We start from the raw sequence: 288,358 nt of genomic DNA, 5'->3' as shown, positions 1-288,358 counted from the left end.
AAATTCCTTCATGACCTCCTTCAGTTTTGCTGCTCCAAATTTAGATTTTTCTGTTCATTTTTTCATCCCCATGGTAAATAACAGGACATGGTGCATTATCTGGCATTTGGAGTTAAAGAGGACAAGACCTACAGGGAATCCCATGGTGCTTGCACTTTTAACATGCTGCCCCCTCACTTACTAACAGACTCACAGTGAAAATGCTGGTATTCAGCCCTGTCCTGGGCATGAAATACAGCGTCTTAATTCATCACTGAAATTATTGCCCTTAAGTGAATGCTAACCATGTGCCCAGACAAAAGGAATGCATTTGCTTGGTCAGTAAACATCTTTTTATGGGCATTAAAATAATTTGGTTTCCATTTTCTCCTCACCAGGCAGATTTTATTTAGTCAATACTGGGGCTGTCACAGGCTGTGCCATTTTATTCTTTGCCATGCCCCGTGCTCTGTGTTATTGTGCTGGAGCTCTTCTTAGTGGTACTTAAGGACAGACCCAAGCACAGGGCATGAAAAAGCTCAGCTGTGCACAATCGCTGCTTTACTGGCATTGTAGCACCCTCAGCAACCTACTCGGAAAGCTTAGAGCTGACTTTGCATTTTTTGGCCTTGATCTCTGGTGCTAAAGTTAATTGGGATAATTTAGAGTTCACACCCATCTCCCTGAGAAGTTGGTTTAAAAATACATGTAATGTGAGTTTTAAAATAATTTCTTTTGATTGGAAGTATTTGGAAATGTTCCTCTCCACTGGTTTTAAAAGGTGTCATTTTTTTACAAATGCTGAGATGTTGATTAATAGAATTCCGAAAGCATTAACTCAATTGAGAGGACTCCAACTTTTCCTTTTTTATTATTATGTTTCGTGAAAATAAATGCAATAAAAAAAAAGTCCCAGCAGCTCTGTTAAACTGTATCCTCAGCAGTCTCCCTCCTGATAGCCCTACCAGATGTTTTACGATGCTAGACACAGGGCTGTTTGCTCTTTTCTCAGGGGAAGGCCGAGCAAAGCTTTGGCTCAGCACCACACGCCTTCAGCTTGTGACCCTGTATTTCAGGCACATTGAACACTAGCCTGTATCCTGGGAAGGGACCAGGTGGTTTTGTCTCCCCGCTATTAAGACACCTCAGGGAAGAACAGGTTTTGGATGGCTATCTTCAGTTGCCCTCTTCCAGCCTCCCCGGGGCAGCTTATTGGAGGTGATGCTGAGGTCTGTCTTCTCCACTGCATGCCCTGGGGTGGCCCTGGGGGTTGTTTGGGAGGATGGCAGATGCAGGCTCTGGCTCCACCCAGCCAGGACCACCTCCTGTGCAAGGACGGCCATGGCCACCCAATGTCAGGAGACCCACCAAGGGACACCCCTCTCCCTTGAAGCTGAACTTCTGGTTTTGCTCTTCCCAGGTCTGCCATGAAATATGCCCTCTGAACAGAGCAGGAGAGGCTGCAGTCCTTTGTATTTGGGAGGGACAAGGCGGGTGAGGACTGAGGGAGGTGGAGGCAGGGACTGCTTCTGCTCCCAGCCGCTGGCCAGCTGGCTGGGGAAGGATTTATTGCCCTGGCTGCGTTTGGGATGCAGTCCGCTCAAAATAGCCATCCATCTTACACGTCCGAGTGAGCTGCCACAGGAGATTCATTTGTAAGCTAGCCTACCTTCTTCCTGAAGTTTCTTTCTCCTTTATACTGCAAAGGCTAATATATTGTTCAAATTAAAGCGGGCCTGGGGACCAAAGACAGAGCTGGTTATTGAGTGGAATGGACTGATGAGGAGTGGGTAATATATTTAAAGACTGCGTAGGAGCCACTAGGGATGATATAGTCTGATTTATTTGATTTAGCATAATTTATAGTACACTAGACTATGTTGTGATTCTTTGGGATTTTTATCAGGAAATTTGCATTCAATATTTAAGGATCTCTGGGCAGAAACACTCTCGTTCTTTTATTATTTTGGCTTTAAACATATCATGTACCACAGAAGAATTTATAAGTATATAAAGGGTTTTAATACATTCAGATGGCAAAAAAAAAAAAAAAAAGTTTGAAAGCTAAGATCGGCAAGGGAGGAGGATTCCTGCTTCACCCTTTCCCAAAAGCATGGGTGAACTTCCTTAAAAAAAGGCAATACTGTATCTGCATTATTTCTCCCTGTTTTGTCTTTAGGACAGAGCCAGCCTTGGTAGAGTTGCTGACATCCAGAGGCCAGTGGCTCAAGTGGTGTAAATCAGCACTGACTCTCTCTTCTTGTCCCCACTAAAAACCACAGCTCCTTCTTTTCTGAAATGGTCCTTGATTTTAGGATTGGAATTTTGCTTATTGGAATAGATAATAGTCAAATTTTTTTTGTGCTCTAAGCATGATTTTTACATCGTAAAAAGCCTGTGTTTTGTAAGTTAGTCGTCTAATAATTTCATTCTGTTCAGAGACCATCCCTAAAGGGAGATACCTCAGGTGAAACTGGGGCTGTTATTAGAGCAGAAATGGCTTCGGGAAAAGATTGGGTCTCTAAGCACACCATCAGGGAAGACTCAATCTTTTTTTCCTGGAAGTTTAAACCTTTTCCATACACAGAGCAGGAGAGGGTGGCGGTCCCCAGCCTGTGCTCCACCGAGGTACCTCGTGGTGCACCGAACATCTCAGCAGATGCTGTGTCCAAAACATTTTAAATATTCATAGAAGAATCTCAAACTTAAATCTGTGACATGTCATGGTTTCAGCTGCTCTGCTGTACCTTCTCCTGATGTGATTTATTTGTAGGTACATTCCACGTTTTTGAGGTTTGCATCCCATTAAAGCATAGCAGGCTGCAACCCTTGAGCTCTCAGCCTAAAGGTGTTCAGTTGGGAAAGTTTGAATCCCTGGTGATCTGCAAACTGCAACACTATTTTAAACCTTTGTTGACAGTCAAGCACATTGAGTATTTAAAGTTTTAATAGGCTTAGAGTTAATTCTGGAGTCCACCAACATCTGCGTACATCCGTAATTTACGAGCGCCTCTTACTTGGTTGGTTTAGTAAATTGTACCTAAGAGTGTTTTTGAAACTTTGGCAGCTCCATGTAGAGTTTCATGATTCATCTGTGCCTTTGCCAACCGCTTCAGTTCTTTTCTTTTTGCTTCTTTCTTTTTTTCTTCACCCGTTTTCCCCATTGGACGACATTCTTAAATACTTAATTCAGGACTGGGGTTTGGAATGCACTTTATCAGACACCTTTTCTGTGCCAAAACTCTTTACACACTCTATTAAGGACAACTTTCCACATACTAATGTATTTATTTGTGAAATGTCTTTTAAAGCCGATGTAGATGGCAGAAGGCAAAGCGCGATGGGCCAAATCTACTTGTGGAGGAGCCCTGTTCCTTCTTGCAGCTTACACCCCGGCTCTGTGCTGGCAGGGCTTGCTCTTCTGCAACATCTCCCTCTTGCAGTGCCAGCAGCGCAGGCAGGGCAGCCACATGCTGTTTTGAGGAGAAAACCGATGAGCTGGGAGCTCTGGGAGGACCTGTGGAGAAAAAGGTGTTGGTGGGTGTGCACCATTGGTGGCAGTTCCCCGAGGTACCACTGGGTGCCTGACTTCTGGCCAGGGACATTTGCTTTGGCTGGGAGGGTCCTGACGAGAAAATATAGGACAGCTGCCTGGAGGCAGACGGAGAACATGGAGGCTTCCAAAAAAACTTCTTTGTGCCTTTGCCCTGGACAGCCCTTAGGAGCTGGGCTGGGAGCCGCAGGGCCGGATTATTGTAAGTAGAAGAGTCAGTCTTCCTCGCGTGTACGAACCTTTTAGTTTCTGGCAGCTCTTGTCAAAATAATCCTGTTTTCCTCAAAACATGTGAGTGTTTCTGGACTCTTGAGAGGGCTGAGTGCCTCACAAAGTCAGTGCTTGTCTCTTTAGGCAGCTAGAGGTGGCGGGGGCACAACTGCGACGCTGGCTGCATTGGCAGCTCTCATAACTTCCCTTGTTATTTTTATTGTCTCAGCCTCCAGAGTGCTTTGATTAGGTTGGAATCCTAGCTTTCGTATTTATTTAATTTTTTTAAAGCAAGTTTCTAGCCCTTGTGGCTGTGGAAAAAGTAGCTTGAAAACATGCAATGTGCTTTGGATGTGCTAAAATCAGAAAGGGAACAAAGAGAGCCCAGTTGGGACAGCGGGCATGGGACACGTGGTTTTTTTAAACTCTGAATTTTTTCTCTGCCTTGCAATAGCTTCAGTCTTGTTATCACCCTACTGGCAGAGGTGTGAGGCCACGGCACAGCTTGCCCAAGGTGACACAGCAGGGCAGCAAGTCAAAAACATGCTCAAGGTGTCTTTGCCACATGTTGCGCTGCCGCTGCCTCGCTGCCTCACAAGGGCATTTCCCAAGGGCTGGGCTGGTGCAGATGTTGGTCATGTTGGGAACAGCTGACAACAGAAAAACCAGGAACTAGAAAAGGAGTTGTTTACATCTCATAGCAAGTCAGCCTGCTTTCATTTCATGTTTCCAAACCTTGTAATGGTGCATTTTCAGTGTGTCAGGTTTTGATACCTCTATTATTGTTGTCACATGCTTGCAAGACCCAGTGCAATGCTTGCTGCAGTTGTCAACTCAGGAAAATTTGCCCTTTTGACATGAATTTGCTAGCATTAGTCTGAGAGCATGTGCCCTCTCTCCTGATGCTCTTGTGCTTATGCTGGTTGATTTGACTCAGGCAGACAGCTTGTCTGGGCTGATAAAAGAGGACTTAAACTGAAGGGAGACAGAGGAAGGGATGGAAAAAGATACAAAGTAGAGCCAGTCCCATCTTAAAAAAATCGCTAACTCACAAAGAGTTAATTTGAGCAGGTTTATATTTATGTGTCTGATATTTATCTGTCTGACAGATATGGTTGGTACAAAGCACTGGCGTCTACTCTGTCAGTAGAAGTATTTTATTATTATTAATAACTATTTGTTAGCTCTGGCATCTATAGTATGCCAGGCACTGTGCAAAACCCAAGGAAAGCGTAGTGTCTCCCCAGAGAGCTTATACTAATCTATTCTATTGCAACAATATTTTTTTAATACTGTGTATAAATCATTCTTCTAGCAGTATTTAGTACAGAGGTTTACACTTCCCCATTCATGTTTTCATGGCAAACAAATTTGCCACAGTGAAAACTATGCAGTTCAATCCAGCTATATTTTATGGAGTTTCTTCCAGGCAAGCCATTGGAAACTGTGGCTGCAGAGAGGCCCTTAACACACAGTTAACTTTGAAATCTGCCTAAGCATCATTAACTTTAATGGCCCTGAGCACATGCTTGGAGCTAAGCATGTACTGAAGTTCTATCCTGAATGTATACTGGATTAGGCCTGTACAAAGTGTTTTGGTGAAATGTGGTGTAAACCTTCAGAGAGATAAAAATCCCCAAGGATTCACTATGGATGTGGGTATGACATCATCTGTCACGAGGGGTTATGCTCAATTGCCTCATCAGGCAGTGCGAGCTGACCCTCCCATTCAGGACTATTTTCCCCTCTGAGGGATACTGAAGTCTCCATCAGCCCCGGGGGCCTTTAGCAAGGGTGGACTCTGTTTTGCTGCATGGAGAAGTGCTGTTGTAGTGCCTCACATGTAGGAGAAATGACTTCTAAGAGAGCAGATGAAATCATGATGGGCCAATAGTGTAAAATAAAGGTTTTTTAAAAAAACACCTTCATTGAGTCTGACTAGAACTGAATCTGTAGTTAAATAAATGAAATAGAAGCAAGACAAAAATGCAAAAAATAAAAATAAAAATTTATGTGTGCTAAACAAACAGTATCATCCAGTCTCTAGGGGAGAATAACTGAAAAAAGATAGTATTGGAATAACTTAAAAAAAAAAGAATAATGCCTAATGAGGTCCTTAGGGGACTATTTATGTAGACTGCATGAACGGTTTGATTCAAAAGGGAGCTTTGCCCCACATTCAGAATTGTGTCCAATTTAGTCTTACTTATTTAATACCTGAAGCCAGCTTGCGTCCACTGTTGAACTGACATCAAGAAGCACTGGAGATGCTTGATGGTGTCCTCTTGCCTCTTTGGGAATCACCAAACAGCAGATCCATGATAGCACTTGCCTAATGGCAAAGGCCTTTTGATTCTCCAGTGGGTCACTGCTCCAAAATTACCCCATGTGTCTGGACCTTTTGGGAGCTTCGGGGGAGTTGGAGGCAGAAAGCCTTCCTAACACAGAGAAATATCTGAGCTAATTTTTTTGTTGCTGTGGGAGTATGATGCAGAAAAGGGGTGCAAAGGAGATGGTGGGAGGGAGCAAAATCTTTGGGCTGCCATGTGCTCCTAGGTTGGCTCACCACATCTCCTATGGCTTCACCCTAAATTTCTGAAGAGATACCCCTCACTGTAGGGATTTTTCTATTCCCCTAAAATGCTAGACCTTATCTCTTTAGAATAAGTTCAAGTGGGCTTTGGCTATTTATTATAGGGACCACAGGCAGAAAGTAACTGTTCCTTAGGAAATTAGCTATGCTGTGCTGGATGTTACAGAGAAACAACATAAGCCAAGCCATATCTCTAAGGTTTAGGAATGACTATTTTTCTGGCTGATGCTTGTGAAATAAGTGAGGTTGGCACAAACAGTTCAATGAAGACTTCACTGAACATGTGAAAGCCCTGAGAACAGAAAGACTGCTGCAAGAGTGTGGGTGGGACATATGTGTGAATAAGCCATTTCTTTCCCTCAGATCTGATTGTTTTTATGTAAATACACACAGACATAATTATAAGTAAGACCACTTGGAGAACATAGATGTGTGAGGGCAACTGCATTCATTTCTTTTGAGTCTGTCTTCAACAATCAGTCCTAGAATTTGAAAATGGTTACGAGTATCCTTTGTTTTTAAGAAAGCTCAGTGAAAGTCATGTCATTTTTCTTTTTAGAATATACCATCATAAAAAGGAGATCTTCCCAACATTATTAATCACAGCATGGCTTTGTAGAGTGTTTTAACTTGTGTGACATGAAGAAGAGTTTGGTGCATGTCCTCAAACAGCTGTTTGTAAAATTATTTACTAAAAAAGCAAGAAACTGTTTTATTTAGAAGCACTAAACTACAAGATTGAGAACTGGAAACCAGTAAGAAAGAAGGGAGCAATAAAATATTAGGCAGCCAAATGGCTGTGGCTTGATATATCTCAGCTTTTCTTTGATTTTCCCCCAAAGAAGTTGGCAGTGCCAATAGAAAGTCTGTGAACAATGTAACAATATGATGTACTCGTACCAAAATGTAAATACAAAAGAAATGTTTAATTCTGTTAAGTTCTGCAAGAAGCACAAAAAGATGAATCAAATTTTCAGTTCTTTGGAAACACAGAGAAAAATCAAATGCAGCGCTTAAGAGTTTATCTTTACATAGGTAGAAATTCCTTATTAAAAATTTGATCCCAATTAGAGAAGACCAAATGAATACTTTGATGATGATGTGACAGATGGGGTACCTGAGTGATGTGTTTGATCATGATCCTAGTAAAATGAATAAAAGAAAAAAGAAAACAAACCAAAACTCAGAATGTGCCTTACACATCTCTTTCTCAACAACTAAGGATATGAATGAGGATGTATTGACTTTTTAATGAATTTCAAGTTCCACAAATGGGAGCCTTTTAGGATCAAGATATTAGGTGAGCTTGTAATGTGACATTTTTATAAGGCTCTCAGATATGGGTCTTAATGCAAGAGGTTCCAACCCACTCAGATGGACAATAACTCTTCACTAACCTTGGATTAACACAGGCACTAGAGAGACTATGTAGGGAGGAGAAAATAGTCTCAAGCCAAAGGCCCACCCTGCGTGCCTGTGTGTAAAGCACAAGAGGCATAAAGAGCTTTATCTACCTTTCCTAATGCAATCTGTTTTCACAATAAAACAAATGTCTCATTTGTATTATTTTCTTACAGCATGCCATGAAATGGTTATATTTTTCAAAAGCATTTCCAATGAAAGCCAATGAATAGGTCTGCAGGGGTTCAAATATCTGATCTCCTTTTCTATGGGTCTGAGTCTGTTGAATATGCTCCAGCCCAGCCAGCCTGGAAAATGTGAAGTTTATTCCTAAGATAATGTCTGGACTCGTGGCTTAAGCAGACAGCACACTGTCCTAGGGAGGCTCAGAGTTACCGCTGTTAAAATTGCTGGGTGCCTCCTAAGTTAGATGGGTGTACTAGACACTCATTTGATAACCAGAGGTTGTTTTGTTTTCAGAGGCAGGGTGCAAGTTTTACCCTCTAACATTGCTCCTTGGCTTTCTCTGGCTTATGGCCAAAGTACCAAGTCAGTTGGCAGGCAAAATTGTATTTCCCATCAAGACAATGGGCTTTGGTCACTACTCAAATACTCTCTTTTGCTCTTGTAAGCCAAAGCATATATTGTAATACTGAAGCTAATATTTACTGTTTGGTACACAACGCTCTATAGTCCTCCTGTGGTCTAGACAAAGCTCATTTCACTGCTCTTGTTTTCCTAGCTAAAAGCTAGTTAAAGAAACGGATGATTGCATGTGTGTGATGTTGAACTCTAAGAGGAAAGTCAAATGCTCTGCTTTTTGCTCAATGTAAGCTTGATCTGGGATCATTGGGACTTTACTTGTAGGAGGTTCTTTCTTCCTAAAGTAACCCAGTGGCTTCCAGAGGGTCAATGACAAAAAGACAAAGTAGTCTAAGAAGAATACTGTGATGTACTCTCTTCCACCTCTTGTCTTTAGTTTTTCCAGCTTGACAGTTTTTTCAGTGGCTGTGATTTTATGAGCAATATGCCTAGGTCCGTCCATAAGATTAAGAAAACATTACACATAAAACATGTACCCAAGTTATCTTTATCAGTTTCTCAACTCCGCAGAAATGATTAGATTTTGTGCAACACACTCCCACAGCAAAAGGATATCACAGTATGCTCTGATGGGCAAGTGTAGGAGGCTGTAAATTAAGTGAAATACATTTATTGGGATCATCCAGTTTTACTTTATGAGAAAGCTGGTTGTCTCAAAATAACCCTCGATGCCTTTTCTTTTTTTAAGGTCATATAGATAGCACATCTGGCAGAGCCTCAGTCCCAGTGCAAACAATAACATTAACTCTGACCAGCCCAAATCATGACTGGGTCAGCTCATTTTCTGTAGCAAAAGAAATCAAGCACAATTTCCTAGTTGCCAATATTTCAAGGACTATATGAAATAATTATATTTTCAGTAAATATCAAGGCCAGGCTGATGGCAAGGCCTCCACTCCAAAGACTCTTTGTGCTAATAAAAGCACATTATCTTTGTAAAGTTATTCACTATTTCATTGTGAGCAAGGCTGTGGCAGCCTGCCCCTAAAATAAAAACTAAAGCCAAATCCCATTTGTTCTGCATCCCCTGTGGGTTATTGCTATAATCTCTGATTGACAATGATTGCATTTTATGAATCCATGAACAAATATTAATTTAATTTACAGCATGTCCATTTTTGTTAAATATCAAAGATGGTAATTTATAAATGACATCAGCAATAATTCTGCCTTCGTTCAGGGCCATTTCTGCTGCCAGTCCAGGCTTGGACTCAGCACTTCAGCTAGAAGCTGCCTGCAGGCACCAGATGATGCCCAAGTGTCTGTTTCTCTTTCTGAGGTCGAGGGGACACATCATTCCCCGCATACCTGGGAGGAAGGTCTATCTTCTTCTGGAGAGGGGCATCCTCTAGAGGCACTTGCCCTGTGTTGGTTTGACCCATAGTACACAGGGTTGTCTTGGAGAAATTCCTTCCAGGGCTTTGAAGTAACATGGGCTGCCCCCCAGCCCCAGTGCAGTGCCGATCCTCCTGCTTCACACGGGTGCTTCACTGGGCTCAGAGATGCTGTTTTCACACAGCTGCTATAGCAGCCTTTCCACAAGTGCCTCTGGAGAGGGTGCTTCACAGTCCCCAGGATCATCTTGTCGTGGTACAGGACAGACAACTCAGCCAGCAGCAACCACCTTCTTCCAAGGCACTGGGAAGCTGGAACACCCTTCCTAGTTCTTCACCATTTTTGGCCCCAAACTTGGCCACTCTGAGCCTAACTCAGTACAATAGGTGTCCTGCAGAGTGTAGGAAGCTCAGGGAAATGCTGTGTGTAGATCCTGAGCTGTTTACCTGAGAGAAAATGAAACTCCCCTTCCTTTTAGGAGACCACAGATCTGGAGAGGAAACTTCAAGATAACCAATTTGGCCATCAGTGCTTTGCACACTTTTTCTACCTATGTCTCCTCCCTTGGACATGTTCTATGCTTGCAGCGCATCAGCCTCAGTCCACCTTCTTCCTCCACTTGCTACCCCCCGATGGACCTCCCACTCCTGCAGCTGCAGATATGATCTGAAACTAGTCAGGATGTTATTGCTTGATTTTTGTTCTTCATTTCCACGTCTTCTCCAGGGAAAAAAAAACGCCACTGGGGAGCACAGAGGATGGAACAAGACAGTGCTCAATGTTACTGGGTAAAGTGTGGGAAGGGAAGAACCCCTTATACTATCAAGGCCAGGAGTCTCCATCTCTATGGAGACCCTTGCCAGCAAACTCTGCCACCACAGAAATGCCTCACAAGTGTCGTGGTCATCTGCAAGTGGCAACAGAGACACATTTTGCTCTCAACTTAAGCGTCACATCGGATCGGCGTGTAACTGCACTCATAAATTTACGTACACCCAAAGTGAACTGCCTCTGTGCTGAAAATCTCCCCCGTTACAACCGGAGACTCTGGATGCAGGAAAGATGCTGTCGAAATGTAGCAGTCCAGATTATGGCCTGATTGAACATTTATCATCTTTGAAAGGCATGACAGCTGGTGTGAACTTTTGTATTAGATATCAGTGTTCCCTGCTCCAAATACTTCCATGTGACTGGCTTTGGTTAAAGAAGGTACTCTTGCTGAATTTAATTATATAGAAACACAATTTAAGGGCAGATACTACCCCTTCTTGTTACCAAGGAAGATGGCCTGGAGCATTGCTTCATGCCCAAGAGTCTCCCTAGCACAGCTTTCTGGCTGAGAAAACAACATGCTACATCCAGGAAAAATATGAAGGCTACATCTATGCCTAGAAACTGTCACAGTGGTATCTTTATAAATTGTACTGATATAAAAACAAAGTGCCTTAATTTAATTATGTGTGTTTTCCTTGGTTAGTGTAAGACGAGTTCTGGGGTTGGGATCTGAGGACCTTTTTCCTATCAGACTGTCTTGAAAGGCAGAGGCCTTGAAGCAGACCCTGTCTGTGCGGCAGAGATGTGCACACCTGCTGCAGGGCCACGAGGTGCTCACCCATCCCCTCTTTGTAGGACAAGTCTTGCTTTTCCCACATGCACTGTACCCATGGCTTGGTGAGTGACATTTTGGTTACAGTAACAAATTCTGGGTGAGGTAAGGTTATGACTGGGGCTGGGAAAACCATCTGAGCACAAGACTTTATTCAGCAATTTTCTTTCTTTTCCTTCTTTATTTGTGAGTTGCCAGCAAGCAGGTGGGACTTTTCCCAGACGAACTCGTGACTCACAAACTGAGTTGCCTGGCCATCCTGAGTGCTGCTTTCTGGGCAGACCTGCACCCCAAGCCTCTCAGTGTGTGAGGGCAGTGCATCCTTCTGCTACAAATCTGCAGGGAGCAAGAGCTTGCCATAGCTTGGTGCTGCTCCATGGGCTGGTGTAAGGGAGGGAGCACAGGAGCCCCTGCGCCGCACTGCTGTGCCCCTGCCGAGGAAGTAGATGAGACTTTATTACAAGATTAATAGTGGTTTCTAACCTTTCTGCAGATCACACAGAGGAGAAAGACTCTTTGCAGCTGTGTATCTTAGTATAAGGTGCTCTAGGTGCAGAAATGCATTTTGAAGGAAAACAAGTGCTTTCATTTGGCATTTCCAAAAAATACATGCACTTTGTATTACCCACTGACAATCCATCACCTTTTAATGTCTGCAAGCAGCTCATGGTCTGTGGAGAGCTGGTGAACAGCTTGCTAAGAGCTTGCTGATCAAACCTGCTTGGTTGTGATCAGCCACATGGCATATTCCTGTGACCGTGGGGTAAAAGCCCTGTGCTCTCCTTGTCATGTCCTGCTCAGATGAGGGAGACAAGTGACTCAGATTTGTACATCCCCAACGGAGTGGACAACAGTGAGACAAGTCTCAAAGTCCAAACATTTATTAACTTCCCACAATGTACTGACTGGATACATGATAATTGGCTAAGTATATAACGAGTTGTGGCAAGCAATACAGTATGCCTTGCATTTCTTAACGGTAGTGAAGGAAGAGGGGAAAAAGGAAAGGAGGGAGATGAAGGGAATCGAGATCACCGGTCTGGGTTCCTGCGTCGATTCTGCCAGCAAGGGTTCAAGGAGGCATCCGGCATCCGTCTTTTCACTTCACTTTGCTTCGCTCTGCTTCACCTCACTTCACTCTTCCCCCCCCCCTGCCCCTTTCCCCCCCCTTGATTTATACACACTTTCCTTGGGTCCGTCCCCTAGGTTGACCCACATCCCTACGTATCCCATGTATGGGGAGGGGTAAGGTGTTTCATGGGATGATGTAATTAGCATGATCATGTTAGCCTTCGTTAGCATATTGAGGGGTGTTAACTTTAATATGCATTTCATGGATAATGAAGCAAAGGTCATTCACTGGACAGATGGCCCTTGAAATTTGGCCAGGTGCCCCAGAGCAGAACCGTCCTGTCTCCACAGGGCTCCCTCCTCCAGCTGCATCTTGTGTTATTTGGGCAGCCTTATCAGCTTCGACCTCCACACTATCCACCCCATGACTATAGCTTCATTACTTTCAAGTGTTTGAGACATTCCTTAGCTCAGAGGGCCTCCACTCCCCCTGCTAACTTTATCTCTTTCTCAGGCTGTTTTTCTCAGTCCGTGTTTCTCGCAGGCCTGTTTTTACAAGTCGTCTCTCACACTCCTCAAATAGTCTCCAAAATTATCTTCCAGCTTGCAGCTTTAGCAAACACTCTTGCTACAAGTACATCCACTATATTTGCAAGGGAAAGTGAACAGGAAAGGGACATGCAAGTCAGGCTGTGAAAATAATCTGCCATCCGTTTTTTAGAGAAGATGAGACAAGAGCCTCCAAAGTTTGGGAGAGCTAATGCTGCTGGTGCACTTGAGTGGGAGACAGCTGCAGTGAAGGTATGTATGAACTAAAAGCCACAGCAAAACATGTCTGGTGAGGTTCTGGCCTGAGCATATTGAGGAAGAGGTAGGAGAGATCCCCGTTATCATACTGAGCATCCTGGGAAATGGGAATTGCACCTAAGAGCACACACCAAAACCAGTAATATTTGTACAGGGTAGCAGGCACTGAACTTCCAGACAGAGCGGAATCAAACAGCTGGGGATAACTGGACAAGAAAACACATGGCTGGAAAGATAGTCATCAAATTCCTCTTACTCCTTTCTCTGGCACTTTGTTCTCTCTGCAAAATGTTGACAACGTTCCTTAGACAGAAAGAGACTAGAAATGGAAAAAGTAAGTGGATAGACCGTGGTTATGGCTTATTTTCTTTCCCCAACAGGGGAATATTGTATAACGGAATTTTGTTCAAGTATCAGTTTTATTCTTAAAATAGTTATTATTCTTCATACTGCATATGAAACAAGAGCTATGTTTTGGGTCTAACATACTTCTTGATAGCAGGCTGTGAGTGAGCTTTTAAAAAAGTAATAAATAAATAAAATAAAATTATTTTTTATTAAATTCATTCTAAATTAATTTAATTTAAACTAAATTAAAATTAAATAAAATGTAAAAGGAGATATGAAAATCCCTTTTTCATGTGTACTTGGGCAAAACAGACATCTGTGGACCCAGGGACTCTCAGTACAAAATCTTCTGTCTCCTGCTCTCTGATAAATGAACTACAAAAGTGGAAACAGAAGACAGGTGTATTTTGAAGACAGTGACCAATTCTGATACTAGGTGTAATCTAACACTGCTGGATTGCCATGTTGCTCAGAGTCAGAATGATATCCACTGGGAGACTGAGCGTCTCTCTCTAAATTATGTGTCCATGAGCTGATGCAAATACAGGATCAACAGTGGAAATGTATAATGCAACAACAACCCATGTGTCTGAGTGCGCCTGTATCAAAACAAGGCCACTGTGTTTCAAGAAACATAAAAGCCCTGAAAGAAGAGAGACCTTGTATGGTTACACTGCAGAAAATTACAAGAACTCAACATCTAAAGCCAAAAACTAAGCGGCAAAATTCCCAGATCAATCTTTCTTTTCTGTTTTTTGTTTGGTATTTTTTTAGTTTGGTTTGTTTTTTTCCTTGCATTGGATCAGAAGTATTATCAAAAAAGCATCTCTCAAAGTGATTTCAATACTTCCTGCAGTCCTGAGAAAAGATATATAAACCTGAGAAAAATTCTGGAAGGAGGGGACAAAGTAGCTTTGCAAGACTGTGGTTATTCATGGGCAGGTTGTGTGGCAGGGGCAATGTGCTTCATTCTGTGCAAGACAAAAGGTTTAAACAGTCCTTTCTCCAAATACATTACCAGTATAAAAGAGAAGATGTTGGACCTAATTCAGATTTTATTCATTCTATCCCGGTTGAAACAACTTCTGGAAATTTAGTGTGAGAACAGTTTCCAAAAATAGGTAAAAAGCTAAAGGATTGATGATGGAGATGGCAGCATCCATGGGAAAAGGGTCAGGTGGCCACAGTACTCCCTCATCTTCGCTACGCCTCAGACAACTTTGTCTGAATTTTGCTGAGTTTTGAGTAAAAATGGAATTCTCTGGTATTATTAATTTTGTTTTCTTTGGATCACCCTTCCCTATATATTACCCCAGCAAATTAAAAAAGTGCAAGGAGTTATAGCTTTGATTTTGAGGTGGATATGTGTGAAATACACTGAGTCAGGAGGGCTATGCTAACAATATGTACTGTTGTATGTATGTCACATAGACAGATGACTGTGAACAGGAAAATGCAATCAATCATGATGGCACTTTCTTCCCAGCCCTCCTCTCATGTGACTATACCAGAAAACTATTGATATGCACACATGTGTAAACAAAAGTTGGCATATTTCTATTGCTTTTATATTTTTTCAGATCCTTCTGTAACACAAGGGATAATACTTGCCTCTCATTGTTTTAAGTGGCAATGATCCACTTGCTAAGTGGAAAAACTACAGTGCAAAAGGTTTTAATTTAAAATCCCAACAGAGAAAACAGATTATTGCTGAAAAAACAAAATTCTGGTACCCAAATATTGTAAGGAGAACCTTTTTAAAAAATAAGTTGCTTGATAAAGCTAGAGGTTTATAGCAGTGACCTTAAATCAAGTTTAATTTAGGCATAGTTTGTGTAAATTTCCCTGAAAACCTTTGCCAGGGTATTTTATTCTTCACCTCTGTGTCATTCATTGCTAATGCAGCTGGCTACACCACCACCCATTTTCTGAAGTGGAGCTCCAGGTGAAGTCACCAGCTCCCCCACCTGTCTAAGGAAACCCATAGGCTCTAAGAGGACTAATCACCTATCTTAACACTCTCCCAAAGTTACTTCCCAGTGCATCAGTCACGTATATGATGGTTCAACTAAACCTCATTAAACAAAAACTATCAACATATATCCTAAAACCACTACTAGAATAAAATGATCTTGAATCAAGTTTACTTGGCAAGCTACAGAAATTTGAGGCATTGTGAATGCAGAGTTTTTGGAGCTGGGAAGCCATTTGGTGTGCTGGCAAAACAGCATATGAATTCTGGAGATTTGGGAGCACCCGCAGAGGGTTGGTTACACAGCAGATACCTTAAGCAGCGCTGCTAATTGGTTTAAATGAAACCAACACTGTACCACATAAAAGCTTAAACTATTGCTCGTGAAAACACTCTTCCATGGGGCAAAGAAATTAAATTCTCCCCAGAGACCTCTAAGGAAGAGAAATCATTGGGCTCCCTTGAAAGACCTACCTCCTTAAAAGTTTGTTACTAGTTTCTGTGGCCACTTTGAGCTGCTCTGCTGTTATTAAATGACAGTGAAATTCCTTTACTGGACATGGTTTCAACACTTGGGTAGTTGAGGTTGTACAGCCTGGCAGCATTAGCAAGGTAAGCAGTGCTATGCATTTGCCACAGGTAAAGCACAGTTCTGTGCTGTTGGGGAATCTCCCTGTGAGCTCCTTCCACCTCTGGCCTATCTGCATGGACACCAGGCAGCACCATTGCAGGTGCTCGGTGGCACCGTCCTCACAATTGACGCACATGCCCAACACAATGCATGCCTCTCCCAAACTGAGACTCTTTTCTTCCTCTTTTAGCTGGATTTTCATAAAATAACCTGTTGCTTAAAAAAAGAGTGTGGGCCTTGGGTGTAAAAAGCTGGAGTGCTGACTCTACACCATCTGGTGACTTCTTAACTGCAACCATGCAGTGCAGCACAAGTCCTCTGAGGGAAGAGGTGACTAATAAGCTGTAGAGAGATCCTGAGCTGCTTTAGGAAGTAACATTAGATTTCTGTTGTCTTCACTAGTTAATGTGATATGTGAATGAGTAACATGTGATACAGTTTGAAGCCCTTGCTGTCTTTAGGAAACATATGCCAGTGTAAGTTCTTAGAGGAGGTGGTTTTCTTAATGAATATGTTCTTTGTTTGAGAATGGCAGTGAAGTCCCAGTTTTCTTCTGTCATCTTGTGCAACTTGTCTAAAGCAACACTTATTCCAGGGAATGGCAAATGTTTGAAATTTGAATGGGGTGGGCTCCATTAGCCTAAATTTGTACTGTCACACCCTGACTTCTGCACTGCAAGAAATCCTAATCCCTTCTTTAGCTGCTTGAAATGGACTTTACGGCATATCTCAAGCCAATAAGAAATCCCTAAATCCTCTGATTTGTACCAAAGCTAGAGTTAGCATAGCAGACATTTGAAAGCAAATTTAAGGCAGAAATTTCAAACAGAGATTGCATGAATTGGATTTCCACATTGGACTGAGGCACTTTGGACTGGGCTTGCTTTTTGACCTTGCTCAGTGTCTCTCAACTCCGGTGGATTTCTGTGAAGACTGGCAAATGGTCAGCATCTTTGCAAATCAGACCCTTAGTAAGGTGCTCACTAAGAGCAAAGGACACTACTTCTAGACATCAAGTTATCAAACTGCTTTATTTAAGCTTTCTGCTGTGTGGTTCATCTCATTGCAGTGAAAGCTATTGAATACTCAAGCAGAAAAGCTGGGGAGGTTCTCATCACATCTTCATGCTGACTCCCTATTTTAATTTCTTGTATCTTCCATTTGTCCATGTGGACAGCCTTCCTGCATTTCTCTTCTGTGAGGCCTCTGGGGAGGGGCTTTTATTGTCAAAACTCATAGAAGGAAGAAAGAAATGCAAAGAGACAGAACACAGCCTCTAGTCATGTCTACCTTGAAGGGGATGGATTGAATTTCATCCTGAATGAGAAAATTTTGAGAAAATTTCAAATTTTCTAGTATTTTCTCCAGCAACTTAATCCTTAATGCCATACTGCAGTAGTTAAGAAACAGAAACATACCGCAAATCTTAGGGATCCAGTCAAGAGAGCAGAAATTTCTGATGATAAAATGTTGCAACAAGCTATTTCCCAGCCATCTTTAGAGCAAGAAATCTTAGTAAGGATACTTCTGTAACTCAATTAAAAACAAATAAAAAAAATTTTCCCACTGCAGAAAGAGGAGCATCATTTGCATCTTAAATACAACTTTTTCATTTCAGATTCATTTCATTCAGATGTACTCCTGGGGAGAAATAATAGCACATCCGTGGATTCTCACATTTTTTCAATGTGCTGTGAAAACATCTGCTAGTACTCATCAAACTCCTCTGTGGTTGCTTGTCCCCATTTTACAGGTTGAAGAAATTAGACAGGCAGGTTAAAGGACTTGCCCAAGACCACACAGGGAATTGGATGACAGAGTAGGTATTAGAATCATAATTTCCTGGCTCTACTTCCAATTACTGTGTGCCAAGGAAAAGGCCTTTTTTTCTAACATAACACCTTGGTTATTTGACTTTGCTCTTTCTCTCTCTCTCTTACTCTTGCTCCATCTCACCTAAAATGTAATTGAAAAAAAAATCTCCCCTTTAGTGTACAGCTTTGTATTTAATCTGTGGTGCCAAATAGATCAAATAAATGTTGTCACCACTGCAGAAAGACCAGGGAGAGTTTATTTAGCTGATGTGATGGCATAGGTGGGTTATAAAAACCTCCCAGATTTTTGGCAGGGAGGTGACCTCTCGAGCCCTGATTAAACTCATTCGTGTTAATCAGGCTGGTCTGCATGGCTTCCCAGGCAGGACAGGTGCAAACCTGACAAAAACACTACCCTGAAACCACAGTATCCCACTATGGATGTCATTCAAAACGCCCACCTCGATTCCTTATTTTTCTTTTCCTGTACCTCTCCAGCCAATCATGCCTCTATATCTGATTTCGGTGACAAATGTTGTGAAGGGGTAGGAAAAAGGTTACTATGCCCTCCTAAATTAAGTTCCCAGAGAAAGTATTTCTTTATGGTCCTCCTTTGTGCCATAAGGAAATGTTCTTTCCATATTTTAAAGGCAGTGTTACTTCACTTGTTACACAAGTTGAGGGATTTGATATTAATGCATCCTCAAGATCATTATCTCCTTTTTTTAAAATTAGGAACCATTGCTCTTTTATAGATGCCTTTCAGTACATTTTTGGAGGAGTAGTTATCACCAGCCCTGGAGATCATGTATTGCCTTAGTCTCGTCCAGTTTTGTCCAGTGCCTTGTTAACTGGAGCATCCAGTAATAACTAGAGATTCATAAATCAGAAGTTATGTGAAACAGCCCTCTGGGAGTCACTGCAACTTCATTTGTGAGAGGTTTTGTAATGCTATTCCTGCATTTTTCTCCTCATGACAAACACAATGGTTCAGTTCTGGGTTGTGTTGGCAAAGGGACGCAGATGGACAATAATCCCAACCAGCTGTGCCACAGAGCTCATGTCCGGTGCCTGGGCTATCGAGGGCCCAGCCTTGGCCATGCAGTCCAGCCTGGGCAGCACCACTGCTAGCACTGCCTCCTGACCAGGTTGGGGCCTGCTAGCAAAAGGGTGAGCAGGACCCCACTGTGCCTGGTACCGCTGCCATGAGACGCTCGGGGATCTCACACTGGTGCGGTCAATAGCGGTGCTCCTCAGCTGGTGGTATGTCAGCCCAGCCGTCAAGTGAGTAAATGTGAGTGTGCCCACCTACTCTTATCCTCTCCATCCCCTCTCCATCTAATACTCTCATCATTCTCCATCCCCTTGGCATAAGCAGGATCCAGACACCATGGGGAATTTAACTCATGCCTGGAAATGTGTGAGGGTTCAGTGCAGATTGTAAAGGTACTGTCCATTTACCTTAACGAAAACGGCTCAACTGAGCAGAGAAACACCTCTGTGGAGGCTGCGGAGATGACATCTCTTGCACTGGATTAAGTATATTGTACACTTACAGCAGGATCTGGAAATCTTCGATTGAGTTATCCGAAGGTTAAATACATTAGCCCATTCTTAAGCTGCCTTAAACCCCTGTTACTGTTTTTGATCCAAAGTATCAGCAAGCTTGCAATAGCTGGGTGGTGCATGTGGCACTCTTCCTCATCTGCCTCTGCAGTTGTTCTTGCATGGAAATGGATCTCTTATAATGCAGAACTCCTTAGTGCTACGTTATCTCTGACCACAAAGATGGACTGCATCTTTCCTGTGAAATACAGAAATACAGTATGAGTTTTTTTTAAATTTTAAGCTTCCCATCTAATGATTACTTAAAAATAGTTTACCGACTCTTTAAAGTGTCACAAAGAGCGTGTAAAGGTCTGCAGCCCTAGGGCATGGACTGCTCCTTGGGGTTGTGTCTAAGCAAGCACTAATACCCATTAACCTAATGATGCCGTTCATGCATGGTATCTATGAGCAATTGGATGAGGACATTAGAAACTGTGTAAGAGATACATGAGTTTGTGCTTGTCACCGTACTAACCTGCAAAGTTTGTGCATACTGCTGCTGTTGGAAAAGTGACAAGAATGGGACACAGGAAATTATATGGACAGAGATTTGTCACCACCACATCCAGACCAGCAGAGAAACTGTTCATTAGTGACATACTTTAAGAAAAATGTGTTCAGTATAACAGACTGGATTAGCTCAGCAGTACATGTTCAGCCAGGGAGAATTTCAGGTTTATAGCTAAGTAAACGAATGGTTACTTATCTTCTCTTGTACCAGGTGGTATGATGTGTGTCTTGTTCTTCTGCTGCTGTATCACACTCCTTGATACATATATTAAATGAATGAGGATCAAGCTGTTTTGGTTTCTAATCATGTTTTTTAAGAGGAGTCACTGGGCATAATGGTCTGTTTATAGAATATTCTCAGGTTTTATATTTGCCAGAGGTGTACACAGGCAGCAGCAGCGGTATAGTTTGTCTAGATGCCAACTTTTCACAAAAGAAAAGCTTCATAAATCACTTCCCCGAACTGTCAGTGCTGTTAGCAACTCCCTCTGGCACTGTACAGCTGAGGGGGTTATGTTAAGCATAGCACTCCTCTGCAGCCAGAGGAGTCCTGCTGTCGTTTATTTTTCTTTCCTAATTACCTATAGTGAGGGAAAGCTGGTCCAAGCTGAGGAACCTTTATAAAACACACTGGATGATCAAAAAACTGCGACAGGCCTCTTCAGTGCCTAACAACTAATGGTGCACAGTAGCCTGCATCTCTGCTAGAGTGAGCTTGGCATCACTTACTCCTTCCTAAGCATCATGGTAATGAGCATTCCTTGCTGACTTTAAAAAAAAAAAAGTGTTTTTGAAAAAGAAACAGTGTGGGTGTCTGGACCTGAAGTCATATAACTAATGCAGACGTATAGACAATACACACAAAAGCTTCCCAGTGTCAGATGAGAAGAACTTGGGCCATAAATTCTCTGTCCTTAACTTATAGGCATGCAGATGGTTTTGATTACAGCAGATGTTGTGTGAAAATTAGCTTCAGCTTGTGGCTAAGTGGAGGAGCATTTTTAGAAAGGGGTTCAGGAGGTGAAGGCTATTTTTAAGACTCCTGTACGTAAACCAAAATCTTTGTCTATAGCAAGGTGGCATAGTTGACTCAAGGTGCAGATCGCACGCACAGAGCAGTAAGAAAAATATTTAGCTTTGCACAGCCACCTTGTATGGGGTTGCTTGTAGATGTGGCATTTCGCATAGCTTCTGCTTAGTGTTTTTATCTGCTTCAAACTGTTGCTGTGCCAGTTGTCACATGGCATGAGTGTTTCTCTGCTGAATATCAGGCAAGGAATTAAATGAGATGAAAGTGCTCGTGTTATCTTACATGCTGCTGCTCTTTCCCATGCTGATGTGCAAAGAGAAGATGGTGTAGACTGGCCCTTTTTCCTGGCCCTGGTGCAGAAAGCCAGGAGAGGTTCCCTGCTACAGGCACAGATGACGGTAGCATTTGCACCCAGCTGATGCACAGGACTGCCCACCCCATCTCTCCAGAGCTATAAGGGCTGATTTAGGTGCTTAAAGGGGCATGCATGCTGCAGGCAGTATTTCAGGGAGCTGGAGCCACCAGGACTTCCCTACCAGGCACCAGCTCTTAGAGCAGCATGTGCGTGTTGACATCTGAGGCTGACAGGGCAAAACTGCCACTACTGCCTTGGTTGCTTCTCCCTTTGCCCCAGATACATCCATCAAGGCTGGGAGACGGCCGCCTCTTCCAGAAAGATGACACAGTGCCCTTGGACTTCCCAGGGAGGGCGATGGGTTGCGGAGGCACAGACATCTGAGCCGGCCATCACCGAACCACTGGGCACGCTGGGCAGCTCTTTGCCTTCCTGCATGGAGTGTTTGCCTTGGCAACCACTGCTCAGCATACATCTCCAGCTCTTGGAGGAAATCCTTCTGTAAATCCAAATATGTCAGGGAGACAGAAAAGTGTTTCACAGCAGCTTCGTCCTTGCAACATAGCCAGCCTCCAGCAACCACCCTAGCAGCCCAGAAACAGAAAAGGAGAGCTGCTGCTTCCTTCCTCAGAGAGCATCGTTTCACAGACATCCGAGCTTTATTCTGTCTTTTGTCCTTATTTCTACTTTTCCCAGAGTATGCAGACAGAGCTATCTTCTATTTAATATTTAGTATATGCAGATTTATACAGACTCATTTTCTGCTTTTTGAAACTCCCCAGTTAGCCAGTTCAGCTTCACTGTACTTGAACATTTGCTTTCAATAAGAAAAAATGTTGATTAAATCAGTGGCCTGGCCAAATCTAGTAAGTTTTTTCTGGCAATACCTTTAATGAGTCCCATTTATTAATTTTTTCCCCCTACCTTACGTGTGTAACAAATTTCCAGATATTAATGTCAAGAAAGGCAATATTTGGCCTGTCATATGAGAAAAGTAAAAACAAACCAGCACACTTCCTTTTGTAGTTCTGGATCTCATGCTCTCTTAATACCTATGAAAGGACCATTTTGTAAAGTATAAATTTGGAGTTAAGTGTTAAAGCATGCTGGTTTATATATGATTATGTACAAGCATGTATGTGCTTATATATACACATGCATATTGTAATGTGTACATTGTAATCAAGTGACCACTGACCCATGCATTCTTACTATTTTTGGCAGGTCTTTACTCTTCCCTCCGCCCCCCTCTCTCAGGGGATTGTTCTTTAATGTAATTACGCTAAATTTACATTCTCTTCGTGGTTTTTAAAAAAAAGAGCCATCATTTTTTAAGCGTTCATATATTATGAGTCTAGTTTTTGGCATCAAATTAAAATGACATTTGATTGTGTTTTTAAAATATTATGGCTAGATAAATTAATTACACCAGAAAATCCAGAAGAAACATACAATAAAAATAATAATAAACATCAGCTGCCACCTAAGTCCAAGCTCACATATTATACTTTAAAACTTTTTTATTTCAAGCAGGCCTGTAATTACAGGAAGGTGGAGGAAGAGGCCATTATTGATGCAAACGCCAATGAAAATCTGTCGGTCATAGGCATTTGTCCTGGAAGCGTACGGTTCCCAGGGAAGGCAGCAGGGCGAGGGAGGATGTCTTACCCTGCTGGGGGGACTTCTCTGGGTTTAGCATCTCTGTGGGGCTTGTGCAGGATGCTGGGCGCATTGCCCCAGAGGAGGAAGGCGCAGTGTCATGCTATCATGACAGCAACACGTGTTGCCCAGTGGACTCCACCTCCTTGGCTCTGGTGGGACCACCTGCCACGCTGAGAAGGTGGTCAGGTTTCCACCACAGCTCTGTCCTTAACTTCCCAGGTAGAGCCAGCAGTGGTGTCAATTAGTTCCACCTCTGGTTCTGTTTTTGTGATATTTGCCTCTGTTAATGGAAACCGGACTCACACTATCAATTTATTTCTCATTCTGTGGGCCACCAGCTGGTAACGATATGATTCTTGTTTACTGCTGACCTTGGCTGGATGTGAAAAAGTGTCTTAGACGTAAACGGTTCCATCTCCCATTCCCAGACCCTTGAGCCATTATTTCCTTCTGCCCTACCAAGCAATGCACTGGTTTTAATAAAATATATTGCCATCACTTTGAATATTTATATGCTTGAACCATTTAAAAAATCTATTCACATTAGTCTGGTTAGGCAAAAATAGCCCAAAGACGGCACCCACTGCCAACATTTTCTTTGGTTACTGCTACCGAAATTTCCCATTTCATTCTATGGCTGAATTGCAAGATAGTTATTCCTTATTAATCGTAAGCATAGTGCCATTAAGACTGCCAAGTAACAGTATAGCCAATATAACTCCTACTCACTTTATAAAGACAAACATTAAAGTCATCACTTACTTTGTGGCTAAAAAAGGGAAAAATGCAGGAGCATACCAGATGAACCTCAGACATTGCACCCTTCGGGACTTGCCCCAAAACGCCGCGTTGCTGTAAATGCCATCAGCTGCCAAACCCACCTGGTTACTGTGGATCCTGATGCCCTGGCCGTACAACGGAGGCAGTGGCTGTGCGTGCCAAACTGCTGTGGTGAAACTGCCTGTGCCACCAAACTTTTGTTTATTCCTGTAACTAAAGCTACACTTAAAGCCATATCAGAGCCACTTGCTTTTGTGAACCAGTCTGTCACAGTGTCATAGGTTATTCTGACTTTTTAAAATCATGGTTCTCTTAAATTTTTCCCCTCTGTGGGAAATGGACATTTGAAAGCTCGTTCCAGTTGCAGATGAAACCAAATGTTGCACTGGAATTTCCTACGGGACAGAAAGCCTCATGTTCAAGAGGCTTTAGGCAATATGCAGCACTACATGGCGCTTAAGGAGGAACAGGCAAGCTTTCCTCAGGAACTCGTTTCCAAGGTACGGTAGCTGGGCTCTGTGACTCTGATAGATGGTAGCTCATCACAGCAATACTGGTTTGCAAAGATAGAGTAAGCTGGAGTATTTCTCCCTGCTCCCCACCCCCAAATTTCCTGGAAAATGATGGGGTATCTGTAGTGATTTACTGGGGTTACTGTGTCATCTTGAATTTAATAGGCTGAGATCAGTGCAGATGCTTTGGGTGCCCTTCTGAGAAGTGCACAGCACAATCTCTCTAGCAGGATGAGTAACAGCCCATTTAGCGGAGGGTGGTGCAGCAGTATATTTTGCTGTCTGCTTAGCCTTGGAAAAATACATCTGCCTAGAAACAGGGCCAGAGGCTGCTGTCTCAGGGCATGCAAATGTCTTACTGGTGCTGAGATGAGCCTTTTCTTTATTGGTGTGCATTTTTCACACATTCAGAGTGATCATTTCTCAGCTTAAAGAGCTTTCTGCATATTAATTAAAGGAAACGTGTTTTTTCTCATTATCTCATTATAAACTTTTACAAAGTGACCATCAGTGAATTGTTGTGTGTTCTTTGGCACATACTTCCTTTAAACTTCAGTAAAACCTACTCAAACACATTAACAGTATACACACAGGCATGAATCACTGTTAATCCTTGCTCAGGGGAAGGAGTTTATGGGGTCCCAGCTGTACAGGGCTTGATGCTAAGATGCAAGGTCGTATTCTTGTGGAGCCACCTGTGAGTTTCTGAACCCAAAGGGCTGCCTTTGCTCATCAAGGCAATAAAATGTACTCTTGTTCTTGCTGGCGTGAGGGGTTTTGAGAATCACAATCCTGATGACATAATGGGTTGCAACGCACAGAGCGCGATACTGTCTCCAGCTCCCCCATACCGAGCACGGTGAAGTTCTGCCTGCTGGCTCCATGTGAGCCAGGCACTGGAAAGAGCCCCTAGGAGGGAAGGGATGGTGAGCCACAGTGGTCGCCCAACAGCGGGGATGCTGTTGGTGCGAATACATAAAGCATCCTTGTTTAACTGACAGTAGTTTAGCTGGAAAAGGATTCGGGCAGCCTGCTCCTAAAATGTGGGGGGTCTGTGGTTGAAGATAAAGGAGACAGGTTGAGCCATGCTGCTTGCACTGCAGGCTCTGGGGATAATATCCAGAGCCACCACAGCACAAGAGCACACAGCCTGGAGCAATGCTGCTGGGACAGACAGCCTTTATTCCTCCAACTCCCACAGGACGAGGGCATGACCAGCTGGAAGTGGACACTTCCATCCTTTTGCTTTTCTCCTCCCTTGGCCCTGAGTGGCCCCTTAATGCTTCTCTGGTAGCACAAACTGCCATAAAAAATTCTTTAAAAAGGACGACTGAGAAATTCCCTGGACTTGGAGGAAACTGATGTCTGAATGCAGATTTCAGCCCAGTGGGCACCCTGCCCACATAAATGTCTCCTCAGTAGACTGATGCATTGGGCTGCTTTGCTTGGACAGGCAAGTATCTATGTTATACAACTGGTAAAAGGGATCCACAATTGGTTTTTAAAACACATTTAATAACATGCTATATGATGGAAAAGTGGTTATATGAAATATCCAGCTTGCTGGTACTAAAGGAATACTTCCACTAGACTTTAATAATGTTCAATGGGACAATAACCTCACAGCTGCCTTTTCAAAGTGTTGATTAAAAAAAAGAAAAGGACATGAAGGAATGGCCATAAATTGGCAATGACACTCATTAAACCTGCCTTAAAGCAGCTTCTTCCTGCCCTGGGCCAGGGCAGGTTGCCAGCGGGGGGGCAGCGCAGGGGCTCACTCCTCCCTGTCTGTGACCCACTGATGGAGCCAGCTGAAATTCAGCAGCTGCCTTCCCACTCACCTACAAGCCTTGAAACAGGGGAAGGAAGCGGCGAGGCAGCTGAGCACTGGCTCTGCGTGCTCCCCGTGTACGCTGCCAAAGTAGCCTCAGAGGGAAAATAAGTGTCTCACACAGAAAAGGGTCCAGCTGCAAATTATGCTGTGCGCGGGATGCAGAAATCTGGGAAGCTTTGTAGCAGGCAGCCCCTCTGGGGCAGGGCTGGCCCTCCTGGGGACAGGCCCACAAAGTCCCACTGTGCCCTAAGTGATGGAGCAGGGATGTGGCTGCACTTTGGCTGGGACAGGTCACTCTCCGGAGGTATTTGCTTCAGCTGGTTTTGAAAGATTCTGGAGCTGAAGGATAAGGGGTTTTAAAATATAGACCATACATAAATATTTATGTAGAGCTATGTAAGGGGTACTATAAAAGGGATATTTTTTCAGTGTGTATTTGAAAATAAATCTGCAGTTTGTGTAGTTTGCAAGCCTCCAATATGTAAAACGTTTTGGGTTTTTTTGTGTGTACAGTGACTTCTTCTAAGACAGGCTATTAAAGAAGAGGGGGACTGGTGACACAAACTATTTAAAAGAAACATTTTGTGATTAAATGAAAAAAAATCAGAACCCAACTTCCCTAAGCCAAGGAAAATGGTGATGTGCTTACAGTATAATCTGTGCTGTTATTGCATATCCATAATGGAAGATTCCTCTTCATCAAATCCATTAAAGCCAAGCCCGTTTGCTTAATGAGTCTTGCCTTCTGTCTGGGTCAGAGCGAGATGGGGAGAACTCTGCTCAGCAGAGAGCAATAACATTTCCACAGAGGCAGCAGTTTTTGTGGGGAGAGAAGAAACTAATTTTTAGAGAAATGCATCCTTGCAAATGTATGTGTAGGTCATCATGGACAAAGTAACCTTAGAGTTCCTTACCCCTTAGGGGGTTTAGCTGAAAAGTGCTACACATACTGATAAAGTATCTGAGTATGAAATTTTGTAAGATGACTTCGAACACACATGTGGAAATCCCTCTCCATTTCAGAGTAGTGAGTATAAAACCTTAGCCCTTCAGTCTTTATCATATCCAGACAGAGAGGCAGTGGGGAGAGGGGAGATGAAGGGGAGTGAAGAATGAGGAAAGAGCCAATGAGAACGGAGCAGGTTTGGAAGTGGGTGTCACTGGAGACTCTTCCTTTCTGGCATTTGGCCTCTTTCTTAAGGGACAGAGGTACCCTGTGTGGGCTCTGGTGGAGAAACTGGCTTTATGAACCTCTGTGAGGATTCCATTTGTTTAATAGTGTGATGTTGAAACAATCAGAGGATTTAGCAAGAATTTTCCTGGTGTGAAATATCACTAAAGTTGATCTTATTTTGGGAGTTCCACTGTTATCATTTTCCACTGTGGCTGATGAGAAATGCTTGTGAAACTATGTGCTGCTCAAGAGATCTTCTCTTTCTCAATCCCTTCATCAAAGCAAACAAAACAAAGTCTTTGGACTGAGCTTTTGGGGGCTGTTTTGGGGGGTTTTTTTGGGGGGGTTGTTTTTTTTTTTTTGCACAGGCATCTCTGGTGGGCAGAACCTGTCTTGGGTGCAAGACCAGCCTTGGAGCTCCCCAGAGGACTGAGCATCCTAAAGTTAGACTGTGGCACACAGCTATGGATGGCAAAACCATCCTGAGATGTTCAGTGAAACTGCTCTTTGCCCCTACTGCGAGGTTGCAATAATACTTCAAAAGCACTTTGGTGCGCCTCTGCCTGGCAGGGAAAGTAAAACACAGGAGTGATAGACTGGATCTTGCGGAGAAGTCATTCATCGCTCATTAACGTCTCAACTGTGGTGGGTGCAATGATAGTGACAAATGCCAGCTGTTCGGGTGTTTAATAACAGTTCTTCAATGGAGAGTGAATTGTACTGAGTCCTATCATAAATGTTCTCTGACAAGCAACTCATTACCACAAAGCTAAGACTTTTAAGTGAATGTTTAAGTCACTACATCATCATTTGCAGGATGGTATCAGAAAGAAGAATATACATCTGGTAATGTTATTCTTGCACAGTGAAACTCAGCAAAGTGTGCTGTTAATGTACAAACCCCAACAAAGATGCATTCATATGAAGGACTCATCTAAAAGTCACTGATGTCAGATATGCAGTGCTTGGCGATATGCTAGGAAATTGTATTTACATTCCCTGACTGCCATTAATTTCTGAAATGTGTTGTCCTCTTTTTTCCCTTGGGGTCACAACATTTCAGAAATAAGTGTGAAACAGCAGACAATTAGGTTTTACCGCTTAAAACTTAAAACTCCTGTGTAAGTAATCATGGCTGGGAGGCTGGAAAGGATGGATGGAAGAGAAACACTTACAGAGAAATACATTTCTGTGCATTAGAGAAGACAGAGCCTGAGGTTGGTGGAAATGGTTTGTTTGGGTCAAACAGAAAACATGCTTGTTAGATCCTGGCACCTACCTCACTTCTGTCTGTGCAATGGGACTATGAATGACTGAGCTGTACATAGTGATCAGGGTGGTTTGGAGGCTTGTGAAAGAGTCTCCCACCTTTTCCTTCATTGCCATGCGAGGAAGAAGAGGCATAAACCTGCACAGCTTTGTCACAGGGTGCTGAAGTTGAAGGCACAACAGCAGAGCCATAGGTAGAGAGGTGAAGTTTGCTCACACACCATCACAGCTGGGGCAGACACGGGGGCTGCCGGCGCTGCTCGTGACCCCAGGGAGACAAGGCTTTCTGGCAGCCTCACCCATGAGGCAATCTTCACTGTGACCTGAGACAGCGATTGAAGTTGCAATCTACAGAATTAAGTGTTGTGTCCTCTTTGCTGGTCCATCTTGAGACCTGTTAGGCTGCCTAGAGCCTCACTGGTGTTTAGAGTCGCAAGAAGAAAAGACTAAGAAAAAGTCACATGCATCAATTAGTAATAAGGGCTGAACTGCTCTGATCCACAATTTGTTAAAGAATAGCAGTAAAAGTATAGACAAGTAACTGACTTCTAACATCTAAATGCTACAAGCTAAAACTAAATACAAATTTGAATTGATGGTTAGCACTTAATTTCTTTGTAAGTAGCATGCTATAACATTTCTTTAAGGCCTTGTGTATGACTGAATTTTATTTTAACTGTAATACATAAGGCAAGATTTAATGGCTGGCTTACAAGAACTAATAAGCATCTAAAGGAAGCTATCTTAAAATGTCAATATGAGCCTGGCTGAAAAGAAATGCCTTGTCTCTAGCCATCTGTTACACACTGGAGTTAAACAGACACACAAGTGCTTTTTCCTGGAAGCCATCTGCACAAATATTGATTGAGTAATTTCATAAAATTCCGATTTAGTAATTTACCAGTTGACGAGGTGATAGTGCACAGTGTAGGTCTGAGTTCCCTGGCATTTCTACTGCAGCTAAAACAACATTGATGTGCATTTCTTTTGCCATTAGCATTATTGCAAAAGGAGACACTGGAATCAAGTCCAACATAACCTATTGAAAGAGTCTGTAAAATATTTTCCTATTAACATCAGGATAAAAAATAATGTGGCATTCCAGAAAATTGAATGGCACTTACATTCCATAATCTTCATCAGATCAGCTTGCATGGGGTTTTGTTTTTCCTTTGACTGGTTTGAGGCTGTTTATATTAATTCCATCCCGTTTTATTTTAATTAGTTTAAAATTCTAGGGACTCAAGATCATCACAGTGTTTAAAAGACCGGGTTTCAGCAGCGGCTTTTTCATCCCCCAACTATTTAAGAGTTGCAAACTTTTTTTCATTTTTCCTCCCTCCAGACACTGACCTTGCCGTGGTGACTCACGCCTTCGTGACCCCTGGCTGGCAGGCAGCTGCCTGCACCAAACCACCGCTGGGGTTTCAGCTGGGGCAGCAAACCACCGCTGGGAAGCAGCCGCAGAGTGTACACCCGCCGCAGCGCATCCCTCCGCCACCTCTCCCCGGCCCCGCCAGCCCTGCAGGATGGCAAGCGGGCAGCGGTCTTGCCCTGCCTCTTGCCTTAGAAACAAATTTTTCCAGGGATGAACTATTCCACTGTGGATCCACAATATTTTCCAGTTTCATCCCTTAGTGGGCCACTTTTTGAGGGAGCATTAAAGATATTTTTCATTCCAACCTCTTGTTACTGATTCTTGCCTGATTTCCACAAGACTTGGCCAATTAAAAAATGGATCTAATCTAAGAGTAGAAGATAGCTAGGACAAAATATGGTGAAAGAGTAAAACTTCTTTTAATATACCTTTTGATGAAATGAATAAGTGAGCAGCATGGTAGAAGTAGCATGGTAAGCCCCGATGAGGCTTTTTTAATAGTTGCAGTGTAACAGAGGCAGAGTTTGGGTGCTCAGTTCAAGGAAAGTATTCACAAAGATCATGCTGTAATTCATGCTGAAGAAAAGCTTTTCTGGAAATAAAGACTCATTTGGTCCTGAAAGTCCACAGATCCCACCTCAGACCCCAAAACTGATGCTGAGGCAGGCACAGGGGGGCAGCTGAGTCACTGCATTCTCCCCAATCCACCTAGAGCCAGAGTTAAAGAGAAATGGTCCCATCTGCACTGGTGCTCCTGTCACTTCAGCATTGCCCCCCCCTCCGTCACACCGCATTTTCAGAAGAGCAACTTCTGGTCACCAGAGCTGGCTCAGGAGACAACACCAGGCGCAAGTGCTCAGAAGTGGATGTTCCTCCCTGCTGGGGCGGTGGGACCTGGGCAGCCCAGGACACACATAGCTCTGGCCTGTGGTTGCACGGGGCATTTGCAACCCAGCCAGAACCCTGCAAAACTTTTTTAGGTATCAGCACCGCAACGGCTCTTTTGCTCAGTCTGTAGTATTAGGAGCTGGGGTACGTCCAGCCTCACATCTGCAATGGGCATCTCCACTCCTCCCAGAGCAAAGGTAGAGGCTTAGCCCTGGCAAGCATGGATTTGCTTTGCAGCACGGCTTTACTGGTTTGAGTGTTTGGGAGCTGCAGCCCTAAGTACTGACAAAGAAAATGTGAAACCTGGCAGGGACAAAACTTCCAACTAGTATGACTGGATCCCTGGATCCATCCTGACTGTGTGTGATCTATGCATGCGGAAGCAGCCACCCATGGCTCGTGAACACTATTTTAGATGTTGTACGTCCTTTCGGTCCAGTATGGGTTGAATCCCATGGGTCACTTCATGGCTCATTTATAGACAGTTGGGATAAGAGCAAGGAGACTGCACCACGGGACCATTAAGGTCAGAGAGTTATGAAGTCCCAGGCAAAGAAGACATAGGGGAGACATGATTACCTGTAAAACCTTGTTGCCAAAAGGAGTGGGACAGACTCTTTTCTGTGTCCATTGCAGATCAGACACAAAAGGACAAGCTGTCACTTCAGCAGTGGTGACTTAAGAAAAGCATTTTACCAGAAAGGGTAGTGAGTCATGCAATAAATTGCTCAAGAGACTTTTTTAGCCCTCAGCACCAGGGGATTTAGAGAAAAGTTAGATGAACCATGAACACATTAGGTATAGGTGACCCTGCCTGGGATAGGGAAGGGGCCTCCAGATGCCCTTCCCAGCCCTCCTCCCAGTGGACTCACAGTGCTGTACTTAATCCCATTGCATCTGGGCCTGCCACCCTTCTTGCACAGGAATGGAAACATCTGTCCTTCTGTCACTGTTATATAGCTGAATACATATTAAGTGAATGTATGTGTATAGATATATGTAGCATATATTTCACAGTTCCATTCTAAGACAGTCTTTCAACTTAAAGCTCCCAAACTGTTCACAAAGGAAACCTCTTAAAGTATGAAGTAAAAAGAAACTTCATTTGCACATGCCATGGCTCATAGTCTATGGGCTGGAATGGCACTGATTTTTTAGGTTTTAAGGTATTATGCTATATCACACTGTGACTTTGTTTAATAGGAACAAAATGGGGAAAAAAAAACCCCAAAGGATCAATTCAAGTGAAGACTTGGGAAAACATTGTCATTTTATGAATTATTTCAGTGCTGTGCTCACAGCCGAATCTTAGCTGACGGAAAGAAACCCGATCTGCTCTTTATACAAACAGCAGAGGAAACTGGAGTCTGACCTTGTCTCAGCCCTGTTTCACCATTTGCCTCCTTTGGGAATTTGGGATCAGCCCAATGTTATCTGCTGAACAATGCTCCTGTGTCAACTCCCTGGCCCAGGCATCTGAGCAGCACTCTTTTGGATAGGAGAGAATGGGGCGCTTATTTTGAGGAGAAATGAGCTGTTCTGAGGACAAACATCCAACCAAATTAAATTAACCCTTAGCCTAGAAATAGGACCGCACAGTCCTCAGCCGAAATGTGGCACTGGAGCTATTCATTCCCCATAAAGCTCTCCTCAATGCTGCAGGGCATTTTCTTGGGATGAATCTGGGGATCCAGTGGTTCAGCAGCAGAAATGGGAAGAAGAGCTTTGCGGAGGAAACCTGAATTCATGGGGGTCCTGGGGAGCACATGAGAATGCAGCAGTGAAGGGATGAGGTATCAGGATGAAGCTAAAGGTAGATTTGAGGTTCACTCACATGGAGGACTGTCAGTGAGCCATGCCAGGGCTGCATGGTTTTTCTAATTAACTACAATACAAAGCAGAAGCCTGGCTGCTGGGAGCAAAGCCTTCCAGGTCCTGTTTACCACAGGAGTCACACAAATGTAGCTTTTCCTGGCTTTCAGAACCCTTCTATGACCTGAGCCCCATTTCCACTTGCAATTATTACATTATACAGCTTTTCAGGAGAAATATTTTAATCTGTCAGCCTCAGTTCAGTGATGCTTTAAATTTATATCACTGACAACCGTATTTATATATATTGAAAACTGAAATGATAAGCCTCTGAGGTTCACCAAGCCGTGAGAAGGCAAATGCTCAGCTACCTTGCTTGACTGTAAAATGTTTCACATAATGCATTTTCAATAAAATAAGTGAAAACACGTGACTTCTGTTTTTTGGGTTAATAGATGGAGTGAAATGTTCCATTAACCTACCTTCTTAGGTCTCTTTTCAGGAAATTTCTGTTGATTGTCACATTAGGATGGCTTTTTCTTTAGCTGAAATTATAAGAGAAAAAGACACAATTACCTGTATCATCATCTTAAAAATTAATAAATAACAAATCTAGCCCATTTTGTGGCAATAGTAAGTGATATGAGACACGCTGCAATATCACCTGAATGCTTAAATGTTAGCAGTCACTTATTACTGACCTCACTGTTTCAGAGCAAGGAGCTCAAGGTGAAAGGCTGCCAGGGGAGAAAGCTGACTCCAGCAGCCAAAGTGCCCTGCGTTTTCCAGCAACCCAGGGTGAGCCTGACTTTACAAGAAATGGTCTTTCAGAAAAGCAGATGACAGCCGGACTCAAAACTCATGGCATTTTGCTCACGGGTTGTCCTATGTAGCCTGTGGAAACGTCAAGTTTCCGCGTGCTCAGCAGTGCAGCTCCGGTCCCCAGCAGATGTTTGCAGCCCTCAAAGGATACGCAATAGGAAAACCACAGCACATGCTTCCCTGAAATGGCGTTTTTCCCCAAGATCATCCTTCACCACTGCCCATCCCGCAGGGAGGAAGCCTCCGAGGGAAAGAGCACTGACTTATGTCAGGCAGGGCCCCATAAGTCTTATTCCTGCTTGCATTAATGAAGCTGTCAGTGGTCCCTCTGCGTTTCAACCTCCTTCAGCACCCCAGGGTTTTTACTGTGCACGGAGGAAAGCCCACAATAGCCACTCACCTGGGGCCATGGGAGACACTGTTTGTTGGTCTGTGGTGCAGCATGGCACCAGTCCCTTTGATCCGGTAATAAGTACCTGTTTGTCCAGAGCAATCAAGCTCTGATCAGATTTTTTACATGCAAGAAACACTGAATGCACAAAGCAGTAGCTAAAGGCAACACTCTAATAACTACCATAGCTGCCTTTTAACAGGGCTCAAGTCACCAGGGAACATGGACTAATTTGCTGTAATTCATTTAATATGTTTAGTCTAAGCAACATAATTTCAGCCCAATAGACGTTTGAGAAATCCCTCGTCAGTGTTAATTGGAAGAGGGCTGCAGTAGCGCCCGAGGTGCTCCCAGCCGGGGTGGGGGGGGCGGGGGGCAGTGCAGGGCTTTGCTGGCTTCCCCCAGGCAGGGCACAGCCCTCCCTTGGGGACAGCCCCAGGGTGTCCTGGCTGGGTGGCTGCCCCCCCGCCCTTGCTGCTCTTGGAAATGCAGTCTTCACTACCTTGTTTTTTGTTTTGTTTTGTTTTTACACAACTGGAATAATAAATAAATATCTGAAAGTCAGTGGCAAATTCTAAGCAAATAGGCCAGCTCAGTTTAGGTCTTGAAAACCCTACACAGCGTCCAGCTGAGTCATTGCATGACCCTCATATACCACTTCATGAGCCACACACCGATTTGCACGTGAGTGCTCTCTGATTGCTGTCTCCCTCTGAATGCAGCTGATAGTGGCTTTGAATATCGTTGTTGCAACTTCTGGGCAACCAGGAAGATCTGGACCCCAGGAGCAAGGAGTTTTCCTTCTGCAGAGACAGATGAGTTGAGACAGATACAAGATACCATATCCCCGTCTAATTTATTTTGAAGTATGTACATTCCTGAACAAGGATATTAGATGGCAAAAGCAATGAGAGTTTAATAGCTCACAGATGATGTGCACATGCACGCTTTGCGAACTCCAGCAGACAGCTGTAGCCCAGTCCCCAGCTTATGCCCCTCACTCTTTGCTTTCCTCAAACATTGCTCCAAGTGTGTAAAAATGCTAAGTCCTACAGCCACTCCCTCTCCCCTTGGCCTTGGCAACTTTGCAACATGAAATGAAACCCATCTGAAGTATCAGCAAAAGCTTTTTTTTTTTTAATTCTAAGGCTCAGATGTCTGTTGACAGCAGATGCTCAAGTTAAAAGTCATCAATTGTCTTTATCAATTAAATGAACTTACTGATGGGTGGGACCAAAAATAACCCATTGTTATTTTCACATCTATGTCTTTGGCTATGTCATATAAAGCCAGACCCTATTCTTTGTGTCTCAGACACACAAATTATCAGTTATGAGTAAAGAGAGCCTGATCTCAGTGTTCTACCTGCACAGGGTTTACAGTATCAGGGTGGTTTTAAAACATTTCTACTGTCTAAAAAAAGCTACTTGAAACCTGACTTTACACGTATTTACATGGGTTTGACATGGGCTTACTTCCACTGAACTCAGTGATGTCCTTTCATTAATTCCAGACTTGCTGGGAGAGATCACCTCAGCCCATTTGGTCTGCAGGCACATACGTAAATCTGACAGACAGCATACAAGCATACCAAGGCTTTGGGTTTTCTGCCATCCACAATAGCAGTCAGAAGGTCTACAAGCAATCTCTCTCCCGTTCAGACATACAGCAGTGATGGCTAACTGACTTACAGATGCCTGGTAATATCTATCAGAGCGCTACGGCTGCCGCCTCATGAGCGGATCCCAGAGACATCCACACAGCAGAGAGAAACCCAACCTTCCCCTCCTCCAGAAGTCCCAGCTGTTTCCCACAACTCCCAGAGGCATTACCTTGGTGAGAAGGAGCACACACAAACCTTGTCCCAACTCTACTCATGATTCCTGGGAGACCAGCTCTGCTAACACAGAAACAAACAACCCTCTTCCCTCCCAACATGCTGGTTCTAATAATAATTTTAACTACAACTTTGTTTAACATGCATCTCTTATTCTAGGTCCACAAAGGTAATAACATCTCCAAAAAAATCCCAACTAAAACCTCAAAACAGTCCTACTGACACCAATCAGGCTGAACAGAGAAGGACCTTAAAAAAAAAAAAAAAAAAAACAACCCAACACTGAAAGATATGGTGATATACAAAAAAAAAAAATTAAAATACTGTCTCCAGGCAGTACATAGTTTTTAAAAAAAACCCCAGCTGTGTCACACAGGGTGCTGAGGTGGCAAGTCAGCTGATCCTGTCCTCTGCATCAGAGCAGGTTTCTTTGCCTTTGCCAAGTGGGAAGGTCCAGCTCCTCTCCAGGTGTGACCCTAAGCAGTAAATGGCATTAGGCAAGATGCCTTCTGAGCAAGTGGAAATTTTGCTTCAGTGAGGACTGCAAGATTTGGGCCACAGACTCCATGGCCATTTGCAAATTGCTGTGAAACTTTGTGCTGTAGGCACATACGAAATTAAAAAGCATTTGGGGGCTCTTATGCACTGATGAACACTGAACATACTATGAAAACCACGTTAAGCTCTTCAGCAATGCCTACAAACGGCCCAGCCCCTTCCCCCCTGCCTCAGCAGCCCTTTATATCTTTGGCTTCAAGTCTTAAAAACCATCTCCAGTCCTGGCATCCCTTGCTGCCAAAAGAACTCCAAGGGAAGAATCCAGATTTCAGCCACGGGTATGGAGTTTTGGTCCCTCTCTTCTTTTTTTCATGTTCTTCCAGAGAGTACCTCATGAAAGGACACCTGGAGTATTTTCAGAGCAGACATTTCAAAACTTGGAGAAAATGGACTTTATGCTCAGTGTTCAATAGTTAAGAGGTGGAAAAGGTCTGTGCAGCAACATTTTGTAGTAGACATTTTTATTCTGCATATGGATATAATTACTTTTATGGGAAGAATATACACAGTTCACACGCTTTCAGCATCTTTGTAAGCTTCGTTCATAGTCTATAAACAAATGCAAATCTCCCAAGTGGGCTCTGTACACTTTTCTGGCAAAAATCAGAGATCAATATTCCCATTTCCTTCCTCATTTCAACCAAAAGGATGTTCTGAAAGGGTGAGATTCACCATCCTTAGAGACCATAAAGCTATTAAAAAAACAACTGCTGCTCTTTACTTTAAAAAAAAAAAAGTAGACAATGCGTGAAATATTTTCCTGTGCTATTTCTTTTGATTCAGTATTCAGTCTGGACATGATCTGTATTTGTCAATTAATACAGAAACTATAGGCTGAGTTTCACAGATCTAAATGCACAAGTCTAGGAAAGATGCTCCAGCAAGGAAGGGAGTGAGTAAACATGGGCTCGCAGGCAGAGATTTTCTGGGTCAAAGCTTAAAGCAGCTGTGGCTGGAAATCTGACCAAGAAAAAGGGGTATCATCACCAACCCTGAAATGTAATAATAAGAATTTGACATCGTCATGCAGTTCATTTTTCATAAAATTCCTCATTTTGCAAATATCTGGCAGGCTGAAGAGAAACGTGGGGATTCTAACTGTGGTTTCCACTCATTTATTAAGTGCCTTTGCTCAGGTAATGTCTAGAGCTGGATCATTTCTTATGTCCCCAAGAATGGATGGAACTTACTTGTTGCCAGTAATAATAAACTGATGGGTTTGGTAGCTCATAAAAATAAAGTCATGCCTGGAGAGGAATGGTGAAGCAGCCTGACAAATCTTCTGAACAGCAAAATGAACATCAACTAAAGTGCTAGGGAGGTGGCTGTTCCAGATGCTAAAAATGCTGACTTTCATTTCACAGTGACATACAACCAAAATGTTTTCCTGAGACAGCAAAACAATAAAGGAAATTTTAGGTGGAATATTAGGAAATATGTCCTAATGGTGAGGTCTACTAGTCTGTGGCATATCCACCCCAGGGAAATGATAGAGGGAAGCCTAATTGCTTGAATAATTTAAAACTTGATTGGAGAAAACAGTGGCAAATATGCTGTGAATGAAGAACTACCTTCCACTGGTAGATTTCTGTCATTCTTCAAAAAGCCACCAACTGGAGTCATTTTGGGAGTGATGGACTGCTGTGGTTCGGGTGCCAAGGCTTCAAAATGCCAGATCAATCACATCTGAAAGCGACCGGGAAGGCACACAGGCCATGTTCGGTACATGTGGACTTGTCCTGTTGCGATCGCAGGAGACACTCTGGAGCTGAGACCAGCCCCTGCACCTGGGAACTCAGCTAACAGGCAGCGTGCAGTTTTCATCAGCCTCAACATGCACTGGTTACCTCCACCTCACCCAGGCGGGTACCACGTACATGGCACCACAGCATGAAGTTTAGAGCCTCATGGTCAGAGTTGTTTGAGGATTGAGATGGCTTTTGCTTCTTTTGAATTCCAGGATTTTTGGCTGAGCTTTGATTTGGTTTTAGGCTTTTTGAGTCTCTCTGGAGCTGAAGGACTTGTACAACTGTTCACCTAATGCATCAGATGAGGACACCTTTCCCGAATCAGTAATGAAAACCTAATGCTAGCTGGGCCTTCCAGATTGGAGAACTCTCCATAGGAAATGCCCTGCTACTGCTGCCCTGAACCTTGGAGGGTCCCATGTCACCAGAGGGAGAAAGTTTCCTGGCTAGCAAAGCATCAGGTTCCCTGGGAACACCGGGAAAGAGCAAAGACCACAAAGGTAACGTGCTTCCTGATGGAAAATTTGGGGTTGGGTGAAGATGCTCAGACTGGGAAGAATGCAAACAGTCTGGGCAAACTGTGGGTACTGCCATGGCTGTGCTACACTGACCTGATAGAATGGGAGATGGTTACTGCCAAGGAAAGCAATAGAGGAAGGGGAAAAAACACATTGAGCAAGTCCAGGAACCCTACTATTCATTTAAAAGCAAGCATGTTAAAAACTATGACACCCAATCACATTATTGCTTTTACAGACAACCTCTTATAGCTCATGCAAACCTGGTCCTGTCTGTTCCCCTGCAGAATAAAAACAGGGAATGAGAAAGACAGATATATTTTATTCTGAAGGTTTCAAGACTGACAATCGGTTCAGGGACTCTGCTAGTTTCCAATCCTCTAGTTAGTTCTCTGCACAATCTCTGTGACCCATCACTGTCACCCTGAATAACAGTGCCTTCAGCCTGCAGAAAGTGCCTTGGGGTTTTCACTGGCGAAAATGAAGGAAGCACAAAAATATTTTCAATCAGTACTGGAACAAACTTCACATTGCACAGCTGCAGTGTAAGTGCCGTCCCCCAGAGACCCTCTAGAATTTGATTAAGGTATATGGAAACTTGACTCATATTTTATGAACATTCATTTTTGTGATATGTTTTTAAAGGGACAGCATATATTTCCATCATGTGGAAGAAATGAAGGCTGTTATTTTAACAGGAATAATATGTTTCTAACATGCAGCAGTTTTTGAGGGCAGCTGAAGAAGCAGCACGGGAGCTGTGGCATTAGCTGCTGTGGGGAAGTCTCTGTTTGGTGTGAGAAGCACCATGAACCATTGTAGAAATCACAGCGATTTCATTTTTTATTTTTAAAAAAGAATAATTGGGAGAAGCAGAAGAGCTTTGAAGAGGGAGGATGTGGTTTCCCAAGCCACCGTGGGATGTGGCCCCCAGGCTGGTGGGAGCAGAGCTGAGTGCTCAATGGCAGCAGGCAGGGAGGGAGGCAGGGGTGCATCCCACACCTACTGGTGAAAGCCCAGACGAAAAGCTGTGATGCACTCTGGGACAGAAAATAGCATCCAAGAGGGACGTGGTCCCACCTGTCTGCCCACAAAAAAGCCCTTGGGCTGACATCAGCATGGGGGCAAATAAATTAATAAGTGGCCAAACACATAAAAACACATTGGGCTAATTAATAGCAAAGCTGGGTAATGCTCAGCAGAGCACATCCTCCTTCGGGCCATACCATGGGCTGTGAGAACCACCAGCACGTGCTGCACCAGCCCGAGAAAGTGGGGAGCATGCAAAAACTGCCTCCCTGTAGACCTTAACATTTCTGCAAGCTGTAACCATGAAATTTGCAGGATGCTCCAGCAACAAGAACAAGCTCAGCCCTGCCTTGTACCTGAGCCCCCAAGGAAGTCAGGGGAGCTATCAGAGATTTAAACCCCTGGTGACAGCAGAATAAACCCTGTTGTCTGCAGAAAGATGGTTGTTCTGTGGAAGACATACTTTGCTAAAACATCATTATCGCAGTAGGAACTCTCTCCATCTGTTTTTATGTAAATAATTTCAAAGTGCATGATTTATGTAATGGATTTTGTTTGAATTAGTTTTCACCAGTGAGATGAGGATAAAGATTTTCTTTTATATTACACAGCTGGTTTTACTTCTTCTTAGCATCCGATACTTTTATTATTTCTATACAAATTCCTTTACTGCAGGAGATTTATTACTTACAGTAATCTTGCGTGGTGTGAATTTCTTATAGCTCATTCATTTGGTCTTTCATGTGACTACTCAAGACTGGAGATAGAATGAAAATGAGGAGATCTAAATCTGGTAAATATTATGGGGTGGTTCATCAGGAGTCATGCCTGCTGTCTCTTTCACAGTATCCAACATTTTATGCACATCACTCAAAGAATTAACTAACTAGTTAATTCAAACAGAGCAGCAGAAATTTAATGCATCAGAATCCCTCAGAGATGTTGAAAATGATGAGGTTTCAGAGACAAAGACTGTTTTTATTACATAGCCATACAAGGACCCCTAAACCCACAGGTGCTAATACAAATAATAAATAACAATAAAAATTTCGAGAGCAGTTTTGGAAAATTCATTAATGCTGAACACAAAGCTGCATGTGTCTAGCTGAGAAATTGTTTGAGTACAGCAAAATTTTGTTAGGTGATAGAACCAGTAGTAAATTTGGCCTGATTTCCTGGGTCATTTGGATCCAAAGAAGAGAAGATAGGAGGCAGGGAATTATGTTCATTCAGATCATTTTCTTTTGGCAATTTCAGAGTGAAACCTTCTGATGCTTTTGTTTTGAAACAACATTACTTTTAGAAAGGTTATTTGATTTAAAGAATAAAAGTAGAAATGGTCAGAAGAGCAAATAAAACATCTTTGCCATAGTACGTGATGTTTCATGCAGTCCCAAACACATGCATACAGACTGTGACATTTGATCGCTTCCTTGGCTGAGCAGCTCTTTGCACATCCCTATGCGGAGGATCAAAGTTTACTGACAGAAGTTGTACAGGTTCAAATTGCATATACTGATGCTTCTTTGTATTACACTAAATTACTGCCCCTCCATCTAGAGGGATACCCCTATAAGATTTTATTGCCTGCCTTAAGAGTCTATTTGGTATGTATCAAAATAATAGCATTTGTAAATGAAGTGTGTGAGAGGCAAGGGGGGGAATGTAAAGTAAGCATTGCAGAGCTACAGCAGCAGGGCAACACCATTTAAAACACACTTCAGAGATGAAGGAGTGTAAGCAATTTGTAGGTATCACCTGCATTGATCTCTTTACAAATAAGCAAGAGCAGTGAGATAGATAGCTAGAGAGAGGAAGGCATGACACAGGAATCTCTTTTTGTTTCAGTCCCAGCCCTGGCTGTGCAGGGGATGGATTAAACAGCGGGAAAGAGAGAGGCTGAGGATGACAAACTAATGGTCTCTTGCTGAAAGATGGAGCCCATGGAGCCCCTCTGCCACCCACAGTGCCCATTTCACATGTAATGGCAAAGGAGGAAACCTCAACTCCATCCTTGGAAGCCTCCGGACTTATTGCTGTGCATAACCTTATCGCAGGCAAGGTAAAAACCTGTCTCTGAAAGCCCTGACCCTACAGTGGTCTGGGGAACAAGATCTGGCAGCTTGATCCAATTCCATCCCTACACATGGGGCACAGGGTCACTGAGCATTGTAAGGTGTGGAGCTCCATTTTCACTTTGGGCTACCCAGTATCAGATCATACTTGTGTGAGGTACAGAAGGCATGCAAAGTATGGACACTGCACCTCAAAAGCCAAGGGCTGAAATAGTCTGAGTAAAAACAGTTTTTCCTCATTTCACTCTTTGGTTTTAAGTGAATGGATTAAACACTATTAACCTGGTCCAGATAGAGCAAAATGCATAGAGCAGAGTAAAATACAAGCAACAGCAGAGAGAAAGAAGAGATGTAGAAAGAGGTGTTTCTGGGCAGTGTCTGTTACCTTTACCTGCTAAAAAGCCTTATGGACTATATTGGATTACTATATATACATACTGGATGCACCTTCAGTTTTCAATCCTTTTTCAAAACAAATGAGTAGGCAATTACTGATGTATTTTATCCTGATTAAAAAAAATAGCATTTCTCATTTTTTTCAGTGAGAAATGGAGTTAGGCTTCCAGTTTCTTTTTGTTTCCTGTACTTACATCCTCTAAAAATTGAGTACTTTGACTTTAAAGCAGCCACTGGAGACCAGTGGATCAATGAATAGGGGGATCTGCATAAAGAGTTACTGCACTTTTGCCACAAGGCTAGCATCAAGTTATGTTGGCCATAAAACAAGGGAAGTAAGATGACTTTGTTAACTTACAGTATATGTTTCATTACTGTACAACTCTCCTGCTTGTGGGGAACATTTTTAATCTCAGCTTCTATCAGCTGTTACAGCACAAAAGTGGAAGAAAAAATACACAGGACTTCCTGAGGTCTCCTTTGTGTTTGGAAAACAAATCAGACTATGTCTATTTTTTAAGAATTAATTTCATTCGTTGTCTGTCCTCAGTATTGCCACAAGAACATTGTGTTTTCCTCAAACTATTGTTTTGTCCATCCCATTTTTCACAGTCTTTATAGGTCTGCTTCTATTCTACAGACTGGTCATTAACCACATATACGTACGTGATAGCTGGTACCCAAAATTCAGCCTGTCCTCACCAATTGACTCCATCTTCTCAATCATGTGGTGTAAAGAATTCCATGCTCCAAACCAGAGGGCAGAGGAAGCGAGGAGGTCCTCAAAACAAGATGATAACTTTCAGCAATAACCTTTGCAAACCTAAGTGAGGCAACGTGGGCTGGAGCACCATCTGCTGGCATCCTCTCTGCTGACTGCTTGCATCGGGGCGCTGCGCGTTTTGATTGCTCCCACACATCCCTGGGCACCACAGCTTACTGCTCCCAGGGGACACGGTGGCCAGGGATCCTCACTCCCACTTCCCTGCGGGGCGTGGGACACGGCAGCATCCCCTGGAGGAGATGGAGGAAGGGGAAGGAGTGGGAGCTTCCTCGTCCGCCAAAGAGTGTCAGGAGCCCAGGGGGCTGCAAGAGCAGGGGACCAGCCTTGCTGGCCACGGTCTCCAGCCGCACAGCCGCTGGGGCCGCCTGGGGAGCGCAGCTGGATGCAGACACAGGCGCAAGGCACTTCACAGCCAGCGGCCCCACAGGGCTGCGCATCCCCCACGCTCCCACTTTCCTGCAACCTGAGCAGGGGGGAATCTCGCAGCCGCTGCTGGAGAGGCAAACGTCTCTGCAAAAACAGCTGTTTGTTACAGCATGATACAGCATGTCCCAAACTCAACATTCTTTGCTTTCTGGGTACCGCTGACCTTGCCTGAGGCCTTCCTTGAGTGGAGAGAAATAGATTCCGGCAAGGTTGATTGGCTGCCAAGAGAATTAAATATGTTTATTTTTTCTCAGCACGTTGCCGTAAGTACTCTCCCTGTAAAGCATCCTTTTACTGTCTTGTCTTTTTAACTGTCAGAGGACATTTGCATGTGTTCCCCTTCCCTCATGAGCTGCTGCAAGCTCAGTTCATGTGTGGATTTTGTGCCACAGGCATTCCACGAAGGACAGAAGGGCCCAGGCAGCTGTGCAGAAATCCTGGCTTGCGTGGAGGTCTCCACAACTTGGAGCATCCACAGGTGCCAAAAGCAACTTTTTGCATGGCCACATTTTATATTTAACAGCCACTGGATAAAATACACAAATACTAGAGAGAGTGCAGAGGAGAGACCAGGAAGAATGATCTCAGAAATGTGACCTGTGAGGAAAGGTCAAACAAACTGAGGCTTCTCAGGACACCCTTGAGATGCAAAGATCAAGAAAGGGGAAAGTAACTATCCCATCATGCTGCAAGGAGAAGCAATAAGTTATTTTCTGTGTCCCTGGAAACAGGACAATAAGTTGTAGAGGGCTCAGTTTACCAGGAAAAAGGTTCAGACTGCACATTTTGGAGACCTTCCAATAGCACAGATAGCACAGCACTACGTCGAGTTGTGTGTGGAGTCTCTACAGCCAGGATCAAGTAAGGCTTTTCTCAAGAATGAGGGAGGTATAACTGACCTTGTTCCAGTGTGTGGGGGTGGATCTTGACATCCTTTTCCAGCTGTGTAAATCTTAGTCTCCTGCGACTAAACTCATGCATCCCTGGAGCAGCCTTCCCAGGAGGAAACACATCTGTCCTCTCAGAGGCACAACCTGGGTGTCTAGGGAATAGAAGAGAAGCTATGGATGAAATTATGGAGCAGATGAAAGTGGATGTTCAGAATTACAGGTTTAAATTTAGGCAGAAATTACACCCAGATTGTACTGTAGCCTCTTAAAAGATTTTTTCTCCACTTTGAATCTGAAGTTTAGTTCTCCCTACCACAGTCTCATGAACAATGTTGATGAAGGTCAGGTCAATGTCTAATCATGCTCATTGTCTCTTAACATTTTAGGGCCCAGTTGTATTATTATGCATTATTCCTGTACACATTCTCAACCTTATAAGCTAAATCTGGTTAGAAAAACTCAGGGGCTATTTTAGACTCCAACAGGGAGACAGAAAATTTGCCATGTTAGAGTAGACAATAAGGACTCTTTGTCTGCAAAAAATTGAGAATTCCCATGGCCAATGACTAGATGTGGGAGGAAGGGGAAAACAAGGAGAGTTTTAAGGAAAGATAGCAGACTGAATGCAAGACTAAGTTTCAAATGTTTCCAAATCTCTGTCACTAGCATCAGTGCACTTAATAGAAGTTGTGCTAATATGCAAATGTTTTCAATTCAGCTATTATCTTTTCATATTTTATTTGTTTATTTAGTCATGGTGTTAACAGTGAAAATATCTTTTCAGCACAGTGCCTTCGGGGGTATTAAATAAAGTTCCTTTATTTTGTCACGCAGCTCCTGAGAATAGCGTACATGTTTTATAGAGATGCAGCAGATCAGTAGAAGCATTCCCTCACAAGACATACAAATCCAGCATTTTGCACTCATGCAAAGGGATAACAGAAAAGAATTATGAAAGACACAGACGAGCAAAATCTGACACAGACTAGGAAAAATCCTACAGTCAAGCAACACAGAGAGCCAAATAGTCAAGCCTCTTTTAAATCAGGTATTCCTAATTTGTCTTCTAGATCCCAGTATGTAACTCACACTAACTTACACTCTCACCTGTTTGGGTTTAAGTCTGGAAGAAAAACAAATACTTCAGCTCTGGATTTCACCCTGCATGCAGAACCCCATGTATGCCTCAAATGTCTCAAATGTGTCTCTGGCCGAGGGTTAAATTTTAATCTGCATTTTAAAGTACATTTGGTGGTGAGTGAAAAACTCAAAGCGAAAAGAAACATTGCTGTAACCACAAGTTTTTCAAAATGTCATCTATTTGAAACTGTCCTGAATGCTGTAGAGGTTGATTAACAGCTGATGAGTCAGATGAATATATTGCATGTGGCTGATCTGCTCATACACTTCAGACAATTCATTATACAATGGTACTGATGTGCATAATAAAAAGAAATTATAGGAAGTTTCTCCAAAGTCTGTTATGTACATCTATGTGTAGATATATGCAAGCAAAACGTGGATTAACTCAGTGATCGTCAAGATGGCAGCATGAGAAAGCTTCTTTATTATGACTGTACAAAATTTAGGGACATTTTTTTCTGAATAAGGAAAGTGATGATGAATAATTTCTTGAAAGCATACCAGGCTGCTCATTATACATTTCAGTACTATGAAAGAAGACCAAATTTTATAAAAAAATCACTCTGTATCTTACCATTATCTGTATCCTACCAATATATAGGGTACAAGCTGACCCCAGAGTGGAGAAAAGCACTGGGTGTAAAATTTGTTACAGAAGCTTATGCCTTGAGATAGTGTTAGTCTCCTATTTGTCTGGAGTTCATCAACACTGCAATGAAAACAAGCCAAAGTCTCAAGAGGCCACAAATGCTGCATTCTCTCTGCTGTGCTGATGAAACTTTTAATTACAAAATGAGTGAAGCTAGTTAAACTCCATAAAACTGTCGATTGTGTTGGCCTAACACAATTACAGTTGCTGCAGAAACATACCTTTCTGCTAGCTCTTTCCCCTTTCTCTTACGCATACTGCTCCAAAAACCTGGAAGAACAGAGTTCTGAAACTCCACAAACGCAATTTGCATCACTGGTTTTGTGATGCCATTGTTAACAGCCAAGATCAATAAACGATTTAAGTGTGTCGGTATGCTTTGCTGGCTGCACATAGGTATGAAATAAACTGTTTCTGGTGTAGCCTTGTGTACTGGAGAAACTGAGTGTATTGGAAGAAATCCATATCTGCTCACTGGAAAAGTGGGGAATTTATCTCTGAAAGCCCACTTACAAATTTGTTGCCTGTTGAATGAGATCAGTACATAAAATGGATCACATTCATTTTTGGTGTGATTATGTCATCTACAAAAATGGGTTGAGCTCTACATGTCTTAAATTCCAGATCTTACACTTGGTCCTGTAATTTTTCTGCATGATTTTGTAACAGCAGTGTCCACCCCTGAACTCAGCTTCAAGTATACTAAAGCTGTGAGTCTTAAATTAATAATTCATGAAAATAAAACACTGCAGGAATGTGAAATAAATATGTGTGAATAAAAATATTCCCTAACAGGAACTGTATGAATTTTAAGGGAGTTACACCAAGAATGCTTTTGGCCAATTATTTGATACTAACAGTCACTAGATGCTAGGGAAAGTAACTCATTAAATACTTCTACAGGAGTTCTCATAGAAATGTCTGTTATATTGTATTTCTATGCTGCACAGCTGAGCAAAAGGGGATGCCATGTAGTGTACTGTTTTACATATTAACAAGGCAAGACATTGGCTCTACTAGGCATGGGGAGGGCAAAGCCACTATTATTTTTGAGTTAGCTAAGCATATTTTGATGTTTCTGAAATAAGATAGCAGGACAAATCCTGAGAAAGCCAGGCACCTGATAAAAAGAGATGCTTAGAATCTAATCCAACAATAATGGCCAAATTTCTACAGGGATAACAGACAAGGCTCTCATAGGCTACATCTACGGTAATAAATTAAGCAGTGTCAGGAAACATATTGTTCTAGCAGTCCCTACCTGTTCTCCCAAACAGTTCCTGGGCATGGTGGAGAGAGATTGGTATCTCTCCATTGCCCTTGGAGGGCCCATATTTACATCTTGCCATGTTGCATCTTCCAACGGATGTGTACTTCTTGCTTTAACTGCTCCCATAATGGTTCTCTCTGTCACTGCGGCCAATAGTTTGATGAAAAAGAGCCTGAGATCTGGAGAAGAGGATCTTCTTAGGGGTTCCTCCCATGTTCGCTGCAGTCTCGTCTCACAGACACACTTGGAAAAGTGAAATTCTCTGAAACAAAGGGCAGAGATCTGGTTTTCATCAATGTGTCCAGCACTCCTGCCTGCTCACCCCACCATGCTTGGCAGCTTACTTCAACAGGTTTTGCAGGAGCTGAGGAGTGAGCTGCATGTTTCAATGCAATAGGAGAATCATGCACTGAGGCTGTGCCCACTTCCCCAGAAGGACCTGTGGTTCCTGTCTGAGGAGCAGAGATGTCCTGGTTTAACCAGGATAGGGTTAAGTTTCCCCAGCAGAGGGGGGGAGCTCTACCCAGGTTATTCAGATACCACGAGGAGGTCACATCCTGGCAGGTCACATTTCCTGGCGCGGGAGCGCGGACGCGTGGTTTTGTACATCTGCTCCTCTCACTGCTGTACTTGGTAGCTATTTTGCTCTGTTCATTGCTATCACTGTTATTTATATATATCACTTGTTACTGTTATTGTTATTGTTGTTGTTTGTTGTGTTGCTGTTGCACTGTTGTATTAAACTTTTCCTTATTTCAGTCTTGGGGCTTTGTATTTCACTCCCTTTGTGGGGGAGGGGCAGCGGCCGCGTGGTCTCAGACCCCGGCAGGGGCTAAACCACCACAAGAGAGCAGACAGAAATGCTGCAGCCGCTCCTGTGGTGAGTGGATGGTGCCTGTTGCCATTGCCCTGCTTTTCTGGGATGAGTTGACAAGCTCTATGATGCCCTGGGATTGCATTCCCCTCAGAGTTCTCAGGCAGGGAGGGGGTTGTGCTGGTGCCACCCTCTGCTAGGGAGCTGGAGGACACTGGAGGGGGGGTGTAGCTGCTGGGTGCTTGGCCACCATCAGTGCAAGGCTCAGGACCGCAGTGCCAGGATGAAACCAGCTCCAATTGCTGCATCTGATTCCCCACTTGCTTGCACACACACTGAATCACAAGTCACTCCAAGAAGTCAGAAGACAGCACAATAAACAGAGCCAAGAATCAGACCAAATAGGACTGAGATCTCTAAAAGACTTAGTCATATGAGTAGCTCACAAAACAGTTTCTTTCAACTCCAGCCTCGTACCATCAGTGTTTGCTTTTCAAAATCAGCATCTCTTGTTTTGTTCCACTGTGTATTTTGGCTGTGAGTGGCTTTTTTTTTTGCCCTTAAAAACAATCAGCACAAATTGAAGGCATCTCAGGCACTTGCTGAAGTGCAAACAATCATTTAAATTACATGAGGAGGCCTTAGCTACCTCCCCACCCCCAGCTGAGTTGTGCTGTTCAGTCCTGGCACCTTCCCAAACACAGGAACACCAAATGCACCTGAAAGGCCCCACCAGGTTGAAAAACAACCAAAACCACTACCCAGTTCCTGTCCATACAGATTGTCTTACCGGCCTCCACTGGTTTCTTTTCAGGTTTAATCACAACTGTAAAGACTACCTGGTTATCTAGCTAAGAACTTAACTAATGGACTGGATGTGCTTAATGACATAGGTGTGGGTCGTTTACTCTGGACACTCTCTGTCAGACATGTGGTTTTCAGTAAAGCCTGTTGGGTACTGGGTTTTCCACAATCCAGGGGCAAGGCAGTGTGCTAGGCAAAACATTAAAATCCGAGTCCTACACGACTAAATACAGTTAGTGACATCCACTAAAGGAAGTCAAGCTCAGCTCTTCCTACACCAACCCCAGGATTTACAAAATTACTGTCCTCAGACTGGACACACCTGGCTACACGCAATCCCCTTTCACCTCCTTGTTGCAGGGATCTCCTCAAGCTTCGATGGAGGCTGCCTGTGGGAGTGCCCGTGGGCAGTGCAAGAGGGACCTCCAGCAAGCCCTGGGTGGGGGCAGTCAGAAGGCACCTGGACCTGTCTTTGGGGCACACTCAGCCTCAGCATCACAGCTGTGTGGTCAACCTCTGCCAAACCTCAGTGCACTGTCCCCAGTGTGATGCTGCAAGTGAAAGAAAACCCGTCACACCAAGTAAAGTCCAGTAAAATCACATGGGAATCAAATGCTGGGTTTTTATTCACCTTTAAAAGCAATCCAGGGTTAAGCATCCTCAGTGTCCTTTTTTCAGTCAGACCTAATAGGATCTTTTCTAAAACCAGATTGAATTTTTTCCTAGGAATTATATATTTAGATATATATAATATATATAACATACATACATATATATGTACATCCACATTTGATAGATTGACAGCTATAGATAGTTGCATTTAATTAAGGCGGTACTACCAATCTCCTGGCTCTTCACATCTGCACCTGCTTCACACTGATTATGTTCTGGGTATATTCACAAACCTCGGTTGGGATTCTGCATATCATGGTGCTCATTTTTGTGTTTCTCCCATCTCACTGACAGTGCCTACTAGTTGAGGTTCACAGGACCTTTTGTCTTGGGAACACAAGTAAATCCTGTTGCTTTTTTTCAAGGTCCATGTTTCTGTGTTATCTGAAATTCATAACTGGCTTCATATCTAAAATATAATTTGAATGTGCAGTTTATTTCTACAGAATACCAGTTTGCCACAGCTGAAGGTGTTGAAACCCCTGTTAAATCATGGCTTATCTGCAGTTCTGTTTTTCCAATGATACTACACAGAAAAGAAGGACATATGGTAAAGTACCCACTGCAGCTAGCAGCTACATGAGGCTTGCTCTAGTATTTTACTGGTAAATCTTGGGGCCAGCCGATCATCATGTAAATCCACACTCCTTTGTTGGTGTTGTTTTGTAGGAACCTGGTACCATTAGTGTCTCCTCAAGTCAAACAAAACAGCTCATCAGTGGGGAACCCACCAGCCCTGCTTTGCAAGTGAAAGGCTCATCATGAAATCTTTCAATATCAGCAAGCTATTTAAAAATGGAATTTGTGGCACTCTGCAAGAGACTTCTGTAATTTCAATTAGGCTTTCTTTGGAATAGACTATCTGAGAAAAGAACAGGTTTGGAAAATAAAGGCTTTATCTACTTATTAGCAAGTCAATAAAAGCCATGAAGACTCCAAACTTCTGCTTTGGCTTTCTGTGCCTTAACAGGCCAAACAACCTAGCTTCATTTGAAACTGGTTTCAAATTACTTGCAGATGGCTGGATGTAGATGAAAGACTGCATAAAGGTGTTCCTTATTCTATTCTCTACTCCCTAGACTATTGGGCTATGTGCTGACACTTGGATGCTTGTTTTACAATATCATTTGACATGTGGGATTTATGTGTCAAAATTTCATTTAAAGCCAAGAAAATGTCAACTAGCAAGTACAGAGAAGCAGCAAAAGACTCTGCTTTTCAAGACAGAAGTCAGTGAGTCGGACACTGCCAAGTCTTAACCCTGTACCAAGCACACACAGACAAAAATTTGACCCAACTGCCAGAAAACTAAGATTCCTTTGGTGTGTTCTGCTGAGATTCCATTACTGCCTTTATCATTAAGAAAATAATGTAATAAAATGAGACCTTTTCCCTGAATGCATTAATAAAGATAACTTGTTGGTCGAGCTCCAAAACCACTGGAGCCACATTTAATTTACTGCTTTTATGGATTTAGGATTTGGTTTGCTGCTATGTTCAGTCCACTGCAACAATATAATGGGAAATTGTAATGGCATGCTTAAAAGAAAGGGTTCATAATCTATCACTGAAGCTTTAAAATGTCTTGTGCAGACATCCACAATTAAATGCTACCAAAAATGGGCATTTCACATGGTTTCACCACAGCTTACCAAAAGGGGAAGGGAGGAAGATCCAAATAATCATCAGGATAGCTTTTCGTGCTAGTCCCCTTAAAACAGCTTGGGGTAGAGAACTGCTAAAACAGCTTTTAACTGTTTTGCAACGCCATTCTGCTGGTCCTCATAGTAAGTGAGTCTGGGCATTACTTCATAAAATATCAGATGGCATACCTCTTTATTTCCAATCAATAAAAATAATGAGTCATGTGAAGGTCTTCCTGATATCTTATGACGAGTTGTTCAGAAACAGCTTTTGTCCGTGCATAGTTCAGATGGGGGACACTTTGTCATCACCAGCACATAAAGCATTGAGAAAACCTGACCACCTGTGGAGTGCAGGACCATGGGCATGTCACATCATGACAGGGATAAAGGTGGTACAAAAGACCCATATCCCATCAATCTCCACATAAGAAGAGCCCTGCTTCTTAAGGGCCTGACTCTGCAGCTTCCCGTGTTGAGCAGAAGCTGCTCCAACAGCTGCATTCACTTGGGCTTGCTGTTGCCTGTGGAAAAAACGGGTAATTAAGTATTGGCTTGTTTGAAACGTCCCTTACCTGTGAAAGAGATCATTCTTCAGAGTGAGGTTTTAAGGCAAAATGCCAGCCTGAAGGCTTAGACATAAACTGGCATGGCTTCAGCTCACAGGCAAAAGATGGGCTCAAGCTATCCTCCAAATGCCACATGGGTTTCTTCCCTCCTCCCCCTGGGCAGCAGGAGTTTCCTTTTTCCCCTGCTCAGGCTTTAGGAGATGACAGCAGGAGTTTGCTCTCCGCACCGCTGAGCAGGCTCCCATGATGCCATAACATGATCCAGCCCTGGGTGAAAACAAATAAAAGCTCCTGACAGAGAGCAAACACCAAACCCACCCGGTTCCTTTGGATTTATTTTAAGATTGTGGGTTTCACAAATGTCTGACAAATGCCTTCAAATTCTCCTAGAAACGTGACCGACTCTTCACTTTCGGTGAAGAGAAGAAGGAATTTGCCATTTTCATTTTACCATCAGGATTGATTAAATGCTTTGTAGGTCGTGCTGGAAAAAGACGTTCTTCAACCCAGGTGACAAAAAAAGACTTATTTAGAAAGCGCAGTTTGTACAGGGACTTGCTCTATCTGCAGAATTTTATTTGCGTTCAGGAGTTTCCATTTGTGCAGCTTTTGCCAGAAGACTGAAGAGGTCTGTGATGTGTAATTTACTGTTCAGTGATTTTAAAGATGAATATTTGGATTCTCATTGATATTTGATTTTTATTGCTCATTTTGTTACCGGGGAGGTTTCCACATGCAGCTTTATATAAACTTGGTCTGGTTTCTTGTTCTGTCCTCAGGATACAGCAGGTCTTGCTTCGCTAAGAGTCTGGAAACAAATGCTCTGGGGTTTTTTGGTTTGGTTTTCTTCCTCTCTACAGCTCATGCTTATACCTTCTATTAATTCCTTGCTGAAGGTAAATTCTTTATTGTTGGGATTTCTGTCTGTGGTTTTGGGACTTCTCATGCTTGCAGAGCTGGCAAGCCAGGCTCCCCACAGCAGCCACAGCAGCAGCAAGGCAGGGGGGATGCTGCCACACTTCCACAGGTCCAAAACCTACCTGAAGCCTACAGGCTTGTGTGTCTAACATGGGCCCACCATGACCAGCAAGAAATGGGTGAGACCCTGAACAGCCTGATCACACCAGGGTCCTTTCTGCCAGCTCAATCACTGTATGGATGCTGTGAAGTCCAACCCGACCAAAGCAGCTTTTAGGAAGCTCCAAGAAGCGAAAGTCCACAAAAAGTCCTGAGACCTAAAGTAGGGCTCAGATCAAGTTTAGAAGGTTAAATCCAAGACACTAATGCTGACAGCTGATGCTCAGCAGGCAGCTGACCTACCTGGGAGCATAGGGACCTGAATGCCCCATTGATAAGGGCTGAGTATAGTTCTCCTGCCCCAAGCCTTGGCAGTTCATCAAGCTTAAGCTGAGTCAAGGCCCACTAACAAGATCCCCTTAGAGGGTCACCCCAGTAGATGCCCAAGGGCATGCCTAATAGGTGTTGTCAGAATAGGACTTTTCACAAAATACAGCAGCAATGCTCTTGAGAGGTGGACAGAGGGAGGCAATATCCCTTCACACGACAGCTGAAAGGCTGTAATGCTCTGCCAAGGAGCAAGCAAATCCACTTCATTTCCTCCTCCCTGCAGAGGGCTGACAGCTCACCAGGTTCCCCTGATTGTGTTTCACCTGGGCGCCTAATCAAACAAACCATTCATGAAATAAGAGCTGACTGAGCAGTATTTCAAACCCTGCAAGTCTATGTACAATAGAAGTTGTTTTAAAATTACTTGCCAAATTAGCTCAAGCGAGCCAGAAGCACTAACTCCTAGCCAAAGCCCTCAGTGCAAGTCTGAAAGTTGAAATAAAACTTTTAGGGCTCTTGAAAGAACAGGAGATGAGGGAAATGACATTCACATTTATTACAGAAATGTAATTCATAATCCCAGCAGTGGGAATGCTAATGCCTTTTGATTGATTAGAGTGATTTCTTCATGAAAGCAAAAAGATCTCTGGAGCTGAGGACACTACGAAGAGCAAATGAACCATCTGTAATCATGGCTATGACTCAGGAAAGCAGTTTGGTATATGCCCTACCTTAAGTACCTACTTAAGTGCTTTGCTTCATAGGGTTGTGTTTAACTCAATGTGTTTTTTTCCTGTAATAATCTTTTTCTTGCCTTGTTCTCAGTGAATGCATTCTGTTTCTGCTTCATTTGACTTTTAAGAAAAACAGCTTTCCAGAAATGGCTAAAAACATTTTCAAAGATTTATCACTTATGTTTCTTATCTGCCATTAATAAACCATACAAGAACTGTCTCTAAATATTAATACTGACTTCAGTATGTCTATCATCCCACACGAAGAGTATATGTCTTCCAACACCTCTGGACATCTCTCTTGACACTAGATATCTTTACCCAACAGTGACCTCTAGTTAATTTTTCCCTCCCCTCTTCCTGCATATTGGCTTGTAGTGTGTAAAGGCTGGGGCAGGCAGAAGTACCTGTCTTGTTCTGTGGGTATTCTACCACAGCATATGAACCACCTCCTATTTGTTGCTTTGTTTATAGAAAGTGAGGTTTATTTACTGCCAGACACACACAAATAACACTGAAGGCCAAAAAGACATCCAGAAAAGTCACAGTTACAATGCAATTGCATCTCATCCATCACTGATCCTTCTTAGGAGTACCTGGTGCAGCACACATGGTCCTTCAAGCCATCATCCAGCAAAGCACTTAAGTGCTCCCTCAACTTTAAGCACATGATTGGTCCCATCAACGTCTATGACAAATAATATCCTTCCTCTCACTGCCTCAGCAGTGGATAGGGGAGAGATCAGGTTTTACCAGATCCATGTATATTTGGAATAACAGGTGAAATAGTATCTTATGTCCAAATGTTGTGCAGTTTTCTACCACTGATAAACTTGAATTCTTAGAAACAGGTAACTCAGCACTGAACATACTCCTGAGAACTAGATGCTCACTAAGCCTGAGGTTTTAAACCTATACCATCCTTCAGACAGTCTTGTACAAGGAATACAGTGATTTTTAACTTAACGGGAAAATGTCTAAGTGGATTTTCCTTAAAGTTTCACATATGAGAACTACGTGTCATTGATCTTTTGGAGGGAAGGACTTCTAAGCACTTGCAACTGAAGTCTTCAAAAGAAAGTGCCATGCAGAAACGTAAGCAGAGGGCTTTCAGTGTCATTTCCCTGGGCATCAGCAGTAAAGCAAACTGTAACCATTCAGATAACTTAAAAGGTTTGCAGTAACATATCATGATTCCTTAACTTTCTCCTATGAGTAAGTATGCTTTCAGATAAAGAACTGGCAATTTATCTCTACTGGCTGCTCCACTCTTGTTGCTTCAGCTACACCCCCACCCTGGGGACCACAACAGGGGGTGATTGCCTCCATCTGACAGCTCCCCCAAAATAATAATAATAAAAAAAACCAAACCAGAAAAGGGGGGAAAGACAGAAAGAAATATAATTGCTAAAACATGGGCTGTACTCAGAAATTGGTTTTTTTTCCCCAAGTAATATACATTGGAATCTCAAGTAAATGGAGTGTATAATCCTTTGTGAAATGGACACAGAGTTAACACAGAAACAAATATGCAGAAACACAAACCGGCACATGCCCACATACGCATATACATCTGTGTTTTACTCAGACACACACAGAAACTGTGATTCCTTTTATCCAGTTAATTGCATGTCTTCCCCCAACATCTTACTTTCTGTTCTTTCAAAGCCTTATTTTTTAATTAAAAACACTTAATTTTTTTTATTTTTTTATTTTTAACGACAAAGCCACAGCAGACTTGTGGTAGGCTTCTGGAGTGCAATTACCCAATTCCACAGCACCAGTCCCTTTTCTTTTTGGATGGTAGTCACAGGCTCCAGATGCCAATGTCCTGAGGCTAATTTTTTCCATCAGCAACATCTAGCTATTTGGCAGGCTGCTCTAGCATTTTTGCTGGCTGCCTCAGAGCGGTTAAATGGCAGTGCTCTCCATATATTGCCTGGGAAACTCATTTACCTGGGTGGTATTTTAATCAGTGTTTTGCCTTACCCATACATTTTATACCACGGCTTCCTACTAATAAACATGCCTGTTAATTATCTTCTCATTAGACTTCCACAAAGATATATTTTTATTTGTAGTTGGAGTCCTGTGCTTAAATGTTCTTTTGCGATTCACAAGCTCCTGTGGTCACAAATCCAGGGTACAAGGATTCCTGCACCCCTGTGCTGAGAAGCACTGGAAGCCATGCAATTAATTCTCCTCAATTCACCAGCCAACCTGAGAGAGACAGAAGGGAAATGGTTTCAGACTGATCCCAATTTCAAATTGCATTTGTTTGTTTCATCAGCAGAATAATTCTCTCAGTGTTACTTCCAGTTCACTAAAACATTCTACATGATTCAAAACTTTTAGAACAAACTAATTTTCAGGTGAAAAACTACTAAAAATCTATTTTTTTCTAATTTGCTTAGCAAATGTTGAAAAAAGGGTGTTCTTTTTTGTTTGTTTTTCCTTTTTTCTGCCCAGAAGTGTTCATGGAGTTTTATATGAATTTACAAGTAGATTTACTTGCCTTGAAGCTTTGTTTTTTACCCATAACATGACATTAATTTCATATTATACCATAAAGATGACATAAAAATAAAGGATTGGTGCTAACTTCATATATATATATATGTAAAGACACATAAATACATATATATATATACACATATACATACATGCATGCTATTAGGTGCCCAACATCCATAGTCTACTTGAAAATATATAATGCCTAAGCTGAGTGACATAAAATTGGACCTCAGTAAAGGCAAGTAGAGGGCACAGTTCAGTTGGAATAAGGGCAAGGCTGCAAGGAGAATCAAGGCTTTTGATGCCTGTGTGGCACTAAATGAACAGGACAGACCTGCACCTGGGGACGCTTAGGTTAGATACCAAGAAAAAAGTTCTCACAATGTAGCTAGTTAATAGCTGTCCAAGCCTGCTTGTGGAGGATGGAGATACTCAAGATCAGACCTGAGAAATGCCTGTTGGAAAAGGTTTGGGTGCAGCTGATGTTGCAGGATGACAGGGAAGAGCATCTGGGTGGTCCATGAGCCCAACCTCCATCCCAGCTCTGAGAGCCAGGCTTGCTCTCCTGGCTGTCCTCAGCTTTTTCTTTCACTGAAATTTGTCTCCCTTGCAAGCAAGAAATGACAGGCCATTGCTTCCATCCCCTACAATGAAAACATCAAGAACTTTTCAGAGAATGACAAACAGTAGTCTCTCCTCACAGGAAGCCAACGATGCGCTGCTGTTCAGCTGAAACACTGGACATCTTTCCTGTGAGCTGAGTGATGATGATTAAGCATTCTGCTGGTTTGTATATTAAACCTTTGCATTTTAATTAGGGGTTCGGGAGGAGGACTGTTTTCTTTGGAAGGGGAAGGATGTAATTTTCATTTTTTATCTCTGGCTCTCCCTCCTTTCAGGAAACTCCCCCCATGGATCTGAAGCATGGATAATTTGCTTTTGTGTCAGGAAAAGTGTCGTCTGCAAAGCATGTAGGACAAAGGGTCCCTTGGTTGCGGGGTGAGTGCTTCAGGGCAGGCGGATAGCTGTGGGGTGGCAGGCAGCTCTCCCCACTGCCCGTGATGAGAAGCACTGCCCTTTTCACTGCCTGCACACTACTCCGAGCAAACAGGAGATCTCCTGTCTGCCCCTTCAGAAGCAGGTATCTCTGTGCATCTGTCTCATGCAGGTGCAGAAAGTGTCAGGGAAAAGCACCAGTGATCCAGTGTTAACACACACTCAGACTCCTCTGCATCCCTTCAGAATAATGGCACTGCTGGGTCAGTTTTACACTCTCCGATAGGCTTTCTCCACATAAGAAACAGGTTCTTCATGCCAGGACTTTTCCTCCTGTGCATTTTTTCTGCAATCCCAGCTGGTTCAGCGCTGTCAAATCTGTCACAAGAGCTATGCCTGCCTCCCCTGGAGTTGGTGACAAGCCACACAAACGACCACAAGAACATTTTGTCTCATTCCTGTGCCTGGAGCCTTTCTCCTCCCCACCCCAAACCACAGCCTTACCCAGAGCTGGTGAATGGAGGTGAAGCATTAAAACATTTTGCTCTGTGCCAGTGAAAAAAACATAGCAAGCAATCATATTTTGTAGGACAAGAAACATCTCTTGAGCTTTCTCTGAAGTGAGAGTTCATATCCATTCCTGACATGGTAGTGTACAATATCCATCTTCTCACCAATGTACCATAGTAAGATATAAGTTGATGACTGGAACAACCTGTAATTTTTATTTTGAATTAACGGAGGATAGGTCCTCTTTAGGATGAATTGAAAAGTCTCCTTCTTGCCTTCACCCATGATTTAATTTAATATGCTGGATTGTGCCTAAGTGTCGTCAAACCACCTGCAGGTTGGTGCCTCCTTGCTGCAGCTGGAGCCCCTGGGGAAGAGCTGGCAGTTCCACGGCTCCCATGGAAAACCAGGACAGCTGCTCCCTTCATTTATCATTTTCACAAGGAGCCTGCCACCAGCTTTGGACACCTCTACGTCCCTGCAAATCTGGCTCCACTGCCAAATACGACTTCTGCTTATGGTGTGAAAAGTGCGTAATTTTCTTCCTTAACAGCAGAATTTAAGAAACCTCATCCCTGCATCAAATGTGATATTGCAAAATTCTGTATCATTCATGAGCAGTTATATACCACTTGCAGCCTGACCTCCAGGGCTACTTAGCAGTCTCAATGTCCATTTAACTCAGCTGGGTCACCTCATTCTGCAATGCCTTTGGCTCAGTTATATTGTCTTACAAAAGACAGATTTACAGATGAAGACCCAAGGGTTAAGTTGCATAGGGTATGAGACCAAGATAAACCTATGGAGGCCTGGAGAAGTCATGGTTTCATGTCAGCCGTTACCTCACGCTGGCATTCTTGGGTCATCCAGAAATGTAAGTTGCACATGCATGCTCTGTTGATACTGCTATTTGTCCCACACAGTGTTTCTTCTTGACCAGTGATAAGTCAGATCCTGGGACATAAATCCCAATGCTCTTTTATCACCGAGTGCTGCCATGTGGAAGATAAAACTCACTACTCTCCCTGTTTTGCTGTCAGCCCTTTCTCCCCCAGCAGCTTGTCACATGCCATTCACAGAGTACACACCTTTCATCCACCCAGCAGTGGGCACCTGCCTGCTGTGATTTTTCATGCTCATGGCTGTAGGTCACAGGGAAGAGTCAACACCATTCACCCCACTGATGCAGCTGACAATCAACCCGTTGTGAGGCCTGCTGGCAGGCCACCAGGAATAGGAAGATCCAGCACTTAAAGATGAGCAGCAACACCGACGTTGCAATGCTGTTGTGTAATTTTCAAACTTGAGGCTGCAGCTTCTTGTGTCCTTAGCCAGTAACAATTTGACAACTGCTTTCACACCGGCTGGGCTCCAACATTGCAGGGCTTCACCTTTCTAAGAGCGGCAGCAGTGGAAAGGAAATACAAAGAAATTGGAGAGAGCAGTGTGACAGGTGGAGGGCTTTGCTTGAAGGTGGCAGTGCCTCATCCTTCATTTTTACTGCACTATCTGTCACAGACTTCCATAGGCTATGGCTTCCCAGACTCCTGTAAGATCAGGCTCCAAATAGGAGAGACCAGATGAAGGTCTTTAACTGAGGGAGAAAAATCAATTACCATGATAGATGGGTTGTAGCAGTTGGAGAAGAAATGAAAAACAGCCAGTGAGCTCTCCTACAGCACGCAGCAATAGTCCATGTGAAGCAGCCTGTAGTTCCCCTTTGGGAGGTGTTTCCAGCCACATGAAGCATCCAGGGCCAGAAGAGCCAACGTCCACCACCAGTCAAGAGTGGTGCTAGGAGCATCTCCTGGCCAGTTCTCAAGCTTCTGAAAATACAGCCTTAAAGAGATTATACTGGTTTTCTTGTACTTGCATGGTTTGATGCTTAGAAAGTATTTACCTGTCAGCAAGGAAAAGTGGTGGTGAAGAAAAGATTTTTTTCTCCTTTGATAAATTGCTGATTTTCTAATTAACTTTTTTCATTATTTTTATGAACAAAAGTGGGTAAAATTAAAAAAATAATAGCAGTGAGTGTATCACATCTTAGGTGTTCAACATAAGAGGCTCTGACAGGTTTTCAGAAAGCATCAAGCAGTAACCTTCTGAAAATGAATCCTGTATAGTTATTCAGTACAGGTATCCAAGAAATTTGACCCCTAAATTAACAGTTTATTTTAAAAAATGTTTGTATAACCCAGGAATCATTCAATTATAATTTTGATGTAGTTTGAATATTTTGATTCAATTAAATTCTGCTGGATATTTCTACATATAGTCATTGGCGAGATCATTACTTTCTTACCTCTTACTAAGCTAATGTTAATATTCCATTGCTTGCATAGAAGAGGTTTAATTATTATTTTAGGTATAAAATAGCTTTGTTTTACATTAAAAACCTCTGCTTATCTCCTGTAATTTCTGTCTAGCAGAAGATTTGAAACACAGCACTTTTTCAGTATCAAGGAAATACTATATCTGAGGTGGTTTCTTAGTGCTCAAAGAGAAAAACAGGCCTGCCAGATATGAATAGTGGCCACGTGTTAGATGATGGAGTTTCAATGCACTTGTTTAATTTACAATCATACACAAACTTAACAGTAAACAACCTCAGCAAATAATGAGCATTTGATGTAGAGCATTTCTTACTAGGGACAATGAGCATGAAAGTCAAGAGGAATACATTGCTTCAATTTCATGGACAATGTGAATTAGAAACAGGCTCCATACATTCTGTTTTAACTTAAAAGAATAAAATGTTTTCATTGTCTAAAAAACTAGATTTATTTTCAATAACACTCAAACCCTATTTTTCTTCCTCCTAGCGATTTTCCCAAAATTTTCACAAATAGGGAGTAGCTGTCTTAAATACGGCCCATTAATTTTGTTACTTATTTGGCTGTGAGACAGCAAACTATCTTTCTTGCTATTAATTGATAGCTACAGAAAAGATGGAATGGATCATCTCAGAGAGCTCAGATCAATCTTTTTGTGTTTAACATTTGTTTTGAAAACACAACTTTGCAAGTGATTGATGTGAGGAAAATTGGCTACAGTCTCCTTCTGCCATATTGGCTAGAAATGTCTATATTTAACACCTAACGGAATTGTTATAAATTGAGACCACAATGGACTATAATTCAATCTTTATTAATTATAGCAAGTAGAATATGAGCAAAGACAGCGCTGGACGGCAGGGGAGTCTGCGCTCCGCCAACTGCCGTGCTGAGTAGTTCAAATAGTCCCCTTTTTATACATCTTTACTTCCGTGCTCATGAGGTAGTGGAGGTACTCCGCGCATGCTTCAGTTGTTGTTAGGGGGGTCGTTTCCTGCCTCCTGGTATTTGTTGAGGCTGAAGTAAGAAGTCTTCCCTCTTTGTCTCATAGTTGATCTTTTACTCATATATCCTTATATGGGCCGTCTTGTCCTGTTTCTTGTCGCTTCCTGGAAATCTGGTGGTTATCTTGCATGAGCAGTATCTGGTTAAGTTTGTGTGAGTGATTACAGTTATCTTATCTCACACAGGCGGCGTCCAGTGGTTGTTTGCATGAGTGGTTTCTGTCGTCTAATTTTACATTGAGCTTAACATAAATCTTAATAAACAATACCTTAGTCCACAGTTTCTCACAATCCCCCCTTTTTCTTTTTATCCTATTGTTTATTAGGTGCTACTTTCATCTTCATTCTTGTAAACAATTTCTTTTTCACAATTTCGACATTTATTATAGCACTCACAATAATGATTTTCGCGTGACATAATACATTCACAATAATTTTCATCTTCATTATTAGATACACTTTCATATTCTACTCTCGAGGTTAAAATAAGCAATTTAGCTGTGTCAAACCGTTCTTTAATAAAATGAAAAATATAGCGTAATATACAAGGCCCAAATATAAGTCCCAGGATCAACATAATAAGCGGTCCTGCTAAAGCCGACAACAAAGTGGTTAGCCAAGGTGAAACATTAAACCAGTTTTCATACCATGACCTGCCCGCTTCACGATCCTTTCTACGTTGGTCTAACCTTTTCCGAAGTTCGGACATGGAGTCTTGGACGACTCCCGTATGGTCAGCAAAAGAACCACATTCTTCACTGAGAGCTACACATAACCCTCCTTCCTTCAAAAATAATAGGTCTAATCCTCTTCTATTTTGTAGTACTACTTCTGATAAAAACTTTACTGAAGTGGCTAAATTTTGGATAGATTGTTCTATTTTCGCTAAATCCTCATCTACAGCCATTTGCAAACCTTGTAATTCCTGACCTTGTACTAGAGAGGCTTGCATTAGATTCCATAAAGGGTCTTTGGATTCTAACAACTTTAAATCCCTAGATAAGGAGAATTCAGTCATGGTACCATTAGCTGTTTTCAAAAAGGAGTCTGGGGAAGGGGTTGCGATGTTCACGGGGACAACCTTTTTTTTTTTTTTTTTTTTTTTTTTTTTAGAGAAAGTGGGTGGATTCAGGACCGGATTTGGTCCTACTGGTAAAGGATCGTGGGGTATCCTTTCTTTTATTATTTTGAAAAAGCTTCCTCTATCTGCTCCAGGTTCCCAATATCTAATTCCCCAGGTACGGCCAATTAACCATGTGTCATCTTCTGGTTGTTTAACTTCAATTTCTATTCTGTCGCATTCTGATGGAGATGATTTCACCCCCCTTACGGATCCCCAGACCCCGGAGCCGTCAGATCCATGTTGTGGTGGAATGCAACCTGGAGGTCCCCAAGTGATACTTATATATTTGTCTCCTTTTGTTGGCCAGTCTGAGGCTATTGTCTCGCAACCCCAATAACCGCAATAAAAATGGCCTGGATAGTTGCAATAACTCTTTCCAGGATTGGAAGCTGGACACACATAGAAGGCTTTGGAGTTGGCTTCCGTCGCCTCCCAGCCTCTCTGGATATCGACCGGAATCATTGAGACTAATTGGACAGTAAAATTCCAATTTCCCGGAGAGGTCTGGTTTTGTATTAGTCTAGATTCCTGTAAGTTATATAGTTTCCAGAGCATTGGTTCATGGGGGTTTCCATTTGCTTGGGTTATTATCAATAACAAAACTAGCGGTACACCAGAAAAAAAAAGGTGTCTGTCAATTTTGCCAATTTAAGTATATTTTTATCATCCCTGGGGAAGTTTGGCCATTGTTGCTTTTGTGTCCCATTGTTCTGATTCTTTTCTCCACAGTTTGTTCCTCCTCTGCCTCGCCCGTCGACTCGGTTGCTTCGAGCCACGGGGTGTACCATCTTCTCGGCAGCAAGGGAATTCTTCAGGAGAACAGCTGTTTTGGGCTTTCTGCCTGTTTATATATAGGCTTCCCACTTTACAGCTTTAACTAATGGGATGAGGCAAGGCACAGTTGGTACTTCCCTTCTTACACTTTATAGCCAAGATTTCAGTTACAAAGGGGATTGGTTCATTGGAATAGTAACAATAATATTGAGGGTTTATTCCTTTGGTAAAAATTTCCCACCACTCATGGGATTCTTAAATAATTTCTTGTTTAGACTCTAATTGCTTTGATTTTCACTCAGTGAGAGTTCTTTGGATTTTCCAACACTGTGTGCAAACCCCTATTGAAGGGTATCCACATTCACAGTGAGTCCACCATTTGTCCTGGCATACCATACACTTGGAACAAGCAAACAGATAACAATTGCGGTTCAAATTATTACACTTAATTCGTATATCTAGAGTGTTTATATCAACATATTTTCTATATTCAATATTGTGTGGTTGCATGAGTTTAACAATTTCCTTTAGTACATTTTGTATGCTTCCATATATAATATACGAAGAGAGAAATAATTATTGCAAATATAAACAACAATACACACTTTATACCAAAAGGTAATGCGACAAAATGATCAAGCAAAGTTTTTATCATTACTTTATCTTTTCAGGGTTATCTTGGTGTCACCTGGAGTACTGATTACTTTCCAGTGGGGTCTTGTCACTGGGCCTTTAACGCGACTGGCATGAGTCCATCCACGCTCAGCAGTCCGGACAGCTGTTTCTGTTGTAAGCAAAACAAGATAAGGTCCCTCCCAATTGGGTTTTAGGGTTTCTTCTTTCCATGTTTTAACTAATATCCAGTCCCCCGGTTTGAAAGTGTGAATTTTTAAGTCCAATGGAGGTCGTTGCACAATCAGCCCATGTTCCCAAAGTTTGTTACGATGCTCTGCTAATTGTGAAACATATTCATTAATTACACGATCTCGAATTAAAACATTTGTTTGTGGACTTTCAATTCTATAGGACATTCCATATACCATCTCAAACGCTGATATTCCTATATCTGCTCGGGGTCTGGTTCTGAGTATTAATAGTGCCATGGGTAGGCACTTGATCCATGATAGTTTGGTTTCTATCATTAATTTAGTCAAAATAGTTTTGATTTCTCCATTCATCCTTTCAACTTTTCCCGAACTTTGTGGATGCCATGGCGTATGGTATTCCCACTTAATTCCCAAGTTTTCTGCTAGATCTCTAACAATTTTTGACACAAAATGTGTTCCTCTGTCTGAGTCGATTACATCAGGTACTCCATATCTAGGTATAATGTGTTCAAGTAATACCTTAGTAACCTGGTTAGCAGTTGCCTTGGAGGTAGGAAAAGCCTCAACATAATGTGTTAAATGATCCACCATTACTAATAAATGTTTGTAACGCCCTACTCTGGGTAGTTCAGTAAAATCCACTTGTATGTGTGAGAAAGGTCTGTATGCTGGGGAACGTCCTCCAAGAGGTTTTTGTCTCGTGTTGTTTCGATTAACCTTTTGACAGGTCTCGCAGGCTGCTGTGACTGTCTTTGCTATATTATATACGCCTATACAGGCAAACTGTTGATTGAAATGATCAACTAATGCCTGGGTTCCCCAGTGGGTTTTACTGTGTATTTTTGAAAATATTTCGAGTGCTATGCCCTTCGGCAAGACTTCTCTCCCATCTGGTAATACGTACTTACTATCCCGTTCCTTAGCTCCCATTTGTTCTAGTTTTTCCTTTTCTGCAGACTCAAAACTCAAATTTTTACTAACAGGTACTGGTTGTATAGTCAAAATCGTATTATAATTGCCTGCCACTCGTTTTGCTTCTATATCAGCTGCGTTATTTCCCCTGACTTGATAATTTGTACCTCGCTGGTGTCCCTTTATATGTACAACTGCTATTTTATTCGGCACTTTCAATGCCCCCAGAACTTGCCGAATTAATTCCGGGTGTATCAATTCTTTTCCTTGTGAGTTAATAAATCCGCTTTCCTCCCATATTTTTCCAAAGGTATGTACCATTCCAAACGCATAGCGTGAGTCTGTATATATAGTTCCATCCTTTCCCTTCAGTGACACTAATGCTTTCCACAATGCATACAGCTCACAGGCTTGAGCTGACCAGCTGGCACTCAGGGGGCCTGATTCTATTGTCTTAAATTCTCCTTTTTCCAACTTAACGATGGCATATCCGGACAATCGTTTACCTTCCACTATCCGTGATGACCCATCTATAAATAATACTTCTCCACATTGTAGTTCAACAATTAAATCCCGTCCCAACAGATTAAATTCTGCTTCAGGGACGAGCAAGAGTTCACCCATTCCAAATTTATTTTCAGTTTCGAATATCACATTTTTGATTTTGCTTACTTTAAAGGGTTCTCCTTTTGCCCCTATTACTTGTACTTTTTCAGAGGAAGTTTTACATCCCTCAGGTATTTGCCTAATAGTCGATTTCTCAGCCCCTGTGTCTACTAAAAAGGTGAACTCTTGTTTATGGGGACCTATTTTTAACTTTATCAAGGGCTCATGATGACTCCGGTCCCCTAAAATATAGAGCCCCTGACTCTCCTATTCTGCTTTCAATATTTCCTCATCTCTGATCCTTTCTCTGCAATTCTTCTTTATGTGTCCCTTCTTTCCACAGTAAAAACAACATCTCTGTTCCTTCTTTACTACTGCGTTCTCTTGTTTTATTCCAGCAGATCTGTGTTCACCAGTCCGCCCGTTGCGATCCTCTCTGACAGCTGCTACCATCATTTTTACTTGTCGCTTGCTGCTCTCTTCTTCCCGCCTTACGTAGACTTTCTGAGCTTCCCTCAATAATTCATCCAACCCTCTATTTTGCCAGTCTTCTAGCTTTTCAATCTTTTTTTTTTTTTTTTTTTTTTTTTTTTTTTTTCCCTGATATCTTCCCATGATTTTGCTACAAACTGAGTTTTTAGGAGCGCTTGCCCTAAAGGGTCGTCTGGATTTACCCCAGAGTACAGTTGAAGGACTTTCCTCAGTCGTTCCAGCCACTCAGTAGGGCTCTCATCTTTCTTTTGCATTTCATTAAATGCTTTATTGATATTCTGGCCACGGGGTACTGCTTCTCTAATCCCCTGAATTACTATAGTTCTCAGATCTTGCATATGAGTTCTATGCACTGGATCCTGATTATCCCAGTTAGGTCTTTGGAGTGGCCATTTGATATCTGCTTGGGGTCCCTGGGCATGCTGAACATCCCACAGTCTCATTCCTGCTCGTCTAATCATATCTCTTTCCTCGGTAGTAAATAATTGACCAAGGATAGATTGCATCTCATCCCAAGTATAAAGGTTTGGTCCCAAAAATTGATCTAATCTTTCTGCCACTCCAAGTGGGTCCTCAATCAAGTTTTCCCATCTCGGTTCTTTTAAAATCTCGTAGGTCAGCCGAGTTTAGGGGTACAGAAATATATCCAATCATAGGCTGAGGTCCCCCCATGGGCATTTCCCTTAGAGGATACATCTGAGCTGCCCCTTTTTGACTTCTAGTCATGCGTCTAGGAGGAGGGGAAGACCCTTGTTCCGACTCCGGTGGGGGAGTGGGAGCTCTGGGGACCTCGGGAGGGGCTACGGGAGCAGGAGGAGGAATGTAAGGAGGGGGGGTTAGAAGGGTTTCGTCTAACTCTTCCTGCTTTTTCTTTTGTTTAGTTTTTACTTCATTCAGTGGGTAAAGTTTAGCTCCCGGTCTTTTTATCCATACTTCCGCATACTGACTCTCCTCTGGGTTAAGGGGTTTTTTTTTTTTTTATTATTGACCCAGAGGTTTAATTGCTGTCTTACCCAATCTTCTTCTGACCCATAGACTGGCCAAAAGGTATTTTTAGAAATCTTCTTCCCTCCCCATATCTTAGTACAGTATTCTATCATTTTCTGCTTATCTTTCCCTAGGGTTCCAGGGAAATACCTCCAATTGTCTAAGACATATGCCAAAGGGGTATTCTTAGGTACAGTGTGTACCCTTCCCATGGGAGTCGAAGGCTTGCTGCCCTTCGCCCCCATCTTCTGGAATATCCACAAACATACACTCACTCACTCCCCTTGTTCCTGGCCCAATCCCTCGCGGGAGATGGGAAACGCAGTACTTAAGAGTCCACACTCGCTTGGTTCAGTATATCGAACCTCTCATTCGTTATATTCCAGGAAACCCAGTCCCGCCCGAACGGCAAACCTGCGAGCAAATTCGCAATATACTTACGCGTCCTGCGTCTTCGTCCGGACTCCCGTGCACAGAATTTTTATGGGATCTTACCGGTTTTCTCCTTTGCTCACTATTCTAGAATTTAGGTTCGTCGGTAAGGTTGAGGTAGGCTGTCAGTCACGGGGCCGCGGATTGCCGCGGGGCGCCTCCCCGGAGGACAGAAGCCCACCGTTCCTTATCCGAGTCACGGCACCAGGAATTGTTATAAATTGAGACCACAATGGACTATAATTCAATCTTTATTAATTATAGCAAGTAGAATATGAGCAAAGACAGCGCTGGACGGCAGGGGAGTCTGCGCTCCGCCAACTGCCGTGCTGAGTAGTTCAAATAGTCCCCTTTTTATACATCTTTACTTCCGTGCTCATGAGGTAGTGGAGGTACTCCGCGCATGCTTCAGTTGTTGTTAGGGGGGTCGTTTCCTGCCTCCTGGTATTTGTTGAGGCTGAAGTAAGAAGTCTTCCCTCTTTGTCTCATAGTTGATCTTTTACTCATATATCCTTATATGGGCCGTCTTGTCCTGTTTCTTGTCGCTTCCTGGAAATCTGGTGGTTATCTTGCATGAGCAGTATCTGGTTAAGTTTGTGTGAGTGATTACAGTTATCTTATCTCACACAGGCGGCGTCCAGTGGTTGTTTGCATGAGTGGTTTCTGTCGTCTAATTTTACATTGAGCTTAACATAAATCTTAATAAACAATACCTTAGTCCACAGTTTCTCACACGGACTGATTTCAGTGTTTGGTGGCTTCCTCAGGCAAGTTTCTCCTATGTACCAGTCCCAGCCCATATCTAAAGGTGCCTAAAGGACACTACAGTGAGAGTGACAATTCATGGTATTTTCAGAGGTGGAAGCCCCACTTCTATTTCTGCTGTCACATCTGACAGCTGAGTGACTTCAAGCCACTTCTCTCCCTGCCCTTCCCTCGCCTGCAGGAGAGAGAGATCAAGGAGCACCACCACACTCCTTGCTCGATGACTGCCTAGCACCAGACCAAAGAGCCTTGCTCAGCCCCTCTAAACAGCTGCCTTTGTAGAATAAGAAAGAAAACGCTGCAGCGTAAGTACCCCCACAGATGTAAAATGTGCATGGGAAAGAATACTACAGATCAGCAAAGCAAGGTGGGGAAAGCCCACTGGGAAGAGAGTGGGAGCAGCGGGGAAGGGCTGCCCTGAAAGATAAACAAGGAGAAGGATGGGAAGCAAACCCTGGAAAAAGAGAAAAAAAGACAAAGAACAGATGGTGGTGAATAAATAAAGCCAGAAACCTAGCAAGGATTATAAAACATTCTTATATAAACATCAGTAGAGGAAAGAGCCTGTAAGACTGATAAAATATTATTTATTAACTCACAGTCTGTGCATTTTATGGTGTCCACCTGAGTGGCAGGTGTATGAGTCCAGTTCCCATGAAGAAAACTAACTCTTCAGGTGTGCTGCTGCATCTGAAGGGAGGTGTTTTGTAGTTGTTTCAATGTGGATTTTTGCCTACATCCACAAGATGTGATTCTGCTCAGAATCCCCCCAAATGCTGCAGGGAAAGAAACTGCCAAAGACAGTTCAATCTGGAGCTAGGACCAGGGGACTATCCGTCAAGCCTCTGTAAAAAAGGGTGCTTTCCCTGTTCTTCAGAGAGGATGACTGTGGATGCCACACATGGAACATTCAAGTTAGAGGACTGAATTGCTTGGAGAAAACAAATGCTTGGGGAAAGCTTGAGCTCTCTGAAATGGGAAAATATTCTTGGTCTGGATAAAACCAGAGGAAACAGTCTATCCTTAGAATGCCAAATATTTCTACAACGGGGAAGATGTGCTATAACTACCTCACCTAATAGCTATTATTTATGAAACTGCAAAAATGTGTTATTTTCACTGAAGCAACAGAAGTGAGACACATGGAAGGATGATACATCCTGGTGCCACTACACAGGGACATTGAGACAGTTCACTTACCCTGCAGTGTGTTAGGCCAGGGGCAGAGGGTGAAGCTAAATCAGTTTATTTTGCACCTTGTGGTCGGTTTGAAGGCTGGGGTCAATGAGAAATTATAACTGGTGAGTTAGATCAAGAGAGCTAGCCCAAGAATTATGTTTACTTACTATGCTGGATTCTACAAAGGCTATGTATTACCTCTTACTAACTAAACTTACTACCGATGGCACAACCAATGCCTGCAGTGCCTTTTGTTGTTGCTTGGACCTGCTATTCCCCTTGAAATACTAGAGCAGCAGTCAAAAAACAATGAATCTACTGCTGTTGGCAATTGTGCTTGGTTGTGCTTTACGTGCTGTGGTTATCCTGTGTTATTTGTGCATTATGTTGTTATGGGCGTCTTTCTATGGGACCCCTCTTGCTTGCAATTGTTGCAGAAACCTGTTGTGAATGTGTTGTGTCCTGAGATAAATAAATTACAGTGGTTTGTTGTTGTTGGGTTTAACCTTTACCAGTTTATACTGTTGCCTTGCTTCAGTTTCTCTGGCCTCAGCTGCCAAAGCTACAGGAACTATAGCACTCATTTTTTTATTTAAAAATATACATGAGAAGCAAGGTTTTGTTATTGCTGTCCTGACATTTCTATATGGATTAGATGTGTATATGGATAGATGGCTGTGCAGTTTTCTTCTGGAGCCATTATATTATTTACTAACATTTTCCCCCATCCAGTGGGTTGAGCACCAACAGAGGTTAACAGTTACCGATCCAAAACTGCAATTCATGGCAAACTGGCTAAAATCATGCCTCCTGCCTGAAAAGTGACATGTAAAGCATTGTATGAGTACAATAAAACTCCAAAGGCTAAACATGAAGTGGATAATATTTAGTGATAAAAGATAAGGTGTCAAGTCACGTCTAAGTTAGATGCATCCTATTTCTGTTTAGCTACAGTCCACTCTAGCAGGCGAACTATGCTACGTAACTATCGCAGGGGACCAACAATACCTGTTTAAAATGAGAACATAGTCTTTGCAGTAAATGTAAGCTAACTGAGAGGAACTTCATACACCTCTGCCCCCTCTGAGGGGGCAGGGATTTTTCTTGGCCACCAACATTAACTCTTTCATTTGCCTGGGTACATATCCTTGCATGTGTGATCAGCTTTATTGGTTTAATCTATCCTTTTAAGGAAAGAATGAAATGTCTTTCCTTGATTTTATACTTTTCAATTGACCCAGACTTAGGATTTCGAATATGCTTTCCTCAAGGAATGGATATTTATCAGGCATCCTGAGGTGGGAAGTGCAGTCCCAGTTAGCCTTGTTAACAGCCTCAGCGACTTTCTAAAGCATCTCAAAGCATGACTGGCCACCACAGCCTGTACTTTCTCAGAGACTGGACATTTTAGCAAGGTTTCTTACATCAAACTGATGTGTACAATTCCTAGTTCTTTTCCTCAAATGCTGTAGAAACTCCTTCTGTGAATACCAAATCTCTTCCAGGCGTGTATTCAATTTGCAAATGCTGTACACATCTGTGCGTTTGTCATCTGGAGGTGAGGGGAAGGCATTGCAAAGGCCCCTTTTGGCAATGTCAGCATGTTATTTGTGCCAGTTAACATGGGCTTCCCACAAATAAAGACACTAAACCTTTAGCACCATAGCCACAGCTGCCTTCTTTCTGTAAAGTTTTTGACTGTAAAACACTTTAAAGTGTTTGTTAGTGTCTGCAGTGCATAAACTGCTGATCTAATGCTTTAGGTTTTAAATCAAGTTGACACTTGTATCAGTCTTAGTAATTCATTTGTGGTTGCACAGAAATATTCCCAAACATACACACCACCCAAAACAATTCATTCTGAATGCCACAAAGAGAAAAGGAAGACCTTTTCCCACACAGTGAGTAATTAAATGGTGAAATGCATCATCCTTACCTTATGGAAACCAGAAGTTTAAAGGGATTAAAAAAAGAGATTAAGGCAGCTAACAGAAAACAGAAAACACAGTGGCTCTCAAACACAATTCTGCCCATACAGCTTGCAGCTTGCCATGTGTCACAGGGGATGCCAGGTCCCCAGTAGACTATACTGTGCTGGTTTTGGTACTCTTCTCCCAGGCATTTGCAGTTGGTCACAGCTGGGGCAGGACATGGGAAGGCTCCTATGATCTTCACTGCCTTCCTTGGGAGCTGTGGACACAGCAAGCCTTCCTGCACCTGCCTCTAGAGCAAAGTTATGACACTAGGAAGGGACCACCAAGGCGTTTGAACTGCATCCTTGGCAGCAGATGCCCTTTGCTCTTTCTTCTGGTGGTATATGTTCTAGCTCCAGTACCATTGCAGAGTAAGATTGGGCTAAAAGTGCACATGGGTGCAAAGAAAAGGAGAGTCCCAGATACTACCGCAGTCCCTCCACTCTGGGACTACTGATGAATGCTTATGCTCACAGCACTGACTGTTCATTAGCAGAGGCTGTCATTTTTTCATCTGAGATCACTTAGCTGGAGGGTTTTGCCAGTAAGTTTCTGGAGCCCCTCTTCACAAGGAATGCCAGACACAGCAAACTGCTCACTGGTTGCTGCATCTACACTTTTAAATAATTGACAGTTCCATTCTGTTCGTTTACACAGAGAAATTGATGTATCTGGCAGTTCCTTAAGAGATGCCTCTGTGCTCAAACTGAAGCCACATCTGAAGAAACAGCAGACTGGAGATGCAATATTTCTTTTTTGCTCTTCCTCCTTAATCTAAATACCTTCAGCCCGAAATGCCAAATATTGGACTCTACCATCTCCTTTGCCTCTCTATGTATAATAAAAAGGAAATGTATTTCCAAAGATGACATTTTTATTGTGAAATAACCTGTTGCTTTTTAAAATACTGTTTTAATTTCCTCTCCATTTTCCCAAACTTTTCACAGTTTACCCAAACTAACTTTGAGTTTTCTAACGGTGTCCATCATTTAAAAAAAAATAAATCCATGCACACATTATTTAAATTACTAAAATCCACCATGGCCTTTCTACAATCAATGAGTTGCTTTTTTTTTTTTTTTTTTTTTGAGGAAAACCTGGTTGAGAAGAGCTGTAGGGAGGGAACAACTGGAACGGGACAAGCAGTGGTTGACGGGAGGTTTGGAGACAAGTTTTGTGAATGACACTTCTGAATACAAGAAAAATGGGGATTTTGCTGTGTTTCCTCAAGGGAGCCACTCTCTACACTTGCCTGATCTCTTCCAGGCCCTTGTGACTGGGCCATCACACAATGTGGGTGATGTCGGTCTGCAATGTCACAGCTGTGCTGGTGGCACAGAGACCGAAATTCAATCTTTTAATGTAGTGGGGATTTGACTGATCAACTTGGTGGAAGACTGCGGCCTAAGCCCTAACTCAGCATCCAGAGCTAAGAGCCATCTGAAGGACTTGAATGAAGGCCCACTGTGCTCGCCACATGGAGGAGGCAAGCAGCCACATGCTGTAATCCTAACCATCCTGTTCAACAGCCACATATCTAAATATCCCATTAGACTCCATGGCAACAAACAAAAACAGAACGAAAAATGTAGAAATCTTGCAGATCAGTAGATGTGCTCTGAGCTTTTGAAAACTAGACTATCTGGATTAAACTGCCTAACTTCATAATTTTGGTGGGGCAGGGAGGGAACTTTAGCCTTAAACTCTTTAGTTTATTATCATGTCTAAGCTCTTGCTCACATTTCTGATCAGATGAAGCAGATATATTCAAGCAGGAATATAATTCTCTGGTGGGGTCTTTACGTAGTTTTGTGTAACAGATTAATGATTTTACTTAGCTTGTTTATAATGTTCTGTTAACCAGAGAAAGGTGACATTTCTCTGGAAGAAATGCTTTTCCTCTAAAAAATATTTGTCAACCAAAATTCTTTGTGATTTGGCTGATTTTTTTTTGGCCAAAAATAATTAAACCTTCAAATATTTCAGAAGTTTAAATGTTTTGATTTGTCATTAACCTGAACTGGTTTGCTTCCTGCTTTACTAACAACTTTTTAAAAATAAAAATGCTTTTATTCAGCTCTCAATTAAATCCATTTTTGGTGGTGGTGATGATTTTACAATGACGCAATTCACTGAACCTTCTTCACCCTGCCCTCTAGTTTTGGGGGTTGTCTACCAAAACCAAAAGTTTATTGTCTTATCATCTCTGCCATTCAGACAGTCGGGGATAACTATTTGTCCTGCTTACTGCAATGCAGAAATGCCTTCCTAGTGAGACTTGCTGCTGCAAAGCATTAACACTCCATAATCCATCTGATCACAAGAGGAGAGTTCACAGGCAAAGTTGCAACCCTGAAAATGTTCAGGGACATTATGATCACTGCCTGGGTACAATGCTCCAAACCTGGGTGCACAATTTCCTAGGTTTTCCTAGACTTCGGTCTATTTTACCTACATGAGACTGTTTCTGTGTCTAGAGCTGCTTTTATTTCATTAAATATCTCACACAGGAAGTTATTCTTCTTAATGCCCTCTTCGCCCTACTTCTCATGCCAGAAGAGGCAGTCTCTCACTTGTGAAATGGCATCATGCTATTGCCTCCTCCTAGAGCCTCAGTGTTTTAGAGTCAGCAGTTACCCTGGAGGTAAAGGCTCTAAAATGAGCAGGTTAGAGGCCTTTCTCATCTGACTGAATCTGTATTTATTTGGTGCTCAGCAGCACAACTTCAGCAGAGGGGAACGAGTGTCACTTAACAATGCTGTTATCACTTGTGGCTCACCTCTAAATCCAAACCATATTTAATATATTCTTGAATAACAAGTGCTAGAAAAGGACAGAGTTTGCACAGCAGTCGCTGTGCCAAGTACAAACATGAAAAAGTCCCCACACTATGTAACATCTCCTTGATTATAGATGGTAGACTTTAAGGCTCAGCTCATCCTTTTTAGCCAGAGGATTGTACAGGGAGCCTGAGTTAATCCATTAGCTACCATAATTCCCAGCTTTTCCCTTGGATTGCTGAGTACTATGACAAATGTGGCCAACATTGCGCCAAGACAGAGTGCCATAGCAGAGCAGAAAGTATCTGACTGAGCCCCTTTTGCCATAACATGTCCCTTGACTACTTTTCATTCACTGGTCTCTAGGTTAACTGCAACTATGTTTTCAGGCCATTAATAAAAGGTAGGAAAGTGCATTCGTCCAAGATCTGATCCTCTTCATTTCATTGACTAGGACATAAAGATTTTACACTCTTCTTGTGTCTAAACTAAAATATAGTGGGGAAAAACAAGCAAAATAGCAGGAAACTGACATCAGTACAGCAATCATTAGCAAGTAAATGCATAGCCTAATCACAGTTCTACCAAATTAAATTGGTAATTTCTCTCTTCCCTCACCTCAAGTCCCTGTCTCAGCCTTTGTGAACTGGCATTATGTATTTTACTGCTCTTTAATTCCCTCTTGAGTCACACCTCAGACTTTCCAGCATTGTATTCAGCTAGGCCGACAAGTCCACAGCTGTCTGCAGTTGTCCACAGTTGACTCCAGTTGTCTCCATTTAAATATTGGCTTAACATTGACACTTATATATGAGTTCCTCAGGGTGAGGGGGACCACATCTAAAAAACAGCCCCTTCTCAGGTAGCTCTTTACAAACTTCTATGGTCTAATTATTGAGACCTGTGGCTTAACCTACTTGACTGCTGTGGTAGTGGAAGGTATTTCACCATCAGTCAGCATAAAAGCATTGCTTGCTTGCCTCTTCTATCTGTCAGCTCCAGTATTTGCCTGACATGAATTTCAGTGTTAAGTCTTTCTGCTTAGCTTCATCCGCTGTGGCTGACCCAGCAGGATTAACAGCTTGAGTCATTCAACAGCAAATCCAGCTGCAAACCCAAGAACCAACCCCCAGCTACTCATCTTCACACAGCCACAAGAAGGCAAGACCCTTCTCCAACTGTCCTGAGCAGGAGCTCACTGAGAACAAACTCAGCATGTCTGTCTAACTCCAAAGCAGGGTGCTAAAAGCACTCAGGATATTTGCAATGACAGCAGCTGCAGCAGGAGGGCTAAGCCTATGCTTCTTCCATGAAACTCAGGAAAAGCAGTAAACATTCAATCTTCTCACAGGAAGTTTCTCTTCATGCTGCTGTTTTGTTCACCCAAGTTTGAGTGTCCTGGATCAGAGGTTCATCTAAACCAGCAAATCTAGTTTTTCCAGAATACATTCCCAAGCTCCAGCTAGTTGCGGCTGAAGGATTTCCTGAGCCAGAAGCAATGTCTTTCTGTTAAGACCCCTGGGTGGACTTTTCTTCCACAAACATTTGCAGGAACTTTTTAAACTTTGCATACAAACACAGGCATATATATATGGCACATTTTTGTTGCTATAGATACATTAGCTTAGAGGAGACTACATATCATTGATAAGCAAAATTATTATTAAAGCAGCTGCTTGATAGGGGCCAAATGGTTACATAAGCAAAGCGAATCAAATTAAAGCCCATTTTTCTCACAACCACAGTTTTCTGAATCATTCATTGTTCAGGCTGAAGTTTTCCATCACTAAAGAGAGGGTTTTTTTTCTTATCCCCTTAAAGTCAAAGCAAAATCCCTGCAACCATTTTTAGGTTATGGGAGAGTGATTCTACCCAAACTTTTTCCAGAAGAACTACAGTAAAAACAGATGAAATTTGAAATGTGGCCATGACTGAGTAATCAATTAAAATTAGTGCTCTTGGATGCTTTGAAAGGAATTGGCTTTAATTTAGCAAAATTGTGGCTTTTCAAAATCACTGTGCTGTATACTCATGGCTAAGATATTGTCTACAGGTGGATGTACTGCAGGGGTCAATGAACGCACGTACTGATTTCAAAGAGATCCCTATGTTGCTGCAGAACCTGCCACTCACTGAAGTCACCACGTAGAAGAATAATTCTCTTTTATAGGTATGATGTTAATGTCATCCAGGGCTTGCTTTCACAAGATCTGAGCTAATCCAGCCCTTGAACCCCCTCCAACCTCCATGACATGAGAGAGTGCCCTGTGCATGCTCAGACTGTGGAAACAGGGTAGCAGAGGTAAAAGGGAAGGAATCAATAAACCAGCTATCTTTTCCAAGAGCACTACTGAGTCTGAAAGAATCATCTTCTTACTTTTTCCTTCTGGGAAGGAAATCCTTGCAGCAGCTCAGCTTTGGGTGGGAAGGGAGAGCCCTCCCTTAGAAAACCCAGTGGTCCCCTGGCAGTAGGGGGACACTGAGATACAAATGGTGGTGATTAGGACCGCTTAAGATAGGTCTTACCTCAGAACTCTTGTTTCTTGGATGAGTGCTTTAAATCCTTTACAGCCAGGGAACAGGATGACTCCTGGGCGAACTGAGGCAACTGGAGATTCCTGCTGTTCTCTGTGCATTCTGTGGGCACTGGAAGCAGCCGGGTCATCTTCTGAGCATGACCAGATTCTTTAGGGATCCAACAAAGTTAAAGAGCTGGTTGCTTAGTGGTGTATCTCCAGAGGCACCTGTTGCCTCTGTAAGGAATTCATTGACCAAGTAAATAGCTCAGACTAGGCAAAAACCTTGGTAGGGCCAAACATTTAGAAAACTGATAGGCCAGAGACCAAGTTAGGCTACTTGAATCTCCCCCTCTGCTTTTTGGAGTGAATATTTCCTTGAATAGAATTTATAAAAGCAAGAATAAAGAAAGATAACACCATTCTGACTCATCTGAAAATTGTTATTGTGCTTTTTTCCTATTTTTGAAGTCTTTATAGCATCTGGACGATGCATGACAGATTACTACCTTGAATTTATGTACCACCAGCAAATGCTGTTATCCAGCAGGCAATACCAAAACACAAAACTCTAGAAGTTATTTATAAATTTTACATGTATTGTACATTCTTTTTTTTTTTTCCCTCAAGAGCTCATCTGTTCTAGTTTAATATATTTATCTATTTTGTCCTTCATCACAGCACACGATGAAAAGTTCTGAGCCCTTTGAGAAAAAGAAGGGCACAAAAAAGCCTGGCCAGGTAATATCACATAGACGATTATGCAAGAACATGAGGCTAGAATCACTAATATTAAAAAGCTATCATGGACGACCTGGGGCAGGGTTAGGTATGAAAAGAAAATTTCCTACATTCTGTAAAATCTTACGTTTTGACTGCTTTACAAGTTTCAACTCTTTTGCAACGATGCAGCTATAACTGAATAAAACCCATTAATATAAATCCAAATAATCCATGACAATTTCTATTTCTTTAAAATGCAGAATTACTTTCAATATTAATTTTAGCAGTATTCCAGATTGAAGTATAATAAGCATCTGGTACAAAATAAGCAATTTATGTGTTCTTTCCCAAACATCAAAAAAATATTTCAATGTTGGCTTAATCAACCTCTAATTACCAGTGTAGGAAAGACTGCAATATTACAGAATCACAGAATCATAGAATCGTCTAGGTTGGAAAAGACCTTGAAGATCATCTAGTCCAACCATTAACCTAACACTCACAGTTCCCAACTACACCATGTCCCTCAGCGCTATGTCAACCCGACTCTTAAACACCTCCAGGGATGGGGACTCCACCACCACCCTGGACAGCCCATTCCAACGCTTAACAACCCATTCTGTAAAGAAATGCTTCCTAATATCTAGTCTAAACCTTCCCTTGCACAACTTGAGGCCATTACCTCTTGTCCTATCGCTTGTTACTTGGTTAAAGAGACTCATCCCCAGTTCTCTGCAACCTCCTTTCAGGTAGTTGTAGAGGGCGATGAGGTCTCCCCTGTCAGCTGTCAATCAACACCCCCAGGTCCCTCTCTGACTGGCAGCTCTCCAGCCACTCCTCCCCAAGCCTGTAGCGCTGCTGGGGGTTGTTGTGGCCCAAGTGCAGCACCCGGCATTTGGCCTTATTGAAACTCCTACAGGTGGCCTTAGCCCATCGCTCCAGCCTGTCCAGATCTCTCTGCAGAGCCTCCCTACCCTCGAGCAGATCAACACTCCCACCCAACTTGGTGTCATCTGCAAACTTACTGAGGGTGCATTCGATCCCCTTGTCTAGATCATCAATAAAGATGTTAAACAGGAGTGGCCCCAAAACCGAGCCCTGGGGGACACCACTTGTGACCGGCCACCAACTGGATTTAACTCTGTTCACCACAACTCTCTGGGCCCGGCCATCCAGCCAGTTTTTTACCCAGCAAAGCGTGTGCCCATCCAAGCCATGAGCAGCCAGTTTTGCCAGGAGAATGCTGTGGGAAATGGTGTCGAAGGCCTTACTAAAGTCAAGGTAGACAACATCCACAGCCTTTCCCTCATCCAATAAGCAGGTGGCCCTGTCGTAGGAGGGGATCAGGTTTGTCAAGCAGGACCTGACTTTCATAAACCCATGCTGACTGGGCCGGATCATCTGGTTGTCCCGCCCATGTTGTGCGACGGTACTCAGGATGATCTGCTCCATCAGCTTCCTGGGCACCAAAGTCAAGCTGACAGGCCTGTAATTTCCCAGATCATCCTTCCAACCCTTCTTATATATGGGCGTCACATTGGCCAATTTCCAATCTGTCAGGATTCTGAAGCATCTCAGCATAGGCAAGCAAGAACCAAGTCAGACCCAAGAAAAGAGTCAGCTTTGCAATCCTTTGGCAACATAATATAGTTGTTCTGTTAGAAGCCCTATATTACCTTTTCTTTTATGGCCTCCCGATCTCACTAGTTGAGTTCTTAATTTTTGTCACTTGCCATAGAAAGACTTTGATCATGTACTAAATGGTTTTACAGTTAGTGGGTAGGACTGCAAGTAGCAAGATACGGAATAAGAAATTTATCCTCAAGAGTCTCTCTCATTTTGATGGCTTGCCTTTGATCACACAAAAAGCAGTTTACAACTTTAAAGTCCGTCCTAGCAGTGGGTGGATCACCTCAGGAACTGACCAGAGAACAAAGCACATTCCAAAGACAGAAACTGCAGGACCTGGCTTAAAACTCTGAGCTGCAATTCAGGGACTTCACCAAAAAAAGAAACCTGACACTTGTGCCAAGCCATCTGACAACCACAGAATATGGGAGAGCATTCAGCTCACTTCCTTTTTTATCTGTTTGTCCAGCCTCCAGCTTTCCCCTTCAAGATCACCAAGTTTGTTCTTCAGCAGCCACTGTCAAATGAAGAGTTATTCCTTGAATTGTATTCTGCTTTGCCTATACCTTGTGTAAATGACAGGAACTGTTTAACATTTATGGGAATGTAACAGAGAAAAGAATCTGGCTCTCCATTCCTTAGGATGCTTTTATAGTGTTGAAATACCTCAAAACTGAGGCATCGGAAGACGAAAAAGTGAGAAAAGCATTCAAAATGTCTACAATAAAAGAAAAATAAGGAAATAAAATAAGTTAAAGATTTATTTTTCCTTTGGTGAAAGCCAGCAGGGAATTCTTGAAATTCTTCAAGCTACATTGAGCTACATCTTCTAGATCTAAATGTGAAACTGCACAGGATTTAAGCACATGCTTCCAAACCCATTTCAACCGCTGGCAATTTCTGCTCCCACAGGAAGGCTACCTCTTTTCTTGTTCGTATACATCTACAGTGTCTTCATTTAAGTTGTTTCTGACTTTTAAATTTGGTTTCTGGGTAGTGACTTTTGTGAAAATCATAAAGTGATAGATTTATTGCAGAGGGAAGCATAAAATGATGTAATTTTCATGTTGTGAGCACTCTCCCATGTATCTAGGAGAACCATCCTGTGTGAGAATTCCTACTGAAGCCCTGGGGGAGAACTGGATTCAACTGAATTATTCCCAGATGGCTAAGTTACAGTTTTATATTTGGAGATATTGAAAAGAGGGAAACCTTGTGGATGATGCCAAGAAGCGGAAAAGACGTTAGAGAGAAGAAAAAGAGTGGGACTTCCTTCTCCAGTGTCCCATCACAGAAATGGACCCCTGGCTTGAAAGCCATTTAGAGGATGGGAAATGTTTGCATTGTGCTTGTATTGCAGCACTGTGATCAGGAGGAACAGCCATAGGAAAAAACAGTTAATTAAACCACCAACAATTCATTTAAAACAACAAAGCCTGTTGGGGAAGTTCCTGGGGTGGAGATATTTGGGGTGTTTCCTCCAAAATTTCCACAGAAAACCATCCAGATTTTAGGCTCTAAGACATAAATTCCGGTGACTGATCCGGCCCTTAAGCCACAGATGACACTTTGCAGGCTTTCAGCATCCAGGAACTTGGGATCCAGCTGTGGTAGTTTCATTTGCACAGAGGACGCAGATCCCAATCCCTGTGAGCACGGTGCCACTTTCCCCAAGTCAATTCCTCTCCCCCAAAGCAAACTGTGAATCTCTTCCTTGGAATTAGCCTGCTCTAAATAAAAGCTACTGATAAGCTTAATGACCCTCCTAGGCTGCAACCAAGAGATTTAACTCCATTAAAAAGCCAGGAAGCTCTTCCTACCTACCTGTCTGTGGCTGATCATGAGATATTTCCCTTTAAGAAGTGTGTCAGAAGTTCTGCAAATCATTTTCAGAGGTTTCTAAATGCATTATTTACAAGTTCCTTTCCTTTCCCATAATTCTTTATAGTTGGAATTGTAGAATTAATGGAGCTTGGCTTTACAGGCAGAGACAGAAATAGAAACAATAAAACTTTAAAACTTACTAAAATATTTTATGAATAAGCTGCTGTAAAATGTCAGGCATCTACAGAGCACACTGTGGTGTGAACTACTCTAAAGACCTTATTGTTGCTTCTTGGAGATGACCTACATAACTCATTCATGGCATCTTCACTCAGAAATAGTGCATCTTTCCAAATACATGCTAAAAAACTTCTTCAGACCACATTCCAAAAACATTACAGTCTTTATATATAACCCACATACGTATCTTTCTTTCTTTCACATCTCTAAAATGGAGTGAGATGATTCAGTAATGCAACACTTAATAGAAAATTGTGCTTTCAGTCATCTGACTACAGCTTCCCTATTTGAGTTCAATTCCTAAAACAATTTTTGGCAGGAAGAGATATTGCAGGGGAAAACAGAGTCAGGGAAACAGAAGAGGAAAAAGAGGTAGATTCGTGAAAATGGAAGCTTAAATCAAATGTGCCTCCCTTTGAATTTTCATGCATTATTTATTAAATTTGACTATATTATATTCAAAATATCTTGATGAAAATTAAAACAAAACATTTTAAAATATTTGAATCCCTAGGCAAAATTTGAAAAAACTCTATTGATCCAAAATTCACATCAAGAAATGACATTTCTAGATAGCCTAATGGATTAAACAGAGCTCTGTGAGTTATGGTGCCTTTGAGAGTACCGAAGTCGGGGCCAGTACTCACGATTCTGGACACCACCATCTCAGTACATTCTCTTTTGTATTTGCATTCATGTTTTATCCAACGTTTTCAAACGATAGTATTTTCTTTCTCTGTGCAAATCAAGGTAAGTTCTTTCTTCACATACAACTGTGCAAAACACTTAATTCAGAAGTGTTCAATACATATTTCTGGTTTGTACTACTGAAGAAACATGAAGAACCTACATTATTTAGGGAGAGTAAGCATTACCCAGATCATTAGTAAGTGAAGGGAATTGTAATGTTACTAAGGTCAGAGAAGACATACAAGGATGAATAAGGCTGAATTAACAGATAGGGAATTTTGCATTCAAGAATCAGCTAAGAACTGGCTGCAAATGCTTCAGGTCTACAAATGTTAAGATGCAATAATTTTTGGTATTATAGGAATACTGGAATAAGAACTGAATTAGATTTATTTCAAAATGCAAAAGTAGGTTCTGATGAGAGCCACAAAAATTACTCAAGGACTAGAGAAAAATGAGTCATGGTGTGACAGCAGAAAAGGTCAGTATTTTTAGTAGATAAAAAGATTAAAATAGATTTGGTTACAGTGAGCAATCATATCAGAAATCAGGTGCTCCTTAATCTAGAGCAGAACAAGGTATTATAAGAATCAATAGCTGGAAGGTGAAGTTTGACAAATTCATATATGAAATTAATCCAAATTCCCTCTTATAAACTGACCAAGCTCTGTTCCAATCAGGCTTGTTTCTGTCACTGGCTCTACTGGAAAATACTAAACAATCCAGAAAAATCTATCTGTGAAAAAACAATCCAGAAAAATCTGTCTCTACCAAGGATCTTGCTTTAGCTCTGTTCTTGCCTTTTTAAAGGTTGCCCTTTGCTCCCTCTCTAGTAGTGCTCTCTCCACTGCACTATTCACCTAACTGACAATATACTCTGCAATAAATGTATAATGTTGTAATTCTAGAATTAACTCTTACTTGGCACTCTGTCAACTGCTTTTCTGAAACTCAAATACATAAATTCCCCTGAATTTATCTATTATCTCCTCAAAGATTGCAGCGTTTGGGCACATGACCTACCTTGAAACCCATGCATAGCACTCTTGCATCTGCATGTCATGACTTTTCTCCGAAGCTGATTCTAATCTGATAGAGTTAACCATTCAAGGGTTGTGTGAACCATTTTATTTTCCACTTCTTTGCTATGGAGGACTCCATCATGATTTTCTAGTGGCATGCTCTCATCCCTTCCTCGATGAAATTATTTAAATGCCATTCCATACCATGCTGCTGGGCATGTTAACTCCACACGCACATACTCTCCATACAATCTTAGGACAAGTACAATCACATACGCACCATACAATCTTAGGACAAGGATTATCCTTCCCCCTCTATTTGAGCAGATTAAGATCTTTGAGGTATGTTTTCACCTTATGTGTGGTCTCTTTTCCTTCCCTGACTTTACTATTAGCTCTGTCCTGTCATTCATCCCATGGTCAACATCATCACTAGCTTTACTGCAAATTAAGGTTAAAAATGCTTTCACTTGGGCCAGGAGAGATTATTTTTAACCTCTACCTCATTTTTCAGGGGTCCTACTGTTTTTCTTCCTTTTTATGAGCAAAGAACCTTTGGCAGTTTGTTGTAATTTTCTTAAGTATGTTCATAGACCTTTTGCAATCCTTACGCTTTGTCCCCTTCAAAACACAGACATTCCCTACTGGACAGTCCATGCCCTGTTTTTTTTTTTCCCTAGATAATCTTTGCTATCCAGACAGTTCCATCTGATGTTCACATCTTTGGTTTGATACAATTCTAAACTTCCTCAGCACTCAGACTGCTGGGTCCCAATGTCTTTATCTCTATATTTATGAAAGTTTGCTCTCTGAAGTCAGTAATCCTAGAATTCAGCTTACATGGCACAGTAGGGAATATGATCAAAGCTATTTTGGGTAGTGTAGCTATGTCAGTGTGACGTTCCACTAGAGCTAATATACTTTGAATCTGTTAGCTGGAACAAAGCATGTGGCAGTGCAGCTTCAGATATTCAAATCAGCCCATTCAGAACTAATTTGGTTCTCTTTGCTGGCTAGATACTGTTGTGTAGACATAATTCTTAGTTACAGACCTATTTCTTCCTTTTATCTGAACAGTTTTGTTTTTTTTTAAATTTAAACAAAACTAACTTTTGATTACAGATACAAGCTTGTTTTCTACAGTCAAGTCTTCCATAGCATGTTAATTACCTATCAAAATAAAAATGAATATAGATCACCTTTTGTCATTAACTGTGCGAATAAATGTGTTAGCTCTATATGGTCCTAGCAAGATTAGTAATATCTGTTCATCAGCCATGCATATATTATTACAGAGAAACATCCCAGCAGTACAATTACAGAAAATCCTATGTGTGCATATATAACTGTGCCTAAGCCAACCTTAGAGACTACAGCAGGCTCTGTGACCGACCAAAACCAAAAGGAAGTCTTTTGCTACCTTCTCCCAAAGCGACAGTAATCCAAAACAGCTTTATTTTTGCTGTCCCTTCCCATTTTTTACAGCCTACCACATTTGTAATGTACAGTGCTACCACATCACCTTTCGCCTTTAGCTCTGCTCTCCCTGGACAGCACACATTTTTTTGATACATGTGTCTCAACTGTAATTATTACGCTTGATTTCACATCTGCAGGAGCAGTTGAAGTTCCACCATGCTGCAAAGTATCTTTTTGAGAAACATATAGGAACCTCAGTTGTGTCTCTCTAACCTCACTCAATACCATACCTTGAGCTTTCATTACCCACTGCATGCTGCATCATCTCCCTGATCACTATTCTTGGTGGTAACACTTTTTTCTTAACATAACAGAATTACAGAATAATTTAGATCAGAAAGGACCTCTTGAAATCAACCTCCTACTCAAAAGCAGTGCAAGCTTCAAAGGGTCCTGTTCAGTTTTGCAAACCTCCAAATCTCTTGTCCATTCCCCTTGCCTCTGTGACTATTTTCTTCCTTATCCCCTCCTCACTCACCTGATTTTTCTCTTCCATGTGATAGAACCAGGCTTGAGAAAGCCTGACCTCCACACTGTCTTCCCCTATCCTTTTTTTTCTCCTTCTTGACAGACTGGCAGAACTCTGCTGAAGGCCATCTAGGATGCAAGGTCTTGAAGCCTCAACCTCTCATTACTATCCTTGACAGACTCCAGCAGACAGTTTCTTTTATTGTGAGACCACAGGTGAGCAAAGGAAGCTTTTTTGTTCCTCAGAGATTATCTTCCAGTGTCAGCTCTTTAACATGTAATTCTATCCCTGGCAGGCAGCACAACACTGTCTTCTGGACCAGCTGAGCTGGTAAGCACTCAGTTCTTCTTAACATGGAGTCTTCACATGAGGTCTGCTCCATGTTTGTATGTATCTTTGTTTTTCCTTTCAAATGCAGTTAATCTCTTCTTCTCTCCTCTATCATAGACTTTCACATATCATCCTCTCTGTTCACTGCTGAAACTCACTACATCACTCCTTAGGAGATACATGCGGTAGACAAATGTACACACCTTTCAGAAGCATGTAATCAGCAGTCCCTGGAAGGATTTTGCTCAGATTATTCATAATGGATTTCTCTCTTAGGAAGCATACCCCAAAATTTGCCTTTTTTATTATTTATCTGAGGCAGTTTTTCTGTAAATTAAGCAGTTCAGCAAGTAATGGGTTTGATGGTATTCTACCAGTCCCCACTATTGCCACAAAGCATCACTGATTCTACCATGGGACACAATACCAGGCATTTTTGTTTATACACGTGAGCATTATCATTGCTACAAAACAAAAGAGCTGTAACAAAGGACTACCAGCTCTACACTCCCCAAAGCACTACTTAGCAGTCTTGACTACCATGGGATCTTCCCAAGCACTTAATGTCTCAGGCAGGCAGATGAACTGGACGTGCCTTTTACTCAGTCTCATGTTTTAAAATTCAATTATCAAGATGTCCTCCTTGCTTTGTCATTTCATTTTTACACTACTTGAAGTAATCAAATTTCCTTGTTGCTTTTTGTTTCTATGGTATAATCATCACTACTTAACTCAATTTAAGTCACAAAATACCTCATTAAACCCCATACAGAAAATGTTGGTAAGAGGAGGCTTGTGTTAGTAAGCCCTCATTTATATCTAATTATAAGGATGGAACATATCACATTATTTTAATGGGAAGCATTCACATCTTGGCTTCACACCTTAACTGATTAGGGATCAGAATCTCCAATTTTCAGTTATTAAAACTAAGTTGCAAGAAACATACAAGGGTTGAAAATGGTGTACACTGGAACATTTTAGCTAGATATGGAAAAAAACTGGAGGAAAAGCGGGTGAGTTCAAACATCTCATTGATCAAGCACAGTGTATGATACTCAACAACAAAGTCATATGCAGTTTTCTGCAATTCTGCTGCCAGAGAACAGAGTAAACTGCTGAAACTTATCAATCTCTACCCAGTGAATGTGTGATCAGCCAATGGCACAGGATGCTCCATTACAGAAGCCGAAATTCAAAGTGCAAAAGCTATATATGACTGTGTAGTTCAGCTTAAAATTGAAAAAACGTATGGACCACTCAAAAAATCCACAAAAAATCCTCAAACCCAAACAAACCCAGAAAAACCCAACAACCACTCAACAACCCACTCAACAAACCCCAAACCTTTCCTGGCTACCTTAATGTTAACAGTTATTAGGATCATTCTGAAGACTAATTCTACCCAGCACTTGACCTCAGGTGAAGTGCTTACAAGACAAAGTAGAGAAATTCCTGTCTGAAGGCATGATTATTCTGTGCATTCAGTAAAAGCAGTAGCAAATCAGGCAGCAGACTGTAGTTTACATAAATGTAGAACGACGAAACAGTAAGTGACCTTTCCCTTACAGACCTTCTCAAACTTCTCTAAAAGTCACTCCAACATAAGCATATAAAGCAAGGCTCGCATCAATCACCATGAAGCATAGAGGAATCTCCCCTCCAAATCATTCCCCCACCTCCCTGCCTCATGCTGGTTCTACTCTCTTTTCCAGGCTCTTGATTTCCCTTCTTTTAATGCTCCTTCCTGCTGGTTTACAGCCCCACACACCAGGGAGCTGGCTCTCTGCTGCCAGTGACTCTTGTTACAGTACCAGGGAGGCACACATGTTGTCCATTTCTTCCAGGTGCATTTTCTTCTCAAGTCCCACTGAAATCAGTGGAAGAAGTCTTGGCGTGTTGGATCGAAACCCAGTATTTTCAAATCGTTTGAAATTAAATGAACCCTACAGTTTGTTAAAAGGGAGATGATGGAAATGAATCTACACCCAGCTAGACAGGGCTTGAGACAGGAATTTCTGAGGTCAACACAAGCAAGTTTGATTTGATACTAATTTCTTTTGGTTATGGCACCAGTAAGACCATTTAGAAACTCTTTTGAATTTCCCATTTGAAAGTTTTCAACAAAATGCTCTAGGCATATATAAGTAACAGCAAGGTATTCCTCCGGGTTGGGCTAGTGAGTGGGCATAATCTAGTCCCATCCATCCTCAAATGTCACCTTTATATAACAGCTACTGTTGACTGACCAGCTCTCTCAATCAACAGCTCAACTCCCATTTTCGCAGTTTTCGGAGAGTTTTTCATAGGCAATTAACATGCAGTTTTAGGGAAGGCAACCAGGATTGTGTTAAATAGTCTAAGCTTCAAAAAAAAGTGTTGAACATAAGATTATTTTCAAGTGGATAAGGTGAAATGGACATGACAGTTTTAAGTGTAGTTTGTAGTGCAGCAATCCTTTGTTTTGAACATAATATTCAAGAAATTTGAGTTTTATAATTGTAATGAGATTTTCAACTGATGTTTTCAATACCATGGTGGATCACTTCAGTCCTTTACCATGACATCTGCATTTTCAGGCATGTGGTTTGGCATCTAATGCTTCATCCAGCACAGGACTTATTTGGGTCAAACATACAAAAATAAAAATTTCTGCCCCATTACTGCTACTATCATCAGCTAAAGGATTTTGTATTTTCTACACTGCACAAGTAACTCATATGTGTCAAGAAACAGAACCATTTCACAATTCTAGCCTACCCTGATGCCTCTCTGTATTCCTAACAGATGCTCCTCTATTACATTTTATACATTTTAGAAGAAAAAGCATCTGACATTTTATGAGGAATAGCCCTATCAGCAATGTAAAGTGCAAGTCTAAACCAGAAAGTTTCAGATACTCAGTTTTCCTTTCCATAAGGCCCCTTTTCTTTTGCTTAGGCATCCACATTTTTTCCAACGTTTTTAAAATGTTGTATGTATTTATGGTGGAATTTTCAAAGCCACCAAGAGGATTTGGATGCCAGACTGCAGTTCTGTTTAATGAGATCTGAACATCCAAATCCATACACAGACTGAATATACATTAGGCTTTGTATACGTGCTAGCGAACAACTAGCAGAGCTAGCAGCTATGCAACACCCAAAAGTATACTCAATTTGATTCTGCAACACCTTAGTTATTCCAACCAGATCATCTACAGGGAATTAAACCACATACTACCACAGTGCGTTGGTTCTGTTGTGCCAGATAATAAGAGCAAGAAGCTGCAAAGCCATTTTACTTGCAAAGTAAGCCAAAATCTAAATATAAATGTCCCACCACAGTATATTCAATTACAAAGTCACAACTGCCTCCTATTCCAATTAGTGTTTTTACAGGGTTTTAGGGAACACCGTCCTCCATTCTCAGTCAACCAGTGCCAGTTCTCTCCCTGGACAGATTCCCGTGTCCTTCAACTCCAGGGGGCCGGTTTTCAAGCAGCAATTTCAGCATGCTTGGGAGGAGGTCTAATCTCAATGGCCCCGCACACCTATGATGGCCAACTGGACTGTCAATTGGCCTTTGACTCCATGAGCTGTAGAAGTATAAAGCCATATGGGCACAACCGTCAGTCTGGTGCTAGCTGATGTTCTAGTAACATCTTATGTCAGGGCATCATTTTTTGGCTTATAGGTCTCCCAAAGAGAAGAGTTAAACATAGTTCTTCAGGAATCTACATGTCAGTTAAAGAAAACAAGTGACACAGAGCACAGAGAATTGATGGTGACCAAATATAAATGATATTTGAAATCAGCAACGCAATAGACTTAGCAACGACGGTTCATTTTTATCGGAACTAATTTTATCTAAAACTGCTTTAGGAACAATTCCTGTCTTCAACTGAAGATAAAATACAAACTAAATATGGACTAGTGTAGGTAACTAGTGTTTTTAGCATCATTTCAGAAAATAGGTATATATATTTTTATAATCTGTAAATGATGGATTCCCTAAAAAATATGAAGGTTTTTCCTCCTTGCACAGGAATCTGCTTGAACGTCAATTTAATGATTACTACTGGTAGATGGAATTTTGATATCCATTTGGTAGTGATTTACACCAGTGTTTTCAAGGCTGCCAACAAGCAAATCCAGAAGGCAGGCAGCCAAAATTCCAGAAGAGACAACTGTCTTTTATTTTATAGCTTATGCATTTTGAGCTTAATATGATTTTCCACTAACAAGTTCTGTACCTTCTCCAAAGTGCTAAAACTGGTGTGCAGAATTGCAAAGTGACACAGCCTCTTCGAAGCAAGCTAATATTAAACTCATGGTAAATTATAGAAGTTACATTGTTTACTTAAGGAAAAAACGAGTAAGGTTAAAAGAACTACAAATTATTTATTGCAGACACTTGTTTCAATGGTCACATTTTTAAGCTTGACTATATTTGAAACAACAATATATCAGCTAAGTGTTGTTTCCCATTTGATAAAGAATAAGCAAATACATAAGAGACAAGGAAAAGATTGCTGTAACACTTAAGAAGAGCACAAAGTATGCTTTGGTTATATCTTGCACGTTTCTAATGCTAATAGTACTCCATCTGCAATTGCAATATTAGTGAAGAAAAAGCTACTCATCCATTAGCCTAGACTCTATACATGAAATGAGGCCCTAGCTACCACTGCATATCCATCAGTGTGAAAGATCAAACACAGTTTTGCTGTGTAAAGCATTTATTCTTCCACCAATCACCTACTGGAAAGATAACGCCTATCAGGACAGCATGGGCTTATTGCTCCTCCCGACAATAGCTGGCACTTGACCATTACAACCTGAAACTAAAACCAGATTAGACAGTATAGAAAAGGTAGTTCTGTGTGCCATGTGTTCCTCCTGAAGCTAGAGAACTGCACAGAACTGAACGCCACAAAGAACACCTGTCATTCTATTAGAAATTACTTTACAAGTTAATACATATAAGTCAAAACCAAACATGCTATAGATAGCATAATGTTAAGAGGTGGAGAATAATATTCATTCTGAAATAATGGCCTTAAACTGATACTCCACGTTCAGATATGAACTGAGAATAACTACTCCTCTTTGCTTTCCTCTTCCTGGCACAGGTTTTTGTCTGACTATAAAACTTATCATCCTGTCTCCTTTCTTAGTAACATTTGTCCATCCCAATGAATTCCTAAGCTATGTCTCATTTCATACTTCACAGCAGTACAAAGAAAAAATGGCAGCTTTAAAAGAAGCACTCTTGCATAGCAGCATAGATTCTCCTGCATGATAGTACAGTGCAGGTGTAGCCTTAGAAACAGGATCTTATTCAAAGACAGGTTATGAGTCCACAGGCTGCAAATCTTTACATGCGGCTGCAAATCTTTACATGCATGACAGAGGAAACAACAAAAGCCAGTGCACACATGATGCTGATCCTACAAGATCGCCCAGTCTAACCGCATTGTATACTTTTCCTCCACCTGTTATGATCTGTACAATATATCCCTCTCTACACATCCAACTTGTAACAGATTCCTGGGCACCAACTAGACCCTTCCCTATAGCCCAGTTTTAATACATGTGACGCAAAAGACTTTTAAATATACACTGAAGAGAAACCAGAGTTACTCTAGATGTATTTTCTGTGTATTTTATTGATCTGATACAATATACAAGCATACACAGCAGTATAGGCATGTGTATGTACCTGGATATACATACATATACAAAATGCCATATGTCGATACATACAGCAAACAAGGCCAGATTATCTGGTTTTGCAGAGATACACCCAGCACAGGACCAAAGACCAGGATGGAGGCATACAAGCCCTTCAGAACTGTAACACTGTTTGTTCCTACAGCTGCCTGGGGACAAAACAGCTTCTGTAATAGGTCAGAAAGACAACGGGTATCTATTTTAGATCTAGTAACGGAGAAGATGGTTGCTTTTATCTTACCACTGGTTATTCTGTTTTCCAAGGGTGATCCATTATTATTCAGATAATCATGGCTCACTGGCTTTACACCAGGAGATAAATGAAAGGTGCACAGAAACTGCTAAGTGGGATTCCACAGTACAAAGATAGCTAACAAAGCCTGCCAGGGAACTATGGCAGTTGACGAAACTGCACCAGGCCCAACAGGTTGTTGGGACCCAGGGGCTGAGATGTGGGAAGTCTGGGCAAACACTCGAGAAAGAGCTCAGTAGGAATCCCTGCTTTATTCTTTGCCCACACTCAATTCTGCCAAACTTACACATCCCTCTATTACCCTCTTCTAATACAACCACAGAAGTGGTCAGAACCCACCAGCATGCTAATAGAGTTTCCCACAGTAAAGAATTACTAACATTTATTTGTTATTGACATGTTTTATGAGAAAAACAGTAAAATTGGTCAAGCTGGTTATCAGGCACCTGGCTGTGTGATTTACATAGGAAACCACAGCTGTTGGGAACTGAAAGAGGAGACACCTCATGGCCTCACAGTGGGGGCCACTGGAGGAACAAGATGGATAGCTATAAAGTTTGTGGCTATTTTATATTTTAACTTTTTCAGCTCATGAAAACAGAAAGAATAATGGTGATATAACTCTGACAGGCATATTTTGCTTGTTAAACAATAACAAAATATATTTTAAGCCATATTTTTTACCATAAAGTACTGTCAATTAATAACCTAGACCTGAATTTCTTCCTCTGTTGCAAGTTCATGGCTTGGATCAATAAGACATGTTCCTATCATTTTCCCACCAGGCATTACTGGAGAAGCAGTAGGCGTCTGCATGGTAAGTAAAGAGAGAGAAGGAGAAAAACTGGGGGTCATGGTTGGTGAAGGGTATCCAATATTATGGATAAGGGGAGAACGAGGGTATTTTTTAAGTGCTTGCCCTGACATTATATTTGGCATTCGTGGTGGCACTGTCCTTATGCCAGGCTGAGCTACTGATGTTATCAACGGAGGAGGGAAAACAAGAGATTTCTCCTTAGGGAAGCTATAAATGTGTATGTTTTCATCTTTCAGTTTTGCAATATCATTAAACACTGAGGCAAGAGGTTGAAATCTGGGTTCCCAGCTGAGCACATAATCCCAGTTATAACCACCTCTGAGGTCCTCATCAGAGGCGCCAAAAGTTGCAAGAGAATCATACCCAGAGTCCTGCCTATCTGACATCAAGACATATTCTCTTGTGAGTTCTGTCATTATGTCTTTCTCTTTCATTCCAATTTTCTTAAGTGTTTGAGACAACATTTGATGTGCGTAGCCTGTGTCACAGGCTTCTCCTCTGCCTTCTCCTTTAATGGCCTGCATGCTCTCCATGTTTTGCATGGTAGTCACGACATCTGTTTCTCCAGACTGGCAGGAGAGTTGATCAGAGTCTCTTGGGATCCCCGAATCTGGCACCCGTGAGCCATGCTCGCTCAGTGCTGAGCCAGCACTCTTTCTGCAAGGATGTTCATTGATCCTTTTGATTTCCTCATCCTCTGCAGTTTCTCCTTCAGCAGAACTGTGGCCACTGGAGTCTGAATGCCTGCAGGGGACACCATCATCCTTCCCCTCTTGGATTCTTGCTAAGCTCAGCCATTCTGCTATGGCACCCATGGGAAGCATACTGGTCTCAGTACTCTGGATTTTCTGGCAGTCCTTATCTTCCCTGGCTGAATTCACATCACTAGCTGAGGAGGATACTGCTTCTTTTTTTACACAAGAGTTCACCAAATCTTTCCACTTATGTCTCAGAATAAGTGCAGTAAGACTGACTGCAAGCAGTAGGAACACCATCAAGGAGACTGAAACACTAATTGTCAGACTGTATGCTGACACTATGGGATAACTCTCAGGAGAGCTGGAAACATTTACCAAAACAGTGCATACTGTGAACTTTGACTCAATTTTGGGGCTATGAGCTCTTACCAACAGTTCCAGGGTGTCATCATTCCTTTTGCTGCCATTTTTATTTCTGTGAACAGTCTGAGTCAAATAAATATTACCACTGGTTTGATTCACAGAAAAGAATGGAGAAGTTTTTAGCAGGGAGTAATGAACAACTCCATCCAGTCCACCATCGCTGTCAGATGCTGTTACTCTGCCAAGCAACTGGCCTGCTTCATTTTTCTCAGGGAGATTAAAGAAATACTGATCTTGTGTAAACACTGGGTCAAATTCATCTCTCCCCTCAATATCTACCTGAACTGTAATGGTAGCCAGTGAGTCACCTTTGTCTTTTGCTTGGATTATGAGACAGTACCTATTCTGACTTTCATAGTCAAATATTTGCTTTGTATGAATATCTCCTGTCAATGGATCAATAAAGAACATGTCATGGTCTCTAGGAGCTTCACGATGAGCCAAACACGAAGACTGGATGGAGTAGGTAAGGTGTCCATAGGAGCCTTTATCAAAATCCAGTGCATTAACAGCGCACACAAAAGAAAAGGTAGGCAGATTTTCACTGACAATGCAGCTCAAGCTGGGAAACAAAAACAGTGGAGCATAATCATTGTCATCTAAGATGCTAACAAGAACAATAGAAAAAGCCACATTTTTTACATCAGCTCCTCCATCTGTGGCTTGGACAATCAAAGTGAATTTCATGGTATCCTCATAATCCAGTGTTTTCATCAAATCCACTGATCCCGTTTTCCCATCCAAGCGAAAATGTCCCCTGTCATTTCCAGAGATGATAGCATAACTGATCTCTGCGTTAGTGCCTGCATCACAGTCATTTGCTGAAACTTCAGTGATGTGACTACCTACAGGGATGCTTTCTTTGACATGAATATGGTAGTCCAGGCTGCTAAATACTGGAGGTTTATCATTAACATCCAGCACAGTTATTAGCACAGTAGCAGTTGAATTCAAGGAGGGTGTTCCACGATCAGAGGCAAGAAGGACTAAATGGTGAGAAGCAGCTCTTTCCCTGTCGAGAGCATTGCTCAAAACAAGACTCCCAACAAGTTTGTAGGATGTTTCTGACTCCATAACACTTGTTTCCACGGAGAATAAATTCTCAGCATTGCCATCAATAATAGAGTATTCAACATATGTGTTTTCATGTGTCCAATCATAGTCGATGGCTGAAAACATGAGGACACTTTCTCCAACTGAGGCATCCTCGCTCACGCTGAGATTGTACAGAACCCTTGTGAACTGAGGGGCATAGTTATTTACATCTTCTACATGCACCTCTACAGAGGTAACTGCACTCAGAGTGGGACTGCCACCATCCGTGGCTTCTATCAGAAGCTGAATAATGGAAATCTTTTCCAGCTGTGTCACTGGTCCCGTAGCGAACACTGAACCTGAAAATAAAACAGAATTAACAAAAGCCCACACTTCACACTCACTAAGGCAAGTACATGTGATTCTAAAAGCTGAATCTACAGTCACATTTGAAAATGACTCAACTATAATTGCTGCACACCCCAAAGTAACTCTTGCATCCACGGAGTAGTGGGTCAACAGCTCAAAGTCTGGATGGAGATCAGTGATGAGTGGTGTCCCTCAGGGGTCCGAATTGGGACCAGTACTGTTTAATATCATCATCAGTGACATAGACAGTGGGATCAAGTGCACCCTCAGCAAGTTTGCTGATGACACCAAGCTCTGTGGTGTGGTTGACATGCTGGAGGGAAGGGATGCCATCAAGAGGGACCTGGACAAACCCAAGAAGTGGGCCCATGCGAACCTCATGCGGTTCAACAAGGTCAAGTGCAAGGTCCTGCACATGGGTTGGGGCAACTCCAGGTATTAATACAGGCTGGGTGATGAAGGTATTGAGAGCAGCTCTGTAGAGGATGATCAGGGGTACTGGTGATTGAAAAACTGGACGTGACTCGATAATGTGGACTCACAGCCCAGAAAGCCAACCGCCTCCGGGGCTGCATCAAAAGAATGCGTGACCAGCAGGTCAAGGGAGGTGATTCTGCCCTGCTACTCTGCTCTCGTGGGACCCCAACCTGGAGTGCTGTGTCCAGCTCTGGGGCCCCCAACATAAGAAGGACATGGACCTGTTGGAGCAGATCCAGAGGAGGGCCACAAAAATGATCAGAGGGATAGAACACCTCTCCTGTGAGGACAGGCTGAGAGAGTTGGGGTTGTTTGGCCTGGAGAAGAGAAGGCTCCAGGAAGACCTTATTGCAGCCTTTTAATACTTAAAGGGGACTTATAAGAAAGATGGAGACAGACTCTTTGGTAAGGCCTGTTGTGATAGGACAAGGGGTAAGGGTTTTAAGTTAAAAGAGGGTAGGATCCAGACTAGATATAAGGAAGAAATTTTTTACAATGAGGGTAGTGAAACACTGGAACAGGTTGTCCAGGGAGGTGGTAGATGCCCCATCCCTGGAAACATTCAAGGTCAGGTTGGACAGGGCTCTGAGCAACCTGATCTAGTTGAAGATGTCCTCTGCTCATTGCAGGGGGGTTGGACTAGATGACCTTTAAAGGTCCCTTCCAACCCAAATTATTCTATGGTTCTACGAAATCATAGCTAATGCTGTGAAGCCAAGTCCTACCCACAATGATGCAGTGCCAAATAGACATACAGCATTTAGACCAGCAAAACCTTCTCTTCCTAGTAGCAGGCTGAACATGCAAACAGCATAAAATAAAAGGCAAAACAAAGCTAAAGCAATGTAGGCTCCTTATAAGAGGTGGCTATGCTGTGAGAGTTCATTACTGGAGGTTCTTAGTTCTCCTGTTTTGCTTGCAATGCAGTATTAGCATTATGGGCTTGTTTGTTATTTAGATAGGTTTGCAATAATTTATGTAAACACGTTTCACTCAAATTGCTTATCTAAACATGGGGGTTGGACTAGATGATCTTGAAAGGTCCCTTCCAACCCAAACCATTCAATGACTCTATGTTCATAAGCCATGTACTTCTGCTTCACTTGTCACGGCGTATAGCCAAGCATCACAGAGACAACGCTGTGTGACAATGTTCTGATCACAGTTGAAAACAGCCTCTAGCCCAACATAGGTTGGTGAATACAGAATAACAAATGGCTTAAAAAGAAAACAGCTTTAACTGGGTAAGACATTTGTATATTCAGTATTTGTAGATACCATCACCTAACAAACATTGTATTCAAAAATTCACCTCATGTAAACACCTGGGAACAGCAAATAAGCAATAAGAACTTTCTCACTGAACAACAGTTGCACATCCTTTTTGCAGTATCTAGTAATCTCTGAACCTAATATTCCCCAAAAACATATGTACGTATGCATACAAACATAGACACACACGTAGTTTTCCACCTCACAGAGTGTTACAACATTAGGTCAGAAAATTTATATCAGTAAATTTCTTAACTATTGAAGAAAATTATGTACTTTGGAGAGAGTGTTCTCAATTTAGAAAATGTTTAAATTCCATTTAGGATTACAGGATAACAAGCTCTCTGAAGAAGCAATCTTAAAAAAAACACACTGCTCAAGCTGTAGAGAAGCTCCATTATGATAGGTTCAACTTATACTGAAAAATAGTATGAACTTAATTTGAATGAAATCTAATACATGAGCTGAAATGTTATGAATGAATGTAAAATGTACAGCAACTTTTCTATCAAATCACATCAGAGGAATAGCACTTAAAGGATGTTGTAACTAGCTGCCTTGTGTACGGTTCAGGGACAAACTGAGAACTCCAGTCTTTGATGTGATCAGTTCTTCAGTGATAATGGCAGATTTAGTCAAAACATATGGTGGACTTTGGCCACCAAAGATTTCCAGAACTCAAGTGATCACTGGCAACAGGTGAGGAAGTGCAATAGGACTCTTCAGTTTACACTGAAAAAGCTGGAATAATAAACCATGCTTACAAACTCACCATTCTTGTGATCAATGGAAAATCCCTCAGAGGAAGAGAGGATTTTATAGGAAATCATTCCATTACACTCCGAATCCCTATCCACAGCAGAGACTGTCAGAACAGTGGCACCCATGGAAATGAGCTCTGGCAAGGTCACCTGATGTATAAAGCAAAATTGCAGTTTTGATACAGCTTAATAAAAGATTTTGAATATAAAAAATACATTTTCCTTCATTTGATCTTATTTGTAAAAAACACACACAGTTCCCAGCTTTGGAAAAAGTTTCACCTGCCAGTTTTCTTCTGGGACAAAACCTTAAAAAGTTGAGATATAGAAAACGAAGCATACAATACAGCCAAAATTCATAGTAAACTTTAAACAGTAGTAAAATCCATCTAGTTCTAGTTCATTATGACAATGAGTTCAGAGAATCACTGAATCTCTTTTTTCAATAGTAAACTAATGGAAGGAATAACTACAGTGGACTGCAACTAAAACTGGCTTTTCTCCCTGCTTTCAGAAACACCTTAATTTTCATACATGAAATACAGTCTGCAGTCCCCATCTGGAGTATATGACTGATCATTAAAACAACAACACATGTACCCTGAATATTCCAGCACCAGAGCATTTAGTTTTTCAGAATGCTTTATTTTATTTTCATATAATCTAGAAAATCCTTTCCCTGAAGAGCTTCTGTTATTTGAAGTTCAGACACAGTACTTTTCTGACCGAAGTCTCCTTCTACCTTATAAATCCAATTTCAAATGAGCGGTATGATGCAGCAGCTACTGTTGTCATAACTTCAAGTGTTAGTTTAAGTAATTTTAACAGAGATATTATATGTACATATATGTACATAATAGCCATATATATATATATATATATATATATCATAGAATCACAGAATGGTTTGGGTTGGAAGGGATCTTAAAGTTCGTTTAGTTCCAACCCCCCTGCCATGGGCAGGGACACCTTCCACTACACCAGGTTGCTCAAAGCCCCGTTCAACCTGGCCTTGCCCACTCACAGGGAAGGGGCAGCCACAGCTTATCTGGGCAACCTGTTCCACTGTCTCATCCTCAGAGTAATGAATTTCTTCCTTATATCTAATCTAAATCTACCCTCTCTCAGTTTAAAACCATTACCCCTTGTCCTATCCCTATACTCCCTGATAAAGAGTCCTTCCCCATCTTTCCTGTAGGCCCCCTTTAAGTACTAGAAAGCTGCAATAAGGTCTCCCTGGAACCTTTTCTTCTCCATGCTGAACAATCCCAAGTCTCTCAGCCTGTCCTCACAGGGGAGGTGCTCCAGCCCCCTCATCAACCTTGTGGCCTCCTCTGGACCCGCCCAAGCAGGTCCAGTCCTTCTTAGGCTGGGGGCCCCAGAGCTGGACACAACACTCCAGGTGGGGTGTCACGAGAGTGGAGTAGAGTGGGAGAATCACCTCCCTTGACTCGCTTGTCATGCTTCTTTTCATGCAGCCCAGGATGTGGTTGGCTTTCAGGGCTGTGAGTGCACATTGCTGGCTCATATTGTTTTCCATCCACTGATACCCCCAAGCCCTTCTCTGCAGGTCTGCTCTCAATCCACTCATCACCCAGCCTGTATTTGTGCTTGGGATTGCCCTGACCCATGTGCAGGACCTTGCACTGGGCCTTGTTGAACTTCATGAGGTTTGCACGGCCCCACCTCTTCAGCCTGTCCAGGTCCCTCTGGATGGCATCCCTTCCCTCCAGCATGACACAGCTTGGTATCATCAGCAAATTTGCTGAGGGTGCCCTCAATCCCACTCTCCATGTTGTCAACAAAGATATTACACAGCACTGGTCCCAACACCGACCCCTGAGGAACAACACTCGTCACTGCTCTCTACTTGGACATTGAGCTATTGACTGGCTCGACAGTTTCATATATGAAACTATATATGAAAAATATAAATACAAAAACACTTGAAAGGACAATAAAAGGGTAAAAATTACAGGATGATGAATAGGGAATTCTACATATCATTGTCCAAAAAGCAGCAGTGTATCTTACTGTCCAAGCAACACATCAAAACATCAGGACTGTGGTGAGAGAAGCTCAGCTGTTTACGTTAACATAGTCAACAGAGCTACGCTGTTTTGCGTCAGTTAATAACCCTGCCTGTATTTCTGCTCTGACCTACAAAAAAAATTCCTCGCACTTGCACAAACAAGTACTTGCCTAAACTATTCTCCAAAATCAGACACATATGAAGAAAACTTAAGGCAAGGTCTAAAAATCACTTGAGAATTAATAGAGCATTTTTTCAGAATTTAGACTTATGACTAAGTAGGCAATTTACACGAATCCTGACAACTTGCGCACGTGAAAGTTTTACAGGTGCCTACAGTATGTCCCATAGTTATCTAAGGGACTAAACTGCTGCGCCTGTACATGCTCAGAGGTTGAAATTTCTTTACTAAGCCAAATGTTTAGACTTATTTCTTGACTAAATCTGTTTGAGATTTATAAATGAAACATTATTGAATTCAAGTCTTCTGTGGTGCCTCATTTGTGCCACCACACACAAAAAGTGCCAAGTCAAGCAAACAGCTCAGTTCACAGGATTGCAAAATGGCTGAGGCTGGCAGGCACCTCCAGAGATCATCTTGTCCAACCCTTGCTCAGAGCAGGGTCATCTAGAGCAGGGTGCCCACAACTGTATGTAGTTGAGTCTTCTCATCTCCAGTGATGGAGACTCCACAACCTCTCAGGGCAACCTGTGCCAGTAATCAGTCACTGTTAAAGTTTTTTTTTTTTTTTTAAAAAAAAAGTTCTTCCTGATATTTAAACAGAATTTCCTGTATTTCAGTCTGTGCCCACTGCCTCTTGTCCTGTCACTGGACACTACACAGAGGAGTCTGGCTCTGTCTTCTTTACTCGCCCCACTAGTATTTACACACATTGGTAAGATCCTCCCTAAGCCTTCCATTTTCCAGGATGAATGACCCATGCTCTAGGCTCTCTTGGGCCTCAGCCCAAGCCTAGCCCCACACAAGGAAAGCACTCCTTTAGCAGCCTCATCTTTCCTGTGGCAGCCTTATTGCAGCCTAACTTCACCTGGAGCTACAGGCTTTGTCTCTCCCATCCCTAACCCTAACTCCAAGCCATTACATGTGCTGAGCCTTAGCCCAAGCCCCACAGCCTTAGGGCTGATAAAGTCAGGGAAAAACCCTTTTAGCAGCCTACCCTTGAAAGCCTTGTATGACATTATGCTCGCTTTGGCAACACACATACTAAAATTGGAACGATACAGAGAAGATTGGCATGGCGTAAGGATTACACAAATTCATGAAGCATTCCACATTTTTTAGGGATCTGGGGGCGCTGGTTGACAGCAGGCTCAGTATGAATCAGCAGTGCACCCAGGCAGCCAAGAGGGTGAACCCCATCCTGGGGTGCATCAAACACAGCATAACCAGCCAGGCAGAAGAGGTGATTATTCCACTGTATTCAGTATTGGTGCAGCCTCACCTCGAGTACTGTGTGCAGTTCTAGGCCTCACAATTTAAGAAGGATGTGAAGGTCCAGAGGAGGGTAACAAAGCTGGTGAAAGGGCTAGAAGGCATGTCCTGTGAGGAGCGGCTAAGGACTTTGGACTTGTCTAGTTTGGAGAAGAGGAGGCTGAGGAGGACATCATTGTTCTCTACAGCTTCCTGAGGAGGGGAAGTGGAGAGGGAGGTGCTGAGCTCTTCTCCCTGGTATCCAGTGACAGGACGCATGGGAATGGTTCAGAGCCTCACCATGGGAGGTTTAAGACTTGACATTAGGAAGCATTTCTTTACCGAGAGGGTGGTCAAGTACTGGAACAGGCTTCTTAGAGAGGTGGTCCACACCCCAAGACTGTCAGTGTTTAAGAGGCATTTGGACAATGCCCTTAACATGTTTAACCTTTGGTCAGCCCTGAATTGGTCAGGCAGTTGGACTAGATGATCACTGTAGGTCCCTTCCAACTGAAACAGTCTGTTCTATTCTATTTTATACTTCCTTTATAATTCCTTTAATCATCTCAGTAGCCCATAGTTGTCCATAGTTGCTAAAACAGCTTTGTTTTAAAACACTGTTGGGCAACGTGACTTCTACAACAGTCTAGCAGTTCAAATGCTTGTCCGTAAGTCCAAAACTTGAGCTCTGCACCCTCCTCAATCTAGTAGGGGATGTCAGGGAGGTCAAAACTCAAATCCCTCACTCCCTAGATGAATGCCATTGCTATAAGGCAACATTACACGTTACAAACTGTATGTGCATAACCTACCACAGGGGCATTTGCTACACCTCTATGGACCTGTTAATTGAAAATTAGGAAATTCATGCCATAGTAATGGGGCCAGAATAAATGCACCAACTTGTTTACCATTCTCTCAGAAGGAGGAAGTTCTGAACATTGGACCCTGCTCCGCAAACTGGTTTGGATTATATCCAGTAACTCCCAGTGATGAATGCATGGTGTATGGAGTACAGCTAGCACTCACACAACTTTCCTTCTGAAGACAGAAACCACAAACATGAAAACTGAACAATTCCCTCACTCCTTTAGCAGAATTCCTACGAAGGAGAGGGAGTTTCCCAAAAGAGTTCTGCTCTGTTTCTCCTCAGTAATAGTTTGCAGAGACCTTACTTCTCAGTGCTCAAATGCATTTTTAAGACAAATATAAACAAGCACTCCTACTATTTATCATCATTAATGGAAAGACATCACATTTGTTGTCCATTTGCCACGTTCCCACCTGATATGAATCCTGAGTAAACACTGGTGGGTTATCATTGATGTCCAAAACAAGGATGGTGAGTTCTGCTTCTGTTTGATGTACAGAATCCGAAACGATGATTCTCAGCTTATATACAGCAGTTTCTTCAAAATCTAATGGTTCCACCACTGTGACTACACCGGTGTGTTGATCGATGGCAAATTTCATTCCAGAACTATCATAAATAAAACCAAAATGAAGTGCTGGCCTGGAGTCTGCATCACTTGCTGACACTTTAGTCACTATAAGACCAGGCAGGGCATCTGAAATAAAAATTTTCAGATTAAGTCATAGCTAAAAGATGATGTTACAATTTCTGAAGATTTTGCCAATTTTGTAATATTGAATCTTAGATATATGTAATCTTTCTGTATTAGCTTTTGTTGTATTTTGACTTTTTGTTTTAGAACAAGAGCAATATCCAGAAATGCTATGGAAACAGTATTGGATTTCTTCAAATGCATCTGCTTTATCCTGATTTTAATTTGGGTTTTCTTTAGACTTTCCCAGATCCAGTGTAGCCATAACTGTTTATTCCCCAGCAACAGGAGCTTCCATGGTTTTCCACAGGCATTTAGGTGACAGGAATTTATTGAAGAGAGTCACAAACCTCCACAAGAATATTTAACTGAGGCATCAGAGTCCCCTGGTCTGCGTAGAACCAGTGAATGCAATTCTAAAGCTTTTCCAAAGGAGAAGGCCACTACAGAGAAACAAGATCTCCAGACAGACCTATGTGGCACAAAATTCTTAAGAGTTCAAGGTATAGTCCTATGAGATTGAGAAGCTGGATACAGACAGTTTTTGTAATGTGCCGAATTGACAGTACCAGGGATTGCAAACTGAACCTATTAGTGATCATCTAACAAAGTCTGGAGCTAACAGAAACTAAACCATTTCCATTTCCATAACTAGGGCATTAAGCCTAAAAAAATGCCATGCAATGTCCTAAAGCAAGTGTATTTAAAAGGAATGCAAAAACCTAAATAAGTAGCCAGTAGTTAACAGCTGCTATGCATCCATGACTTCCATACTCATCATTACCAGTGGGACCTAAATTTAGGGAAGGCTAGAAAACATCAGTAGAAATACTGCCTTGATATCTTTTGTTAACAGGAGTACTAGAATTTCAGCATCTAAATCTTTATAAATTTTCTGCTGTGTATCTTAATGCATCACATGTGTGATGCCTGTATCTGAAAATGCTGGGCTTAAGACTCAAGGTCTGCAAATGTTGAGCTAATGTCACACAACATACCAGATGTATGCTGGGATGAGAACTCAGGAGGTCCTGGATCCTCCTCTTCATGATCATCAACTGGATCAAGCTATAGAGCATTTTAACACTTCATTCAAATTTACAGAAATTATTTCCTTCATCACAGTGAAGTTCAGAATGTCTCATTTCTAGCAATGCTTGTTTTAACGCTAAGTATTTTTATTGGAGAAAAGCAGAAATTGAAGACATCTGAAGAATATGACACTGGAGTCCAAAATGAACAGATTACAGATGTATTTCTGCAAGTTTGTTTTCCTCTTTCTGAATTGTCTATGGTTTTGTTCCAAACTATTCTTAAACACAATGTCTAAAGATTAAGAATAATGCCTCTGAGAGCAAAAGCAGATCACAATTTACTTTGATATTTCAGTATTAATACAATCCATTATCCTTTTTACCACAGTTGTTTGGTTACACAAATCATCAAAAGCACTATCATTGCCTGACAAATCCCAGTCTTAACAAAACTTAGCTGTACTATCACACTTACTTTCTGGGACCTTCACTTCACCTAGTGGTTGGATAACTGGAGCATTGTCATTAACATCTAACACTTGTATCCTCACAATACTGGTAGCAGAAAGTCTGGGGTTTCCTTTATCAGCAGCTTGTACAACCAACCTACAATTAAAGGAAACAGTAATTGTCACTATTGGCCAGAAATCACTGAATTATCCACCAGTGTTATAAGCAAGGGGAAAATTACGAATTAAACGATTAGCCCTTTCTGCTCCTCATTGCAACTATTAAATTCCATCTTTCTTTCTGTAAGGTTGACTGTCTGGAGTTTTATTTTTTGTGTCTTGCAGGAAAAACATCCAGGAGATTCTAGGTGGCAAAAACATAACAAAATCATACAAAGAAAAGGAAGTATTCATCTGTATTCATTTCACCCAATTTCATACCAGAGGTAGGTGGTTAAACAAGCTAGCAAGACTCTTTCAAATAAGACACATTTCTGCAGTTGGTAATTCAGAGCAGGAATTAAAACTTAACTATGAAATTGTCCTTTGGAGGAACCTGACTCTCCTCATTGTTTATAAAGGGACAACAGGAATGTGAAAATCGGGTAATATGAAAACATCCAAAGTAACATTCAGACAAAATGTCTGCAGAGGTATAGAATAGGCCCCCTATTATATTGTAAATGAGAGTGATAAAGTGAAAAAACTGAATACATGCACCATTTGACAATGGCAATGTTCCTACTGATTTTAGTGGGACCAGAATCTCACTGTCAGATTAAGAGAGTTTTTGCCTGCATGCTTCCATTTTGCTCCTGTAAGGATAAGTAGTAGATTCTGTTAACAACCTTTTGATTTCCACAAACAATGTAGCAAACAAAAGAGTAATGACCCGATAAACATGGATAAAAGGATGTTTACTCTCTGTGGGAACTAGCTTCTGAACAATAAACAGCAAATATTTATTGTAAGCAAAGATTATTGGGAAGACTTCACCACTGCCCAGTATTAACAATTATCCAGACGGGACTTCAAAATTAAATCAACTCAAGAGGTGCTCTAAAAAAAGGAACAGAAAAAAAAAAAATATCAAGCTGTGCAAAAGGATATACAAGTCAGAGCCTGGCATCTCAATTAAATGTTTTGTGTACTAACAACTGTTTGCATGTTGCATCATATTTTCTAGGTCCCCCTGCAGATCTTCTGAATGCATTATTTCTCCCTCTTTTTTCTAAGTCACAGTTTCTGTTCAAAGTGTCAAACAGCTATTTCCTAAATGTTTACATGACAATATGAAATACCAAGGCTGTAACTGAAGCTGTGGATTGTAGCACTTCCATTCCTGAACCACACCAGCTCTGCTCTGGCTGTCCCTGTGGTTTCTGACGCTGACAGAACACATAACTTGAGTTGCAGGCTAGTATTCAATTGGTGACCATGTATAATTTCATATAGAAAGTGTATTTTCTCTAGAATGAATATTGGTAAGGTACACATATGGAAATATTTTACTAAAAATAATCACATTCTAAGGTTTCAGGAAAAAACTCTCATAAAAACATCTCAGACAAGGCATTAAAATTAAGGTTCTGTCAACACTTTCCTTATAACTCCTATTACAAGGGGCTTAGAACTTCTGCGGATGAAAATGTTCAATTTAGATAAAACAAACAACTCCTTGCAAATGTGAAAGAACCAATGGTAACATTTTGAAATTAAACAGGAAAACAGTTTTGAAAGCTTCTTTTGCTATTCACTTTTCACCTAACAATGTACAGATTAATAACGTATTAATAAAGAGAAGGAATATGAAGATTCAGATTCCTCAAACTGTCAATTTAAAAGGCTAGAATTCCAAAATAAATACTGAAATGAATCAGGTTCCCAGTTAAAGACAGATATGAGAATTACTATGTTTACATGTTCAACGCTTCATCAAGAGTAAACATCCTTCCTTTGAAGGATTTATTTCAAGCATTCTTTTAAAGTACTACTTTCAAATAAAATGTATAATGCTATTTAAATGACTAAAAATCAGAACTGATGTTTTTGATTCAGTGAAAAACTGAAAAATAAACTCCAAATGAAGTGTTCTGTATATTAAGTTAAAACAAAGTATCTCCTTTAGGGCACTATTATCAAATTACAACAATATTAAAAAAAAAAAATCATGTTCTGTTGGTATTTTTGATGTGGTTTTCTAAAAGTTATTCTGGTTCATAAGAATTCTGATTGGATGTTTAAAACTTTGAGGCCCCAGAGGATAGGAAAACTTGCAAATACTTTAACTGATGCTACAACCATATGGAAAAAAAAAAAGGTAATTTCTACTGACACATACACAGGAATCTACTTTTTATAGAGACTGTAGTACATAAAAAGGGTGTATTAATGAATCTGAATACTCATATTTTCTCTTCAAGGTATGATTACTTATTTGCTTTCTAATTCCAATTATGACATGAATGAAAAATTACCATGTACACTTGATCATATTTTCTCACAGTTTCTTGGAAAACAGGAAAAAACTAATACTTGGTGCAAGACAGCTTATAGATGGAAACAGCTTACAGGAGCATCTTTAACACATTATGGAGAAGAAAATTTGAACTATATTCTAATTAAAGAACAGATCATGTCCGTATTTCTTGGATTTGGTTTGAGTTCTTTCTCTGTGTTTTTACATACTTATAAAAAATGGTTCCAGAGAGGGAATGGTTGTACAGTTCTTAATAAACTAAAATCCAAGAACTGTCATCATTCCTATAGTGAATCATCACACTCACTTATATCAGTTAAGTGTTGCCATTGATTACACAAGTCAATATTTCTTCCCCTAAATTCGAGAAGTATGTAAGAATCCACAGTACAAATGGGCAGCTTTAGTGCTGTTCTCAAAGCTGTCTGGCTTGCACCCAGGCTCTGTGGGTAATGGATATCAACTATAAAATACGTAACACGAGCAATCTCAAGTTAAAGCGATCAAAACGAAAAAGACTTTTTTATAAGACCCTTGCATACAAACCTGTAAGATGAAGTGTCTTCATGATCTAGGACTGTATTAGTTGCTAAAATCCCTCGCGCTGAATCAATTAGAAATGTTGCATTTTCATTACCAGATAAAATTGAGTACTCGGTTTCTCCATTCAGCTCACTGTCAAGGTCAGTTGCAAATACCTGTTTGGGAGCAAAACTGAGGCTTATTCAAAATGGTAGAATGTGATTTCAGAAAGAAAAAAACCTTATACTACAGACATCTATTTCTCATTACTTTCCTTTCAACTGCACAGGTTTAAGCAAATAATCATACTGGTCCCCAACATGAGTGTCATGTGAGGTCACAAAATCTTCTCATGAATTGCAGTGGGATGCACGTGAATTCTTTCCCTGAGTAATTTGAAATTCAGTTACATGAAGCGTTAGGGCTGAATGCAATCATTTTGCACTGCTTATATTACTATAAGGTTGCTGTTTGAACGCTGTCTCTGTTTAGTGCATAAAAATGCACTCTCTCAGGGGTCTGGGACTGCCCTTAAAGTATTACTGTTATAAAAACAGACAAAGGATAAAATGATTAAATTATTAAGTTTTCAGAGCTTTCATGGAATACTTCATTAATTACTTTTAAAAATACAAACCAGAAAATGTAAGAAGGGCAGAGGCAAGCTCTAAAACCAGCAGACCAAATAACATTCAACAGCAGTGAACAGGTTTCTTAAAGACTCCTCTGACTCTTTGAAGAGTCATCGTTGTATTTTTCTGGTTGCTGAACAAGCATTATAATGAGTACGGGATCCAAACCATAGCAGAGGCAACCAGTCAGAATGAATAAAGGAAACATAGTAGAATGTATTCTGTCATAAAATTTTGACTACACATCTGGGTTGACTGCCTTTTGATTTTTCTCCACTCCTGGACATATGTTTCTCTAAATACAATGTCCATCAGTTTCTAATCACTTTGCCCTGGAGGCATTTGTAGCTTTCCATTTATTTATTCTCTAGAGGAGGAATATCTTTAGTACCTAACATGACCCTCACTGTGACCTGACTTGCAATGCAAGAACATGTACTGAGGAAATTATGTGTTCTTCTAGTTCAACTGATGTCTTCTTTTGCTCTAACATGGCCAGCTGGAAACACTTTCAGAGAATGGATCCATTCAGAGGAAGAAGTGTTTGCACATTTAAATTGAGACAAGCTGCTCTTTAGGCATCAGATTTTAAATTGAACACTTGGGTTTGACTCTACTAGTCTGATGAGTTGAAAGTATTCTTTTTATTGCTATAGCTCTTTCAGTAGATGCATTAATGCAAGACCCAGCCTATACTGTAACCAGAACCACAGCTTTGAATGGTATTTTTCAACTACTTGAAGAGAGAAACAGAAATAAAAAAAAAAAAAAAAAAAAATTTAAAGTCCAGCTGCACAACTATTAAGAAGATAAAGAATTCTCTTTCACTTAACAAAGCTAAATGAAAGATCTGAAATGTGGCCTAGAAAAAATACTTGAGTATTTTAGCTATTCAAGCAAAGTAGTAGCAACAGCAAGAACACCACTCTCAGTGTTTAACAGACACTGGTCCAGAACAGACCTAGTAGGATTGTAGCCATGAACAGATCAACCAAACTTCTTTTTAACTACAGTACTGGGCTTGGGAAGATATATTTCCACTTACCTGTATGATGTCTGTTTTAGGACTCTGGCCTTCCCATACTGATGCTTTGTAATAGCTTTGTTCAAATTTAGGTGTATTGTCATTCACATCTTGTATCAAAACTGTCACTCCACAGAGCACTGAATTCAAGCTATTTTCAGCCATAACTGAGAAATGTATTTTATTCTTAACTTCATAATCAAGAAACTTTGGCTCTTTTACTGTGATTTCACCTGGTTTATTAAAATTAAAAAAAAATAGAGAAGTGACACATGTATTCAGGAAAAAACACACACAAATGTAGCTACGAAGTTCCTAACTTATATGGTCTCTTTAACTGAACACATGACAGAATTTCAGCAAGCTCCCCACCATGTCCTTCTTCTACCTAACATCACTCTCCACATCCTAGTTACTGTACAAATCTTGGAAGGCTAAGTTTTCACCGATCAATCACCATGTTGGCAATTTCCTAAAGCACAGCCTCAAATCGGCTTGTAGAGGGATAGAGAGAAAGTGGCTGCATGACATGTGTTCCTTGACAAATGACAGTGAGCCAGATGTGTCTGAAGAGACTCTTGGCCCTCATCTGAGAGCGGCCACATCTAGCCCTCCATCTATATCCAAATTGGGCAAGAGCTGTATCAATTTCTGTATCTGACTAACAAACTGGTAAAACATCCTTCTGATGCAGTGAGGCCTGCTTGTCCCCAACTGTTATTCTATCAAAAGTAATCAGTGAAAATTATTGAGACTACAAGCACAACTAGACATATCCACATTAAACCTGAAATGTCCTTGGAAATCCGTGGTCATTGTTTCAATGTTCTAGGTAATATAGTAATATACTAAAAATTCTTCATTACATCTAAACATCAAACGTAGTTAATTTGTATGTTAATTTCATTAGAATTCAAATTCAGTTTTGCATGGATTTTTCAGTAATGATGCCACGAATATCTGTATTCCAGACCTGTGACAGCGTAAGAACCCATTTACTGTGGCTCTCCAAGCTAGTGCTTTTCAGTTTTTATTTTATAAGATAAGCAGCAGTGATTGACTATTACTTATGGATCTGTCCAGTGTTCAAGAATAGCATCTCCAACAAAGATTTCAAAGCTGGCAGGTGGTCTCTCTTCAGCACAACACTTAAAAATTATCACATTCTGTGTACAGTAAAAGCAAAATAGACAGTGTCAGAAGGAATACACTTCAAGATTTCAGAGAGTAACTGAAAGACTTGTGTAGAGTGGAGCAAATAATCAAGTTTGAGGTACACCACCTAAGAGGAACAAGTCAGAGACCCAGAGTTGCTCATTCTAGAAAAGTGCACATGAAGAAGAAACAGGATAACAGTCTTCAAATATGTAATAATAAGTTTTTTGTCTTTGTCTTATGTCTATTGTTACTAGGTTAAGAAGTAATGTTTAAATCATTTCAACAAACATTCAGATAAATATGAGTAAAAGCTTTCCAACTGCCAAGACTTGTACAGACTATTGAGAGGGTTTGCAGAATCGCTGTCACTGCAGGTTTTTAAGAACACTACAGACAAACTTCGGTCAGATTTCGGCACAATTGATTCCCCTCTGTGTCAGAGTTCATGTCTTTGGGTCACTTCCTACTACACTTTATATGATTCTACAATATAAATCCCCCTAGAATGGGAGAAAGTCTTCTCCAAAGTGGGGTTAATTAACATCAGTGCTTGAGAAGACAAGTAGAGCAGACTTTTGGCTGTTTAGAATACCTAAGATAGAAAGGGCATCAATATAGCTCAAAATACTCTGCTGTAGAAACAACAGGTAGAGAGTCACTGGTGTCAAAATTAATGCTGAGGTAAGAACTGCTCTTAAAAGGTCCTGAAAGGCTGCACTTCAATTAATGTTTTCTAAGAAACCGAAGAAAGATTTCAGAAGAAACAGAACAGAAGAAACCACAATGGCTCAAATATCTCAAAAGAAGACTCGTGACATCCACTGCTACAGAGATTCTACAATTGTTTGTGAAGAGAGTGCTCAGGAGACTCTTAAAAAGCATCATATAACCATTTTCAGCCTGGCTTCATTTAAAAAAAGGAAAATCCCATTTGATCTGTTTTTTCTTTTTTCTTCCTTTTGGAGGTGATATTGGAGAAGATTCACTTTCTTGAGGATAAAGTTGTCTGGGTCTAAGATGTTCTTTAAGATTAATCTTTCTAGCTTTATTTCAGTGAAATAAGAAGGACTTGGAAATCAAGTGTATGCACTTCAAGTGCCCCTCATCTAAACAAACCAAAATAACTGTCCATCAGCATCAGACATGATAGCTTTACAGGAGTACACCAGTTGATGCCTGGAGACATCAGAATAATCAGTGATTAAAGCTTCCAGGAACTCAGGGAGAAGGCCTTTTTTAAAAAAGAGGACAAAATATTTACACTGTTTCTGAGGAAAACTGCTTACAGTGTCTGTGCCATCCCAGAAAGACTACAGCTATTCAGAGGCAAACTCCTTTGCTGCAGATGTTTAGGAGCTGCAATGCACAGAGGGAACGCGCTGCTCTTCTGCCATCTGAAGTTCCTGACTGAAGAGCAGGTGAAAGCAGACCTGCTGCAGAACACAAATACAATTGCCAAAAAAAATAAACAAACTTGACTTTCAGACTTGTCAAGGTTTGCTTGAAGCAAAGAGTATTAAACTCAACCAGGGTCTAATGTTTCCAACATTAGGAGTGTTTTGAAGGATTACGTTTATTGAATTTTGGGGCAACTTTATGGTAAGAAACAAGATGAAGTCTCAGCTCAGAATACAAAGCAGTAGTTTATCAGCTCCCAACACCTGGTGATCAATAGTTAATTGGAACTGAGTGTTTTAAACAGGTATACTGGTGTTCAACTTCTTTCCACATCAAGTTTACAATAGTGCAGGTCTCTCCACATCCCTGGTTTTCCTAATGATTTATTCATTGGAACAGGAGAGTAAGATATCTACCCCTTGATCTTGTGGTAGGAACTTGCTACATTTTAGAGACCACACTCTTTAAGCTACACACAGACACCCGAAGGAAAAAAAAAATTATAAAAAGGTACCTGTAATGGGGTGTATGGAGAATAAGCTTTCCTTGTCAGTGAAGATGCTGTACGTTATATTTTCTCCTGTAAATTTCTGTTCATAAGCTTCTACAGTTAGAAGAGATGTACCTATAGAAGCGATAAGACATTTTCATCATGTCCACTTTAGAAGGTTTTATTCTAATTTTATATTACTGTAATTAATAGAAGATGCACAGCCAAGCACCTACATACTAGACCAGGTGCTCATTCATGAAATAAAATAGCAGACAATAAAAACAAATGCTCCTTGATTTTCACTACATTACAACTTCATAGGCAAGGCACTGTCTATCCCTCCCGTGCCCAGTAAATTATTCATCTGATCACAAGACCATCACCTGCCTAAATAAAATGATGAGTTTTAACTTTTCCTAATTGCAAACTCCCATGTACCACTGGAATTACCTCTTACCTGAAGTCATATGTATTCCTTTTTTTCAGGTTATATTGTCTTTGGTCATTTAAATCTCACCTTTTCATGAATTCTTTTAAGGAAAATAGCCCTTTTTTGTGTGCATCATAGGAACGCATGTTACCTCTGAATCACCATAAAGAGTTTATTTTTCCTTCATTTATTGGAATTCAATTTGGATTTAACAGTATATTAAATGAAATACTCTTTAAAATTTTAATTAGCCATCTTTTGACAGAGAATGAGAAGATGAAACTACATGTATAGCTATGTGTCAATTCAAGCAGAATCCGAATTCCATGAAAAGAGCAATAATTTAATATAGTATACAAGAGATATAAAATAAAAATCCTGTTTGAAATGGGATTAGAGAAAAAATGTGTAACTGAATACATTATCTTGCTCAGAATCATCACATTTAACAAAAATGTAGCAGGTTTAAAAAGCACTATCAAGATTTCCAAAGAATTATTCTTTCAAACAAGTTATGAACTTGTTTAGCATATATGGCAATTGATTTTAATGATTTTAATTATTTAATTTAATGGTAAGTGATCCCATACAACTGTGATGGAGTGAGGATACTGTGCAACCTGAACTCTTCCAAACAGCATTACAGACAACCAGCTATTTTATTATGTTACAAAGGGCATGCTGTTCACACTCAGTGTCCTGGATGTCAGATGAAAGGACTTTAGTGTAAAAATGAGAGGAAATGTTGCTCTTAGAACTATCTGCTATGTTTTTATTTTAGCATCATTACTTATTAATTTTTAAAACCAGGAAATTTTGGTTTAAGTGGTTTCTCATTTGCACCTAAAATCTGACTGTCAAAACCAAAAATATGCCAATTTTGACAGATGTAATTTTCTGTACTAGTCAATATATAAGTTATTTACTAGAAAAGTTCTGGAAGTAAGATCCAACTGTCCAATAGGTAAAGATTGATATGAATGCTGCACTGTTTATTTTAGGAACTAAAATAGGGGGTTGTAGGTTGAATTTTCATTGCTGACCAACTTTGATTTACTACAAAAGCCTGCAAGGGCAACCATTCATAGCATCTTCAGAGCAGAATTAAAGATTAAAAAAAAAAAAAAAAATCAAGATCTGAAGAATGTCACTTATTTATCTTCTAATGCTGTCAGCAGTCTTTTTGTTTGTTTGTGTATTTAAGAAAAACTACCAGAAATAAAGGAAGCAGCAGCAATTCTGCTTTGAATCCCTGTTTTGCAGGAGTTAGGTTAATAAATTGTTGCTCTGGGTCCTCAAATCCTAATCCTTTAAATTTCGTATTTTTCACGCAGTTAAAATTGTTTAGAACTTCTTTTTGGCAGAAAATAAATTTCTTCTATTTCTGATACCTTTCACAGAAAATGACTTCTTCAAACAGTGAATTTTTACAGTTCATTGTCAAAACTATATGACCAAACTCTGAGGTCTGTTGTGTCACAACAGGGTCTACATCGGTAAACAGCAAAAGACAGTACCCATTTGCTGGAGCTCGCAGTTTCAAGTATATGTGATTGAAATACTGCTTCAAGCAGAGGTCACAACATGTAACACTTAACCTGGAGAAAATTAAGAGAAAAGTAGCTTTCTGGCTCCAAAGTACACTGAAATGGTACGACAAGGATGCGATCAGCACTGAAGCTAGTGCAAGGAAGGAGGGAGATCAGGGTCACAGCAGAAAGCAGTCAGATTGGTTTGAAACACTATGCAAAATGTTTGTATTTAGGGTTTTTTTCAGTTCAGTCAGACAACCTGATTGCATTTGAAAGTATCTCAAATTGCTTTAAGTAGCCTACACACCAACATTTACATTATGCCTGCTGACTTGAAACTGAAGCATAGCAGCATGGACAGGATTTGCCTACCTGGCCAAACAGACTCAAAAACATTCACTGTACTCTGTGTTAGGACACAACATAGGCATCAGAACTGAGCTACTGTATCACTGTACCATTAGTTTTTTTCTCTCTTCAGTGCTCATTATAGTAGTCTCTTTTCCCTTCCTTTGTCATCTAAACCTGGTTCATCCTTGCCGTTATTTCTTGAGACCTCTTAATTGCTCATGAAAGAAAAAGCTAACGAAGCACAAAAAGAAATGACTTACAGAATAAGAGGCTACATATTTTATATCTATTAGAAAAAAATAGAGGAGTCAACAATTTTTACTGTTGAATCTGTCTTCAAGGAAGCGCTATGCAAACAACCATACAAGTGAAAGCCTGGTGAATAATAAAGGTTTCTTATCCTCTGGAGACCACGGTGACTTGATTATTTATTGACTAGTGTCTAAGTGCCTGTTGTAATGCAGTTTATAATATTTAAAGACATCAAATATTCAATATTGACCAAAAAGTAGAAGAATGGGGTTTTCTGAAGGTCATCAAACTTTGAGGTCAAACACTTAAAGAAAATCTGACTACAAGGACCAGTTCCTGAGGCACTCACCCAATTGACGAGTTTAAACTAAATTAAAACTAAGGACCCTTGGCTTTGGCTTTCATCATTTATACTGTTCAGATTTTTGATTCTTTTAAAAATAAACTTACGAGTTTTCCCACTCTATTAGTTAAGGCAGAAATAAAATTAGGAGGAAAAGCCACATTTATTAATACCAGTTCTACAAATAATCAGTACATAATGTATATCTCCCCTGGACTGAATACACTGGTACCATTCATATTTGTAGGGGTCCCAGAATCACATACATCCTGTAAGCTAACTTCTATGAGATTTTTATTTATAATCATGGTTTTTTCCCACTGAAATGTGAAATATTTGATAGTTACTTATGCTTATATAAATAAGAAAATACTACAAACAGAGCTAAAACAGTATTAGTATTTGGTAAAATCTCTCATACTCTTAAAAGAATTTGATCTTCTTAGCAAATAGACTTTTATTAAATATACAAACTAACATTTTGGTATTAAACCCTCCTGTTTACCCTGAAGCTTTGTTAAATTTCCTTTAATCAAACCAACTTAAATTGAACCTTATTTATATTTTCTATAGATTGGAATGGCAGAACATGTGACTATGGCATTCTGATACCACAGTTCCTTGGGGCATTTCCATCATTTCAGGTTGGATTATCTAGCCTGACCCAGCAACGTATCTACACTTAGGAAAATTTAGGATCAGATCAGTTTATCTATTGCCATAAAGCCCTGATTTTGATTTTCTTTCTTTAAACCTAAAAAAACCCGATCTTCCCTCTTACTATTTTTTCTTAATTAGAAAGAAATTTTAATGCAGAATTAATGAAGGTTAATCCCACCTCTCTTGAAAAGACTGAAACCCTACTCCCCTGGGAAGCCTGACAAACAGGTTATCACCACACCTGCTGAAAATACAAGTGCGCTGCAGCAAAGGAGAGACAAAACTGAGAGCCCAGAGCCCACCTCTGGAAACACCCTGGTCTCTCTGCTTTCCACTTTCCGGACACCCCAGAATAGAGGGCCCCCATAGAACACCACAATTGACTCTCAATGGGTAGATCAATGAAAAAACAGAAGACAAGAGATTAACAAAGATTGCTGGGACATCCAAACTGTATCTTCTGGAAATAGCAATTCCCCCAGAGCAGACTCTGCTTTGCAAAGTGACACACAATTAATTACTGTACAGTCCCGACTCTAGTAAAACATATTCACAGAAAAATTTAATTTTATGGTGTCCAAAACTACTTGTAAATCCTGGTCAAATTCATGGAATAAAGAGCATTTTTTAAACATCAGGACAAAATGTGTCTAGGGATTTTCTTTTCCTTTTTTTTTTTTTTTTTGCATTTGTAATAGAAGCAATAAATGAAGCACTGGTTTAAAAAAAAATAATTAAAAGAATGCTAAAGTACTTCTTATCCCACAGGTTCTGTACTCAGAGTGCTCAGTAAGAAGTGGGAGGGAAAGAAATGCTCCTCTGCCTGAAGAGACCTCAATCTACACCTTCCATATTTCAGGAGTGTTTTAACTAGCAGGCTACTGCACGCTCCACTCTTTCCTGTTGAAAACCTTCCACTTTTTCCAAAATCCCACATGTTTTTTGACAGATAGTGAGAGAGCTACAGGGATGCTCTAGCTTGGTGGTTTGATCACTAATCACAACTTATTAAAAATAGCCCGAAAACAAAATATTTCACCTATGGTTAAAAAAACAAGAGTCAATTATAAAAAAATTTTTCACCTCATTGCCTATTTTCAATCTGTTAATTAAAACGTCAGTAATACTCACAACATTATCCTTATCTGCTGAAAATTTGGCTTGTAGTCCCAAACAGGCACAGAGAAAGGAATGGCTGAGTAGCCTCAGCAGTAATTACTGCAACAGCCATCTTCACCCTTCATTCTCTATTCTGTTTGCAATTATCCAAGAATATTGATTGGTTTTCCAAAATTATTAACACATTTCTTTTTTACCGATTCCTAATCAAATATATAGGCTGTTACTCAAAATCTACGAATTCACTAGTCTTACAATACCCTTAGGATATAAAGGAATATTGCTTTCATTTTACTGAGGGAAATTTGAACTATAAAGAGGATAAATGACTTGTTCAAGGTGAATGTCATGAGGCAGTGTTTGAATCAAGACTATAGTGCAGGTCAAATCTCTAAATACATCTGGTCAATTGTACAGTGGGATTTGTGGGCAGAAAAATGTGAAAGGCACTCCTTTCTGCCCCTCATTAGGATGAATCCAGCCCCTGAAGCAGGAAAAGGTACTTTACTGTATCTAATTGGCAGGAGGCATAACTACTAATATTCTCTGAATGACAGAAAGTGGAGCAGTAATTCTCATCATTATATGGAACAAAAATAAATAAATCTGTAAGCATGTTGTGATTGAAGCTGGTTTGTGTATAGGTAGCATTCAATAGTGCAGGCTGTACCTAGAGATACACTGTAGAAGCCTGCCAGAGTGACAATCTACCGCTGTCTCTGAACTTCTCTCCCCTTCATCCCACTCTACATCCCATTCTCCTTCTTCTGGAAAGTCCAAAACTTCAGTAAGGCTTTAGAGTATCTCTTGAAAGCTACTACAGTTCATGAAGGGTTTTGCAAAAACAAGACATGTCATGCTGCAGCTGGTACACACTACTCACCTCATCTGAGCTTGTGTGCATTGACAAGTGAAATGATGAGTAAACACTGTCCACCCATCATTAAAGTCACTTTGTTAAAAGAGTGAACCCACTGATGCTGAGGACTTCCCAGGCTGAGGTCTGGAAACACACCACATTTGACAGGGAGATTTCAGTTTAATATGAGCATCACTGTTGTACATAGGCAGCAAACTCAAGAGCCAGACAATGCCTCCAACTAACAGACCATGCTTTTTCTTCATGTGGTGTACTGGAAAAGGGCAGACGGGTATTTACTAAGTACAAATTAACTTTTCCCTGCTGCTGCACTGGAAAAAGGTTTCCCTATATTATTAATTTCAATTACCATTCCAAAAGGAGAGGAGATTGGCAACTGCAAGAACACAAATTGGAATTTGATGCCTACCTGCTGCACTGTTCTCAGGCACGCTTGCTTCATACAGGCTATGGGTGAATGAAATCTCCTCCTCTTGTTCTTCTGTAAAGATAATGACCATAGCTGTGGCTGTTCGAGGTGAGATACCTTGATCTGCAACCATCACTAGCAGCTGGGTACTGAAGTCCTTGGAAGTCAAGGGCTCCTGAAGAATGATGTCACCTGTCTTCGCATCAATCCGAAATACAGTTTCTACTGTCATCAAGCTAAAAACAACAGCTCCATTTGATCCCAAATCCACATCTTCCACTCTCACAGTGAGTACTGTCTCATTCACAGGGGTTTCAGCAGGCACAAAAGCCCTTATAGGATTCTGCAAAAAAACAGGATCATTGTCATTGACATCATCAATGTGCACCACAACACTGACAGTGGCGCTTCTTGGAAAATGAGTGCTACAGTCACTTGCCACTGCCCTAAATGTATACTGGGATTTGGTCTCCCGGTCCAGTGCCTTTGTAGTAACTATAGATCCCGTTGCACTGTCGATAGCAAATGCTCCAAAGGTGTCGTCAATGAGGGAGTACGTAATTTCGCCATTCAGGCCATCATCTTCATCAGAAGCAAAGAGGTCCAGGATGGCTGAGCCTTCCTCTAGGTCTTCTCTCACGGAGATTTGATACTGGATCTTTGCAAACAACGGGTTGTGGTCATTTTCATCCAAGACCATTAGAGTGAGCTGTGCAGTGGAGCTTCTCGAGGGACTGCCTAGGTCACGGCACTCAATTACAAGAGTGAAATTGCTGACGTCTTCTCTGTCTAAGCTACGTGTGACCAGCAGTTTTCCTGAAGTGTTATTTAGTGTGAAGTATTCTCCAACATTTCCACCTTTCAAGCACATAAAAAAAATAAAATGGTCACAAACAATTGCTTTTGAAAAAAGAATCCTCTGTGAATACCGCTATGTTAATTGCAATAACATGATCCAATTGCTCATACAGCTGGTGCACTCATGTGCCTTTCACGTATTTTATTCCTCTTATACAAATTAAAACCTGCATTTCATTTAAATCAGTGAGTGGCAATGACAGTAAATACAGAATGTCATATCAATTTACAGAGTGGCTATTTTGCCAGATGCATGTCTTCTTTCCTAAAGCAGCACACCTTATAAAATCTCCTGCATCTATCCTGCTGCATAAAATGACCTCTTCCCAACCTTAGTTACAAATTCCAGAAACCTATAAAGCATTGCTGACAATTGTAATTACTTGCTCCTTGTTCTCTTCTACAAACCTGTCTCTTGGAAGTGAATAGTTGCACTAGGTCTTGATTTGGGGGGTGTGGGGTGGGGAAGTTAAATATGAAGCAGTCGACAGAAAAGTCAGCGTTTTTACTAAGAGTGAATGGCATACATACTTTATAACGTGTAGAAAGACCAAAGGTAATTAAATTAAAGATCATAAAAGATTGTGAAATTAAAACCAAGAAAACATAAAGGAATTCATAACTGTTTCTTCAAAGAAAAATGTGTTGGCTGTTACCACAGTAGCTATCTGCCTACATTTAAGCTATTGCTGAGAGCCACAAACCAAAGTAAGCACAGGAAACTTGTATTTGTGCAAAGACATTACAGGAGGCTTTGAACAGCTGTGGCGCTTACATTGGCATAGTGGACACAAGGAGAGTTTGGCAATATGAAAACCAAGTATGACATTACTAATTGCTGGGTGAAAGAAGCTCTCATGAAATAAAATTAAATAAATAGAAGTAAATAAATAAAATTAGATTAATTCTTGTACTTATTTGCAAGGGTATATTTACATTCAGAACTTCCACAACTATAACAAAATCATGCCTTCATGATTATCATGCCTTCATGATTAATGCCTCCTTCCAGCATTTGGTAGTTTTTTGTTTTTCTTTTCTGTACCATTTCAAATCCAGAAAGCAGACTGAAAGTATGCCCGGAAAGTGCTTATTAATGCTGACAAAGGGGTGAAAGATTTTTTTTTTCCACATGAAAGAAGCATGTGGACAAGATGGGAGTTAGGGAGACCTGGCAAAATCAAGACTAGTCTAAAACTTAGATACTGCTGTTTATATACTTTCTGATTTATACTAACAAAAATGACAGAGTGTAACTTACCAATTATTTTGTATCTTAGAGCTCCATTATCACCAGCATCCATATCTACAGCCCGGGTAATGTAAACAACAGAAGGCTGTTGGTTCTCTGGAATATGGATCTCAGAGGTGGGAAAAAGAAACATGGGAGAGTGATCGTTTTCATCCAGCACTGTGCAGACAACTGTCACTGTGCTCGACAGTGACGGGGTTCCGCTATCTCGAACCATCACTAAGATTAATAAAAAGAAAGCAAATTTTATACAATGGTTGTGGGTGCAACAATAGATGCTCCTTAATAATAGCGCAATAGGAGAGTTATCTGTGCTATGAAAAAAGCACATGCTCTTCTGTACCTGAGAATCTTACCACTTCCATCTAATTCAGAGGGCATAAAAAGAGGTAACGATGGTAGTAACACCACACCCATTCTCACTTCCAGTTTTACAGACACTCATAGATATTTCACACTGTTACCTTTAATACTGAAAACCTCCTGGGTTTCCCTGTCCAGTGATGCAGTTGTTGCCAGTTCTCCACTGTCTGAATTTATCTTGAATTTCTCATAACCAGGTCCTGGTAAGATTTCATACCGAAGCAAGGAATTCAGTCCTTAAAAGCAGAATGGAAGTCTTAGTAGAACACAGCCATTCTCCTCACGTTCAGGTCTACAGATTTGTCTCTTTCTTCTCCCCCTCCCCAGGAAATGGGTTATAGATGAAGTTATTATTTTTAATGCAGTGAGTAACTGCTTCTTCATTAGCACAAAAGACCCAAATTTAAAATTTGGATCTTCAAAATCCCTGTCCAGATGCTGCTTTGTGCCTGTTTTCCAGCCACTTAAAGTGACCCCGGCACCACTTCTAGGCACTCAGGGTGTGCCTCCAAACAAGCTGACATATCAACATGGTGCAAGAGAACAGTAACAGACCATGGAATCCATGTGTTTGTCTTCTGCTTTCCCTGAGGTAGGTAGTTTATTTCTCAACAGGATGTCAGGCAGAGTACTGGGCTGCTCTGGCAGCTCTGGTGCTCCACTTAACTTCACTTGGAGCCAATGCAAGTATCTCTATATAGTGCAACACTGAATAGTATAAACATTCAGAGAAAAAATCCACTTCTTGGCATGCCCACCAGTTTTAAATATTTGTAATACTGAGCAGCCAGGTGCCTAAGTCACATCAGGACCCACAGGGTAGCCATCTCCTAGTTGTCTTCAACAGAAAAGCCAATTTGGTGGACCCAGCACATCTCAGGCCTTTTAGACTGCTTCCATTTATAGCCAGTCTTTGAAATTATATTGCTTGATTTTATAAAAGCATGCAGGATTTCCAGAAGGGAAGGTTAAAGAGTTTCCTTCCCTTCAAGTTTTTCTGAATGCCAATTCCATTCAGTTCCTAATCAGACCTACCATTTCTATATAGTACAAAGATATTAGCCTTCCTGTCTTTTTTTAGGAAATAGGCTAAAACCATACTAAAAGGCTAAAGCCTTTCTTTCAAAGTTGCCCACCTGAGTTGAACAAGAAATGTGACTCCACATTTTTACCTGTTATGGTTATAAAATAATTTCTTTCATATTTCTTCTAGCTTCAACACTCTCCTGAGGAAAGCATAATGTCATCTCCATCACACTTATTAACTTTAATGAGTTTAATCCTACATTATACTTGAACAGCTTGTATTATTGTGCTCTTTTTTTTTCCCAAATTTTTCTAAGTTTCATTCAATCATTCTGTATTTTTCCAACAAACAAGCAATCTTTCAGTAGGGTAGGGACAGTTGATGCACCTGGAAAACTACAGCACTCCTAGTCATACGAAAACTGCTATTCAGAGTCAAACACTGCCTGCCTGTTCTCATCTACTGCAGTCAAAAATAGGACAATCTGCTCTGCAGTGATGGAGAAACACCAGTGTGAGAGAAGAAACAGAGCCTACAGTTTTTAACATCCATGACTTCCTTTGTTTGCCTTTATATAGCTTTGCTAAATAGTTGACAAGGCTACTGAAATTTGATTAAGAGAATTATTAATGTAAATGCATTTGCAGCTAAACTAAGTCAAGGGAGGGACATATTCCTACAATACACAGCAGAAAGAAAAATGAGCTACAGAAATCCTTCCAGCTTTCCAGGAGAAAGGAGAAAAATCACAGCAGTAAGGACAATCAAGGAGAATTTCTTGAAAGTTTAAGGTTACCAACATATATCATCTGATCTACCCATACCAGGAAACCGTTCAAATTTTACATTAAAAAAAGACATTCACGGCTCTGCCTGCATTTAGCTATCCTTAATCACCAATACGCTACAGATGGAAAAAAAGACACATGACACTGCAGGGCTGATATTAACTATTAGCCTTTGGTCTCCTGCAACTGAACTGCTTCAACCCAGTGCCTTCACTGGCAGATTTCACAATAGACATTATTCACAGAGAGTGGTGCCATCCAAGTCGACTATTCACACACCATTTAAATTAAAATGTTTAACCCTTAAAGGACACAGATATGTTACACCTTAATTACTTTTATTTACCAAGCACTTACTGCCTCCTTTCTCATATCCAGCTGCTAGGAGTGCACACCTAGCAGTAGGAGAAAGCTGCACACCCTGCCCAAGAGAGGAGCATGATGATTCTACATATTCAAATACCATGGCACAGCAGCTGACATGTTTGCACTTGATCCAACCTGTCCGTTGCATTAATTATTCAGTAGTGCTAGTCACATTTTGGGGGCTGAAATTACAAACTGAAATGAGAAACAAACTATTCTTCCTGTGCATTATGAGCTGGAAAAGGAAAAATCCCCTTCCCTTGCTGTCAGCTGGTGGCAAGAATTCCTTTCCCTGCAGGCCAAATGGCAGGGTGGATGCATGGTGCCTGAGCTGCAGCCAGGGAAAAGCTTCAGCCTCTTTTCCCACTCCCCCACCACAGCATGGGCAGTCCCTGTGTTCCCACAGCTTCTTGGAAGCAGCACCCGGGGACTGTTCCAGGTATGTTCACTACATGTGTCTAGTGCCAACACCGGTGAAGAAGCAATGGGAACAGATGTCCCCCCTGCCCCAAATCTAGGCTCAAGTCTCATTTTTATAATACTAGTGTTCTTAAAACCACAATAATCCATGGATATGAGCAAGACAAAGTGTCTAGTGAATGGCAGTAAGCCCTGTCTTGTAACTCTAAGTCACTGATCCCTATTAACCTTCTGAGATTTTTCTCCTAAGTCTCCAGACATAACTACTGAACCAGAGGTGCACATCAGCTTAAACGAAGACCTTGATATATGCTAGTTCACTTCACTCAGAGCTTCTGCAAAGACACATCTCAAGACAAACCCCTGACCTATCTTAAACACACTGTGGGTATCTATCTGCTTTCCCACTTATTTTTTCCAGCCTTTACCTGCATTACACGTGTCTTTACACTTGCATTTACTTGTGTTGCACTGTTAGATGTTGGCCTTGGGGTGAGTGGAGAGCTGCCACAATGTAAGAAGATTTAGAGGAAGTGAGACAACATAGAGCTGCAGGAAGTGCAGCTTGTAATGCGCAGGAGCGAGTTGGCTGAACAAGATGTTTCATGGATATCCACGTGAAAGATAAGCATTACAAGCAAAAATTTATTAAAAAAAAATTTAAAAAATAAGAGACCTTGAACTGGAAGCAAGCTTAAAGCTTGGCTCAAACACAAAGAAGGTGATGGCTGCTTGCTTTCCCTCTTCCCTTCATGGGGAATGAAGCAGAAAGACAAAACAAAAGGTTGATGATGGCTGATATTATCAGTAAAAATGATTCCTCCCTGTGGTCAGTCAGGGAACATATGAAGTGAAAAGAAAGGAAAAAAAAAAAGAAAAAAATCTGTGATGGGAGGAAAGTCCTCTACTGAGACTATGCAAATGTTACTGGGATGTGAACTGCAATTTAAAGAACAAATAAAAATAAATTAAAAAATGTAATATAAAAAAATAAAGAAAACCATAACAGGAGTCGTCTTATTCAAAAATTATGTTCCAAAAACTTAAGTAAGTAGCATTATACTTATATGACTCCTATATAAATCCTATTTTCTTACATTATGAGCATCACTTCAGTATTGGAACAATACTGTTACATGCACATGACACGGGGCCAAATCAGACAAATGTGAGAAAAAGACCCAACAGAAGGACTGGTTACTGGAAAATGTGTTTAAAAAAAAAAAAAAAAAAAAAGCAGCAGCAAGGAACCATCAGCCACAACAGTGCTCCAGCCCAAAGCGTCTGCACAGGCAGGCACACACTGTGCCACCCAGTACATTTGGAATACCCTTTCTCTCCACCCTGCCCACCCACACCCCTGCTCCCTCCCTCTAACAGCTCCCAAAGTTTCCCTTCAGCTGTATTTCCCACAAGATGTGCAATAACTAAATATAAGGGACAGAGAAAGAGGGAGAGCAATTCAAGCAAATTCCCACTTATTTTCTCTATTATCTTGCAAATTTTTACTTCAAATACTGCCTTTTCTTCTTTTTTTTTCCAATAGCGATCCTCAGAAGAAAGAAAATACTCGAAAGAAAGTGCCCTACAGAGGTAGACTGTAACGCTGCTTAGCTGTCATGAAGATTTTCATAAACAGGGCTCCCCACCCATTTCTAATTTCTAAATACTTTATATACTTGCAGGGAAGTATCTCTTCTATATAGCTCCTCTACTGAGCCTTTTGTAATCAATAGGTGCTCTACATTAAAATGACAAATCTTACTGAATACAGAAAGCTATTTTGCTAATGAGATCTATTTTATCTATTTTTTGTATAGCACAACCTTAAACAATTCTAAAAAATGTGCAGAAAGAGAACTCACAGTAAAAAGAAAGTCATTCACAGAGCTGAGACCACCTTTGGGCCAACTGCAGCAATAGTGTAATATTTAATTCCCTTTCCAGATTTTATCTTTACTGCAGACCACAGTCTCTGTGTAACTGCTTCATGTGACACCAACTGTATGCACTGTGCGTGGTATTTCTTTATCTTTAAGTAAGATCCACTCCAGCACACAGGCTACCTGTAACATCATATGCATTTTAGATATTTCAGAAGAGCTGGTAGTTGAAGAACTGGAGGGAATTTTTTGTTGCTTAGCAAAGACTCACGTTTATTCCTTACCTGTGATTCAAAGAGCATATGAACCACCCCTTCTTACTCATGCATTCTGCATATGTTTGAAAGGCAATGCATTAACATTTTTATATACGTAAAATCTTATTTGAAATCCAGAGCGGCTTCCACGATCCCTTCACAGCAAAATTAGCTGGAAAATCTTGGATGACAGTGCCCCTCTCTGGTCAGAAAAGATTAATGCATATTTGCCCGTTCTCTTACAAAACCAGGACCCTTGTTTAGTGAACTGTTTAAAAACTATTCAAAACGCTCTGATTGAGAGCAACAAAACGTTCAAATATCAACTTTAACTAAGTTGAACATTGTTTGCCGATTTATAACCAGAGCACACTGGCTATCTGCGCGTGAAAGCTACAGTACGCTGAGCTACTCTGCATCGTGCAAGCGCACATTTTACATTTAATATCCCAGTCAGAGCTGAAGCTACCCCAGTATGCAAGTCAGAATACCTCCAAACCCTGAACAAAGGTTGAAGGTCTGAACCAAAAGCCCTGTTTTGAAATTCAAAACTCATACATTACCGTGGGAAAAGCACAACAGCTGTACACGCAAGCACAGCAGGCAGCAAGATTTGATTGGTCTACTATGGTCTACAATTAAATTATTAGCAAAAGGACAGAAATTACCTGCATCGCTGTCCACAGCTTCCACCTTTGTGACAAACTCCCCTGGATCTTGGTTTTCATGAACTGCAGTCTCATAAAGCTGCTTCAAAAATATTGGGGTCTCATCATTCACATCAAGAACAATGATGGTTAGAACCTGCGTGGCGGAGAGAGCTGGGCTGCCATCATCAAGAGCCATGACTGTCAAACTGTAGCACTCCTGAATCTCACGGTCCAGAGGCTGGGCTGTAGTTAAAAGCCCTATTATAAAGAAAGAAGGAGTTAGAAGAGTATTCTGGTCCAGGTTAGGATCCCAGTTGTTCCAGCACTCACAGCTTCAGTGCAGCATCACCGTCCATGCTGTGCCACTGCTGCAAGGCTTCCAGACTTTGGAGTCAACCATTACCTGTGATTCCTTTTAGAGTGCTAATTGGCACAGAAATACTCATTTTAACATCAAAGGAAACTGATTCCTGGAATATTCAGGTGAAGTTCAGAGATTCCTTTTCATTTAACTTTGGGCTTAACTTTTTAACTTTATTTAACTTAAGTATCTTTTGCACGTTATGCAATTAGGAGCTCTACAAATAAGCGTCAGCTGTATCGCATAATGGATTAAAAATCAGAGTAAGAACCAGAAAATATTGCAACTATTAGGGTGAGATTTGCATTTGTGTGCAGGTGGTATAATAGTTACAGAACTCATTCAGGAACCAGAGAATTTCAGAGGGCTGAAGAATGAAATTCATCAGCACTTTGAGCCTCCACTGAATATGTTCCACCCACAGTGTAATGCACATTTCTTGATCTTGACTTCGCCTTTCCTTGTGTGTACGTATAGCAGCATATGTGTGTGCACATGCTTTAGGTATGCATCATGCAAAAATGAGAATTAATTATTTTACTGCACACACTTTCTTCCCACATTCCTTAATGTGCTATTGGAAGGCACTCCAGTACATCTACACAACACGGTAATAACATCACGGAGAAATTTCTGAGCTGAGTCTCGCTGAGCTTGCTTACTGCACGTAGTACTGCCATGCTCGTGTGGTGCTCTGCCCAAGGTAATCACCCCTGAAGATAGTAAGTCACCTCCGTAGAGTAACGTAGTAACGTGGTATTTCAGCATTGCATTGTACGCACTCCCAAATACTACCATGAGAAGCACAGTACAAGAAAGTCCAGAGAAGTTACGGTACCTGTGATTTTATCCAATACAAATGCTTTGTTTTCATTGCCTGAAAGAATGTGATATGTAACTTGTCCATTTCTTCCCTCATCAGGATCCTTTGCAATTATGTGGTGCACAAGGAAGCCCACCTCCACATCCTCCATGACGTAGGAATGAGATGAAGACGTAAAACTGGGACTGTTGTCATTGATATCTAAAATAACAATTTTCACAGCCAGGGAATCAAGCCTGCGATCAGTCAGATTTATTGCCTGGTCTGCTGCAGACACTGTAAGGATTACAGAGTGAGTAATCTCCCTGTCCAGTGGAAAAGCTGTGGTCAAGGTGCCGTACAAAGGGTGAATAAGAAATAGATTTTCACCCACGTTACTCATTTCTAGGGAATACTGTATTTTGCTGTTCAGAAAACTGCCATCTCCATCTTTTGCATTGAATGTGTAAACCAGAGTGCCAACAGGTACATTTTCCTCTATGCCAATCACTACAAAGTCTTCTTGAAAATATGGAGAATGATCATTCTGATCTTCTACATCAATACTTAGGAAGACAGTGTTATTCTGTGGAGGATTATTATTATAATCACTTATAATAACTTGCAAAAGGAAGTGTGAAGCTGTTTCATAGTCAAGTTCCTTGGAAAGAAAAAGATCTCCTGTCAAGCTATCTATTTCAAAATGAACATCATCATCATCATCTTTAGCGATACTGAAATGCAGTTTCCTGTTAGCTGTTAGATGATTATCAGGCCACTTCAGAGAATTCAACACTTGTGCAGGTTTAAAATTTTCAGGTATGACAAAGTGCTTGAAATCTTGAGAGAAGACAGATCTCCTATTGGGAACTGGGATTACCTGCAACAAAAGCAAAGACTGCAATATTTTCCCATTATTATTATTATGAATAGTGTAATGAAAATAGTTTTCTTTAATTGAGAGTTTAATCATTTATTATTTGTGACTATATTTATCCTAAGTATGCCTCAAAGCCAGAAAACAAACTGAACATGGTCCCTAAGAGTTCAAGTAGTCCTTGGTCAGTCATACCAGTCAACATAACTCTGTTTCATTCCCAGGTTAAAAAAAAAGGACAAGCCTCTCTCACCCTCTGAATCACAGGGGTCCAAAGACAACTTGAATACTGCTATCTCTGCCCATACTCTGAAGCACTTCAACTGTCTTTCTACATAGGAGAACATCACAGGGACAGATGTGACAACAAAAGTATAGTACATTATGCAGTTTGCCAAAGACAAACAGATAGCTGGGGTTTTTTGAGGGTTTTTTTTGTGTCATTACAGGGTTTCATTCATTATGGGTTGCTGCAGTGTTCCAAGTTAATGCTTTAAAATGAAAGAATCTCTTTAACTGTGGGAACTGCATTTGCCTTGTCATGACTGAAGCGCTTTTTTTCCAAGCTATCCAAAATTAATCATCTTTTGGGTGACACGAAAACAGCAGCCTCAGTGACATTCAACCTCTGATAAAGGAGGGCACAGGCGACCTGGACAAAGCAGCCCCACTGCAGTTCGGTGAAGAGCAGGCAGCTGGCTGTGGAAAGAGCACACACTGTATTTCGCACTCCCATGCAGAGTAGCCCTGTATAGACCAGCACAAAGGAATGAGCTATCCTTATACTGTGTTATAGAGACAGAATTTAGAAAAGAGAGTAATATAGTGGAGGGGAAAAAAAATTTTAAAAAATCTACTCTCTCCCCCATTTTCAGTCCATCCTGATATTTGCTTTTCATTCTGCTGACTTGGATATTTTCCAGTGTTCATAATGATGTCCTAATAAAGCACAAACATCATCTATTTGCAACACAACCCAGAATGCTGTTGCGTATTCTTAACAAATCAAAATGAGTCTGCCCTCTCATTTCCTCCCTCAACAGAAAAACAGCTAAAGAAAGTTACCATGAGACAAGGTGCTCATAATTTTGAACTTTTTCCTTTCTTCACCTTAATTCCCTAGCTCCTCCCAAAATTGTGTTTTCAAAGAAACAGTATCTAACATAACTGTTCTATCCATACAACATAAACAAGTACCTGGATGTAAACAGCAGCATGTCCTTGAAGGGAAGGCATCCCCTGGTCCGTGGCTGTGACCATCATTCTGTAGCCTGATCTCTCAGCATGTGACAGAGACTGGGTTGTTCTTAACTCCCCACTGACAGCATCAATCTGGAAGTATCCTGTATCCTCTTCTATGTGGAAAAAAGTTATGGGTTACTGCAGATTTCTTTGGCTTGCCTGAAGTACTGAACATTATAATTAAAGGTAAAAAAGAGCAGGACCCAGAGGAAAGGGAACGTGCTGCACTCATTTGGATTTCTCTGGCTCATTTGGTTCACCTCTTCTTCCTTCACTGAGTACACAGTTATTATAAACCACTTACTCTGGATTTAGAAAGCTACAGAGAAACGCTATGGAGTGCTAAAGCAACTGCTCGATTTTGTACCAACATTTTTCACACCAATGGTGTGTGAATCAGGAGGGCAGCCAGACACTCCAGGATTGGTACTCCTACTTCCAACAGAAGTTGGCAGGCACGGCCAGAGAAAGAATTAAGTCTTAGTCTCTGAATCGGCATGAAGGGTCAAATAAGTGATGCTGGATACACAGCTGGCTCACGTCCCTTGCAGACTACGGGTCAGTAAAGAGCGCTATCTACTCCTAAGACACCATAACTGCAGTGATGCCACCTGCCGTGCCTGTGCTCTGAACCAGGAGCTAACTGGGAGTAGCTAAAATCTTACAGTAAATTGTTGCAGAGCAACATGTGAATATTGGAAATTATGCTTACAACCTTCATCAAGGACTGGCCGCATGCTAATAACAAGCAACTTTAATTAAAATTACTACTTGCAGCCACATTTATTATTTATATATTACATTTATTCTAGAGTTTCAAAGAAAAATTCTACCATAGAAGAGTAAATAGCTCTTTGTGACTTAGAATCATTATAATCATTTAGGTTGGAAAAGACCCTTAAGATCATTGAGTCCAACCGTAAACCTAACACTGCCAAGTCTACCACTAAACGATGTTCCTAAGTGCCACATTTACATGTCTTTTAAATACTTCCAGGGATAGTGACTCAACCACTTCTCCAGGCAGCCTGTTTCAGTGCTTGATAACTCTTTCAGTGAAGAAATTTTTCCTAATTTCCAATCTAAACCTCCCCTGATGCAACTTGAGGACATTTCCTCTCATCTTATCACTTGTTACTTGGGAGAAGAGACTGACACCCACCTCCCCCATTTTCAAGGAATGCACTACAAATTACTCTCCAATTTTTAGTAAACTGGGAAAGTATCTATTACTTGGTATATCTCACCATAAACTGAGAAAATCTAACTTGTTGTAACTACTTCTCTCAAAATACTACGCAAACAACTTTTTGCTATGTGAATTTTTAATAAGGTGTGCTAGTGAGCTAAAGTCATGCAGCATAACAGCTGCTATTCTAATAAGCAACTGTGGTAAAAATAAATTCAGTGCAGATGTAGTACACAAAACACCCATAAAGAACTATATTTCCACAGGCACCTAAGTGAGCATGAAGCTGTTTATGTTCTCCAAATCTTCACATGCAAATTAATTAGCTGCATATATAGATGTTCAGTTTTGTATCCAATCACCTCACCTGCAACTGTAAAATACTTGCACCTGCAGAATTTGAAAAAACACTGAGCAAACTACTTAGAAAACAGGGTTTTCACAATCAACAAATAGGAGTTTTTCCCAATATTGTTCTGCTATTTTTGACTGACTATAGGTTTCTAATGCTCCATGAGTCCCTTCTGGGTTGACTCTAGTGGTCTGGAACGTAACGAGGAAATTGCCAACAAAAGGAAACAATACGTAGAGACAATTATATTGAATGAGAAAGTCCTGCATTATTCGGGCTAGTTTCAAAATATTAATGCTGCTATATTACTGTTTTCATAAATAGCTTTTGGTTACTTTCCTGGTTTAGGTCCCAACAGCATGTCTACATTCACAGATACGCTATTTTGTTCTATATAATGTTTTATGACACAAAAATCCCAGCTAAGCAAAAGGCAGAGGAGATATGAAAAACAGAACACATAATGTGAATTGCATACATATATTTTTAACATTTTGCTAAAATTGACATTTAAAATAACTGATAGAGAGAACAAACAAGAAACAGAAAACAGAAGTGCATGAAAACTATTCCCTTCATTTTTCTACCAAAATGGAGCTACAGTTACCAAACTGAACCAAAAATAAAAAATAGTTTAAAAAATAATAATCAGAGACAAAAATACTGCAAGTACATAATTGCTATCTGAGCACAAGGCTATGAGGATTCACCCTTGCTTCAGCAGTCATGAGGACAGCCAGTACCTCTTAGCATAAAGACCAGCACTTGTTTTTCCTGTTTCAAGTAGCAGAACATAGATAGCTAAGCTCAACTGAAATAGGTATCAGTCCACAGAGCTTCTGAAGGGTTGAAGCTTATTTGACAGGAGAAAGGAATGGTCAGAATCTACATTTTTGAATAAAATAAAAGAGAGCTGGTCAGAAAAGAAATTACCAATAGCATTATTCACTAGAGACTAGATGACTAGAATTCCACTAAAATCCAAATATTGCATGAAATGGTCAGTTTTGCGCATATTTGGTGGTGATAGAAGTAACAGAAAAGTCTGATAATGTTGGAAAGAGATATTGTGTAAAACCAGAACCCCTTGGGACTTCCATTTTGAAAGTGTTTTCGTCTTTTTTATCTGGTACTGCACTATAAACAGTCAAAACTGAAACATTTCTATTTCTCTGATATTTTTATTAGTCTATTTTTTAATTTATTCATGGACAATTTCAAAGTGTAGCCATTTGATTCTAAATCAGAAAAAAATTCAAGAAAAAACCCCTTATGAAATGGATTTCCCTTCATCTACAGACAGACTAATCAAACTTTTATACTACATTTTGTAGCAAAGCAATTTCTTCAATTTCTGAATTTCAAAAGCCTACCTAAAGATGGATCTTGCTTTTCAACTGATTTAATAAATGACACGTACTAATAGATAGACCACTTTTGTGTACTTTTGCCCAAGATTACTGAGGGCAAGTGCATGTGAGTGGTAGCCTGGTCACTTTCTAAATACACTCCAAATCCTCCTCCTCATTCTTTTTGAAGTTCAAAGTGATGAACAACGGGAAAGGTGGCTTTAAGTTGTACACGCAAAGAGCATGTCCGTCATTGCTCTAAAAGCTCATGTTCCCTGCACTTCCAGAAACATTTACTGAGCTTTCATCTCTGTAAGTCACCTCAGTTAGGCAACTGCTGCTTGTATCATACACCCTAAAGATGTCCCTTTTTGTATGAAGAGAACAAAGAAGAAAGTATAGGAGAAATGGATACGAAAGAAGGAAATTGAGAAGAGCAGATGAAGTATGGAACAGAAAAAAATTAAATCTCTCAATAACTGGACTCTAATGGCCCCCATCTCTTCTTGTGCTTGCAACTCTACCCTAACCCGCCAGTAAAGGGATACACTTTTTCACTTAAATTTTCCATCTCTGGATTGTTCAGCCTGTTGGCCTGGCTTTCATTTACATGAGGTTCTCCAAAGTCCAGGCACTCTCTCAACTCTGTGCTCTCAAACCTAATCACAGAGAGTGCAGTTCTGGACAAAAAAAGATGGCCTGAGAAACACCAGGCAATGTGTGGCTGTGAACTTTGGTAGAACATTCAAGCCTTCCAGGGACTGGCATTCAAGCAAAATGGCCCAGAAAACAGGCAGAAAGTAACAGTAGAGTTTCCTCAGGTGTTTGTGACCTCAGTACACAGAGATAGCTACATATTTTTACCTAATTTCCTGAAGAACTTTATCCTTCCTAGGTTTTAAAATACTTAGTGCTTTGGCCATCTCATTCTCCTTTGAGATGAAAGAAAAGTTTTTTCTCTTAACAGAAAAGAAGAAGGTAATGCCATGGCTCCCAGAGAGCTTAAACACCACAGGGCTGCTACAGAAATGCCACCCTCTGCAAGTCTATGAATGTTCCCTGCAGCTGCTTGGAAATCACCCTGGAGAACAAGTACTCATCCCACAGATGTAGGTACACTTGCCAATTCAAGTGTGTTAGCAGCATAAACTAGGCTTCTCCTAGCACTCTGATGGTCAAGTGCTAATGTATCTACATAACTGGTCCAAATATAACTGTAAAAGCCTCTACTTTGCCAGTGCTAGTCTTGACACACAAAGCAATAGTTTATGATGCACTGTAAATACAGACTAATTTTTGTTATAAATGCTATACTATAACCTACTGACAGTCATAAAGAAGGCCAGGCAAATCACTTTCCAATTGCCAGCATCACTAAGGAATAGTACACACAGCTGGGATTCACCTCTTCCTGAATTAGGTTACTCCTTCAGTGACATCACAGAAGTGGAGGTATGGCCATATGATCATGCATTTCCATACACATGAATGTTTAAGGATGATTTGGTTTGATTTTCTGAGAAGAGGGAGGCACATTTTTAAGGAAACACTTCTCTGAAGGCTAGAATTCATCTGTTGTGTAAATCTCATAGTTTTTTACAGATTTTTCCTTATGTAATTTGTTGGCATTTGTCATTAGTCCTCCTGCATAGCTTAATCTATTGCTGCTATCTTGGCACTTCTTTAAGTTCTCAAGAACATTAAAAATTAGCTTAACAGCTGACATTAACACTCATAGCTCTTAATCTTGTGGCAGTCCCTCAACTGTTGAAAAGAGCACTGGTCTGCATGCAGGCCTCCAATTAACCTGATGTCTTTGTGTTTAACAAATACGGCTGTAAATCAGATCAAATTTCTTTCTTCATATTTTAGAACTGAACAATGTCCCAGAACTAGAAAATACTGTTTTAAATATAAACCAGGCAAGAACTTCACCAGGAAACAGAAGACCAGATGTTAAAGGCTGTGAGCCAACTAACAACAACAACAAAAATTAGTATCAGAGAAGCTCAGCTGTTTCTGGATTTGTTTATTGGGAAAATATCTAGTTCCAAGGCTGGGAGGGCTCTTTTAGTGGGGTTTTTTTTTGCTGCTGTTTTTATCCTTTTGTTTTTTCTAGAGACAACATTTGCAAGGCCAGTCATATTTTGTTTTGTTAGTCATTTTTATAATTTGAACTCTTACTTACTCCCCTCTGGGGCTCTACAGTGAAGTCAGTAAGAAAATCCAATGTGCTGTTTGAAGGAAGGGGATATATAGTTAGATATACAGACAAGCAGAGACCACTGAAGAATACTTCCCGTGTTGCCTGGCCGTCACCCTTCAAACAAAGGGTCGGGTACTACTCACTCCCCTTTTCTTAAGGGAAATTATTTCGTGCAAAATATCATTATTCAGACATCTATGATTCTCTCCAGTTCCCTCTGAAAGAGGCAGTTACTTGTATCCAAATTAAGGGAATAATAGTGTGGCCATAAACTGACCCTACAGTCTTTTATTATCTACGTATATTTCAACTGCAAATTTTTCAACAGAGTTGTTAAATGTCTCATTTTTTTAAGCATCTCTTGGTGGAAGAGAGCAGAGTTAGTTCTCTGGCCTTTGTGGATTTGGATCTTAAAGTCCTTCCATTACTCCACAGAAGTCAAAAGGGTACGTAAAGACCCAGTATAACATAATCCATGGGAATCTTTTGGTTATTTCAGCCTTGGCAAGAGGCAGCTACAGATTCCCTTGCTCTTTAAGTGTGAGGAGTAATGTGGATTTGCAGTATTTTGTTCTTTACTCTGCAGTGACAAATAATTGTAATGAGTTTAAACCAACCGAGCCCGCATTTGAGCTCTGCCTACACAGAGAAGAACACTTGAGGAAATACACTGGGTGGATGGAAATATTGGAAATGTTTTCTTACTCCAATTAAACAGTATGCTCTATGTGCAAATTACCACAGACTACATATACCAAGCTTAAAAGGTACTGATTACATTCAGCTGATAGAATAGAGCAGGTACCAAACTAAAAGAAATAGTTCTGTTCTTGGCACCTCTTGCTGGTTTGAACCAATAGTGAAGCAAAGCAGAAGGAACAGACATGTTTTCCTCACTGGTTACAGATGGAGTTCCCTTTTGCATGAAAGTGTAGCAAGCAGTATGCAGCAAAACCAGAGATCACATCTATGTCTCCTACCAGTATTAACGTCCCAGTCCCACTCATGTTCTGATTTAGGACTGGTCTGTTACTGATTTCACTGCAAACAAAACTGGATTCTATAGCTTACCCCAGAAGTGAACATGTAGGAATTATGGGGAAAACTAAAGAGAAGTGTTTTTAAGCAGCCATGCTATGTCAGGTTAACACAGTGCTAAACAAAGGGTGAAACATGAACTAAAAACCACAAGCTTCATTGTTTGCCCAGATTATCTGCTGATCCTTCTGATCCCTGTCTCAGACTGTCATGAACTGCTCTTTTAGCAGGAAAATTTTCAATTGGTCATGGGAAAAGGGAGATCATCTTTCCTTTAAGATGTTAAACAACTGACTGAAACACTAAACTGTACAGTACAAGATCACTGTCCTCATCTTTTCCGAGTGCTGTTTGAATGCTCTCTGGCCAGCCACACAAGCAACCACATCCCTGGGAAGGATGGGGCAGAGGGGGAAAGGAGGAAAGGTAGCTGCTTGACCCTCCTTAGATGCTTCATAATACATATGATGGTCCTGATTCCTATTCACACAGGCAGCTTTATTCTAACAGACACAAAAAAGACATAAAATCCTGTATGCATACATGGCACCTCTAAAACTCTAGTTATTTCAATGTGTCTTTTCTTATGAATAACACTTGAAATTCTTACCTGATTCTATTGAATATAATACGACACCGTTGTTTCCAGAATCAAAGTCTTTTGCAAAGACAGTGGTAATAAGTGTCCCTGATGGCTGCCCTTCCAAAACCTGTCATAAAGTAGTTTATAAATAATTTGCAAATATACATGGATAATAGCAAGTCTTAAAATAAATTCCTTGCCATAACACAAGAGTTCAGCTGTTGCTCTATTTTCCATTTCAGTAATATTTATAGTCAGTGCAAAGAGCATTTCAGGAAACGGTTAAATAATACAGTTCTAGCAATCCTCTGTTATGGTCTGCATATATTGCTAATTCAAAAATCTTTAATACAGCAGACTCAGAGGTCAGAAATTTAAAAATTCTACTGCATACATAAATAAAATTACACATGTATATCCTTTACATCTAACAATATAGAAGGCAGAGAAGTGTAATCATTCGATAAATTCTGAAGTTCCCAAGTATAGCCGCGTCTCAATCAAGAACGGGTTGCGTCCCGCTGTCAGCACGGCGCTGTCGCCGTTTCCCCGCCGGGGGTTCGGGCTCCTGCCGCAGGGTGGTGCTCGGCCCAAGGCAGCGCCCCGCGGCAGCACCCACCTGGAGGCGCAGCTCCTGCCCGGGGGGTGCCTGAGGGAAGAGGGGCTTGTTGTCGTTGAGGTCCCTCACCGCGATGTACACGGTTGCTGTGGCGTTAAGCTGCGGTGACCCGTGGTCGGTCACTAGCACGGTCAGCTGGTGGTGAGCTTGTTTTTCATGGTCTAGTGCAACCCAGTTTATGATTTCACCTGAGGGACAAAGAAAACGAAGGAAAAAGGGAGTTAGATATTTACTACATGTTAGCATGCATCTTACTACATGCAATTACACATTTAATTTCATGTGAAATAATGATACATGTCTTCTGAGACACCTTACTGCTGACATTAAAACCTCACTCTTCCAAGCTCCCCTCCATAGAAACATTCTGTCAATCACTTTAGCATCATATTACATCCTTTACCATACAGCGGATGCCCCAGAGCAAAGGTGTAAAACAGTATGAACCAACAGGCTGACCTTTCAGAGAAATCCATCTGGCCTTTTCTTCACCACACTTCAGGACAGATAATACATGAGCACAGGGTTTTAACTGCTGACAATCGGCCTTTATTATGCCCTTGGGTTAGAAATTCTCAACACAATGTCTGTACATTAATCAGGAAGCCTTACGTCTCCTACACATTCTGGTTAACCCAGTGAATAAATCCGACCCAATCTTCTCTCCATCTGCTCAACCAAACTCAATACAGCTGTAGATTTGCGGTTGACCAAAGTCCTTCGCACAGATAACCACATATTATTTTAAGATCTTCTTGGTTAACTCCTAGTACTCAGTTTGCCTTTAAACTTCCATAAATGTACTCGACTGAAACCTGCTTTGAAATGACAGTTTTATTTTGAGATTCATACAGACAAAGTCTGGGAGAGCCTGTTCACTCCCCATGAGGACAGGACATGTGGGAACAGGAATTTTAAACAGCAGATCTTTGCTTGCTACGTATCATTTTGCTAAACCAGATTATTTACAGTGCCTGTGTTCCTCACAGGATTCCCTTCCTCTGGGCTGTCCATGCTGTGATCTGTGGGGTTATACCATGTGGACATAGTATCTATTACTCAAGGCATTTGTGATTCACTGCAGAGTACACCCTGTGCAGTGAAAAATTTCTCTCAGCCAATTTGATTTCTGTGGAGCCATGTACAACATGAACTCAGTTTTGATGCAATTTACAGAAGTTTTCACAAATATTTGAAATCACTGTAACTGTCAAATATCATAGTTACCTTTACAGTTACTTATGGTTGATTAGAACTTTTCAACTGCACTTGATCACAGGCAGTTAAGTTCCTCATATGAACTATTGAAGCTATAACTTAAAACAACTTCTTTTAATTTGTTCCAGTCAAACACTAAAACTTATGACCAAGTGACCAGAATGAAGTCATGAAAAAATCAAATCCTAAGGGTTAGTTCATTTTTCATGAACATGTATTAGATTTATTTCATTCCCCAAATTGTGAAGCTCTGAGTTACAATATTCACATATCAACCCATGAGATTCACAGAAGTTCCTGAAAGCTTTACACTTTACTTCCATTCCCTTAGGGAAAACTGCTTTGCAAAAGCAATATTAGGCAGATTACAAATCATAAAATGCTACCTGTGTTGGAATTCATCTTGAAATACTTTCCATCAGACAAGAGGAAATAGGAAAGTTGTCCATTTCTTCCAGAGTCTTTGTCAACAGCTGTAATGGTGCCAACCACACCCCAGGGAATTGGATTTTCCTCCATTTCAAAGAAGTAGCTCTCACGCACGAACATGGGAGAATTATCATTTTCATCCAGGACATTAACTATTACCGATGTACTTGCATTTTGTCTGAGGTTTTTCTCCTTGGAGGTGCTGACCAGGGCTCTAAAACTTAGGATCTGTGCACATTCATAGTTCAGGTGTTTCCAAAGATAAATCCAGCCAGTATCAGAGCTGATTCTGAATGCAACAGAATCTGTGCTAGGCTCTAAGGAATAAGTCAGCTTGGACGCAACGCTGTGTGGATCAAGTGAGTGGGCTTGAACCTGAAGGATCCGGGCACCTGGAGAGGTAGCTTCACTGATTTCTACTTGATACACCAAGTTTTGAAAAATCAAAGTAGGGCCCATCATCTGCTCTTCAATAATTACCGTCAACATCAGCAAAGAAGTCAGAGGAGGACTTCCACAGTCTTCAGCTGCTATGTGTAGAGTATATTCCTGCCGCTTATCTGCAAACACTGTCCTGGTGAGGTTTACCACTCCAAGGCTTGGATCAATGCTAAACACATTTGACTGCTTGCTTGCAATACTGTATTTGATTGCCCCATTTAGGCCACTGTCTTTGTCTTCTGCATGAGCAATGTAGACAGCAGTGCCAGGAGGCTGGGTATGTGAAATAGTTACCTTATCAGATTTGGCAAGAAATACTGGAGGATTGTCATTAACATCTATCACAGATATGTTGACCTGGGTGCTACTGTAGACAGGGGAGTTACCCAACTGTGACTGAACAGTGAGCACCACAACAGACTGAGTTTCATGGTCAAGTTGTTTTTTGGTGCGGATAATACCAAACTGGGGGTCAATAGAGAATCTTCCATGTGGATCACCAGAGGAAATTCTGTAAGAAACCACTTCTAAAGAATCTAGAAATGGAAATAACAACAAAAAGTGTAAAATAAATATGAAAGGGATAACATGAAGGTTGGTAAGAAGATCTGTGAAGTCTGCATGCTCTTAAATTCAGTGGAGTGAGTGTAAGCTACACAGATGTTTGACTTCCTTGGGCTTTTTATGCTTCCTTCTTCCTGTCCCTGGAGCCCTTCAGTTAAAAAAAAAAATACTGTACAGGCTTGATCTGACTGTATACAGTTTGTCCACTTGTGCACCATTTGATTTTCATCTCACTGGTATGATAAAACTCTACAGAGAAAGTAGTATAATAGCCTGTTGTTTTTCCCTGATCTAAAGTATAGAAAAAACACTCCTATAAATTAGTCTTATGGGAGTAATTTCACTGCACACAGGCATTCACTATAGCAAGGAATGAAACAGGTGGCACTTCTCTGAAAGAACTAGATTTTACTGAACTTACAGTTCATGGATGACCATTGCTATAACCCTTATACATCAGATGCTACATAAAGCAAAATATATCTAAAGGTTCAGGCATATGACCAAGGCTGCACCACAGATGCTACCTCACCCTGAGGACAGTGGTCAATGCACTGCCCTTCCAAGAAGAAGAAAGTGGCAGGACCTGACTATTCAAACTTGTATAAAATCTCTGCCTATACCACCTTACATGTACAGATCCATCATCAAGCTGGTACATGGACTCATGGCTCCCACTGTTCTGCATAGGAACCAAATATATACGGCTCTCAGGACAGCATCTTTTATTACTAAGGCCTGGCATGAGCTAACCTATTTCTCTCTAAAAATGATAAAGGAACCGAATGGATTAAATACATTTGCAAAAGGTCCCATAAACATTCATCTGGACTTTACTGCTCGATTTGGGAAAATGTGGGATTTTTTTGGTTTTATTTGTTTAGTTGGTTTGATTGGGGGGGTGGGGGTGGGGGGAGGAGGGTGTTTTGTTTTGTTTTTTTTCAGCAGCAGCACTTTGTATAGATTCTCTGAAACTTCTGAATACTCTCTGATCATGAGTATTGCTCTGAGATTTGTCTTGCATGGCTAATGCTTTAACACAAGCCACACCATCACATAGACCCTCCCTTACACTTTCATAACATGCTTCCCATCTCCCATTTACAGTTATAGAAATCCATCTGGAAGAAAATGAAGGCAGTTGCCAATCCCCATGGACCACCAAGGAGAGTACCACAAATCTCCATCTGTTCTAAAGAGCATCCTGATACAGCAGTGATTACATCATTTGCTGTAAATACTAACAGTAAATACCACTTAATGCTCAGGCGGAATAAATATGAAAGTTTGAAAAAAAAAATTATCTGCAGATATTTCCAGCTAATGGTGACAACAAAAATGCAGTGTAATCTCTGAGTGTGCAACTTACTTGGAGGCTCTCTGGCCTTTATGGTGCCAATCAGGCTGTCTTCAGGTGCATCTTCGGGAACAGAAAAAGCATACCGGGATCTCTCAAATATGGCAGGGGCCGAAGCGGACTGAAGGATGTTTACTGTGACAGCTGCATTGGTGGCAGAAGAAAGGCCACCCCCATCCCGCGCAGAAACAGTCAAGAAGAGTGCAGAATGTGCCAGGCGGCCAAGAGCTGAGATCAGGTAAATAATTCCTGGAAGTAAACAGAAAAGTCCACAAATAAAACATCCACACAAACAGGGTTGAAGACCCAAAGTTCAAATCTTAGGAGCAATGGGCTCTGTAGAAAGTATCTGGGAAGCAATCACCTGCTGTCTGATCATAAGTTTCTGATAAAGTACCTTTTAATAGTAAATTCTAAGGTCTCTTGAATTTGCAAGCTGCTAACAATTATGTTTCATATAAACTACATAAGTAATTCTTGGAAAAGAAAATGCAATGCTCTGTCCAGAAATACAGCACTTTGGACGTGCCTTCCTCAAGATAAATACATTTGCATCCTTTAACTCCAATGAATGAGACTCGCTGACCCCGAATACAGTCTCTTCCAACTGCTAAAATAAGTCTTCAGTAGTATCAGGTAATTATGCTCAGTTTAAAAATACTCTGTATATTACTACAGAAACCCACATCTAACAATTACTACCTAAGAGCGTAGTATGGATAGAAAGAATGAACAGGCAGGAATCCTGTCCCATCTTTTCCTGCAGTAAAAGCTTTTATGAATGTCAAAGAAAGCTTTGTTTGAGTGAAGACTTCAGTCTCAGTAATGAGAATTACATGCAAACCATAGCTCTCTATGGGATGTTCATAACAGTCCAAACAAGTATCCAAAACTGATACTTGTTAATTGTTCCATGAGAGACATTGTCCTTTGCAAGCAAATTAAGGATTTATGAATTAAGATATAAGCCCACAAATAAATCATTAGCCTTTAGAGCACTCTGAAATGTCTCATCTAGATGAAGTGAACATGAATACTTAAAGATTTAGGGGGGCACACTGAATCATAGGGCAATATAGCTGATCACAGTATGTTTGTTACTTCATGAATTGTGTAACTAACTTAAAATCCGAGACACACAGTCAAAGATCAGGTGCTTTCAGCCAGGTAGAAGATGGAATAAGGAAACACAGTTATGTGCTAGAGAGCATTAACACTGTTTTGTCCTATCCTTTCCAGCATCTTCTCTGTCGTTGGAACAGGAGGAAAAACACTTGCACTTATTCTGCAGTGACAAAAATCCCTCAATATTTGAAGACCCTTTGATGGTCACAGATTTTGCAACACATGGAAAGCTATTTGTGAAGTAACATTTTCAACACAAAAATGAAGACAATAGGTGACAAAATGCAAGAAAATTCTTCTTCACAATGTCTGAGTTTAACTAAATATATACTAAACACTAAAATTGCAGTGAGCTAAGTAGTAAGGTTGTAGCAAACTCAAATGATCCAACTAATACAGACAACTCTCTACATACCAACAAATATTTTTAAGACATGCCTATTTTTGTAGAAGCTGGTAAATCACAGAATCATCTAGGTTGGAAAAGACCTTGAAGATCATCTAGTCCAACCATTAACCTAACACTGACAGTTCCCAACTAATACCCCTAAGCACTATGTCAACCCGACTCTTAAACACCTCCAGGGATGGGGACTCCACCACCTCCCTGGGCAGCCCATTCCAACACCTAACAACCCGTTCTGTAAAGAAATGCTTCCTAATATCCAGTCTAAACCTTCCTGAGTGCAACTTGAGGCCATTACCTCTTGTCCCATCGCTCATTACTTGGTTAAAGAGACTCATCCCCAGCTCTCTGCAACCTCCTTTCAGGTAGTTGTAGAGGGCGATGAGGTCTCCCCTCAGCCTCCTCTTCTCCAGACTAAACAACCCCAGTTCCCTCAGCCGCTCCTCGTACAACATGTGCTCCAGACCCTTCACCAGCTTCGTTGCCCTTCTCTGGACACACTCGAGTAATTCAATGTCCTTTTTGTAGTGAGGGGCCCAAAACTGAACACAGTCATCGAGGTGCGGCCTCACCAGTGCCGAGTACAGGGGTAAGATCACTTCCCTGTCCCTGCTGGCCATGCTATTTCTGATACAAGCCAGGATACCATTGGCCTTCTTGGCCACCTGGGCACACTGCTGGCTCATGTTCAGCTGGCTGTCAATCAACACCCCCAGGTCCCTCTCTGACTGGCAGCTCTCCAGCCACTCCTCCCCAAGCCTGTAGCGCTGCTGGGGGTTGTTGTGGCCCAAGTGCAGCACCCGGCATTTGGCCTTATTGAAACTCATACAGTTGGCCTTAGCCCATCGCTCCAGCCTGTCCAGGTCTCTCTGCAGAGCCTCCCTATCCTTGAGCAGATCAACATTCCCACCCAACTTGGTGTCATCTGCAAACTTACTGAGGGTGCACTCGATCCCCTCATCTAGATCATCAATAAAGATGTTAAACAGGAGTGGCCCCAAAACCGAGCCCTGGGGGACACCACTCGTGACCGGCCGCCAACTGGATTTAACTCCGTTCACCACAACTCTTTGGGCCCGGCCATCCAGCCAGTTTTTTACCCAGCAAAGCGTGTGCCCATCCAAGCCACGAGCAGCCAGTTTTGCCAGGAGAATGCTGTGGGAAATGGTGTCGAAGGCCTTACTAAAGTCAAGGTAGACAACATCCACAGCCTTTCCCTCATCCAATAAGCAGGTGGCCCTGTCGTAGGAGGGGATCAGGCTTGTCAAGCATGACCTGCCTTTCATAAACCCATGCTGACTGGGCCGGATCATCTGGGTGTCCCGCATGTGTTGTATGATGGTACTCAGGATGAGCTGCTCCATCAGCTTCCCGGGCACCGAAGTCAGGCTGACAGGCCTGTAATTTCCTGGATCATCCTTCTAACCCTTCTTATATATTGGCATCACATTGGCCAATTTCCAATCTGTCAGGACCTCCCTGGTCAGCCAGGACTGCTGGTAAATGATGGAAAGCAGCTTGGCGAGCACCCCAGCCAGCTCCTTCAGCACCCTCGGGTGTATCCCATCTGGTCCCATAGACCTGTGTGTGTCTGTGTGATGCAGTAGGTCACTGACTATCTCCTCCTGGATTGTGGGGGAGGTCGTTCTCCCCATCTCTGTCTTCTGGCTGAGGAGGCTGGATTCCCTCAGTACAACTAGTCTTGTTATTAAAGACTGAGGCAAAGAAGGCATTAAACCCCTCAGCCTTTTCCTCATCACTTGTTTCCTCCTGCATCTAGCAGGGGATAGAGGCTCTCCCTGGTCTTCTTTTTGCTGCTCACATACTTATAGAAACATTTCTTTGTCCTTGATTGCTGAAGCCAGATCCATTTCTAGCTGGGCTTTAGAACTCCTGATTTCTGCCCTGCATAGCCTCACAGCATCTTTGTAATCACTGTGAGTGGCTAGCCCCTTCTTCCAAAGGCTGTAAACTCTCCTTTTCTCCCTGAGTTGCAGCCAAAGCTCCCTGTTCAGCCAGGGTGGTCTTCTCTGCTGCTGGCTTCTCTTAGAGCACCTGGGGACTGCCTGCTCCTGAGTCAGTAAGAATTCCTTCTTAAAGAGTGCCCAGCCTTCCTGGACCCCTATACCCTTCAGGACCGTCTCCCAAGGGATCCTGTCAAGCAGGTGCCTAAACAAGTCAAAGTCAGCCCTTTGGAAGTCCAGGATGTCAGTTCTGCTGCCCCCTCTCCTGGTCTCTCTAAGAATAGGGAACTCTATTTAATAATTTCATGATCACTGTACCCAAGTTGGCCTCCAACCGCCACATCATCCACCAGTCCTTCTCTGGAAAATAAAGACACAAAACCTCCAGCAGCTCAGAAGAACCAATCCTTTAAACTTTGAGATATCTTTGTAATTTCCTGGCTCTCAAGACAGGTTTAATAGAGATGATATCTGGCATTCAAGGCAGACATCTAGTGGTCCTATTTGTCAGGCAGCGTAAAAATTACATTTAACACAAAGTGCCTTAAGAGAATCAGTGCATGATTCAAGCACAATATATATTCTCAAAATTCAGTGTGAAGCCACAACACTAATTTGCTGCAATGCATTTTTATGTAGAATAATGGAAAATACATAAAATTCTTATAAATATTCAAATGTGCATGCAGTATACTTTCCAATTATACTGCCAAGGCATTATAATAACAAACTGTGTCTTGATATGCTTAAAATGCATTCAAAGGTTCTTCAAGATCAAGGAAGAATGCTTTCCACTAACAAAGGACACTTATTCCAGTGTGACAAACCACAGTAAAACCCCAGCAAATACACAGATGGATTCAGAATTCATTGCTGATCCAGTTCCTATGCCAATAACTGATGCACTTCCAAGAATCAACCTTATTTTGGCCTTTTTTTTCTTTTTTGTCTTCTGATGATTAGGTTTTACAATTGGTTAAGACAGCTCAACAAAGTAGTCTTCCAAGGACATAAACTTCTGGCATTTCCTGAGGTAATCTGAGCAATTGTAGCTCAAAGTTTTAACCTTTTTTTTCCTCCCAGAGGCTAAACATATAAACATGGATTTTAAACACTGTCACTGTCAAATTAAACAAGACCAATCAAGTTAACTGTATTTTACTAACTTGACCAATTGGGTATTTTTCTATTGACAAGGCCAAAAATATCTCATTCCCATTTTGGATACTTCAAGATGTATGTGAAGAGTGGGAAAACTTCTACAGCAAAGCATTGTGCTGAAATTCTTACTCCCAAAGCATTCACTAGTGACTTTAGAACATCCCCTAGCAAAGGGTGGAACAACCAGTGCTCCACTCCAGGAACTCTGAAGACCTGGTGGAGCAGAAATATTTCAGAACCAAAATTACTTCTCTGCTGACCTAGACAGATCACAGTACAGTCCATGCCATTGCTGCTACACAAAGCAGACAGAAAAGAAAAATGGATAAAAGATTTTTCTTCCTCCGTTCTTTTGCTGTGTCCTAGGGAGGGAAGGGAATAGGTAATCCTGCCAACTCAGTCCTCTCTTGCAGGACCAGGGACACCCTAAGAACAGTGGCAGATTCCAATTAAAAAGTGTATGTCTTCCATATGGTTCCTTCCAGCCTCAAAACTGTAGTATGCAGGATATTTAAGAACCCAGTTTGACTTTTAATTATATACATTTTGTTTATTTCAGCATTTGTAGGACTCGGCATTAGCTTTGCATCTGGCGATATATAATCTATACAGACATTTGGGACAGCTCTACCATGTGTAGGGGAACATGTCACATTAGGCTCTATTATGGCACCATATGACAGGAAAGAAGCTGTAGAAGTAAGCAGCATCTGGAATCCTACTTTCTATATGGTTAGGTAAAAACACCAGACTGTGACCAAAATGAACATTCATGACACTTTGGTCAAAAGTAGCTGCCATCATACCTCGGAGCAGGCTGGTTAGGTGTATTTGATCTGCTGAAGTACAGTGCAGGAGATCCCCTAGTACTACATCACAAAGGCAGAAACATGGGGCTAACTGCAAGCAGCAGGAACTAGCTGTGAAAGTCACACACTCAGTGTGAGAAACTCAACAGAGGTGTGCTGTGCTAAATAACAGGCTGAAGATGAGTCACGGTTTTCCTTTCTCTCCTGTTCTGTAATTAAGAAAATACAATAGCTTATTATTATTACCATAGTCATTTGCAGCCTGCAATTTGTGGCTTCAGAAAACTTAAAAGACAATTAGGTTGCTGTGGTACAGAATATATTCTTTCATTATGAAAAACAGTTTCTAGAAAAACTAACAATGGAAAGGGAATAATGAAATGGCTCCTCTGTGAGGAACATTTTACGGAGACCAAAGCTCCCAGCAGGGGTCCACACAGACACAAGTCACTGCATGAAAAATGCCACCTTCTTTCTTGCAGCTTGGCTCCCCATATATATGGACAGTCTTTATCTACTGCCTTTAATAACATTTAATTCCCACTTTTTTGAATTTATTGTTTATATTACTGCAGTGCCTTGAAGATTTTACCTCTGGTTATTCCTCGTTCTGCAGGAGAGAGAACTGGAATCAATTCTGCTTCACAGGTGAACAAGCATAATTACATACCAGATGAAGCATTAACATCCAGCCTCACTTACACCTTGGCAATCTCATTTTCTTCACTAGACCTGCACGGCTGTAACTGACTGCAGATTTCAACCTTTATAAATCAAAACCATGACCCAAAGACTGCCTATCATGATTTGCATACACATGTTAGACAGACTCTGCATGACAGCAACTGCCACCACAGGCTCAAGTTTGGGAACAGCTCTGCACCGGCGCAGCACAGCCACATTGGGAGTTAGAGATATTTTGCTGCAGGACAATCTGTGCTTACTGGCTAGTGTAAACTGTTAAAACAGTTTTGGGAATTCAGTGTATGGTGAGAGCTAGTACTAATGAAGGGCAAAATCACGACTGTCAACTCTGACCTGCTTCATCCTTCCTCACTCACTGCATGTTTCAGGGCACTAACTCCCAAGAAGTTCTTGTTCACCACTTTGTGCCTATCAACAATGAAAGGTAAAACGATGCCAATGTTCACCCAGAACACACAAATGCGTTAGTGAAAGACAGGATTCTGTGGCACCCACCATTCTCTGGCAATGACAAAATTTCTTGTGGGCTTGATTTTGCTGCTCTTATTTTTGTGGAGATGCACTGTGCTCCACAGGTAGGTTAGCTGCTAAGTGCTGTTTCTCAAGAGTTAAAGGCAGGAAATACATATGGTGATTCTTTTAAAATATATCTCTGATCTCCATGATCCTGTGTTCAGTCCTAACATTACAATAGCATAGATCACCAAGCTAGGTTCACTCACCAAAAGCACATTTGTATAGCAGAAATAATTCTACTTATCCCAATAGGATTTCCACACATGCATCTAAATTGACCACTTTGAAAATCATCTCTTATTCCCCAGGGTTCTCATGTAAGCAAAACAAAAACCAGTCCTACATTTACAGCCATTCATAGGTAAACAAAACGTTTTCCACTAGTCAAGCACTGCAGATGCAAAGATATAAATCAGGACACACTAACTTCAGTAAAAAAGTCTGGATTGCCTAGAAATGTGTATTCATTTAAATAGCTTCCAATATTTTCTCATCGTTCATGAAATAAAAAAACAACTTTAGAACACAGCAAGAGGAATAAAATCAACAACTATCGATAGCATTCTCTAAGACTCCAAAACCGAACACCCTAACAACTTTAAAAGATGGCAGTATTTCTTCAGCAAACATCCTAGGATAGGTCAGCTGGCATGACCTGGCACAGCCCAGGCAGCGAGCAGATGGCAAAAGGGTACATATAGTTCATCACCCCAACTGACCTTCAAAGCTGACCACTGGATCTGCTGTTTAATACTGCGTAGGCACTGGTGTTCCACTGACCTGCTCGGAGCACGTTTCGCCCAATCTAGCACCCCGGCTTCTCAGTGCACGGACACAAGTACAGCTTTGCTTTTTATATGCTTTTTATGTGTCAGAAAAATGTTCAGGATGAGCATAGGCAGGGTGATCGTACAAGAGGTGAATGCAGTTAAGAGGTATAGACTTTGCATTAACATTAAAACCAGCATTGTTCTAAGGAAGAATTGTAGTGCTTCTGCTTGAAATTTCTATTTAACTGTATCTGACTCATTGTCCAACCTCTAATCTTAGTATCGCATTTAGGTTCCAGTTTTAGCAATTTACCTGTATTTAAAATGCAGGTTTTAGTGAAGCTGCATTCTTGATGGTAACCATAACAACACTCTGCAAAATGCACTGCTCTAAGAGGTGGTTTAATAACTGTCAGGGGAAAGGAAAGACTTAACGAGGAATTACATTGTTATTTACAGTCTACCTGCTGTCATACCCACAGCTTCAGCTTATAGGAAGAGGCTTTAAAAAGCTTAATCTTGATGGCACAAACACTGTTTTGAATTTCAGTGAATAAGAGGACTACTGTAAGTTTGAAAGTATTCAGTATTTCAATGTTTTTGTAGTAAATAACTGGTTCAACTTGTATCAATTTCCTATCTACATTTGCACTTTACAGAAGCCTCATATCCCTGCACTGCTGAATGCTTTTTAATGGTGGCCCCTCTCTAGCAGGTTCTTGTGCTAAACTCCTCTTAAAACGAAAATATAAATAAAACAGCTCAGTATCTACAACCACTACTATTTAAACATATTGTGTTTAATACTAAGACTTTACTTAGCATATCAAAGTTTATTCCAGAGCACTTCATCCAAATCCAACCAGGTTGGTAATCTGTAACATAAGGAACCAGTGGCAGGATCTGTAAGGTAATATATACAGTTTTAACACTGCAGCTCTCCTGGAAGCACAACACTACTATAATACCACAGGTACACACGATTTTAGTGAGCTAAGAAGTATTCAACAACACACAAAATGTGAATCTCTAATTAAGGCAGTTCTATTATTCACAAGCAGAATATCCACCTGAGCATTAGCCTCTAATGTCAGACAAGACAGGGAATGAGCCTAGTATTAGAATGTTTTTGCATCATTTAAGCTCAGTTTTCTGTCACATAAGTGATTTTCAGACAAAGTCTTGCAATGCAGTATTTGGGATGCAAATTTCTTTGTCTCTAGAGAGCACAGTCCACTAGTTTAGAAGATCACATGCCTCTTAGTGCTCAGGGGCAGGTAAATGAACACGTAAAGCTGGCCTCTTTCAGCCTTCCCATCTGCCATTTAACCATGAAAAGGTTAAACACAATTCTGCAACTTAAAGAACTGAGCTAGAGGACTGGACTTAAAATACAAAGTGATACTTATATTTGCATTACCAGCTTTTTGGATGAAGTGTTTAGCCTATTTGCTATCTGAACACCAACAAAATTTTAAATTCTCTGATTTTTTTTTTTTTTTTACAATTTTAATTAGAGACAATATTAATATTTTAGTAGTGCTTTCCATGCATGGTTCAAAGTTTACTACAAAACAAGTTAGCATGACAGTTGTTGCAGGGAAAAACTTATTTATAAAGCGTCCTCTGTAAATGTCCTCAGGTGCTTGAGGAGACTCATGAATCCCATTAAAAATTGCAGACAGATAAACAAAATTCATAATGCCTTTTTCCAATAATTTTGAGAAGCTGAGAGTTTTAAAAAAGGCAAATTTTTTAGAGCAATGGTTCTACCAATTAATACTATTGTATTTAAAATGTTTGGTTGCCTATTCATTTCATGAGGGATGATGAATCACTAAGGAAAAGGTACGCAACAGTAAGAGTCCATCAAAGAAAGGTCTCAAACAGAAGCTGGATCAGACCCATTCAGAGCTTTCCAAACCCCTACGTTGGTTCTAAACCAAGTGTTTCATTGAACAAGCTGAACACGTCCCCGCCAGCTACAAGCCAGGCAAGTAGCACTCTGAACCAGCTGCCAGCAGCAGAACGGCCTCACACTCCCCATTTAGCAAGAAATGGCACTGCTTTCGCTGTGAAGTCCCTAGTACAAGCAGCTATTCTGAGCAGGGAAGCTGCACCACTTTGCCCAAAATGCTTAAAGAAATATTAATAGGGTAAAAAAAAAGTCCTATGACTTCAACTTTAATCAGGTGATTACAACACCCACCAGAAGGCAAACAGATCCAATGTTGCTCAAAGCCAAGGAAGAACTCAGCTGGGTCTTTCTGGTGACCACAGCAATCACCTAACTGTTAGGGATTTCAGTTCCTTGCTTACTTCATAAATCTATTGCTTAATTTCCTTTATTTTTAATGCTCAAGTCAAATTAAATATTTGATTGCTCCTTTTCCTCCCATTTTAAATTTCAACATAAAAACCCCTCAAATTGTCAATAAATTTATATTTGCTACATATTCTTCAGAATAATGTCAAATCTAACATTCAGCTCCTCAAAAACTCTCACTTTCTATAGTACATATTAAAAGAAACCTGCAGATACTGAACTATTTGTCATGTTAATCCACTGCTGTCTCACTACTGCAACCTACTGTAAACCTCACAGGACAGGACTGGGGTTTGGGGTTGGTTTTCTGCTTAGTACAATGCTAATGTTAGTACAACAAAGCTTTTATGACTCACCATAGGATGTCAAAACTAAACTTAATAAAGAAAAAACAAGTATTTCTTTGATATACCTTTCTCTATGTTGTACTATGACATGCTTAAATAATTCTTCCCTAACAAAACAAGCAAAAAAAATGCTAATTTGTCAGTAAAGCAGCATGTAACTGAAGGGTCATAATTTGCTGTTGCAGGGAGATTTCCTGTTTCTGCCTTGCTTTGTTTCCTTTAATCTGACATACTAGTAACCCAGAGTATGTTTGTTGTCTGGTTGCATACAAACAGAACACTTTCACATAAAACATGAGTTTCAGAAAAACCCACACCAAAAATCAAAGCATACACCAATAAGTGGGCAGGACTCTGCCCTGGTGAACTGCTGTATTTTCAAAGACAAAGGCAGAGCCTTCCCCACACAATCTAAACAGCTCCAGCACTGCTGCACCATCCCATCAGGTCACCCTTGCTTGCTCAGCTTTTCGAAGTCTTCCAAAAACATCTTTTTAATCAAGGACATTTTCAATCAAGCTGCCAGCCTGCAGATCCAAAAACAGCTCAGTGCACAACATGATAACAAAACTCAACTGCCATGGTAACCACAGAGGATATTTCTTTGAAGGCACTGTACCAAAAGATGCATGATTCCAGCAGAGATAGAGAATGAAGCCTAATATAAGCCCAATAATATAAGAACAGCAAATATATCTTAAGTGCATTACAAAACATTCCAGATGCTCATCTTAATCCTCACAAACTGATTTTCTACTACATACACTCCCCTACTATGTTCATTTTAACAGTCCAACAGTGTGAGGGCCTTTTGCCAAGGCTCTCTGCTCTCTTTGTGTGACCTGCTGCTTTCTTCTTTTTTTTGAGTTAACTGAGAACATGGGGTACATTGTTACATATGTACTTAAGACCCATACAGCCTCCATCAAAGAAAAGTGTTGATTGTCTGAACTTTACTGTACAAATCTCATGTTATTCCTCTCCTCAAAAATGGGATGTTTGGGCACAACTTTTTCTTTTTCACCATTTTTCTTGTTATCAGCCCACATCATCTGTGCAATGCCATGGGAGTTCACTCTCTGTCTCATCTGGTGGTTTCTTCTGCTTCGGAGATCTGACGTTGTCTTAACTACAAGAAAGGGGGGTGGCTAGAGTATTTTTGTAACTACTCTGCATTGTAGCATGCACAATGGATCTCAGGTACACATGTCACCCCACTAATGTCTGGTTGAGTTTTTGGCACATAGCTTGTAGAAATTTTTCTCTTTGTAAATGGTCAATTCTATTGGATTTTATTCATAAAAGACACACACATATATTAAGAGCTGGCACTGTGCATATTTTTTCATGTTTTTCTGCTATACAGCTTTCTTTCAGGGCCAAAATCTGCGTTCTCACACTTACTACAGCAAATTTTCTGTGCTTCAAGGAGAATATACTGTTTCTTGTATTCTTTATGTTAGATTTCTCTTTAGATGAGATCCCAGTGAAGGTAAATGCCCACAAATTACTCAGCTGAGATGAGTAATTTTTCCTTTGTGACTTAAAATTCTTCAAAGGTGAAAACTTAGTGAGCTAAACCAATGTCTCAGACATATTCCTCTGATTTGCAGCATTCTGAATATGCTATCAATTTCGTATGAAAGATCAGAAAAACAGTAATTGAAGAAACTGCAGTTAAAAAAACCAAGTGGCCTCAAAATGTTCCAAAATAAAGCACTCCTAATTTTAAATGTTATTCATGTGAACCTCTTCATATGTTTAGCAAATGTACTACATGCTGTATGAAAATGCCAAAAGTAGTTTAAAAATAAACTATTTTTTCCTACAATACTATATGAAAACATCATTAATCATCATAAAAATGGCCTTGTTTTCTTTAGAAAGGATGCATCCCCATTTTACTTTGATGCGTACTACAATCTGCTATATATTAAACATTTTATAATACATGGGAGTTAAGCAAAGTTTGGATTTTTTTTTTTCCCAAAAAGAAATTTTGGTATTTCAACTTTTGTTTTCAACCTGTATTGTAATAAAAATAAAGCAAAATTTTTTCATGCAATGAAAATCTCCTAAAATGTGACTGTTAAACAAAATTTCCATTTTCTTCAATAAAACAAAACTTGCCAACATCCTTAACTGGAATGAATCTATTCTGGTGCTCTGAACCAAATCAAAAAGTTTATTTTAAATCAGTTTGACATTAAGTCGCATTTACATATGGTGCCATAGTACAGTAATGGAAGTAGTATAGCCCTAAATTGCACACTGCCAAAACAAGAAAAATATATCAGTGGAGCGGCTGTTCTGCACAAGCTCTACACTTAACCCCTCTTTTTGCGTCCATTACCAGGCACTGTTAAAGAGATAAGATGCTGGACTTGAATCTGCCTTTTGGCTGATCAGGTTAATAATTCTTACATTCTTAAATGTGCATGTCCTTCAGGTGTATTCCTCCTTTTATTCTTCTAGGACTAAGCTCCTAGACTGCTCTACATCTCTTACAGGCCATTTTAGTCACATGATGTCCTGTGCTATTCAGCTAAAAAGAAATTAGAATGCATCTCAGAGGAGATGAATTATTTTTTTAGCAAGTCAAAATTTCCTTAAAAGAATGCTCATTTTGCAGAAGCTTTTGTGCTGCAAAAAAATTTGTAACGCTAACCTACTGACCAGCTCTTTTAACAAGGCTAGTCTGTTGTATTCAATATGTATTTTTTGGCATAAATACGTAACAGCTGGTATTATGACAAAAGGTTCATTCAAGTATCTTCAAGTCAATGGAAAGATCTCCAAATTCCTCACTGTGTTGGGTTTGCATGGCAAGGTTTTGGTAATGGTGGAGGCTACAAGGGTGGCTTCTGTCAGAAGCTGCTAGAAGCTTCCCCTCTGTCCAATAGAGCCAATGCCAACTGGCTCCAAGATGGACCCACCGCTGGCCAAGGCTGAGCCCATCAGTGATGGTGGTAGCACCTCTGTGGTAACATATTTAATAAGGGAAAAAAACCTGCTGCGCAACAGCAGCTGGGAGAGAGGAGTGAGAATTTATGAGAGAAGCAACTCTGCAGACACCAAGGACAGTGAAGAAGGAGGGGGAGGAGGTGCCCCAGGCACCAGAGCAGAGATTCACCTGCAGCCCGTGGTGAGGCAGGCTGTACCCCTGCAGCCCATGGAGGTTAACAATAGAGCAGATATCCACCCGCAGCCCGTGGAGAACCCCATGCTAGAGCAGGTAGATGTTCCCAAAGAAGGCTGTGATCCTGTGGGAAGCCCGTGCTGGAGCAGGCTCTTGGCAGGACCTGTGGACCCATGGAGAGAGGAGCCCATGCTGAAGCAGGTTTGCTGGCAGGACTTGTGACCCCATGGGGGACCCACACTGGAGCAGTTCATGAAGAGCTGCAGCCCATGGGAAGGACCCATGCTGGAGAAGTTCATGGAGGTCTGTGTCTTGTGGGAGGGACCCCACGTCAGAGCAGAGACAGTGTGTGATGAACTGACTGCAACCCCCATTCCCCATCCCCCTGTGCCACTTGGGGGGGAGGAGATAGAGAAATAGGGAGTGAAGTTGAGCCTGGGAAGAAGGGAAAGATAGAGGGAAGGTGTTGTAAGTTTTGATTTTATTTCTCATTTCCCTACTCTGATTTGACTGGCAATAAAATAAATTAATTTCCCCAAGTCAATTCTGTTTTGCCTGTGATGATAACTGGTGAGTGATCTTTCCCTGTCCTTATCTTGATCCACGATCCTTTCATTATATTTTCTCTCCCTGGTCCAGCTGAGGAGAGGAGTGATCGAGCAGCTTTGGTGGGCACTGGTGTCCAGCCAGAGTCAACCCACCACACTCACAGAAACATTGTCAGTAAAATACAGCAGAGGAAGGTCATAGCCTCTGTTTTAGGCATCTAATTTAGGTAGGATTCACAGAAACACAAGCCTAAATATCTTACATAGTTGAAAGAAACAGAGAAGCTAAGTTAAACGCTTATAGTGCTGTAATGTACACTGTGTGAATGCTACTTTCTCTACATCCTTTTCATACTAGGTTTAACTCACTAATACCTTCAAATGAACATAAACCAATGGCTGCTGCCTTTTACTTAGCCTTCATGGGACTCTCTTTTGCACACTGTGACTAGCAGGGGACTTCTTCTAAGAATATGAACAGACCATTTACCTGAAGGCTGACACATGAAGTCACGCTGGCCCAAAATAATTTTCAAAGACTATTACTAATTTTGTTGATTCAAAACAGCTTCCTTGAACCAGGGCTACAGTAGGATGATAACCATCTTTTTATCCAATTCTCAAGAAGGGTATCAGTAACGTAAATGGAAAAATGAATTATACACCCTTGGGCGAAGGAAAGTATTAATGCTTGTAACATAATGAAAGTTTATAAATTCAACTGTTAAACTCAGTCTTAAAGTTAAGGACTGCATAGGTTTTCTACCACACCTGTGATTGTATCCTGTGACTTACATTTTTAATTACCTGCTCAGCCATAACTATAAATACACTGTCCTTCAGATAGTTTGTTAGGTAATGATAGGAAAATAAACAAACATAGCTCAAACAGTTTCTTAGCCAGAAGAGCTCTTCAACTTGCTTTGTTCTAATCAATTCACAAATGCTGTTCATAGATCATGCATGGATCAGATATCTACAAAAGGAAACATAATGAAGCCAAGATGTTGTTTACACCAACATTAGAAACAAACGATAGCAAGAGTCACGAACTAGCAGAGGAACTGGTTTACAGTTCCCCATCCATACATTTTTCTAGTTACACAGTTCTTAAAGTGGTTTTTCCTGTGGACAGTCTATCATCAATCAAATGAAAAATACTTCATTTCAATTTTTTTCTCAAATGGAAATGCAATAAATGTTATTTACGAGTATAAGAGCATGTCACAACCAATAAATGCAGCGTCTAAAACCTAAAATAGCAAACAGATATCACTAATAAAGACTTGCTTAGGATTCAAAAAACTTTTTCATGGAATATTTATCTGCTCAATGAAAGGCTCTTCCTTCCCACTCCCACTGAATTTATCTATGTACGACATCCACATGTCACAGAGCTTGAAACAAAAGATGGAGCTCCTTCAAGGAGCTTCACCTCATAATATCTATGTATCAAAAGCACCATTGATGTATTCTATACAGTCAGTGTTTGACCTGGTATGATATCCTGTGTTGTACACACAGCTTGCTATGCAAAGCTAAAGCTTTCTTGACACATCCATACAATTGCTTTAACAAAGCAATAGCCAGAAGAAAGCCATAGCAGGGAAGAACTCAGATTACAGTTTTTATTTTATTATTTCATCCATTTCTCTTTTAAAAATGAAAAAGGGAATGGGGGGAAAAAAATGAATCTTTAGCGAGTTTTCTAAGTGCAGCACTCAAAAAACATCCCCAAAGAAGACTACAGTGAGATAAATTTTAAAATCCACAATCTAGATGCCATGAAACAGAAATTATAGATGCCATGGAGAACAGCATCATCTTGCATATGATTTTAATGTATCATAGTGTAATGTGACAACTGTTAGCTACTAATTAATTTAAATCTCATAATACTGAAAATATCTCTGTCCACTTCTACATGTAATGCTAAGGGCTATAATGAACATAAGCAGCCAAAAAGACTAATGCACTGATTTTCATTCCTAAATGCTCTATCAGTGAGAAAAATTAATCATTTAAAAAAATAAAACTTATCAGTAAGGCAAATTCATGGAAGACTCCACCACGATCGCTGTGCCTCCTTTCAGGTCCTCTAATAATGAAAAGAGCAGATAAAACAGAATATGCCATATTGAAAATTAGAAAAACTGCAGAACACATCAGTAACAGACTGCACATCCACAAGATCAGAAAACCAAAGACCAAAACTGTAATATGATATTGTTTGGCTTATGGGTTTGGGGATCCACCTCCTGATGAATTCCTATTTCTTGTCATACTTGTCCCTTGCCCTCTGTTCACTAAATGCAGCCCACATAACTAAAGTCCCTCACATAACCTTCAGAGAGATACATCTAAATTAGGTCATATATCAGAGCATATCAAGACAGCTTTAGTATGATGAAAACTGGAAAATGTCACTGTCCTGACAAGAAGTAAGGAGGAAGAGATCAAAATCTCCGTGCTCTAGTAGTGAGCCACTTGTTTCATCTCCCTCTGAATACTGAACAGCTTTTGCAGGTATTTAACCCACAAAGACTGCAAAACTTCTATGTGACAAATTGGCAATTTTAATGTTCATTTTCTTTATACTGTTTATTTTTGCTAAGAGTTTAAAAATCATTCTGCTAACCAGTGACTGAGCATAAGCACTATTGTAGGTAGACATGGAAGAATATAAAAGGAAAAAGTGTATTCTTCAGAAAAACAAACCACACAGCATTAATATTAATAAGTTAAAATTAGACACAGTCTGACCTCCTGAATTACCCAGAAGATCTGATTAAGTGCAATCAGATTCCAAGCACTATAATGTTGGGAATAGCGTCTCTGACCTAAATGCTCTTCTCATCATGAAATGTCAGCAATAATGACCTCAAGCAACTTCACCCTGAATTTAGTCTGCCTTTGATAAAACACCATGATAGATCCACAAGATAATAGTAATTTATAAACCTATATGGTCTTCATGATTAAGCGTGACATTTTTCCTATACAAAGTGCCAAAACTAGAAAAAAAGGCCAAAAGGTCACAATCTGAGGAAGAAGCCTTTCAAAAGAGAGGACTGCTGCAAAGTCAGTGCTGCTAGCGTGATCCACAGGGGCGCTCTCTGACAAGCCTGCTGGAGCAGTTTTAAAATGACCAGTTAAATGCCTGTGGAGATCCAGCTCCCTAATTATTGATTGACCTATATATTTTTGGCATCAGTTATACCCCAGAGAATCTGACTTGACAGGCAGTTAAAGTCCACAGTTAAATAAATTCTGAAATAGCCAAGACAAGCAGACCAACTTCCTAAGAAGATTAGTTTCTTCTGTTCATCAGAATATTTTTGGGACTATGTAAGAAAGTGAAAATAGGCACCATTTTGAAAGAATAGAGCCTTGCAACATTTCGTATGCCAAGCAGCTAGCATATACATGTCCACAACAGCCAAAAAAATTCTTAAAACATATAAAATAATCCCCTGTGCCATGACCATCACAAAGCAAAACCATTGATCAGGATACATTTATACGCAAGGGCTGGCTCTCAAGTAAAATGGTAGCTAGAATTTGGTTAACCACTCCCTGAAGGACACCATGGACATTTGTAGATACACTACTCATGTTCTTCACAGCTGATGCTGAGTCAGCTTAACTATTTTAAGGTTAGAAAGCAGACTACAGGGGCTGCTTTGTGGCCATGGGAAAAGTAATTCAATCTATGTCTTCAAGTAACTTCACCCAGATTTGGTTTTGCCATAATTGTTTTCTTGCTTTCACTATCACTCCTTCATTGAACCTCTCTCCAGAAACCGGAATGATTCAGATATTATTTAAAAAAATAATGTTTTGATTATTTCTTACAAGGATGAATAGATTTATGGCTGAAAATAGTGGAAAAGTGGCATATTGCTTGTCCTGTATTGGACTGGTATGTACTATGTTTCCCATTCTCCTGTTTATTCCAGTGAATGCAAAGTCTTCATGTTAAACCTAAATCCTCCACCTTCGTCTAGAATTATTTTCCAGAAGAATCCAAGTTTCACCTGTATGACATGACCCCAAGTTAAAAAAAAAAGCATCATCAAGGAAAAGATACATGTTGCATAATTATAGCCTTTCTGAATCGCAGTACCTGTGGATGTATCCACTGTGAAAAAAGAAGAAAATTCTCCGGGGACCAGTTCATATGTGACAAGGCCATATATTCCTGAATCTCTGTCTGTGGCAACAACATTGATGATCTCTGTTCCTGGCTGTGTGTGGCTGCTGATGCTCGTCACATAGACTGCTTGTTCAAAAACAGGTTGATTATCATTAATATCTTCTATCTCAATGCGAACAAAAGCTTGGGCACTCAGCCCACCCTGTTGGATAAATCAGAAAGATAAAAACAAAAAACAAGGTCAATTTTAAAAGTGTACACAATAGAATGATGCACATCTGGCTTCAGCCCATCATTAGGAAACGAAACACACTGCAACAACATTGAGCAATGAAAATGTCTGTTAAAAACAACTTATAGTGTCTGTAATACCACAAAATACTGCATTTAGGCAAGCTACATGCTCAGAACAACTCCAGCAAGCTGACTGAGCATGTAAAGAAGTTTCAGTTTCTTACGATGGTGAGGCCTGAACACAAAGTTACTTTTGTTAATTTTAACGAGCACTACACATGTCAAATTCTTGCTAGTCTAACCTCACTTGTTTTTCCTTCACAGACAAAAGTCAGGGCTTTCTGCCCCAGAAACACAGGCCTCTCAAGTGACTGTGGTGCTCCAGTAAAGCAGGAATAACTTCTTTCTGTCTATGAGTCTTTCAGATTTAAAAGCGTGACCATCATAACAGCAAATATGAAGCTTTTTCAACTATTGATTAAGAACACAGACTGGGAGCAGAGCAGTGCAGGACAGCCAAAAGCTGACCTGTCAGGCTGCTGCCTAAAAGACCTATCCTCAATTTACCACTCTGGCAGGTTCAAGCAGTTCTGCTCATGCAGTGTGTGCGTGTGTGTCTATACATATATTTGTGTATATATGTGTGTGTAGTTATATATATCTCTATATATATGCACATGTGCTTGTCTACAGACCCACACCTTCACTTTGTGCATGGAGACAGAACAATACCAAATTCGACTGAAGCACATAGCTGAAACAATTTATTGATGTAAAATTCGTAACAGATTACATAAAATTATTTCCAGCGCATTTGTGATTTTGCAGGGAAAGAGGTCTCACCACGCTTTCTACGGGGCTTGGCTCAACTTCTCTGCTCTTGTTTCTTTTCCCTGCCCAAGGAGCTAGGAAAAGAGCCAGGCCTTGGTCACAGCTTCGGCACTGTACCTCTTTGTGACCCTAGCCCAGCCGCTGCACTGCTCTCTGCACAGTTGAAGCTCCTGCTACAGATGCCCACCAAGAGCCCACTGAAATATCACGCCGGCAGCCACAGGACCGTGTTTACCCTTGCTCTGCAGTGAAACTGGAGAAGCGAGGAGCAACTACAAGCTGGCTTATCAAACTATGCTACAGCAAAATCATGATTTGCTATGGAAAAGCACTGAATTTTGTGACAATCTGGAAAAAAGACAATTCTGTGGGTGCTGAAGTATAGACCCCACAGGGCCTTGAGTGAAACAAATTACAATTTATTTCTCAGAGGCACTACCTCCTACTCCCTGCAGACTCCCTCCATCAGTTTGGAGGGGTTCATATTTCCAAGATTATTTTACAGCCGTAACAACTAACATTTTTAGAAGAAAGCAGCTCCACTGTGGCACAGCTAATGGTGAATGCTGAGACACTGACAGGTACAATGGAGTCACAAAGCAGCACACGTATATATAGCCTGCACGTGCTGTACAAAGTACATTAAGATACAGACAGAGGAAGAATCCTGTGCTCTTAAGTCAGGCCAAGCATGCTGTGCTAGCACCAGTTAGTCACTTAGGAAATTGCTGACTCAGGTCGGATGTTGGTATGTACACATGACAAGCTATGCTGAGCTAGTCCAAACTTACAGTTTTGCAGTCACAGTAGCTATTATATACAAAAAAAATAACTGGGTCAAGTATTTCTACAGCCTAATTGTTCATGTCAATTATTTTTAAACCTGATCTTCATGAAACTATCCAATGATTCAGACTGAATACTACTCCTTTAGACTTTCCCTGCAGCATAACAATCTCCTCCAAAACTATTTTTGAGGGTTTTCTTATTATGTCCACAGGTTGAGACTTACTTTTGGCAAAAAAATACTATCAGTGTTCTCTTCCACATTTCCATAGGGATTTTTGCTTTATTCCATTTTGGTTTGTTCATCCCTGTAGTAATATTACCTCTGTTGGGTGGCAGTGACATTCCTATGGAGGCTCAAGTATGTGGAAAATTAAGATGATCTTGTGCATCACATGTCTATGTTTCACCCACAAACTAGGAGATCTGGCCCACATCCTCCTGGCATGCTTGGGTTTTCTTCTGAAGAATATAAGCTATGGCATGCTTCCAGGGCTCATGCTGCTTGTGGAGGCAGCCAGCAGCTAGGAGATGTGCCGGGGACCATGACTGTGAAGGTTACTGGGCTAGCATCAACCTCAAAACTACTGAGACAGCCATGAAACCCTGAGCCAATATGGAGAAGCGTAGATGTGCAGATCTAGTAGGCTCACTGACAACATCCCAACCCCACTTCAGAGTGAGTCCCTTCCTCAATACCTTGATTTCCTCGGGAAGGAAATCCCTGCACAGGAGCTAAAAGCAGGGGGCCCATGTGCTCTGTTCACTGTCAGGAAATGCTCTGCAGCTCCACAGCTTTCAGGTACTTTAGGACAGAAATCACAAACATTAAGGAAAGAAGGCCAAGGAAGAAGTGAGGTCAAGAATAAAACGCATCTAAAAAGATGGTTGGAACAGCAGGAAACCAAATTGCAAAAACTCACAAGAGCTTGTCTTAAACCGCTTCTTCCAAGTTTCATTATTGCTAAAAACAAAGACACAAAACCCCCCTTCCAGCCAATTTGTACTTATCCTATGGAGTTGTGTAAAGACTGCAAAGTCTTTGGAAAGTGATCAATTCTAAGTATATGGGGGAACCTAATCTCTCAGAGGAGAGACCAAGCTTTATGACGGAGACAGATCCTTCTTCTCCAGAAGCAGCAGTGTATCCCCTCACACATGAGTCAGGTACGATACTAACTAGCTAACTTACAATATTAACTGGTTATGGCCCAGTTCTTGCTCTGGCTGTGAAAATTTAAGTATCATCCCAAGTGAGAAGTAACAAACTGCTTCTATTTCTAACCACATGGATATACTTCATCTGCTCATAAGCAAGCATGACCTAGTAGATCTTCCAAAATACAACGGCTGATTTAAACAAGTCTGTTGCTGACAGAAAATTACATTTGTCAAGACATGTTACAAGCAACAGAAAGCCACAGTTCATTTTAAAAACCCTTTTCTCAAGTGTTCAAGTATTTTTAACTACTGTTGTTCTGTTAGATACAACAAAGAGTCACAATTACAACAGCTTCTTTGTCAGACTCCTGAGAGTTGTGTGTCCTGTGGAACAAAAAGGGAACATAAGAAACTACCATCAAGTCAAAACAACCATAAGTAATATTTTCTTTACATTGGCAGGATCAAATTTGTGTGAAAATATAAAGCTATTAGTGCACCTCTTTATTAGGTCTCAAAAAAAATTTATTATCCTGCCTTTGGCAGGAGACACTCTTTAGCTTAATAAGTAGAAATGGTGCTATTTTGAATAGTTGCATTTCTTCATCTTGATGCTGTAAAATGCTTAATACATCAAGATTTCCACTACAGCATCCAACGTTTTTGTCAGTTAACTGTGCTGTCAAATTTTTGTTCCAAACTAAATTGTGATATACAGGATCTTTGACATGAAGACATTTTTTTTTTTTTGTCAAACCTAAAAAATGTGTCACCTGAAGTCAAAATGGAGAGACATCGCCAGTTATTTCAAAAGCCTTAGCTTCTTCAGAAGCTTTGACTGCGAGTGTTGAGTACTTATCTCTACGTTTCAGCTGCTTCAGTGTAAAAGACAAAGAAAACGGGACGAGCAGTGTGGGTTACCAAGAAGCAAGAAATGAAGAACAAAGTATTTTTCTATGCAGAAAGGCAGTAAGAGAGTCACTAATACATCTGCCGATGGTGTATTGGACCTTTTACAATTATTATGTAGCAGCTGAAAAATTTAAGACCTAGGATTCCTTATAAAAGATACAAGGATGCTTCTCTTCATCTCCAGTTGATTAGTATTAAGATAATAAGACTTTTAATTGCCTACCACAACCATTCAATGGCAGCCTTCAAATCATGATTAAGGGCAGTCCTATCACAGCACTCAAAAACCTCACTTGGAGAAAACAAAACCAAGGTAGTCCACTCTGCAAAGGAAAAAGACAAAAAAACCCCACAAACCCAAACCTCTGGACTTTCAGTAGAGTGTACAGATGTGATGTGTGCCATCCCTTATACCAGTGGGGGACAAAGAGTGGAAGAACACCCTGATTGTGCTCTACAGTTTTTGAAACTTCTCGCCACACTGATGGAGAGTTGGTACACTGGCATGTATACTGTGCTACCTATGGAGATGTTTATTGCTGAAATTGGTCCATGCCTGGCAGCAGCTCTCACAGGCATAGGTCATCTGACCTTCCCCAACTTCTGAAGGAAACTGTGTGGGCCAGCTCCTCCCAGAGTCAAGGCTGGACACTCCTGAATGCCCCTCATTGTGCACCAACCCCAAGATCGTGCAACTCATATTTTGGCTTTGAAGGCCAGACAACTGTTGTCTGTCAGCAGATAGTACAGATGCCACTACACAGAATTCAAGTTAGCATTATTCCAATGAAATTTCTCTGGACTGTGACAGATTTTCTTTAACAGCTGCAGTCATTACTGTTTATTTGGTTGAAAGAAGAAGAGAGGTGATGGGCATCATAAAAAATGCAAATGAATAAATGATTGAATTATGTATGATACATAGCAATAAAATTTGCCACTATACAGCAGCAAAAATATGTGCTGTTAAAAAAAACGCAAAAAGGTTTCCTGTATGAAAATGAATTCACATTAAGGCTCTTTAAGGCAGAAGTACACAAAACAAGCATAAAGGAAGCATAAATTTACATATGTAGTAGTTTGGAGACCCCCAAGCAAATAGGGAAGAACACATATTGGAGTGTCCATTTCAGTCACATTGTGAGAGCAAACAAAAAAAAGCCAAACAGAAGAATTAAAACATATCAGACCTAATTTGCACATATTCAAAACCAAAAAAAAAAAGTACTAATTTTGGAAACGTGTATACTTTTATTAGAATTCCTATTTTTCCACATTTTCTTTTTGCAAGTCTTGATTTCACAGTATGTCTGATCTAAATCTCTCCCAAATGCTTGTGGAGGTTCCCCAAGCAACATACCTTCATCCATTTATTTTTTTTTTTCTGGAGAGAAAAAAAAAAATTACAATTTTAACATAAATTTAGAGACTCCCCAGATGCCTACTGAAACTGTTTCTGATCTGTCACAAGTGCATAAATACAGTTGTTGTGACTAAGGGTGCAGTTTTACCAGGGGGTGTTCAAGGCAGAGCTGGCATGTGAATCACAGGAGTGTCACCCACTGCTGGAACAGCTCTCAGTCTGACACATTTCAGACAGAGACCCAAGGAGAGGACTAGATGTAGTGAAAACACCTTCTGATAAACCTAGTTACATGATTTCTTTTCATATAAAAGCATTTAAAGAAGGAGTACCAAATATGTATGTGACACAATTGACTTTGGGACCAAAACTGGTGCTGCCAACTGAAAAGGCTAATGCTAATATTCTGATCAGTCTTGTCCCCACTTAATCTGTGAGAGTGCTCCCACAAGCTCTTATGGGATGTTTCTTTAACACCAGTTTAACAGAATCTGTTTTCCACTTGCCTCTCCATGGGCTCTTGTGTGCAATTTCAGTTCTCCCATTACACTTGCTACATAATGCATGAAAGACATGACCGACAAGCTTCAAAGCCATGTAATGGAGTAGGCATGAACAGGTGGAGGAAACTGATAGTTTTGCTGTAAGATAAACTGAGCACCACCTGAAAAATACTTTATTTTCCTTCTCATTTCTAATTAACTTTGTTATTTTTTTTCCTTTTCATCTCTGCCCCTGCCTTTGTCAACAGTGACCCTTCACCTCTTCTGTCTTTTCTGTACACACTTCTCCCCTGATCATAGCCTCTACTTTGCACCCCACACCTAATGTCATTAATCCATCAAAATCAGCAGTGTAATGCCAGGAGATAAAATATCCTACTATAATTCTGCGGTAAAGGTGGAAAGTGGCTCAACATAAGTCCAGGTATACTGAAAATCTCAAAAAGCTTATATTGAATTTAGGTGCTTTAGTATTTAGGTGTCAGACGAAGTAGTTTTTAGAGATCAATGAGATCTGAAAAGTGCTGACTTCCAGTAAAAAGATCAAGTCCTGCCTGTCACGGGTAAGGCAATCCAAAATTTAACCCCTCTCCCCATTACTGAACTTCTGAAAACACAAGGTCCCTAAATGAAGATGAATGACAGGCAGAAAATTAAATACTCTATAGTTTCAATGTATTGACTGTTTAACTTTTGATGTAAGCAATAGAGCAATAATTTAACCAAAAAATGCATCAAGCTTTTTTCATGCAAACCTATTTTCTTTCACATTTTGAAAATAATCTTCTGGACCAGACCAGATTATCCCAGAAACTTGACAGAATTTCACTGCCATTGTCCAGCTCTCACATAGTCTTTATTAATAAGATTAATCTTGGCATTCCAGATACATGTATGTGTTCTTTAGATTTATACAGCTTCAAAACATGTGAATGAGAGGAAAAACGAAGTGGTGAAGTATAGCAGAAAACATATTTTCTGCTGTTACTGTGATACTGACTGCTTTCCTCTTCAAGGCTTGGCTATCTGTACTAAAGCGTATGCTACAAAATTTTGCCTAGAAAGGAATTTTGAAGACAGAAATCACAAATTCCAGAATGGTCACATAGAATTTCTTTTGCTGTAAAGATTACAGGCACTGTCCTAACAAGAAGACTTACATTCTTAAATTATTAGATGTTCAAATAAGATAGAGTCAGGAAACAAACATACAAACAAACAATAAAATATGTTCTTATATAATTGTTTCTCCTCAAAAGAAATCTATGGGGAAGAAAAGGCACACTGCTAAAGGCACTATTAATACAAGAGAATGCTTCTGTAGCCTCTGAAATAAACACTGAATAGTGATAGCTAAAGAAAAAAAGCAGATGAATTGCCTAAGAATTATACATATATATCCAAATTCAACAGCATAGAAATACACTCAACTACTATATTCTCAAAATGCAACAATTAATACCAAGCATCAGCTGCAGCTATTTAAGTTCATCTACTCATGAATATGGAAATCAGTTCCCTAAATTTATTCAGTGTACTGTAACAAAAAGCACAGATATTTTAATGAAAAACACAGTATTTCTAGAAAAACTGCATTTTTAAAAATTTATATTAGATACATTTAGGACAGTATCTTAAATCCAAAGTTAATATTCAAAGTATGAAATAAAGACTGTATAGCCTGAAATAATTTAATTTCAACATTTTTCAGCTCAAATCGTGCTGCAAATGTGATCTGAATAACATTTGAAAAAGTGTCCTGATGTTAAAATTAACATTTGAAGCCAATCAGTAACCTCCTTCTTCAGACTCTTCACAGCTCACTACTAAAGCTGAAGAAAGTTAAGGCAAGTACCAGCTGGTCTCATTCTAGGCCTCTCATTGCAAATCGCTTTTGGATACTTTCTGAACAAAATGAACCCGGGAATTATTTTCTTCCAGTCTTTTTCAGGAGTCAAAATTTTGTTACATGGCACCGGGTAGACCAAGTGTCCACATGCAGACACGCACATCCATGTGTTCCCACCCCAATGAATGTCTCCTCACCCTCCTTGCCAAACAGAGATCTGAAATGGACTATTTCGCACACATACAACTACCCTGCCCTTGCTGTACCATGAATACCCACTTCCAAGCATCAGATCTTGTAAAGTGAGAAAACTTTCAGACATCTGCTGCAGGAAGGCTGTACCCAGCCACAGCAGCAGCACTGGCATCAGCTAGCTAGAAAGGACAAGAAATTTATCCAGGAAAATCACTGGCACCCACAGTAGCCACACAGCTCTACAACATTACTGTTTTATTACTGCTGCAGTCATCTTGAATGCAGAGAGCAGAGGTAACCTGGAGTCCACTGGTTCCAAGAGGAGGGACTAACACAGCCTAGAAATGGTTTTCAGCAACTTGTTTATGAGTAATTGGGGATTTCACAGCCTATTTTATCAATCTGGGTCAAAATTTATGGTTCATGAAGCATCACTTTCTGCCCTCTGTAGGGGTAAGAAATTTTATTCAAATTCATGCAATTTTTATATACTCATTACATTCTCATTTAAAAGTATACAGCACATCCAAATTTGCAAACACATTCACAAATCTGGCAGTATGGAAAGGTGAAACTTACCCCATCTGTAGCTTTTACTAGGAGATCATAAGTGGTTGGATCTCCTTCTCTGTCAATGTCTTGAGACACACAGATCTGACCAGTACGTGGATCAATCTGGAAGGCCTTGGATTTTTCATAATAATGAAATCCATCATAAAGAAAATACTCAATTTCACCAAACTGGTCAGCATCTGCATCTGTTGCCTTGACCTGCAGGGAAACCAGAGAGATAAAAAATGAAGCCAGTGAAAGTATTACTCATTCATTCAAAAATCACGGACTCTGTTTAAAAGTTACCTGTTTGCGTTGTAAAAGCACACGTGCATACACACAATAAATACAAACAGACTCTGCTACCCATGCTGTCTGTCTGCAGTTTGTAAAATAATGACTCGGCCACTGAAAGCATAACTATTGCAACAAGCATATAAGATCGATTAGACCTGTCTGCAACATTACTTGTTTATCTGTCAATAATTATCTCAATCAAGTGGACTTCCTGTGACTGGAAAAGCCATACACATTAAGCCATGTCAGTAGGCCATACCTTAAATTACTTTCCCTTCATGTTATTTTTACCAGTGGAGGTAGGTCTTATGAAAACCACACCACACATAGATCAGCAAAGTGCTGCAGGACATTCTTACCTAATGTATTTTCTAAAAGACTCCCCAGAGCTTAATTTAGTTTTCATTTGAAAGACAGCTTGGTGGCACAGTGATCCATACAAGTTAAGGACTGGAGGGGGTTTTAATCTCCACTCCTCTCTCCAAGGAGCCAGAGCTCCACTAACACAGCTAAACATGACCATTGTACGCACGTGCAGCAGAAAGCAAGAGATGCACAGACTGCAGCAAGTCCCTGTGAGAGACAGTTACCTTGCCAGTGTTAGACTTGCATGTAGCTGTAACTGCTGAATGACAAACAAGCCTAGTATCTTTTCTTTTCAGCTGCATTAAGTACCTCTAAAAAGCAGCATGAATTCTGTTGTAAATCCCAAACAAGACATGAAAGCCTAGGGTGACTTTCAAGATGCTGAATCACCTTCCCTCAGCTGGGTTTTAAAGGACTCACAAGGCATTACACAAACAGTAGGCAGTCAATGCTCTTCAACTGAATGCATGATTAAGGCAGTGACTAGTCTAGAAAGTATAAAAACTCAGTAATTTAAAACCATCAGGTGATTTTAAATTTTAATACAGAACATACCTCTTATTGTAACACTAATATTTTTCTTTTTACACACATTTTACCTTTTAAAATATTTTAATAAATATTTTAAATATTTAATAAATTATATTGCCTACCATAGCAATATGTTTTGCCAATACCACATACATGTGCCCTGTATGGGGAGAAAAGGTTGGGGCGGGGGGGGGGGTTTAATAGCTGCCCTCTCATGGCCAGGAGGTAACTGGAAAGACAACACCGTGCTCTGTCCTCAGGGGCAGGGCAGGAGATGAGGAAACAGTGGTCACAAGCTGAAGCTGGAGAGGTACTGGCTGGACCTAAGGCAATATTTTCACCCCGAAGCTGATTCAACACTAGAAGAGGCTCCCTGCCCAGAGGGACTGAGTTCTCCATCCTTGGAGTTTTGAGACCCAGGTGGGCACAGCCCTCAGCAGCCAGGGCTGCCTCAGAGACCTCTCACCACCCCCTCCATCCCCAGCAGGGCCAAGGAGTAAACACTGCACAGCTGCGTTAGCACCGCAACACAACTGTGCTGCTTCACCAGCCATCAGAAGTCAAGTCAATAAGATGCTCAAGTGTGAAATTCTCTCTCCTTCAACCAGGGGTGGCTTGGGTAAATATGTATTTGATAAACAGAATAGTTTTGTACATTGCACCTTCAATTTTATTGCCCTAAGTTCTCTGATAACAAAAGGTTTTGTGCTGAGTTTGGGTATTCTCTGGCATGTTCCATTGTGAAAGCTTTCACTTAAATTTACAAACATCTGAGAAGAAAATAATTTATAAAAGTATCTACACATTAAGAGAGCCAGTATTTTTAGTTCTCTAATTTGTCATTACTGGAGATACTTAAAGGACTTCTCCTCAGTTGGTTTCACTTTCTACTCATTCTTTGAAGATGATAAATCCTGTGGTTTTTTCCATCAGTCTACCTGTGCAAGTACAATGCCTGAAGACCTTAATGGAGGTTCGGAAATCTTACTATCGCAAAGCCCAAGATTTAGAACTGGCAGGAGTTCACGAAGACCTGTGCCAGCCACTGCCTGCTCGTGACCGAGGTTGGTAAGGTGAGACCCACAGCCATCAGCCACAGACAGGGCAAAGGTGGAGGTCTGTACATGACTGCCTGTAAAGATAAATGTCTGGCACGGTTTTAGGCACAGTTTTAAAAAAGACCAAGCAAGACAGGCCAGGGACTATTCCTAGCAATAAGTTCAGATGAGGTCATCCTGGGTTTGGGTTGTAAATGAATTTAGCTGTATGGACACAATCTGTGCCAGGTCATTTGGCCTTAAGGGCCCCAGAACAGCCTTTGGCTGCTTCTCCTACTAGTACAAACATGGCCTCAAAGACCACTCAGTGCCTTCATCACACGCTCACTTCCTTGCCCACGGAGGAATTGTTTTGGCATTAAGGTACTGAACTGGGACTGAAATAAAATGAAATGAACAAAAACATGGCTTGGGAAGGCTGAAAAGCATAGAAGTGGGGAAAGGGAAACCATGTAAAAAGTGCCAAGGCAAATTATAAAGCTAAAACTTACTCTAGACCAGTTACTTCCATCAGAATTTAAAAATACATGTGTTTTTCAATTATTTTTTCATTTGTTTTTTGGTTTTAAGCACCCTGTGGACTTCTCCAGTTCTGCATGGGATGCTTGAGATTTGCTGTATTTCAGAAGATGTATCACTGTGACTGTAATTGCACCACATACTCCAATGCATTTTTCCATGCCCCAAAACAGTTTCTCATAGCTCTGAAGGCCATTATACCAAAGTTTCTGGTGCTGCAAATAGAAAGTTCCTCCAGAGGAGCCCTGTGGTTGCAGAGCCCTTCATGCCCATTTCACACCCTTGCAGTTTGCATCCCACAGCTGCAGCACAGGGTGCAACGTGTGGCCACTCCTGACCCCTCATTCTGGGTAAGTTAGCAAAACTCACACTCAACTTCAGCAGCACAAAGATCCCGCCCTAAAAATGCTTTACAGCTGAATATAAGTCAAGTCTACAGCACATGTATTTCACCAGCCTTGTACATTGTTATTTCTATCATAAAAAAATAATAAAACGTAAGTCTAGTGTGCTCTTGGTACTCTGCCACCCTGATGCTATGAAACAGTAATTCACTTGGGCCGTATAAGAAAAGTATTTATTTCTTGTGCCTGAAATCTAAACAGGTTCTGTCTTCTTGTGCCTGCACGCAGTTACATGTGTAAATGCTAACATTTATGTCTGCAATTGAGCATGAGTGATTAATCACGGGTGTGAAATTTGCGGGTATTGTTAGAAGTTTATCCCTTTATGTTCAGTGACTTGTTTCTTGTAAATTACGTGGTCCTCAAACTTTGAATAGTACATGTAAAGGCATAATGAATGACAAATTTAAATAAAAATGCTTCAGTTCAAAGCAATACAAATTTGAAGGTCTAATTGCAATAAACTTCAATTACTTTAATCATCTATCAGGCAGCAGAACTAAGTGGCATCAATTTTTGCATTTATAAAAATATAATCTTTCTCTCTGCTCAAGTCCCTCACATCCATTCAGTTTCCACCCACTTAACAGTCCTTTTTTTAAATCACTCACCATGGAACCTTTGATCCAAAGAGGGAAGAATCTGGAATTAAAAGTGAATGAAAAATTTACAGTAGCAGAGCTGAGGTTGAATGGCACTACACCTGAGGTCTGCGGAGTCATTAACTATTATCACAGAATTGTTTAGGTCGGAAAAGACCCTTAAGATCAAGTTGATGTAAGTTGATTCAGAAGGAGGAATCCAGTGAAAACATACTAACAAATTCAAGTTTTCTGATACAGTTAAGAGACTAAGTTATCACAGATTTTAGAAATTAAAGCACATGGTAGTGACTGTCCAAAACATGTTGAGTTATGATAGCATACTGCACTAGTACCAGTCCTATGGAGTATTACAGCAGTTAAGTGCCTGTGAATTACAGCAGTCCAAACAGAGGAAATTAAGGCAGCAGCAGGAATTTTCACAGTGGATTGATCAAGAGTGTTGTATGTCAGCAATATCACAGAGGTGATAGAGCTGGAAGAATTTATATGCTTTGGAGATGTGGGAGGCAAGAGAGTACCAAATCTGTAACATCTCTTTTCTGACAGGCTGAATATGAGATTGGAATCTAGGAGAAAAGAAAGGGAGTAAAAGGAAGGGTTATGCTCACAGGGCCTTTCTCATTCTTTCACCAAATATGTTTTCAATACACTAAGTTGAAAACGCATGTTATTAAGGACTGTAAACTTGGGAATAAGTAACTACAGGACAAAGTATTTCCCCAAGAAACATTTTTAAAAACCAACAATTCATGGTATGGATAGCTACTGGCTGGACTTCTCCCATCGGTCATGCTTTCTGCAGTCTAAATTCTTTGTACACTGTCTAGACTGCAAATCCATCAGAGAAAAAAAAGTTTCTTCTGTCCTGTTGACACTACTAATAAAGTAATAAATGGTCAGAATGCAGACATCCTCTCAGGAGAAGGAAAAAGGGGGACCTAGAGAAATGTTACAGAGAACAACTAAAAAAACAATCCATCCATGAGGAGAATAAACAGTGGAAACTGGTGGACACCAAAGGGTGTAAGAAGATGCTGGCAATACACTTAAATAGGAGGGAAAAGAAACGTACTTTTCAGTGCTATGCTGAGGAAGGAGAGACTTCAGAGCTTACAGAAAGCAAATATTTGGCAGATCCTCAGCTGGTTCCATTCACTTCAGTGAAATGATGAGAACTCACAGCAATGCATAGTATGTCCCCATATTTTACGGGCATGAAACAGAGTTACCAATAAATGAATAGTAAACAAGATTATAGAGAATGATATCAGCTCCTAAAGCTCAGATTGTTTTAAACACTAAGCCATTCAAAGAGAATATTTTTTTTATTTCCACTGCTTCAAAATCCTCAAGCATATACATAACTATGTCACCCTATCATTTTAACAGATTAAAATAGAGTTCCTGACTATAGATTTAGCTTTACTTTCTTTCCTAGGCATTATTTCCTGTTTTATAACAACAGAATTTATTTTGAATAGCAGAACAAATATTTTATATTATATGCAAAATGGGAGAAATTACTTGTGCACACAAAACCACATCAGAAAATACAATCTTATTAACTGTGTGGATTAAAAACTCAGGAGCTATATAAAGTCCATTTCTAGGATTTAGAGTATGCAGTCTTAAAGCTGACTGCTTTGCAATGCTGAATTTCACATGTGGGTGACCAGAATTAATTTTATGGCTTTCAGATCGACAGAATAAAAGTAGACTACAATGGGAAAGAGCAGGTAGTTCGGCCAAATAACTCATGATAGTGGTCATCTCTGATAGCAATTAAATGAGACTGAAAAATATTAAATCAATTTTTCATGGCTTAAGAATTGCTCCCATAACATATTTTGTCAAGTTTACTCCATTTCATTTCAGCTAACCAAGATACAGCTTTCATAGCTCATAAAATCTGTTTGGGGGCCTCTTAATGTCAGAGCATAAGACAGATTTTTATTTTGTAAATAAAAACTGTTTTTAATTCTTTCAGTTGTACTGTTATTGTGAAAAGCAACTTAATTACCAGCAGTCAGTTTATAACAAATCGGAATGTAGGGTAAATAAAGGCATACTCCACAATATTCATCATCAAAATGTAAGACAGGTCAAAACAGATGGATTCAGACACAGGGAAACTACCAGGAAACTGAAAGGAAACAATTCAGTGGTAAGAGTTACGCTGTTGATGAATGGTGTAAGCATAGTCCTGTCCTGCAGACATCACCAACACAAAATCCAACATCCTTCCAGTTAAAGGATTGAAGGACAGCAGGCCTGTTCATGGTGGTATGGCAATGCCTGATGGCAGACTTTTACCAGATGAGCGCTGCAGTACCACATGCAAGCGACCAAATGCCAGAACAGCTGACCACAGCACTGTGAAAGTACCTGCTATGCCAGACCCTCAGGCCAGGTCCATGGCCACAAGGAAGGAGAGAAGCAGCCTGTGTTGGTGGCATGCTGTCAGTAAAATAAGATTGTAGAAATACTGGCAGTGAAACTACTGGTAGTAGATATTCTTCAAGAGTCATTTGGGTGTAAACATACCTGTGAGACTAGCACATGAGCTGCCAGAAACACACATCATCAGATGTCTTCAACTCAGTGTCCTCACTTATAACCATGGTTGGCAAGAAAACAGTATATAAAATACAAACCAATGATCTTTACCTCATAGCTGCCTGCAGCAGCGAGGACAATAATGCTGACACCAAACCTGAAGAGTTTTAATAAATATATTACTTCTCTGAACTTTGATCTGTCTGGCTCAACATGCATGATCACGGCCCATCTCCCTGGTATGGCAGGTTTAATGTATAGAAACAGGAACGAAGCTTCAGATCTACTTGCTGAAGTCCTACAGGCATGAGCCTTGACCTCAAGAACAGGAACTGTTTGCCTGAGGACTTAACAGCTTGTCTTTGAACAACAACTTGCACTGACAACAGAGAAAGCCCCACTCCTCATCCTCAAACTGGGCCCTATCTGGAAAGCCACAAACCAAAATAATATCTGGAATTTAAGATGAACATTCAGCTGGCATTGATGCTTCCTTTGCCAACCACCACAGGTACCACATACTCCAAGAAACAAATAATAGCAAAATCCTTAGTACTCATCTTTGCTCTGATGCAAAGTATCTCCACTGTGCTAGTCAGGTCAATGGATTTGACTAATGTCAATCTTTCTGCACTTCATTCATTCCTTTACCACAGCTGAACAACTGACAGTAAGCATTGCATAGACATGACCTTACTAACCTCTCTTGCAACAGATGCCAATTCCCACAGTCACTCCACAGTTGTCAGTTTTCTAAAGGTGCTCATAACCATTTCATTCAGGTCCCATCAGAAACATTCATGAATTAAATCTCAACAAGTTTTAAAGTGAAAGTACAGAAGCCTAAACACAAGCAGAGAAAGAGGGTGGGCACCATCTGTGCTCCATAATGGCATGTGGAACATGCTATTCACTGTAACCTCAAGTCAGCATTACATTTCTTAATTATGGTAAGGTTTTCAGTTTTGGCCTTTCAAACAGTTACAAAATGGTTGAGCGAACGCAGTTCGTGCTTACCTGTTTTGGGGGGTTTTTTTGGTTTGGTTTTTGGGGTTTGGTTTTTTTGGTTTTGTGGGTTTTTTTGCTTGTGGGGCCCCCCATGAGTTTTATAGAAATTCTCAATAAACTACAAGGTTTTAAAATGAGGTAAGACTTAACTCCATTTCACATATGAATCTCTCATAAAAGATCACACTGATTTTTATCTTTTTAATAACACATTTATTTTTTATAACATTCCATATCTTCCTCGAGACAAGTAAATGAAAGGAAACATATTTTACTTGATGAACGATTATGAGATTTTAGCTTTTTGCCTTCTCTGCTCTTCTGTGTATGTAACTGATGACAATGAACAAACCTGCCAATGAAAATATTGATGTATCTTTGATTTACTGCTTTCAGTTAGTCTATGGAAAGCAAGAAAGATGAAAATCACTGGAGGAGAAAACAGCATAAATACATTACAGCATCATGCTTTCATGAAAACCAGACATCACCCAGAGAGCCAAGTCCAGATCCAGGAATAACTGGGTATTTCAGTTTGTATAGTAATCTGCAATTCCTGCTTTGATGCTAGCCAGAGCCTGAATTCACTCCGATTTAACCCAAAAGTTCCTGACATGCCTTCAGTTTTCTTGCTACGCCTCCCACAAAATAGCACAAGCAGCTAAATCCCATTGATGCTAGCCAGGACCCAGAAGTGTGGGAGGCAGGTCCAATCTGGAAGGCACGCCCTTATCACTCTTAACACACCAAAAGGATCCAAACCATTACAAAATACAGTCGTTGATATCTGAATCCATAGCGAGCAGCAGTGTTGCTAATGCCTACTTACCACATGGTAGAGTAGTAGTTATAAAATGTGTTTTGGGAGCAGGAAGCTTAGGATCCAGTCTGCTAAAAGGCCCATCTACTCAGTCAGTTTGGTCTACACTGCCTTCCTTCTTATTGTGCAAATATAACCAAGTAGAACATCATTTATTTTTACTGTCTATGTAAACTGGAAGAACAGAAATGAAAACAGAACATATTTCTGAGGAAGGAAAACTAATTTTCATAGGAACTAGCAAACATTTACAGGACTAAAGCCGTATTAATCATCAAAGTCAAGACCCCTACTTTTCAGTAAAAGCAGCTCTATCTATTCATTAATGCTGCTCACATACTCTGCTATAATTTTAGATTTTATAACATGATAAAACCTTGCTATGCACTGTTAAGAGTTTAAGTATAAATCCATTTTTATTCATTAACTTTAGTAAGCTACAGAACTCCAAGTCTGAGTACCTCTGCCAAGCAACAGCAGAGCAGAAAAATTTCCCTATTCTGTGTTGATTGCACAAAGCAAGGAGTCATGGGTTTAATAATCTAGAATATCTGACACAAATAAAGAAATATTTTGTAAGAACATGTTATTTTATGATCTTGCACTGGAGCATGTCTCAACTTTTGGTGGCAGGATTAATTTTAAAATTACATTTAATAAGATGGTTTAGAAAGCACAACTCAAGGTACTGGCTATCTTGTTGCTTAGGTCATTTTTCCCATTAGAACACCTACTATGAATGATAAATCGATAATATGACTTTTATTGGCAGCATGTATTATTACATTAATTAAAATTCATTAGAAGACGCAATTTTTTTGCTTAGATCAACATAATTACTGTACTTAGAAAGCTGTAATGTGATATACTATCTAACTCAGCCTAAATGATCAAAATACATATCCTGAATGCAGAGTAGGTGTGTGACCTTAAAACAACATCAACAAGTCAACAAGTTAAGTGCAATGGATTTGTTTAATTTACCTACTCTCATCCACACACCCTTGAAAAAGTTATTTTTATTACATCCATTAAAAATCAGGCTTTGTAACGACTGTAGGCAATGGTCCTAATGTAGGTCTGATAACAGCAATATCATTATCATCATCCTAGTTTGTCTTGTTTTGTTTTGATCAGCATGGTGCGGTTCAACAGCACCACTTCAAGACAGGCTTTACAGGACACATCAGCATAGGTAGGCAAAGGTTTCCATCACTTTGCACCTCTAACACTCTGAATCTGAATGCTCATTCAAACAGTCTGCCAAATGTTAACAAATATGAAATGCCTGCTAGTGTTCAGGCACTGCTTGTTTACACGGAGCCTGACTATCCTCCCATACCCTCCAGCAGTTAGGATGACAGAAAAGATGAACTTGAATTGCCCCACAAGGAGTATGTGAGAGGGAAAAAAAGATTAAAAAAAAAAACCAAACATGAATGTTCTGGAGTTTGATAACAGTGGTCAATCAGTAACATTTCTGTTTCCAGCTCCTTGCTCTGCAAGATGATGATTCTCGATGTTGTTGAAGGAATCTGATGCTAGTTGGAATCACAGGAGATTCTGGGGTTGGCTTTTTTGGTTTGTAGGTTTTTGGTTTGGGGGGGGTTTTTTGTTTTGTTTGTTTGATTTTTGTTTTGGGTTTTTTTGGGGGGGGTGTAGATTTTTGTGGGGTTTGGGGTTTTTTTGTCTTGTTTTTTGGTGTTTTGGTGGGTTTTTTTGTTTTTCTTCTTAAGGTGTTTGTGTGTTCACAGAAGTCACAGAATTTTGCAAATTCCAGAGAATGATCTGCAGGTTGTGGCACCTGAATCCGTTCAGAAAGCTGGCTCCTACTGCCCTGTCCCCTTATGAATATCTGTTCGTGTGTTTATGTGCACAACCACACTATTAACAACATCTTCTAATCATCACTGAGCACCTTATCTTGGGTCTCAGAAAAGTAGGCTGCACTACTGTCAGTTATTCCCTGTAAAAGTGCCTAAGCATTGAAAAGAATAAACTCTTTCCTAAGGAAAGCATATATTTTGTGTAACTGGAGTCTTATAAATCATAGCCAATTTATATTTGGAAGTAAGCAGATGAGGGCTCTCTTAGTTCATTTCTGCTTTTATGGAAAATTTAAAACATGGCCAAACTCACAGCTTGAATAATGTATTCATAGCACTTGGAAAAAATATTTTCTTATTTTGTTCACTTTAGACAAAAAATTAGCAAGGGATCTATATATCTCCTAATGATTGGTGCAGAAATGAAGCCTGACACAAAGTATAGAGACATTTCTCCTCTCCTTCCTTCTAAATCAATTTTTCATATACACACAAATTTTGTTTCCCAACTCTCCAACACTGAATGTCTATGCTTCTAGCTATTTTTGCTCTATGCAAGTCTCATACTCACACAATTTCGAGGCTATCAGACTACAATGAGCAACAACAAGCAATCATCAGAAAGATCAAAAGGCACAGAACACGCAAAATCTTAACCTCAATTGCATAACACTAAGCAAAATCTAGGATACCGTCTAACAAAAAGAAGCCTTTAGTACTTTATTTGGTCCCCCCAAGCACACAGTAAATGTGTATAACTAAACCAGCAATTTCTTCAATTTAAATTAGCTATATATTTTACAAATATGATTCAGATGGCCCAGCTTTGAATATATAGAGGTGGCAGAGCCACTCCCAAGAAGTTGAAGGACATCTACCTATGACCCATGATGTTTAAGCAATGATATGCAGGAGTACCACGAAGTCACCACCACTCTAAAGTTAACACAGCCTGTTCTAAAGACAGAGCTTTTAAACACTCTCAGTATTTTACCATAAATTACTTCCTGCTCCCAAACTACAAATCCTAATTAGTATTATGATAATTGCACTTACCATGCATACAACAAAAACACTGTTCAGTGAAGGGCTAGTAAAATTTAACTGATACTCATTATCATGCCAACTAAGCCATACATATCAATGAAAATAATTGTGTGCACACACCCTTTCACAAGATACAGATCTTTAAATCAACACAGTAACATCTAGGACATTAACTACACCACCTCAGAATTATGGGGCCAGAAGTACCTCTATCCCCTTTGCAGACCAGGCTAGAGGTCTGAGTAAAACCACGAGGTGCACCAGCCTTCCTTCTTTCTCCTACAACCTGTCTCTGCTCATACAGCCTCCATGCACAACCCCAATTACATGACGGCCAAGAGACCAGCATGTTACATGCATGCAAGTCAGGATACACAGTCAGATGGTGCATTACATGCATGTTTCACTTGACAACATGATGGATGAACCTTCATCAGATGGAAACCCAGGAGCAGACCATCCTGCTGGGCTATAGGCATTGCACACCTGAGAAGTGCAAAGTTACAAAAGTTTCCAGGTCAGAACAGTCCAGAGCCACCTAACAGGGTCAAAGCAAAGAGAAAGGGGAGAGAATAATCAGTATTACAGCCACAAGCCTGCAGCACAAGTGAATCCCAGCCCATTACTACTAATACATTACAAACTCCATTTACTTTATTCATCAATACCTTTTGCTGCATGAGTTGAGAGCTTTTAAACAGCACGATCTAATACCTGATGAACCTTAAGCCTTTGCAAAATACACCACATAACACAAGGAACATTGTATGTGGGAGTAGCTCAAGTACATCTACGAGCACAGAATGTGGCTAAGTTATAGTATAACATCTAAGGAAAGCACACTGTGTACTAGCAGCAAATTTTGATTAGTAAAAGCAACAGATAGATTAAGTTCTGGGAAGGAAATTAGAAGGGCTGACAAGGTATAAATTGGCCACGTCAGCAATACAGACAGAAGCATCCTTTTTTTTTTTTTTTTTCTTTCTGATAAGGAATTCTCCCACAAATAGGACACTGGAGTCCTACACTGTTCCTATACTTTTTGCACAGCAGTAGTCAGAGCTGTTTTGAAGTGGGAGATGATGAAAACCAGATGGCTAGGTCCATTTGCTCAGCTCCAGAATTCTATGAAGTCTTTTGCTTTCTCTTAGGAAAAGGAAATACTCTGTTCTGGGGACTGGTTCTGAACATTTTGGATGTTCAGTGATCAAAACAGTTAACTGGAATGAATTTCAGCTTCAGCGATCAGAAGACCAAGATGGTGCTGGCAAGTAGAGGCATTCATCAGTATCTGCTTTGCAGAAACAAAAATTAAAAACATCACAACTCCAAAAAGAAGTTTATGTCCAACTTGGTGCATGCAGAATTTGTACATCCATATGTTTAGGGAGGATTGAGGCCTCCCTGAATATTCAGACAGTATGTCTCTAATACTAAATCACTTTATCACATGTGCTACTTTTAGACGATCCATTCCCTATTTCCTCATTACATTTTTCTCAAACTAATGGATCAGACCATTTGTAGTATGGTATTTAAACTATAAACAGACCAGATATTCTTATTAAGCCAAAAGGATCCCTGCAGTTTTGTCACATGTATGTGCTAAATCTGTAGCTCTTCAATTTTCATTTTTGTGTAATGTTCCTCCATTTTCTGGAGAAACCAAAAAGACAGAATAGGGAACTGCTGAATAATGAGCTTCTGCTCTCAACTGCTTCCATCTCTCATGCATACATTTGGTACCTGTTCATGATGCTAGTTAATCTCAGCTGCCTTTATTGGAGCTTTTCATCATCTGGCAAAAAAACTAGCTTGTTTTTCCCACCCTCTGCCATGTCATTTCATCCCTAGCCTGGGTCTCATCCTTTCCTGTACCTCTGCAGAGAGTGGCAGCTTCCCATCACCAGCAGCTACACAGCACACACATAGCAACAGTCTTTTCACTTAACTTTTTAAACAAACAGTTTCTTAAAGAGAGCTGGCTCCTGTTAAACTACACAAATGGGAATCACAGCAGCTAAAATTTCACAACAGAGCTATTATATTTCAGCCACACAAGAGACACTGGAGAGCATACTGTAGAGAGATGGGAATATCTGGGATACAGTGTGTGCTCTTTTCACTTTGCACCACTGGTTTCCAATTTGCTTGTAAATACACCAGCATATTTTATTCTCAAGATCTTGTTCCACTGCACAGAATCAGAGCTTGTTTCCTAGTTTGTCCTAACACAGTATAACCCCCTTTTTTTCCTTCCTTCTTTCCCAAGTGGAACTGTAGCTTTTGAAGGAACATTGTAAAGATATAAAACTTCCAGACTGGAGCAGAACGACTGAGTCTTTAGTCCAGACCTCATTCCTGGACAATGGCCAGTGCCAGAGCCTGAAGAGCAAGAACCCAGTGTCAATAAAACTACTCTCTTCCCTCTCTTTTCCTCCACCGTGAAGGATTCAACATAAAAATAAATAGTTAAATAGGCTAATAACCAAAGGTCAGAGTTTTATTCTTTCCCAAACTTTTCTGAATGAACTGTTTTTACTTGTGTTACATGCATAAATGTCTAAGCTTTCTCCAAAGTTGTTAAACTATTCGCCAAGACAAAGCATGGCTACAAATTTTCTATTCAGGAAGAAATTTATCTCATAATTTTTTAATTTATGCCCTTTCAATTTAATGGAGTATTTTTTGCTGTTAGACAAGGAGTGAAAAGTTCATAGTATCTACTCTGAACTATTAATTATTTCATAATTCCTCTACTCTGTCCCTTTGTTCATTTTCTGGCCAAAATACACATTTCTCAAATGGGAACATTTGACATAAGTCACAGCTTGCAGTGAGAAGCTGGGCTAACAGATCTGCAGGCTCCCATCATTCAGCACTAAAAAAATCCCATTCCTTTGACTGAGTATGAAGCTGGCATTGGTCAGCACTGTAGAAGAGGGAAACCTCAGCCTCTGACAGTGTCCTAGAAAATGGTGGAGCAATGCCCGTAAAGATCTTTCTCCACTGATGATGATCTACTAATCCTTGATGTCCATCCATGCTTCTGCCCATGGGAATTGCAGTAAGGTGTCTTGAGCCTGTGGGAACACTGGTATTGACTAATAACTAATCATTGCTAATGATCACTTACTCATGAAAGGTGAAAAGGCATGAGGTGATCTCTTAAAAGGAGAGATCCCAGTCAATGTGCCAGAATCTTTCACCAAGAAGTAAGATGGAGCTGGTTGATCTACCTTGTTCAGATCTTTATCATCATGGGAGCTGGCATCAACAGACACCACTGTGACATGCCTCCACAACAACTTCTGACATTTAGATTCACTTCACCATTAAGTATGGAACTCACTTAACTGGCAGATGTTTCAGATTTGGAAATACACCTTTTACTATAATGCTAGAAGCATTCAGTGTGCAGATTTAAAGGCAGCATGCAATAATGGTGAATAGAACAGGACTGACATCAACTGATAGAAAGGCTAAAGAGTATGAATTGACATAAGGGAATAATGGAAGAACACATGTGGCCTAAAGCAAGCATGGCACCTGTGCAGCTCAAATTAACTCCACCAGAGAAGTGATGGGAGAGGGGGGAGGCACGCAGTTGGAGGAAGCTCAGTGTCTTAACTGTAAAAGTTAAAATTAAAAATTAGCATTTTCAAAAAGTCAGTTCCAAGGGGAAAAAACCCACCATAAATATACATGTGTGCTACCATCAAAGAACTAGACTTTTCAGAAAGAGGTGAAAACTAAGAATGAAAAGAGAGGAGAGCAACCTTAACAAGAAAAAAAGCCAGAAAATAACATTGTAAAACGTGATTCTTCTTATAAGGTGTTAGAAAAGACACTTCAGAGATTTATGAAAGAATTAATTACACAGAGAGTGATAGGGTTTGGTGGGAAAGCACCTGCTCTACCACAAAGTAAGTGTAGTCCATCTGGCTCACCAGCCCTACACATGCAAACTTAGAGAATTAGAGAAGCCTGCACACTTTAGCAGTCAACTGCTGCATTTTGCAGACACAGTTTTTTGTGACAGGAAACAGAAACATGATCTCCACATAACCACCGTGCTCTGTGCTCTATTAAGATTCACAACTCTGTCATTTGAGCTGCTTTCACATCTGTAACCTAATGCTCCAGCAGCCTAGCCTGAACATACATCTGGTAATGTCAAGCACATTGCATGCACCAGGAGCACAGGTGGAATGATATAAAATGAGTGTTTTGAAGTGAATGCAGAATGAATTGGAGGTACATCTAGAAATAATTGAACACAGTGATCATGTCAGTAGCAGCTGAAGCTCGTGAACAGCGAGCTGTCTTTAATAATTCTTGGTAAAGCTACTTTACCATTAACACACACTCATAAATAGCCTACATGGAAAAAAGAAACTGCTCCTTCTTGACAGCAGCAGAGTTAAACAAGATTGCCACACAGCAGGGGATGCTTGCCAAGTACTTGATTATAATAATTATCCGCTAGGCTGTGCAGTATGCTCAAAAAGATTTGTAAACAAGGTAAACCTTCCCCGCCAAGGAAGGTTTAGACTGGATATTAGGAAGCATTTCTTTACAGAATGGGTTGTTAGGCGTTGGAATGGGCTGCCCAGGGAGGTGGTGGAGTCCCCATCCCTGGAGGTGTTTAAGAGTCGGGTCAACATAGCGCTTAGGGATATGGTGTAGTTGGGAACTGTCAGTGTTAGGTTAATGGTTGGACTGGATGATCTTCAAGGTCTTTTCCAACCTAGATGATTCCGTGATTCTGTAAACAGATTTAAATAAAAAAAATAATTAAAAAAAAATCATAGAACGGTTTGGGTTGGAAGGGACCTTAAAGATCATCTATTTCCAACCCCCCTGCCATGGGCAGGGACACCTTCCACTACACCAGGTTGCTCAAAGCCCCGTCCAGCCTGGCCTTGAACACTTCCAGAGAGGGAGCATCCACAAATTCTCTGGGCAACCTGTGCCAGTGTCTCACCACCATCACAGTAAAGAATTTCTTCCTTATATCTAATCTAAATCTACCCTCTCTCAGTTTAAAACCATAGCCCCTCATCCTACCCCTACACTCCCTGGTAGAGAGTCCCTCCCCATCTTCCCTGTAGGCCCCCTTTAAGTACTGGAAGGCCGCTATAAGGTCTCCCTGGAGCCTTCTCTTCTCCAGGCTGAACAACCCCAACTCTCTCAGCTTGTCCTCACAGGGGAGGTGCTCCAGCCCCCTGATCATCTTCACAGCCTCCTCTGGACCCACTCGAGCAGGTCCATGTCCTTCTTATGTTGGGGGCCCCAGATCTGGACACAGCACTGCAGGTGGGGTCTCACAAGAACAGAGTAGAGGGGGAGAATCACCTCCCTTGACCTGCTGGCCACACTCCTCTTGGTGCAGCCCAGGATGTGGTTGGCTTTCTGGGCTGCAAGTGCATATTGCTGGCTCATAGTCATTTTTCCATCCGCTTTGTGTTCTCACTGAGGGACAAAACTTTCTTTGAAGTTACAATGCATTCTCCATCTGCCAGAGAGGCAGTCTCCAAAGGCACTATAAGACTGAACAGTAAGATTTACATTTATTTTCTCTCACTAGTGACAATTTTAAATGGTTTCTCTGTGTCTGAAAACTGTCCATAGAAACTGTAGTATTCTTTACTCACAAAAGATGGCCATTATCAGGAGAAAATATCAGGCAAATAAATGCACTGCTTCATACATGCACTGCTTCATACTTTGTAATATAAAATCCAAACTGACAAATTTGCCTAGTCGTTGTGTTAGGAACACACAATTACAGCTAATGGAAGTTGACTGTATCATCTCCTGCAAACTATTTAAGCAGTCTCCAGTAAAGCCAAAGGAGACAGATTCATTAGTTAAACATAACTAATCCTTAAGACACCCTTCACATTATCTCCTGGTTCTTCTGTCACTTGTCCAATGCCAACATCATAGTCTCATTTCCTGCAGCATTCTCCTTTTCACCCACTCCTCCTCTGCAGGGTTTGGTTTACTTCGTGGTTAGCCGCACCAGTTAAAGAGTAAAGGTTTGTAACACTGGCTGCACAGCTCTCAGTGACAACACTAGTGCTCTGTACACACACAGTCATTCATGAACCACGTGTCAAGTTTAAATCTGCTGGAGCACCATATGTTATAGCAGTTAGAATAGATGACAATACAGGTGAGTGCTGAGAGCCAGTTCATCTGTTCTGTAACTGAATTTACCTTTCTTCTACTTAGAAATAATGATGAGAAAGCTCAGTTGTCTCATCCTAAGAGTAACAGTGGGACTTTTTGGTCACCAATGGTTCCCACCCCTCCTGTGTCATAGCAGGATCACGGCACACATGTCATACTATACTTGGCCTGAAAAGACATGACTAAAGAGTAGCTAAAATAATGTTTCCTTTTATTTTCAGAATAAAATCTAGAATGAGAATAAAACTACAGAATGCAATAAAAATGAGGGGTTTTTTTCTCCAAGTCATTTTCTAGCCTCTTATTATATAAAGCTATTCTATATGGCAGTTCAAAAAGCTGGAACAGCAAATTGATCCTCTACTAAATCCTGTGGTATTTTACCTCCTTTAATGTAAAAAAGTACTTCAATTCCACAAAGTTCCATAGGCATCTTCTATAAGCACTGCTTAAGAAGCTCAGAAATACATCAAAATCAGGATCTGCTTACTCATACTTTGCAGGACAGACCAAGACTTGAATTATGATGATTAGTGATAATGAATACAAGCTATGGGAATATTAACCCATGGACTGAGCACTATGAAACACGATGTTGTGCAATTTCATTACAAAAGCAGAAAAGGAGTGAAGGGAAAACTCAGCACAAAACTCTGAGAAAATGAGATGATCAGAGAAATCCAGATCTTCAGCCTTCAGAGAAAGCAACAGATACACATCATGGGTACCAAGTGGTACAGTCCTTTGTACTAAAGCTGCTCTCAATACTAATACCATACTGGCAACAGCATGAGGCTTTTCACAGCCCACAACGCAAACGCCTTTCTTTTCTGATCCCATAAAGATCTACTTCCACCAAATTAGAATAATTCACCCATTCATAAAAAAATAACATCAATTTCCAAGATAATTTCAGAGCCAAAAAGTCAATTTCTGAAGTCATTATGGTTCTTCCATCTCAACCTACTAGCAGGAAGAAGAAAGAAAAAAAAAACACCCAGAAAAAAAGGACTCTCCGGTTCAAGAGAAAAAGAAAGTTTAGTAACCTAAACTAATTACACTAGAAAGACAACTTTAAAGCAAAAGAATAAATTGAACAAGTCAAAAGGGCAAATTCCATTCAAATTTTGCTGGTGTGTGAAGAACCAAAACAACTGAAGGGAAGAAAACAAGCTTTCATGTAAAGACACTGACACCAGCATTATGCATTGCTCTTTCTTGCCACAGCTTTTCCAGGGAGATGTGCAGCTCCACAGACACAGCAAACTCAAAATCCCAAGAGCAAATTCAAGTTAATATTTGTTTTGTAAACATATGGCCACATACCAATACCTTTTAAAGTAAATAATATATACAAGGCAGCAAAGAAAGGATAGGCTGAAACCAAAGAAAGGACAGAAAAAAATGTAGAAACTCTCAGAAGAAAAATAACAACACTTTAAAGCCATGAGAGAAGACAGGAAAGAAATACAATTAAAGGTTTTTTTTCACCCAATTCCAAGAAAGGGAAGGAAAGAAGTTACAAAATTCCATTATAAAAATTAATATAAAATTATACTACAATGATAAAAACATGATAGATTCTGTGCTGAAGATAAAAACCATGGTAACATTGCTGTGAATTCCTACTGTTCTGCAGCATGAGGAATTCAGGATTTTAATCACACTATCACAGTAGAACACAAAGGCATTTGCAAAATGTATGTCAAAATCCATTTCCCAGCATAGGCAGTATTCTCTATTACAGCATGAAATCCTGAGGGACTGATTTGAACTGACCATGACTGCACTCCAACACATTTTGAAACTAACGCCACTATTACCACCTGTGGGTTCCAGGCAAAAGAGAAGTCCTTTATGCAGGCCAGCATGCAGAAAAAGGTCTCTTTCTCAGAATGATCCTCTTCCCTGCAAGTGTCTCCTTTCTCTCCTGACGTCTAATCTATAACACGATGAAAAATAACTAGTAGTTGCTCTAGCTTCCCTCCAGTCTCAATGACTTCTTTAATTACAGGAGAATCACATCTTCAGTGTTTCAAAGTTCTTAAACTACAATTTTTCACAAATAAACACTCTTACACAATTTCTTTTTTATTATGGAATTAATAAAAATATGTTTAATACAAAATTCAAAGCAAACTGTGCCATGATATATTTACCCTCCTGTATAATCTTTCCCCTTGCAAAAAGTTTCACTATTTTTTAATATGCTGGCAACAGACTGGGAATTTTCAGAAGAATGATCATTAGCTTTATAATGTCACCACCTTGGCATTTGAAGGAAAAGGAATGCAGACTCTGTGTCTTTATCAAGGCTCATTTCACACCTAGTATAGAAAGTAACATCACTCCATGGCAATATCAGTGATAAAACGTGAGCAAAGTCATGCTGGCATGTATTCATCTGATACCTGTGCCCAAACCAATCACATTGAGATAACTTTCTCAAAGACAATGAAAATAAATTACTACAGAGCATTGACAATGTTTTGCAAAATAAATAAAGGGATAAAGACAAATTATAGGAAGCCTGGAACAATCAGATGTTTTGAACTACAATTTCATGAGAGCCCTCTGCTTCCTGACAGCTGCGGGCAGGCCTGACTGCTGCTATGGATGATAATACTACAAAGAGCCCTGCCCACAGCTCAGGCTACCAATGCCCAAATATTGAATGCAATAGGTAAACCCCCCCCCACATTTCAGGAATTAAGATGTAGGATTCATGCATTACGTGTAAAAACTCCCCTTCTAAAACTCAATTCCATGGTTATTTAGTTCTGCACTTCCAGCAATAAAAGCGAACAAGGTGTGTCAATACTGAGTGAGATGATTTCATGACTGAAGTGAGAAATGTCTCTTGCTGCAAAATACAGTGGTTCAAAGACTCTTCAGGCAAGTAAAATTAACACAGAACTCAACAGAAGAATCAAATCCTTAATTAATCATATTCATCATATATAATCATGCTCATCATATAAGCATGTCTGTCAGATCAATCTCACCTTGAAAACAAACTCATTAATTCAACTCAACTCATTAATTAAAGAATTACATGACAGCAAGTGACACAACTCAAAAGATCAAGTGTAGAAAAGCACAGTCTTTAGCAAACAAATCCTGTGATGTGTTTGCAGCATGTCTGTCTCCTTCACTTTACATGCAGCTCCTCTGCGTTCTGTGATGAATTAACACTACTGACAATAACTCCAAAGGTCATCTGACTTCATCCATGGGCATACCGGGCATTAATAGACACTTTGGTAATCTTTAAAAGCCTCTCATCTTCACATGTGTTACCAATAGCAGTTAGGAAAGTAAGCTGTTTCTGCTGGTTTGCAGATAACAAGCATCTGCAGTTTTGAACTCTAAAGCAGTGGAAATCAGGAAAACCTGCACTGAGATACAACTTACTGCTTGCTTAGTGCCAAGAAAAAGTTCTGTGGTGAAACAGCATTTTTCTACAGCACTTCAAAGTACGAATAGTACTAAATCCTCTCTGTTGCATGCAAATACAGCTCATCATGTGGATGTCATCTCTGTACGAAGCTGTAGCAGCTGTCTCACATTAACACGCTTAAACACATAAATACAGTTACAATATAGATGTAGAGTTACAAATGTTGAATTAATTTTGAGCTAGTATATAGTTGATATAAGTCCTTTTTTTTCAGTGAGCATCAGAATCCCATAAATCTCAGCTACTGTTGAGGTCTCAGTCCTTATTTTCTTTGGCTGGATAATATCTAAACAGATCTATTTTCCTTCTTTTTTGGGCTTTAATCACCCAGTAAAGTAACTATTATTATTTTGTCTATTGGGTTAACCTGTCCACAATTACATACTACTTTTATCAAATTTGAAAGGTCACACAGCAGTCATTTTGCGTGTGACCAGATAATGTCATGTGAACAACTGCATTTGGACCTTTTAATGTAAACAAGTGTAATGAGACTTTATGAATTTTGTGGGAAACTCTCAGATATTTCCTTAACATACATTTGGTTCCCATAAAAGCCCCAAACTAACAGCAATGGCAAAATGAAAACCTTTCTTTCCTCTGACCGGACAAGTTCCTGCTGATGTGTATCAGCACCAACCACAAAGAAACACACTTTTAGTACAGAGGTTTCACTATCTGTTCACTTGCAGACTTTTCTTTTGCTTGGCTGCCAAAAGCAGCCGCTTCTTTCACAGTGGTTTCTGTGACAAAGACAAATGAAGCAGCAGTTAGCAGCCCAAGACATTCAGTCCCATTCCTGAAGACCGAGGACTAAAGAGTAAGATTCATTAGTAACATGCTACAGAGCGGTTCCTAACAATCTGTGTTTGTAGGATAAGGACAAATTTAAATTCTTCCTTGTTTTTCAGTTATGTCATATTCCCTTTTAAAACTCTTTTTAGAAGGGTCTCCTTTGAAGCACACCATATTTGGCTTTCCATTTATTCAACTCCTCTATTTACTTACCATCTGTAACATAATCTCCCAATTCCTGAGGAAGCCAAATAAGAGACTTAACAAGAATTGCCTCCAAGTCTACACAGGAACCACCAAGAAGCGGGATTCCTCCCGGCTGGGGATGTTACTGCCATAAACACCTCACAGGGGTTACAGGGCTTGCACTGAGCTGGTTTCAGAAAAATCATAAAATGTCCCTGCTCTTCCTCTCCACAAAACCACTGGGGGAAAATTAAATATAATGGCTTATGTAGTGCTAACATCCCTCTTTGCTATCAAATAAGAACACTATTTCCTAGGTATCCAAGATGTAAGATTCACACATGGATACTAGACAGCTGGCTAAACCCTAGCAATCCTAAAATGGTGCTGATGAAAAAGAGTAATTAAAAAACCCTACCACCTTTCAAGTATCACCCATATCAAAAGTAACCTCCCTACAGAAGCTTAGTCTATCTGTTTTCATATTCATCTTAATTTATCATTCTTCCCAAACACTCAGAAGGCCAGAGCAGCTCAGAGGGTCCTGTTCTCGCCACAGCTAGACTTAATCACAGTGATCACAAGTTTTTTGACCTTTAGGTCTCACAACTTCAACTGCAACGGAGCAGATAGCTGAACACACCATGGCTTCAAATCCTGGAAAGGCTCCAAATCCTGGAATGGCTCCAACCAGTTTGAAAGGCAGCAAGGCAGTTGCTCAGCAGCCACAGTCACTCAGCACATTTCCTCTCAGTTTGTTCTCCTTTGACTAACTCTCCTTTAAATAACAGGTCAAATTCTAGGCTCCCAGCCTTATCTTTTGACCTCTTCATTGGAAGTGGCTCACCTAGGGGAGAAACTGCTTTTCTAAAGTGACAGAACCATCAGTTTAAAGTTACATGTTCAAATGCTTTTTTCCATGATGGACACAAAAAATTTGGAGTTCATTTCCAGAAGGCATAAGGACAACAACAAACCTTAGCTTTATCAAAACAGAAGGCAAGACCCATTTCCTTAAACTACTATTCTGATAGTAACAGCTAAAAGAAAATCCCCATCCCCCTCCAAGTAAGCAGTATTTGGTCAGCACCAACAAAAGAAAGGAGAAGGAAACGTATCTGTGTTCCCTTTGGCAAACAAGTACCATGGCCAAAGGCACCGCTAGTTTCTGAAAGACAGATGTGCAAGTCCTTCCCTTGAACAAAATTAAATTAGTTCTAGATGATTACAGAACTTCCCTTCTTCTCAACAAAGCAATGAACACTGAAGTAGCCATTCAGCAGGAAGGATCTACAGCTGTGGCTCAGTCAGGTCCCACACTGTAGGGATGAAGGCTCCCAGAAGCACTGGCAGATTCTGGAGAGTCTGAGGGACACTCAAGAGATAACACAGGTACATAAACAAGGAGAGGGAAAAGAAACAGAATCACTGACGGAGAATTAGAGCCAAAAACAGAATTGTTATTTGGGGCCTAAAGAAAAGATGTTGCTGACATCCATTCCAGGAAGGTGGAGGAGAATAGTGAGGAGGTGGACAATTCTCACATTTTCAACACTATGTATCCTACCCTGTCTACCTATGAAATTCATGTATTCTTACTGACAGACATAAAAAAAATCACTTCATTTTCAAAACCACACTGAATATGATTGATGAGATCTTAAAGCTTGTTAAGATATTACTTCACTACACAGAAGGTCAGAAGTGCATCTTTTCACTATGGCCATTTCAACAAGCTAAGCATTTATGTACTAGTAAATGAAAATCTCACAAGGATGTATTATGAAAACAGTATTTTTATAGTATTGCTATTCAACATGCTTAAGAAAAATAGAGACTTTTTTTCTTACATTAACAAAACCCAGTACACTGACAAGTTTTATAAATTAAAGTGCTTCTTCTCCAGTCATTAATGGTACACAGTGCCTCATTTTACACTTGAATAACTTCTTTGTGTACATCATCTGGCAGCACCAAGCTTCCAGTCCAAGAGTCTGAATAAGGAGGTGGCACCAGAACTGTCATGTTCCATAAAGGTCCCGAGAAGCAGCAGATCAGCTACACTGGCTGCTTTTGTCCGAGAAGATAATGCATGCACGATTCCTTCCTTACTGTAACTGCATCTGCCACACATCTAGTGCCAGCGTGAAAAAAGTACTCTTTATGGTTTATTTCAAGTTCTGCCCTGTGGAGTTTTCTTCCCCCAAGAAATCCACATTTGCTTTTGTCATATAGCCTCAAGAACAAAGTTGTTTGTGAAAACAAGTCTACTTACACCAACTCATCTACCCAACCTCTACAGTCAAAGCTAAGGATAAGCAGTCATGGAAGGTCATCATCCAGGCACAGAGAATAATATCCAGGCAAGTGGAAGGAATGAGAGTATTTTCAAGCAGTCAGGTTTCTTGCTGCCTAAGGACTATGAACACAGGCCTCATGGAAGCATGTGAGCCTTCTCAAGAGAAACTAAAAGCAGCTGTTAAATTTCTCATTCTCCTTTGAGCCCTAATTTCACAGTGAGGAGTCAGTATCCTGTCTTACAAAGAAAATCAGGCAGTTGGTTTCTTTTTCACGAGAGGACCTGACCTGTTGGCTGTGGAGCTTCTCAGATGAAGGCAGTTGGGACACAACACAGCTGCTCAGCTCCGGAAGAAAGCAAATTTCATTCTGTAATAAAATACTGCCCATGGTCATTCTGAAGGTATAAAATGTGTGGCTTTAAATTTGTTTTAGGACAGTTGTTGATGAACTGTATCTGTAAGATATGTAGGCAATCTACACAGCTGGGGTGGAATTTCTGCAGTAGACACCTGGAAATTAAACAGTTACTGTCAACTAAAATAATCTCACAAAGTTTTTCAATTCCTGCTGAAATACTGCTAACATAAGAATCAAAGCTTGAATTCTTTGATAAATACCCTTGGACTCAGACAGTGAAGTCAAGCTGCTCTTCATGTATAGATGCATCTAGAGACAGGCTGCAATGAATCAGTTTTTTCAAAGTAACTCTCTTCACAGTATCACAGAAATATAGAGAAAAATTCACAATAGCAAAAATGATACAGTAGAAAGCCTCAGAAAGGTTACTCACAATTATAGGAATTCATACTATAAAACTAATTAAAATAGTGCTGTCAAGTTCCAGAAACAAATGAAAATCTAAACAGCAAAGCCAAGCACATTGAATTTTGCTGTTCTTCATGGCTGGTACCACTGTAGTCAATGTGATAGCTTAAATTGCTATATAAGTACACTATCCAAAGCTAGATCTAAATAAACAGGAATAGTGTTATTATAAGAGGCATCAGAGAACCAATAATGATAAAATTAAAACTGGTCTTCCTCTTTATACTTACAGGCTAGATGACTACATAATTTCAGGTACTTAACTGTCTTGGTAAAGCCCTAGGTACTTGCCATTCTCAAGGGCTTAAGACAGGACTAGACTAGAAGAGAGATTTTTCTTTTACTCTAAAACTTTGGACAGCATTGCCCAATGAGGGTAATCAACTGCTTCAACAGGAGACACTTGCTCTCTTTCCAAGTCAGACAGTACTAAAAGGGAAAATGAAGAGCAACAACAGGAAGAGGAAAAAATGGCTGAGAAACCATCCCTGAGAGTTTATTTTCACCCCATTTTTACCAATCAAAGCTTTCAGCTTGAGTGGACAAGGAATTAAGAAATAGGACTATATGCTAAACTCTGCAATTACTGAACTAGAAGTAAAGAATCACCACAGCCAGGAATACAGCAGAAAAATGTACCTTTTGATATAAAAATATAACAACATTGACAGAACCAGAGAAGTGTGACAGTTAATAGACTAAGCTTTGATATTTGGAAAAGTTTGCCAATGTGTCAGCAACACTGCAGGAATGAAACAGACTGACCACTATCTTGGGTAAGACTGTTTAAGACTTACCAACCACACTGCAGAAAGTCAAGAAAAAATACCACAGGGTCTTTAGTTGACTTAATTAGAAAAAGAGAAACCCTGCCACACACCAAAAATGCATCATGACAGGACTAAATGTTCCGCATTTGTCACGTTGATGTTACTAAGCGTTCCTGACTGTTTAAGCATGAAACTGCAAATGTTGCTGACAAATATGAAAGCTTCTTCAATAATCTACTGACAACTGTATTATTAAAAGCACGTTTTCCATATGAGCAAGTTTTTTAGCAGCACACAGAACAAGTCACCATCCTGGCTCCTGCTATGAAGAATTTTAACATAATTCTATTGAGCTGATGAATATTCTAATACAAAAATTTAACATGAACAATTAGAAAGAAACCCCACATAACTAAAGTTTCTTTATATACTTGGAAATATCCTATCAAAATCAGTCTTCATAATTCATATATCTGTCAGTTTACTATGTTATTGCTTACGACAAAGAGTTTCATGGGATAAAGCACAGTGAAGCAATATATGCATTTTGTATGAGCAACTTCAGGAGGAAAGTATCTGTCCAGACAGAATGTACAAGACAGATGTAAGAAGCTGAAACAGCTTCAGTTGCAAATCAAATAAGAAAATAGAAAAAGTCACATTATCAAAGGGTAGAAATACTACACACCATGATAAAATATTAAAAATACCAAAGAAACAATTATTAGTTTTTGTAGTGTGTGTAGAGGACTGGGAGCAAAGTACCCTCCCTCCCATTCTGATTTAAGCACTATCAATCATCCCACACTCTGCTTAGTAATGCTGGCTCACCTGGAAGCACAACTGTAGAAAAGTCTCAGTAACCTGAGCACGCTCCATATTTCGTGTTGCCAGCCTCAGATGCCAAAAGCTTTACATGAAGCTAGATATAGGTCAGAGCTGGACCCTGGCATAGGTAGGAGTGGGAAAGGTAACTAATTATTATTTTTAATTCCCTTTATTACGCGTCAAATTGAAAAAACAGTCTATCTTATTGCACAGTTCCTACGGAAGACACTGATGTCTAAAATTCACCAAAAGATGTGTCAAATATTAGCTGTACTTCTAGAAGATTTCTATGTACCACCTCTACTAAGATGCAAAAAACCCTAACTTTTGCTGTGCAGACTCACCACAACCTGACATTTACATGTAAAGGGGGACTTCCCAATCTAACAATAAAGCTTGTGAACAGCAGAATGCTTGACTACTTTGATGTGGTAGCAGGCTAACTGTAACACATTGTCCTAATGATCTCTATAGCCTAACCCGGGGATTTTAAATTGGGCATGCATTTACCACATCTCAGTATCTTAAGAATACATTTCAGATACTATCAAAATGGCTAAATAAAGACAAAAAGAAAGACATCTACTGTTAACTTCTTAAACCCATCCATTTTTAATCACAGTGAACAACAGCATGAACTCTAGTTAAGCAGAGTTTACTAAAATACAATCCTTGTCAAAGGAAAATACAGTCTGAAAGACTTATAAATACCTGAAATTACTAAAGGTTTTTCCTACATACAACTACCAAAATGCAAAGCTTTGTGACCAACAGACATTCAGGACACTACCTAAACTTACTGAGGTTTTAATTGCAATACACAGGTTTAAGTTTACACTAGTCCCTTTTTTCTGCTCACAACACATACTAATCAAAGAAAGACATAACACAGGGATCAGTAAGAGACTACTCCACCAAGTAGCAGGCAAAGACAAGGGACACATTAAACGCTGAACAGGTGAAATTTCTAGGGAATGGGAATGAATATGTTAATAATCTCACCTGCAGAAATTAAATCTATTAGGCAATTAACTGCCTGAAGTGTTACTCCCACTACAGTGAATGCAGCTGAGGCTGTCCCCTTTAACCCGCACAAATCAATTAGGGTCCGAAGTAACTCATGACTGTTCCCAGTGAGTGCTCCTGAAGAAGTGTTCCTGAAGACTTTCACACTTTTATGCCATCTTTACAACTTCACTGCAAGTCCCTCCCACTGATATTCAGTGTCCTCTGCTTTATATTGAACTAATTAATTCAAGATAATTAAGTCAGGCTTTCAGTAGTAAAGAGGCCTCTGGGGGAAATAAACAAACAGCAGTGTCAGGGTAGGAACACAAACAAAGAAAACTGAAATTTCACAGTAACCTCTCCTTTATGAAAAAGAACCTTGTTTTACTGTCCAGGACTTTTCTTTCTCTTTCAACTTTCCTTTCCTAAGTCTGATTTCCACAAGATAAATGCCATGTTCTGGTTTTCTTATCATCAGTTCCCTGGGAAACATCCTGCCATGCTACAGTGTCTCACCAGGATAATATCACAATGATTAAGAACACCTTCAAGACTAGAAATGTTTTCCAAGCACAAGTCTATAGCTGTGATTGTGGAAAATATAGTCTGAATTGTGTCTGTTTCTAATGATCAGGAAAAGCGTTCACTTAATAGGTATCACATAGGTATCACCCCCTTCCAGAAAACGGGAGCTTGATTTCTGCCTCAGTCCTGGTATGAGTGAATTAACAGAGCTATCAGAAAAAGAGAGAACATTTATTTTATTAATTTCTTTGCTTTCCTTGAAGGATCAAAAAAATTTGCTGTATTTCCAAAGAATGTCAATGTTTCATTCAGCCTGCAACACCTTGTTAATTTCATATTTAATTTTAAATAGAAAAAAGCAATAAAATAAATTTCAGGTTCATTCTAACTGAAAGTCTGAATTAATTTTTCAGCTCAGACAAGGCAGGATAAGATTTGAAGCACTGAACCAGAAGAAGTGTGATAAAAGAGCTAACAGAAGCCACGGCTCTGGGGATCTGAACCAGAGAAGGTATCAATAACAGCCTAATCCTGCTACTACTTACTCTGTGATGGTGGTCTAAATGTCAAAACCATATTGATGATCCAAAAAATTCACTTAAAAGAACTTCTAACTGATGGTGCTGGAGTTACTAAATATTGATAAATTACCCCAAAACACATATATTGAAAGAACAAATCAAAGATGACTCTACAAAATTAATATTTGTATTTTAAGTTTTTTAATAACTTATCACATAATTATCCATTTTATTGATGCCGCAGCTAGAAGGGATTAATACGCTTACAGCGTACTAACTCTGAAGTTACAAAATCCTCCTCGAACTGTCACAAATACACATGATCTTCCCAATATCTAAATCTGTGTACTACATTACAGTTTGCAAGGAGGTCTACAATGACTGCACATGTGAGGAGGACATGTACTATTCCAGCAAGCTGAATAATTCTAGAGGAGTTATATGCAAAAAAGTGTTCTAGAAGTTCACATTTTAAACAGGAGTATCCAAATAACTAGAGCTCAATTTATGCTTCTGTATCTGACTGAATCCCATTTTCATTATCTTTTAAAGGAGAAGTAACACTACCACTTTACTTTTGCAAAAGAATATGACAAGAATCTTGAATGGACAAATTACTGTATACTTGGTAAAAACCACACAGATATCTGAAACGAAGGAAGTGTTCTAGATGTATATGATATTAAATGGGGCTATCCGTTTAAATCTAGTCCTGGAAATGGACCTTTTTACATCAAGAAACAAAAATAAGCCAGCCTGACTATCACGTTATCATGATGTCCCCTTCTATGGTTTGCAAAAGAAAAAAAAAATTACTGCTTTAGAAGAAATCTCCACCCTGAAATGCGTTACTCTCCTTTTCCCCACCCACTCGCTGCAAAATTTGGTTTTGGATCACAGTTTGTTACACAATGGAAATTTGTATCAAACAGAAGCCTCATATACCTACACTCTTACATTGTGTTTGAAATGACCAGAACATATCAAGCACATGAAGTGCCTGTAACTCTCTCTAAAAGATGCTGCTGCAACTGATGGTCAGTCCTGTCTCGGAGCTACAGGACTACAGAGTGTTCCTGTAGTGGAGACCAGTATATTTAATACTAATCGTATGTAGCTTCATATCATTACAAAACCATCTGCACAAATCCTTAACTTCATAACACAACTGTTCTGGGTGAGTGTCCTTCACTTTGACAGTGTTCAGTTACACACAAAAGGAAAACTGATACGTCCTTTTGCTCTGAAAGGTTAATTGAATTCTGGCAGTTTGTAGAGCTCTACTTTAATCCTGTCGACCACATGAAACTCTTACAACAGCATTCATCCCTGAACTAAAACTCTTTCTTTTTTCAAGTATTGTTAGCACAGTAATCGCATACATTTGCAACACAACTCACACAAACCTAAACACTGTAGAACTCTTTTCAGAGACAATTCATCACATTCCCCTTGGCTCTGGTCATCTTTCTCTTCTGACCACCAAGTCATGGTAATGACAAAATGCCTTTTTTTCCTGGCTACTGCTGAGGGCAGCTTAATATTCCAGTCTCATCTCCATCTCTGTTAGTCTGCCTCCTTCTTATACCTTAAGAGTGTTTCTATCTTCCATCGGTACTTTAATTACTTGGGTCTTCTTCTTTTCTCCTATTTGGTACATGCAAAAGCAAAGTTACAAACAAAATTAGGCTGAATTAGAGCCACCAGAGATCTCATACTTAAGAACTTCACAGATGCAAGAGGAACAGGACTGAGACAAACATCTCCCCAGTCACAGTTCCTACTTCTTGCTTTTTAGGGATGCACCTTATTTAAATCAATAAATATTACTTCTAAAAGGGATTACAGACAATCTACGTTTTCAGAAGTCCTGAATTTTCTGAATTTTTAGGGCATTTTTAAAGTAGGATGAGGAATATGACAGATGACTGTCTGCCTCTTGGGGCTCTCCGAAGGCTTCATTAACAATTCCACCTAAGAAAAACAGTTTTAGTACTGCACAGGGAGAATATCCACACTCACTGTGACAGTCCACAAATCTTCCCTGTAAATGACTCGTGAACTTTGTCTGACATTTGGAAATTGTTTCATAAACATTGTTTTTTAAATGAGTAACTCTCATATACACCATTTCCAGCCATACAACCCCAACCAGACAGAATGAATGACCATTAAGAATAACAATTTCTTTGCTGGGTGAGGCTGATTAAAGTCAGGAATGAGTTTTCTGCTTGTCCACAAGGAGAAAGTGGAGACACCCAAGCAAGAAAAATTCACTAAGAATGGATAAAACACAAGCTTAAAAAGACTTGAAAGAAGAGCCTACATAGGGGGCAATCTCAATACCTTTCAGAGAGGACAAAGAAGATGTGGTCTTATTTAATTGGAGACACGTAAGATTCACATGAGAACAAAATGTAAGAAAAGCTTTGTTATGAAGAAAAGCCAGAAGGTGCAGAAGCCAAGAGGAGCTGGGCTGAATACCAACAATCACTTGAAAGATTTATGGTATCTCCAGAAGGTGCTTAGAGACCCCATGGAGGTTCAGATTCCAGGGGCTTAGAGAATGAATGGCCTAACGAAATAAATCCCTAACACATCAGCCAGTGAAATGTACCACCAGAGGAGGAACTCTACTAGCAACCCCAGTTAACCTGTATACTATTAAAAAAAAAAAAAACAGAATGAATTCATGTGCAAGTCTATAAGCCAAGAGAAACATAGATGGTTAGTCCTCAGAGCAAGAAGATGAGATTTTAACAGCTGTTAAGTGTTGAGCTAATGCTCAGAGGATATGTTGTTCGGTGGATTTTTTCCCCAGCATCACATGGAATAAAGCTGAGTAACTTCTACAGGCCTCCACAGCCCCAGGGTTAGATTTGAAGATATACAGAGAGAATTCTAATGCTCTTGGAGAAAGAATATCACCAGGAATCATTTCTTTATGAGGAACTGTAACTTCTCAGAGACTCACAAATCAATGAAAATAATAAAGCCATTGGACATGAATACTTCAGACCATGTAATTATAACTTAAGTTTAAATTAAACAGAGGAATAAACAACAGTCTGTACATCAAAGTTTGTAAGTGATAAATACATAATGTTAAAAATGAACAGTTAACAAAGAAAAAAAAAGGGGGTTGGATAGGAGAGAAGTCTGGGACTTCAGTAAATCATGCTAAAATCATATAGGTATTCATGAACAGAAGCAAATAAGCAGAAATAGGTGTGCTAAGATGAGAAGATAGCACACTGATAAAATTGGCCATTGTGCTAGAGCTGAAGAAGTACCTTCCTCACTTCTGCCATCAGCAGTGATCATGGCTATCGTAACTGGAGTGAGAATACAGGAACGGAAGTTATGCACCTTAAAGTTAAAATTGAAACAGCATTCCAAATGGTCCCATTTTGGACATAGGACTATTAAAGCTTGCAACTATAACCATTCTAGATCTTAATGAAACCATCTCTCTTGAAAACATCAAATGGAGGGGCTACATTTAGAAAAGGAGAACAACTCACTACAATCCTATCAGCCTGACCTAAACAGATACAAATTTTACAACAAGTTTCAAAGAATAAAGAGAAGATAAAAAGAAGATAAATAAAACATTTTGCCAAGCACCTCAGTATCCTTTCAATAATGGATTTTTCTAGACACACAAGTAAGTTGATCTGGATTTCGTAAAGCAACCAATGAAAATCACATTTCTTTACATCTTATTTAGTACAGAGAACGCAGCCATTAGTCAAAGAATCATACGGTAAGAAATTAGGTAAAGAAGAAATGAAAACAAGATGTCTTGAAAACAGGAAGTAACAAATGGGTTGGTTGTATTGATAACCAGCTTGTTAAGTCTATTCATTAACTGGAAAAAAACACAGAACATAAGCACTTTGATAACATTCACCAGTTCTTGAAACTAAAAAGTGCTGCCAATGTAGATCAAGAGAATCGTTATACAGAAGAACTAGAAGACTGAAGTAATTAAAATAGAACAGCAAAATATGAAATTACATACCAACAAACTGATATTTGTTGCTGTAAGCTGGGAATTTATTCACTGGAAACCGAAGAGGAGACAAAAAAATACATGGTTGACTATGAGTCAAAGTGATCCAGCCTAAAAAAAGACAAATTCAAGCTGATTTAGGTGAGATATTACCAGTTAAGTATTAACATTCCTGTGCAAATAACTTGTCAGTTCCTATCTGGAAAATATTGAGTATAGGTGATGGGGCAGACAGGTCCAGTGGTCTGGCTGGGGCCAGAGACTTGACGAAAACACCTGCCTGCCTATGCATTTCAGATGGCGCAGCAGTTCTGCTCCACTTCCCAGAAATGTGGGGTGGGCAAGGGGAGGTGTAGTCACTGGGAACCTTTGCGGATGGCAGGTACTGAGATTTGCCCCTGATAATCCCCAGCAATGTTTCTAACTTTTATCCATACTTTCTAGGAAAAATAAGCATGATTTAGTGCACGCTTATAGGCCTAAAACATGGTTTCCATTATGAGCAATTAGTAAGAATAATGCAACAGCATAAAATCAAAGTCTCAAAAAGTACACTTTAAGTGGCCCCCAATAAGATACAATAGACATCAAAGATCTCCCAGGAAACATAAATGTTTTTCAACATGGCATTTTAACAACAGTTTTAGAAACTGTGGGATAACCTGTGTCCCATAACAGCAGGGTTCTGGAAATGTCAATGAATGTTCTGGTCTAACTCCCAAATATTGGCTTGGGTTCTCTCTTCAGACAAACGTTTCTGAAAATTGAAAGCAGCCAGCCTTTCAAAAAGTGTGTTTCAACTGTCAAGTCTTTTCCCCCTCTTCAGATACAGGCACAAATGGAGATTAAAATAATTTTTTAAAAAACTAATTATTTATTAGTTCCATGAAAATTTAAACCTTACTTCTTTAATTGCAAATTACAAACCTAAGAAATTTGGTGTTTATTTTTTTCAATGGAAAGAGAACACAAAAGCAGTCTGGTATCAGAGCAAAATCATTATAAGACTGCAGCACTGCCAAAGTCATTGCTAAAGACATCAACTTCAAAGACAGCTAAAAAAAGAAAAGAAGAAACAAATTCCAGGATATGGAGTTTTACTTTAATAGTAACAAAAGGGAGCAAACAAACAAACAAGAGAGGCCAAATATATGGGAGTTTGCTTTTCTTCTTCCTTTTTAAAACCAGAATGAAATGCTCTCTCTTAGATCCTTTAAAAATTATACAAATGTAAATCTAAACGAAAAAGAATTTTCTAAGTTGTGATTTTGTTTTCAAATTAAACTTTTGGGGAAAATAATTATTCTACTATTACTAGTGATGGCAGCACATATTGTTTTAAAATATGTTACATTAAGAAGTTGTTCTGTGCTCTGGGAAAGCAGGTCACATCTATATTGAAGTTTATTTCATCCCCTTGCTCTTACAGCATCATGCATACAGCACTTTTCTCTCCCCCTCAGAAACCCACAGACACACATTAAATTAGTTGGGATTTCAAAATCCAGAGAACCTGAAAATCCCCCAAAGAACAAGTCGTGGCTGATTTTATTGCCACTTACGTTCCTAAGCTTCCTGTACACTCATGCAACAAAAGCTTTTTTGAAAAGAGCCTCCCAGCTCCCCACTGCCTCACAACTTGTGCAGCCATCAGTTGGTGCAATGTCATATAGTATTACCATATGGTAGCATTTTACACTTACTTTGCATAGGCTTATAGATCTACACAAAGCAGAAGGCAGGCAGGAATTACCAGGTTTGGTCATTTTTAAAATCCAGAGTTACTGAATCTTGTGCTCCGAGTTAAACAGCCAATCTTCAATTTGAGCAATTTTTGCCCCATCCTATTTTTGCACCATGAGCTGGAGGCTGGATCCTGACGGGGCTTCAAACACCAACTGACCCTTGGTGCTAAAAAGCTACCCCAGAGCCACACTGGAGTAACAAGTGTAAGCACAGCACACCCCAAGAAATCTAAAGTGCTTTCAATGACTTCATTTCTCAGAACACTGTAAAATCAAATTCTATTTGACATCTTCATGAGCAAGAGTAACAGTACAGCACACACAAAACACTCAAAACAGGAACCAAGTTGTTGAAAACTGAGCAAGCGCTGAGTTGGTGTATTCAGGTCATGCTCCCCTTCCCCCAAACGTAACTGCAATTTTAAGGTTTAAACTCTGTGTTGATACATTCTTGAGATTAACATGTTTTCTAATAGTACACCAAAAAACCCATCTACAGAGCATGCGCTTCTGGTATAATGTACAGCGTAAGCATTAACACAGCTATAATCCTTGTCTCAAAGAGCTTATTCTCCTCCATTTGAGAGCATCTTAAGACAACTGAAAATCTTCTCAGAAGAGAATGATGGACATGCTTTATTGAGACCAAGCCCATGTAAGTGTACATTGATCCTACAGAAATGTCATTCAGCATCATAGTGATAAAAGTACCAAACTGCAATGTATTGTGGAGCAGTTTGCTAACAACTGGCTACGTGAGAAAGGGCACAGCACCGAGGAACTGCTGACAACGGCAACGTGATGGGAGAATACCGAAAAGTATCAAAGAAGAACAAAGAACAGAAGCAGGACTATGTAGAAGGCCTTGCAGAAATCATAAGGGGAGAGATTGGTATTTAACCTTAGCAACCAATGTATCTAACCTTAGCAACCTATAAGGAGCTTGCTTTTTGCAATATGTATGAACTAATTATTGTGGATATAAAAGAAGTGTGAGTACTAATAAAGTTGAGCCTTTGTGCATTATATGATGGCTGGGCTCCCTCTGCGTTCTTTCAACAAGTGGTGACCCCGACGTGATCCGTGCCAAAGGACGTGATCTGCTAACGACGTGATACGTGCCAAAGGACGTATAGGGCACCACTAAGGATAAAGACCAGAGAAGGTTGTTCAGGTCCTTAAGCAGCGAGGACGGCGAAAGGCGACTAAAAAGGCCCGCGCCCAGGGTGTCATAAGAGGTGAGCCCTGCTGATACGTGCTGCCGAGACCTGGAAAGGCTGCAACGGAAAAATTCAGGTATGGACAGGCAAGCAGCATATGATTTATTTGCATCCTGGCTGACACAACGCCGGGTTGAGGGAATAGATGTAAAAAAGGATCTTCAGGGGCTTTTAGTTTATGGGGTAGAGCAAGGTTGTTTTATTAATCCACATACAGTTCATGAGTTATCGGAATGGCGAAAATTTGGAGATAAGTTATGGGAATTAACATTGAATGATGATAAGACAGCAAAAAAGTTGGGAAAGTTATGGAGGATGGTTCATAATGAATTGCTAAGGTATCAGGCGGAAAAAAGAGCTGCACAGAGCGCAATTGCGGCAAAAGAGAAAAACACCAGATATGGGGAGGAGGAAACTAGGTGGCCATTACCGCCTACGTTTCGTGAGCTTGTTTTACCACCTTTACGTTCCGACGAGAAGGGACAGGAAAGCTCAGAACGAGTTCTCCCTACCGCTCCCCCCGCTTCTGCCCTGAGTAGCCCTGACGCATCCAGCCAGACTGTGACGCCGGAAAGCGAGAATTCTACTCCTGGCTCAGAAGATGGGCTGGGGATAGAGATCGCTAAAGAAAGGTGTCGGGCTTGGAATGCATTGGCACGAGAGGGGTTAGAAAAAGGGGATGAGGAGATGACTCAGATGGCGACAGCAATGGCTTTTCCAGTTCAGTTTCAGCCAAACCCAGCTGGTGGAATAAATGCTACTGTTACGGCATTAGATTGGAAGCTTTTATCACAATTGCGCTCTACAGTGAGTTCTTATGGTGTTACTGGTGAACCGACTCGTCAAATGTTAGATTATCTCTGGAGCACTCAACTTCTTTTGCCTGCAGATTGTCGGGGTATAGCAAAGTTAATTTTCTCTCCTAGTCAGTGGTTGTTGTTTAATGCGCATGGGCAAGCGAGAGTATTAGAATCGGTAGCGATACAGCGGCAAGCAGGAGATCCATTACAAGGGATTACAATGGATGAATTAATGGGGTTAGGACCTTATGCTAGAGTAGAAGCTCAAGCATTGCTTGGTCCGGATAAGGTGAGAGAGGCAATGAGGTTAGTGAGAGAAGCCATAGAGCAAGTGAAAGAGCCAGGCGGAGTTCCAATGTATATGGGAATTAAGCAAGGGAGAGAAGAAACTTTGGGCAGTTTTGTAGATAAGTTGGTGAATGCAATTGAAAAAGCAAGAGTACCTAATTTCATGCAGGGTGCTCTCTTAAAACAATGTATTTCACAAAATGGCAATCCTGCTACAAAGAGTTTGTTGAATACATTAAGGGCACATTGGACTGTAGAGGAGGCACTTGAAAAAGCGTCATCGATACCCACTGGACCTCAGGCTTTTCTTGTAGAGGCAATAAAGAAATTAGGGGAAGGAATGAAAGAACAGGCTCAGGCTACTCAAAGTCAGGTTATGGCAGCCCTTGCGCCTCTCCAGACTTCAGCAGCAGCAGCAGTTAAAGTGCAAACACCTAAAAAGGGGCAGCTGCGGTGTTACCGATGCAGAGCTCCAGGGCATGTACGAAAGAGTTGTACAGCCAGAAATGTATGGTGTCAAACTTGCCGATCCAACTCCCATAATGAGGGGGCTTGCTGCAGACGGTCGGGAAACTCCACACGGAGCGCGTTCGCTGGCCGCCGCGCAACGACGAAAATTGCAGCCGCAGCGCAGTCCTTCAACCCGCCACCCGGGGAAGTCTCGGGTTGGACCTGGCAGCAGCAGTAGATGTTATCCTGTTAACAAATAATCCTCAAACAATATCGACGAATGTACGAGGACCTATCATTATTAATGGGAGAGCCATGGGAGCTTTATTATTAGGAAGATCATCGGCATCGCAATGTGGACTATTTGTTTTACCGGGAGTTATCGATGCAGATTATGAAGGTGAAATCTATATTATGGCATATACACTGAATCCACCAGTAAAGATTGCACAGGGACAACGGATTGCACAGCTGGTGCCTCTGCCACAAGTGACTCAAACAATACGACCAGTGACTGAAAAGAGTCGCGGAAACAAAGGCTTCGGATCTACAGGAAGCCTGACCCTGCTAACACTGAATCTGAGTACGAGACCCAGAAAGACTGTTCATCTGTCATTTCAAGGTAACACAATAACTGTGGAAGGGTTGTTAGACACAGGCGCAGATTCCAGCATACTGTCGCCTTCTTCTTGGCCACAAGGCTGGCCGTTACAAGAGCATACCACCACCATTACTGGCGTGGGTGGTTTAACTTTAGCTAATCGAACGCCGCCCCTACAATTAACAATTGAAGGACAAACAGTCACAGCGGTGCTTGCTGTAGTGCAATTACCTCCAGGGGTAAACTGTTTAATTGGAAGAGATGTGTTAGCACAAATGGGAATAGTTTTGACAAACGATCACCATTTATTCTAATGGCCATTGCTTGGACTTTCCCGATCCCTATAACTTGGACATCTGACGATCCAATATGGGTAAAGCAGTGGCCACTAAAAAGGGAAAGTCTTGAGCAAGCACACCTGCTAGTACAAGAACAATATCAGCAAGGACATTTGAGATTATCTACTAGTCCTTGGAATACTCCGATATTTGTCATAAAAAAGAAATCAGGCAAATATCGACTTTTGCATGACCTTAGGGAAGTAAACAAACAAATGGAACCAATGGGGGCTTTACAACCAGGTATGCCGAATCCAGCTATGTTACCTTATGAATGGCCTATATTGATTGTGGACTTAAAAGATTGTTTCTTTACGATTCCGCTTCATGAAAAGGACATGCGCCGATTTGCTTTCACTTTACCAACAATAAATAGAGAAGGGCCAGATCAACGGTTTGAATGGACAGTTTTACCACAAGGAATGAGAAATAGTCCAACTTTATGTCAGATTTTTGTAGATGCAGCCTTACAGCCATTACGTCAAAAATGGACTAATGTTATAATTTATCACTATATGGATGATATATTATTTGCACAGAAAGAACCATTTACAGAAACACAGATAAAAGAAATTGTAAACACCCTTGCAAAGCAAAGATTGGTAATTGCACCAGAAAAGATACAAAAAACAGCTCCATGGAAATATTTGGGATTGTCTTTGATGAAACAAATAGTAACACCACAAAAATTGACAATTAATCCTGAAATTTCAACACTGCACGATGCTCAGAAGCTATTAGGAGATTTACAATGGCTAAAACCTATAGTGGGCATCCCAAACGAACTTTTACAGCAATTACGACCACTGTTAAAAGGAAATGACCCTGCACAGGTGGTATCTTTATCAGCAGACCAGAAGCGAGTGCTACAACAGATTATGGATCGTATTACTTCTGGACAAGTGCGTCGGAGAGATGCTGAGCTCCCCCTGGACATACTTGTGTGGATGGGTTCACAGCATTTGCTCGGAGCTATTACGCAGTCTAAAAAGAAAACGGGGGAGACATGGGTGCTAGAATGGATCACGCCAGCATTACAACAATCAAAATCTTTACTTCAAAGAATTGAGGCACTAGCAAATTTAGTAAAGAAAGGTCGTGTGCGAGTTATTCAAATAAGTGGAAGAGAACCTCAATTCATATACTGTCCAATGCAGAAGGAAACCATGCAGTGGTACCTGGCAAATAGCATAGCATTGCAGGAAGCCATGTTAAATGGGCCAATGATGTTGTCAACTGATCAATTATCTACGGAACCTTTGAGATGGTTAGGACAATTACATTGGATTGAACAGCCAAAAAGACAACAGGCGCCGATCCTGAATGCCATCACAGTTTATACAGATGCAGGAAAGAAATCTCAGACAGCAGCTATAACGTGGCAAGAAGATAATACATGGAAACACGAGATATTAAAAGCCACAGCACAAGACACACTACAAACTTTGGAACTGTTGGCAGTAGTTTGGGTGATGGTTAAGTTTAATGAACCATTGAATATTGTAACTGATTCTATGTATGTAGCAGGAATAGTAGCAAGGATAGAAGATGCAGAAGTCAGGGAAGTACAAAATAAGCGTCTCTATGAGTTGTTCTTACAATTACAGAGGACCATAAAAATAAGGGAACAACCGTATGCTGTAATCCATGTTAGGAGTCATAAATGGGATATAGGACTTGGGGAAGGTAATGCTCGAGCGGACAAGTTGGTATCCACTGTTGTACATGTTCCCATGCCGAAAGACAAATTGGCAAAAGAAGCACATGACATATTCCACCAGAATGCAAAAGGGCTAAAAACACAATTTGGCATCACAATGGCGGAGGCAACGGCCATAGTAAAAACATGCCCTGTTTGTAGTTTTCACAATAAAGGGGTTGGTATTGGAATAGGAGTCAATCCTAGAGGGACGAAATCTAATGAAGTATGGCAAATGGATGTGACTCACATACAAAGCTTTGGTAGACTTAAATATGTACATGTTACTATAGATACTTATAGCAAATATATATGGGCCTCTGCACAGAGTGGGGAAAAGGCCATACAGGTAATCAGACACTTAACATGTTGTTTTGCAATAATGGGAGTCCCGAATACTATAAAGACAGACAATGGACCAGCATATGTCGGAAGTCGAATGCAAAGATTTTTAAACAAGTGGGGAGTGAAGCATGTAACAGGGATACCGCATTCTCCCACAGGGCAGGCCATAGTTGAGAGAGCAAATGGTACCTTGAAACGTTATGTAGCAAAATATACGGAAATACAGGATGTACAAGAAAGATTAGCAAAAACATTATTTGTAATGAATCACTTGTGTATATTTGGAGACGCAGAACAACCACCAGCTATGTTACATTATGAAAAGGTAAAAGTAAGTGAGGGAAGGAAAGAGATATGGGTAAATTATAAGGATCCAAAAGATGGATTGTGGAAAGGACCAGCTAAAGTAGTAATATGGGGAAGGGGATATCTTTGTGTTTCTACACCAACAGGCACCGTATGGGTTCCAGCGAGATGGGCGAAACCTGCCGCACCTCCCAATGACGCCGAAAGAGAGACAAGCTCATCGACAGCGACTGATTAACCTGGGGCAGGGGTTATGCTTGTGTCTCTACAGATGCCGGCCCTCGCTGGGTTCCTGCTCGGTGTGTTCGGCCTGTGCTGGAACCTGCATCAGGCTGAAGGATGGGTAGTTCCACAACCCAAGCAGAATATCTGGGTAACTTTGGTTGGCTTAGCAAACAGACTAACGCTACTTCTTTAGCTTTAAGTGGTCTTTTAACTGATGTTGATAGTGTTAGACATGCTACTTTACAGAACAGAGCTGCAATTGATTTTTTGCTTTTAGCACAAGGCCATGGATGTGAGGAATTTGAAGGAATGTGTTGCATGAATTTGTCTGACCACTCAGAATCTATTTTCAAAAGCATACAGCAGCTAAAGGATGGTGTCAAACATTTAACAGAAGATGATGGATTAGATTGGTTAACAAGGATGTTTAAAGGTTGGGGACTTTCAGGATGGTTAATATCTCTGATCAAGTCTGTGGGGGTCATGATCTTGGTAATTGTGACTGTGCTTTTGATGTTGCCATGTATTGTCAGTCTTCTGCAAAGGGCCCTGCAGAAGACTGCCTCTGCAATATTTTTAGCACAAATGCAAAAAGAAAACGGGGGAGATGTGGAGCAGTTTGCTAACAACTGGCTACGTGAGAAAGGGCACAGCACCGAGGAACTGCTGACAACGGCAACGTGATGGGAGAATACCAAAAAGTATCAAAGAAGAACAAAGAACAGAAGCAGGACTATGTAGAAGGCCTTGCAGAAATCATAAGGGGAGAGATTGGTATTTAACCTTAGCAACCAATGTATCTAACCTTAGCAACCTATAAGGAGCTTGCTTTTTGCAATATGTATGAACTAATTATTGTGGATATAAAAGAAGTGTGAGTACTAATAAAGTTGAGCCTTTGTGCATTATATGATGGCTGGGCTCCCTCTGCGTTCTTTCAACAATGTATCCATAAAATTAGCTAATTAATAAAGAAGTTGGGAATTTCTTACCTAATCAAACTGGATAAATGTCCAAGGCAATAGCCTATCAAAAGTTTAAAAATGTATCCCTAAGTAAAAATAATTAGGTGCCTTTATATCTATGGAGGATGTCTAATATGTAACCCCACTGTGTATGGAAGCAGAGATAAAGGTATCAATATATACCTATGAGAAAACATAGTTTCTACAAATGATAGGTCTGTTACCTATGCAGCCACACCGCAGAAAGACACCCAGGAGGAAAGGCTTGAGTAAATCATTATTCTGGTATATCTGGACATGAGCTCAGAATTCAAAGCAACTACAAAACATAGCAGGAAAAAATGAATGTGTAGGATAAAACTGTATTTATTTGGGGTTCACACATTTGAAAACAAAAGGTCATGTAGGACATGTAGGTAATGGCCTCAAGTTGCACCAGGGAAGGTTTAGACTAGATATTAGGAAGCATTTCTTTACAGAACAGGTTGTTAGGCATTGGAATGGGCTGCCCAGGGAGGTGGTGGAGTCCCCATCCCTGGAGGTTTTTAAGAGTAGAGTCGACATAGCGCTTAGGGACATGGTGTAGTTGAGAACTGTCAGTGTTAGGTTAAGGGTTGGACTAGGTGATCTTCAAGGTCTTTTCCAGCCTAGATGATTCTGTGATTCTGTAGAAGGTGATGTACCAGAGGCTGAGCGCAGTCGTCTCCAGCAGTTTCTCTGACTGGTAAGACACATCCAGTTCCTTGGACACTGCATTAAACCATATGTGTTTGCTTATAACTGTTAAAAAAATAGGGCATACACAAGTTGTTTGTCTCGCATATGTTTAGTCAGATGTTAGTTAAAAAAATGCCCTTCCTGTTACCCCTTTCCCAGTACCAGATGTAGGCACAAGCCCGTGGAAGTGGAGCAGACATAAGCATGACTACTTAATTCTCTGCATGAGGGAAGTAGCTGGGGATGGGGAGGGGGAAAGGGAGACAAAAACACTTCACACAAGGTCAGTGCAGGAGATTGAGACATCTGTCAAGGCTGGAAGTTAGTACATTTGCTTTTACTACAGCAAATATTGTTGGTACTGCAACAGTTTTATGCTTAAAGCAGTGCAGCCTGTGAGCACAAGTAAATAGGCATGACAGTATCCTGATTTTTATTTTAAGTCATATCCAGCAGGAAATGGAGCTAGTAAAATCTGGCATAAATGTAATGCTTGTTTCCGTTTAGTGCAAAGGAGAGGAAGAGACAGAAGGTAGAGCTGCGTCTCTAATGCTGTTCTTTCAGTTACAGAATGAAAACCCACTTCTAAACAAAGCACTATTTCAAAGTCCATAGATTAAGAAATCTAGAGTAACCCACATATCAATGGGAAGCTTGTGGAAGTGAGGAAATAGGCACAAAAAAGGGTTGCGACATAAGCATTGTCCCTTAAAATGTGGTCTGCTAACTCTCACTGTCAGATGCTACCATGAAGAGTGAGGCTTTGGGTTGTACTGTCAAGTTTACCTGTGTAAAGAAAGCCTAGTTAAAACTTTCTCTACACTACTTGATTTAAATGGGACTGAGTGAGGAATAGGAATTGACTTCGTACACAGCACAATTTCATCAGTAATCCACCTACTTTGGTACACAGTTCCTGCATCTATCCTGAAAACCATGACCAAGTAATTATCAAGAGGAATCGGCAGAGATTATACATTCAAGCATAGCTGGCCAGCACAGGGGTCCTTACAAACATCCTTCTGCATTAGAGTGCATTAAGTTACTGTAAATGCTGAGTTACTACATTTGGTCACGTATGTGTTAGACAAGACACAACTGTTTAATCTACTGCACATTTTCATATATATATAAAAAATATTACATATACAAATTTATATAGGAGAGAAGTTCAGTACAAAAAAGGTGAGAAGTATCTGCACATCTGTTGCAATGCTAAATACATCACCACTGGACATGTTCTCCAGGCATGACGTAAATCCTTTCAATTCAACATTCAACAGAGAAGAATGATTTCACCTAAGTGCCAATGAAATTAAAAGGCTCATGATTTTGTACAGCTTCTTACAGAGGAGCCTCTAAGAGCTTAGGACTGATTGAATGAACTGTGATTTACAAGTAGTATTTTAAAAATTTATTACTCCTCCTAAAAGAGGCACCTTTTTACACGGATTAGTAAACTTTCTTCATAGACTGAAAGTAAGGATACTATTTTCTATCAAATTCTATAAAATGTGAACTTTCTTCTACTATATCATCTTTGTAAACAATGTTTAATTTTGTATTTTCACCAGTGGCACATTTCAGCATTCAGGGTTCAAAAGTATCTGCTGGCCAAATGCTTTTTTTTTTTTTTTCCAGTTCACAAGAATGAGTACTAGAAATGAGATGGAGAGGTGATATAACAGATGTGTGAAATCATGAGTAGTTGGGACCGATCATTCTGTCTGTCTCCAGGTTCAAAGCAAAGGGGCAATTCCTCATGGAATGCTGATTGGCACACCCCTTGACACGGTACACTGCGGCTGATGGTACTTGGAAAAAGCTGAGCACTGAGTATGTTTCACATAAAAAAAATCCATTCAGGGTTACAAATACATAGCAACTCTATCTTGCTTGAGATGTCCTTGAGCTGAGAATGGTTGAACACCGAGAATCCATGAGGGAAAGATTCACATATGTTTGCCCTGTTCTTAGCTCACCCAGGATGTACACTTTTAGCGACTATGAGAAACAGGATATGGTCCTAGATGGGATATTGGTCCGATACCATACATACACAGGCTTGTACACGTAACACCTACGCCAAGTGATCTGTGTGGTATTTTCCCCAAAGTGTTTTCTTAGTTGATATCTGTGCTTCCGTACTGTTGACACCTGCAGCAGGATTTGGATAATCAGTTGGAGAGAGAGCCCCACTCCTCGCTACAGCAGTGTTCATATTAATTACCATTTTACACTGAAGGGGGAACTAGGGATTGCTCAGACAAACTCTATCATTAATGCACTGCAGAACAAGTTTCTCCAAGCTACGTGCACACTGAAGCCCATAAAGCTCCCGACTAGGTTCTAAATCAAACTCATGCATTTTAAGAGAAATGCAGACTCTGTAAATCATTGATGTTTTTTCAGCATGCAATTAGAAGCTGGTTTTCATGAATTGAGCAGCAAAGCAAAATAAAAAGGCTCGTTCTGCTGCGTGTCAATCTGTTTGCATAGTAAGCTGGAACTTAAGAGATTCCTAACTCATCTATTTCCCAATGCTTTAAAACCTTCCAGGAAAGACTAAGCCTTCTGCTGACCTAGCAATTTATGAAAATCTATACAGATGATAAACTGACATTAATATTTGATAAATGAACAGGCCATACCCAGCCATTTACAGCTTATTAATAATTTGCTTGAGTGTATTATAAGACAACTGCTGAAGTCAGCTCTTAGTATAAAGGTGAACACCAGCAAAACCACTACATTTCTGAATTGGAATGCCTTCCATCTAAGAAAGCAGTTCACAATCATTACTCCAGAAAGTCAGTGGCTATGAATGAACACTTGTTGGACACTTAACAGAACGTTTATTCGTTATGCTGCATAAAACTCTACAAACTTAGCAGCCAAAGATATTCAAGGACTCCACGTTTGCCACTTGCGCTGAGTAGTCTTTTAGCTAATATTTTAAAACAGAGATCTCTGCAATATAAAGCAGATGATTAAGACCACTTAATATCTTTACTCCTCTTCCACTACCCCAAAGCTAGGGATACATCTAATTTCTCTAACAACAATACCTTTATCATGCATGTCTCTTTTCTCATCATGGCTGTAGACTAAACTGTGCAGACAATTTCACTCAGCCACGCACAAGCCTTCCAACTTGCCCTCTTCCGAGACCCAGCTTGCTGACATCAACTAAAAGACTTCCCTGAGAACTGGGGGAAAAAAGGTCATTTTCTGCAATAATTTTAAAAATGCTTTTGTTCTCAAACTTTCACATAATTTTTAATTCTCAATTAAAACCCAAATGTCTCCATGTCAATGTTTTTGATGTTTTGATGTTTCGTATGTTCTCTAAGTGGTGGGTTTAGTTAGCAAACAGCTGCAGATTCAGTACATATGCAGAAGGGAATTACTTGCCTCCAGAGATCTGTTTTTTGCAGGTGTTGGACACCGAAAATTTAACACTTGCCACATTTAAGAGTAACTACAAACTAAGAGCAGTAAAAGTCAAAGGCTTCCACCTCCCATTTCTCACATCCTGGCATTTTCAGGATCAGAGCTTCTTACATCTACAAAGCATCTATTCAGTGTTGGATGCTGAAAGGACTGCATCAAGGAACAGATTCTCATTCTTACAAACATTTCAATTACTAAACGGAACAGTTTTCCTACTGTTAAAAAGCTAGAAGGGCACCATAATTAGAATTCTTAAGCAAAAGAGTATGTAGAAATCCTATCCATTTAAAATTACTTAAAAATAATTATTAAAATATTTTGGTTTCTGATTTTTTCATTTTTCTCCCTTCATGCAATCAGCTCAGCGCTGCAATCAGTAGACAACAGCACAGATTCAAAGAGACATTTATTAATCTCCGAGCCCAGACCATCCATACTTCTAAAGCTACATATTAACAGATTACCAAAAGTTGTGCATAGCCATGACAAGTGATTTTATAGCCATTTATAGCTATTATAATCTACTGAGAATCTACTGAATGGCTTCTGGAGTGCAAAGGGATATTTGTTGTGAATTTAGAAAGAAGTAACTGCTACAATATCATATACCTAACAGATAAATGATGACAGGTTAACTGCTTTCAGACTCAGTAAAATAATATGAATTGAGTGAACAAATAAATAGTTTTGCATTATAGTTATAGGTTAGATGATAAATATCTTTGCTGTAACTGTAGTTCAGTCCGGGGTTTGGCCTTCCTGTTGTCAACTGTATTAGTTTTAAAACACAGTAGCATTCTAAGTCAACAAAATCTGTCTTTTCTGCAGCTGACTTCTTTAAATCAGATGCAGTGAAAATTAGGAAAGCTCAAGAAGCCAACAGAGGAATGCATGGCCTGATCTGATCTAGATTCTTTTTGTCTAACCTCTATGTAGGATGAGTTGGATTTTATAGCTCTTTATAATTTACATGAACCTAGTTTGCTGACTTCATTTCTGATTTCAATAACTGCAGTGTGGACTAAACGATTCAAAACCGAAACCATCAGAGAAAGGACTGTTCTTTTAGCTCCTTGTTTCAACATTCAGGGAAAGAAAAGGAAGAAAAATGCAGTCTGCAGCCAATGCTGCTACCTGCTCAGCAGCTCAGTGACAAATTACAGTCTCTAAATCTCCACCCCTCACAGCAGGGATGTATCCTCCATCCTTTTTGTCCTCTTAGTTTTCTTTTTTCTTTTGCAGAGGCAGAGAAAAATTAGGAAAAGATGCATGTTAAAAATGTCCTTTTTAGAACTCTCACATTCTGCAAGTACCTCTTGGAAATGTGTATTTCAAGTAAGACTGAACAACTTCTCTCAAATATACCAAGCAGTTAAGAAAAATAAACCCATGCATCCTTTTTACAGATATTATACCTTTAAATATTGTTTTCTAAAAACCCACAGGTTCATTATTCCGTAATTTCTGGTATACCTAGGTTAGCTTTAAGAGCTTTAAACAAAATCTTCCTTTGTTGTAACTGCATTTACAAACCCCCCACAATCTCAGCATAAGAAAGTCTGTTATTTTTAAATAAATAAAAAAAACCTGAGTTCTAACCAGTGAGTTAAAACAGTTTCCTTAATGGACCAGAAAAATGCAAGTTGTCATAACAGTGGAATGCATATGTATCTTTATCATTTGACAGATAACATATGTTTTTTCTCTTCCCCTGCTCTGTCAGAGATGACTCTAAAGCCAATAAACACGTATTTTCTAATAAACCATAAAAGAAAATAAATTTAGTAAAAAATTACTGACATGACTGTAACTAATTCATTACAATTAATGTTCTCTTCAAAATGCAATTACAGGTACATAACTTGTCATACTTTTCATAAGAATGGATGTGCTGTATAAAGCGAGCAACATTTATGCCACAGAGTACCTTACAAGCTACAGCATAACCCAGCAGTGGAAACAAGTTTAACCTATAAGCCCCAAACATATACAGAATGTACTATACTGTGTAACACAAAATAAACACCTTCATTAAGTTCAAAATACAAGTTCAGCTGAGAGCTGCCACAGTCACCAAATCTCTTTCTATTGATAAGCTCTGCACAGCCCAATAAGGGAGAAATACTGTTTTATGCAAGAGTCCTAGAACAGGATGTTTCCACCCCATCAAAGCAAAAGGTACAACACAAGGAGAACTGGTGCCAACCTGATGTGCTGAATTATTTCCCTTTAGAGAAATATCATATATTGCCACCTCAGCTAGAAGACTGAAAATCCTGACAAACCAGGCAACTCGGTACTATAATCTAAAGATACATTGTACTAAAGAGAACCACTAACAATGAGTATTGAGAAGCACCGCAATCACCTAAAAAAGCTTGAAAATAAAATTTGTAATCAGAATTAAGCCTACGTTAGCAAGGCTGGTCTACGGCAAAGCTTTATTCCTTAATTCATTCATAGGATTGAGAGAATGGATCAGAAGAGAGACACTTGGTCACACTCCTCACTCTTAGGACACAGAGGTGCAATCATCACCAAGGTATACATTATCAGATGCTGAATCCACCTAAAATTGCCAAGCTGACACCAAGGAGTGCAGATATAGGATATAATCATCACCATCACTCAACAGTCCACAGGCATTTGTAATCATGCTGGTCCTTGAGAATGGGATGAAAGGTATGGGAAGAAAAACAGGAGAAAGCCCAAGGTGCTCTCACTCATTCCTCCATCTTATCCCCTTTCTAGGTCATGCTGAAGATCTTCAGGAAACAGATTCATAATATACTGAAAGTTCATCATAGCAATTGAATAAGAAATGTCATCCATAAGGCCAGTGACCACTCAGAAATAACATGCAGTACCTCTACATGAAGAAATGAGGATGTTGACACATCTGCAAAAATCAAAGCATTACTAAAACATCTGCTGACATCACATCACACAGAGAGTGCTTCTGCCGCTTCCACTTTTGTTACAGTAAATTGCCTTGGTCTACAATTTTTCTCCAATTGTGTTCACATTTGCCTCCCTGTGCCTATTTTTTTTGCTTCTTTTTAATCATCCCACCAGTAAAGCTTGAATTTTACAAAGGCATGTTTATAACAACCAGTAATGAACCAGAGGTTCAGTATCAAAAAACGGCCAAAAATGTGATAAACACTGTTAACGTCTTCAAAAATCTCCTTATGTGTTCCACTGCATGCCTTTGCTCTACTTTCTAAGGTCCGATAACCCATTACTTTCCCATTGATTTTCTCTTTTCTTCATTTAGACCTTCTCCCATTTGTCTGCTCAGATTTCTGATCTCCACCTGTGTTATTTTCCCCAGTGAGGCAATCATTACACTGCCACATTTCTTTCTTATATTAGCTGATGCAAACGAATTCCACTTATTTTTCAGGATGTGGATTCTCCCTTACTGGTCAATCTGCACTGGAAGGGAGAGCCTTTTGTCAACACAGAAAAGCCCATACATATGCCTGGAATAAAACAGTGTTTCCAGAAGTGGTTGAAAACTATGTCTTCTAAGTGTACAGTTAATTCTTCTAACCAGTGAATTCCTATGGAGTAGGAGAAACAAGTAAAAGACAGACTTACATGCAAGTTGATCCACTTCATAAATCTAGCCCACATTATGGGCTAGATTTGTGGAGAGTAGGGGGGGAATGAAGATAACCTAAATAATAATCACAGTGGGAGTAAAAGATTTCCCAGAAGGAAAGAAACTTCCTATTATCAACATGCAGTCAAGAACACAAGGGAACAAATTGCCCAGTGTTTAGTGGCTGGGCAGAGCTACAGCAAAGCACTAGGGTGGACAGCTCTAGACACATGATCTATAAAGTGATGGTTCATCACCAGTTGGTCCCCAACTGGTTGTAGAGCAGAGGAAGCTAAGTGACATGAGTGGCCTCCTTTGGTGTCATGGTTCATTTCCAGTTCTTGAGGAGCAGCAAGAACACAGTCCACAGTAACCTCCTTTTCATGCTAGCTTTTAAGTTCAAGAGCCCTGTTAGAGACAGGACTCACACCACAGACCCTGAAAAATGGCTTGGCCAAACCAAAACTATTTTGTTCTTTTTTATCACTACCTGCAACTCCTGGAGCAACATAAATTAAGCTGCCTGCTTCCTGATAGCTCTTCCTGCTCACAATGGTTGAGTAGAAGGAAAATGGGGGAAAAGATATGAAGATAATTTTAAAAGGTGAGTATGTTTAAGGCTGAAAAGGTGGGTATGTTTAAAGCTTAAGCCTACTATACAATGCAGTATGAAACCTGGACATCACTACGATGATCCAGGATTAATCTGCAAGTAGAAACACCAGCTTCCTTCCCTGGCAGTCCATGGGATGCTCATCTGTTACTCCTCCTACACAGGTCTCTCATGCCTCATTCTCGTTCACCTTGGGTTTTAATGTCTCAGGTTGATCATTCAGCCACCAGGACTTAACTATTTCTTTCTACTCTCTAAACAGGATTACGGCAGCACAGTGACGCTTTCAAAATCCAGTACACCACAGATGATATCCACAGTACAGGACACCTTTGACCTGCTACTACGATTAGTATCTGAAAACCTACAAGAAAAAATAATAAAACCACAATCACAGTTTATATTCTTTAAAACGCTTCAGGATGCTTCTATCTGATTAAATCAAGAGCAAAAAAAAACGCTATTCAGCCACGCCAGCCGCGGTGGCAGGCGGTGGCCGTGCACCCCGACGGCTTCTGTCCGGCCGCGTTTCAGCACCACGGACGCCGCGGTGCGTCCGCGCCTGCACCCACCCGCAGGGCCGGGGCCGCCGTAAGGCCCCTCGCTCCTTCCCGGGAGAAGGGGAACTTTTAAAAAGACGTTATTAACTTTCTCCTGGGCTTTCCTGGGGCCACCGGTGCAGAATCTCCTTTCTTCCCCCGGGGGTGGTGGAACAGGAAAGGGCAGTGATGGGATTTTCTTTTCAGTTTGGGATACGAAATAAAAAGCTCCATGAGCTCAACCTTCCCAAACTTGCCACAGATTGATTTTTAGTAAAGCTGTGCAAATTGTGTACTTCTTGAGCTCAGAGTGCAACTAAAAAAAAACAAAAACCAAAAAACAGGAAAATGTTTTTTGTGAAATAAATGATTCTTAGACCCAAAACATCATCAATTACTTCTAATTTAAAAAAAATAAATTAAGTAGGCCACCCGGAGATAAAGACAGAATGATTTTTACTCAAAAGTACTGAAAAAACACATTGCAACTCTCCCTAGGTCTCCTCTTTAAGCGCAGTTTTCCCCAAAATTCATGTAAGTTTTGGCACAAACTCTGAAACATTGGTACCTTCACCTAGGATCAACTGCTGTGAATTTTCTACTGGTGGAAAAGACTTTGCTCAGGTCAAAGGTACAGATTCTGAAATATCCTTCTAAGCTAAAAGCAAAAGGGCTATCTGGCAACTCCTGGCCCTGCAAAGCCCCCATTCAACCTCGCTTGCAAAGAATAAAGGGAGTTTTAATGGACAAGTGGCACATTTCTTCTATGAGCACTAATCAGTTTCTGTGAAGGCAGTGAACTGATTCTCTTCATTAGCAGAGCACTCTGGCAATATTACAAAGCCCCAGAAGTGCTTGTTAATTTTGGGTCCCTCTGTGTTACACTGTCTGGCCTTCTCTCTGCCTTAGTGTGGGTCACACTTACCCTCAGAGATGGGTCTCACTGATTTTACACGGAGGACCATCCCAAGTCCTCAAAAGTACCACAGGTGGTTCAACTCCCTCTGGGATTTAATGAGAGCTGATACTTGATTCTCTCTGAAGATCCGAGCTTCTGTGCTCATTATCCATGCTACAAGTTTTATGGAAGAAGGATGGTATTTTTAAGAGCACCTGTGAAGATTACACTATTAGGAATGCACTGATTAACTGAGCTCCACTTGCTTGTGCTCCAGCATTCAGTCTGAGCATGGAGCAGCGGCCATGTGGTTAAGCGCTGTGCCCAAGGGCGGCAGCCCCAGAGCCAAGGAGGACGCATTTGCCACGCACCAGGCACCCGGCCTGGAACGGGCACACAGCTCGGAGCTGACGGCACGGCGAACGCAGAGCTTGGTTTCAGCCCCGTGCTGCGTGCCCTTCCAGGCCAGGCACCCACCGGCACACAGCAACGGCACTGCCACTTGCTGCAGCGGCGGGACTACCTTGCCTTGCTTCACCTCAACACACTCACCTCTCACCTCACCTCTCACCTCACTCCACCGCACCTCAATGCACCTCACCTCTCACCATAGCTTGCCTCACTGCGCCTCACCCTGCTGCACCTCGCCTTGCACCTCACCTCACCTCTCACCTCACCCCTCACCTCTCACCGCACCTCTCACCATACCTCACCTCTCACCACACCTCGCCTCACCGCACCTCTCACCATACCTCACCTCTCACCGCACCTCTCACCATACCTCACCTCTCACCGCACCTCTCACCATACCTCACCTCTCACCGCACCTCACCTCACCGCGCCTCACCTTGCTGCACCTCACCTCACCCCTCACCTCTCACCGCACCTCACCACACCTCACCTCTCACCACACCTCACCACACCTCACCTCTCACCACACCTCGCCTCACCGCACCTCACCTCACCCCTCCCCTCTCACCGCACCTCACCTGCCTCGCCTCAGCCGCGGCGAGGCGGAGGCTCACCTGGAGGAGGCAGCGGCCGGGCGCGGCGTGTTCGGGCAGGCGGCCGCGGTAGACCTGCCGCTCGAAGCGGGGCTCGTTGTCGTTGGCGTCCTCCACGCGGACGCTGAGGCGGCAGGCGGCGGCGCGCGGCGGGCGCCCGCCGTCCCGCGCCACCACGCGCAGCTCCAGCGCCGCCTGCCGCTCCCGGTCCAGGCGGGCGCGGGTGCTGACGGCGCCGCTCCGCGCGTCGATGCGCAGCAGGGCCAGCGCGGCCGGGTCGCCCTCCAGCGCGTACCGCACCTCGGCGTTGGGCGAGCCCGGCTCGTCGGCGTCGGAGGCGCTGAGGCGGAGCACGGCGGTGCCGGGGGAGGCGGCCTCGGAGACGGCGGCGCGGTAGTGGGGCTGCGGGAAGGCGGGCGCCTCGTCGTTGAGGTCGGCGACGCGCAGCAGCAGCGGCTCCTCGGCGGAGAGCGGCGGCGCTCCGCCGTCCGTGGCCACCAGCCGCAGCTCGTAGACGTCGCGGCTCTCGCGGTCCAGCGGCCCCGCCACGCAGAGGAAGAAGATGCCGGCGCCGGCCGGCCGCAGGGCGAAGGCGCCGTCGCCGCCCAGCAGGGCCAGCGCGATGCCGCCGCCGCCCTCCGCGCCGCCGATCTCGTCGGCGTCCGAGACGGAGACGCGGGCCACGTAGTCTCCGGGCCGCGCCCCCTCGGAGACCCGCGGGCCGCCGCTCTCGGTGAGGTAGAGCAGGCGGATGGCGGGGCGGTTGTCGTTCACGTCCAGCACGGCCACGGAGACGAGGGCGCTGGAGACCTCGGGCTGGGCGCCGCCGTCCCGCGCCTCCACGACCAGGCGGTGCAGCGCCCGCGCCTCCCGGTCCAGCGGCCGGCGGAGCCGCAGCACGCCGCTGCGCTCCTCCACCGCGAAGTAGCCGTCGGGGTCGCTCTGCCGGCGGTTGATGGCGTAGCGCACCTCACCGTTGGCGCCCAGGTCGGGGTCGGTGGCCCGCAGGCGGCAGACGGCGGTACCCGGCGGCGCGTCCTCCCGCAGCCGCGCCCGGTACTCCCCGCGGCTGAAGGCGGGCGCGTTGTCGTTCTCGTCCAGCACCCGCACCGACACCCGCAGGCGGCCGCGGCGCCGCGGGCTGCCGCCGTCCCACGCCTCCACCACCAGCCGGTGCGCCTCCGCCCGCTCCCGGTCCAGCCGCCGCAGCAGCACCAACTCCAGCGGCTCCGGCCGGCCATAGCGCAGCTGAAAGAACGGCGGCTCCCCCGCCGCGCCGCCCTCCTCCTCCACCAGCGCGTAGCCCTGAGTGCCGAAGCGGCCGGCGTCGGGGTCGCGGGCGGCCGGGAGGCGGAAGGCGGTGCCGGGCGGGCTGAGCTCGGAGACGTTGAGCTGCAGGCAGTCCCGCGGGAAGCGCGGCGGGTGGTCGTTCACGTCGGTCACCGCGATCTCCACCTGCACCACCTCGCCGCGCAGCGTGGCCGCCGCAAAGCTGTAGCGCGCCCGCCGCTCCCGGTCCAGCCGCCGCGCCGTGCGGATGATGCCCGTCTCCGCCTGGACGTGGAAGTCCGCCAGCACAGCCGACTCGCCGCTCCCCTCCGACAGCAGGAAGCCCCCCGGCGGCCCCGCGCCCGCCGGCAGCCCCGCGCGGATGTCCCCCACCAGCGTCTCGGCCGGCAGCCCCTCGTCCACCGCCAGCCTGAGGTTGTACACCGGCGCCGCGCCGCCGCCCGCCGCCGCCGCCGCGCACAGCCACAGCGGCACCAGCAGCGCCAGCGCCCGCCCCGTCGGGGGGCCGCCGCCTCGCCCGCCCCGGCACCTGCCGCCCCGCCGCCGCCGCGCCATGCTCCGCCGCTAAGCCGGCATCGCGGGCAGCCCGCACCGCGCCGCGCCCCGCCGTCGGGCAGGTGGCTTCGCCCCGCCGTCGCGGGAGGAAATCCTCTCCGCCGCCGCCGGTGCCGGGGAGGACAAGCCTGGGCGAGGGGGCGGGGAGGGCGGCTCCCCGCCGCCGCCCCGCCGCAGCCCCCGCCCCGCCGGGCCCCGCCGCCCGCCCACCCCGCGCCCGGGGGCTGGCGTCCCCCACGCGCGGACGCGTCGCGCGGGGCTCGGACAGCCGCGGCGCCGCTCTAGGGCCGCCCCGAAGTCGGAGGGGTCGTCACCGACATTGATTCTTGGGTGAATCGGCAGGCTCAGCCGCTGAGAGCAGAAAGCGGTGACCGGCACACGGGCTGCCTCTGGGGATGCAGAGGCATCCCTCATGGAGGAGAATTTAAACGAGACAGAAACCTGCGAGGATGAACGGGCTTGCTCAGGTCAGCAAGAATTTTTCTCCCCTTAATATTCTGGTCCCCGTTTTCCATGACAAGGCCTGCTCATTATCCTAGCATTCGGTCAGGAAAAAGTGCTCAGCACGGCAGGGAAGCATTTACCAGAAATAAGCTTTAAGTAGAAACTTCTCTGGGCTTTAGCGAGACCAGAATTTCCTTCCTTTTTTACTGTTTCTGACTCCCATATCTAACTGGGAATGGTCTAAGGATGAATTAGTGTTTCTTCAGTGACACTGAGAATATACAGCATCATATAAATGCTAAGTACCAACCATACATCTTTCCATGAAAGCTAAGTACAATACTTCAACCGTTACTAGTCTCTTGCTGTTCCCACTGGTCCTTTACCAAACTTAATTTCACCTTTCTGGCAAGAGTCTGGCAGTCGGTCAGAAAAAAAGTAAATTCATCCTAGCACAGACAAGTAAAATCAGGGCATAGACAATAAAGTAGCAGGAGGAGATACTGTAGGTCGGTCCTCTCCTATGAAAGGACACTTGGGAGGGCAGACGTTTTGCTATTTGCCACTTCTCCAAGCCGTGGAAGAACTACCCAAGTACCGCTGTCAGAGCACCCATTCCCCAAGGAGGGGGAAAAGCCACTGGAACAGCCCTTGATGTATCCACACAGGGGAGAAGAAGGGGAAGAGAGGTGTTTTTTCCAACACTGTTAGGACCTAACAATTCCACATATCCAGGTGAGAGGGAGAATTAGGTTCTAAAGTAAGTCTAGAAGCCTTAGTGCGCCTGTGTGTCTGCGTGCCTGGGAGGGGAGACATGAGATCGTACCCACTGTATCTGACTTGTCTCCTTACATAGGGAGACAGGGCTGAGCAAAAGCTAGATTTTGTCAAATCTTCTTAGGCACATTCTGAGAAGGTCTCTGTATATTTATATACTGTGATAATTACAAGCATAGAAGCAAGAAGGAAACGCTGAGGCCTTTGCCAGTTTCATTCATATTCATTGAGAAAACACATGGATCCTCCCCAAGTCACAGATGTTCAATATGAAAATGCCTGAATTCCACTGAATCACAGCAAGTTTGGAAAAACAGCCATGTCCCATGCAGCCCATGCAGTCACTAAGAAAACATGTGAATCATGTTCAATCAGACACATTCACTGAAAAACTAAACAAAACCTTCTGTTGCCAAGGTCAGGCAGTGCCTGAAGAGTAAAGTTCTGTATTCAGATACAGCATGAAGACAGCGGGTGAAAAAATAAGATGGGCTCCGTTGTCTGCGGTTCTGGCAGTACTCGTGTATTTTGTGAGACCAGGGCACTGTAACAGTTTTATAGCAAGTAAAGTCATATAAAAGCACTGCCCATCTACAGCATGTTTCCAGAAATACCACATCGTCGGGACACTACCGATGTTCCCTCTGCTGTGAGCGTGAGCCTTACCCTGTAAGTGTTCCTCTACCTTCTTCATTGTTCTGCCTTCTCTGAGCCTTTTCTTCTTTCCTCTATTCTCTTCTTCAGCTTTTTCTGTCCCTCTTTTTTGCCATATTCATGACCTCATTTCTTTTCTTCCACAAATCACAAACAGAAGTTTCTAAATCTTGAAGAGATGTTTGCTGCCTCCTGGATATATTTAGCTACCCCTGCTGTGCCTCATCTTCTCAGTGACATGCTGACCAACACGAAAGACATGGAGGGAAGCAGCCACAATGACATTATCCCAAAAGAAGCAATGGTGCAAAGTTTTGGTGCACTAGCTACCTCCTACGTCCTCAATGGGTCACTCTCATAGTGAAGACACTTGCCAGCTCCCGGTCTTTTAGAACAAGGCTCCTGCCCACTCTTTTACACCAAGTCTCCTAGTGTAAGAAGTGGAAAGGAGCAGAGCCTTGTTTGAAGGCAAGGGATGTTGGTTAGAGCATGCTAAATGCCTGTGCATCCCAGTTTAGAAGGGATCGTCTGTTTGTGAGCCAGCATGCTCAGATAGCAGCAACGGTTATTTCTCCAGCTGTCCTCCCATCCCTTTCCTGGAGGTGGCCACCTCTGTAGGCAGGTGAACGGCATGTGAACCCACTTTCAAAGCATTGAAGTTTCCAGCCCAGCCTCTTCAGGCAACCCTACGTGGGCATTGGTCTACTCCACCACACAAGGCAGTGAACTCTGGTGCTCCCAGAGCAGCTCCATATGCCAATCCAGCTGTCCTTGTGGCAGGGACCCAACATCCGGGAAAGGAGCAAGGAAGGAAACTGGAAGGTGATAACTGTATCAGATGGTCAAATTTAATCGGCCCATATTTGTAAATCAATATTTGCTGTAGCTTAAATCTTCCTGGATTAACTGGAAATTCTATTTCCTTCAAGGAGAATGAAACTGTAGCAACTAAAGCTGTGGTACAACACTAGAGCACAAAAGATCACTGAAACAGATAGTGTTGTTACAGCCATGAAGGTCCATCATTATTAGAGTTAATTCTACCTACAAACATTACCTTGCCTGTGCAACAGCTGTGGTAACTTAAGATGTGACCCTCCCATGCTGAAGACCTAGATGGCTGAGGTGGTAAAGCAGCATGACTATTTCCCTTTCTGCAGCTCGCTGGCTTACTGCAAACCATCTTCAGCAGCAGCAGCAGTTTAAGCCAAACCAGCTGACTCGGGACTGACGCAGGGTGGGAGCACTACAGGATCCATTCCAGTGCTCATCGGATGGGCGGTAGCAGCCAGCTGAGGGCAGAGAGTGGCTGAACTGCTCCAGACAGAGCTGAAGCAAATAAAATAAAAAATAAATCTTTCCGTGAAATTACTTCCTGTGCTGTTTGAAGGCAGTAGGGTCTCAGCTGCTCGTTACTGCCTTTCAGTCAGTGGGCACCATACTTCCATTTCTGCCTACCAGGTGGTGTTCCCTGATCCTCTGTGGGTATACTTTTAAGGACAAAGATTAGTTTAAGCAATGCTGAAACAATGATTTCCATTAACCCGGGTGATTGTTTTTTCTATGCTGGATTACAGAGATCCCATATAAATCAGCTTTCTGGCAAAACTGTGGGGTGAGGAAGCACTAATATCTTCAACTACTGCAGCTGGATCTAAGAAAGGATGTCTGTCTACAGCCTTACTGGCTGGGGTCACTACGGATATTCAGCCTGGAATACGTGATGTATGGAGAAAGCGTTAACTTTTTAGAGCATCAGGTGTTTCATTATTTATAGGTCTCCAGGCACACGTATATTGATTTCAGCAACACCTCTTTGAAGGAGTGTCAGCTGCACAAAAGATTTGCTAGTGACCAAATGAAGGCTGGTCACAGTTACTGTAATAGAAAACTATGTATAGGACTGGTTGCCTTATAAACGCAGTGGAATGTAGTTGAGAGTGGTAATTCTTTTTTACTGGTAGCCATCCCTTTAATCTTGATCACAAACTAATTTGCAGAACTCATTTTGCTGTGGAACAGATGCTTTGCCTTCACTGATGAAGAATCATTTTGTTGCCAGAATCTGATTGGAAATAATGTACCTGAGTCTGTCTTCAAAGGTAGGAAAGACTTTCATGCTGGCTTGAGAGTTATGAGGCTATAGTACAAATAGTAGTAGTGGGTTTTTTTTCCTTTTGTTCCAGATGTACCGTTATGCCTTCACTCCATCTATGGAGTGGATATTGCTGCTGCCTTCTATGGGCAATTATTTCAGAATTTGTCACTCAGAACCTTCTAATAGCATTTCCCAGATCAATATTTTCACATTAACTTTATTTCTAGTTTTCTTATCTCATATGCTATCATCCAGGCCTAATCATCTTTCCCGATGTTGTGTTTCCGTTTTATGGATCTTCATTAGTCTCTTTGCTGTTGATTCCATTGTGTTTCTACTCCACATCTTCCCATCTGCAAACTGAAGTGTCACATCACTTGTCAAGATGATAGCTGAAATACATTTGGATCTGTCTGGAAAATTTGAACATGTTCTTCTATTCACATTGTATTAATCCCACTATCCCCTGCAGGATGAAGGCGTTTCTCGTTGTGCATAATACATAACTGATCCTTTTTTATGAACACAGTTTCTAGAAAATATGAAATAAAATATGAAAATAAATATTAACATAATTAAATGAGATTCTGCTAGATAGGTGTTCAGATTTTGATGTCCTAATAATTTTTTTATATATATCTATGGTTAGTTTACAAACTTAGCCACAGATTTTATTACTCTAGCAATGGGATTTATCCAAAAGTAAAAGACCCTATTTTTGATTGCTGTTCACTTCCTCATGTGGTTTGCAATCTGTATCACAATTAACATAAAGTTATCTTTAAAACAGAAGGAAGGCTTCTTTTTTTTTTGCTCTCTGTTATTCAAACAAGCTGATGCAGATTTCAGGCAATCCCTTTAAAACAGCAAAGGGTTCACCCTTTTGGGACAGGAATAAACACGCAGGAACTTCCCAATACATTGATTGTATTTCACATAAATCTGTCTTTTGCCATCTGCTTGCCACCGCTGAATCCAGAGCTTAGTGGTCTCTCGAAAACTTGGAAGTGAGCTCTAGAAAGCTTGATAAAATATAATCCCATGCTGGATTTAATACTCCCTTGATATAATACCTGCCTTGACCTCTGTGTTGAATTTTCACATAAAATGTATAGGATTATCTAGATTATCAATTTTTCTCACACAACAATAGATCACAACCTGCAATCAGATCCAGTAGCCAAATTCTATGTGTGTAGAAGAACAAAAGAAAAAAAGACAGAAGTGAGAAACAAAATGGGACTGAATCCTGTTATCTGATGTGTTTGTCTGAACTGCAGATGATACCAAAAGTAGGCAATGACCAAACATAGTTGCAGGAGCTCTAAATCCACAGATAATCTTCATCTGGATGCAGCTCTTAACTCAGGGATGTGAGTGCAGAATTAGAGATGTTATGCCATATCTAAAAGATACGATATCGTAGCATTTCCTACAACTCCAAAATATCTCTCTCTCTCTCAACTTTGAAGCTTTGAAAAGCAAGAGTTGGCTGAGAGCAAGCAAAACAAAACCATTACAACCATATCTGAAGACATAAGAAATCATCAAGTAGAGGATTGCTCTGAATTAGCTCTTCCCTTCAGGGATGTCAGTTAGCTGATGTTAACATTGGCTAACACTGTGCACAGCACCACTGGTGCCAGCAAGCCAAAATACAGTAGTTGGAAGTTAAAAGTCTGTTAACAGAGTTCAAACTGCAAACAAGATGCAAATAGCAAGAAAGACTGCAACGGCATGCCACGGGATAGGATGCATTATTTTCTGACACTTGCAGTCTTTAAATCAAGGTTAGACAGCTAACAGACATGTTCTATTTCAGCCACAAATGACGAGTCTTTAGGCAGGAATTACTGAGTAAAATGAAGTCAAGTTAAATGATTAGACTGTTCCTTTCTGGCTTTCACATTCATGAAAATCCAGTTTCCCAGGGCAGCTGCCCTCATCACAGAAGAGCAGCCCACACAGCGTGCTTGAGATCTGGAAACCTGCTGCTATCACTTCATCAGTTGAAGTCCCTGCTGAGGACTCCAGCTTGTGGCACTGAGAGGAGCGAGAGTTGACACATAAAGCAGTATCTTAATATGCTAAGCCACTATGCCAGCTGATTCCCTTGCTGGTTTGAGCTAATTAATTATTTAAAATAGCTGTAAATCAGAAAAGGGCTTTGCTTTTAAAAGAAATATACTGTAATCCATGTGTGAATTAAGGCCCCTGGCTATTTTCTCTCATGTGCACGAACACTAAAAGCAACTAATTCACCAGCAGTTTTTGTGCCTTTGCATTCCTTTTCCAGATGATAATTTCATAATGAGTTTGGATTCCTGCACCTTGGCTGCTGTGCTCCAACTGACACTACCACAGTTACGATCCTAAAAGGTTCGCCTGTTTTCTTAAAGAGCCTATTAAGACAAGGCTATAAATACACAAGAACTAAGCAATCCTCCTTGTCCCAGTATGTAAGTGCCCTGACCTGCTGATTTTCAGGGCACACGGTATTATGCAATACTATGTGTTTCTTTGGGGAGGTGACAGCTGGAGGTGCAGCTGTACAGGGTGAAACCCCCCAGAAGCCATAGGGGAGCAGATGTTTGTGTTACCTCCTGTAGCAGGTTTGTTTTTGTTGGCAGCTGGCAGTAAACTGCTGCTGGTTAATTCTGCTCATTTCATTGCAATCAGTGGTAGTGGAGCACCTAGCATCTTTTGGATAGGCACCCATTTTTACTATGTGTGAAAACACATGCGTGCAAATCCTAATTAATGCATCCTATTTGCTTGAAAGTAAGCCAAATGGAGTGCTGGAGACAGAAGTTGATTGCCTATTTTAATTTAGGACATGCAAACTGTGTCTAAAAGCAGTTCTGCCAGCTTCCTCCAGCCACTCCACATCTGTAGGGAGAAATCTTATTTTTATGATGCTCTCACCAAGGTCCTCATCGTTTTTTACAGCATTTACCTTTACAGAATCTTTATGAGGCTGAGAAGGTTCATTATCACCATTCCACAGAAGACCGCACACAGATACTAAATTACGTGTCCATAGGGCACATTTGCATCCTGCAATGGACGGAGAGCCCTTAAGTAATGCTGACTGACCCTGCTCTTCAGCTGGATGTGTCATAGCACCACCCTCAGGGTCCCCAGCCTGAAATGACAGACCCAAGGTGTGGCTTGTATGCTGGAAAAGCCCCAACCATCTCACCATCACAGTTTCTAGAGCCGAACTAGCGTCTTTGCACAGTGAATGCATTGGGGTAAAGATCTCCATGCTGCACGCTAGCTCGGTGTGCCTGAGCTAGGCACACAGGGAGTCAGCAACACACCCTACACCTCCTGCATCCTAAGGCAGTGCCTTCAGGCTTGTTCCCCCCCACCCCCGTTTGCTTTTCCCAGCCTGTTCTAGCTGTATTTTACCACTGACCTTTTTTTCCTGGTGTGCTCAAGAACAAAATAATGGGCTTTTACTAATTTCAGCTACATATCTTCTGCTTGGATAGCTGGAACCTCAACTATGAGACACTTGAGATCACAGTGTCACAGCAGTGGTTTTAAAGTTTCAAACATGGAGATCACAGTTACCCAAAGCAGATTGTTCCCCAACATAGAATTGTGAATGAAATCTCTTTTTAAATGTATTTTCATCCCTCCTAGTCATATTCCTGAATATTCACCACTTTGACTATGTTACCTTCAACTGTTTATGGGTTGTAAGGCTTTCATGTATCATTCAGCAGTACATAGAGAAATCAGTGTTTGTATTTCAGAATTCAGCCAAAAAGGATAGGAAGGAGAAGCTTCTCAAGCCTTTAAGTAAAGCTTGAGATAAACTTCTGCAATATATTTAGAGGAAAAAGGAAGACTGCTAGGCATCTGTAAAAGGAAAGCAGTACTTCTAAACCCATATACATACCTGCCCTAGAATGTGGCTACAGGAACAAGAAAATGTCATAGGAAGACTAAATTCATACAGCTAATTTTAGGCAAGAACTGGCTGTAGGCCTAGCTTGCTATTTCAATTGCACTTGCCATGTGTTCCTGCCAGACTTGACCACATTGCTCCTGAATTCCTGCATCAAAGGCTTTATGGCCACTTCTTTCAAAATAACATGAAATGCATCCCTTTGCTGAATTGTGCTGAACAATGCCATCAGGCAAATGAAACCAGATTCCTAAACTCGCTCATCAGAGTAGGTATCTCAGGGCCAGCACAGATGGGGATGGCCCCTCCCAATGCCAGGATCCCCCTGGTCTCAGTCATACTCTAAAGCTGGGTGCCAGCACCTTGGGGATTAGAAGAGTGCATCTATTTTTAAATACATTTTTCCTAACAAGAATTACTAGCCATTTTTAGTACCCCAAGGAAAAGAATTACTGCTATGCTTTTCAGACTTTGCCAGTAAGAAAGATATGACACTCTTAAAAGGAATTGTAAAGTGTTTAGGTGTAGAAATGGATGAGCAATGGATTACACTCTGCTGGAAGCAGAACTCCAGCACAGGGAGGTGTAACTGCCTGAAAGGGGAGGAACATGTTTATACCAGCAATCCCAGTGTTGCTCACATCTAGCAGAAACAAACCAGCACTGAGAAGGGCATAAAATATCCTCCTGAATTCAAATGCCATTGTTCTGTGCAGCACAGCACTTACTTGACTGAAAATTCAGAACACAGTGAAACTAGGCGCTCTGCTGTCTTTGGGCTGTGCCTAGGGCATCCTTTTCCCTTCACGTGAACCAGGGAAAGACCATTTCTGCAGCTGGCCTCTGGGCTGGTCCCTAGGAGGGGACCTTCCTCAGGGATGCCACAGCCACCCTGGGGACCGCACTCTGCACAGGAAGAGCTGCTGCTGGGACAACACACGTGGGGCACAGGGGCAAGGACATGGGGCCCCACACTGTGCCCATCTTGCACAGGGCCTCGTTCTGCCTTTTGGCTTCCCAGCCCTGACCACCATGTCCTTGCCCCTGCCTACCACAACCCTACATCTGCCCACCACATCTCAAATGAAGACGGGCAAGACTCTGAGACCACCACACAAGCCCAAATAGTTATGCAAGGCAAAATGACATTTTCTCCTCGGTAAAATCTGGATGTTTTATCTCTGGCTCCATCTCCAGTTTATTGCTGCATGGTGGGGAGGAAAGGGGAGGAGACCATCGGGCAGTGTGACTTGCTGGGGGCTGTAGGTATTTTTCTAGGTCTGGGAGCAGTTCACAACTTCCTCACTGATGCTAGAGAAAACAACACACATGAAAGTGCTCCTGTGAGGTTCAATATAGGTTCTCTCTCAGGCTCAAATCTCAGTTTACACCCATAGAAAAACCCATATTGCCAGCATGAGCTCATGACACAGTGATCTCTCTCCGAACGCTCATTTTGGCTTACGTGCTTGGAACAGCCTGATATTTTCTCTGTAGCTCAGTTGTGTGATATTTCACCTCACTCTTCATCAAGAACCAGGAGGGGTCCATATTGCGATGGAATGAAAAAAAAAACAACAGCAGTTTTAATTTAACGTGCATTTCTTTTATGAGAGGGCCTTTTGAAATGACAGACAAAATTTTTATTTTCATACACAAATACATTCTCTGTAAGGGGAAGAGTTTAGGTCTGCATTTTCTCTTTTTTCTCTCTGTCATGAAAGAGCTGCTTTCAGTTGTTGACACAGGCTGTCAGGACTAAACAGATTGTTGGCAGCCAGTGGGAAGGTAAAATGAATTAATCTACACTGAAATAACAGTTTGTATTTTAAAAAGTGGCATTCATTTGTGAGTCCTAAAGCTCTACAGATGTGAATGAATGAAGCTTTATAGTGATCCTGTTGGAGGGGTAAGCAGAGCATGCACTTTTCAATCCCAAGCACAAAAGGCACCTGACTTGTCCAAGGTCAGACTGAATGCACCTGATCCAAAATCTACTGAAATCAATAAAAGATTTCCTGCAACTTCAAGGTGTTCTGAGCTGAGACCTAAACTAGTGACAGAAATAGAAAATAATTCATGACCCTCAAATCTCTCTTCTAATTGCTATTTTAGGCTACTTCCCTTCCTTCTGTTTCATAGCAGACTTAAACCAGAGTATCAGCCAAACCATGATAATTTATTATAAGACAACATGATATAAGAGAACTTGTGTTAAAGCTTTCCAGCAAAAATTCATATTGCAAGGACAAATAATAGTACTTTGTGGCCAAGATAATCTTTAAAGGAAATCAGAATGAATTGAAATACCCCATGGGCTTCTTTGCTTAGGCACTATATCACTTATCTGAAATGCTTTATTTACTGCAACAATTTCATGCCATTATTGCCTAGATTAATTGCCTGAGCTATAGCAGAACTACCAACTAGAAGTCAGGACTCAATAGCGTGCTGGGGAAATTAAAAACCCGGACCACTCAGTATTGCACACTGTTAGGCTGTTAAACAAATGCAAGTCTTTTGCAATGAGCAATTAAATCTTATTAATTTAAAATACACCTTTTAAACTGCATAAATAGCAGCCATGTAGTCATAACTGTAGGATCCATTTGGAAATATAGACAGCTCTCAATTACATGCAAGTAAATTATCATGGCTGGGAATCAGTCATACCACAGGTGATGAAGACACCTAAGTTCCTCTGAAAAAACAAGTTTTTTTACTTGCACACAATACCACCCTAACAGCTCTACTGCTTTCACACCAGAGCTGGGCAATGCAGATTTGTCAGCAAAGGCTTGGGACTTGCTGTGCTCTCCAGTCAACAGAATCACCAATGTTTTTCTCCTACCAGTTGTTTGTAATATCTTCTCACACTCTGATTTACATAAGCTTTACATTAACTATGGTTTTATTTATGGATGGCCATCTCTTACTTCACTGAATATTTAAATTGATTGCAGTTACAATAATGGAGGATTCCCCCAACTGACTGCTAACAACAGTCTTGCAACAGAAAATAGCATGACATTAGCTTCATCCTCTTTCTCTCCTTCCCTAAGCTCCAAACCACATACTCACCCCACTCGATACATTCTGACCAAGAAGAGAAAACGCTTTTCCAAGTCAAAGATCTTGAACAGAAAATGGCTCTCCAGCTACCCCTTTTCTCTCTCACATTAGCAGCTTTCCAGGCTGAGGGCCAGCACTAACTGGTGGCTGGGCCAGGAAAGGACAAGCTTCTTCAGATTGCTGGAGTTTCCCGGGCCAAAACTAACTTGTTCAAATCAAGGCAAGAGGTGGCCAAAGCAGGCTCTGGAACACAGGCACGGCATGCTCACAGGGGGATAAAACCAGCTCATCATCTCCATGGGTTTGGTTTCTAATCCAATGGAAGATGTATCTTCGTAAGGAACGTGTTGAACAAACCTGCTGTTGGGAGGCAAAGGCCTGGTTGAAATGACAAGGTCTGTCTCCAGAAGGATTCATCAGACTCTCGCCTGGCCAGGCAACAAACAGAAACAAACAAACAAACAAAGGTTGTCCTGGCTACTAATGCTGTCCTGAGCATTTAGAAATCCCGCCAGACTGAGACTAGAAACCGAACCAGGCCTTTGGATCGTAGACTTGGAACAACCTAAGACAGACACACTCAAAGGGCAAGATACTTTCCTTGCTTTCTCCTCGGGTTACAACCCCCATCCAGACAACATCACCTCAGCCCATTTCAGATCCGGTTTCAGACATTTTCTTCCCATCTGTGCTCCTTTCTCAGCTACCTCTGTGTAATGCTGCTGTTGATGGATTACACAAAGGAGAGATACAAGATAAAGTATGTATCATTAACATAGTAAAGACTCTCCCATCCATATTTCTTTCCAAGGACCACAATATAGTAAGCAACAAATGAAGACTGCTCCCCCTCAAGGTAGAGAAGAACAATCCTCATGTATTCTCTACAGGGATTGTTTTAGTTCATTCATGAATTATCATAACATGTAAAAACATATGTAAAAAGTATTGGGTGAAATGCTGGCCTGACTGAAGTAAATGGCAAATCTCCCATTTACTCTAATGGGACAGGATTTCATCCACTAAGTTCCAAAATAAACCTTTTTTGCCTATGTTTCCTTGGATATGCATAGTGCATATTAGGCAGATGCTCTGTATTTGCTCAACAGCTAAAGAAAGTTACTCCTTTCCCCCAAAACATTGTCTTCTCTCCCCACTAGGAAATAGACTTGGAATAGTTTCTTCAGAAAATAATACCGAATTCTCGGGGTTTGTATGGTCTAATCTGGGTTTGACATAACCAAGTGAACTTGCTGGCTGCTAGCCCTGCCATTAATGGGGTGTAACAGCACAGTTTGGGACCTGTCCTTTGTTTTTCTATTTGTACATGTCTCCGTGTCCAATTTTAAACACAGTCAATCATAAAACAAGGAATAAACTGTAAAGTGGAAAGGTTAAGGACAGAAAAAAGGATTGAAATTCCTTTCAATGACTACAAGGGAAATTACTTGAGCATCAGGGAGAATAAGTGGGGGCATAGAAAAATGTTCAGAGAGGATGCTTAGCCACCACAGCAGCGGTGCACAATTTACCTCTCCCCACTCTCTGCTGCTCCTCTGCAGCTGCAGGATGAGACCCACGCCAGCAATTCATCTCCACCGGTTCATGCTCCTGTGAGTTATCCTTAACTGCCTCAATTTGTACTAATAAACCAGGTGGTGAGTTGCAACGGGCTTGGATGTAGACAGGTTCCTGCCAACGTTGCTTCTGGCCAGGGAACTGTGTCTGGGCAGGTACAGGGGTGATGATGCAGGGACTGCGGCCCCTTCTCCTGTGCACCCAAGTCACAGGCAGCAATGTGGGATATCCGAAGACATCAAACTGTTGCAGATAACAGGTGAGAAACTCCCCAAGAGGGGGAGATAATTGGGAAAATAAGTATCTTTTGGGGAAAGAGAAAGAGCGTTAAGATCCTCTCGGGAGACTGATCTCCTACTAAATTATTCCTCTGTGAACTCGTGCCTGACTTTCCCCCTGCACATCAATTCAGTATCAAAAAGCCTCACCAGAGCGCCGGGAGATGCAATTCCCTCCTCAAAACCTAGATCTAAAGCAACCACTCAATACAGGGAGTTTTTGTATGCCTAAATTCAGAAGCCACTTCATGTTACTTGATCTCTGTGTTAGAAAGAAAAAATACTTGGGCTAATATCTCAGCCTGGGGATTTTTCCCTCTTTGAAGAAATGCAGAGAAAAGGTGAGGGCAAAAATGAGAAGATAGTTCAAACTCGAGTTTTAAACAGTTGTTTAGACAGAACAAATATTGATCCCTTGGTTCATCGCTTTCTGAGTTAGAGGACATGAAAGAAAGCAGCAGTACATTAATGCTGTTAGAACACTTTTAAAGGAATGAAAATATCCCATCCCAGCATGCCTAACTTACCCTCTCTGTCTGCCTCACCTCAATTAATATTAACTGATTGTAACTGAATATACTTTGAAAAATAAAACCTCTCAGTATGGTAGAAGTCAAGTCCCCTGTTATTACTAGTACAGCTTCAAGGTACAAATATGACCACAGAATTTGCTGCCAAGGGCTTATGACCAAAAGTACTGGCAGAGAAAAGACATTTTAGAAAATGCAGCCATGAGGACAATGTAACTTTTTAATTTTCCCACAGGTGTACGTCGGGTGGATTTATTGACCTTTGGGCTATGAGGCAAGACTTATCTGTTGGCTTAAATCTTTGCAAAAGGGAAAAGAGGAAGAATGAAGGGGTTGATAGAGGAAGCTTTATAGTATGAAATTTGGAAGGCTTAATCCTATGGTCCTACTTCTGTGGTGGGTTTATAGGACACAAAGAGCACATGAAAAATCTCACTTCAGCGTTATTTCTCAATACTCATTCTCTTGTGCACTCCGAAATTTTTTTTTTTTTTTTTTTTTACTTCCTTCTGCAAAAGGAGCAAAATCCCAGAACAGACGTGGAGAATGTAGAGAGAGATGGGAAGTGAGTCAGGCAACCAGCCAAGACAGGTATTTAAAATATGATAATGCTGCTTCTTAACTACTCCTTGCTGTTTTTACCTGTCATCCTCTTGTCTGTGGTACCTCCAGTGTCCTGTTCCCAGCATAAGTTAGCTGGGCTTTCCCTCAAAGAGTACATGGCTGACTCAAGCTTACAGTGGGAGAAAACAGCAAAATCTTTCTCACAGTTTGTGTGCAGCACAATGTATGCAAAAACACATTAAACTTGGTGTGCGGGTGAGCAAGACTGGCTTGAATAAAAGGAATGAAACAAAGAAAAAAAAGAAGGAAAATGAGTGAAATGAAGAGCACAAGGCAAAGAGAGCAAATCATCTTCCAACAATTTATCAGACCACTGAAGGAGTGTATTATTTTTTCATTTAAAATGCAATATTTAAGAATAATAAGAAAGAAACTCATCATATTAACTGAGGCAACTAATGGAAAACAAATGCATAGCTCCAATGAGCCAGATATGGAGAAAATGCCAACGAAGAGATTTTGGCAAGGCAAAGAAGACTTCAGAGCAGAACATATACAACAACACTTCCTTTCCTCCTTCCATTATAAGATGCAGCAGCAAGGATCGCCACACACACACTGCAACTCATAGCATTGCTGTCCTGATGCTTCATTTCAAATGAGAAAAAAAGAATGTGAAATAAGAGCTGCAAACTTAGCCTCACAAAATTTATTTCCTCAGGAATGTGCACATGCTTTACTTTTCTAGCTCAATGTCCATCATGCAAAGTAGTTGGTTAAGTTGTAGAGCACGCTAGGTTTGGCATAAAGATCTCACATTTTTAATAAAAAGTGAGATTGGGCTGGACTTCTTGAGTAGAAGCTGTGCTATTACAGACATCATCTGCAGCCAGTTGTGTCTCGGGGTTTCACTGGAGCTAGAACTGGCCTTGTGAGAATTGGAAGGCTCCAGGATTTCAGTCCTGGAGCCCAGAAGATACGCTGCTCCAGAAGAAGCAGTGCAAGTCCAACATGGTGCCCATCAGCAGCACTTTGGGAATTTGGTGGCCACAGACTGTCACTCCCAGATGCCTGGTGGACCTCTGCTCCCCAGCCAAGTTTGGTGGTGCAGGCCAAAGTGATGGCCTGTCTGGATCTGGCATGTGTTTCATTTAGCTTACTACCCCTTTCCCAGAGGGGAGAGGGAATGGATGATCAGGCAGCAAACAGCCTGAACAGCTGGGCACATTTCCAAATAGTTGACCCTACACTGCACTGTCAAAGCTGCTGTTGCTGCCACTTCTCCCTAGGAAAGGAAGACAAGAGGTGGGACACATATGGAGCAACACAGGCAGGATCCACCTCTGTACCTGTGAGGAAACCTCCAAACTGTAATATAGCCCCCAGGGCTGATAGGGTTAGACGACCCTCAGCCCTATGGGAAAAAAATGTTTGAACAGCAACATTAGCATCTTGGACCAGCAGCCTAGATGCAAAACCATCCTAGCAACCACCAGAGATAATGCAATTGATAAGGAACAAGCTTTGCAGATAAATATAGTCATATGATCCTATAGTCATAGCTACAGGAGCAGGATGCCATGGTGCTATGCTTAGTTACTGCTCAGGCTGTATGTTTGCTAGGGACAATGATTGCTGTGGGGAGGCAGTGAGCAAAGCCAGCTACGTTTTATGTTCAGCTGTAGAGTTTCTTTTCCCTGAACTGCATTCATACCATGAAACAAAATTTATAAATCCAATGGAGTGAATCAGCAATGCTGCCCAGTCCCATTTCAAAGGCAAAAAATGACATCAAACTCTTTGGATGAAAGCATATGAAACTGCCAACGCCACACTCAATGCTCATTGTGGCAAATGACAGATCACAAACATTATTTTTATTGTTGCAATGCTTTCAGGCAAGAGAAACAACAAAGTTGTCAGCAAAGTGCTTTTAAAGTTCACATTTCTAGAAACTCCACAGTGAATTTTAGAAGTTATGACCCTATAAACACAGCTCCAATGTTTCCAGCACATGATTCCTTTCTCACTCTAAGCACCAAAAGAAAAGAAGAAAACCATTCCTTCTTTCCCTGTAATACTCACATCTCCCTGATGGTCTCTGGTGCACAGAAGGGAAACAATTTTTTTCTGCTCATGAACAAACAGGAGACGAACAGGCTTTGGGCATGAGTGGAGGAAGAGGCAGAGCTCTGGGCTGGGAGGAGACGGCTAGGGCTGCGGTTCTGGCCAGCACCTCCCACCCCGCTGGAAAGGGCGGGCTGAGGATGTGAGCGGACATGGAGTGTCCTCCCTCCAGGAGGGAGGAAAGCAGAATTTCACTCTGCTGCACCAGTGTCCTTATCAGCCTCGGCACAGGGGGGAATTACAGCTGCCTAAGGAAATCTAAAAGCACTGAAAATGAATTAAAAAAGATGAGACATCAAATGCATTTTTGCAATGGGCTTACCCAAGTTTAACATGCAACACTGTTTAACATCTTTGGTGGCAACACAGACAGTGGGATCGAGTGCACCCTCAGTAAGTTTGCCAACGACACCAAGCTGTGTGGTGCAGTCAACACACTGGAGGGAAGGGATGTCGTCCAGAGGGATCCTGACAGGCTGGAGAGGTGAGCCATGTAAACCTCATGAAGTTCACAAGGCTAAGTGCAAGGTCCTGCACATGGGTCGGGGCAACCCCAAGCACAAATACAGGCTGGGCAATGAGTGGATTGAGAGCAGCCCTGTGGAGAAGGACTTGGGTGTATCGATGGATGGAAAACTGACTATGAGCCAGCAATGTGCACTCACAGCCCAGAAAGCCAACTGCATCCTGGGCTGCATCCAGAGAAGTGTGACAAGCGAGTCAAGGAAGGTGATTCTCCCCCTCTGCTCTGCTCGAGTGCTGTGTCCAGATCTGGAGCCCCCCACATAAGGAGGACATGGACCTGCTTGAGTGGGTCCAGAGGAGGCCACGAAGACGATCAGGGGGCTGGAGCACCTCCCCTGTGAGGACAGGCTGAGAGAGTTGGGGTTGTTCAGCCTGGAGAAGAGCAGCCTTCCCGTACTTAAAGGGAGCCTACAGGAAAGATGGGGAGGGACCCTTTATCAGGGAGTGTAGGCATAGGATGAGAGGTAACAGTTTTAAACTGAAAGAGGGAAGATTTAGATTAGATGCAAGGAAGAAATTCATTACTGTGAGGGTGATGAGACGGTGGAACAGGTTGCCCAGAGAAGCTGTGGCTGCCCCCACCCTGGAAGTGTTCAAGGCCAGGTTGGACGGGGCTTTGAGCAACCTGGTCTAGTGGAAGGTGTCCCTGCCCATGGCAGAGGGGTTGGAACTAGATGATCTTTAAGATCCCTTCCAACCCAAACTGTTCTATGATTCTGTATCTGTTTACCAACAAAAAGTGAAGGTAATACTTTTTTATCTTTCCCAGGAGAAGTCGCAGGGAACGTTACTTCTACCCTCTCTTGCTTAATACTAATTTTGTTCCCTTTCTACTGAGGGAGAGAAGTGACTTTACATGAACTGCATGTGAGAATGTGCAGGAAAACCTTTCAACAAAAAACATAGGAGAGAGAAGATGAAAGAGTATGAAGTTTCCTGTTCTTGGCAAAGCATGTTGTCCATACAGGAAGATTTCTAAATTCCACATATTACTTCAGCCCTGTCTACACCAGAGAAATGCACCATGTTAAAAAATGTGTGAATTGACATGTCTTAAAACTAGGACAGTGTGAAAACACAGTATTGCCCTGAGGTATGAATGACAACAGCTATGTTATTTTAAAATGTGCTGGCTCCTGGTGGTTAATTGCAAGGTGTCTTCCAGAGATAATCACCAGCTTTCTTTTTCACATCCAGCATGCCTCTCTCCATAGTTATCAGTTAACATCACAGTAATTTCAAATGAACTACCTCAGTACTAATAGGATGCAAGGCATATATTTACAGAACAGCACGTGGACATTTGCGCTCTGGTCATTCATTTTCTATGGCCCCCTCACCCCCCACCCCACCCTGTTTTCTCTTTGAACAGAACAACAACATTCAACCTTCTCTTTTTTTTTTTTTTCCCCAAGACATAGGTGGAGATGCAGTATTCTGAGGAGCAGAAAGTTCTCACATTTCCTCATTATGACCATTATGGATAGTGGCTTTTAATCTGTGGTTTTTTAATAGTAAGAGATACCATGTTATTGCAAGCCTTATATGTCCTGGGATATTCCCAAGGACACAATTTTAAGAGAATTTAGAAGTTCTGTCCACAATTTTAAGACTTGTATTACCTGCAATACTAGATCTCTTTACTAGCGACTATTTATGGGGTTTAAGAAATTAAGAATAGTAAAGAACACTATGTGAATTACTCAGAAGCTAGACATTTTCCCATCACAAGGGCAACCTTTCTAGCCGATAGATATTGGAATTCTTCCACATCTCCTGCTTAGCTTCACCAATACAAAGCATTTGCCAGGACAGTCTCAACTGGGTCAGTCTCGACTTATCCTACAGTAAGCAGAGGCTAATAAACTGTTACTGAGCATGATGCTGAGCAGAACAGGAGATTAAAGAAAAAAAGCCCACAGACATGATTTACTTGAACATCTTTCTGACTTTGGTTTAGGTTTCCTTGGTGTGTGTCTCATTCAGTCTTTACCACTTGCCTTTATTCTGCCAAGAATGTGAAAATTGTTGTCGGATTTTGTTATTAAAACCAGTGTGGGGTGTTGCTAGCAACCACCAGAGCATTTTATACACAGTGTGCTGTATCACTAGAAGGATGACTCAAGAAAAAAATCAAGTAGGGTGAGAAAACTGGGAGAATGGAGGGAGAACAGTCATCTGTCAACATCAGATTGCCCATCAGGAGAGAAAATAATATTTTATCCAGTCAGTATTTTCCCATCTCCAAGAACAACTTCCCACCACAAAACGCTCCCACCACATAGTTCAGTCACCATGTTTGATGCAGCAAGGCAGAACCATGGGGGGACCTGGAAGAGTAATCCATAGCACTGCACACTGCGCCTGGACAATGTGAAGCTCTCCAGAACAGCTGAGGATCTCACAGGCTCCATGGGGATGCTGTTGATGGAAGAAGGCCAGGACAAGTTTGGGAGAAAGGAAGAAAAGAAAGGAGTTACCAGATCATAATTAATCAGGCTGGAGATACATGCTAAAGATAGCTTCCAATTTCTTAGCAGTGTTTTCCCCATTAAAGGCTACAGTTGCCTAAAAAAATCAAGGGGAAATTGAAACCTGTATAAGAGAATACTTTAAAAAATGCACTGCCGTAGACCACAGGACTACGTTACTGGAAATTCTTCAGGGTGTGAAAGTTTGAAACACACTGTGCCATTTTAAGCACAGTCATCCTATTTTAATGGCTGGAGAAAAACAGCATCATTGACCTTTCAACTGCATATATCAACACCACTAAAAGTGGGTAACACCAGGAGTAGTTTTCTTTCCCCTTAGGTAATTAAAGGACATTTACAACCTCACTTACAAATTAAAAAACCGGGTTTGCTCAGGAAGAGAAATACACTGCATTTCCCTACATTCATTTTAATTAGCAGCAAGCATTTTTATTTAAAATTTCATTTAGCTACCATGATGAGTTTGACTCACTAGTTACTTTTGAATTTCCTGTTAAACATTGATTTAGAGCAACATGGAATAATAAAACTCATTCACTGGGATTTTCAGTTCCAGAATAGAACAAAGTCATTAACAGAATTGATCGATTCCGGTAGGTTTGCCCTGCCAAGCTTTCTTTGAAAGAAGCATGTTCATTACCATGTTTCATGGGAAGAAAAGAAATGAAATGAGCAGGAAAGAATTAATATACTTACAGGACATGAAATTTGACTCATCTGGCAGCTGAAGCCATACTCAAATTTTTGTATGGAATTTTTCTATTCATACTCTATATTGCTGCTTTATTGAGAGCAGATCTCTAGTTGTCAATGCAGGAAGCTTGCTTGTCAAGGGGATTTACTTGGAAACAGTTAAGTCATGTTAAGATTTGTGGTGTCTTTTCCTGGTGAAAAAAAAAAATGCTGTTGGATGCAGCACGAAAGTTCTTCTGATTGCACAAGCCACACCCTTATTTATCACATGATAGTCTCCCAACAGCAATGCATCCTGTCAGCATGATACTCCGTGGCTATAAACTCACGTCTCATTCTACAGCTCACCATTTGCCTATCAGAAAGAAGCAAACTCAGTGTTGTAAATTAATCCTTACATTCAATCAACTGTAAAATCAGCCTTTTTAAGCTATTCACAACGCAAACTTTGGCTTCACTCTTCATGCTTTACTCTTAAGCCTCGTTTAGAACTGTACTTGCAAGCGCTTCCTCCATAAAAATCCCACTGCAGCAGCAAAACCCTTCAGACTCCTCACTCTGCATTCCTCGGCAATTCTTCATGTGCCAAAGAATTTTCTAAAGTATCATGAGTTATACTTCAGAGCATGAGGCTACCAGAACATGCAGATACACACAATACCAGCACTTCTCAGAAATGCATTTATAGGCTGCTGTCAAAAGAATCTGCATCAGGATGCCCGTGTTTTCATTTTCACCATTGACTGCACCCACACTAGAACTCTTCTCTTCCATTCCTCCTCCCCTTAGACCCATGCAGCATTCATCTAATCCACAAATATCTCCTCTCCTTCAGCCTGCCAGGTAAATGTAGCATGTTTTCAAGTATTTCCTTTCAGCTGTCATAGCTCTGGTCTCTTCTAGTCTTAGTTTTTCTACTGTCCTTTTCACCTCCCTGAGAGATTTCTGTTAATTACAGCTCTTTCTTACCTGGTCTCTAGGAAGTCTCTCCTCTAGGTGTAGCCCTTGGTACTCATAACTCATACTGATGCTGCATTGACTCTCCCGTGCTCCAGGAGGAGTTAACCCTTCAGCCCTCCTCAGCTGGGGAGGGGGGGGGGGGGGGGGGGGCGCAGGGGAAAGACATTTGCAGCATCCAAAAGCCCAAGAGCTGTTACTGCAGCAGAAAGAGTAAAGGTGACATGTTTTCCAAGAACACATGGTCTCCCTAAAAATAAAGCAGAAAGGTTGCAAAAAATGTTGGAAGAAACAAGCGTTTCACACACTATCTGCACTTCTCAAACACAAGTGTAAGGTGTGGGGAATTTTTGAGGAAAGAAAAAAAAAAAAAACAAACCAGCACAATACAGTTTCCCCAAGTCTATGCAAACTTACGATTTATTTTCAAGTGTAGTTTTCTTGTCAGTGATTTCAGTCTTCCTTACCTGGAGACAAGCATTTAGCTCAATTATTGTTTTTATTGTTGAGGTCTAATTTGCAGGCAAGTGCCCCAATTAATCCATGCTTTAGATACACATTTGGGGCTTATGTACTCATTCTATTCAAAACAAAAACCCTAAAGAAAGGTTAGCAAAAGCCTGGTGATTACCTGCACCTGAAGTTAACATGTTACTGACTTAAAGGGTCACAACTGAACATTACAAAGCTGCAGCAATGGGAAAACAGTAACATCTAAGGGTTGATCCTGTAAATCCCTCAGATCAAAACCTTTAAAAAAATTTTCAAGAGAACATTTTGAAAAAAACGACTTCATATCTAAAACTCCACAGTTTCCATCTAAAGCAAAATTTACAGTTTTTTATACATCTTTAAAAATATCTAACTGCTGCTTTACAGCAATTGGTAGAATACACACTAAAGAGAAAATTCTCTTGCTTAGATTTGGTCATTTTGCTGGAAAACCTCTAAAGTCTTTTCCAACATCAAAATTTGTGAATGTTTAGGCTGATATTTTTCAAGTTACTGACACATCCTAGATGAAGTTACAATACTAAATGACTACTGATGAACTTTTTTTCTTTAAGGAAGCAGAGGAAAAATGCATGTGAAAAAGCATTCACAGAAGCAATTACATTTTGCTAGCCCTGCAATCAGTTTGCTTACAGAAGCTTACTGAAAATCAAACCAAGAAATAGATTCCCATCTGTGCATCAAAGTTGTTGGAAGGATCATCTTTAGTCAGGCGTGGCCATTCCTGTTTCATCCAACTTTTTTGCCAATTTTCAGCCAACTTCTGACCTTCTAAGCACAGAACTAAGTTTGTAAGACTTCAGGATGTAAAAGCCAGAAAACTGATTCTTAGCTGCTGCCATTAAAGAAGCATCAGATGGAGTCTCCCCAAGTGACAAGCTCTACCTAAATGACCACCAGTGAAATCTGTAGTTCCCTATCTGCCAAGTTTTTGAACTAGACAAAAACCAAGTTGAAAGCTTCTCTCTCTTCATGCAGCCTTCAACCCATTTCAGCTGAAGACTTGTTTGCTTTCAGTGAAGCTATTCACCAACTGCATATTCTGCTTATGAAACAGCTTCCATAGACACTCATATCTATGCTAGTTTCAAGTCCTTAACAAATCTAACATTAAATTTTATAGAACAAAATTGCAGGTTGACCTTTTTCAGCTATCAGGCTTACTGACATTCATTAATTTCCAAATCCTCACCATTTTCTTAGGTGTACTAATAAAAATTTAGAAGCCTCATCTGAACAATGCAGGATGTATCTTGTGCACAAAAAAAACCGCACCTTTATGGATGCTTGCATACCTGATGTGCCAGACTGATAGTTTTTCCAACTCACTTGAGGAAAAAAAACAACAAAAGACCCCACTGAGTGAAATCTTGACTTCAAAAAAGAAATTATAAAACTCCCATTGATTTCATTGTGACCAAATTTTCAGTTATGTGCCCTGGACAGAAATATCCCTTTAATTTGCTCCCAGTAAGACATACCAAAATTAGTTTAAGCTTTTTTCCACCCACACAGCCCCCATCCAGAACCTGTCCTAGACCTCATACTTAACTGCAGAGAGGTTTCAATGTCTTTTTTAAACACGTTAGAGAAAACTCATGAACAATTCTGCATTTGTTTTGTTAATCCCTTCACGCAGATAGGAAGCTCTTCATAAAATAGCCATCAGTACTTTCTCTCTCCATTACAGGTGGTCTGCATAAATATTTTGTTACTGTACTATGGGAAATAGTCATCAATTTTAATCCTAAATTACTTTAACGTTCAATACATATTTAGTTATTTTTTCTTCTTCTTACTACAAAACCCAAAATGGAAAAAAAGACATGAAATCATATTGTATTGAAGGTTTTATTGATGGCCAAATTGCTGTCACTTAAATCAGGCATAGCACTTTAATTCTTATGTAACAGGACTAAAAAGGAAGTGGCTATTAAAGATTAACTTCTGTAAGCCTTTAAGTTGCCGAAGTCATACTGTTCTGCACAACTTTCATGCTGCCAGCAAATGACAGCATTCTAGCTGCATTGCTTACATTGTATGCTTTAGTATACAGCAAAGAGTGATCTTAAATTTTATCACTTTTACCAGTTACACTTTTTGGAATTATGTTACAAACAAAAAACATTTTATTACTTCTCTGCAATTATGTACAGTATAAAACAAAACCCAAGGTTTGTGGCAGAAACATGTATGATTTGATCATATACAGAAGACAACATCAAATTTTATGAAATAAATGACAAGAATTATTTTCTGAGAGAAACTTCCATTCAAGATTACTTTAACTGACATTGCGGTGACACTTTCCAGAAGCATGGAAAATACATCCAATGGACCAGATCCTCCTCTTTTGCTTCACCTTCTGACTTACATGGACAAATCTAATGTCACTGTATCCTACACAATCAGATACATGTGTATAACAACTCACTATCTAGGCTTACTTTGAAATAAAGAAGCACTTAAATGAAATCTGATAATCTTGATGTGTCATAAATACTTATGGAAGTATATGTGATGATATTCACATTACTGTCAAGTGGAAGATAAAACTGCTAGGAAGGAAATAAACATGCAAATCAAATGTTAAATAATACAATTAAAAAAAAAAAAAAATCACACTGAGAACTTGGACAGCATATAATAGAGCCAAAAAGGAAAAGTATTATTCCAAATGATGTGCATAGCCTTTAATTTACAAACCAAATCTTTACTCAGGGCACAAAAAGAATGCCCTGGCAACTACTGCCCCATGCCAACAGATTCCTGCAGAAGTCCAGGGAAGAAACACAGGTTCTGCAGGAGACTTTCTGATCTCTCTTCAAAGTGGTAAACAGTGGAATAAATGCATTTTTTTAAAGGAGAGTACTGGTACAGAGAAGATGTGCTAGAACTGTGAGTCAAAGCCTCTAACTTCCCCTTCCTGATTCCACATTATCAAAAGAAATATCAAAGAAAACCCCAAACCAAACCAAAAAATCCACAACAATCCCATTCCTTCTCAAGTAGGTTATTCCTCTCCACTGTGGTTTCCTACAGAAGATTTTACTCTGAGCAAGAAAATTCTGTGTAACAGCAATACTTCATTGATTTCTGGAATGAAGCACTGGCAGCAATATGAAATATGCATAAGCCACAACCTGTATTTTCCCCTATTATGTTAGTTAAAATGAAAACACCTGTAATAAAGATCTAGAAAAATCCAAATTATCATCCAAATAAAAGATGTTTAATACAACTTGTAAATACCAAATACTCCCCTCCCTTTTTTGTGAAGATGCTTCAGACAATAGCTGTCAATGAAAATTCAGTTATTTATGCAGCATGGACTTGCTTAAAATGACACTGTCAAACATTCAAATTGTAAATACAAGACCACCTGTGCATCACAAAAGACAAGACAAAAATTCTCCTAATACAAACAACACTTCGTTTTACTAGCTTTTTGTAAGTTACATTCAAATAACTGCCATTTTTCTAATGTGAATCCCAGATTTGAAATGTCAGACTGGCAGAGGAGAGAAATAATTATTGTGAACTGCTTACTATCAATGCTATGGCCACAGAACAAATTCTCTTTCAGTAATTTTTTAAAATTTATTTTAAATTCTTTCACAAGATAATGGGGAGGCAGCAACATCAAAAATTAAGGCTGGAATGACTTAAGAGCTTTTCCTCTTATAACTTTTTTAAAAGTTCACTGAACTCTAATGTCATATATGCTTTGGATGAATGGAAAAAAAACCCAAGTGATTTACAGAGAAAGTCAACTGGTCCTAACCCTGTAGTAAGCATGAACAATATGATTTGATAGTGGTCCTTGCTGCAGAAGGTCCACCACTCTGAAACGCAACGAGTGAAGATGTCTAGTTGCATGTGAAAGCTTTCCTAGGGAAAGAAACACTTCGGAGATCCATTTCATTCAATAACACAGCACTGGCAATGCTCAGTGACTGTGTTTATAAAGCAAACTACATTATTATTGTATCGTCCTGCTTCTTTCTTGATTACTCTATTACTCTATAATTTAGTATCCATACTGTTCCATTACAGTATATAATTAGCATATGTACAGTAAGCAATACTGGTCTAAAATCTGAAAGTGTCACTCAAGAAATTTCCAGTAGATGGCTTCTATGCATAAATTTGCAATTAACTTTTGGAGTCAAGCAAGGGTCTTTCAGAAAACCTGGCTCAAAGTATTTTTAGACTTACACTCAATAGATTCATATAAAAAAGTAACCACCGGCACATCTATCCTTTTCAGGAACTATACATGCTCCACAAAGAGAAAGTTAACAGCTGCAACTGGTTTGCTGGGATCACACCAAAGAAAGACAAAAGGAAAGAGAAAAAAAATTTATTATAAAACATGTTGAAATAGCAATGACTTAGCTGACTTCCTGCTCTGCTGTTCTAGGCAGAACAAAATGTGACTGAATGCTCTCAGGAAAGTCGAAACAAAATTACAGCTTAAGTATGTTGCTGCACTAAAATCGCTTTCTCTTGATAATTTCTGGTTTCCAGCTGACAGGATGAGTTTCTTCAGTCTGAAGGGAAAAAAGAAAAATCTCATAAGGATTATTTTTAACTTGAAATTCACCTGTAATTAGGGTTCAGTTTAAAATATTACTCACCTAGTACATATACTCCATTTCATATGTAACATTATATTTACCTAATCTACTATGCAATTAATTTATCCAAATTAAATTTTATATCATCCCACTGTCTGAAGTACACGACAAGACTTGTTCTGTTTTGGGTTTTTTTTTTTTGCAACAAGGACAAAAATCAGGTTGCCAATAGCATTTCAGAAACAGCACTGGAGTGATCAAAGCACAGGAATAGGAATTCCAGAGACAGTCCTTCCAGCGGTATCTACATCAGTATTGGCAAATGCCAGTCTACAATTTGCCCAGTTGCAAAATGGATAAAACACCCCTTACTCCTTTATATCTAAGAGTTGCTCCAAGTCTAATTCAATGCAAAAATTCCAAGGTTTAATAATAAGCCTTATATTCTTTATATTGAAGACATACTTTGATAAACTATAGAATAATCTATTTTCTCCATTAGTAAGTGGATTCAGATCTGAGAATAACAGTTTGAAAACAAGCTATTTGCTTTGAATTCTAAAAATTGTTACCGCAAATGACTATATACAGAAGTACAATAAATCTTTAAATGTAATCTTTTTGCTAATTCCTATGTTTTAATCAATACAGCTAACCACAGTCCCCTACTGGCTTCAAAACACAATGTACATTATTGTAGTAAGATTTCTCCAAATTTTATCACAAAGGACTTTTGCAGAAGAATTGACAGACCTGACACTTATTTGTACTATAGCATTAATAAGGGTTTAGGAGTGCAGAAAGTAGCTACTGTCCTCTTAACATTATCACGTACATGTTGCTTTCAAACGTCAATAAAATAGATTACACAAGTTGATACGTGTAACATTTGTTTGAAAATTTCTGATTTCCTGAAAATACATTAAAAAGACACTTTGACATACCGCAGTATCATCTTCTTTGTATACTTTTATGGTTTTATCAGCTTCAGCAGTTAGCAATCTGCTTTCTGACTGGTCAAAAACACAAGCAAATATTCCCGATTCACTGTCCAAAGAGCCTGGCTGTACAGCTGCATGTACTCTCTGGAAATTGTATCCAGTTCTCCAGTCCCAAAGATGCATTGTACCATTATCAGCTGCAACAAGCAAACAAACATAGAAATTAATTGGTTAAAATACTAACTATGTGTTTTCTAAAAACAGTATCATGAACAACTAATACATCAGGAATACATCAGCTATAACATTCATGTAGAATAGCTCAGTACACCCTACAAGGTTACCTATTTTCTACTGGGTTCCTTCTTAATTAAGAAAGGCTGATCTTGTTTAAGAAGGCTGATGGAAGCTTTCTCAGCATCTCATCCAGTTTGTATCAGATAACCCAGAGAGATGATACACTACATCACAAGGCAACTGCAGCAAGCTGGTTTGGAAGCACAGTAAGGACTGGCATTCTAAATATCAAGCTCCCTGTGCAGTGGCTCCACTGAAGTTGAACAAAGAGGCGGCATCCTGTCAAACAAATTCCAGACATTAAGGAGTCTCTAATGGGAAACAGGCTTGATGTTCGCAGAGGTTCTATTTCAATGCGGTTTAAATCACTGCCAGTATTACTGCTACTGGCATCAGCTACAGCATATTCACAGCAATCTGAACTTTGTATTCAGAAGTTTGCCCTCAAAGCAATTTTTCAGTTACAAACAACCATCCCCTCCCAAAGTATTATCTAGCCAAAACAGATCTATTAAAAATTTCTCCACAGCTGCCAGCTAGACATGAAATCCAGAAGTTTCAAGAAGGGTGTTTCTACAGTAAAATACTCTAAGGTAACCTCAACTTATTTTAATTCAGCATCAGCTTCTTTGAAGTTGCTGTAGATAGCATGAGGATGTAAAAGGGAAGAAATCAATATTCAAATTTTAATTTTTAAAAAAAATAACAAATAATATTACTAAAATGATAGGGGGGTTGATGTGGAGAAAGAACAAGTTTTTCTAAAGCCTCAACTACTACTAACACAAAAAAGTCCTACAAAGACCTTCTAGAAGTTCCTTCAAAATAATAAAGAATGAATTATGTGCCCCGTCCAGTATCTTGTCAAGTTCTTGCTCTCACTATGAATGCGCCAGTTGTCAAATAGAGCTTTATCCAAATTTAAAAATCAAGGGCCTCTTTTATACAGTCCTGAAAACATAACCAGGGTAAGCTGACAATATAATTAGCTACCTTCCAACACATTTCCATCTTACTCCACATCCCTAGCCTACAGAACATACTGTATCAAATGCAATCAAATGGGACCAAATGCATTTCAGTGTTCCAAAGTGTACAACTGTTACTTTTTTTTGTTATGCTCTGGTTACAAACACAGGAATGTTTTTCATAAGTATCTGCTTCTGCAAACTCATGGAACCCGTCTTAAACTGTCTTCTCACATGTGGTGTGTGAATTAAGTCCCATCCCTGTTTATAACTACCCAAAAGATTAGACAAGCAAAACCAAGAGGTGAAAACTCAGGCTCTGCAAGTTATGTGGAGCAATACAGTCTAGCCTCTTAATTCACCTTCCTCTGATTGCTAGAGCTCTCTCAAGACAATCTTATGATTAAGCAACTGGTGTAGGACCTCTGAGATTTGGGTTTAACCTCCTGCTTTCACTCTGTTTTCCCATGCAATCTTGGACTGTTTCTCTGGAGCTCAGCTCTCAAGCTGTAAAATTAGCACTTCCTTTTTCCACACTGTTTACTCATTTCCTGTTTATAACAGCATCTACATTAAAAACACACCATCTCCCTACTACATAGACACAATGCCTTAATGAAAATATCTGAATCCAGTTGGGATTTCTAGAAGCTTACTTTCAAAAAAAGCTTGTCACTAAGAAGGCCTACATATGTACTTTGTCTTGTACAAACATAAAACTCTCAAACATCACAGATTAAGGTTTTAGTAACACATACTTCCAACAAAATATTTTTATTACAGTGCTTGGGTAACTAATATATATAGAAAAATGCCACCTGCAGTAGGAGATAAATGTTCTTACATAAAATTATTCACGTTCAGTACAGTAAGCATTCAGGATTTTCCTCCTACCCCCACAACACAGATACATGAGTAGAAACTAAGTTTCAAGACTTTGGGGGCTCACAGACCACTGACTATACTCTAATGTATCAGATTATTATTAAATTCTTGAAGCTTTTGAATGTAAGAATTAAATTGATGTGTCACAATAGATACAAAATTCTCCCACACGCACTGGAGCCAAGTGGCTAATTTTTTAGTTTCAGAACACTTGAACATATAATATTGTTGAGTAAACATGGTTTTGATTCACAGAGCCAAATAAAATTTGGAGATTAACTATCAGTCTTTTAAACAATACAAAGATAACATAAGAAAATGCGTGCAAGAAAACTTTGAGACAACAGAATCAATGCATTTGTGCTGCATAAAAAACCAGAGAAGAGTTCACATCTAAATGGTACAGCAAGTTTTACCAAGAAGTTTCTATATCCTCTATCCATTCTCACTGCATCACCATGTTACTAAGAGAGCAGCCAATAAAGAACCAGATGTCTCCCAAGCAGCTTCCAATTTCCACACCACTCCTGAGGGGACACTAATGATTAGGAGATCATAGAGGATGGACTCTGGAGCCTTGCAGCAGCAGCCAGCTGGGAAAAGGAAACCTCTTCCCTGCAGAACATTAGAAGATCTTTCAAATATTTTTTTTGTGCATGCAGCCCAGTAACATCCAAGATAAACGTGGCCCTACTCGCTATAAAATGAAGTTGTATGTTGTAGCAGGCCCAAATAAAGGAGAGCTCAGCAAGCATCTCTGCCTAAGGACCTCTAGCCATATATACATGGGGGAGCAGAAAGAGGAAATATAAACATATATTTCTCATTTTACCTCCTGAGACCAAAACACCATCAGAATTTACAGCCAGTGTGTTGATAATAGCATTGTGACCAGAGAGGTTCTGAATAAAGTTTCCATCTGGGAATTTCCACTGCTTGATATTATCTGGAGAACCAGATGCAAATGTGTAACTGAAAGAAAATAAGCACAGTATATTAAAGTTCAAAAGAGCTGTAAGGATAGCAAATGTGCTTCATTGGAACTACTGTTAAATGCTAGCTGCAAAATCACTTAATACTAAAACTGCTTTTCTGACATTTTTACTTCACATAAAATGAAGCAATTTTACAAAGTCATGAATTACCCATTTCTACTATTTGATTTCTGTTCCACAGACTACCTAAACTTTATAAATCCTATGCCACATAGGATGTTAATACGCAAACAAATATTAAAAATGCACATAAAGTTCTTGTCAGTTGTTATTCTGGCAAATTTTCAGGTATAAGGGCATCATCAGCAAGGGTATCAGAGAAAAAAAAAAAAAAGCAGCAAACCCCAAACAAAAAAACCCAGTATTGGGTAGTCTTCCAAAACTACAGAATATTAGGCTGACAGCAGCTACTGCTTGATAAAAACACTTTATTTTCAAGAACTATGACTGATGAACCTGAAACCACTTTTTTTTTGTTTGTTTTAGAATACAAGTAAAACCAGGGGTTTTCTCTGCTGTAGCTAACAGGCATATCATAAGCTTTTTACAATTTTCCAGGCACACAGATTGGATCAGAATTTATTCATATCAAAGATTCTGAATTTCTGCACTGACAGAATTTTAAAATATTGAAGGTGCAGAAGTACTGCAGTTCTATGTGAATTCATTTTCTCCATTGTTTTAATGGGGATTTATCCAAACAGGCAACTGTTGATGCATCAAAATAAAGCATCTAAATTCTGCGCACTTCCAACATCACCTGCTTCAAAGATTAAATACCCACAAGAAGTTTCTTTTTAAGGCCCGTTAGATTGAAATGTCTTGTGCAGTGAACCACACATTCAAAAGAACCCCTTTGTATTAATCATTGTCTCCTTTAGCATTATTCACACACGCGCCATTTTACAAAACTACCTCACTTTCTGCTAACAATCATTCAGTTATCTATTTATTATTGTCCTTACAAGTCCAGTGTCACTGATTTCTCAAGGACTGCAAAGGCACGTACATAAGAAATCCTGTGGGATAAAAGACGTTTTCAGGATTGCTCACGTACACCAATGCCAGTACTTGGGGAGCACAATCAATGTAGTAAAAGGTATCTGAGAACCGATACGTACATTTTTACAGCATTTTAAGTTTTTCACATTATTATGCCCTACCATTCAAAATCATGACTCACACTGGCTTTCTGTCACCACTCAATGTTATGAATTGGAAAGTGTAAAAGAATGAGGAAAACTTACTGTCTTGGATGTAGCACTACTGCTCTTACAGATTTCTTGTGATTTGTTAAAGTAACACGAGTTTTTCCTGCCACTAAATCCCAGAGCCGTATGGTAGTATCATGACTGCCTACAATGAAAATAAAAAATAGTAGAAACCATCATATTGATTCTATCATTGCTATTACTTTGATACAGCAGCCAAATTCTTTTATGTGAAAAAGACAAAAATATTATGCTTGTTATGAAAATATGATACTAATACCACCTCAGACAAGAAAGATGCTCGATTGTAATAGTCTTTTTACAGATTGAAATTCAAGAAGAACTAAGTAGTTACACAGCAAAATTAGATTTTGACATAATGGGAAAGAAGATGAACTTTACGCTTAACCATGGTACTGGTCACTTCTTAATTGAATTGGGGAGAACTGTGAAGTATCATAGAAAATGCAAGTGTCAATACATATTACAACAAAAAATGTGAGCACCAGAAACAAAGGAATTGCAGAAAAATGTTCAAACAATGCATAGCTATATTTGCTTAAACATACCATTAATAGTATGAAATAGCCATTGCATGGCCCATTTTCAACAGAAAAGTAGTAATTAAGTTTCTCTTATTACTTTTGTAGATAAACAAAGACAACATTATGACCCTCACATAATTACTGAGCAAATATATTAACGATTAAGTTTTTCAATCACGTTACTTGTGAAACCATGCCCACTATACCTGTAATAATTTGTGGTTCTGCAGCTTGGCACTTCACAGTCGCTACTGCATTTGTGTGTCCTGATAGTGTGTGCACACTGGCTTTCGTCCTTACATCCCAAATCTATGAATTCACAGTAAGTCAGTCATATTCAATGTATTTTATGAACTGTCATTGATTACATGAATTCCTTGCCACAGTTCTATAAATTAAACTATGGTATTTGGTTGTATTTTTCATCCAACAATTCGTCACACAACTGCCTCAGCCAACAAATTTCAAGGGGAGCCAGGAGCCTGCCACTGAATTTCTAGACATATAGATAACTTAAAGTCACCATAAAACCATACCATCCTCTAAATACTAAGTCATCATATACATACTATGTAGTCTACCTAGTAAATTAAGAAATAAAACATCATCCTGAAGCGACACTGTATTTTTGTGTATTTGGGCTCCAGTTTTATTAACAATGGAAGACAACACTAACATAAATCTTAGTATTTTCATGTCAATTCATGTTAACTTTTGGTAAGCATTCACTTTTACAAATGGAAGACGTTGAAGCACATTGACATATCAAGACTTTAAAACATGACAATGCTATACTTACTCGTGCTGTTGAATCTCTGCTACATGTTACCAGTACGTCTATTGTTGGATGCAAGTCTAAACCATAGACAGCACTTAGATGACCGTGGTAATGTCTGATAACCTAGATGAATTAAAAAAAGGCACACACACCAACTGGATATTTGAAAGAATATTCTAAATGCTATCATTTTTATATTTGCCACCACCAATTAATTCCAATTAAATAAACTACAGCTTACCTTATTGTATTCAAGATCCCAGCATTTCACTTGTTTGTCTTCTCCACAAGAAAAGAGGTATGGACTTCTTGCACTTACTATCACCCCTCGTACAGTACTGATGTGTCCCGTCAAAGACAATTTCAATTTGCCACTAGCAAGGTCCCAAATCTGCATCAAAATAGGTATTTTGAGGTAGACAGTTAAAAGCTACACAGTGATAGTCTGGGTAAACAGCCCAGATGTAATTGATCCTGCTGCACTTGAAGTTAAAAATTAAAATAACAAACATTTGCTCTCCAGCTACTAACATGTAATAAATGAAATCTCAAGAAGTAGTAATACTCCACAAATCCTTTATGACTAGGTAATAAAATGTTCTGCATTTCATTACTCTGTAAGCAGTAAGCAAGAAACTGTTTCCAAGGGCTGAAGACATTTTTAAATAACCAGAGAACAAGAAAAGCCACCCCCTGCAAACTTTGTCAGTGACTTCTTCCAACCTCTTACCTTTATGGTTCTGTCAGCAGAGCCAGTAACAAACCACTGATTTCCTGGTTCTACTGCAATACATCTCACCCAGCCCAGGTGACCACTGATAACCTTTAGAAAAACCAAAAATTTTTCTAAATCAGAAATAATACACATGCACCAGTCAATATAATTTCAATTCTCCAACACTGGAATTTGTTAGTATTCACCAAGAAATGCATGCTCCCCAAAAAGCCAGATGTGAAATTAGATCTGAAGAGAGCTTGATTTCTACTTTCATTAAATGACAAGACTACCAGAAATTTACATGTCATACGCTAGACTTGGGGAACTTGCAATAAGACCCTGCTCCTATAGGCAACTTTTTCAAATCCTTTGAGAGGCTGTAACACTGTGGCTCAACACCTAAGGCTTTGCAGAGTAAGATGGTATTTAAGCACCCGTTCCTTATGATGCTCTATAGTGCTTACACAAAAATAAAGAACAATTATATAAAATCTTGGCTATTAAATCACATTGCCATATAATAACCTCTTAAAGCACACCACCACCTCCTTTTCCCCAAGTAAGGGGCAAGATGAGTATGTTGAAAACTTTCTGGTAACAAAATACTGGAGACATCTCAGAAGAAAAGCTCTACCAATACATGGCTTGCTTACAGCAGTCTTTGTTTCTTTAATTTCTCCAAAGTCAAACAGCTAAAATCAAAACACATATTAGGTTTCACTGGATGTCATATTCCACGTACTGTCATACAGCTCATTTCAAAAGGTCTAAAGCACAAAAGTTCTTAGGCAGAAATACTTTGGAAAACTTAAGTGGATTCTTCTGACCAGATGAGACCACAGCCACATAGATCTGAGATAGCTGTCCAGATTTCTTCATAGTCTATGAATAGAAATAGGCATTTCCAGGGGAGAAATCTAAGAAATAATTAATGTGACCTATTTTAAGTCCCCATCTTTCACAAATTACTTCACACCAAGCTTAGGAAGAGCAGTTAAAATGCAGATCTTAAGCAACAGGTAAGATGAAACCCACATTTGGTGTTCCAGCTATGCTTCTATTTGAGTTGCTTGAACAAGCTTTTGACCTGTTGAGCACAGATTTTGACAGCAAACCTCCACTGAAACTGTTTACAGGTAGAATTAGTACAGTGACTTGAATTGTATTTACAGTCTCTCTCTGAAAAGAAAGTGCTCCTAACAAGTAAGCATTTGTCATTTGTTTACCTTAAAACTCTCACGGGTTTATTTTGGTGCTATTTTTTCAAATGGCATTTGCCTTAATTTTTATAGAGAACATATTGCAATACTGCTGTATTTAGAAAACCTATATATTCCTTTGAGCACAAGTGTTCTTCAAAAAATTACTTTTTGAGATTAGACTTAAGATTTATGACTAATACAGCATTCAGGACTCTTCTGAGGATCTAAATGCCTACATATCATACTATATTTAGATGAACTGTGCTAAAACAAGACAATTCTGATACAAGAGCATGAGATTTTTAAATATCAAGCCTAACACTCCTAAAGCAAGAGTCACCCTTTCTCAGACAAAATATGAAACTGCTTAAATTTCATAGTAAGAATCAGCCCCTCAGAAGAAAAAAAAATTTAGACGTTCAAACAGATGCACCTGAAAAGTAAAAAAGGTCTGAACTAATACATATGCTTAGAGATTTTCCCTTCAACTCCACTACCCTGCCATACTCATCACCAAAATGTTTAAAGATGATATGACATTTTGGGGGAATGGCTATTAAAGAAAATTAAAAGGCAAATTAGACTAAGTCAAAAACAAGACTAGAAGTCAAGCAATCTAAACTGTAGAGGTAATTTGTGATTAAAGTATGAAGCTTATTCCTCCCATTTTCATAGCAAATAAAAGAAGTCTGGCTGACTCAGACACTGACTGCCTTTGAGGTTTTTTTGAGACAATTTCATTATGTTAACATTGATAGAGTATTTCTTTAACATGTTATTAGTTTCAAATTTTGCACCTTGTTTTTGAGTACCAAAGAATCTGACTAGGAAAAACAAAGTCTTTAATGGATTTATCACAATACAGCTACACCTACATAAACAAAAGGGTAAAATTAATAATATTCACAAAATAATTTACTAAATAGAATGAAAAATGTTTGTAAACCAACCTCTTTGTTATTTAAGGAGAGAGTGTGCATATGCAACTTAGTTGTGATCACTTTTCATTTTACTTCATTTTTGTGAATGAGAAGAAAAATTATGCCTTGAAGCCTTTATAGAACATAAAATATTCATTTACTTTTATATGCATGTCATACACTTGTAACTTACTCTGTATAGTTTCCAAGGTGGATGCCACTGAGGTTTGGGCATGGTCGGGGCCTTCTTCACCATTAACGCAGAATTTTTGTTTCCACCAGCTTCCACCATGGCCTGTAAGTTAAAAGGAAGGTTACTCTTACGCTTTATAGCTTACCTCTTTGCCCCAAACCTAAAACCTTCTCACTCTGACATCTCAACACTGATTAAATTTAGTCAGTCAGGAGATCTCCACACAACACACAAATGAATCCAGAGGCAATCCGGTGAATGTTACATGCTTTTCGCATTAGATGTGCAACAAACTCACCACTGACATCCCAGGAGGCTGCGAACGCTCAGATATTCCAGCATGCCTGTAAATATCACCCACACCAGCAGCTGTCCGATTTGCATCCAACCTAGGTTGAATGAAAATGGTTGATGAATTGGAATCAACTTCTTCTATTAAGTAAGTGATAAGGGCTGCATCCAGTCAAATGGAGTACACCTCCAAGGATGGAGACTCCACAACCTCCCTGGGCAACCTGTTCCAGTGCCTGACCACCTCAAGGTAAAACACACCCACGAACAAAGCCTCACTTCTTTCTCTTCTATCTAAACAGAATTTCCCCTGGTCCATGACATGCAAGAAAAAAAAAAACGTAGACAAAAACAATGCCTGGCCACACTAAAAGTAGTTTCTTTAAACATTTTATAAATTAGAACATTCAAAATACTCAAAGTAGCTCTTATCCCAACTGATGTGTTTTGCCTTGAAATTCCCATAGATAACAAAAATGCCCATAAAGTAACACAGCAGTACCTGGACTGAGAAGCAGGAAGTGCTACGGCTAAGGACTGCGCTGCAGATTCACTAGGCATCCTCTGGACCTTAGTATCTGCTGTCAGAGCCACACCTTGAAAAAAAAACAAAACAAAACAACCACATGGCAAAAGCAAAGACAACTCTATTAAAAAGAAAATCCAGAAAAGTATATTATACAAACATGTATATATACACACACATCTGTGAACCAGGGCTCGTCACACCCCTGTAATATTAAATCCCATCATTCAATTACATTATTTTTCACATGCAAGTCACATCTTCTGAAATTTTTATTTTGGCCCAAAACCTTTCCGTCTTGATTCTACTACATATGTAGGTACACAATTTCTAGAGTAGAAAACAGTATGGTCCTGTCATTGGAAACAAAAAAAAGTCTAACTAGAAGCAGCGTCCATCTTTTTATCCAGCTTCAACTACTATGGAAAACCAAACATCACAGAAATAAACATGATCTTGAGAAGTATTTGCTAACTTAGGCTCTGTAGTGCAGTTTTTTATGCCATCCCTATGTGGTGGTTGGCATCAAGCAGTGGTGCCAGAACTACAAAAGGTTTCAGTCCTACTGAAGTGAGAATTTCAGACTACAACTCATGATTTATAACCTCAGCCTAAGAACAGATCACTTTTTTTTTTTTAATTTTAAAACTCTTTACACAGTGTAGTTTTGGTGCAGACTGGTACATCTATCCTGTTCCTCTATTTCTTTTCCTAACCAAAGTTCTGACAATTGACAACAAAAAGAACATTTGGGTTAGATGTCCAGGTTAAAACAAGAAACAACAAAAGAAATCTAATTTTTAACCCTGACACATCTGAATCTATTAAAAGAACACTGAACTTGAGAAAACCTCTGTAGGCAAGTCTTGACCCCACAGTTACAGGCAACTATGCGTGGTTTTTTTAATGGCTGAACACGCACATCTGTTAACTTACAAATCAAGCCACAACAGATTTTCCACCATATTTGTCATAAACATAAGCACTAACAGTAAAAGATCAACAGCTAAAACTAAACTGCCACAAGGACAGAGCAGGATGGATCAATAACAGTGACAATTAGCAATGGCCAATGTAACAACAAAGAAACATAACCCTTCCAAGCACAGACAAAACCAAATGACGCTAAAATTATTAGACCCTAATATCTCTTTCTCAGAGCAAGGTGGTGATACCTACACCTTTCTGCTCTGGTGATGAAAAGCAGCATACATCCCTCTTGTCATTCAACTTCCTTCTAGCTGGAACCTCCCTCCCTGTTCACAATAAAATCGTAAGAGCAGCTCTGCCACAACAGTAGAGGCACCAGGGATCTGTGGGTCTCAGCAAGCTCTCCAAGAGAAAGGAGACCACAATACCAAAGCGGAGATTCCTAGAACATTTCTGTGATGATGTTACCACAGGAAGTGAAATCTCATAGAAATGGATGACCATCTCACAGCAAGCTCACATCCACTGATGTTTAGTGAGAAGACACTGCACCTGTACCTATACCCTCCTCCTACCTCCTATCCCAGAACATTTATCAGCCACAAAATTCTCTGCATCAATACTATGAAAGACAAGAATGGCACTTCCCACTGCTATCAGTTATGGATTCACAGTGAGAAGCAGCCTGATCCTGCTAGGATGGAGGATGTCTAGTTCTTACAGGAAGGCAAAAACCCCAGGCAAACACTTACAGAATTTTACTTACCAGGTCCAGGTGGGTATGGATGTGTACCAGTTATCAAATACTCAAGTTCTTGTCCTAAAGAGCAATAAAATGTCATATTAATAATGACATTTTATACTGCACTGCAAATGATGCACTCAAGAAATACAGGAAAACAGAGGAAAAGCCAGCAATCACTTCTAGTGTACTACACTTAGACATCACTTATTTTTATTAATTTCATTTGTTCTGGTTCTCAGTTTTCTAAAACTCAAGAGTAAAAAAACATTTTTAAAATGGTGAGGCTACCTGTTACCAAGAAGGACTCTCAAGAGAAAAATCTTCATACTGTCAAAGATGCCTTTTGAAGAAGATATCATGGAAAAGAATTCAAGTACAGAAATAGCACGGGTATCTGAAATGTAAGCTAGTCAAAACAACTGATTGTCTGTGGTATCAGAAAAGAAAAAGGTTCTTTTCTTCTTAAGAGATTTTTCATTATCTCTCAACATCTTTCACTTTCAGAATACTTCCAAATAAAGTACCTTGGGAAAAAAATCTCAACTGAAATAAGGCAGCATTTGGCACTCTTTAGAAGACAAGTTTCCATATGTAATCTAATGCATACATGCTTTATATATAACCATACACAGATTGAAAAAACCTGCAGATTTAAAGTAAGTTCTCTGGTTTAATAGATGCACAGCTAAAGAAAGTCCGAAAAAATTCTATGAAACAAAATAAAAAACCCCTAAACAACAAAAGAACATGTCCTTGACCATCATGAATTTGTAAAACAGAGGAATATATTACTCATCTTTCTTTATCACCTAAATACAGCACACACTAATGTCACCACAAAAATTACTCTTTTTACTAATGAATTACTGTAAAAATTTCAGAGCACCCTATTAGTCCTTGTCCTGGTTTAACCAGGATAGTGTTAAGTTACCCCAACAGTGGGGGGGGGAGCTCTAGCCGGGCAGACTTCACATCCTGGCACGTCACATCCTGGCGCGGGAGCACGGGGTTTTATACATCTGGTCCTCTCACTGTTGTATTGGTAGATATTTTGCTCTGTTCGTTGTTATCACCGTTATTCTTATTGTTGCTATTTGTTGTTTGCTGTTGCTCTGTTGTATTAAACCTTTCCTTATCTCAGTCTCAGGGCTTTGTATTTCACTCCCTTTGTGGGGGAGGGGCAGCGGCCTCATGGTCTCAGACCCCAGCAGGGGCTAAACCACCACAGATCTTTGTTAAAACAAACTTCCTCCTTGTTCTGAATCACTTACCTCCTGTGGAACCTAGCAAGAAAAATACCAAGCTATCCAAAAAATGTATTTTGATTTCCATATTTATCTCCAGTGGATTAACACTGGACTGCATTCTCCAGATTTTGTATCAGTGAGACTGTTACAAAACAAAGGACAAATGTAAATTAAGAGCAAACTAACCTTGATTTCCAGAATACTGTTTGTGTCCGTAAGGATCCCCTGTGTTTGGGCCTCCTTTCTCCCTCAAGTTTTCTTTAAGAGTAGGCATGTGTAACACTGAGCCGTACTCTGTACGCAGCTTGACTGCCATCTTTACTTTGTGACTGTTGGAAGAGTAAAGCAATTAAACCCCGATTTTTGAACTGTTACTAAGTTTTGAAATATTTTACCAAAGATTTTATACAACTTACTTTACAATTCTAAAATTTTTCTTCCCTCAAGACTACACTGTTAACTCTACAGAAACATCTGAACTTCTGACTTGGATGAAGCAATCACTAACATAGTTTAAAACTTCACTGACTACAGCACTTACCTTTCTTCATCTAATGGGATAGGCTTGGCATTATCAGCTACAAACATATCATGGGTTCTCTTCAAAGATCTGAACACAAGTGTGTGCACAGAATGCTTCTGGACTTCCTAAAATAAAGAAAAGAACATTTAAATACATTCAGACATAATTAAATGAAAAACTGAAAACTGAAACATAAATTGAACTGAGTAGCAACTTCAGACTTCAGTACTGTTAGATGACATAGAACTATTTAGTTCACAAAAAACACCACTCTTCTTAGAAACTAAAACATTAAGTTTATCTGTTAATTGTTTTGAATCAGTGTTTACTCAGAATAACATTCCCTTTCTTGGAAACTGCCAAGACTTTGAAAAGCAAGCCAAAAACTTTGATCAGACTTTCTGCACTGGCATCTACATGACAATTCCATGAGCATGCAAGCTTTTCCCTCATTCATTCCAGTTCTGGTTTTATATGTAGACAATAAAGTAACCCACTCTGAAAACACTCCTGTAAATTTTATTTTACTACCACCATAAAAAGAACAAGGACACTCATCAGTTTCTGTGCACGGTGCCACTTTATGTAGGCTCAGCACAGTCTACTGAGAGAAAACTTGGAATCAAACCTGACAAAACTTGTTTTCCTTTTAATTTTTGTTTGTTACTATGAGCAAAACATACTTTAAATCCCATTCTGGAACTAACAAGCAGAATTAAAAAGCTATTAATGTCTTTAGAATATCTGCTTATCAACAGCATGATTTATTTTTTTATTAATATTTTCCCTCCAATGGACAAAAAGAAAATCCATTAGAAATCTGAGGCTGCCTGCTTAGGTACAAAGCTAAAACTCCCTGCATGACTGTTCTGGATGTCACACAAGCAATGGCAAGAAACTGGAAGCCACACTAATAACTTTTGGCATTGAACATCACTCAACTGCCCAGCCTTCAACAGTCATTACACAGGTGCTTTCCCTGTTGAGCTCTTTGTAGGTTTTGTTTTCCTGACCTGGAAGTTGTTTGTCCACTCACTGACCCATTCTGAAGTGGCTGTTACTCTCCTAACTAGGTAGCACCTACACAAGATTTTTGCGCTGGCTCCTGCAAGCTCCAGGTATTAAGTGAAAAAAAACCCCAACATTGGAATTGGATTAGGAATTTCATAATACAAAGAAGAATTACAGCAGCTAATTACTACTCAACAACGCAGTAGTTGTTGACATCACCACATGAACAGTAGGTAACACAATGCCTCTCCAGTAGAGAAGACTCTACAACTATTTTCTGACAGATGCTCTTCGGTAAAAAACAGCTAATAGTGTTGCATGGGGCAACAGTCTTTGGATCTTATATATTCCTGACAACACTATTTACTTTTAGAAGTACACGACATTCACCCCAAAGTAACTATTCCATGGTGTTAAACCCAGTGGCCTTCTCCCCAGCTTTACTTCTAAGCCCTCGCAACAAAGCTACCGTTTTCCTGACCAGCTGACAAAGCCAGTAAGTCAGGAGGCTGGGCATCACAGCATCACTTCCCCAGACCCCAGCACCAACTCCATATCGGGCGTGAGCCTGGCAAAGCAAAACTGCTGCCTACTCCTGCCTCAGCCCCACAGAGCCCGAGGACGCGCACCACGGCCCCTCAGACCGCCGAGAAACACCCCCCCTCCTCGCTTCCTGCACGCAACTCGCTGTCCCCCGGGGCGGACTGGGCAGAGGCTGGGAAAGCGGAGGGACCGCCATGGTCTACCGCCACAGCAGCGCTTTCGTACCAAGGGAAGGGGGGTGGGGAGGAGTGGGTGTGCGGTGCGGTGCGGCGCTCAGTGGTCCGCACCACAGCGGCTTCCCTCCCCCCCCCCCCCATCCAGGCCCCCTCACGGGCCCAACCCGCCCCGCTGCCCCGGCAGCGCTCTCCAGCCTCGCCCGGGGCGCCTCAATGGCGAGGCAGGGAAGACGCGCGGGCCCCAGCGGCGGGCGGGCGGGGGAGCCGACCACCCCGCCCCTCACCTCCACCATGGCGCCGGCGAACTCCCACCGCCTCAGCTCCCCCCGAACGGCTATGGAGGCGCTTCCGGCGCCTGCTCCGCGCCACACCGGAAGTGACGCGTCGCGAGGGCGCAGGCACGGGCGCGCGCGGGGCGGGTCAGGAGGGGGCGGAGCCGAGCGGGGCGGGGCGGGGCTTACCGGCAGCCTGGCGGCGGGCGGGGGATGCCGGGTTCGGGCCCCGCGGGCTCTGGCCGGGGGTGCGGCCCGGCTCGGGGCGCTGTCCCCTGCGACGGGAGCGCTGCAGTGACGGGTGCCGACCAGAAGAGCGCGATAGTCAGCTTTCTGAAGGGCACCTGGTGTTTTACTAACCCTGCCCCAGACTGATGAATGAGGGGATAAATGGCATCTGTGCAGTGGTTCTCCACGCAGACGGATTGAATACGCTCTGCTCAGCCTGATTTTGTAGAAATCTTTGGCCTTTGCAGGCTTTTTGGGCCGTGCAGCTACAGTTTTTAAGTGTTGTTTTCTTCATGAGTTCTCAAGGACAAAGGCTGTTCAGGGAACCACACAAAATGAGGGGGATGTGGAAAAGCAGTCCCAGGACTGAAATGCAACCTCTAAACAAGAGAAAACAGTATGATACGGGATGCTAGCCGTTATAACTGCCTTTTGGAAATAGTATCTTTAGTTTCGGTCCACAGGACCTCCTTTCAATGAAGACTGAAGCTGTGCGTGAACGAGCTGGCAGCCCCTGCACACCACATCAAGGTGTATGTTGCGAAAGGGCAGAGGCTGTAGTTCTCGTCAAAATGTACCTTGATACTCCAGCAGATTTTTCACTTGCATTCATAAGAATAGCCAAATTCACATGTGCAAATTGCAAACAGGTGCTTACTTTCTTTACATATACTCATCTGCTCTTAAATTCGGTAAATCTTGTCCTCCCAGGCTAAAGCTGGGATTTGGCAAGCACATCTTTTGCAGCCCCACCATCACGTTGCTCTTCTTTACCATTCTGCCAGCCACTTACTATGTCCGTCTGCGTGCCTAAACTGTGAACAGTTTGCAAACTGTTTGGGCCTGAAAATAATCCAGTGCCACATCTGTTGGTTCAAACCAGTCTTCTCTATTAGCCACAGGATGGCATTAGCCTGGGATTATTTCTGGAACACAAATTGCCTGCTTGACATAATGACCATCTCTTTTCTTTTCCGGAGCTGATGTGCTCCAAGTGGCTTTGCCCCCCAGTTCCTGGTCTGGGATTGAGGTGGGGGAGACATGTCCATTACTCTGTGCCACTAATGCCAGAGGAACATTGCCATCTCACTTTCAGGCCAAGCTAGCCAGGTTTCATGCTTAACATGAGGACCTATTTCAGTAGTCCCTCCAGGGATGCTGGGGATCCCCACTGGCTTTCAGAGCCTTCGGTAAAGGTCAGCACGGCACCTCAAGGAGCAGGAACATCATCTGTCCTTGCTTAAACTGCAACCCAGAGTGCAAACTCCACGGGGCAGTGTGTCAAAATGGGGCAACTCTGTTGCATCCTCCCAAACTGATGAGGTTAGATTGAAGATACACAAGGTTTAAAAGGAGATATTGGGGACAAGGGATTTTGAATGGTTTTTGGTTTTTTAAGTTTACACACAGAGTAATATGTGCCTGGTGACTGGCTGGTTGACTGATTGGTGGATTTGATGTGTGGAAAAGGTTTAAGGGCTAATCTCTGGCAACATATAAAGTATCATGATATAGTTGTTTCCTTTCTATCGTCTGTTGAAAGAAATCAGGCTTATTTTTATGACCTTTTTAAAGGAAAGCAAATTTGAAATACAGATGCTTGTTACAGTCCAGGGAAGAAAATTCTCCATTTGTATTTTGTAAGAAAACTTCACTCATATGTGCTGTTTGTTACTATTGGCCCTGTAGTTGTTCTAATTTTTTTACAACTAAGCATTCCCCAGAGAAATTTGTAATCTCAGTTTATTTCCTGGTGTCCTTGTAATACTTTAGAAAATCAGAGAACAAATTAATCTAATAATTTCATTTTTTCTAGAAGATTTAATCTAAGGTGAAATTTAGTCCCAAATCTTCAATAAATGATGACAGCAATATTAGTTAGGATATTCACTTTTTTGTTTGTTTTGTTATATGCAACTACTTGATGTATTCTTGCATGCCAGCTACAGCTGCAATTCTGGAAATAGCAAACTATGTAATTTTTTATAAATCACTACTTATAAGAAGGTGACTAATAAGTTGCATGTGCTTTTAGTGCAATTTTAAGGCCAAGTGAACAGCCCCACTCATTAATGTTAAAGAACTTGCTTTCTCTCAGAACATGAAGATAACATTAATTCTCATTTACAAGAAACCTTTGAAGTAATGTTTGTTATGGGTAAATGAGGAAATGAGGATGTTCATCTCACCAGAGATAACATTCAAGTTTACAATATTAATTTCATAGTATGACACTATTACACCACTAGTTGTTTAAAGGGACATTTCTAAATCAAATGCTATTTCTAAATTTAATTTAGTAAACACTGTAGCTCATCATGGCCCAAGAAGGTTCTGTTCCCCCACCCCAAGATCACCTTGGGGGTCACATTCAGCTCAGAAGAGCTGTGATCCAGCGACCATGACTTGTCCAATCAGGATTTGTGTAAAGAGGGTTGCACCACTGACAGGCACGTCGGCACAACAAACACAAGGGGCAGCAAGCAAATAGTCATTCTTAAAAACACACACACGCCTCTGCCAGTAAGTGCCTTTCAGTCCAAAAATACTGTACAAAAGGATGTCCTGGAACACTATTCCATCCATGTTGTATTATTCCAGTTCCTAATAGCAGGTGTGCTGTGGTATCACTACCATGTTAACTCCAGGAACAACTTATCATTAAGCATATGAGTTGGAGGAGGGAATATGAAGGAAAAAAGATTATGTGTCCTGTTTTGAAGAGAAAAGCTTTTTGATACCATTTTCAGAAGTAATTCAAGTAATTCTTGGTTTTAGTTGTTCATAAGGCTTCATTCAATCCTTAGAAAGTGTCAGCCTAACTGTGATGGTTGCAAGCATGAGAGAAAAATCACAGCTCATAACCAGCATGCTAACATAGATTAATTTCTCCTGCCAAAATGTCTTTCTATATACACATATGTTTGCCTGTACAGATAGCTCTGTATGCGGCTCCAGATTTGGACTGTTTTTTGCTGGTAGGTAAAACTCTCCAGGCAAAACCTTTGCAGCATAGGCAAGGCCTCCGCTCACCAGATGAGCGGTTGCATGATCCCCATCCTGGGGCATCTGTTCGTTTGACACAAAGCCTCAAATGCCCTGTGGTATGACACCCATGTGTTGTTCATGGTGAATCCTCAGGGCGACACAACCACCCAACTCTCTTGGGGAAGCCAATGAAAAGTACTGGAGCTGGAAGGGTCAAAGGCCAAGTTTCAAAGGGGAAATCCCATCTGAAGGTAGATGAAGCCTGGGGGTTTCCTGTGCTGGCACTCTGCAGCAGGCTTGGGGGCTCCCGCACCAACCTCATCATCCAGTGCCTGACACCCTCTGCACGGACGCAGCCACACTTCTCCATAGGGAGGTGAAGAGTACTTAATGGCTGAAGAAGGAGAAGGACATAAGTTACTGCAGAACATGGTTTCACAATGGATTCAGGATGAATATTGTATATTTAATTAAGATTTGTTTGGACTGAGCCAGGACAATTTATGAGTAAGTTTCTAGCTCAGGACTAGTGAGACCTTGTTTAGATTCTGCTGTACCACAAGGTACCCATAAGCCCTGGGCAAAGGTTCAGCGTCATTATGACCCTTCCTTGTACATAAGATGAGGGTGACTGAACTTCCCTCAGGGGTATATAGGGGGAAAACTGCATTTAAGGTTGTGAGATACCCAGAATCAGTGATAATATCTTGGCTAGCATCTTTAAGTGGAAATAACATGTTAATGATGTCAGTTTTGGCCTTAGGCAGATTTCTTTAATGCCTGTAGGGAAAAGTTTGTGTTCTTCCAAATCTAATAGTGTTGGTGATGTCCTCATGCAGGGGATCAAATTCAATGTAGTTAGAGCTCTGTGAGCCACAGCTGATTTTGGTCCAAGTTGTCTAATAATTAAACCAGTCAGGTTAAACAGTTTTCATATTTTGGGAATCTCCATAGTTTACGAGAATTCTGACAACAGCACAAATACAGGAAAAAGGCCTAAACCAAGCAATTTTAGCTGTTCTTATCTTTGCTTACCATAAAATCTCCCACCCCATCAAGTTGGTCTTTGAAACAGAACCTCAGCCCATGCTTTGCATCTTTTCAGACATCGATATGAATGACTTCAGAAAAGTCTGCTGGCCCTCACTTGGCACATTTTATTTAATTCATTATATTATGATCGTTTATAATGCATGAGAAAATCACAGGATACGAAAACACTGAAATGTTAAAACTCTGCTAATATGAGAGCAGTGATATGCCATACACTTGTAAAGCATCAGAGAGCATGTTTGAGTAGTCCACTATGATTACAAATGACTTCATGCTGTATTCTTTGAAGAGATTATTGAACATATTTAAATAATGTTTGACAGATATACTTTTTGTATTTAAAAAGGAAACCAGCAAATTAATATGTAAAATTTAATTATTTTAGTTCATTTACAATGTCATATTACTAAAGTAATGGAATAGCATTGCTTTATGCTATCAAAACAATGTTTTCATTCAAAACTATTAATGTAGTGAACATAATATGCTCCTTTTTGCTCTTGTACTTAAAAAGACCCAAAGACTTGCATACCTATCCAGGCACCATCAGAACTATTTAGAAGAATGTAGCAATCTGTATGATGTGAGTTTAATTCAAATTTAGTATGATATTTCTGAAACATTCAAATTTTCAGCAGAGAGAAAAAAAAGGTGTGGCATCTGATGATGTTTCTTTTATTTGGATGTTCATCTTTTCAGCTGCTTTAAAAGACTTATGATTTTTGAGAAAATGGTAACCTTGTGTAATCTGAGCAGGAGGAACTTTTAAGGATTTAAACATCTATTTGATGCCAGCATGTACAGAGGTCTCTGGGACATGTAGATAAGAGTTGTCCAGAGAAATTGCTCAATAACAAATGTATTCAGGCACACAGTGAAGAGAAAGGTTGAACATTAACAAAGATACAGTCATTACTCTGAAGGGTTGGTCCTCTCACTGTCAAGCTGGGAAATGAGGGTTGCTGTCTATATATATAGGAACAGAGGGGTCCTCTCCTTGTCAGAGCTGCTGGTGGGAGAAAGTCACTGAGCTGCTCAAGCAAGCCAGCACCATGAAACTGCTCCTGCTGTTCCTGCTCTGTGTTTCCTATGTTAAATCCCAGGGGTCTGCTGACTATGACAATGAGGTTGTAATGCTGATCATAATAATAATAGTAAAAAATATTAATTTAATTTAATTTAATTTAATTGTATGTGTGATTTACTCAGCTTATGTGAGTTAGCTAAGTCAGAAGCTGTGGGAAAAATGATCCAGTGCATGTTCTTTTTCAGCCTGAAGTGTTCAGTGAAATAACCTTTATATTATTTCTTTGTGTATATGTAACTGCACAACAGTTATTTTCTGAGTTTGTATCTATTTTCTTCCTATTTCTTTTTCTGTAGGGAATGAAGAATGTCTGATGGTAAGATTAGTTATTTAGCTGAATTTCTTTAAGGATATTAATTTAGCAAAGTTGACATATGATGTTACAGACAATTAATATCAGGTGAAAAGGAGTACAAATGTGTAATTAATCATGTCCTATCCCAAAGACAGTCAAAACTTTTCAATGGATTCAGTAGACATTGAAAAAAAAATTAACTGCCAGTTCATATAGCTTTATATTGGAAATTGAGGTCTAAAAATTGTTAAACAAAAAGCAAGCAATGAGGATCAATCTCAAATAGCAGTTTGACCTATATTTAGTTTTGTTTAAGTAAAATAATTTAATGGGAAATACAGTTTAGAATCTCAGTACATTTTTTATATTTTGAAAATCTCTTCAAAAATTAAATATGTCAGGGTAATCAGAAATTGGATTATTTTCTGTTATACAATCCAAGCATTTGTGTCTGTACATTGACTACTGATAACACTACTATGCTCAATAATTTTTGTCAATTTTGTGGTTTGTATGCTGCCTACTTTTGAAACTAATTGAAGCCTCTGATCCTGGATCCTTACAAATATTTGTATTTGTAGCTAAGTCTGAGTGGGATGGGAGATGGTAAAAGATTTTGATTCAGTAGTTCAAAAAACTATTAATTCAAATGGTTTAGTTTCAACAAGTGCTCAGGGACCAGGCTTGCTTGCTCAGCCTCTTAGACTTTCCCATTTCTGGCAGAGAACATATATATCAGAGGGAACTCTAAAATAACCTGCCCTGGGAGATGTTATTGAATGCTTTTCCTAATTCCATCGGTTAATAGTTGGCATGTGGCCTGAGACCTGATGATGTATTTGACTGTGGCCTGATTTTCTGAGATCTTACAAATTTTCCTGTAGCCGAGTGAAAAATAGGGACACTGATAACATGATGCTGAATATTCTTCTTAGCCCCAGGAATGTCTAATTACTTTTTTGTTTGTATACTACTAATTCAAGTTTCATGGTGCTTGGTGGCTCTGAACTACATAAACTTTATTCCTTGGTCAGAATAAGCTATTGAAATATTGTTTTGCTTTGGTTTGAAGGCTTTTTAGTTTGTCTATATCTAGGTGGAGGGAGTGTAACTAGTCTTACAAGGGAGGACATAGCAATGACTTTTACATAATATCAGTATAATATTTCCATTACTGTTTTTTCCATTCCATTCCATGTTTTTCCTTGCTGTTTAAAACACTAAAGTGTGCTGAACGGATGCCTCCACCCTGTGCATCGCATTTAAAAATAGCAATCCCAGATTCTGAAAGTTTCCTCTCCTTGGCTTTGCAGGATGACAGCCCTCAGCCCGGGGTTCGGGGCCACCGACCTTTGGACAAAAGGCGGGAAGCAGCCCCCACACTCCGACCCGTGGCACCTCCCATCAGCGGAGTCGGATACCAGCCCCGGCCCCCAAAGCCAGTGAAGCCAGGTGACAAGAAGGAACGCATTGTCTACCCCGATGCTGGTGGCTGCAAGCATCCTCTAGAGGAGCTGGTAGGTGTCTGCCTGTTGAAGCAGCTGATAACAGACTGTCCTCTTTTTTTATAGTGCACCAACATGGAGTTTTCTTCACCAAATAAGGGCCAGTCATTCATTTAAAGCAGCCCAATTTTGCTTCATTTTGCTTGAGTTTGGTAGGACTGCATTCAGAAGAGTAATGCCACAGAGTCCATAGGATTAGTCACAGAGTGAGACAGCCTATGGCAGAGATGGGGAGATGAGATTTGAACTGTAAATGAGGGAAGAAAGTATCTGTGGGTTAGCCTGCACTTTCCATGTGGCTTTGCATAGGTAACTATTAAGAAAGACAGGAAAAAGCTCTGCTGAAGCGCTGACTTGAATTTCAGATAATCTCAAGGAACCCTAGGAACCAAAAAAAAAAAAACCTCCCATGTCTTTCTTAAAATTTGTTTCAAACTGTAATTGTAGTCTACCCTTAGTCACTGCCCCAGCTCTTACCGATGAGCATGCAAGCATGCTGAGATCTGGCATACTCCTCGCTGCCTTGCAGGAGTCTATCACAATGTCCCTGCTGTGCTCTCTGACGGAAAATGCAAGCTGTAATGGTGCTGGGAGGCGTCTTAGTGTCTGAGAGTACATTTGAGGGTGAAGGTTTCCAACAAAGGAAATCTGTTAAAGCTTAATGAATACATGTTTGTGATAGAATCCCACTGCTGTCTGGGTATTTTCGTTCTCATGGGACTTCAGAATTTCCCACCTCTTTTTAAAACACTGCTGGCCTTGACGGTGCAGCACTTGTTGCAGGAGCAATGGTGCTCAGCTTCTTTAGATGATAATGTTTTAATGAATCGTATGGCCATTTCATGAGAGATACAGATAACAAGGTGTAGAGAACATGGTTGATTCTCCGAGGCTAGTGAAAGAGGAAAGGGGTAGATATAAACATGCATATGCACCAGGTACTTCCTGACAGGCTTTAATCATAGTTAACACCGTGAACAATGAACAGTGCAAAAAAGTGAAAAGCAGATAGTGGACCAAAAAAGTGTGAAAAAAGAGGGCTTTTCTCAAGAGCTTCAACAAAAGAGTCCCCCTGGGGAACTCAAGGCTCATTCTTGACCTTCAGACTGCAGCTTCTTTGTTGAAGTTGAATGTCTTGAGTCCCTACTAGATACTTAAATATCTGGTCTCACATTACTAACTATTCAGTGTGTTCAAAGGTATGGTCATTCACTGATGGGATTAGAAACTTTTTATACTGACTTTTATTCACAGCCCTTTTTGGTTTTTTTAAGGGAGTGCTGTGTCCAACTGGATGTGAGTTGCAAACTGCACTGGTAAAACAGGAAAAAAATGTGAAATCAGTTGTTCGTGATCTAAAGGACAAAGTGAGCAAACTGTCTGAATCCTCTACAACTTTCTATGAATACGTGACTGTTCTAGATGATAAATTGGTAAAGACACAAAAACAAAGAAAAGGTATGCTATTTCTATGAATTACTAGTGTAAATGGTATTTCAGTTCTATTGGCATGGCTACTGTTACTTGTTAATGGGACTTCTTAAAGAAATTAAAAATACAGGGGAATATCTAGCAAAGCAGGGTTCCATGACCATGTCCTTTTAAATCTTAAAAAAAAATCCTTTGAGAGAGGCAACGGAATGGACTTATATGAGGCCCCTAAACATAAGGGTCATGTGTTCTCCCCCCTTACCTGCTTTCCTATGTCCATCCCGTCCCTTTATGCCCAACATCTGGCTTGGCACCATGGCTTCCTGGAAAGAAGCTATAGTTCTTTGGCAGAATATAGCACCATTGATAAATCTACTAGCTAGCAAAGAAATAACAATACACATGTACCACATCCCTGAGAATCTCTGCATAGTTTTTGCACATTGTGGAAAAGTAAGCAATAGAAATGCCTATCCTTGCTCCCCACTTAGGAAAGAAGTGGATTTTCAAATTGTGCTTACAGATTGCACTTTCATTATTTCATAACTGGAAAACATGTTGAAAACTAATCTGCTTTTCATCTCTTTGTTTTTCCAGACAACGATGATATACTTTCTCAGTACAACACAGAAGTAGAATTGCATTATAACTATATAAAGGATAATCTGGACAATAACATCCCATCTAGCCTCAGGGTCCTTCGTGCAGTTGTGGATTCTTTACACAAAAAGATACAAAAACTGGAAAATGCCATTGCAACCCAGATGGACTACTGTCGTTCCCCATGTGCTGTTTCTTGTAATATTCCGGTGGTTTCAGGCAGAGGTACTCATTCAACTATAATGACATCTCTTCTCCCGTTTTTATCACTGTGCAAATTGATAGATGCATCATTCAGTTGGTTTGAATGTGCCTTTAATGCCTGTGTCATTGATTAGGATAGCAGAGAAGATGGGAAGTGATCCTAAATGAAAAAAATATTTTATGAATACCTATAGTGGTCAGACCAAAGATTCTCTTACCCAATATCAGTCTTCATTAGTGACCAGTAGCATTTTAAAGAAATACATGCTTCAGCATCTTTGTAAGGTGGAGGTGATACATTTGTGACTATCATAATTGTAGCCTTGATTTTTTTGGTCAGGAAATTTTCTTCTTTCACAAGCTTATCTAGTTCAAAAATTCATTGGAAAGTATACAGTCTTCCATCACCCAGGTTGAACTTTAGAAATTCCTATTTGGAAAAGTAGAACAATGCAGGTGCACCTTTCTTTCTTCCCTGATTATTTCACATGATGTACCACAGAAATCAAAATGAAAGTAGAATTTTTTATATATATGTTTAAAATTGTTCCCTTATAATCAGCAAGCTGAAGGATAACAAGATTGTTGCAGAAATTCAGAGCTCTTCCACTAACAGAGTGTCCATTTTGTTCTTGCAGAATGTGAGGATATTATCAGAAAGGGAGGCGAGACATCCGAAATGTACCTCATCCAACCAGATCCTTTCACCAGACCATACAGAGTGTACTGTGACATGGAAACAGATAATGGAGGTTAATGTGAAATAACTATGTTGTTAAATATTCATTAATATGGATGCTACAAAAAATCATATTAGTAATTTGCATTTTACACAAACTAATATGGAGTTATAACTTTTGTAGTTACTTGAGAATTAAGTCTGATTGACTTGTTCAGAAAAGTCTTGTTGGTCATCTTCAGATGCTCAGTAGGATAATTCTATAATGAAACTGGAAATAAATTGGTGGGATAGGGTTAGTAAATAAAAATGTATCTTACTATGACTAGAATGGAGAATGTATGGGTGGGCAGACAAGGATGGCCTGGCTCATTTCTTACTCTGCTACTATGAGCTAGACGAAAGACTGGGACAGTCCTTCAAGTTCTGCTTTTTCCACCTTTCCTTATGAAGCAAGACACTACTTCAGTGTGAGTAAAAATGGCAAGGCTGTGAAAAAGTTGGCAAGCAGTGAAAACTCAGACCTACTGCAAGGAAACCATATGCTCTGCTTGTCTTGAGATGAAGATAAAAGGGCTGTATCTTAATGTTTTATGCTCCTTTCTTAATTGAAATTTAATCTCCTGCAGGCTGGACTTTGATTCAGAACCGCCAGGATGGCAGTGTTAATTTTGGGAGAGTGTGGGATCAATATAAAAAAGGATTTGGTAATGTTGCGAAGAGTGGAGGGAAGAACTACTGTGATACACCAGGTAAAACACCAAGCATGAAGCACAAATAGGTCTTCTTAATGAAATTGTTTTCTCATATTTCTTGAAGCTCTTTGATTTTTTTAAAACTAAGTAATCCGCTTTGGCAGACCTATAAGCAAATCATAAAGTTGCCTTGAAGTATATTGTGAAGTCTCTTTCTCACTTTTTGCTTCTCAGGTGAATATTGGCTTGGAAATGAGAAGATCAGCCAGCTTACCAAAATAGGGCCCACTGAAGTTTTAATTGAAATGGAGGACTGGAATGGTGATAAAGTATCAGCTCATTACGGAGGTTTCACCATAAAGAATGAAGGAAACAAATATCAACTTTCAGTTAGCAACTACAAAGGGAATGCAGGCAACGCATTAATGGAAGGAGCTTCACAGTTGCATGGAGAAAACAGGACAATGACCATTCACAACGGCATGTTCTTCAGTACTTATGACAGAGACAATGATGGATGGTATGTACTTGCATTAGACATTTAAAATAAAAATATAGCTTAAAATAGAACTGAATATAGACTATTTCTCTAATTTGCTATTAGTTTTCACAGCATTTCATAGTATCTTGAAATATGTTTTATCCCTGCAAGTTACCAGCCAAGAGCAGGTAAAACTATAATTATGTAAGTATAATTTGCTGCTCCACAGTGAAGTAAGAAGCAAGCACGCTGAATTTTATTGAATCCATGAATGACGTTACCACGGACAAATCAGCAAATATGGATGCAGTATATTCATTGTCAGAGACTGAGGGTGGCAGTGCCGAGGACACTGTCTTGCTTAAGTAGGAATATTGGTACTCACTTGAGTAACACATATGGGTCCTGAGGAAAGAGACAGGTAGCATGTCCTATTTAAAAAACAAAGTTCTGCCTACTCAGAAGACAGGAGCTCAGCTGTAAAGTAGATAATTTAGCACTGTAACTTTAAACTATGTGCTGTGTCTTTATCTTAATACCTGATTACATATTCATGAATAAAGGAATTTTTTAGATTGGGGAAGACATACATTTCTTATTGTTTTATATGTTCAAATTGTATTGATATTGCGATTATTATTATTATGAACTGCAAGTAATTGTAGTTATCAATCAGTAAATTAAAACTACATTCCCAAAGAGATGCAGCTAAAATTTTATTTGTTTTTCTTAGCTGCTTCATTTCCAAGTGCACTGTGTAGCACACATTTGAGATGGTCAATCTTTTATAGAAAGTTTGGAGAGGATTTTAGATGTTTAGTATGGTTTGAAAATTTCAGTACAGGGGCAGGTGTATGTACTCTGTTGATCTGTTTGCTTACAGTTCATCTGTCACTCTCAACACTTTCTTTCCCTCATCAGGTTAACTACAGATCCAAGAAAACAGTGCTCCAAAGAAGATGGTGGTGGATGGTGGTACAACCGCTGCCACTCAGCCAACCCCAACGGCAGATACTATTGGGGAGGGACCTACAGCTGGGATATGGCAAAACATGGTACAGATGATGGTGTTGTGTGGATGAACTGGAAAGGGTCATGGTATTCAATGAAGAAGATGAGCATGAAAATCAGGCCATACTTCCCACATTAACCATTATCAAAATGTACAGAATCAGGGATTGTCTTTTAATATTTGTACATGGTTACCTTTTTAGCCACGGTATTCAGGCTTGCCTTCACATATGAGAACCAAATATGTGTGTATGAGCATATTGTGACCTAAAGTGGAAAGCTATGTCAACTGTAAATCAAAATGTGACTGATGAAAATAACTCACAAGTGTATTTTGTTCCATTTTCACTTGTTCACAAGACAGAAGTAACTACTATAGAATAATGCTGATAGAAAACCCCCAAACCCAACTTGTTTCACTCTTTTACAAAGGACTTCTATACCACATTTGAAGAGGTTATTAAATAAGAGCCTTAAATAAATTAAATAAAGCCTTAAAACTAAAGTTTTCTTCACATGATTTCTAGCTATTTATGCATTATCCAGGGAGCAGCAAACACATTCCACTAAATAAGGGACAGTATATTTTTTTTATATTATAAAGGTAACAGTAACTACCTGTGTAACAAGTTGAGAAGGAAAAACATAAGAAGAGAGGTATCTAACAAATTGGTAGATCACCAGTCACTTAGTTCAGATACTGTATGCTGGATAAAATATGCCCTTTCCTGGGACCAGGTTCACATACTGTGCCTCTTAATATCCCTTCCACCATCCCACATCCTTTTATCATGGAACAAAATACAGTGTTAAAAGACCTGGCTGGTATTTCTTTCACACAACCACTATCGTGGGACTAGAGCAATTAGTGACTCCAATCATAGGGTAGGTGGAGGTTGGGTATTTCATTGAAGCTAGTGGTCTAGACTTCCTCTGTAGCCTGGAGCAGAGGTCATCCCAAAGACAGGACTTCCCAACCCTGTTAGGCAGGATCAAACATCTCTCAGGTGTCTGCCTTCCTCCACAAAGGAAGGGAGCTAGATCACTGGCCATAGATGGATCCCATCTAAAACCTCTCATGTTGATTTAATCTGTGAAGCCCAGGAGGACAAGGAGGAGACATTATGGCAGCATCTCACTACATGAGCTCAAATGTTCAGCATCCCCACAGGCAGGCTTCCACTGGGGCTGGGGAACAAAAACACAAGGCGTTAAAGCAGAAGCCCTTTTTCCTCCACACATGGCTGTAAAAATGTCTTTGCTCTTCAGCAAACTCTCCAAAAAGGTTAGACAGTGGCTGTGTTTGAGAAGCACTGAAAAAAGGTTAAAAATGAGATGCTTTGCCAATACTTGATGATATTGTTAAATGTTATGAAACATACTGGCCAGTGAGACTGGGGGCAAGGAAGTTTGCTCATGCTTATTTCTCAATAGAAGCACAGAAATACTAAACAGAGTAAATACTTCTGTAATATTATGTCATAAGGTATAAAGGTAAATGCAGCATGTTCTTGTGTAATTGTGAAACCAATATAACTGTTTTTCCATGGAGCCAGCTTTTTGCTAAAAAATCCTTACCACACACTGTCAGCAAGCTGCTGATTTAAACCCCTTATCTGTAGAAGAATCCTTGCTTGAAACATATGCCGAGAAACACTCTAAACCAAGGAAATAGATACTATAAACATCCAGGTGCTCCTCATCTTGTTTGTGCTGGTTACAGTAATAACCTTTTAGTGGTCACTAGAAAATAATAGTCTCTTTTGGAAATTGTATTCTGATGAGTTATCATGAGCTGTCTTATTCTGAAAATACAGTATGCATGGTAAACTGTCTAGAATTAATCAATGGGTTGGAAGGTCTACCTCCATATTTGCAAAATCAAAGCTTAGGAGATCCTTAAAGTCAGTCGTAAAATCCATGTATCATTTATCAAAGTGTACTCCATGTTAGGCGTGTGGCAAAAGTCAGAACCCAAACCACCCACAGCTCTGCCTGAGAACTGACTCCTGCTGCTGTTATGCTCCCATCGAAATGGAAATGAGACAGTCCAGAAGTGTGACTGTTGAACTTGATCAGACTTCCACAGTTCATGTTAGTGGAGGCAGGAGTTCGTGGTGAACATACTTCTAAATTCTTTTACTTCTTTAACACTCTTAAACAAAGTAAATAATTCAAATTATGAATATTATCTCCAGTCAAGGTGTGAGCTGCCAAAGACATAGACAAAGTTTATGTAAAAAGGGTTTTAAAATCAACATTTGCTTGAAAAGGTTTCATAGAATCATGGAATGGTTTGCGTTGGAAGGGACCTTAAAGATCATCTAGTTCCAACCCCCCTGCCATGGGCAGGGACACCTTCCACTAGACCAGGTTGCTCAAAGCCCCATCCAACCTGGCCTTGAACACTTCCAGGGAGGGGGCAGCCACAGCTTCTCTGGGCAACCTGTTCAGTTTTGTCAGTTATAAATAAGATAAAAGAACTATTTTGTTGATAATTAATCAGTGTTTATTTTTCAAGCCACAGATGTGCCCAGTTGCCTTCAAATTCACAGAGTAAAGGTACATCATGCACATATATATATATATAAAAATCTTTTCAACTTGTGGTCATAACATATATTAAAAGTCTTTCTACAGGGTTTCTATGGGCCTGATTTTCATTCTAACAATTTTGAGGGAATAGTCAGAGGCTCTAAATGGCAGCCAGACCACACCATTTTCGATCTCATAAGGAATGTTGTACCTGGGGTCGTAGTGGCCCCCCAGGTAGTAAATGCCATTGGGGTTGGCTGCCTGGCAGCTGTTGTACCACCAGCCACCCCCATACATTTCCGCACAGCTCTCCTCCCAACGGTCCTGGTCCTGGTCAAAGGTGCTGAACCGCATCTGGGCATGGGACGTGTATTCAGTGCCCTCTTCCAGCCAGCCGGTGATCAGTGCGTCGCCGGCGGTCCCCTCGTAGGAGGACACGGCAAGGGCATACCCTTCTGCTTCAGACCCTACCTGTACAATATACTCTGCATACACAGCATTTCCATCCCAGTCCTCTAACTCTACCCGAAGGAGAGTGTTGTTCTGAGTCAGCAAGTGTATGTTTTCATTGCCCAGCCAGAACTCTCCTTGCCCTCTGCCATCCACGCTGCCGAAACCTCTCTTGTAGTCTTGCCAGGTCCGGTTAAAATTCACTGATCCATCCATTCTCTGTTGGATCAATAGCCATCCTCCCAAAGTGGTCTCTTGGTCGCAATAAACTGACAAAACCTTATTGGATCCCGCTGGCTTGATTTTGAAAATGCCACTTTTGGCACCAAAAGTGTGTTTCTGGCGGATATCATCACAGTCTAAAAAAAAAAGTTGATCTGGTTTGACAGGAGTTATCAGCAAAATTTAATAAAAGGTTCACAGGAATCCAAGTGTCAATAGTTCTGAGGAAAATTGTTAAACATGCCTTGGACTACACTAATTATAGTGACAGGCAACATTAAAAAGAATTCAGAAAAGAAAATTTTACCTCCTTCTTAAATTGTGATATGCAATACCCGAGTATTAATGAAATATTTTCTTTTTATTTCTGAGGTGGCAACAAACAGACACAGTGCTTGCATTTTATCATCACACTGTTGTACTGCAGTTTCTAAAACAATGTGTCAGTTTGATTATGGATGGAGTTTGGCTCCACTACCTCAATAACTACTTCTGTGATGCCTGTGTACCTTTCCCAGTGTTGGCTGTCCTTTCCTTCACTTCTGATGTTCTGAAGCTGCGTGCCCGAAAGTCTGGGGTATCCTCTGCACTCTGATCATGTTGCATCTCACCTAGCTGCTCAGTTATTTTATGGGTCTTTAGTGATTTGGTTTCGAAAGTGGAGCCTCCCTTGTTGAAACTAGAAGAGGAGCTGGTCACTACAGTCTTGGAGTGACTTGCACTGTCAGATGGAAATCCAGATGGCTGAAGACGAAGTCCTCCAAAGTCATCTTCTTCCTCCTCTCCTAAGTCTGTAAATTTCCCTTTTCCCCCATAAGTCCCTGAGTGACTGGCTACTCCAGTACCCATGTGGCTACTGCCAGTGCTAGTTACGTGGCTGCTAGTTGAAACACTGCTAGTTCCACCTGACTGCCTACTACCCGTGGACGGAGAGTCAGGGGTAAAAAATGACCCTAGCTCAGGGAATAACCTATCTAGCTTATGGAATTCATCTGTCCCACCAACATGGTACATGCTCCCTTCCCCTCCTGCTCCTTGTAAATGGGAGCAGTCTGATCCATCAGAAGAAACCATTTTTTCAACTACTTCTTCTCTAGGGCCATCAGGGCCAGTGACGAATCTTGTGGTGGTAGTTTTGGTGCATCTACGAACACTGGAGGAGGTTTTGTCTCCCAGACTAAGGGTTTCTCTCCCATGAGTAGGAGTAACTAATTTGCTGGTGTGTGAAGGTCCATCTCCCCTCGATTCTGCTATGTGGTACCTGCTGTCACCTCGGGAGGGGCTCATGCCTGTGTCTGGTCTTTCTAATACCACTTGCATCTGCCTGATGCTATTAACTATGTTCAGAGCTTGCATTTCTGGCAGAGGCTTATGCTTAAAATGCTCGGGAACATTAGAGTCCTTAAGTGGCCTCATTTTCAGTGTGCTCAAGGTTGTTGTTTGAAGTTCTGGGTGCAAGTTGATGGAGTTGGCTTGAGTGAGCTGCTTCTGGATGTTGTCATAGCCTTCTTTGTCCACGTGGTAATCAAAATTTCTAGCGCAGGTACCTTTGCAAGCTCGTATCTTAATATCAATGTCCACCTACATAAAGAGAGAGAAATAATTTGGTTAGGGAGCTTTCCTGACTTTCTCAAGCAAGTATATCCTGTAATCCCCTGGACTGGGGAAAGGTGGGAGCTGCCCTGGTACCTCACACCTACAGGTGAGCTTTTCCAAAGCTCAATTTTGAAATCATCCCTCAGGAGCTCGATGGAGAAGTACGTTGTAGCATGGGGCATAGGGGCACCTTCCTGGGTTTAGAGGGAGTGCTGCAGAGCTGGGCACACACTCCCTGGGGACAGGAGCAGAAACAGGTCCTCCAAGGAGAGGGGAAGACATTGAACTTGTCCAAGAGCCTGTCATGGCCCTGCTGTGAGGCCTGCCATCCTGGGGTTACCACTGCTTTCCCAAACAACAAAAGTCAGATCTCTGATCCAGGGATCAAAATGGGCTTTTGAGAAAAACTGCTATTTGTGCCAGGACTTTTTCTTGCATTAACATCAGAAGAATTGGCTGCAACCTGGGAACATGGGCTCTAATGCCAGCACTGGCTGTGGGTGGCAGTGGCAGCATCAGGGAAGGACAGGGCATGTCCTTCTCATCCCAGCTATTCAGCATCTCCTTACAGGAGGAGAAATGCCTCATACAGAGCCAGTTATCAGCACATATAACATTCTTGCTGCCAGTCTGAGAGCAGAAGCGGCAGATGAAGCCAGGAGTCCTCCTGAGCTCACACTGGTTCTCACCCAGCAGGAAAAGAAAACCAAGCTGCACAGAAGGCAACTCGTTTGGGGATTTGCCTCAGCAAGTCAGATCCTGTAAGAGTTGCATGTTGTTTTTTTCCAGAGGGAGCACTGCTCGCCACGACCAGTATAATGGATAGACCTGTAGCTAAGCTCTGTAGGTAAGCCCTGGAAAGAATGGAAATTACATAGCAGCTACCTACCTCCAAGCGCTTCATCTCCATCACCTGTTCCTGGATGCTGCTCTGCAGAGCTTTAATTCTGTTTACTTGAATGACAACTCTCTGCTTTAATGTCACAATTCTCCTCCTCAGTTCTCCTGACACGTGACCATAAGTCTCATCAATCTCTGAAACAGAAATGCCTCACAGTCAGCTATGCACATGTGATTTTCTCTCCTAAAAGAGTAGCGTATTTTAAAATATGTAATTAAAACATGTAATTAAGAACATATTTCTCATAGTAAGCAGATAAGAGTCTTGTATTATTATGTTTATTCTGGCTTTTGATAATAAGGTCCAGTGCAGCATATATTTTCACCACACATTGCTTATGCACAAAAAAAAATAATTCAGCAATGGGTAATAAAACTGAGTGTGAGATACTCACGCTGAGCACTGTCCAAGTTTGGTTTTAGTACATTTATGGTTTCCACAATTATACGATTAGATTTTTTATAGTTGTCTTGATTTTCTGAGAGCAGCTTCTTGATTTTGTCTATTCTGTGACTATAATCCTGGTCTGTTTCATCAATCAGTCCTTGCATTCTGCAGCCTGATGGACATTTTGTACCCTAAAATCAGAAGAGGGAAATAATTGTGTTAAAATCTTCATGAATAAACCATTTTTTAACATTACATTAGCACACTTCTGGGCAACACTGAAAACACATAAAAAAAAATTAGGGCAAGATTCTGCAAGTTCTCTTCAGATGTCCTGTCCTGTTCATCCAATGACTTCGCCAAGGACTTGTGTGACTTTGAGCAAGCCACCTGGGGGCTGATCCTCCTACGCCTCTTGCACCAGTGTGATGGAATCAGTGAAGTGCATCCTCAGAAACCTTCCATAAGAGGGGTGTGAGGAACAAGTAAACCCTTAATTTTCCCCCTCTGTTCCTCAGGGGTGAAATAAGACATACATATATATATATATATACACACATATATTTCCCGAAGGGCTGCTATAAGGAGAAGTCTGTTGTCCAGTTTGAGCAAGGATGTTAGAGGCCAACTTACTTAAGCAAAATTTTCCTCAGAAAAGCTTAATGTTCTTACAGACTAAAGCTCTTTGCCAAGATTTCATCAAATAAATGTAGCATAGAGATGGGCTGAGATGCAAGAGGCAAGAGAGAGACAAATTAACAGTTTATACACAAAGACATCCAGTCAATCATTATGAATCTTTTACTGAACATTTTGTCATCTGACTTCCTAAAAAGTAACTAGTGAAGTTATTTCTAGCTATTTCTTTTCTTTGTCGCACATCTTTCTTTCCAGTGCCTTTCTCTTACCAACTCCAAAAGTGGCAATATCAAAATTCCGAAAATAAATCCTTCTTATTTTTTTCTATGAATACCCTTCTTTTATTTCATCTTTCTTTTCCAGACTTACTTTCTTTTCTGATTCTGCACCCCTGCAAACTTCTCTTCTCCCTCTTTCTTTCTCCTCATATTTTTCTTTCTTTCTTTCCTGCAGAATATCTCTCCAGGCTGCCCCGACGTGAAGCATTAGCTGTCCTCCGTCAGACCTAAAGCCTAACTAGGTGCTGGCTGCATGGCACCCATCGTAGTGGTCCGGCTGAGGTCAGCAAGCGTCCTGCTGAGAGGCCCCACTTTTGCCCCCAGAGCTCATTGCTCACCCAGTCATCGTCCGCACAGATGGGCCAGTTCTTCTCATAGTGGCAGGTGGACTGGGACATGTGCTCTACAATCCTGGGACCACGCACTCCTGCACCCTCCTTTTCAAAGCTAGTCTCTCCATTTTGTGCCTGCCAGGAGAAAAGGGGGGGAAAGCAAGACTGAGATTAACTAAACAGCTGCCAAGAGAACAGAAACATAATGCTGACATCCTCAAACACTCAGTGGCATAGCTGATGTGTGGCAATTACAGCCATCTGGAAAGCATCACATCAAACAGCGCAAAGATTTTATTCCTGATATTCCTTGTAAGATATGATTTTGTTTGTTTTGTCAGAATAAAGCTTTTCATCTCGTAAAATTAATGCTGCTATATAGAGAGCTTGTGATGCTCAGGATATATGATGATAATATCATTCCAAAGAAATCTCATGTTCTATGTGTAAATATAAAATTAACTTGAAATTAGATTGCAACTGGTTAAGTTAAAGCAAATACTTAAAAAATCCTATGTTCTCTTTCCATTTGCTGCTATATTTCTAAATGTCTATTTTCATTCTACCACCTTCAGTCTACAAAAAATGGCTTAAAGATATATCTGAAGAGAGTTTTACCATTAGTGTTTCTGATTTTAATCACAGTTGCTAACTGTAAACTTGTAACACTCTTTTGCCTGGTATAAAGAGCAAGAAAGCTAAAGACATTGTAATAAAATTAATAGTGTCAGTGACGGATGAATTCCTCTGTGCTAATGGAAAGAAGAGGAATAAATGTACTGAGATTTTCTTCAAACCTGAGAAGAAAAAGTGCATACATACAAGCTAATTCTAAGCCAAAACACTGTAAGGATTACTACTGTGTTATTGCTTAGTAAAAGACTGGAAAATAATTCTTTTTCATAAAAGAAAGCCCTGTTTTAGGGCTTGAGATGTAACTAGGTCTGACTGGATTCCTCTGCACACCTTGTGTTCTTTTCAAGCAGCATAATTAATGCTTGAAAATATTAATGATTAATTATTATTATGATTAGTGATTAATTCTGAGGCAGAGAAAATTTTCCTAATTCTAGCCTCCAGGGCCAGAACCTCAGCCCTGAAGAACTGGAGTGTCATTATTAAAATCAGCAGATTCACTCTGGTTTGATTCATCCTGAGGATCTGGCCCAAGTGCCTCTTAAAAGTAACAAATAAAAACTTTACTTTTAGGTGGTCTGTGCCCTTTCAGTATTGACAGCTCAAATCCGACTGCTTCTGTTTTGTCCCATCTGCTTCCTATAATTTCTGTCATTTGTTAAAACATGTACATTCCTCAAAAAACAGTCACAAAGAGAAACATAAAGAATCTAACATAAGATTATGGCCTCAGTGAGAAAACAGCACGGTTATACTAGCATAGCTGAAAATCAAGCCTCTCTCTTTTCTTATCTAAAAATAGATTCTTACTTAGCTCTAGTTTAACCTGGTGTTGCTGCCACAGGAATCCTTGTTTTTTAATGTGTATTTTATAATAAAGGTACTGTGTGTCATTTGTAGGTGGAAAACCCTGCTGAAGCACCATCCAAAGGAGAGTAGAATTCACCCTAATGAACAGGAAAATTCCTGACTGGCTGGAGCCACTAGCATCCAGTTAGTTAGGTTTAAGACTTACAGCATCACCTATAAATCTATAAATTCATGTTAATGTATATATTCTTTGCTACTCCTGAAGCCAGGCAGATTCAGCAAAACTGAGTTAAGAGAGCTGGATACTCAAGAACTACTGATGAAAGTCCAGCAGTGAAGTGGTTACAGTAAGCTTGTGCATATGTGTGTGCATTGAATTTTATGAGCTAGGTGACAGCCAAAATGTATCTATCTAATGAATGAACAATAAATAAATGCTCACTCTTCAAAACAGAAAGATATGAAAAGAATCAAGTAAGCAAACTCATACCCAGGCTAAGTTGAGGCACAGCAACATACAGAGGATCCTCGTTGATATCATCTTCAGAAGAAGAGCGAGCAGAACTCTAACTGAAAGGATGATCTTCACCAGTCTTTTGGTGCAATTTAAACCTTAATGCAAAGCTGAGATTAATCATTATGCTCTCTTCTGTTTGGAGACAAAACATGCCAAATGCCCCCCTCCCTCTTAGGTGATTACTTAAGGCCTCTTGCACAAGTTTCTGATGTTATTTGCTCCAGATAAGTTTGAACAACACCAACATGTGGGCAACACCATGTATTCCAGGAAAAAATCTGTCTAAAGCTTAGTTTCTCGTAACTGGATGTTCAACTGAGATGTATGCAGGACCTAGCGGGATTCAGCAATGCTTACCTGCTGGAAGACACACATTCTGTGCGATGGGCATTTAGCCAGTATAATCAAAGAGTTGATATTTGAAAAAGGAAGTCATTGGTTTACCCTTTCTGTGTGACTCTGTTCCACTGCTGTGAAATCCACTGGCCTTTCCAAAGCAAGTACTAGTCCAAGAAAGGATGATATGGTCTATCTGCCACCATTTGGTCATAAACTGAAATGAATTCCTAAGGAGTGCAGACCCCAGTATACATCAGTTTTTATAGCTGGACCTTACTGGTATTTGTATAATGCATGATATGTTTAACATTATGATGTCTCTTACAGAAACGGTATATTATAATTTTTTATCAAGTAGGATTTGTTTGAAATGAACACATTTTTATGAAGAGCACAGTGGAGTGGTACTTGAAAATGTCCCAGAACAGATGTTTAGGATAATTAAGTCTTCCTAAGGAGTCACGTCTCCATAAATGTTTGTATAATGGGTATAGTTTATGTGCGGCAATTGATGATAATGTGCTGCTGCTGTGAGCACTATAACAAGACTTACTGTTACAGACATTTGAGAGATATGGTCCATCTCAAAATTTGCCACTGCAATGAGCAGGAATGAGTGAGAAAAGCTTTGCTAGAGCATGTGGGCCCAATCAGCTGGCAGAACAAAATTCTCTCTTGGCTTTTTAAAACCGCATGACATTTACAAAACACTCCATCCTCTACAGGTTGCAACATACCATATCATAGAATCATAGAATGGTTTGGATTGGAGGAGACCTTAAAGATCATCTAGTTCCAACCCCCCTGCCATGGGCAGGGACACCTTCCACTAGACCAGGTTGCTCAAAGCCCCATCCAACCTGGCCTTGAACACTTCCAGGGAGGGGGCAGCCACAGCTTCTCTGGGCAACCTGTTCCAGTGTTGAGGGACATGCTTAAGCTTGATGCTGGCATTGTGCAACATATTTAATTCAAAAGAGCTGATTTTAGCTTTGGATCCATACCAGCAGCCTCTCAGGTTTTGTCTTATCCTCCTTTCCTCTTTTTTTCTGCCTTCAGGAGTCTTGAACACTCTCCATGTAAAGTTCACTGCAGTTGAACTGGACCCTTTGTTTCCTCGCATTTCTGGCCTTCCATTTCATGCTTCTCTTATTTAAGAAAACCCTCTTAAACCTAACTTAACTTATACCAGTATCACTAATAGCGAGTCCTATCCTCAGGTAGCAGAAGAGCTCAATAAGATGGTGCTTCATTAATTAACACCTACACAACCAGGATTTAGTTATGCATAGTATTTAAGGCTTAATCTTATCTGTGCACATTCTGAAACAAGATGTTTTGTTTATTTCAGTTCCCTGCAACATGCTTTGTAAAGTCTTCTGTTGAATCCCATGCAGTGACAGTACTCATTTCAGCAACAAGACAGCCCAACTAACTTCAGCAACAGATGTCCAAACGGACAACATATTACCTTTGCTTAGTTTGAAGATCTGCCAGCCATGGCTGTGTTGTCTGGTTGATAAATGTCCATAAGGCAGCTTCTGAACTCAAAGCAGATAATCAATATAGTTACACACCAAAATGGTCATCTGCTAACTTCAGCAGGGGCAAGATTTGAGATGCTTCCTCACTCCAAGTTCTACACAGTTTTGTTCACTCTGTTGCGGCAGGTCTCTGAAAGAATTATAAAAAGCTTAGAGGACAATAAAATGCTTAAAGGAGGGAAAGACGACAACAAGAGGAGGTCTTGTAGGATTAGGATTAATTATTTTACAGAACAGGGTAAAATGGGCTTCATCCAAAATATACTGGGGTCCATGGAGAGTCTCCCACTCAAACCAACAAGCTCTAATTTAGCCTCCACGATTGCTCAAAGATCACAACCCTAGGAACACAAGAATCGCAGGTATAACCTTCATGTGCTCTCCTTGTGTGTACACTCATGGACTCTGCTTTACTGCAGGATCATGTGTGATGTTTGTTCCACTGAACCCCTTCCTCCTCACACTGAGCATGGATGGTGGTCCCCAGGCAAGCAGCTGCCCAGAGCTGTACACGCTTTTCATTATATGATGATGCTCTGCAGACTGTTTAAAGCTTCAAGGATTTTCCTATGGTGCTCATCGCTCAGCTAACCCAGTGCTTTACAAACATTCATTCCCTGGGCACGACTTTCCCGTTTCACAGCTGCAGAAGCCAGGTGAGAAGGTTAAGTCAAAAAATAGTTATTTTTTTTGATCCATTTTGATAGTCCAAGTCTTCAGAGCAGACCATATATGCATATCCCACTGATGGCAGCTGTAGTTCTGTGCCTGCATGAGGGCTCAGGAGGAACATCCAGCAGCCAGCTCTGAGACACCTGAGTGTCTTGCCTCTGGTCCCACAGGAAATGGGTGATGAGGGCAGGAATAGCACCTAATTCTGCAGGGTATCAGCTGTAAAGACAACACCTGGCTGTGTCCCACCTGGTCTTACTCACTACATGCATTACAACCTATGCATCAACTAAAGCATCCTTCATAATTCAGATGCGATGTGACATGTCACCTTAGTTCTGGCTTTTCCCAATTTGTAAGACCTTGATTTTGTGATCCTCAATAATATCTGAACATTATTTTTGTAATTTAATAGACCTTAAAAATCAAGAGTAGTCAGAGCACATCAGCCAGAATTTCTGCCTTTTCAACCATGTTAACAGAGGATGTGACAATTTGCTAGGTGGTGTCCTCGGTACTGGCTACTGGACAGAGCAGTAGCATGTGCCAGGCCTCCTCTGACCCTGATGGAGGGTGCAGCTCTCTGGTGACCTTCAAACACAGAAAACTTTAGCTCTGGTCCAAGTAAAACTCAGCCACCAAGGCTAGAGGGACTGGAAAAAGCTGGTAACTGATCATAAACATTAGGTACGCTAAGAGGGGTTTCCTGCTTCATGCGAAGGGGATTGCTGGGTAAAGGTGGGGTGAAGGAGGAGCTCCTCAAGCTTTCCAGTTGAGGGCTGAATCTGGGCCTGACCTTCAGCCTGTCTTTGCTTTCATGTTGCAATCATCCAGTCACTTCTCTCTGTGTTTGTTTGAAAGGCTAAAGGCCAAGAGCTAGATAAACTTTGGATTTAACTTTAATTCATGATCAAAGGACAGAAGTGTAGTTCACTACTTCAGCTGCCCTGCTCTTGGCAGGTTGCCATAGTAATAGTCAGGGAGTCTCAGATTTAACTCTGGTTTGTGTGCCCTAGATGTGAGCCAGCCCTTGTTTGCTCAGCACTGCCCCTGTCTCCTGACCTACCACCAGTCCCCACCACCAGCTTCCAAGCGATGCCTTCTCCTCCTCTTATTTGCTCATTCATGTCCCACCTCTGCATACCTTGTCTTAGACTCCATTGTCCTTCAGTCCCAGGTCTCAGCTCCACTTTCTTTTCATATGCTCCTTGGACTACTTAACTCTTTTGAATTAGTTACTAACCAGTCCCAGCATCTGGTCCCACTTTTTTTCCTATGTAATGTCCCAGGGACTGAGGGACACAGCAAGTCCTCCAGTTCATCCACCTTATTTGCCTCTTTCCGCCTCTATCCATTCCTCGTCCACTTTTTCTTTTTTTTTTTTTTTTTTATTTTTGCTTTGGATTGAGCATGCAAAAGAGAAAGCATTTCTGTTCCTGATTCCCCCTGTTTTGTGCTACAATGGTCTTTGGAAGAGTGACTGCAAGCACAAGATATGAAAGAAATTGTAGCCACCAAATCCTATAATAAACTTTTATTAACTCAGAGGGGGACAGGCTTGCCTAAATACAAATGACTTTCATGATAGGCTATGGTCTGAGGGTTATGTACAATAAAGACTGATTTAGAAAAGAAAAATATGACCTCTCAGTTATCAAAATAGGGGCATTAAGTTGAATTGCAATGTATTTGCTTGCAAAAAATTATACCAAGAGTATTATTCTCTAAGAGTCAGAAGAAATAGGAGATCTTTTCAGGCCCCTTTCTTATACCTAGAGGGTTGGAAACAGTAGAAAGGAGCCCCAAAAGGCATGAGTCTTGCCAGTCTTCTTTCAGGGCCCAGAAAATATAACTGCGGGTTTGAATCCTGAAGGCTCCCTGATGAACTTTGGCATAGGACCTCTTTGAAAGATCAGGCTTCTTGGATTTGATAGCTCTGACCCTCTTGACCACTGGAGCAGATGGTCCTCTCCAAAGAAGTTAAAATGATTTGTGAAAACTTAGGATACCAATCAACAGATCATCTGGAAGAATAAGCCAATCTTAGTTCTGGTGAGCAACCCATAAACTGCCAGCTCACACCAGTGAAATGTGTGTAGTTACAGCAGATTTTCACCAAATAAATCATTGCAGCCAGAAGCTAAACCGGGAGAGACAAATTACAGTTCAGACCTAGCAGAGTGTGGACACAGAAGGCAAAGTGACAGAGGGGAAAGGAATATTTTTTAATTCCTTGTTGCAAATATATAAATAATAACAACCTTAAAGTGGTGTCATAGGTGGGGTAAATTGAAAACAGAAAGTGGAAGGAACTTGACCAGTGCCACTCAAGTGGCTGTTTGCAGAACCAGGATCAGACTAGGCTTGCCAACCCTCAGCTTGCATCCTTTCCCCAGGCCTCTCTACACATACTGCTTCAGCTACAGGGAACCACGGGAGAGGCCTCACGGCACAAAATGTTCAGGAAAACTGCTTTGCTTGGTGAGGAAGTAGGTGTCAAGGCTGGTGGTGAGCCACGCCACGTAAATATACCAGTTCAGTGGTGTGGAG

At 40.8% G+C, this 288,358-nt stretch overlaps 4 protein-coding genes, 1 long non-coding RNA gene and 1 pseudogene across 5 annotated transcripts; 2 read left to right on the top strand and 4 right to left on the bottom strand.

The window, feature by feature from the left end:
- Window positions 1-63,696: 63,696 nt before the first annotated feature.
- Window positions 63,697-68,089, bottom strand: LOC141922897 (uncharacterized). The gene is made up of 2 exons (XR_012623135.1): window positions 67,374-68,089; window positions 63,697-63,892 (listed from the first exon to the last, which is right to left on the bottom strand). It is a non-coding gene; the product is annotated as an uncharacterized LOC141922897 (long non-coding RNA).
- Window positions 68,090-90,615: 22,526 nt separating this feature from the next.
- On the bottom strand, window positions 90,616-219,972 carry DCHS2 (dachsous cadherin-related 2). The gene is made up of 20 exons (XM_074821269.1): window positions 218,113-219,972; window positions 165,873-166,064; window positions 157,430-157,661; window positions 139,500-139,736; window positions 137,083-138,102; window positions 135,479-135,666; window positions 134,887-134,986; window positions 128,098-128,255; window positions 126,060-126,903; window positions 124,879-125,118; window positions 119,571-119,705; window positions 119,116-119,325; window positions 116,997-117,854; window positions 111,042-111,152; window positions 107,993-108,204; window positions 106,340-106,491; window positions 103,341-103,471; window positions 101,551-101,834; window positions 96,814-96,952; window positions 90,616-94,282 (listed from the first exon to the last, which is right to left on the bottom strand). Exons 1-20 carry the CDS (start codon window positions 219,970-219,972, stop codon window positions 91,659-91,661), a joined length of 9,927 nt encoding a protein of 3,308 aa, XP_074677370.1. The 3' UTR covers window positions 90,616-91,658.
- On the top strand, window positions 100,036-100,134 carry LOC141923656 (U6 spliceosomal RNA; annotated as a pseudogene).
- A 23,061-nt stretch (window positions 219,973-243,033) lies between the features above and the next one.
- Window positions 243,034-261,791, bottom strand: PLRG1 (pleiotropic regulator 1). The gene is made up of 15 exons (XM_074822978.1): window positions 261,706-261,791; window positions 259,710-259,816; window positions 259,355-259,497; window positions 257,943-257,996; window positions 256,223-256,316; window positions 255,728-255,818; window positions 255,430-255,531; window positions 253,127-253,219; window positions 252,638-252,787; window positions 252,418-252,519; window positions 251,825-251,927; window positions 251,110-251,218; window positions 249,700-249,839; window positions 246,721-246,914; window positions 243,034-245,749 (listed from the first exon to the last, which is right to left on the bottom strand). Exons 1-15 carry the CDS (start codon window positions 261,712-261,714, stop codon window positions 245,690-245,692), a joined length of 1,551 nt encoding a protein of 516 aa, XP_074679079.1. The 5' UTR covers window positions 261,715-261,791; the 3' UTR covers window positions 243,034-245,689.
- A 5,145-nt stretch (window positions 261,792-266,936) lies between these two features.
- On the top strand, window positions 266,937-274,455 carry FGB (fibrinogen beta chain). Its single transcript, XM_074822977.1, has 8 exons — window positions 266,937-267,089; window positions 268,658-268,861; window positions 270,124-270,307; window positions 270,878-271,105; window positions 271,723-271,836; window positions 272,393-272,515; window positions 272,693-272,978; window positions 273,861-274,455. Exons 1-8 carry the CDS (start codon window positions 267,015-267,017, stop codon window positions 274,087-274,089), a joined length of 1,443 nt encoding a protein of 480 aa, XP_074679078.1. The 5' UTR covers window positions 266,937-267,014; the 3' UTR covers window positions 274,090-274,455.
- Window positions 274,456-276,436: 1,981 nt separating this feature from the next.
- Window positions 276,437-283,342, bottom strand: FGA (fibrinogen alpha chain). The gene is made up of 6 exons (XM_074822975.1): window positions 283,227-283,342; window positions 281,297-281,425; window positions 280,049-280,232; window positions 279,643-279,788; window positions 277,667-278,738; window positions 276,437-277,294 (listed from the first exon to the last, which is right to left on the bottom strand). Exons 1-6 carry the CDS (start codon window positions 283,275-283,277, stop codon window positions 276,585-276,587), a joined length of 2,292 nt encoding a protein of 763 aa, XP_074679076.1. The 5' UTR covers window positions 283,278-283,342; the 3' UTR covers window positions 276,437-276,584.
- Between the last annotated feature and the right edge of the window lie 5,016 nt (window positions 283,343-288,358).

The sequence above is a fragment of the Strix aluco genome, chromosome 4 (assembly GCF_031877795.1).
Source record: "Strix aluco isolate bStrAlu1 chromosome 4, bStrAlu1.hap1, whole genome shotgun sequence".
Classification (NCBI taxonomy): Eukaryota; Metazoa; Chordata; class Aves; order Strigiformes; family Strigidae; genus Strix; species Strix aluco.
Note: the sequence above shows the minus strand (reverse complement) of the source record. Positions and strands in the feature narration are given on the sequence as shown.

Excerpts from the sequence above, each read along its gene's own strand:
- DCHS2 (XM_074821269.1), bottom strand. The coding sequence starts at position 219,972 with ATGGCGCGGCGGCGGCGGGGCGGCAGGTGCCGGGGCGGGCGAGGCGGC. Across the intron at positions 135,667-137,082 it reads CAAGATGAATTCCAACACAG|GTGAAATCATAAACTGGGTT; the intron begins GTAGCATTTTAT and ends TTTGTCCCTCAG. Across the intron at positions 108,205-111,041 it reads CTCCATACACCCCATTACAG|GTGAAATCACAGTAAAAGAG; the intron begins GTACCTTTTTAT and ends TTAATAAACCAG.
- PLRG1 (XM_074822978.1), bottom strand. Across the intron at positions 251,928-252,417 it reads GCAGAGATTCAACAGCACGA|ATTTGGGATGTAAGGACGAA; the intron begins GTAAGTATAGCA and ends GTGAATTCATAG. Across the intron at positions 251,219-251,824 it reads AGAACCACAAATTATTACAG|GCAGTCATGATACTACCATA; the intron begins GTATAGTGGGCA and ends TTTTCATTGTAG.
- FGB (XM_074822977.1), top strand. The coding sequence starts at position 267,015 with ATGAAACTGCTCCTGCTGTTCCTGCTCTGTGTTTCCTATGTTAAATCC. Across the intron at positions 270,308-270,877 it reads GACACAAAAACAAAGAAAAG|ACAACGATGATATACTTTCT; the intron begins GTATGCTATTTC and ends TTGTTTTTCCAG. Across the intron at positions 271,837-272,392 it reads CATGGAAACAGATAATGGAG|GCTGGACTTTGATTCAGAAC; the intron begins GTTAATGTGAAA and ends AATCTCCTGCAG.
- FGA (XM_074822975.1), bottom strand. The coding sequence starts at position 283,277 with ATGATATCAACGAGGATCCTCTGTATGTTGCTGTGCCTCAACTTAGCC. Across the intron at positions 281,426-283,226 it reads TGTGCCTCAACTTAGCCTGG|GCACAAAATGGAGAGACTAG; the intron begins GTATGAGTTTGC and ends TTCTCCTGGCAG. Across the intron at positions 277,295-277,666 it reads GACAGCCAACACTGGGAAAG|ACTGTGATGATATCCGCCAG; the intron begins GTACACAGGCAT and ends TTTTTTTTTTAG.